The sequence below is a fragment of the Rattus norvegicus genome, chromosome 5 (assembly GCF_036323735.1).
Source record: "Rattus norvegicus strain BN/NHsdMcwi chromosome 5, GRCr8, whole genome shotgun sequence".
Taxonomy (NCBI): Eukaryota; Metazoa; Chordata; class Mammalia; order Rodentia; family Muridae; genus Rattus; species Rattus norvegicus.
The window spans coordinates 64198185-64472114 of record NC_086023.1 but is presented as its reverse complement, the minus strand read 5'-3'; the positions used below and the strand labels follow the sequence as shown (position 1 = coordinate 64472114).

At 45.4% G+C, this 273930-nt stretch overlaps 5 protein-coding genes, 3 long non-coding RNA genes and 1 pseudogene across 18 annotated transcripts; 5 read left to right on the top strand and 4 right to left on the bottom strand.

Annotated features, from left to right (window-relative positions):
• Positions 1-12942: 12942 nt before the first annotated feature.
• Positions 12943-26505, top strand: Slc25a51 (solute carrier family 25, member 51). Of its 4 annotated transcripts, none has more exons than XM_063287630.1 (4): positions 12943-13168; positions 14816-14956; positions 16899-17035; positions 22510-26505. In XM_063287630.1, the coding sequence occupies exon 4, from the start codon at positions 22547-22549 to the stop codon at positions 23441-23443; it is 897 nt and encodes a 298-aa protein (XP_063143700.1). In that variant the 5' UTR covers positions 12943-13168; positions 14816-14956; positions 16899-17035; positions 22510-22546; the 3' UTR covers positions 23444-26505. The 4 variants fall into 4 exon arrangements, with proteins under 4 accessions (XP_063143700.1, XP_006238127.1, NP_001381226.1 ...); NM_001394297.1 differs by having other exon boundaries at positions 13111-13168; positions 16899-17007; XM_006238065.5 differs by lacking the exon at positions 14816-14956.
• Positions 26506-29275: 2770 nt separating this feature from the next.
• Positions 29276-69808, bottom strand: Dcaf10 (DDB1 and CUL4 associated factor 10). Of its 3 annotated transcripts, XR_010066397.1 has the most exons (8): positions 68043-69808; positions 60753-60866; positions 48399-48596; positions 38008-38210; positions 36347-36457; positions 36048-36193; positions 31334-35239; positions 29276-30580 (listed from the first exon to the last, which is right to left on the bottom strand). XR_010066397.1 is itself a non-coding variant. In NM_001107935.1 (7 exons), the coding sequence occupies exons 1-7, from the start codon at positions 68591-68593 to the stop codon at positions 34871-34873; spliced, it is 1692 nt and encodes a 563-aa protein (NP_001101405.1). In that variant the 5' UTR covers positions 68594-68620; the 3' UTR covers positions 31524-34870. The 3 variants fall into 3 exon arrangements, 2 of the variants coding, with proteins under 2 accessions (XP_006238128.1, NP_001101405.1); NM_001107935.1 differs by lacking the exon at positions 29276-30580 and having other exon boundaries at positions 31524-35239; positions 68043-68620; XM_006238066.5 differs by lacking the exon at positions 48399-48596 and having other exon boundaries at positions 29276-35239.
• Positions 68858-74303, top strand: Dcaf10l (DDB1 and CUL4 associated factor 10 like). The gene is made up of 3 exons (XR_592489.4): positions 68858-69152; positions 73633-73746; positions 73888-74303. It is a non-coding gene; the product is annotated as a DDB1 and CUL4 associated factor 10 like (long non-coding RNA).
• An 8158-nt stretch (positions 74304-82461) lies between these two features.
• On the top strand, positions 82462-83347 carry Pgam1-ps8 (phosphoglycerate mutase 1, pseudogene 8; annotated as a pseudogene).
• Positions 83348-93813: 10466 nt separating this feature from the next.
• LOC134486935 (uncharacterized) lies at positions 93814-97538 on the bottom strand. The gene is made up of 2 exons (XR_010066515.1): positions 97401-97538; positions 93814-94053 (listed from the first exon to the last, which is right to left on the bottom strand). It is a non-coding gene; the product is annotated as an uncharacterized LOC134486935 (long non-coding RNA).
• Exosc3 (exosome component 3) lies at positions 97404-102620 on the top strand. The gene is made up of 4 exons (NM_001107936.2): positions 97404-97771; positions 98347-98496; positions 100264-100415; positions 102206-102620. Exons 1-4 carry the CDS (start codon positions 97427-97429, stop codon positions 102405-102407), a joined length of 849 nt encoding a protein of 282 aa, NP_001101406.2. The 5' UTR covers positions 97404-97426; the 3' UTR covers positions 102408-102620.
• Positions 102621-103939: 1319 nt separating this feature from the next.
• Positions 103940-127624, bottom strand: Trmt10b (tRNA methyltransferase 10B). Of its 4 annotated transcripts, none has more exons than XM_006238042.2 (9): positions 127545-127624; positions 118061-118268; positions 117452-117566; positions 114287-114411; positions 112603-112755; positions 110419-110497; positions 109804-109871; positions 105067-105190; positions 103940-104340 (listed from the first exon to the last, which is right to left on the bottom strand). In XM_006238042.2, exons 2-9 carry the CDS (start codon positions 118238-118240, stop codon positions 104234-104236), a joined length of 951 nt encoding a protein of 316 aa, XP_006238104.1. In that variant the 5' UTR covers positions 118241-118268; positions 127545-127624; the 3' UTR covers positions 103940-104233.
• Positions 127625-131336: 3712 nt separating this feature from the next.
• Positions 131337-233385, bottom strand: Frmpd1 (FERM and PDZ domain containing 1). Of its 3 annotated transcripts, none has more exons than XM_063287631.1 (16): positions 231924-232256; positions 188825-188929; positions 171791-171948; positions 170919-171021; positions 167312-167357; positions 159402-159509; positions 154901-154996; positions 148534-148659; positions 146912-147031; positions 145793-145929; positions 143877-144003; positions 143628-143723; positions 141615-141797; positions 140688-140835; positions 136916-137731; positions 131337-133796 (listed from the first exon to the last, which is right to left on the bottom strand). In XM_063287631.1, exons 2-16 carry the CDS (start codon positions 188923-188925, stop codon positions 131512-131514), a joined length of 4650 nt encoding a protein of 1549 aa, XP_063143701.1. In that variant the 5' UTR covers positions 188926-188929; positions 231924-232256; the 3' UTR covers positions 131337-131511. The 3 variants fall into 3 exon arrangements, with proteins under 3 accessions (XP_063143701.1, XP_008761912.1, NP_001101407.2); XM_008763690.4 differs by lacking the exon at positions 231924-232256 and adding an exon at positions 189727-191351; NM_001107937.2 differs by lacking the exon at positions 231924-232256 and adding an exon at positions 233260-233385 and having other exon boundaries at positions 131389-133796.
• Positions 200874-204694, top strand: LOC120102864 (uncharacterized). The gene is made up of 3 exons (XR_005504729.2): positions 200874-201594; positions 203424-203489; positions 204406-204694. It is a non-coding gene; the product is annotated as an uncharacterized LOC120102864 (long non-coding RNA).
• Positions 233386-273930: the final 40545 nt, after the last annotated feature.

The window sequence follows — 273930 nt, the reverse complement described above, 5'->3', positions numbered from 1 at the left end:
GAACTGGTTCCAGCAAGGCTCTAATGCCTCTCCCAGATTCCTTCCTAAGCCACCTGGATGGTCTGAAGGTTGGTGACCATTGTCTCCAGTCCATGTGGGCAGGGCACAGTAGATGACAGTTTGGTCATCTCCAGCAATGGATTCAAGCCCAGTATTCAGAGGCCTGAGGCAGGTCTGGACTTGCCAAAGCTGCCTTTCAGGTTGGGGCAGAACAGAACTAAAAGCCACCGCTGGGCAGCTGCCATTGGCCAAGCAGTTTCCTTGATTTCTTCCCGGTATGCCCCACCCCCTGCTTCATCTTCCTAGTCCCTTTGCTGTGCCACAGTGTCCCCAGCCCCCTCATAACTGCTATGCTGCCTGGAGCCTCCACAGCTGACTCTCCCTGATTTGCATTTTCCCAAATGCACCTGACGTGGCCTGTGTCCCCTCATTGAGGAAGAAGAGGAAACCGAGCAAGCAGCTGCTAGGACCTGCACCCTGGGGCCTGCTGGTGGTTGGATGTGGCAGGCAGGCCTGGGGGTCCACGTGGCTGCTTCACATTGGCCAGTTCAGAGTTGGGCCTCCAGGGCATTTCTTGAAGCTGCTGAGCCACAAGGTCCTCCCCGGAGGAGGCGCATCCCAGAACTGCCTCAGACGAGGCCCTGTGGGTGGGGCAAGGGGTTCTACGTCCTCTGCCTTTGCCCTGTTGGGTGACTCCAGGCCTCCTTCCCAATTCTGCCTTCATCTTCCTGAAGCTTACCCCAGACCCAGCCTCTCGCTCTCCCTAAGAGCTGAGGCATACAAAGGAGCCAGCCTACAGGATGGGAGATGCTAAAAGGAATTTTTCCCCTTAATTTTATGAACCCCTCCCTTTTCCTCTAACTGTGGCCGGCTTCCTCTGTCAGCGTGTATTCATGTTTTCTTGGACACCTAACAATTGAAAGGGCTTTTCCATCTCAGAAACCCTCACATTCAGGGTAGTGGCTTGATTGGGTTTTTGTTTTGGGTTTTGTTTTTTTTTTAAATCTGCTGCCAATTAATGGGGGGGAGGGTGGGTGGATGAGCTGGAGTTCTTTGAGGAGGAAAAAAAGCAGCTGCTGTTACACGACCTCAGTTTTTTGTGTGAGAGCACAACCTTCAGCCACCCACCGGCCCCTCGCGGCTCCGAGGTACAGGGCTGCTTTTCCTTCTTTCTTTTTGCTGGCTTCATTGTTGGCCACAATGTCCGGGCCACTTCAGCAGCTTGTCCTTGAGCATCAAAGAATCATGAGCCCTTTTGGCAGCCCAATAAGGCTTCTTTTGGCAAAGCAATAAGGCTTCTGCAGAAAGAAAGACTTTCTTGCAGGGGGGCAGAGGGCAGGGGCGATAGGGGTGGGTTGCGGGGGCCGGCGGGGGTTGACTTGCTGGTCTTCCGGCATGTTCTGGAGAGGCTCTCTGAGCAACCGGTTGTGGGGTTTGGAGTCCAGATCATGAGCAGGAAGGCCTCGCATCAAAAGCAGAGACACCCTTCCACCTGAGGCTCTGCAGCACCAGTCCTCAGAGGACCAAGACATTTAGATGTTCGGTATCTCTTGACCAGGGGGCTAAGGACAAGTGCTCCCAAGGGGCCTAGGGACAGCTCATCAGAAATACTGGGAAAGGAGCTGGGGATTTAGCTCAGTGGTAGAGCGCTTACCTAGGAAGCGCAAGGCCCTGGGTTCGGTCCCCAGCTCCGAAAAAAAGAACCAAAAAAAAAAAAAAAAAAAGAAAAAAAAAAAAGAAAGAAAAGAAAAGAAATACTGGGAAAAGCAGGCTGGCTTTTAGAGTTAACCCATGGATGCCCCTGAAGGGAGGGGCCCCAGGTGACAGCGCAGTCCAGCAGTCTGTCACATCTGCTCTCTGCACTTCCTAAGCAAATCTGTTGAAATCTCAAGGGCACGGACCTTTGGGACCCTAGTGGCTCCCTTCTGGCTGAAATGTACCCTGTTGAGTTTTGACTGTGGTTGGTAAACTACCTCTGGTTGTGAGGTCCATTTAATGTGACACTTTGAATGTACAAGTAAGTGCCTTGTTCAGACACCCCAAGCTCATGGTCCGTGTTTAGTTTCTCTCAAATGTAGCCATAGGCCCCAGGAATCTTTGCAGACGGCTGCCTGCTTGCCAAAGCAGAGCTATGCCATCCCTCAAAGGGCTGGGTCCAGGAGAGGAGGAACTTTTCAGCTCCCTCTAGATGAGGAAGCTGGGTCCCTTATGAGCTTCTAACGTGGGAAAAAGAGAGTTGGCTCAGCAGACATCCACTGAGTGCTTGCTCCCTAGTGGATATTGAGGTGAGTGGACCCCACCTCTGGCCTCAGGGGGTTTCCTGTGTGTGTGTAGGGGGTGGAGGGGGCAAACAAGAAATAACTCCATGTAGTACAGGCCGTATATACATAGCCGGGGTGTAGAGGCAGGGACATGTGGGTAACTGGGTCTATTTACAACAGACAGGGGCATGGTGGACCCAGGAGAAGAAGCAAGAGTTCACAAGGGCGTGGCTGTTCCAGGTAGAGGTATCAGGTGTCAGAACCAACAGGAGATTTGGACAGGCCTCTCGGTGCCATTACACCGTTGTAGCAATACTCCAGGTCTCCTGGGGCTTCGTCATTGGAGGTAAATAACCAGAGGGGGGTGGGTGGAGGGGCGGAACCATTTCCCCCAGAATCAACGGTTGATCTTATGAAGTGCTAGGGATGCTGGTGTGTGTGTCTGTGTGTGTGTGTGTGTGTGTGTGTGTGTGTGTGTGTGTGTGCGCGCGCGCGCGCGCGCTCACGCGCATTGCTGGGATGGAACCCGGAGCTTTGAGCATGCTAGACAAGTGCTCTGCTGCCGGCCCTGACACTATGGTCATGCTAAGCATCACTCTGCAGCCTAGAATCTTTCTGAAGCAAGAAAGCCCCTCCCTCCATCACATACAGAGCAGCCCTGAGGATCCTAGTGTGATGGGGCCTCACCTCCACAGGGAGGAGGAACCTACCTTCTTTTCCTACTCAAGGGTGTGGCCTTGCTTCCCTCCAAAATAAACCTCCCTGGGACTCATTCTCCCTTAGCACAGTAGTGGTCCCCAAGCATGCACCCATGCACACAGACAGGAAATGCTGGTCTGGAAAGGGCAAATCCTGGCACAAGGACCTGGAGACAGAAAATGTACTTGGGCTTAGCCGGGACCCAAGTGCTACTAAGTGCAATCAGGAAGTCCTAAGAAGGAAGGTACTTCACTGACTGTTTTTATCTGAAGGGTTTTTTGTTTGTTTTTGTTTTTGTTTGTATACATATGTGTGTGTTGTAGCCTCTGGGGGGGGGTCGTTTGTATGTATATGTATACATATATATATAAACATTGTGTGTGTGTGTGTGTGTGTGTGTGTGTGTGTGTGTGTGTGTGTGTGTGTAGCAGACATGGAGCATGAAACAGACGTAAATCAGTGGGGCCAGCAGGGGAGGGGGATGAGCATCTTCCTCAAGGAAGCGTTGGGTAGAGAGAAATAGAGGACCAGAGAGGCAGAGGCTTGCTAAAGCCTCAGGGCAATCCTCCAGGATCCTTGAGCCAAGAGCTTGGAGGTTCACTTTGACCAGTGCCATTCTTGGCAGCTGGGATGGGACTGAAGGATTCATTGCGAGTTTGCGAGCTATTTGTTGGTAATGGTAGTGATGTTGGTGATGGTTGTTTGGTTTGGTTTGGTTTTTCCCCTCACCATTGAGGGGGAACCGCTCAGGCTTGCCATGCTGCCCCCCTTCTCCCTCACAACTTTTCTACACACACACACACACACACACACACACACACACACACACACACACACACACACACACACACACACCCTACCACTCCTCTGCTTTGGAGGACAGTTTCCATAGAAGGCTAAGTGGGTGGCCATTACTAGCATGGCTCTGGTGCCCTCGTGTGCCTCTTGTTTGCATTACAGCTGAGCCTCAGAAAAAGCAAAATGGAGGTGAGACTAATCCCCTGGAAGGAAGAAGAGGTAGGTGGCAGAGTGGACAGATGAGTGGCCGACCGGCAGTGTGAAGAGGTGGCTGACGGGTGTTCTAGCTGGAGAGACAAGAAGAGGCATCTGAGCCGGCTCTTATAGGAGGGAGGATGTCGTACAAGTACAGGAAGTCCTGAGTGGAGCTGACAGGCTGCCTGGCTCCCACTACAACCCGCACTCCTCGATGCACCCTGACAAAGCTGTGAGGATTCACTTGCTGAGGAAAAAAAAAAAGCAGGGGAGAGCAGGGCTGAGGTGGGGAGAGCAGGGCTGATGGGGAGAGCAGGGTTGAAAGGGGAAAAGCAGAGCTGAGTGGGGAGAGCAGGTCTGGGGGAGGGGAGAACAGGGCTGAGAGGAAACAGGGTTGGGAGGGAAGAACAGGGTTGAGGTGAGGGGAGCAGGGCTGAGGTGATGAGAACAGGGTTGAAGGTGAAAAGCAGGGCTGAGATGGAGAAAGTAAGGCTGGGGTGGGAAACAGGACTGAGTGGGGGAAAGCAGGGTTGGGGGGAGAAGAGCAGGGCTGAGAGAGAGCAAGCAGCCTGAGAAACAGCTCAGCTCATAGCATCCTCATGTGCCACTTCCCCCAAGTTCCCAATCTTCTGATGATAAAACTCAAATGTTCTCACCAAACTAAATTTGTATTTCAGAAACATGTAAAGAAGACAACACTTACGTCACTGATGCAGTTTCCTGTTCTGAAGGAGCTCCTCCATCTTCCAGACACAAGTAGAATTGTTTTACTCTAAGCAAAATGAGGCTCATCTGTGCTTCTGGCTGTGCCTTAGTCAGGGTCGTAACTGCTGTGAACAGACACCATGATCAGTGCAGGTTTCATAAAGGACAACATTTAACTGGGGCTGGCTCACAGGTTCAGAGGTTCTCCATTATCATCAAGGCAGGAGCATGGCAGTGTCCAGGCAGGCCTGGTGCGGGAGGAGGTGAGTTCTACATCTTCACTGGAAGGAAGCCAGGAGCAGACTGAGCACCCTCAGGCAGCTAGGAGGAGGATATTAAAGCCCACCCCCACAGTGACACACCTACTCCAACAGGGCCACACTTCCTAATAGTGCCAGTCCCTGGGCCAAGCACAGGCAAACCATCACCGGCTTCACCCTTCACTTTCCACTTAAGAGAAACCTGTCCTTTTCTTTATTAAATCCCTGAAGGTATGGTCTTCTTTCCCATCGGCCTATGATACAGTGTTTTACTTTATTAACTTATATCCAAGTTTTGGTTATAGCCAGCCCTGTGAGGAATATCTTCATTCAGAAATTACCACCCACAGTTCTGCTTGGGTTTTTTTTTGTTGTTGTTGTTGTTGTTGTGGTGGTGGTGGTGGTGGTGGTGGTGGTGGTGGTGGTGGTTCCAAGAGAAATGTACAGAAGGCCATTATGGATCAGGGGGCAGACCCATCCCCAGGTGTTTCTGTCCTGGGAGGCATCAGTTGGTTCTCCACTGTATATTTGAAAATGCCCCCAAACAAAAGCTTCATGGTTACATCTGGAGACCTTTTCCTTAGTAACCCAGGCTTGCTTAAAGCATGAGAAAACAGGCTTAGCATTTTCCTCCCAACAAAGAGAACTAAAGTTCCGGCAGGTGCTGAGTGGGAGTGGCCTGGGCTTAGGCTGTGGAGGTGACTGACTGTCCCCAGTTAAGGCGTTGGTAGAATACAGTGCTCAGTACAGGAAGATATGAGGTGAACCAGAACCATCACTTTGGCCCTCGACTTCCTTATTCTTGGGGAAACACAGCACCTGTGGCTCACTCTGCCCCTGCAGCTACATGAGCCAGTCAGAGAGCCCACGGCGTTGTCAGGAGTGTTCCACATGCAGTTTGCAAGAATGTCCTCATCAGCCTTCAGGTAACAAAAAGAAAAGGGATGAGGTATGGTAAACAGCAGAGGCCATGGCAGCCATGTCACCTCAATGGCTAGGCTTACAAGACACAGAGACTTTCAAAACCACCAGTATGGGATCTGTTTCACAGATCAAAGATGCTTTCACCTGATGTCTGACAAGCTGAAACAGGGACAGCCTAGGCCCTCCTGGAGATGTAGGCTCAGAGCAGCACACCCCAACACCCCATCTTTGTTGTTTGAAACCACTCTGCTTAGCCAACTTGTCGTGTCACGCACCTGTAATCCTAGCACTTGGGAGGTGAATGGAGGAGCGTGAGGAGTTCAAAGACATCCTTGGGCTGGAGAGATGGCTCAGCAGTGAAGAGCACCACCTGCTCTTCCAGAGGTCCTGAGTTCAAATCCCAGCAACTACATAGTGGCTCACAACCATCTGTTTAGGGATCTGGTGCCCTCTTCTGGTGTGTCTGAAGACAGCAACAGTGCTCTCACATACATAAAAGTCATCCTTGACTACATACTGAGTTGAATCAGCCTGGGTTACTAGACTCAATGCTTTAAGAAAAGGGGAGGGACTCAGGGATATAGTTCAGTTGGTAGAATGTTTGCTTAGCATGCACGAAGCAATGAATTCTATCCCCAACACCACAGGAATGCATGCCTGTAATCGCAGCACTCCATAGGTGGAGGTGCGATCATCAGGGTCAGTCTCAGCTACAGAGCCAATTTGAGGTTTACCTGGCCTACATGAGACCCTGCTTGTCTCAAAACAAAACAAAAACAAAAGAGGCTAGCAAGATGGCTCAGTGGGTAAGGGTGCTTGCCACCAAGCCTGACAACCTAAGTCAATCCCCAGAATACACGTGGTGGAAGTTGAGGAACAACTCCTTCAGCTGTCCCCTGACCTCTGCACGTATCACAGCACACACATGCCTGGCTATTATCTAAGTAGTAAGCACCTGTGTTTACAGTTTAAATAATTCCCAGAGTTATTATTTTTATTTCTCAACACTTTATTATATAAATGTCCCTGCATCTTTAATGTACGGATATTAAAATCATATCCATTGATCACGTTTCTCACCTGTTTATCTTCCCCTCCTTACTAGAATTGTCAAGCCCACACACAGGGGACAGGAGAATGGATGGTCAGCGACTGAGAGTAAGGGTCCCGGGTATGGCATGCTCGCTGTGTGCACACTCGACACTGCACACTGTGAGAGGGACCTCTGCGGTGCCGAGGTAGGAGTCTCAAAAAGACCGGTGACAAAGGAAAACCAGAAGCTGGAGCCAACAGTGGAGACTCAGAAGAAGGCCGCAGTCTAGAAGTGATGGTAGTCTGGTGGGAACTGTAGGGCCACGCTGTTCCACAAGAGTAAGAAGAAGGAAAGCGGGTGTGTGTGTGTGTGTGTGTGCGCGCGCGCACGCAGTGAGGAGAATCTGCTTCTAGGAGAGTCTCCCCAGGCGCCCCAAATCTGAGCACCAGGAAGTGTTAGATCTCAAACCAAAGCTGGTGCAACTGCCTGCCTTTCCCAACATCCCTGTTACACCTGCCCAGCCATCCCAGGCTCTCCAACCCAGGGCTGCCCTTCCTTCCCCCAGCTCCCCTTTCTGACATAATAACCTCAGTCGTTTTGGCTACAAGTCGTTCGCTCTCTTAGTTTCTTGGTTTTATCTCCTGGTCTTCTGGCTCACTCCTGGCCTCTAGGCTCCAGGTTCCTCTCTCCTCCTCTCTCACTCCCCCCAACCCTGCCCTACCCACATCCTCACAGGGTTCATCAGTTCAGTCTGCTGGTCCTGTTTGCTCTAGAATTTGCCAGATGCTTCTGTGTCTGGCTGTGTTCTTCTCTGTATCTATAATAAAAACCTCAACCCCTTAGGAGCAGTCATGGCCTCCCTTTCTTTCTTTCTCTCTCTCTCTCTTTCTTCCTTTCTTTCTTCTTTTCTTTCTTTCTTCCTTCCTTCCTTCCTTCCTTCCTTTCTCCCATTCAGGAAGGACCCCTCATGTCCTGCTGCAGACACAAAGGTTTCCCCTGACTATACATCCAGAAGGTCCTGGCTTTAAGCTTGCAGGCCCATCGCCTGGTCTCACGGAAGGCTATGTGGTATGTAAGTTTTTCTCCCAGCTTCCCTGATCACAGGATCCCCGAGTGGTTCTTGTAAAAAAAATCCCTGGGTCCTTATGCTTGGCGATTTCCATTCAGATCTGAGGTTGGTCCCAGGAACCACAGCTTCCCTGGGGCATCAGAGTTTGGGTAACATTCTCTGGGGTAAAGGACAGTTTGCCCTGGAATTATCTTCACCTTTCGTGCCAGGGAAGGAGGAGCTATCAGTCACTGCTAACGAACTGTATGTCTGTGATCTGCCCAGGCCTGGAGGTGGTGCAGCCCCGCCCCACCTCTCCCAGGTAAACACAGGTCAAGGGATTTCTCCCGATAAACAAAACATGTGACAATCGGAGGGCATAGCCATTGTGTAACTGCTTGGAAATCCTAGAGCATTGTGCAAATGTTTACTGTGCATTGATTGGCCTTTTACTAGATAAAAACGTGTTTGAATTTCACAAGTTTGTGTCACTCGGATACCAAATGAGGTGTCTCCTGACGGTACTTCTCAGAGGTCAGAGGTCACCAAACTTTCTGGGACAAAGCTTGACATTTAGGTGTGTACCTGAGAGAGAAGCAACATTGAAGGATGGACCGAGGTCAGCCAAAGGTGCAGCTTGACCTTTCGTCCCTTAAACACTTCCAGGTAGCCTTCCCTGACTGCAGCTGGACCTGCTTCTTTTACTCTCAGCGTTTGGCAGCAGCCCCACCTCATGCCTCCTTAGGACTCTTTCTCTTCTGGGCTCTTTCTCTCCTGAGCTCATTCACGTACACATTCCTGATTCCTAAGGGACCTCCAGTCGTTTTCATGGGTTAGGATGTCAATCTGGAGTTGTCGTTTCCCATGAAGATCACTGGAGACTCGTGTCAAATATATAGACCAGCTGGTTGGGTTTTGCCTCGGAAATTCTAACTCTGCTTTGAGACTGGGACGCTACATTGGCGTGTGTCTCTTTGCCTAGTAACCTTGAATCTGATCTGTAGTAAATGTAAAGGCTGCCTAGGAGTTCTCACCCTGCCTCAGATTCTTCACTGCTGGGATTACAAATCCGGTCCCACCTCTCTGACCTAGAATCTAGGGAGTCTCTTCAGCCTCCGCTGTGCAAGCAATCATCCCAGGAGCCTGCTAAGTACCAACCTGGCTCCCAGAGGTCGAGTTGCCGGGAGATCCCAGCCGAAGTCAAGGCCATACCACTGCAAAGCAGTCAGATTTGATTCTCCGGGTGGGGCCGGGCTTTGTTTTGCAGTGCCTGGGGAGGGTGCCTAGAGTTAAGCGCATACTAAGCCAATGGTCTGGAACTGTGCAGCATGCCTGCTCTTTACTTTATTAACTTTATTCTTTTACGAGATGTCAAATGTGCTCACAGTTGCGGGGAGGGGGGCATCATTCATTGATCTGATGGGCTCTCATCCCCATGAATAGAAGTGAGTAGGCAGAACAGCCTCTCTGCTGAGGAGTTAACCTTGGCCCCTGTTTACAGATACAGGCTTGGAAAGGTGCCAGGGCACCCTGGGTGCAGCTCCGAGGGGAAACCACTTGCCCAACTTGTGTAAGGCCCTGGGCTCCGGCTCCTCAAAAGAAAATAAAAAGTTGAAAATGAACCAAGGAAAGGAGCAGGTCTCAGACCTGGCACACCCAGCATTTGGACAGACAGACGGTAGAGCCCGGGACGCGTGGTTCCCAGGAAAGGGCTGCCAGTGCACAGGACTCTGCAGCTTGAGGTAGTGAGGTCAGGTCAGGGACAGCAGGGAGGCTTTTGGAACTAAGGGGTGAAGAAGGGACAGGATATTTTCTTCTGGGCAGAGGGGGCAAAATGTGCATGGTTTGCAGTTCAGGGAAGGGATCGGGGCCTAGTGACAGAGCCGAGGGGTGTGAAGGGGCGTGGCAGAGTGGCCCAAAAGATTATAGGGAAGTGGGAAATACAGAGAGGAACAGAGAGGAAGGTCAGTGACCCCCTATAGAGGATGACCAGAGGTGACTTTATCTAAGCAGAGCTACTCAGTAACGGCAGTTTGCAGAAGTTAAGTTGGGCTAATGGGCCCTGGGGGCACCTGGCAGATTCCTAGAAAGCATGGGGGTGGGGTGGGGCAGTTAAAGGGTGCTTAAAACAATGAGGGGAGCGGCACCTTCATGTGCTTCTCCCAAAGCCTCAGCTGCATGGTCCGAAGTGTACTGGGAAAGCATGCTACCACTAAGCTAGCCTCTAGAAGTCCCTCTTTAACCTCTCTCTCCACAGGCATTTTATTGTGTTTTATTTTGGCAAACTGTTCTTTCTTTCCTTTTTCCTTCCTTCCTTCCTTTCCTTTTTTAAAAAAAGATTTATTTATTTTATATATATGATTACATTGTCACTGTCTTCAGACACACCAGAAGAGGGCATCGGATCCCATTACAGATGGCTGTGAGCCACCATGTGGTTGCTGGGAATTGAACTCAGGACCTCTGGAAGAGCAGTCAGTGTTCTTAACCACTGAGCCGTCTCTCCAGCTCCCTTCCTTCCTTTCTTTTTCTTTTGTTTTTTGTTGTTTTGTTTGTTTGTTTGTTTTTGTTGTTTTTTGAGATAGAGTTTCTCTGTTCAGCCCTAGCAGAGTCCTGGAACTTGAACGTACAGAGACCCGCCTGCCTCTGCCTCCCAAGTGGGATCAAGGAAGCACTCCATCATCACCTCCAGCTTATTGGCAAACCTTTATGCTCCCTTTTGAGCCAAACTTTTGAGTGGAAGAACGAGTCAGAACATTCTGTGCTTGTGATCTGTCTGTGAGGAAAAGACACCTTTAAGGATAACCTTAACACCCTGGCCACTCTGTGACTGCGAAGAGACAGGCGAGAGCAGTGAATTCTGCCCAGGGTGACCAGGGAAAGCCTTAGGTGGAAGACACAATGGGACCTTGCCAGGTTACCGTGAACTTGGACGGTGACAAGGACAAGGTTTATGGAATACAAGGATTTGCAAGATGTGAGCGACTGCTCAGCGCTGCACCTCAGGAGGTTATCGAGGGAGAAAGTCTCAGCAAGGCAGAGGAGCCAGACTGTGGGCCCTCCTGTGTGCCCAGTTAAGAAATGGGTTGCCTGGGAAGGCCCCGGCTGAGCAATGACGTGAATATACCTGGGTGAGAGGACGCTGTCTCAGGTCCGAAGAATAGTTTTAGGATCCAAACGAAAGACGGAAGGATAATGAATGGGGCTGGAAATGTAACGATAACCTGATGATGAATTCTAGATTTAAAAACAGGTGGTTCTCATCTCCACAGATACTCGAGAACAGTGACTAAAGTCCCCAGAAGCCTCTGACAAGAAACTGGAGGTCTGCGCTGTGGCCTGTAGCAGGAACGTGCTGGCTCCGCTTCAGACACGAGTGTTCTGGTGATGAGGGATTGGCACTCTTCTGAGTCAGTTACACCCTGCCTGCATGTTTAATTTCAAGTTTTCCCTTCTCTTTATATAACCTTTCCATTCTAGTCTGGAATTAATTATTTATGCTGATGAACACACTGGATACCCGCCTGGTTTCTTTGCTTTTTGAATAATACATTGGAATAGAAATTCACAGAAGCCAAGGCAAACATAATTTTGAGGTAAATGCCCTTTCTCCAATTGTTGCCCGATTTGTTCTAAACCATAATGTGGCCTTGTCATCATTCTGTGATCCAAAAAAACTGTCCCTTTGTGCCTGTGACTGGGGAGGTTCACACTAACAGGCCCACTCTCTGACATTTACTGTCTTATCCCCTCCCACTGCTGAGGTGACTTCCGTTACTGGCCCAAATTCCATCCGCTCATCCTGAGGTCCAGTTCAAACACCTCTTACCTATGAATCTGCCCCTGGTTCCTTCCTAAGGGGGAAAGCCTCTCCTACTCCCACATTTGTAGGCTTGAGTCCATCAGACTCTGAACTCCCTCGGAGGTACCTCCTCAAGGGGCCACGACTGTGTGTGTGGCAGAGGACACTATCATTGTGGCCCAACACAAAATCATGAACCTATTTTAAAAATTGAGGGTTGGGTGCTGGAGAGGCTGCTTGGTCACTCGGTTGTTAAGAACATATACTGCTCTTGTAGAGGACTTGAGTCTGACACCCACATGGGATGGTTCACAGCCTTTAGTAATTCGAGGATCAAGGAGCCTGAAGCCCTATTTCTGGTCTCTCTGGGTACTTATACACATGCGCTAACAGTAGAGTAAATCTTTTTTTTTTTTTTGGTTCTTTTTTTCGGAGCTGGGGACCGAACCCAGGGCCTTGCGCTTCCTAGGCAAGCACTCTACCACTGAGCTAAATCCCCAACCCCTATTTTCTTTTAAAAATGAATGTTTTGTAAATTTTTTCCTCTTAGGAACTTGATTAAATGAATCTCTAGATAAACTTCCTTTAAGGATGCTTTGCAACACCAAGATTGACTCTCCTGTTTGCTGACCTAGGAGGGGAAGCGTGGTTTCCGACACGGTTAGAAGCCTGTAAACACTGAGCAGGCTGGGTCACCCACCTAGAGAAGGTATGGGATGTTAGGTTAATCCCAGTTCTAAATAGCATACACTTCGTGCACATCCGGGAGTCTGCTGAAGAGCCTGCTCACCTTGTCCCTTCTGTCCACTGACATGTGTCGCCTGTGGTTCTGCAAATCAGAACCATTGTTCGAATGTCACAACACCGGGGAACCCATGCACGGAAAAGAGGAATAACTTGCCAAAAGTCACTCAAGGGATGACACGGCTATAATTGTGACCTGGCCTAGTGCTTCTTCCAAGACCCCCCAAACTGTGTGAGCATCTAAGGAAAAAGAGGCTAGCTGTATGACCGCATGTGCACACAGGTGTCCTGTGAAGTGCGGTGACAAAGAGCTCTCCACCAAGCTTTGAGAACACCTAATCAGAAGCTTTCGCGCCTTCACGCACGCGCCATCTATAGCCTTAGATCTCACTACAAGCTAGAGGACGCGTTTGCTGTTTTATGGTACAATAAAGCCACCGTATAACCTCAGCTTAAGGACGGGGTGGGGGGGACCAGCGGCACCCTTAGAGCATGGCAAAAGGTGTGACAAGAGTCACTAGCAGATCCGACGCTGTACAGGGAAGCCACAACGATACCCACACCCAGAGCAGGGCGGTGCCCTGTTCACGTGATCCGACAACGCCCCGCCCCGGCCCTGCTTGGGTCGAACCTGTCTGCGCTTGCGCGGGCGCGGGCTCGCTCGCCGGCCGTCCTGCGGGCGGGCGCCGGGGGCCATGGGTGAGTCCTGTGTCGGGTAGGGAACGGCGGCCCGTGTGCTCCAGCTTCTGGCCATAGAGAAGAGAGGCTTAGAGCAGGGTCGTGGGCTGGCGAGTTCCAGGTCCTGCGCTCGCATTACGTCTGGGCCCGGCGGCTGCGGCCGGGTTCCGGCCCAGGGGCCTGTGGTGCTGCGGCGCGCTCCGGCAGGGAGGCGCCCACAGCTCGGAATCTGCAGGCCCAGGGGATCGCCGTGGCTCGTGGTTCCCTTTGTCTGCGCCCCGCGGGATCGCGGTGGTCCGTGGTACCTCGTGGTGCTGGCGATTCCGCCCAGGGCCTCTCGGACCTCAGGGAGTGGGCAGATGGAAGCCTGGAGAATGCTCGTTTTGAGACACCATGTTTCATCGCGCAGTAAACAGTCTAAGCCGGGCGGGTGGGCGGGCGTCAATTGTTCCATTCTGTGCGGATTGTTGTATCTAGCTTAGGTAGAGGGTGTCAGCACCTCAGCCATGTTTACGACTTTTAGCTTAACCTTTGTTTTGGCCCTTACAGTCTGCCCAGCTGGTCCTAGTGCCCACCTTCTGTTTTGTTTTTACCTGTAGTCTGTTGAACAGAAGAATGAACTGTATGTGGAGTGATCATACCAAAATGGACCTCTGGCGTCTTTGCTTTGAAAGTATTTGAAGACTTAGGTCCAGGGCACATGAGAAACAAATCAGAGTCACCGTTAGTGTTTCTCCTTATGGCGACAAGACACTTCTGACAAGAATTGACTCTAGTCACCCTTGTCAGGTAGAAGGGAGCCAAGCTAGTGGATTTTCATCACAGGTGTAGCTTTATATTTGCAGTGGTAAAGTCACGCTGTAACTAGCACTTGAATCCTGCCTAACCCTGTTTTTGAATGCTGACTCAGACCTGCTGACTAGTGGGAATTCACATCTTTTGAGAATTACAGTTACCCTTTGCCCTGTTTTTGGACAAAGACCTTTGTACTAAGGTCATATCTGGCTTTTGCATATCCCTGTGGGCCGAAAGTTACATGGAATATTTAGAATTTACACTGTTTCTTACATCACAGAAGTTTGACCCTTGTTGGATCCAAGTGGATTTTGCTCCCTTGTGATAGGTTTGGTGGCTTATAGCAAACTAGTGCAGTCATGGTAAATGCATTTATAGTAAATTGCAAAGGAGAAATTTAAATAGAAACCAGTTCATCGGAGTTTAGTCAGTGATGAGAGTGTAGTAGCCAAAAACATGCCATGTTTTAAAATTTAAAAAAAAAAATTATGCCAAGGTGCTTGAATGGAGGTCAGAGGGCAACTTTCCAGATTTTTTCCGTCCACCTCCGGAGTAAGTTTGAGCTGATTGGCGGTAAACTCCTTACTTGATGAGCCATCTTGCCCACTCCCATATTCCAGACTCTTATCAGAACACTGCACACTGTCTTTCCTTCTTGCTGCTGCCTTAAGAAACTTGTTACAGGCTGCAGAGATGGCTCAGCTGTTAGAGGCTAGGCTCAAAACCAAAAAAAAAAAAAAAAAAAAGAGAGAGAGAGAGAGAGAGAGAAGCTAGTCACACCACTCTGGTGGGTGGAGTGCAGCTGACAGGAATGTTTTTAAGTCTGAAATCTGGGAGGTTTGCAAAACATTCCTTTTTTTTTTTTTTTGCTAGGCATGGTGGTTCACACCTTTAATCCCAGTACTCTAGGGGGCAGAGGCAGGTGGATCTCTTGAGTTCAAAGCCAGCCTGGTATACAGAGCAAGTTCCAGGACAGCCAAGGCTACACAGAGAAACCCTGTCTCAAAAAAAAAGGTACTTTTTTAAAATTTTCTGTATAGGACTCTTTAATACCTAGTAATGTAAGTGGTCAAGAATATTCCTAAATTTCTTATGGTCAGTTGCAGAGAGGTCTGTAAATAACTGACTACCTGGGCTATTCGTTTACCAACAAGGTCCATTATTACAGTCATAACAGAGTGGAGCAACTTTAACTTGCAAAGTTTTGGAAAATAACTGAAGAACTAGCCCAGTAGAAGGGAAAAGCAAATGTGGCCTTTGTTTTGTGGTGTTGGGGACTGAGCCCAGCAGGGAAGTAATCTGTTGAGGGTCCCTGAGCTGAGCAAGGTGATTGTTAAAGGGCCCTAATGACTTGAGTTTCTTCAGGACCACAGCTGTAACCAACTGCTAGATGGTAACTTTAGAATGTGGGATACTCAGCTGGGCACACTGGCCAATGCTGACCATCCTCTGCACCTACGGAACTCGAGGCCAGTCATGGCCAGATGACTCGACCCGTACATAAGTGTTCACAGCGTAAAGATGAAGTAGTCTTTGAATTTGTAAATTGTTAGACTAGTGTATGGTTGTGGACATTAAATGTTTTTGTTGATTCCTGGGATTTGTGGGAGAGGGGTTAGGGAGGTGGGGCAGATCTCTCTATGTAGTCCTTGATGTCCTAGAACTGTAGACCAGGCTGTCCTTAAACTCACAGAGATCCTCCTGCCTGAGTGCTGAGTTAAAGACCTGAGCAGCCACACCCAGGGGTTTTCGTTGATTATAACAGTAACTATGACAGTAAAAAAGAACAAGACATATAGTATCAGCCATTTCTGTGCCAGGTTTTAATTTTTTAAAGCTTACTTAATTTTAGTTGGTAAACATTAATTTTCTATTGTTGAGTATAGTACTAATAAGAGTGTTTAGCTGGGTATGGGATGCACACCTTTAATCCCAACACTTGGGAGGCAGACAGGTAGATCTCTGTGAGTTTGAGGCCAGCCTGGTCTACATAGAGTTCCAGGACAGCCAGGGCTATACAGACAAACCCCGTCTCAAAACAAAAAAATCCAAGATAAAAAACAAACCAATTTTTAGACAGGCCTGATAGTACCTATAATTATAGCATTTAGAGGCAGAGGCAGGAGACTTAGGAGTTTATGGTCAGTCTGGGCCAAACTAAAGCAAGGCCTGGTCTCAAACTCACAGAAGTTTTGACCTCATGTCCATCAGCTGAGGCAGTAAAAGCCTGGCGGTTGAAGACTGAACAGTTAATGGTTAACAAGCTCAGTATCTGGCGAGCTGCAGTGCCTATAGAGCATTGTCCCGTGTTCTCACAGGTGGCGGCAGAGACTCCGGTGCGGAGCCAGAGGTCCTGACCACACCCAGCACTATACCCGGTTACTCAACAGCACATCTGCAGGCTGCAGGCCCAGACCCACACAGACACAGACACAGTTTAACAAGGAAAAAGGAAAAAAACTATCGTCTCAGATATTTTACAGAGGCTTGCAACCACAGTAGATACTGTTGAAATTTCCTGGGGTTGGGGATCTAGCTCAGTGGCGCAAGGCCCTGGGTTCGGTCCCCAGCTCGGAAAAAAATAAAAAATAAAAAATAGAAAAAAAAAAGAAATTTCCTGAGGACTGTAGGCAGTCACTGAAGAACCTTGTTGGGCCTAGAGGGACACTAAACAACCGGCTACTGTGCTCAAAAGGAGCAAATACTCCATCGTGTCGTTTCTTTTTTTAAATATTTATTCATTACATATGAATACACTGTAGCTGTCTTCAAACACACCAGAAAGGGTGTTGGATCCCATTACAGATGGCTGTGAGCTGCCATGTGGTTGCTGGGATTTGAACTCAGGACCTCTGGAAGAGCAGTCAGTGTTCTTATTTCTGAGCCATTTCTCTGGCCCCCACTTTATAAGAATATAAAAATTAAACCAGATTTTCTTTCCTTTTTTTTTTTAAAGGAAATGCACTTATCAAAATTGACTTCAGAAGAGAGAAGGCTAACGATGGAAAACACTGGGAAAGTGACCAGAAAGCTGTCCTCGGTGCCAGGCCCAGTTGATGTCACAGGTAAAGTCTTCTAAACTTAAAGGAACAGGTAATGTTGAAGTCCTACCGTGGTGTTGCACACTTTTGATCCCAGCACTCAGGAGGCAGAGAGAAGCAGGCGGATATCTGTAGTTCAAGGCCAGCCTGGTCTACAGAGCAAGTTCCAGGACAGCCAAGGTTACACAGAGAAACCCTATCTCAGAAAACCAAAATAAATTAAAATAAAGGACCAAATAATGTTGGTAGCATTGAAGTTGTTCCACAGCATAAGGAAAGACACACAGGTTGGCTCTCCTAAAGCCAGTTGAACAGACACTGGAGCTTGATTTGAAAGTCAGAAGCAGGGATCTCGGGAATAGTGGTAGGAAGCAGACCACAGAATGATACCGAATGGAGGTGGGAAGGGTGGCTCAGTGGCTGGGTCCTGGCTTGTCATGAACCAAAAACCAAAACCAAGATCCTAGCAAATGCTACTTAGGTGAAGCCAGGCGTCACCCTGTGCTCTAAGGCTAGCAGGACGGGCTTTGACTCAGATAGCTCCATTTGTAGTGCTGTGCCTGTCTCTTCTGTGTGTGGTGAGTGACATCATCAGCCTGGTTTTGACTTTGTCGTGATGGTGTGTTTGGTAGGAACTGCACCTTAAGTAATCTTCACTGTCTTGTGACAGACAGAAGGGGCGCTGTGCTCTTTTGATGTGACACCACAGTGAGCAGTGCTCCTGTGTATATCAGGTGTCTGAACTCTCCTCAGGGACTCAGGTAATCAACAAATACTATTAACATGCATGGAGCCCCGGGTTCAGTCCTCAGTACCAAAGAGAAACACATGCATTTCTCACACGATATTTTCACCCATACTGGATTTATCAGGATGCAACCTGAGGGACATCTAAACATTGGCCAAGTACTAAAGCAGAGAACAGTAACAGTTCAGTCTTGAGCACCTTCTGTACACCACACCACTCGCAGGGCACGCTCTCTTCACTCTTAACTGAGCCAGCCTCTGAGATAGTTAATGTCCCTGTCTTGTAAACAAAGCAACTGTGACTTGCTGAAGCTCACAGGTACCTGTGAGAGAGCTGGGATTTTACCTCAGGCAATTAGTAGGTTCTAAGGCTCCTGTGTCACTCAGGCTCTGATTCCAGGATCTCTGTGGCCATTGCTGAGCTTCCTGAGAACATTTGACCAAAGTTCAAGATGGTTCCAATGGTAGGTGCAGAAGAGCTTAAAGTTCGTGCTGTGGCAGGAGACTGCATAATTCCCCTGTGCTGGTTTAGAAGGAAAACTCTGGTTGTGAGTGCTGTATTCTGTTAAAGGTCTGCAGTTTCTGATTCTTCTCTGGGCCTGGGCTCCGCCATCTTCCCTCTCTTCAGCATTTGTCGTCCTGACAGTTAGCAATAGCATAGTGTGGTAATGTAGGAAAATCTTGAAGAATTGAACAGGCTTTTGTTTTTATTCGAATTGAAGGCCTAGATAGTTTGTCTGACCTGTTTCATTTCCCACTGAATGCCTTGCAGTGTGGCTTAGCTTGATAACTTCCCACCCCTTTGGTGCTGCTGCTGTGGTATGTGATGATTTTGGCTTCGTATCCACAGCTGAGAGGCTAATCAGTCGACAGCTGTATTCGCCGATGAGGAGCGCTGCACTGTCTCCCAGAGAGCATTGTACTATATTATAGACCTTCCAGTGCACAGAGCCTCGTCACAGTCCTGCTGGTGCCTGTGTTTTGTCATTGTTGGGTCTTTATTGCATGTATGTGCATGCATATGTGATGCCGTGCAGTGGAGGTCAGGATGCCACTTCTGGGAAGCCTCCCAGCCTCTTTCTGAGGCGGGCTTGTGCTCGTCAGTGTTTCAGCATGGCTACTCTAGGCTGCGTGAACTTGTATGGCAATGGCTCTCAACCTAAGGTTCTCCATATCTTTGGAGGTAGAACAGCCTTTTCACAGGAGGCAAATATCACATGTCCTGCATATCAGATATTTACAACACAATGTATAACAACATAATCACAGTTAGGAAGTAGCTGCAATGATTTAAGGTTTGGGGGTCAGCATGAGGAACTGTATTAAAGGTCACAGTGTTAGGAAGGTTGTGAGCCACTGCTCTAACAGGTTCCACAGCCTCTGCCTGCCAGCTCTTTATGTAGGTTCCAGGCCTCAAATTAGGGTCTTTAGTCTTAGCAGGAAAGCCTGCTAAGATGTCTCCCTGGCACCTGGTTTATTTGTTGTGTTTGTGAGTGAAGGTGTTTTATTGTTGTTTTTGATACTAGACATTCAAGTGGGTAGAAAGTGATAATTTCGATTTGTATTTCTCTCATGATTTATAAAGTTGGCCATCTTTCTTGTGCCTGTTGACCATTTTGTATGTAGTCTTTATTGTGACATGTTCATTCAAGTCCTTTGCTCATTTTTTAACTGGGTTTTTTTACTCTTTTGCTGCTGAGTTGTTAAACGTTGTCTCTTACTATGGAAGAATCAGTCCATTGACAAATGCAAGGACCTTGAGATGTGGCTCCACGGTTAAGAGTGCTTGGTGCCGGGGTTGGGGATTTAGCTCAGTGGTAGAGAAGGCCCTGGGTTCGGTCCCCAGCTCCGGGGGAAAAAAAAAAAAAAGAGTGCTTGGTGCCCTTTCAGGAAGCAGTTCCAGGGAATGAGCCAACACCCTCTTGCCCTCACTTGGCCTCCACAGGACCTGCCAGCAACTGCTCATACTTGCACGTAGGTAACAACATCCGTTTAGTCCCAGCACTATATATACTATGGAGGCAGAGGCAGGTGGATCTCTGTGAGTTTGAGGCCAGCCTGGTCTACAGAGCAAGTTCCAGGATAGCCAGGGCTACACAGAAAACCTGTCTTGGAAAGCAAAACAAACAAACAAACAAAATCACTTTACAAATACTAAAAGTCACTGGATGGTAGTGGTGGACACCTTTAATCCTTGCACTCGGGAGGCAGAGGCAGGAGGATCTGAGTTCAAGGCCATCCTGGTTTACAGAGTGAGTTCTGGGACAGCTAAGGCCACAGAGAAACTGTCTTGAAAAACCAAAAAGATAAAAAAAATAACTAAAATCAAGCTGAGCGGCCAAGACCTGCGGACATCTGGGTTTTGGCCCAGCCTGGTCTATAGAACAAGTTCCAGGACAGCATGGTCTACACAGAGAAACCTTGTTTCCATAAAGCAAAACTGCCTAAAAATCTAAACTATAGTAAGATTACTGTTTTGTCACCAAATAAAAGGTGGCTTCAGGAGTGGTCCTTGGGATGAAAGGATTGTCTTGAGGTGGAATCTTGCTTTATAAACAGTCTGACCCTGTGATGGTTTGCATGTGCTTGGCCCAGGGAGTGGCACTATTAGAAGGTGTGGCCTTGTTGGAGGAAGTGTGTCACTGTGGGGGTGGGCTTGGAGACCCTCCTCCTAGCTGCCTGAGGATGCTCAGTCTGTTCCTGGCTTCCTTTGGGTGAAGATGTAGAACTCAGCTCCTCCTGCACCAGGCCTGCCTGGATGCTGCCATACTCCCGCCTTGATGATAATGGACTGAACCTCTGAACCTGTGAGCCAGCCTCAGTTAAATGTTGTTCTTATAAGAGTTGCCTTGGTCATGGTGTCTGTAACTAAGACAGGCCCCCAACTTGCAGTTGTCTGTCTTCCGCTGGCTGAGTGCTGTTATTACAGGAAGGCTTCAGGCCTGACTAGAGCCAGATATTTTACTGTTTTTATTGTTAGTTTAAGTTTTTAGAAATTACATTTTTATTTATCTTGTGTGGAGATGGTTCACGTGTTGCAGTCAGAAGAGAACTTGCAGGAGTTGGTTCTCTCTTCCAAATGTGGGTCCCAGAGATCAAACTCAGGCCATCAGGCTTGGTGGCAGACACCTTTACTGCTGAGCCATGTTGTGGAAACACATAAAACTAAGACCTTGGGCTGGAGAGATGGCTCAGCAGTTAAGAGCACCCGACTACTCTTCCAGAGGTCCTGAGTTCAATTCCCAGCAACCACATGGTGGCTCACAACCATCTGTAAAGAGATCTGATGCCCTCTTCTGGTGTATCTGAAGACAGCTACAGTGTACTTATATATAATAAATGAATAAATCTTTAAAAAAAAAAAAAAAAAAAAAACTAAGACCTTGCTTCCTCAGGGAGAGCAAGACTGTGAGTGTATCTTCGCATCTCCATCTCAGTATCTGCCGTCCTGCCTGTGACCCAGGCAACTGTCCCGAGTCATTGCCAGGCGCAGTAGCAGTGGGGGACACTAGGGTCCCTGTCAGAGTGGGCTGGCCCTGTGTCACTGGAACTCCTTTTTCTCATATAAAACTAGAAGGATAACTTTATAGTTTGAAGAATTATATATATGACACCTTAACCCCATTCTTCCATGACCTTCGCATCCCACATCTACAGCTGCGCTAACAGGCACTCAGTGTCACAGACGCTGAGACTCTGTGACCAATTTGCTTACTTGACCGTGCTGACTAGACTAGTCTTTATTGTCTTTGAGGATCCAATGCCTAGCAGAAGGCCAAGTTCACAGGCACTAAATAAGTGTGAATACAAGTGGAATGCATGGTGTAATTTGCTGTTGTATCTCTTGGGAAGACTTTGCTTTTCCCCTGTGGTCTCACTTGAAGCCTTAGCTGGCCTGGAGCTTGACTGGGTAGATTGCAGGCTGACCTTTTAACTTCTGCGGTCTTCCGCCTCCACTTCTCCAGTGTTGGACTTCTGAGCCTGGCCCCTCTAGGGGAGCTGTGAGTCCTGTTTCAGTAGGATGATGCCACTCTCTGGTTCTGTAGAATAGCCATTGTTTAGAAACTGGGTCAGTGACCTCAGTGCTTCAGAAAGCTTTCACTTACATGGATTGACATTCAAGTTTCAGGGATTAAAACAAGTTTGAAATAGTAATTACTGTTAAAAAAGCAGCGATGAACTATGGCCTGTTGATATCACATTTTTATGAAAAGTAATTTGCATATTCTGTGCCTCCCACGTGTTTTATAACTTTCTCTACTCCTGCGTGGCTAACACAGAGGTGGAGCCTTCTGCCTGCTTCTTCAGTCTGTTGTAAGGGTTGTTTCGGTAAAAGTGATTGCAGAAAGGGAGAACCCAGGATTTCTCTTGTACACCTCTGAAATATTTCTAAACAACTAGTGGTCTAATGCTAGTCATTAGAGTAGGGCTAGGATTCTAGAACTTGAGATTGTGAGTTGAAGGCTAGCCTGAGCATGCTCGTTCTCTCCCTGTCTGTGTCTGTCTGTCTCTCTTTCTCTCTGTCTCTCTCTCAAGACTGTCATAAAACAAGAGTAGCAACAACAAATGCCACAGAAAGCAAACTCCTACTGTGAGTGTAGAAACAGCATACTGACTGAATTGCATTAATATGGACAATTAGTAGAAGTAGTTTTTTGTCTAAAGGTAGAGTATTACTAATCCAGTTTTAAAGGGAAGATAGAGAGTGTAGACATTGGAGTGGGCTGGGGCAGACTGCATGAGCCGTGCTCTCTGTAATACCTCGATTGTTCCTTACAGGCTAAGTCTTCCCCAGAGAGGAGCGGCTGGAAGCACCATGATGGGCTCAGAAGCTCATGACAAGAGGCCTCCGATGTTGACCTCATCAAACCAGGACTTGTCACCTCACCTCGCGGACGTGGGGCAAATAAAGCATTACTTCTGTGGCTGCTGCGCCGCTTTCAACAACGTGGCCATCACTTACCCTGTTCAGAAGATCCTCTTCCGGCAGCAGCTGTACGGCATCAAAACCCGGGACGCCATCCTGCAGTTGAGGAAGGATGGGTTCCGCAACTTGTACCGGGGAATCCTCCCCCCACTGATGCAGAAGACGACCACGCTGGCGCTTATGTTTGGTCTGTATGAGGACCTGTCGCGCCTGCTCCGCAAGCACGTGAGCAACGCTCCTGAGTTTGCCACCCGAAGTGTGGCAGCACTGCTTGCCGGGACAACAGAAGCCATTCTCACTCCATTGGAAAGGGTTCAGACTTTGCTTCAGGACCACAAGCATCATGATAAGTTCACAAACACTTACCAGGCCTTCCGGGCGCTCAGATGCCATGGGGTTGCAGAGTATTACCGAGGCTTGGTGCCCATCCTTTTCCGAAATGGATTCAGCAATATCCTTTTCTTTGGCCTTCGTGGGCCCATTAAGGAGCATCTGCCTACTGCCACTACAAATAGTGAACATCTGGTCAACGACTTCATCTGTGGAGGTGTGCTCGGAGCCATGCTGGGCTTCTTAAGCTTCCCCGTTAATGTTGTAAAAGCTCGAATACAGTCTCAGATTGGTGGGCCGTTCCAGTCTCTCCCCATGGTTTTCAAGACAATCTGGATAGAACGGGACAGGAAACTGATCAATCTTTTCAGAGGTGCACATCTGAATTACCACCGCTCGCTCATCTCCTGGGGAATAATCAATGCAACTTATGAGTTTTTGTTAAAGATTGTGTGATAATGTCACTACCTGAGATGTTATTCTCAATTGAGTAGACCTAAGGAAAATGCAATTTAGCTTTGTTCCTAATTGGCTTAAATAAGGTGGTGTCATTAAGATCAAGCCCTAATTACGGACAAAGCCTTGACAAACAGTGCAGATTTCAGTGGGCAGGGGTCAGGGTTAGGGTTTGGTCATTTCTCCAGAGCCTCAGGTTGTTGCCTGGGAACCAGCCTGTACCTGATGGCCTTTCAGGGCAGCTGTCACCGGGATAGATCTCATCCTCCCGGAAGGGTTGCTAGGCCTTCTGTGTGGAAACTGTGGCGTCAGCAGCCAGAGCACATGCTCCTGGCCCAGGGCTTCTCAGGCTCACTCTCACCTCATGTATTTTGTCTCTGCTCGTAGGAGAGTCATCGTCATTAAACCCGAGCTCTGCATGGAGGACTGGAGCAGAGGTGGCGCTCAGTGCCATGGCTGTGGCTCCATGATGAATTGTTGGGGTTAGCTTTGAAATGACGTGCTGTTAAGATAGCCATTCTCCAAACTATTTCTGTTCAGTTTTGATAGAATTAAGCAGCTAGTGAAAGCTTCCATTTTACTGTTTAGCTTTGAACATTTTCTGTTTAATTCTGAATATGACTTTAAGCCCTTCCAGAATGTCCTTGTGCTGTTTTTACTGAATTCATTGCCAAAAGATCGGGTGCCCTAGTTAACACATTGTGTGCTTCACCACTGTAAGCGGTTCACTGCAAGCTCTACTGTTCTGCTTGACTTGTTTGTGCTACTGGTGTGGACACAGCCGACCAGTGGGGACACTGTCCCTTGTGAGTAGTAACTGTCATGTCTGTCCTGTTCTCTGGTACTAGACTTTAAAAAATAAACACTTCCATATAGTTTTACTTTGGGAGTCTTAATATAGTCCCAGGTCTTTTTTTCTGGTTTCTCAGTGTTGCAGAGTAAGGTAAGGAGCAGAGGCTGCTTCCCCTCCATCCGGCCCCCTCTGTCTCTGAAAAGAAAGATGTCAGGGTTCTGACACTCTAGGAGCCCGGTTACCACTGTGCCACTTAAGAGTGTCTGCTCTAGGGGTTGGGGATTTAGCTCAGTGGTAGAGCGCTTGCCTAGCAAGCACAAGGCCCTGGGTTCAGTCCCCAGCTCCGAAAAAAAGAAAAAAGAAAAAAAAAAAAAAAAGAGTGTCTGTTCTAAGTAACAGCACTGACTTCTGGGGCTCACTCAGGTAGGACTCAACTAGCAGGAACCAGGCCAAGGAGCCACAGTTATTTTCTGAGTAAATATTGTGAAAGACTAACAATTCAACTGAAATAACATGTCTGGAGAAGTAGCTTAGAATCTTAAAGAGGCTGTCTGTAAACACCACAGGTAAACTTGTTTCCCAGGATTTGACACAAGAAAGTCAGTTTCTTTGTTTTTTTTAATGGTGCTAGGGATTGAACCCAGGGCCTTGCACATCCTAGGCACTTGCTGTCCCGCTGAGCTACACTCCAGCCTCCCCAGTTTTTGTTTTACTTGATTTTATTTTGAGACCGGTTCTCAACATTCTGCCTTCTGAGTGCTGGGATTAAAGGCATCCCCAGTCCTTAAGGATAAGTTTCTTACTAACAGTTTTTCATCTTGAGGTAATTGCATACAAATGTGTGTGTGTGTATGTGTGTGTGTGTGTGTGTGTGTGTGTGTGTGTATGTGTGTGTATGTATATGTGTGTACATGTGCGTGCACCTTCAGGCTGAAACCAGACCCTTAACTGGAGTTTCTGGGGAAGGTAATCCAAAACAGCTCTTTACCTCTAACTCCACTAAAGCTGGTTAAAGGAAGCTAACATCGCCCGGCTGTAAGGGTTGGGAGCCCAGTAAGTATTGGGGTGGCAGAAACGGAGGTCAGTGGTTTTGGAGCAACACTGATGGAAGAGTTGGTGCGGTATGGTGTGGTGCAGACATTAAGGGGCAAATGTGAGGACTCAGCAGACAAGCATTTGACGGAGATCCATCTGAGTAGTACTGTGTCTCAGTTATGGTTGGTGAGAACTCTCACTAATGAGATAGCGCCTCGGTTCCTGACCCCCGTGTCCGCGTGCAGTATTGTGCACCCATGGCCTGTCCAAGTGCAGCACAGGGGGAGGAGGGGTGAGTTAATCAGGGACTACACTTGCTTGGCCCTGAGTGTCATTGGCCTTCAGAGAGAGGAAGAGGCCTTGTTCTCTTACACTCCATGCAGGTGGTTGTGTTAGTTGTAAAGCACTCTGTGACGTGCATTTAAGGGTAGTGCTTTTGCTTTGCTGTCCTAATTATGTGGCGTTCCTAATGCTTTTTAACTTTTAAACACTTTGTCACCCTTAGAGTTCTTGAAGACAAGATTGCAGTGTATTACAGAGGTGGCTTTGTCTCTGATAACTTTGACAAAATTCAGAACTTGTGACCCACTTTGAACTTTTATGTCAGACTGTAATTAATAGAGTCTTAACTAGTACAGTGATATTTTTTAAAGGCAAAAAGACTAAAGAACTCTCCGAAAAGCTTTAAAGTGGCCTTTGTGTTACATGCGTGGCATGGGTGGCTCATGAGTGCAGGACACGAGTGATCCGTGTGTCCTATCTGATGTCACCAGGAACCTACGAGTTTTGCATTTAACACATGTCAGTGCCGTGAACCCTCAGGACTGCAGCAGAGTCAACACAGCCTCTGCATTGTGGCAAATTGGTGTTCGGCTTCTTTTGTGGTTAGAGACAGATGTGTGTGCCTATCAGCATTTATCTCGTGGTTGGTCTTATAATCACTTGCTATATATTGTGACCCTGTGCAATAAAGCAGAATTGTACATACATAGTTCTATTTGGGTACCTGAAATTCCTAAGCTCAATTACAATGTAGATAAACTTGTAAGGTTTAGAGGACTGGCCTGTCGCGTAAGTGGTTAACAGAGAATGAACCCTGGTTCCGGGGTGGTATGAGCCGAGTTGGTGCGGTCACAGCTGAATCAGACTATTAGCAGTAAGGCATTCATACTTGGATTCCCTATGTCAAATGTATTTTTTTCTCATATACAAATAAATGCATATCAAAAACGAATATGTTCTCTCTAAAGATTTTTCCATTTTTAATGCTCTTTGTATAAATCTAATGTTCCTTGCTTGCCAAATTGGTGAGTGGGTCTACATGTATTTCCCCTTTTCATTATTAAAAGTAGCTAAACAGAAAGCTTCAGTTGCTCTCTCGAGTTGTGACTGAGTTTGAGTAATGTTAAACTTTGGGGATGTGTTTTGTGGTTGGGTATTTTCTTACCACAAGCAATCTTGTGTGTGTGTGTGTGTGTGTGTGTGTGTGTGTGTGTGTGTGTGTGTGTGATTAGCCCGCCAGTCTTTCTAGTACATTGAGTACTGGCTCAGCAATTCTGAAGGCTCAGCAAGGGTAACAGGCCTAACCTCTTAAGAATAAGTACAATGTATCAGTGATTCACAAGAACTGATACTTTGTTTTTCTTTTTTTCGCCCTTGTTACTTAGTATTTAATGTCTCAAACACATTCTGTCCTCAATGAGATTTGGATTTAGTTAATGTAAACACAGAGTTTATCATACTCATAATGTAAATGACTTCCAAGGAAATTAAGTAGCTGTCGCTGCTGTTGCTTTTAACAACGAAAGGAAGCAAACAGCTAGGAACACATAATTCAAAACATTTGTTTAGGGCTTAAGTAGAGAGCCTACTTAGCCTGGAGACAGATCCCCAACCTTGGAAAATATATACATGCACACATATATACACACATACACAGATAGACCCATACATACATACACACACCCATGTAAAGGTGGAACAAGAAAACTGACCCCCTGAAAGTTGTCTTCTGACCTCTACACAAATAATGATAATAAAAATCTCACACAAAAATTTTTAAGTTTTCTAACTGACTTTATACAGGGATTATCCATGATACACGCACCACGCATGTGTGTATACGCACATACATACACAAACACACACACACGCACACATTTTAGTCCTAATTGTCTCTGTGTTTAACCTGTGGTCCTCAGACCTGCAGCAGCAACAACAGTAAACTGGGAAGGAAAGAGGATGGGGTTTTCAGGCAAAGGCAGATGACGAGGCTGTGGCTAACACCTGTGGCTTAACTTGTCCGGATGGTCCTACTGTACGTGAGAGCCCTCTGCTTATGGGAGTGACATGGCAGAAAAGGCAGCTGGTCTACCTCAGTATTCAGATCAGAGTTTTTCAGCATGGGGGATGGGCCAGAGAGTATGAAACTTTTTTTTTCCCCAGAGCTGAGGACTGAACCGAGACCTTCCTCTACCACTGAGCTAAATCCCAAACCCCAATGAAGCTTCTTTAAAAAGAGAATTACATTGCTGAGAATAAAGTCAGAGCTAATCAACACAACCCTAACAGACTTCTAATCGTGAGAAGAGTCAGGAAAGCTGTTGGAGGCCTCTCTACGTTTCCCATTACTTAACAAAATAAAGGTAAAATGTGGAGCCATCGAGATGGTTAGCAGGTGAAGGTGCTTTGTGCCAAGTCCAGTGACTTTCCTCTCCCCCTGAGCACCACCACTGTGTTCTTTTCAGCTCTGAGATGTAGTCTCTGGGATGCAGAAACCACGTACACATCAAATGTGTTTCACAAATAAAGGAACGTGAACACCCGGTCAGATGGAAGCCAGACGTTCCTAGTTTTAAAAGCAGAAGCAGCTGTTCACCCTGAGTAGAAAAATATCTCCAAGGGAAAAGCACTTGCACCAATTCTAAAAACATTGCTGCTCCTAAACAAATATCCGGATCTTTCCACATTTTTTGTCCTGATACTAGAAAAATTTTAATTGTACAGCAAAGCTGCAATGAAGTTGTTACTGTATGAAAACGACATGCAGGTTGAATCCAGTGAACGCTATCAAAGTACAGCCATTAGGTCATGAAGGCAGAAGATCTACATCTATCCCACTAAGGATGTGACTGAGGGAAAGAAAGCTTTGACTGTGAAAGATAACAGTACCAGCTTCATAAGGATTGAATGCTGAGCCTGGCACATGATATTACACTAACACTCAGCACACAGCAAGAATAATGATCCCCTACACATGCTGCCCACGATTATCTAACCTCATCTCCGTGTTGGCTGAAACCACGAAGGTTACGAGAGCCTGCTACAGCACTAATAGGAAGCGACCGCCTCTCAACAATATACGTTAATGAGCACTGGAATGCAGAGCTCTTGGCCTTCTTCTTTCCATCACAAACTGAAGGTCACCACCCCTCAAGTGCTAAGATTACAGGCATGTACCACCATGTCCAGCTAAAACATTCTATTTTTAAGTATTTTTAAACATGTCAGCAAAAGAGGTAATGTGAATTTTAGAGCTAAAGTTTGTTAAGTTAGTTCATCTAGTTTGGCAAGATATTCTGAATTGAATGAGATTCATTCTTACTTTTTCAGTTGTCACACAGCATGGTAAGAGGTACTTAATTTGTGAGCCCAGAGCCATGTGAAAACGTAGAGCTGTGTTCACACGAGGGCATGATGCAAGTGTGGAGCCGCTCTAACTCCTCCTCCCTGGTATCACCAATCCTGAATCTACGTCTATTTCGTAAGCTTCGGTAGAGACCTTAGTTTTATCTCTGTCTCCGATACCTAAACTGACCATAGAGCAGGGACTCAAATCCATGGCCAATGAAAAGTACAGTCCTAATTTAGTTTTCAAAATCACTAAGGAATACCCAGATGATGATGGCCTGTCAGTTATCAACAAAAACAAGCCGAGGCTACCTCTGGGGCTTAATCATTTTCCATCACATTCTGGGTTCATGAGAACTTGAGGCCACACATAGTGAAGGTTTAATTCATTCAACAGATATTTATTGAACAACTACTCTGTCAGATCTTATCCCAGGCACCGTGGATACAAGAATAAAGAAGATAGCCCTGCCCTCGAGGAGCGTACAGTCTAGCAGAAGGGCCAATAGCACCTTAGAACCTGCTGGGTATGTTCTGGTTGCCAGCATAGTAACTAGAATATTCCAAACTTGCCAAAAATACAAACCTAAAGTTTGGTCCCCCTTATCCCCCTAAAAAGCAGAGTTTGGAAATAAAGAATACAGTCAAATCTAAAAGAAAATTCAAATATGCTCTTTGTGTAAGGGAAAGTACAGATTGGCCTATCTTAAAGATTGTGACCAGATCTAAATCCTGAATATTATTTTATTATTCCTGGGGGTGAGCATCACTTATAGTGACATTTATATATACATACATTCAAAAGACACCTGCATGACATGTGCTCCTTGGGACTTCTTTTTTTTTTTTTTTTTTAAAGAACTATTTGTTTGTCAATGCACTGTAGCTGTCTTCAGACACACCAGAAGAGGGCATCAGATCCCACTACAGATGGTTGTGAGCCACCATGTACTTGTTGGGAATTGAACTCAGGACCTCTGGAAGAGCAGAGAGTGCTCTGAAAGGCTGAGCCACCTCTCCGGCCCCTGGGACTTGTGATTAAACCTCTCTCAGGTCATTTACAACTCCAGACAGCAACTCACACAGGCAAACTGGAGACTTCTCTTGTTGATTTCTACTACCATTTGGAGGGGAGCAGGTCTCAGGACATACACAGTCTGGACTTCCCTGGAGAACGTAATGTTAGTGCAGTCTTACTCTACAGTGTCGCTAAACTGTCTTTTTTTTTTTTTTTTTTTTGGTTCTTTTTTTCGGAGCTGGGGACCGAACCCAGGGCCTTGCGCTTCCTAGGTAAGCGCTCTACCACTGAGCTAAATCCCCAGCCCCAACTAAACTGTCTTTTAATGTGATGATCTAGAGTACCTTTTCATGGTTACTCAGTGTCACCTCCCTCTCTAGCCTACCTAGATTTTCCTTTTCCTTCCTCCCTCTTGTTCTGTGTTCTTAAAGGCATGAAGGGTCCCTGAAGAGGCAGAGCCTTTGTGTCAGCATACCCGACTTCGGTTCGGCTAGTTCTTAATCCAGCAGCAGCCAGTTTTTACTTCCCTTACTCGGCGGAAGCTGAAGTAACCCCACCTTTAACTGGGAGCTTTCTGTGCAGTTCCTTTGCAGGCCCTACAGGACTGGTTAGTTCATGTCACAGCCCATAACTTGAAGACAGCACAGAAGAAAATGGGAACCTGTTAGAGACAGGCACAGCAATAGAACACATTACTTTGCAGATATGAAACTCGTCTTAACACTAAAACTGAGGCAAACAGTTACAGCTGCAGGAATCCCTCACTGAGCCATTCCTCCCTTTTGTTATAGCCCTTTTGTTCTCTGAAATGTCTCACGGGCATCAGAGCTCATTGGGGATTTGCAATAAAACATCATGAATATAACTTCATGATGAAGTCAACTAGACTGAGCACACTGCTTAAAAAGGCAGGGAGGTAGACTACCATCCCTAAGGAGACTTGCATCAAAAAAATAACTGAAAATTTAAAAGTTTGGCATTTAAAAGATATACATTAGTTATCCAAACAGAAGTCATATATATGGACTCCTTCACGACCAACAGAAGGTGTTATTAAGTGGACTTATACAGCACTCCAAGACCACTGGTCACAGAATAAAGATGATTGTCATCGGGAAGTTATCAGGCCATGTCTCCTGCTTTCAAAGGCCAAATGAAAGCCAGGTGTGCTGGCATATGCCCTTAATCCCAGCATTCGGTAGGCAGAGGCAAGGGAAACTCTGAATTGTGGGCCAGCCTGGGTTACAAAGTGAGTTCTAAGACAGCCAAGGTGTCATAGAGAAACTTTTTCTAGAAAAAAATAAATAATGAAGATAAAAGCCACGTGTAACAGACATTTATAGACACTGCTCTGTCCTCCAGGGTGAGAAACACCCACCTTCTAAGATGCTTGATGTGTTTTCTTTATTCTCACCTTCTAGAGGGCACAGCCTTGAAAATTGTGACATGATCTGGTCCTCGATGCAGGAGTAGGGAATATGAAATTTATATTTTCCTTGTGTTGTTTTCTTAAAATTTTTTTGCTGTGCTGCCTTCTTGGGAATACAATAGGGAGAAAAAAACAAAATATACATATGCTTTGGGTTCTGAGAATTTGTTTTTAATAACAGGGTTTCACTGTATAACTGGCTAGCTCTTACATTAGCTCTTCATTTCATGATTGAAAATAAGCAACTACTGTGTGTTTGATACATCTATACAAGTCATTCAACATAGCATTCCTGTTGACTCTTCCAAAGGAAGCTTTTATTTAGGAGAATGATTTATTTACCAAGGTTTACCAACAGTAATAGCTTCATTATCAATTAAAATATATTTCTACCAATTATAATAAAAATGACTACATAAAACAGTAAAAAACACCAGAGTTTTAGACTGAGACCCTAAGGCCAGGCTGTGGGTGCACATGTGTTTAATCCCAGCACTTGGACGTCAGAAGCAGGTGGACATCTGTGAATTTGATGCCAGCCTGGTCTATACAAAGAAACCCTGTCTTAAAAAGCCAAAACCAAAACCAAAAAGGGCGGCCATTCAATTCCCTGGCTAGTACTGTCTGATTTTGTCTTGATCCTGACTAGACCTCAGAGAGGGCAAAGGTTCCCTGCCAAGTTTGCTGGCTCTTGTCAGCCCTCATCTGTGTGGTTTTGCGTCCTTACAAGGCTGACTCCCCTGCACCTTTTCTACACCATGGGTGCTCATCTGAGTAATTTTTCTGTTAGAAATGGCCTGAGTTTATAATCTCCATCTCATGGAAACATCAGTGTTGAAATGATCTTTTATGCAGTACTGAAGGGAAGGAGGCCAGCCTTGTAATAAAGATGTGCAGATGATAGCAAGCACATAGACTAACATGAACTACAGAACTCAGCAGTAAAATCAACAGGCAAATGTCAGTCTGAATCCAGTGCTGCCCCTAGGCCAGTCACACTCCATTTTTTTGACACATTTCTACTTTCAACATGATTGACGCTCATCCCACCTACCTTGTAAGGGCCTTTGTAGGGGCCCCTTGGTATATTAAAGCAGACACATTCTTCGACACATAGTAGGTATTCAAAGACAGTTGATTCAAGGATCCCTGGCTTGAGTTAGGTGACATGTGGGTATAACATCTGACACAGAACTCTTTCCAAACTGATATCATTTATGGACTCTTTTGAGTATCAATTTAATCCTTATACAAAATAGTTTTTAATTGTGAGGTCTTAATTGCTGCATTTCCTCTCTAACTATTCTCTTTGGGGAAAAAACTTTTGTCAAAAGCTATGGCAAGCAAGCCTAGGATTTTCATTGTGCTTGTTTGGTTTTTTTCAATGAGTACAAAATTTCCAGCTTTTCCAACATCTATGATAAGGAGTGTTGATTTAGTGTTAAAGATTGTCCCAGAGTTAGCATTGTTCTCAGTGAGACTCAAGCTCTTACAGGTGTGTGAACCAGAGAGAACTGTTGTGTTCATCATGTTTGGATCGCTTAAGCATTTCTGTAAGTACTGAAATACTTTTTCCTATGGATCAAACTCTCAGCATCTACTCCCATGCCTTCTTCCTTCTTCAATCTTACCATCTTATTTACAATAATATATAACCTAAAGACAAAATGCCCACAAGCACTGATGTTTTTTTAAAGCCAGCATATACAGAAGAAGCTACCCTGAGCAAGGAATTAAGAGACTTGAATCAAAGCCCTGACTTTACCACTAACTTTGTATGACCATAGGCAAATCATGTGACCTCTTTCATTTGTCCAACAATGAACTGGATATCACTTCAAGTTATTTTCTACTCTAAAATTGCTATATTATTACTATTTAAATAGATGAAACATCTTGTGGGAATTATGTTAAGCACCAAATGGATAATGAAATATCTACTGCCATTTCAAGTTGTATTTTAAACTATGACCTAGAGACCACCTGGATGCAGATATGCGGTTCCGTTTATTACAAAGAGTCCTGTCCTTTCCCTACCTAAATCAGTTTTAAGGTCTGGCCCAGATTCCTGCATTTTTTACAAGTCCTTCTGGGATCTGCATCCTAATACTAGAGAAACAATGGAAAGGGCATGCAACCAAAGAGAGCAAAGTTGCTACTGCATGGCCTAAATTCCAGCTTCTAATATATCTCAACACAGTATCAATCAACCAGCCAGCCAGCCAACCAGCCAGCCAGCCAACCAGCCAACCAGCCAGCCAGCCAGCCAGCCAGCCAGCCAACCAGCCAGCCAGCCAGACAACCAACCAGCCAACCAACCAACCAGCCAACCAACCAGCCAGCCAGCCAGCCAGCCAGCCAGCCAGCCAGCCAGCCAGCCAGCCAGCCAGCCAACCAGCCAGCCAACCAGCCAGCCAACGTAGCAGAGCCTGGCAGAACATGGTCTGTTCAAACAGGAGCAGCCTGTGCTTACACACTGTCTCCCAGACTTTCCATAACCAAACACAAGACAGCAGTGTCAGTCAGGTCCCTGACTCTAGGTCTGACAGCAGCTTAAAGAGGATTGCAGCTCTCTTCTTACTAACACTGAGAACTGATTCCTGGTTGAAGGAACAAACACAATAAAATCTTTACTTGATTTCCCTCCCACCCCATGACTATAAACACATCATCTGTGTGATTAAAAGAATCATAGCCAATCTAAGTCACATGAATCTCCTCACTCTTTGGCCAGATACTGTGCCAACCTAATGAATAAATCTTCTGTACAACAGAAATGACCAAGCTTATTGCTTCTCCTTTCCTCTCCAATGCTGCTGACTGAACAAAATAGCAAGTAGAGACATGATGCTGGAGACTGTAAATTCATACCAGCGACATAAATCATACAGAAAGGTTGTAGTGTTTTTCTAGAATTTCACAACAAATCTCACATGAGATAACGTGTATAATTTTAACAGGAAACTTTAAAAAGATACCTTGTTGCAAGAGTTCCTAACAGTTATGAGAGTAACGCCATCCCTGTGCTCAGTATCTGACAGTAACTCTAAAGGCCAAGTATACTGATAGATGCAGATGAACTTTCTCAATAACCAGTGTGCCAACATCCAACTTCTGGGTTTTATTTAATACTAGTGCCATGGGTTTTCTCATCCCAACCAAGGCTCCTGCCAAATGTCCATAAAATTCATTTCAAAATCAAAGAGAAGGAAAGAGGCAGGGAACAGTGGAGACGGGGGTAGGAGAATAAGCCACATGCAAAACGACCAAGAAAACCCAAGCTCAGGGGCACAGACCAGGGCAAAGGAATGCTGACAGGACAGGGCCGTGTGGTTGAAATGGTGATGCCCGGATGATGCTGGAAGGCCAAGTACTCAGGTCACACATCTGTTCACTGACCCATAAGAACCAAGAGCTTGATCCAAACTTATAAGATCTTCTAAAAAAGAAAATACTTCACCTAAATTGAAGTAATTTATAAGCCAAACACCAGAAGAGTTCCTCATTTGATGTAAGTTGTGCCTAAAACTTTGGCTGATACAAAGAGACCCGTCCACTAAGGCACCCTGAGGCGATCTGACAATGTGTTGGAGAGAACTTTGTTGTCAGAACCACGTCATTGTGAGAGTACAGAGAACGAATCACCCGCAGGGGACTGGCTTCTTTGGGTAAACAGTCAACAAGCTCACTGCACTGTTTGTCAAATCCCAACAAGCGAATCCCATAGCCATGTGGGGAAGAAATCATTCGTCCATCAGGGCTGAAGCAAAGTTCTTTGATGTAGCCCCTGCCAACATTTGCTTCTTCGATGTAATGAGTCAACCGCAGGGAACAGCGAGGTGAGACAGGTCGCACTGGAGCTCCTTCTTGGAATTCATAGACACAAGTCCACTGGAGGAGAAAGGAGGCAAAGCGAGGTTAGATTTCCAAATAGTAAGTACTGCAGAGACACACCTCATCCTAAGCTCAACAGAGAGCCAGAGCCACAGGAATGCTGCAGCGTATCAATCAGAATACCAGCCCTCTCTGAACTACCAAGACACGCACCCCTCATACTTCATCTCCATAAACTAAGGTCACTGTGTGCTATGATGCTTTAAGACCTCTTGTTCCTGAGGCTAGCTATGACTTTTTTGAGGGCAGGACAATTCAGGACCCAGAGTATATGTCTCTGCACCTCAAAGGTCCTTCACCCTTCCTTCAGTCTGCAGAGCCAGTGAGCTCTTTGCAGTTCTGCCTAGCACAGTGGTGGGACCTCAGGTCTTTTAACTCTCCCCCAGGCATCAGTTTAGCCCCCTCCTTCTCAGTTTTGCTGGCTTTTAAGGAGACAGTGGTGATAATTGTCTTACTAAACCCCAAACCTCATATTAGCTTAGCTTAGCTGAACAGCTCAGTGTAATGTTTAATATATGGTTTTGTTTGTTTCCTTAGGTGATGGGTAAGAATGAAGAAGCTAGGCAGACTGTGAGCTGATGGTGGTCTTTAGGGTACTTCCCAGCTCACAGTACCAAGGCAAAAGAGGAAAAACAGATTGCAAAGGATAAAGCAACAGAAGGGGTGGAGGAGTTGAGAAGCAGGCGCTGGGTAGTAATGCCCCGAGGGCAGGGACTGAGCCTGGTTATCAGCCTAAGGCCTGCACACAGGGCAGCAGCAATTTGTCCAATGAGCCCTGCTGAATGTGAAGCCCTGCAGCCTGTACCTCCTGATCGTCAGTGTTGCTTGAGCACCGGAGGAGGGTGGCCCAGCCTTTGGGATGCAGCTGTAAGGATGTGATGCAGTTTCCCCGGTCTCTCTCACCAGGAACTTCAGGGGTTAAGACTTCAAGACTATTTCGTGGTGAAACTCCTGAGATACAAAAAATAAATGAAAGATTTTGGATTTTTGTTATCCAAGGATAACACTTGTTAAGCACTTGTTTTTATGAGTTAAAACTAGACCAAAGAAAGCTATTTGGTAGAACTTATTGCTATAAGACTACAAACCCAACTTTTAACCTACCTTCTCGTTGAGAGGCTCGTGACACGTGTTTCTCAGTTGAATTTGAATCATTGTGATGACAAGGTGAACCAGAAACTCTAGAACCAGAAGAACTTGATGAAGTGGTCAAATCTTGAAAAGGAAATTGAAAAATTAACACAACACTTGCATCTTCTTTTAATTTTTTAATTATCTGCTTAAGCTTTTAAAACTTCTAAAGCATGTACACAAAATCTCATGTAAACTGGATAATGGAGATGAAGACAGGACAGCTCTTGGCTGTTTCAGGTCTACATTCTTAAACCTTCCACAGTAATGTCTCATGTGAAATAAGAGAAAAGGCCAAATAAACACATAGGCACCTCTGCCCCTCCCGTCTAAAACAGAAGGGACAAATTAACGTCTGGGGAAAATGAGGATAGACCCCGAGCAGGCTAAGTCAGTCCACAGAGTACGCTTCACACTGCATTTCTAGCAGCTGCACACTTCCGTAGGAGTCCTTGGCAGCCTAACTTAACACAGGGACCCTGGCCACCGGACCCCCTGAGACATCGGCTACAACTTGAGTCATCCTTAGGAGACTGAACAGCTTTTTGGCTTTTCAGTCAAAAATGGACAACTTGAGAGCCATCATTCACACACCTCTGTCCTAGCACTTGTGGGGCAGAGGCAGGAGGTGGATCTCTAAGCCCGAGGCCAGCCTGGTCTACAGTGAGTTCCAGGACAGCCAGGGCTACACAGGGGTCTCAGAAGGGTTGTGTGTGGGGGAACCCAAAAAATCAGCCAACCAAAAAACCAAATCCAAACCTATATTATCTATTTGTTGCATAAATAGGGAGGTTAGAAGATGTGGAAGTTGGGTCTCCTAACTGCGTGTGTTCCAGGGATGGAACTCGGGTTGTCATACTTGGTGGCAAGTGGCTTAATCCACTGAGCCATCACTTCAGCACCAAAAGGAATTTTCAGAAGCCTGTGCACATAAAAGAATCCAACCACTTGAAGTTTTTTTTTTTTTTTTTTTTTTGTTTGGTTTTTTTTTGGAGCTGAGGACTGAACCCTGGGGCCTTGCGCTTGCTGGGCAAGCACTCTACCACTGAGCTAAATCCCCAACCCCTTGAAGTTATTTTTTAACCAAAGGTCTTTTTTTCACTTTGGCTCTTGTTTAAATAATATCAATAATGAATATGTTTCTAGGCCAGTCTCTTAATTTCGATGTGTAGATGCAATAGGATGCCTATCAGCTAATATTAATATAGCCCAACTTCATTTACATTTAATGAAATCAGCAATGAACAATAAAAAAGGCTCCAGCAAGAGGATGCTCCAAGATGGCATCAGCTTGTGAGTGGACATCAGAAGTGTAGTACAGACTACACACTTAGAACTGTTGAAGTGACTATAATTTAATACCCTAAGACAGGTATCATATTGGGCCATCACTAAGCTTGAGGCAAGGATGATGATTCTCTGGCTAATAGAAATCCGAAAGAGCTTTTAGAGCTAAGAGTCATTCCAGAGGCACAAGTTAACATTGTCAGAGATACATGAAAGTCATCACACCTCAGTGGAAAGCTGTGAGTCAGCTTCTGGAGAATGGCTTCACCTCCTGTCTCTGAAAGCATACTTAGACCAGAAACACCTGCCCCTCCGTGGCTCAGATGCTTTCAACCAAAAAACCTTACCTGAACTTGAAGTAGTTCTTCTTGCTCTCAGAATGGGATAGCTGCCTACTTCTAAAGACTTAGTCAAGTCCAGATCATGCAAAATCAAGAGATATCCAGAGGACGTTGAGATCAACATTTTGGAACAATCTGGTGTTAATCTCATTCGCATAAGAAAACGTGTATGAAAGAATTTTTTGTGTGGACACCCATCTTCTGTGCACCTACAGAAATCAGACCAACAAACCCAGTGTTACCACAAATATACCAACTCCCAGTACCAGTCAAACTATTTTATTCTTAAAGAACTGAGAGCCACACACATATTTTATATTTTACAATGCTTTTTAGCCCTGGCTGTCCTGGAACTCAACTTTATAGACAAGAGATTAAACTCAGGTTGCAGGGTTGGTAGCAAGTACCTTTACCCACTGAGCCATCTTGGCAGCCCATAAAACATAGTTAGTCTTTATAAATGAAGAGCTGTGACTCATTACCCAGAGGTTGAACAGTATTAGCCAGTTAAAGGCTTCATCCTACTAGATCTTAATTTTGCTTCAAGCATTCAAGTTTATATCTAAGAGAACATGGGTAAATGGTTACTATGTTTTATTCTCCCTGTGTTGTCTCTCTATCCCCCAATCTTCCTATGTAGTATGCGTCCTCCGTCAGGTTTTTCTCAGTTGTCTGACTATCATTGTGTGCTTGCTCATTTAGGTGAGAGCAAGGAATTCAAGCTGAATGGGAACTCTTGAGTACAAGGAGGATGAAGCCATTTCTGAAGAGCCCCTTAGTGCTAATATCTGTGAGGTGACTACTGAAAGAAGCTAAAACTGTATGAATTTTACTACTCAGCCCCTTGGTTTTGGCAGAGCAGTGAAGCCTCCAACTGTTTCTGGCATCCTTCAAGATGGCAGTATTTTCTATATTACATCTTTACAGAGTTAGGAACTTCTGGGAAAATGATCTACTGCCCACTGGACGGGGTGAAGAGTAGAGCTAAAGTTCTTAAATATCTCTCACTCAAGTCTCCTCTAGCTACTACTTTCCCTCTGCGACTGAGGATTTCGGTTTGTTTTCAATTGCTTGTGTTTATATGTGTGCATGTGTACATGACATGTGACCAGGTGCCTGGAGAGGCCAGACGATGGCATTGGATCCCCTCAAGCTGGAATTACAGGAGGGAGGCTTTAAACCATCTGATACAGGGGCTGGGAACTGAACTTGGGTCTTCTGGAAGAGCAGTGAGTGCCATAAACTCTAAATCACCTCTCTCTACCAGGAATTAGCTTTCTAAACATCTGGAGTGAAGCTGCCTGAAGTCAGTTGCCATTCATCTGCCTGACTGCCAGCTTCTAAACTTTTATTATCAAGTTTCTTCTTTTTTCCTGTCTTTTTAAGTTTATGTCTAATCTCTGGTCCTTACCCGCACTTTGGTTTTTGTGACAGGATCTCATTATGTAACCTCGACTGACCTGAAACTTCTTATGTAGGCCAAGTTGGAAGAGAATTTATTGAGATTCTCCTGCTTCTGAGATTACTGTAGTTTTTGAGTCTTTTTTTATCGATTTTATTTAAATCTTGTAAAGACTTAAATGTAGGTCCCATAATTACTATCAAGGTTATATATTTTCTTTAAAATTACATACTTTAGCTATATGTGGAAGCCCACCTGTAGTTCAGTCCTTAAGAGAGTATTCATATTTGTGAATACTTTAAGTCTATATATGAAACACACATATACACGTTATTTCAAAAGTACTTGTCTATTCCTATAATCTGAACTTTGGGAGAAAGATAACAAGTTCAAGGATAAATTAGCTACAAAGTGAGATTTGTCTCACAATAAGAAAAGAAACAAACCTTTTAACTATTGGTTAGGATACACTCACAACAAAATAGGAACATGATTGATTTGTACATTATCTTACACATATTAACCTTTATTTACTTTTAATTATAACATTGTATTAAATTGCATATTGTGCATACTTCTGGTATACAATATTTTTCTTTTTCTTTTTTTGTGGTGCTAGGAATCAAACCTAGGGCTTGTACATGCTAACCCTGTACTCTACCACTAAGCTAACACTCCTAGCTGGCAACAAGTTTTGAAATATGCATTACTTTATTTACATTCAGGAATTTTACTTTTTTCTTTTTTTAAGATTTATTTATTTTATATATGCGAATACACTGATGCTGTCTTCAGACACACCAGAAGAGGGCATCAGATTCCACTACAAATGGTTGTGAGCCACCATGTGGTTGCTGGGAATTGAACTCAGGACCTCTAGAAGAGCAGCCAGTGCTCTTAACTGCTGAGCTGTCTCTCCAACCCCTGTACTTTTTGTCTTTTTTGGTTGTAAGACAGTCTCTCTACATAGCCCAGGCTGTTCTGGACTCATTGTGTAAACCGGGTAGGCCTTGGCCTCTCAAGTGCTAGGATTAAAGGCCTGTACTACCATGCCCAGAAGATACGCTACCTTTTGTTAACCTATTTACCACTTGACAGAAATCATATCGGCTCTACTTTTGGAGGCAATTATGAAGAATATTACTGTAAACATTCATGTACAAGTCTCTGTGTGTGCACATAAATGTTCACTTTCATGAGTAGACATACCCACGAGGTAAAATTGCTGTGTCATAGACTAACTATGGTTAATATCTTATAAAGTTGGCAAACTGAACCAGGTGTGGTAGTGCACACCTTTAATACCAGCTCTGGAGGCAGAAGCAGGCAGATCTCTTTGAGTTAGGGGCCAGCTTTTCTACATAGAGAGCTCCAGAACAGCCAGGACTATGTAGAGAGATCCTGTCTCAAGAAAACAAAACAACAAACAAAAACAAACAATCATGAAATAAAAACAAGCTAGCAAACTATTAATTCCAGTAGTAAGAATTCTAATAATGATGCTTCTAATAATGAGTTCTAGTTTCCCACTTTGTCACTGTTATTAATAATATTGAGCCTTTTCATCCATAAGCATGTAGTAGCTATTCATTTCTTTCAGCACTGTTCTAGCTTAAAAATCATACACATGGGCTGGAGAGATGGCTCAGCGGTTAAGAGCACTGATTGCTCTTCCAGAAGTCCTGAGTTCAAATCCCAGCAACCACATGGTGGCTCACAACCATCTGTAATGAGATCTGATGCCCTCTTCTGGTGTGTCTGAAGACAGCTACAGTGTACTTATATATAATAAATCTTTAAAAAATATATTAAAAAATCATACACATGTCACACATATGTGTACACATATATAAATAATATATTTTTACTATGTTAGGGAACCAAACCCAAGGTATCATGAACAATAGGCAAGTGCTCTTCTGCTGACCTATACTCTCTGCTTAAGTCTTTTACTTTTGTTAAATTTATTCCTAAGTATCTTATTTTTTCTGGTTCCATTGTGAGGTGGAAATTTTTTTTAGTCATCCTTGGATTGTTTCTACTAATATAATTGAATTTTGTGTGTTCGTCTTATGGATGCGGTCAAGGGTAGAAATACAATTGGTTTTTGTGTGTTAATTTTGTATATTTGCTCATTGGTAGAAATGTGATTGGATTTTGTATATTAATTAATCTTGTATATCTGCTCATATATAAAAATGTAACTGGGAAGGCTAGAGAGATGGCTCAGAGGTTAAGAGCACTGGCTGCTCTTCCAGAGGTCCTGAATTCAATTCCCAGCAACCACATGGTGGCTCACAACCATCTGTAATGGGATCCAGTGCCCTCTTCTGGTGTCTGAAGACAGCTACAGTGTACTCACATGTATAAAATAAATAAATCTATAAAAAAATGCAACTGGGCTTTGTGTAATCTTCTATCTTGAAGACTTGCTGAAATTGGCTCTAGGGATTTTGTGGCCTCATCGGACTTCCTCCACAGAGTGCAGATCTTTTTCAATGGAAGCACTTCTCTCCGAGTTGGATGCATTTTACTTTTTCTGTCTGTCCGCACCTCCAAAGCTATGCTGTTCCTCCACACTGTGGAGAAAAGTGCTGCTAGATCTGTTCTCAATCTTATGGGGCCTCCAGGCTTTCACCATTAGGTGTGTGTGACTTAAGCCACAGGTTTTTCACAGGTGTTATCACATCAAGGTCCTTTTATTCCTATTTATGCCACAAAGAGCTGTTAGGTTTTATCAAGTGCTATTCTGTCTTCGCTAGCATGAGTAGATGGGTTTTGAAGTTCATTGAATATGATACATTATATTTATTTTTTGGACATTAAGCCAATTTGCATTCCTAGAATAAGTTCTATTTGATCTTTATACATGTTGCTAAATTTGATATTCTATTGCTTTACTGATGAGTTTTTATTTTTATTTTTTTTTTTGGTTCTTTTTTTTTGGAGCTGGGGACCGAACCCAGGGCCTTGCGCTTCCTAGGCAAGCCCTGGTATGTATGTTTGTACGTGTGTGTGTGTGTGTGTGTGTGTGTGTGTGTGTGTGTGTATGTATATATATATATATATATATATATATATATATATAGAGAGAGAGAGAGAGAGAGAGAGAGAGAGAGAGGTGTATATGCCACCATGGCACCATGTAGGTGCCACTATTTCAATTTCTGTTAAGTTGTTGGTTCTATACTATTTTGTTTTTTAATTACGACTAAATATTAAATTTTATAAAACAGAATCATAAGTATATCTAGCTTATGTTAGTATAATTAATAGAATAACTATTCATTTTTTAGAATACATCCAACTTGATTTTGATACTTTTGAGTAATATCTTTTAGGATTTAATTTTTATTTAGAATATTATTTATATCAGCATTCATATTATATACTATATGTGTGTATATATATATATATATATATATATATATATATAGAGAGAGAGAGAGAGAGAGAGAGAGATATTGAGAGCTTCATATAATATATTTTGATTTTATCTTCCCCTCTCTGAGCTCTTCAAAGGTTTGGTTTGGGAAGTGTTCTATTTTCTAGCTGGTAAAATTCATCAGTAAAGTCACTTGGGCCTGGTCCTTTTTAAATACTGTCTTTACCTCCTACAAGTCTGTATGTCTACATTTAAAAAGTCTACTGCTGACTCTGGTAGTCTGTGCTCTTGTGTGTATCTGCTTACCTGAGTAAACTGTCTAGTTGCCAAAAGATGTTCACACTACTCCCTTAGATCCGTTAGTTTCTAAGTATCTTTTATTTAACCATTTTTTGTGTTTTTGAGACAATGCCTTGCTGTGGGTAGCACAGACTATCCTCAAACTTATGATTCTCCTGCTTCAGCTGGCATGTAGGTGCCACTATTTCAATTTCTGTTAAGTTGTTGGTTCTATACTATTTTGTTTTTTAATTACGACTAAATATTAAATTTTATAAAACAGAATCATAAGTATATCTAGCTTATGTTAGTATAATTAATAGAATAACTATTTATTTTTTAGAATACATCCAACTTGATTTTGATACTTTTGAGTAATATCTTTTAGGATTTAATTTTTATTTAGAATATTATTTATATCAGCATTCATATTATATACTAGATCTTCTTTTTTCCTTCTAACATTATCTTTGTTATGCTTGGCTACTCAAATCATACTATAATAGCCTTATACATGAGGTACCAACCCCCCTTCTAGAACCTGACCAATTTCATTTAAATGTTATTTAGAATATTTGGTAAAAGTCACCTATAAAACAGTCTGTACTGCTTTTTTATTAGTAGATAAGTTTTAATTTATTTAAATTTTTAGTAGCTAAGTCTTAATTGATTTTTATCACTTAGTTGTATTAAGATTTATTTTAAAATTATGTATATACACATTATCCCGTGTAGGTATGCTCATGTGAGTACAGGTGCCCAAGAAGGCCTAAAGAGATTGGCTCTGGACTCCCCTGAAGCTGTGGTTGCAAGCCATTTTAAGCTGTCCACTGTAGGTGCTGGAAGTCAAACTGTTCCTGAAAGAGTAAAAGCTCTTAACCACTGAGACATTTCTCTAGGCCTCAATGTTTGTTTTGTAACGGTCATAGCAAAAATAATGTTCATTACAGTGTTCATTACTAAACACTGGATAGTCAGAGTTGATGAGTGAAGCAGGGTCTCTGGATGACACTACTGTACGGGGCTTCAGATACTAGGTCATGGGATGATCCAGAGGAAGAAGAGTGGGTACCAGAAGGTACAGAGTAAGATTTAGAGCATGAATATTTGTTAATTAGTATGGCAGAAGTTCACTATGTGTGTGTGTGCTGTGGGATCAAACCTAGAACCCAGTATAGCGATGTATCTGAGGCGCAAGGAAGGTCAATTTTCTAACACAGCAGCTTTTGTTGAGCTAGGACATGTTGATCAAATATCAGACTTGGTAAGAGGTCAATTTTCATTCGTCCGTTTTACTGAGGTGCTGGATTTTTGTTGTTGTTGTTATTGTTGGAGCTTGTTTGTTTGCTTGTGTTTATTTGATTTAGACGGAGTCTCACCATGTTGTCCAGGCTGGCCTAGAATACTCTGTAATCCTCCTGTTTCAATCTTCCAAATGCTAGGACTACAGGAGAATGTGCCATAGACCTAGCTTCTAATGTATATCGAATGAGATGTCTATTTCATCAAAGTTTTAAGTATATTGGTATAAATGTGTTGTTGCTGACATTTTTTAGCTTTTAAATTATATTTATTTTATATGTATGTAATGTGTGGGTATATGTGCACATGTAGAGGTTAGAGGACAACTTTCAGAGGTAAATTCTTACTTTCTATAATGTGAGCCTGGGGGTGCTCTGGTGGTAAGAGACTCCCCCAGGTTGTCAGGTTTGGTGGGAAGAGCCTTTATTTACTGAGCCATTTCACTGGCCACAGTGCTGCTCTGTTGAGATACAGTCCCACTATGTAGTTGACCTGGCCCTGAATCTATAGTCTTCCTATCTCAGGCTCAGTGCTGGGATAGCAGGTACATATCACTACATCTGACTCATTCTTTAATCATATCTCCCTTTTCATTGCTAGGACTGTCTTTTTTCCTTTCTTTGATAAATCTTACCCCCTCCTCTGTTTGATTAGCTTTTTCAAAGAATAGACTTGTAAAAATCTTACTATACTTTTGTTTTGTTTTTAAGACAGGCTCTCACTACGTAGCTCTGGCTGTCCTGGAACTCAATATATAGACTAGGCTGGCCTTGAACTCACAGAGCTCCATCTGCCTCTGCCTCCCAATTGCTGAGATAAAAGTTGTGTATTATGCCTGTCTGTATCATCATTGTCTTCCTCCTCCTCCTCTTCCTTTTTAATGTGCAGAGGTGTGTTGCCTTCAGGTATGTCTGAGAGTGTCAGATTCCCTTGAGTTGGAGTTAGGCAGTTGTGAGCTGACATGTGGGTGCTGGGAATTGAACCCTGGTCCTCTGGAAGAGCAGCCAGTGCTCTTAACCACTGAGTTATCTCTCTAGCTCTGTATTTTCAATACTGATTTTGTATTTCTATTTTTTATTATTTCCATACATCTTTTGCTGAGTTTCTCCACTACTTCCTTCAATTTCTCTGAATAAATTCCTAAACTTTCAGTCTTATAATTTCCCTACATCTGGGACTGCCTCTCCCTTTCTCCCTCCTGGATGGAATCTCATTATATGTAGACAGTCCAGCATCAGTCTCATCCTCCCCCTGCCCCAACTTCTCAAATGCTTGAATTACAATGCTAAGCTAAATGTGGAAACTTCTAATAACTGTGCCAACTCAACTGGACTGAGTTCAGAGAAAATGGTTTGTGTGATAGCATTTCTTACCTACTGTGCTGTTTAATACAAGCTGTTGTTGTTTTCATTGGTTCTAGGTCTGTTTGAAGGGATATATACACATACACATACACACTGTTTGGAGGAGCAGAATTATTATTAAAAAAGTAATACTATTAAATCTTCCAAAGCACCTTACTCAATTTTAAAGTCCTTAAAAAAAAAAGAGTGTGTGTGTGTGTGTGTGTGTGTGTGTGTGTGTGAGAGAGAGAGAGAGAGAGAGAGAGAGAGAGAGAAAGAGAGAAAGAGAGAGAGAGAGACAGAGAGAAGAGAGTGAGATAGTCTATTCTCTCCTTCATTATATGGGTTCTGGGAATGGAACTCAGGCCTCCAGGCATGCAGAGCAAATGCCTTACCTACTAATCTATCTCCCTGGCCTTTTTTAAAGGTCTGCCTTATTTGTTAGAAAAATGAAAGAGTAGGCCTGATATTTTCTACAAATTTTTGCTTTTTTTCCCCCTTGTAATTCTTCCAAATTTTTTTCTTGTAATTCTGTCAAGTTTTGTTTCAATGATGAGTTTTATTTTTAGGTACATTTAAGAATTCACTTATATTCTAGTAAAACTAGCCTTTTAATATAGTACCTTTTTATTGAATTATAATGCTTCTTGCTTTACATTTCTTTTTGTCTGCTATTTATGTGTCTACAACGTTTTCTTCTGATGAACAGTTATCTGTTTTTTCCCCTATCCTATTGACTGGCTTTGTATGTTTATCTAGAGAACACGCAGTTTGATTTTACTGTTTAATCTACCACTATCTGTTAACTGGCTACTTTACAGAGTAAACCTAGGTCTTCATACACGCCAGGCAGGTAGTCTGCCACTGAGCCACATCACTGACCCTTTTATTACAGTATTTTGAGACAAGGTCTTACTAAATTGCCTAGATTAGCCTTAATTTACAGCTCTTTTTTTTGTCTAAATATTCCAAGTAGCTGGGATTACAGACACAGCTTGTTTTTGTTTTTCTGAGACAAAGGGTTACTGTGTAACCCAGGCTGGCCTTCAACTCCTCCTGACTCGGATCCTCAAGTCCTGGGATCACAGGCATGTGCCCATGGCTTGTTTGTTTTTAATGACTCATTGGCTGACTGCTTAAGTTCTCACTCTTCTAACTTGGAGATTATTACTTATATTTCTACTCAATTTCCTTCCTTCCTTAACACCGTGCCCCACTCCTTGCGTTTAGGTCTACATTTTAAAAGGTGTATTGTTTGCATTTGTTGAAAGACAGTAAGTCTGTTCTTTACTCAAATGATTGGGTGTGCCTAGAATCTTTTTTTAAACTACTCAGAGTATCTCCTTTTTTTTTTTTTTTTTTTTTTTTTGGTTCTTTTTTTTTCGGAGCTGGGGACCGAACCCAGGGCCTTGCGCTTCCTAGATAAGCGCTCTACCACTGAGCTAAATCCCCAACCCTGAGTATCTCCTTTTTAATATAACATCTGAAGGCTCTAATATGTCAACTATATTAACAATTCACCATACCATAGTTAGCAAAAGGCACACTTTAAGTATTTTCCAAGCTTCAACTCTGCAAACAATTTCTCCCTAAGGCAACATTTTCTTGCAATGTTTCACAGCTGAGGTCACTGTGTAAACTGTGCTGTGTACCATAGGATGCTGAGAAACTATGGTCCAGGCCAATCTGCGACCAGCAGCTGCTGTCCTCTTTCTTCCACAGATGATCCAAACCCACAGACAACCTAAAAGACCCCATGCATTATTTCTAAACACTGCTTCTAGATTAGAATCATCCCAAAGGAGACATGATCTTTTAATGCGTGAAAATAAAATCTAAAAATTACAAAATAGGTACATTTAGAATCAAAGGATCAAAGAATGAGAAACATTTTTGTTTCCATAGGAAATTTCCCTTATACTTAGGATATTCATTTTATAAACCAGTTTTCCTTCTTAGATCGATGCCTTGGTCTCCTGCCCATGTATGTTCCATCTTCTTTGCTTTTGCAGCAGTGAGCCTAGCCAAGCATCCCACCACTGAGTTATACACACTCTTGGTTCCAATACATGACTAAATGTAATGGAAGAAGGAGTCATGGTTTGTTTGTTTGGGTTTGTTTTGTTTCTTTTTCTTCTTCTAAAAAAAAAAAAAAAAAAAAAAAAAAAGACAGGGTTTCTCTACATAGCCCTGTCTGCCCTGGAACTCACTCTGTAGATAGACCAGGATGCTCTCAAACTCACAGAGATCCCCTGCCTCCCTGAGTGTTGGGATTAAAGGCATGGACCACCACCACTGCTTTTTTCTGTCTTTTCCTCTGAGATAAGAGCATCTCATCAAGCCCAGGCTCTCCCGCAGGTGTTTGGTCAGTCCGAGAATGACCCTGACTGCTTCATCTTTCTGTGTCTGTCTCTCAAGTGCTGGGATCACCCACTTACATCTCCATGTTTTATGCTGTAATGAGTAAATGCCTGGGTTCATGCCTGCTAAGTAAGGGCTCAGTCGAGCCACATCCTCAGCCTAGGGAATCACTTGGTTGTTTTGATTGTTTTCCCCCCAAAAGCTCATTTTTTGATACCCCACTCCCCAACTCTAGAGCAAGAACACTGAACTTGTTCCCCATCTTTTAAAGAGAAAATAAAGTTTTACAGTATTATATTCCTAACATGGTCTCCTACTTACAAACCTGTTAGTGTCCCAAATAATGACATTTCCATCAAATCCTGATGTTACTAAGAGTCTTGTATTAGTATCATATTCGATGTTCTTCACCCAGCTAGTGTGACCATGTAAAGTGCATACTTTGGTGTTCAATTTTCTCAGATCCCATAGTGCTATTGTGGTATCATCAGAGCAGGTAGCAAATAGCCGGTTATCAAGAAATCTACAAAAGCAGAAAAGAAAAACTGGTTCACTTAATCTCTACTGGAAGACAATATGACTTTAGAACAATCTCTATATTACCATCAGGAAACAAAAGACTGAAACCTCCCTGTAGAACCCCAGCAATTCTGACACAACAAACAGTGCCCCTTGTCCATACAGCCATACTGCCAAGCTGCTGACGAATAATTAGATATGCTGTAACTGGCCTATGTCACTGCTAATTTTATTTGAAACTAGAAATTGTTAATAGGTGTTTAGAGTACAGCTGGTAGAAAGGAAAGAACTCCAGAAACTGCCCAGGAATTGAAAAGAGAAAGTTGAATAGACAACAGATTTTAAGAGCTTGACTGCTTAGGGGATTTTGTATTAGATAAAGGATTCTAATAAAAGAGATCTGCTACATGTTGTGTCTCTTCCTACTTACAACAGATTTACATATAAAACTTACAATTAAAATCACCATCACTTAAGTCTATTAATTCAAAAGCATCCCCCAAATAATCTCCCACAACATCATCTAGTTTGTCATGACTGTAAGACAGACAGGTTAGAATACAGATTTTTTTTTTGCCAGTTTTACTAATTTCCAATCCTTAATAACAATATATTTTATACAAACACTTATAACTGACCACTCACACTTTCGTTTCTGTCTAATTTAATAGAATCTTTAGCAAATTTGGTTACATATAACTTCCTAGTCTCCAGTAGAACAAAAACACTGGATCTTCTTCCAATATAAAATTATATATAATTCTTTCCAAAATAAACGCCGATATCCACAAACAACATCATGACCTTCCTAAGATTTATCATTGCTTGCTTTTTTCTTCTTCATAAGCACACAGCACCGGGTATCCCCAGGCTGTCTCCCACCCAGGCTTGGTGCTCTGAAGCTCTACATGTGAACTTGCCTAGCACATTCAGGGCAGTATGGTCGTAGACTTATCATGCTTTAGTTCTAGGTCTACTTTCTTCCTTTATTTTGTTTACTTTTAATATGTAGCTGTCATTTCCCCCAGGAAGTCTTCCCTTGCTATCTAGTCCAGGGCAGTTTATGTCCTGGAACTCACTTGGTAGACCAGGCTGCTAAGGAGCAACTTTATAAAGCTATACACTCCTTGGAGACAGGAGAAAGGACCTATCACCACATGATTAGAGCGGCAGTGCTGAGCACATGCACTTGCTTATTTATTGATTGATTCATTCTTTATGTACTTATTTACTTAGAGACAAGGTATCATAGAGCTCAGGTTGGCCCCAAACTTGAGACAGAGCTGAGGACAACACTGAACTCATCTTGCTGCAGGAGAGGGCCACCATGCCCAGTTTGTGTGGTTTTGAAGACCAAACCCAGGGCTTGATGCATGCAAAGGACACACTTTACCAACTAAGCCATACCTCCAGTTTCATCATAGATATTTATGAAATGAATGAATTAAAGGGGTTCATTACCCAGAAGACAAAAACATACTGTTATGTAAAATAACCATGTGGAATAAGCCAGGAGTGGCTAGGAAAGAATACAGTGAGCACTGACTGAGAATGAATAGGAGCTCCCAGAGCCTAAGAAACAAACAGCTATATAAAAGACTGTTGTGCGCAAGGAGACAAATGGGGAACTGTCATCGACTTATTCCAGTGATTCCCAATGGTTTTCTCCTCTCTTCCTCCAACCTTGCCTCCTCTAAATAGGATCTCACTATGTACCTGGGTTGACTTCAAATTCATTACGCAGAGCATGCTGGCCTGGAATTCACACAGTGCTAGGATTAAAAGTATGTATCAGGTTGGGGATTTAGGTCAATGGTAGAGCGCTTGCCTAGCAAGCGCAAGGCCCTGGGTTTGGTCCCCAGCTCCAAAAAATAAATAAATAAATAAATAAATAAATAAATAAATAAATAAATAAATAAATAAAAAGTATGTATCAGTACTCCCAGCCACCTCAAGGCTTAAGGAAGAAAGATGATTATATAGTGTTTTAGGAACATCATTTAGATGGCCAGGTCCCCAAATTTTGGGTTTCTATTTTAAAATGAGATGAAGAAAATCAGTTTTTCAGTATTTGTTAATAAAATAACTAAAAATTATTGCATAAAGGATATTTTAATATCTAAAATATACAAAGAATCTTGGAGTAGAAGCTAATAATTTTGAATTTAGTTTAATGAAAAATTCAATCCTTTCACTTTAGTTCATTCATTTCCCCCAAAGTTTTAACTGATAAACTTTTTATATTGGTAAAGAGACTAAACCATACAATAGTAAGAGTGGAGGTGGAAGAAGATACCATCTATAGCAATTTTTATCCCAAAATATGTATATATTCAGAATGTAAAGCATTAGGTAAGTCCTTGGCTGTGTGGCCCACTCCTCTCCAGTGACAACTCAGAAGGGTGTAAGCTGCTGGACTAGGGTAGCTCAGTTGGTAGAGTGCTAGCCTAGTACACAGGAAGCCCCGGGAGTGCATTCCTGGCACGCAGGGGTCATGTGAAGTAGGAGAAACAGTTCAAGGTCGTCTGTGGCCATACAGTGAATTCCAAGCCAGCCAGGCCTACAGTGAAACAATAGTTGTGAAATGTTTCTAACTCTATATTCTCTGACAAAGAGGAGTCCTCTTGCATAAACAATGACATCTGTGTCTGAATGAGAACCCCTCAACTGTTTCCGCACAACTCTAAGTTGGTATAAAAGCTCTGGGTGGCTCTCTGTCTGGAGGAGCTAAGCTCTCTACTGGAAGAAAACTGGTAAAGTGTAAAAGCAACTGAAAGAGAATTCTTTCAGAATCTACATTTCACGTCCAAGTCAGAATAATGTTGTATATTTTTAAAGATTTAAACTAAAAAAAAAAAAAAATCACAAAAAGAAACCCTTCTCCGGGGGGCTGGAGAGATGGCTCAGCGGTTAAGAGCACCGACTGCTCTTCCAGAGGTCCTGAGTTCAATTCCCAGCAACCACATGGTGGTTCACAACCATCTGTAATGAGATCTGATGCCCTCTTCTGGTGTATCTGAAGACAGCTACAGTGTAGTTATATATAATAAATGAATAAATCTTAAAAAAAAAAAAAAGAAACCCTTCTCCATGTATTTAACTATATGCAAATTCTTAGAATAGACTAAATCTTTTTTTGGTTTTTGTTTTGGTATAATCTTTGCAATGAAATTATAATAGAATATGATATTCTCACTTTATATTTGAGTTTTGTACTATAATAAGAAAAATCACTTTTCCATAAATCCTCAGATCTCATCAACTATCTCAAGAGCAGGTAAGATGGTTCACAAAATAAAGCATCTCTTGTACTGGTATTTCCATCACCTTGTTTTTCTGATATTTTTTTCTATCTATTCTCTATTGCCAAGGATTTATATGTATCTTGACCACTTCTCCAAAATCACTTTCAGGGTTTTGTGGAACTATACATAAATATATGTGTGTGTGTGTGTATACATATATATATATATATATATATATATATGTATCAGTTATGGGGAAATACTATATATATGTAAAATAGAAATACACATATATATTCATATACAAATATATATATATATATATAGTATTTCCCCATAACTAGCAAATACTGTACTTGTCTTATATTGTGTGAAATATACAAAATAACCTAACAACAAACGACAAAAGAGGGAGAAACAGACGTGAATTAGTAAGGAGGTACCACATTGATTTCGTTGTATCACCAACTGAATATTCTTATAGTTACCTAGGGGCTTTCTCCTTACAACCTTATAACTATAGGGACCTGGACTGCTACATGGACTCTTACATCTAAATATAAAGTTCTCATGAATAAGAAGTAAGCCTAGGGGCAGGAGAGATGGCTCAGCGGTTTAAGAGAATTGGCTGCTCTTCCAGGGGACCAAGGTTCAATTCCCAGCACCCACATAACAGCTCACAACTGTCTGTAGCTCCAATTCCAGGGGCTCTGACACCATCACAGACATACATGGTAGGCAAAAACATCAATGCACATAAAATAAAAATAAGTAAATCTTAAGAAGTACGCCTATTAAATAGATGGATTTCAATTAAACATTTTTCTTTCTTAAAACATGTACAGAAAATATTCTCAGCTATTATTATTATTTTACAATTCACAAAACTAAAACACAAACTAAAAGACAGTACCAAGAATGTACAAAATGACTATCCAGAATAATGAACCCAGAAAATGTATGTCCACACCTCTGGACAGCCATGCTTGAGGCAGTCTCGGGGAACCACATATGACTCCATTTCTATTACTTCCTATATATGAGCGGGGAAAAAGTCTCTTTGGAAGCGTGAGTTTCTTTAATCTTAAAACAGATATGACATCTATCTTACACAAAGACATGATAATCATTAAACAAGCTGGGGCAGAAGGACAAGTTCAAGACCAGCCAGTATGATACAGTGAGTTTAAGGCCAGCTGGGCCTGTGTGTGTGTGTGTGTGTGTGTGTGTGTGTGTGTGTGTGTGTGTGTGTGTGTGATGCACATGTAAAGGTCAGAGTCCAAGGGTTTAAACCCAGTGTGTGTGTGTGTGTGTGTGTGTGTGTGTGTGTGTGTGTGTGTGATGCACATGTAAAGGTCAGAGTCCAAGGGTTTAAACCCAGGTTGTCCAGCAGCAAAGTACCTTGTCCTCTATGCACCAAAAAATTTAAAAAATCTTAAACCATGTATCATATGAAAAGTGTTTTACATGTTTTTGACACACAGTAAGAACCCAAGAAACGAAGTTAGTATTACCAAGCAGTGCATACTTAAGTTCATGCACCCAGACACCTAGGATTCTTAACCTCTTAGGTTACTTGTGCTTCTAAACAAACTTCAGAATCCATGTCCTAGTCAACAAATTGGAAGGAGGAGGCTCAAATTTGTAGGCCTGGGTGCTGTGGCAGCACAGTGACAGCAGCACATGAGAGCTGACACTGATGAAGAATTCAAACAGGTTAGTCAAAGGTCATTTGAGTAGGGGCAAACAACTTGACACAAGTCTATTCTTTTTGAGATATAAAAATTTCAATTGTAAAATATTAGAAATAGAGACAATTAGAACAAATATAACAAACACCTGTGATACCCACCACCCAGCTTTATCAAATTTTAACATTTCATTATCTTTCAGAATTGTCTGAAAATACAAACATATTTGAAGTATATTGTGAGTCCCTCCCCAAGCCCCTTCCCCTCCCTCCCTCTCCAGAGGGAACCACTATCCAGAATTTGTCATTTCCCCATGCACGTGTTTAATACCATAAATTAATAATATGTACATCACCACTTTTTCATACTGTTTGTATCCAAATTACTCTGGAAATATTTAACAAGCACCCACCATGTATAAGGCACAGTTCCAGGTGCTGAGAGAAAACAGAGCAAGTGCATGCCTTCATCGAGCTTGTGTTTGTGACATTTTAAAATTTTATATAAATGGTATCACACCGTACAGCTCATTCTACAATTTGCCTTTCTGTCTCATTCTTACACTTCTGGGATATTTTTGATTCATTCAGCTGATGTATAGTATTCCATTGAGACTAAAATTTATCTACTTCCTCTTAATAGACATTCAAGTCTCCTTTTTATTACTCTAATGCTATAACGAATCCTTCCTTCTTCATGCATCTAATTCATGTGGTTATGTATTAAGTTTTTTAATTATAATGATAGTTAATTTGCCAAACACTGTTGAACTGTTTGAGACTGTTGCCTATTTAGACTGTATCAATACACCTCGGGTCCCTACTCCTCCTCACTGCTGGTGCTTTTATTTCTCCACTGACTACTGACTAGTTTGAAAACCTTTCCGTACTTAATGCTCACTGTGATTCTTTGCACATTTTGTTAGAAGGATTAATATATTCAAGATCCTTCTGGTCCTGGCTGGAAGTCTCTTCTGTCAGCCTGTATCTTCCCATATTGCTGGAGCTTCTATAACAAAACTGCAATGGTGTTCTCTTTTACTCAGTCGAGCTTCACCCATCTTTAATAATTTCTCACACTAAGGTATAAATATTCTCTACTTTCTCCCAAAACTTTAAAGGTTTGTTTTCATAGTTAGGTCTTTAAATGGAAGTTATTTTCAGTCACGGTGTGAGAAGGATCTGAGTTTGTTTTATTTTTCAGGTACATGATCAATTTCATCTTGTCCATATTCTTTGCACTGCTTTGCAATGCCTTTGTTCTTTTGTGAAATGTTCCTATTTCACAGGGCTGCTTCCGAGTGACCTGTTCCACCACACGTCACTTACTCTTCTCTATTCCATCTCGGGAAGGGTTGCTACTTCTATACTTTAGTCTTCTCCAAAACAACTTCAGCTGTCAATGCCAGACTGCCCAACACAAACGTTTAAATTTAGTTTTACAACCTCTGATAGGATGCATCTTAGTCAAAATTCCTGAATTAAAAGACTAATTTGGGATGAGTATGGTACTGAGTTTATTTAAGGGAGGACTTACAAGTTTGTGGGTATTTTTGTTTTTTTCCTGAGCAGGGCTTTTTTGTGTATCCCTGGCTGTCCTGGAACTCACTTTATAGACCAGGCTGGCCTTGAACTCAAGAGATGCTCCTGCCTCTGCCTCAAGTGCTGGCACCAAAGGTGTGCACCACCATGCCTGGTACTGTTTTGTTTAAATGTGTAGCCCAGGCTAGCCTCAAACTTTTTTTTTTCTTTTCTTCGGAGCTGGGGACCGAACCCAGGGCCTTGCACTTGCTAGGCAAGCGCTCTACCACTGAGCTAAATCCCCAACCATAGCCTCAAACTTCTGATCCTCCTGGCTCCACCTCCTTCAGCAAATCCTATCGGCATGTGCCACTTCAACTGGCATTTGCTTTTTGGTTTTGTTTTGAAGACCCAGCCAGCCTGGAACTCACTATGTAGACCAGACTGACTTCCAACTCAGAGATCTGACTAACTCTGCCTTGGAGTGTGGGGATTAAAAGCTATGTGCCACCACACCTGGCTGATTTACACGTTTTTGTTTTATAGATAATTTAGAAAGTCCTTTTGATCTGCATTTAACTTACAGTTGTTGGCTTACAGTGTTAGCATGTATGAGGACTGGTTTGTGGTTTGTGGTTAACCATTTCCTGGATGGTAGTCTAGATTTAGAGTAATTTATCTCTAGGTCACCTTTATGCTGAAAGTGAGATCTTTTGGATCTTAGATTTTACAATCTTCTAAAAGAACCTTTATATGAAATGGGCCCTAGAATCAAGTCTCCTCTCCCCTGTACTCATTTCTATCAAAACGAAAGCTCAGGGTCACTAGGGTCACACAGATCTTACATGGTAAAAGGTGAAATTTGTTACTTCTCATTGTTCCTGCTTCTACTTCCTTTGCAGGCCAAAGTTCTTGCCTTTCCTGTTCATTAAGCTCTGTATTAAAATATCTACAGGTATACAATTACTTTATTCAGCACCTGTTTTATTAGAAATGTTATTAAGGACATTTTAACTATACAGTCTTTTTTTTTTTTTTTTTTTTTTTTTTGCTTCTTTTTTTCGGAGCTGGGGACCGAACCCAGGGCCTTACGCTTCCTAGGCAAGCACTCTACCACTGAGCTAAATCCCCAGCCCCTTAACTATACAGTCTTAATTCTTCAACAGCATGGCTTACACTGTCTAGTTTTGTACTCAGCTATCAAATGTCATCATCATGATGGACTTGGCCCTGTGCTTTGCTTTGTGATGTCAGGGCTGGGTTTAAGGTACATACAAAGTTTATGATTATCTTGAGTTTCCCTTTTAAGACAAATATTATTGCATTTTACCCTTAATGCCTTTGCTCTTTTATCTGTCTAAATCTTAGCTTTCTCATTTATTTTCTTGTGATACCACTGTTAAAATATATACATATATACACAAATGTAAGTCATAATTCCTGTTATCATTCAAATTGCAGATTGTCTTTTTTGCTGTTGCTTTGTGTCTTTGAGACAGAATCTCATTGTGTAGCCATGACTGTCTTGGAAATCACTATACAGGCCAGGCTGGTCTAGAACTCTGACATCCTTCTGCCTCTGCCTCCTGTGTGGTAGGAGTAGAGGTGTGCACCACCATGCTCAGCTCCAGAATGTCTTTTAGTTAATATCCATCTATGGATGTTTTCTGTGAACAATCTTTATTTGGGACTTCTATTTCTTACCCTTCCTTTGGTTTAAATTAAAATACAACAACAACAAAAAGAAATGATTTAAGTTTTCCTACTTGTACTGATTCCTACTTATACTGAACTGGTCATATGTCCTTCCTTTCTGATGATCTGAAAGCTATAAACTATATTTACAAGACTTTAATTGTTCCTTTAAATTAAAAAAAATGCACACATTTAACTATGTACCAATCTAAAAAATGTCTAAAATTGCTCAACACTTCTACTTTCTAAACATGAGGTGGGCCCTATATTATATTTCACTACCCCACACTATAGAAACATAAATTTGTTACCACTGTATAAAGCCACATTGTCAAATGTAGTATATATAGGCCCCATTTGGCTTTCAAACACTTGCTATGTGACTAGTTTTATACTTAGAATATCACAGTGTTTTAAGTATAACATTAGAAAGGCAACATTAGAAAATGAAAGTAAAATATCTCAAAAATTTTGTACTGATTATATGTTAAAATTATAGTTTTGGGGAATATTGTGCTAAATATATTAAAATTAATATTGCTTCTTTCTTTAGTAATAAAAATTACGTGTGGCTAGCATTCCACTTCTTCTGAACAGTGCTTATCCACAGGTCTTCCTGTCTTGTTCTTTTCTTGTTTTGGATGCAATGCTAACAGTAAAACCCAGGGCTTTCCACAGGCTAGGTACTAGGCAAGCACTGACCACTAGGCTACATCTAGCACTGTTCATCTGTTTGTAGATGAGGTTTGTATGGTCCCTAGAGCTTTGGGCTTCAAGTGATCTTTTCTACTTAGCTCCCTAAGTAGCTAGTCTATAGGAACACTGCACACACCGCTGCACCTAGCTTACTGCTTTCAGTTTAGATTTGTTTTAAACGTACCAAATGCAAAACAAAGGAACAACCCTCACCATTACATTTTCTATACTATTAACAGTCACAGTGTTCAACTAATAAAAACACTTCACCTAATTAAAATGCTTCAGGCTAGACTCTATTGACCTGACGTAGTGAGGTGCATGGCCTTGCCTTAGCCATTATCAGCTGAGAAGAACCCGTGTGACAGCTTATTTATCATATTCCCACATGTAACTGGCCTCTAGCATTACTAGCTCTTTAACAATTTTAATATGTTTAAGTATATGTGTATGGATATTTTGCCTGCATGTATGTCTGTGCACCACATGTGCCTGATACCCACAGAGGCCAGGAGAGAATGTGGGATCCACTGGAAGTGGAGTTACAGGGTTGAACCCCCATGTGGGTGCTGGGAATTGAACCCGGGCCATCTGGAAGAGTAGCTAGTGCTCTTAAACACTCAGCCATCTATACAGCCTCTACTTCTTAAGATTTCAATCTAGAGTTTTACTACAACCTGTCCAGATATAGATCCACCTTGAACCTGTTTCACACTCTGAATATAAGTGGCTCTCTCTCATTACTAGATAGTCTGAGCAATTATCAAGTCAATTTCCCAGAAATCTCTGCAATTTATTATTTATAATTAGTTAATAAACTTAATTTTGGAATAATATTCCACTTGAGGGACAGGCTGGTCTTAAACCTGAGATCTTCCAGTCTCCCAGGTACTTGGGCTCTAAGTGTACAGCCCAATGTCTAGAATTTTGCAATACTTTATCTATTCTAGTTAATACTGTGATTTAACTATACACTCATACTTTTTAACCCTTTTTGCATGTAATGGGTATATATTTTGTTATTATTTTCCAACTTCCAATTCACTCATTAATGATGAAATAAAGTTTATCTGATCAATTAAATTTAAATTTTTTGCCTATTTTTTAAAATTTGTAATATTATTTATTTTTTATTGTTTTTAAGATAGTGTTTCACATAATCCAGGCTGACCTCTGACCCAGCATAACCCCTCCCAGTCTTCCTGTTTCCTTCCCAGTCTTCCTGTTTCCCTCCCAAGTACTCAGATTACAGGCCTGAGTCAGCATATCCAATTCTGGGTAGCACTGACTATAGGGCTTCACATATGCTAAGCAAGAACTCTCTCAATCAAGCTATGTTCACAAACTGCAACTATACCCTTTACATGTCATGGTCTTCCCTAGCAATGCTGTAGGATCCAACACAGGACCTTGCACATGCTAAGTAAGCCCTACCCATCCCCTTTAAAATACATTTTATATAGCAACATTTTTAATTTCATATGTTCAAGTTAGTTCTTTACTATATAAACCTGTTCCTTTCATCTAATCTATTTTAATTCATATTCTCTGTTCTTGTTGAGGGAGAGTATTCTTTACCTCCTTAAGCATCCTAAAAATGTCTTAAAGTCTCTCCCAGTCAATGGAATACTATGCAGCCATTAAGGAGTAAGATCATCCCATGGATACTAATATGAAATGATCTCGGAATATGTTCAGTTAAAAAGGCCAGGCATACTAAAGTATGTGTAGAATGCTACCATTTATATAAAAGAATATGTGGGGTATGTGTGGTATAGGTGTGTATTTATATGCTTGTACATGCATAAACTATCTCAGAAAAGATAGCAAATTAGTAATAGTGGTTGCCTCTGGGGAGAGAAACTGGGTGGCTAGGCGACAGAGGTGGAAATAGACTTACTTTTCACTGTTTACCCTTTTGTACCTTTGAATTTTGTACCACGTGCATGTATTACCTAGTCAAAAAAAAAATAAATAATTTTTAAAAATAAAGTCTTTGTTGGACTACTTACTCCATAAAGTTAATTTCATCCAGAGAAATCCCTTTTCTGGTGGTTTGAATTTGTTGTCTTAATATTAGATGTCTGAAATTTTGGTGATAGGCTTGAGTGGGAGAAGTTAAATTTTTCCTCTTCCTTCCTATTTAAAGGTTTTAAAATTGCCTCTGCTTGGCCATCTGAACCCCTAGTCTATTCCTGGGGTTTATAATGATATTTCAGGGCTTCAGTTTCATGATAATGTTGGAAATGACACACATACTCAGTCATTGACCCAGCAAGTGCCTTCACTCAGTTCCTTTCATGAGACTGTGTCTTTCTTACTTAGCTAAAACCTACAGCCCAGAGAGCAAAACAGCCTTTTCTTCTTTCAGCCTTTCAAAAATGAAACACATTTCAATTAGAGCCCTAGCTTTCTGTGGTGATCTGGGTTCTTTCTTTACATGAAACTTCTCTGTGCTTTGATCTTTTTAACTAATAGGACCATAACCAGGTGACAATGCTAGAGGGAAAGACCAGGACCAGGTTTCGGCCCTGTCCAGATCTCAGTCTAACCTCTCCGATATTTGCTTTGGAACCTGTCTGCACCTTTGTACTGTTAATCTCTGTTTCTGTCTGTGTGGGTCAGTGGAGGTGCAGAGTATAGCAAACCACCTAAATTACAAGTAATTTCCACATTCCTTTTTCTTAGGTAACACTGAAAGTAATAGTTATAAAACTAACACAACTTCATGTTTTTATATTCATAATTTCATGTTAGAAAATAGAAAACAGCAAATTACCCACTCTAAACTGCTACTAAGAGTTAAAAACATCGTTTAGTCTTTTCTTCTTCATCATTTCTATTTATTTACTTTGTATGACTTTAACTTACAAAGTCCTAACCCTTGTCTAGGCTCTCTACAGGCTCTACAGTCTTAAGGACTGCATTTTAACCCACTAAACTGCTCACTTGTAATTTACTTCTCAAATCATTCACTAGGAAGGAGCAAGTACCCAAGGGTGTTACAGATGTTCTGTATGCATCGCATTACTGTGGATGTGGGTGAGGTCTGACTGTGAGAGATGTGACCAATGCGGTAGTACAGCACATGGCTAAGGTTCATACTGATGACCTTGATATACAGAGGGGAGAAAAAAATCACATGGAAGTGAACAACAGATTGCAGAAAGATTCCAATCTAAAAATCATTCATGGTAAAATTTATAATTATAAGGTAAGTTTTACAACTGGATCATGCATGACATATTTTCACTAACTGGAGAACCAGATTCTGAGTCACATTAAAGGCTCACCTATTCACCAACACACTCACCTGATATTATTCACACAGTCTTCATGTGCTTCAGAAAGGGTTTTTATGTGCTTTGAAGATATAGGGTCAAAAAGCAGAACTTCAGTCTGTTCACAAGCAACTGTCAGCACTGACCTGAAAGAAAGAACACACCTCTCTGGTTACTTCTCCAATGCCCTCTTATCTATAACCATACATATTATAAGCTTTTTTTACCCAGGTTTTTATGTCAGTAGCAGACATTACAAGGTTGGCACTATTCATGTTGGCAGTCCTAGGGAGTGCAGTTCTCACATAAACAAGTGTGTGAATTGATGCCGCTCATGTTCAAGCAGCACCTCTCAAGTATTTACTAGAATTTTAAACATGTGAACTGTCTGACTCAGCAACATTTTCTGGGATGTAGTAAAGTGAAATAATGATTAGTGAATATAGAGAAACATGTAAAGACATGCTTCACTGTGAAGAGGAGCGAGCAACCTAAGTATACATGAGAGAATGAGGACTGCATAAACCATGGAACACCGTAATTGTCCTATTCATGAGGGAAATAGCTCAAACCCCAAGTGGATGTCTGAAACTCCAACTAGTAAGGAGTCCTATACATACTACCTCCCTCCTACAAATACTTACAATAAAGTTCTTCTACAGATTTTCTGCAAGACTCAGTAAAGATTAACAAATAGGGTTGGGGATTTAGCTCAGTGGTAGAGCGCTTGCCTAGCAAGCGCAAGGCCCTGGGTTCAGTCCCCAGCTCCAAAAAAAAGAAAAAAGAAAAAAAAAAGATTAATAATCAAACATAACAGTTTCAACAATAACAGTTTCAACAGTTACATTGTGGTGCAACTTACACAAGTGTGCTTGCTCTAAAAAATATATCCTGCAGCAGATCTTAGCAGTTTACTGCTCTCAAAGAGGATCTAAGTTCAGTTCCCAGTACCAACATGATAGCTCCAGGGGCTTCCCAACTCTCATCTGTCCTTCCTCAGGCAGCTAAACCCATGTGGTACACATCAACTCATACAGGCAGGCGCGCGCGTGCGCACACGCGCGCACAAACACACACACACACACACACACACACACACACACACACACACACACGGCCCACAAAGTGGGCTGGACCCTCCTATATTGCTTAGCACATAATAATGTTCTATATTTAAATTGGGGCTGGGCAGCCAGCTCCATTAACCTAATGCTTGCCAGGTAAGCAGGAGGGCCTGAGCACTGAAGAAGCAGACAGGGCTTTCTCACCAGCCAATCTAGCTGAAATTGTGAGTTACAGGTTAAGAGAAAAATAAAGTAAAAGAAATTGAAAAGAGACACTCAATGACCTGTGGTCCCCACATACATGCACATTTTCCCCAACATGAAAAGACACATACCAAAGAAAATTTAAAGCACTGGCTTACAGCAAGTGAATTCAATGAAAAAAAATTCTGAGTTGGGTTTTTGTAACTCACTTTCTAACCTACGGCCCTGGACACACACACACACACACACACACACCCTTTTTTCCCACTCCCACCTTTTTTAAAATTTTGCGTTTCATTCTGTAGTCCCTGCTAGTCTAGAATTTACTAGGCAAGCCTGGTCTTGAAGTCTCAATGATACTCCTGTTTCAGCTTCCCAAATGTTGGGATTACAGGAGTGAGCCAATACCTGGCTGAGAACTTCTTAATCCACTAAGGAATGAGATAATTTGAAGTTGGCTTTAGTGCTATGGAAACTACCCCTGATCAAGCCTTAGTCCTAGGGTATATTCTTATACAGTTTCATCCAAGCCCATCTTGCCAGATTTTAAACTGTATTTCATTCCATTCATTCTAAGCCATGTGTCCATTACAAACCCTTTTAGTCTCTCTGCTGCTGCTCTTGGAATTTACAGATGCCTCTCAGAGAAAAGTTAATTTCAAACACAGAGCTCACCTCTCTAGATTTTGGGTCTGCAATTTTACTATTCTGGTAATTTTACAATCTCTTCAAAAATAATCTTTTTCATACTTTACATTAACTACTATATACTTTTCTGATTATTTTCTGTTGGAAGGCTGTCAACCCACTTCATCTACTATATTTGGAAAGTTAAACTTTTTACCTCTTATATCTACCAGACCTAGTTAAGGATTATTGATAAATGCTCCCCTTTCATCCTGAATGCTGTTGGTGTAACCTCTTGATCAATGCCACATGTCTGCATTATTGTATTTCATTTTATTAATTTCTACATTTTAAAAAACTTTATTTCCAAAGCCAGGTGACAGTGGAGCACACCTTTAATCCCAGCATTTAGGAGGCTGAGGCAGGGATTTCTGATTTGAAGGCCAGCCTTGTCTACCATGAGTTCCAGGACAGTCAGCTACACAGAGAGACCTGTCTAGAAAAAAATTGAAACAAAATAAAGTAAAAAAACTTTATTTTCAGGTCAGTAAGATAGTTCAGTGGATAACAGTGCTTGGGCCTGAGCCTAGAGACCTGAATTCCATCCCTGGTGTAAGGAGAGAGGGAACCAACTTCTTCAAATTGACCTCTGACCCTCCATACTCACAAATAAATAAATATAACCAAATCAAACCCTTAAGCTATATTTCCTACCATTTTGCTTTCTTCAGATTTATTTTTATATTATTTATAAATAATGTTAACTCTTTTTCCTTGTGATAGTTTCATAATTTTCCATTCCTTTCTGCTTTGCTAATTTAATAAATTTACATTTATTTTTATCTATTTATGCATGCAATGTTTGTGGGCACACGTGTGCCACAGTGCACATGTGGAGGTCAGAGAACCATTAGAAAGAGTTAGTTCTCTCTTCCCAGAATGTGGACCCTGGAGATCAATCTCAGGTTGTGAGACTTAATGACAACTCACTCACTGAACTATCTTACTGACTCCATTTTACTAACTTAAAAATGCAGAGTGAGATGCTAGCTTTAAAAACAAAATAGGCACTGGGAAGATAGTTCAGCTGTCCAAGTATGAGTACCTGACCTTGGATGCCCACTATCCACGTAAAAAGCTTGGTATAAGCTGTAGTTCCCAAAATGACCTTGTGAAAGTTATGGGAGGAATGTGCCTAAGAAAACTAGGCAGCCTGTACTGGCTGGTTTTGTGTGTCAACTTGACAAAGTTTTGTGTGTCATCACCCTCAGTTGAGGAAATGCCTCCATGAAATCCAGCTGTAAGGGATTTTCTCAATCAGTGATCAATGGGGGAGGGCCCAGCCCACTGTGGGTGGTGCCATCCCTGAGCTGACGGTCCTGGGTTCTAGAAGAAAGCAAGTTGAGCAAGCCAAGGGAAGCAAGCCCTAAACACACTCTCCCTGGCCTCTGCATCAGTTCCTGCCTCCAGGTTTCTGCCTGGCTTGGGTTCCTGTCCTTTCTCCGATGATGAACTATAATCTGGAAGTGAAAGCCAAATAAACCTTTTCCTCTCAACTTGCTTTTTGGTGGTGTTGTTGGATAGAAACCCTAGGACACAACTCTACCCTCAGGTGTATGGTGGGCACACATGAGGATACTATACGTGGGGGAGGGTCAATTAGAATAGATGCAGGGTTCTAATTCTCCAAATAGATTATTGTTAACAGCCTCTCACTATGCTAGTTATTAATTGTGTAATTGCTAATATAATGGTAACTCAAGGAATGTCACGGAATGTGTTGAAGCACTGCAATGATGACAGATCTGGGAACTTCAGTCACCAGGACTGACTCAATATTTTAACCACTCATATGGCTGAATCAGTGTGTAGTGGCTGAATGTCATGGGGGTACAGAGTGCTTGCCCTGTAAAGATCTGAAGTGATACTGAAAAAAAATAATGGTAACTTTGGTCTTACCTTCTGTATTCTTCTGTTTAGGTCTGTCTAATTAACAGAGGTATATTGTGCATATTAAATTTTCCCCTATGGTGATAAATCTGCCATTTTCTCCCAGAAGTGTTAAACACTGTTATATTTTAAATCTAATACTTGTTTAATTTTTATGTAGATACCCATTCAAGTAGAGCTGAGTTCTCACATTATGATGTAACTTAGTCATGTTTTCCCCTTCAAGCCTATTTTATTCTCCTTTTAATATAGTTTACCAGGTATTTTATAGTGTGTGTGTGTGTGTGTGTGTGTGTGTGTATATATATATATATATACATATATATATATTACATTATATAATATATATATACATATGTATGTATGTATGTGTGTATATATATATATATTCGAAAGCTGTTTCAAGCTAATGGGTCCAAGTGGTGCTCCTACCCTCAAACTCCTGGCAGTTTAACTATGTTTTTTCTTTGTGTGGGGGGTACTGAGATTAAACTCCCATGTCAGGCAAATGTTTTACCACTAAACAATATCAACTAGTATCAAGAGTTTTTTCCTTCTGTTCCTTTCTTACCTTTGCATATCTGTGCATATGTGGATAAACCTCTGTGTGTGTGTGTGTGTGTGTGTGTGTGTGTGTGTGTGTGTGTGTGTAGACCAGAGGCTTTCATCAAGTGTCTTCCTCTATTGCTCTCTACCTTGTTATTTTAAAATTTACTTATTCAGTGTATGTGTGTGTGTATTGCCTGTATGTATATGTACTACACATGTACATGATGGACCCCCTTGGAACTAGAGTTACAGACAGTTGAGAGCTGCCTTGTGGGTGCTATGGCCCAGGTTCCTGCAAGAACAGCAAGTGCGCTTAACCACAGAGCTCTCTCTCCAGCCTCTCTACTCTAACTGAGCATGGAGCTCACTGTCTGGGCTGGAACAGCTACTCAGTGAACCCCAGGAATCATGGGCTAGGGATATGAGATACTATACCCAGCCTTTACTTGGGTGCTAGGGATGCAAAAATCAGGTCCTCACTGCACAGCAAGCTCTTTACCCACCGAGAATAATCACATTCTTCCTTTTGTAATCTTTCCCCTTTATTTCATACTTTTTCTCTACTAGTTTTGAAGGAAATTATTCTTTCTTTTGCTTTCTTGAAAATTTGATATATATACTTATTAAAGTCTCTTAAATTATTGGTGTGTGTGTGTGTGTGTGTGTGTGTGTGTGTGTGTGTGTGTGTGTGATATGTATGGGTATATGTGCAGGCCAGAAGACAACTTAGTACTGAGTTAGTTCTCTCCTTTACCTTTACATGGGTTCCAGGGATCAGAACTCAGATCACCAGGCTTGTACAGAAAGTACCTTGACTTGCTGAACCATTTCACTGGCTGAATACCAGAATAATTACTTTTTAAAAATGCTTCTGGGGCCTGGCGGAGTGGCTTATTGGGTAGAGGCAAGTCACCAAGGCTGACTACCTGAGTTCCATCCTTGGGACCCACATGATGGAAAGAAAAGACTCCTGCAGGTTATCTTCTTATCTCCATACACGACACATGTGCCTCCACATGTAAGCCATGACATGACATGAGCCTGTATGAATGTGATACCTTTAATGCTAGCACTTGGAAGGCAGAGGAAGGTGGATCTGAGACTTTGAGGCTAGCCTGGTCTACATATTAAGTATCAGGGCAGCCAGGGCTATCATGAGGAACAAAAAAAAAAAAAAGAAGAAGAATAAATAAATTTCTCTGGGAGAATGCAGTCCATACTCAAATAAGAATTATGTGCAATGTATCTCTCATTCTAATAGCTCTGGACAATCTGAATTAAATTTTTCATAATTAATTCTAAAATCATCATTCTCTATTTAAAAAAGTTACTCCTAGAGAATGCACACAACTACTTCTTAAACCCTGAAAGTATATATAGGAGTCTGATAAAAGACTGAACTATAGAGAAGAGAGGCACAGACGGAATTTGGGGAGAGGAGAAAGCTTTTTTTTTTTTTTTTTTTTTTTTTTTTTGTTCTTTTTTTCGGAGCTGGGGGCCGAACCCAGGGCTTTGCGCTTCCTAGGTAAGCGCTCTACCACTGAGCTAAATCCCCAGCCCCGAGAAAGCTTTAAGAATAGAGCATAAAGGAAAAAGGTTTCGTGAATAAGCTTTGGCTAACTCAACTTTCTCTGCTCATCAGTTTTCTTAGAAATTCAAGTATGCACCCACTGCTAAAACCCCAGCTGACTGCTGTGAAGAGAAGCCTTGTACCAGGTCTAATTAGGAAGAAGCATTTCCGTCAATAAACTAGAACAGGTCTTACTCGCTCAGTAACTGTTCCCTTGCTTCTCTCTCAGCATGTCTTAGGTCTTTCTTCTTTGAAAAGTTTCATTTCATCGTTTCCACCTCCTCCAACATGATATGCTAATATGACCCTTCAGCATTAGTTCACAGTCATATGAAATACTTCTATTCTTTACTCAGCAATCTTGATTCCTTTATCTCCTGCAATTTTTTTTTTCTGATCTTGATTCAAGTGTCACTTTCTCACGGTAACCTTAAATACCCTCATTCAACAGGCTTCAAGCCTTTATCTCAATTTGTAGGTATCTCAATTTGTAGGTATCTCAATTTGTAGGTATATACTGTGCATTACTTAAAATCTCATATCCAGTTGAATTAACAAAGGTCAGGCTCAGTAAAAGGAGTGTGTCATTAGCTAGTGTTACTCACCACAGGTAGCTGTACCTTTGCAACCTATCAAGAGTTCCAGGAGCATCTGGTAAATGAGGTATTGGATGAATGAATGCAGCAACTAAACGAAGACTAGTAACCCAGAGGCCAGATGTGATAAGGATGTTATTATGTCATCTTATGGTGGAACCACAACCAGTATGTCCCTCTGATTGTTGTTAAACTTGTGCACTCACAAGATAGAGTACCAAATAGACCTGGGATAGTTTGAAAATTCCCTATATCTTGAAGTAAACCGAGAGCAAACATCTTATCAGTTTAAGCATGCAGACTATCCCACAAATGGACCAAACACTGAGAAACGTATTTCTGCAGTCTTAGTATCTTTCCAAAGCTTTCATTTGTCTCCTCACAGCATGATCTGGCACAAGGTCCAAAGATTCTCCAATCTTTCTCCTTTTAACATAAACTCAAGATCAGGGAAAAAAAGCCCACCGAGGATAACAGTAAAATGATGGGCATTTATTTAAAGCATAATTGCTGGGGACCTACGGTGTACTAGAACGCCCTAGTTATGTACTGCTCTGACAGACCTGCAGCGACTGCTTAAAGTATTTCTCTTTCACCCAGCCTCCAGGAACCCGAAGGAAAGCACTGGGCCTGCCTACCTCAAAAGGCCAGGACAGGGCTCACAGGCGACAGACAATGTGCTTCTGAAAGTAGCAGGGACACGAAGGCCAGCAGCTGCAGCCAACCTGACTGCAGGGAGCCCGCTGGGGTGTAGGAGCTTACCCGTCCGGCGAGTACTCGAGGTTGAAGACAGCACCGTGGGTGCGGGTGCTGAGGTACACTGAGTCTGCGGGATGGATGGAACCATACAGGTTAGTCATCGTGCGGAAATTGTCCCGAGCCGGGTCCACGAACAGCCCGCGACCGAGGCTTCGCTCTCTCAGCCACCCGAACAGTCTGGCACCAGGGCCGCCCAGGCCGGCGCTGAGGCCCTGCCGACTCCAACTGCCCGCCTTACAGTCTGGCCTCGAGCGTCTGCGGGGCGAGGAGGAGGGTGACAGCTCTGCCTGCGACGCGGCAGCGGACAACTCCAGAGCTTCGGGGGCCGCGAGCTCTCCGGCGCGCTCGGCTGGGGACACTGCCGGGCTGCCCCGGAGGCGAGGGCTCCCGGTGGCCGGCGGGGGAGAGGCCGCGTCAGCTCCTCGCTGTGGAGACGCCGGCCGCGGAGCTGGAGAGGGCGGTCTGGAAGCTGCCGCCGGCCCTCCGAGAGGCGGCGGCTCCTCAGCTCCAGCCGCCCCGTCCCCGCCCGGGCTGTGGGGCCCGAAGGGAAACATGACCAACGCCCCCGCCCCCTATTCCGGGCCGCTGTCCCGCCGCCCGACAACTCAGCGCTCCCGCTCCAGCCGCCACTTCCGGGTGTCGCGCCCTAAACCCGCCGGCTGGGAAACCCGCGCCGCCGCTAGTCTGCCCTCCTCCGGGGACGTAAAAGCAGGGACACCACCGCCGTGTGCGCCACAACCTCAGAGGACTGTGAAGTCAGGAGCCACTAACCCTCTGCGTGCAATATAAGACGCAAAGGACCCGACTACAAGCAGCAGAGTCGGCCCTCAGCTGTCAGTGAGCACTGGCTGGCTGTGCGCCGGACCAGTCTGACAAGACTGGATCGGATTACCTGCTGTTCTTACACTGAGATTGAGTTGGGTTGGGAGGGAGGGTGATTACTGTATTATATGTAGGTCACACACTAAATCTCTTGGCACACTGCCTACTCAACCTCGAAGTCTAAAGATTCGAAAGCAGTCGAATTTCAAAAGCATTGGACTGTATAGGGCCTAGATTCAAGGAACCTATCGTCATAAATATCTGCCCAAATCTTGGTTGCTGCGCAGTAAGGTAAATCTTTTATCAAGGCCAGAGCCTTCTTCTCTTCCCTGCAAAAAGAACATACATGCGGCTAGAAGTAACTGAGGGGAGCTGGAGAGCTGAACCAATTCAAATCCACAAAGCGAGAGCCCACTGTCCACCGCCGTGCTCACACTGCATCTGCCAAGCACTGCACGGTCCCTGAGGACTTTCCTTTGTGTTCCTAGTACCTATTTTCAGGGAAAGCATAGACAGGGAATGGGGATTATCAGTGCAGGGAAGTTTAGTCCTCAAACAGGATAGCTTGAGGTAAAAGGAAAGGCAAATAGGTAAAAGAACTAATCAATTTTCTAGGTCTGTAGCATTGTAGGGAGCTCACATTTGGTGACTGATAAAAACCTGAAGGATGATCCAGCCTATGGTGATAGACTTGGAAGATGTCTGGAGAAAGGGAATTAGATATCCAATGGTTGAACTTTAAACAGAACATCAAGAAATTGTCATTCGGTTTGTATTGGCTCCACATAATCAGATTTCACAATGCAGGGGATTCAACATGAAAAGCATACCAAGGTCCCAAAGCTATTGAAGAGCTGTTCACTGGGCTGAGGATATGGTTCAGTGGTGGAACATTTGTCTAACATGTGTGAAGCCCTGACTTCAACCCCTAGTACTGCAGAAAAAAAAAAAAGCCAATCATGTTCACTGATAATGTAAGGAAACAAAATGGGAGTAGAGAAGGAGTTTATAAGTTTACATGTTCTCTGTTCATGTCATGATGACTCTCAAAACGTTAAAATGTAAATAAATTCAAGGCAATGGTTGTAGCTCAGAATAAGCCATTTAGTAATATGTGGTTTTAAAAATGCCTGTATTTAGTATGTGACTGTTCACTTATTCCAAGTATTTTTTACTGAGACCTAAAATAAGAGCATATTAAGGCTATGATTCTATAACATCAGTTAAAACAAAACAAAATGAAAAGGCACCAAAAATAACACCCAAATTCAGCCGTACCTCTTCCTGTTGACACACTACCTTTGAGAGTTTATTCACAACCATGTTAATGAGGAATTAACTTCAAATCAATCTACATTGACCAATTTCCACACAATATTGCCATTTGGAAAGCGTAAGAATCTTCAACCTTAGTAGCCAAAATTCAGTTAGATGTCTGCTCACGTTTAAAGCATCATTGCAACTCTATGGCTTTCTGGTCTTTTTGAATCACAAAGGAAGTAAATGACAAAATGATTTTCTGAATGTGTCCCCAAGCATCAGTGATCTCATGTCCGTGGACACTCGAGACCTATTTCATCAAGCAGGTGGGGAACACTTTTTTTTCTCTATCCAATAACTAGATGTTTTGTGCTTTTTAATTGTTATGCAACTGATTTCCTCTACTGCAATGTAACTGAAATGATAAACACTGGCCTTTCCTGTCAGTCCTTGATGCTTTCAGAGCAGTAAGTTCATTCTCAGTCTGTTTACTATCATTGTTTCTGTTCACTGAATAAAATCCCCTGTTAGCACTGACATCAGGCATCTTCTCTATTGAAACCCTGCATTTCAAGCTTTTTGAGGTGATTATCCGTCATGCCATCAGATTGGGAAACAGCAAGTGTAGACTCTATCATTGCTTTTTCTCGAGCAGGGCGGTCAGACTTTCTCTGATTGTTACAGACCTGTAATGAAACACACAATCAGTATCTTGGTCCATTATAACAAGGGTAATAAAATCCAAGGTCTGATGAAATCAATGAGGAAAAGCCCTCAAGGTTATTCTAGAACAAAGGGAGCAAAGTAGGCCAGAAAGATAAGTAGCTTGGTCAAGCCTAATGGTATATAAACTTGGAAATCTAGTTCAAAACCATGTCTGCCAAGAAGTCTTTCCGAAGGACTAGAGAGCTACCTCAGTTAAGAGCACTTGCTCGTGGGGTTGGGGATTTAGCTCAGTGGTAGAGCGCTTGCCTAGGAAGCGCAAGGCCCTGGGTTCGGTCCCCAGCTCCAAAAAAAAGAACCAAAAAAAAAAAAAAAAAAAGAGCACTTGCTCGGGGTTGGGGACTTAGCTCAGTGGTAGAGCGCTTGCCTAGCAAGCGCAAGGCCCTGGGTTCGGTCCCCAGCTCCGAAAAAACGAAAAAAGAAAAAAAAAAAGAGCACTTGCTCTTGCAGAGGATCTAGATTGAGTCCACAATCATCTGTAACTCCAGTTTCAGAGGGTCTGACACCTTCTTCTAACCTCCAAGGGTACCAAGTATACACATGATACAGGCATGCAGGCAAAACACACACACACACACACACACACACACACACACACACACTTTTAAGAGTCTTGCTTATTCTAAACTTAAAAAAAGATGGACCTGGAGTTAAGAGCATTTGCTGTTCTTGCACAGGACCCAGGTTCAGTGTTCTGCATCCACAGAGTGGCCCACACCTGCAGTAACCCCAGTTCCAGGGGATCCAATACCCTCTTCTAGCCTCTGATGAGCCCTGCATGCACGTGGTGCACATATACATATGCAGGCTCACATACATACAACTTTAAAAAAGAAAACAATTCCTTCTTTCCACCTGGACAAAGTGGCTATCCCTTCTACTCAACCCTGAGACATGAAGATTACTTAATTCACCTCAGTAACAGTTTGGGCAAAAGAGCAAGACTTTGTCTCTTAAAAACAAAGTCTCCCTTTTCCTTTAAACATCTATGATTTATCTCAGAGTTGGGCCAGGTGCCTTTAATCCCAGCAATTGGGAGGCAGAGGCAGGTGGATCTCTAGTTCAAGGCCAGCCTGGTCTATAGAATGAATTCTAGGACAGCTAGGGCTACATAGAGAAACCTTGTCTCAGAAAACCAAACAGGTAGGTAGGTGGGTTGGTAGATAGATAGATAGATAGATAGATAGATAGATAGATAGATAGATGAATAATCTCACAGTCAAGAACAGAGACTTCATCTTCCTTGAAGATCTTGCTTTCCAGATGACAATAATATAGCTCATAGGCTACCCCTCTGTCCCCAGTGAAGCCCAAGCAGGACACAATATTTGTGAAATTAGTAGTTTATATTGTATCCAAGTATGTCGGCTCATGCTGAGTCACGAGGTTCCCTGAGAATTTGACTCTGCCTCAGCAACACGACTCCTAAGCCATCCTGAGCTACAAGCACAAGATACTGTCTCACGAAGCTAAAACCAAGAATAACACCAAAACCCCCCGCGCACTTAGCCACTGATGCACTGAGAATGTGTCTGACATTTCCCATTTATTGTCTCGTCCTCTAAGCAGCAGCACTGTTATTATCCCCATTTTATTGAAGAAACTGTGGCTCAGAGGAGCATAGTAACTTCCCTAAGGTCACGTGGCTATGCCATTGCAGAGCCCAGGTCAGGTTCCAAGGACATGAAGTCCCACAGACTGCACTAATAACCATTTTCTCTGATGATAAAATACTGAAAAGCACTTAAAAATGAAAGCTATTAGACCAACTTAGCATACGAAGTATGGCAACCTACTTAATGGCAACAAGGAGGCATTGCCTGGCAAAGCCAGGAGGAGCCAGGACTGGCGGGGGCCCTGCGGGAGGGCTGACCTTGAAGTTACCTGTAGACTAGGACGTGTCAGGTCACGAAAGAAGACTGTAGGGGTAGAGAGACTGATAAACTTCGACCTTAGAATAAATTCAGTGGTTTGGGTTGATGTTGTTGGTGTTGCTGTTGTTGTTGCTGTTTTCAGTTCCCCAGCTCCAAAAACAAGGGGTTTTGTTGTAGAAAGCAGACCTGGAGAAACTTCTCGGCGAGTCCTCATTCGCTGTCTTCATCCTTAGCTCATTTTCTGCAAATAATTAGGATGACCTCTGAGATGAATCAAGGGCAGAGTGAGTCGTTTACTGGGAAACAGGGCCAATTTCATAATCAATCTTGGTGATAAGAGAGGACAGAGACAATTCCAGAAAGATAGGCAGCTTGGACCCAAGTCTGGCCAGCACTAAGAAATAAAAGCTAAGACATCTGACTTGGGGCCTCTAAGAATAATCAGTGGATGCACCATTCCACCCTGGAAAATGCACGCAGTATAGCACACCAGAAAAGGACAGCTTTGAGACAATACCTTGCCATCTTAAAGTCGGACACTCCATGTCCAGTGCACCCCTGCACTGAGAGTGTGAATGATGAAAGTAAGAGAGAAGAGAATAAAGGTCAAACAACCAGTGCCCTTGGCTTAAAGCTGGGAGGTTTGGTCACTCCCGACCTCCAAATCCATTGTCTACAGAAGCAGGTAGGAAGAATGCTGGGATCCAGAAGGGAACTCAGATAGTGGGAAGAGCTTGAGGCGTATGCCCTGTGCCATACAATGACCTAAGCTTTGCCTTCCCTAGGTACAGAGAGGCCCTAAAACTGACACAGGGGAGGTGGGTGCCAACCTGGTCAAAGAGTACTGGGATCTTTGAGTAGACCCAGTACAGGGCACTGTGGACAACCATGCTATATATGTACCTTTCACCCAGGCAGGTCACTATGACGATGTGTTCCTTGTCAGCTTGGCTGAGCCAGCCTGGAGAAGAAAGGAGACCCATCCAGCAACCCCAGACAGCAGCTTAGTAAGAGCCTATCCAGCCCAGGTGTGTCCATCTGTAGAGATCTGTCCATCTACCTACTTGCCTAACCTCCCTCCCACATTCATTCTAGTTCCTTGTCTTCGTATCATCTGATTTTTTTTCTAAAGTCAATTTGTTCTTTTGTTGCCTCTTTCTCCCCTCAAGAGTGCACGTGAAACTGTTGGGAAGGCCCTACTGAAGAAAACACCGACATTTCGCATTGAACTCGGTAAAGTTGTACTGGTGCCTAGCTAAAGCTTTTACCCCTACTGACTAGCGTTCATGGTACTAGAAGGTACTTTGCATACTATCAAAGGAGAAAGGTAAAAAACCAACCCAGCCACAAACTCTTCCAGCTACGATGGAGACTACCTGCATGATACGCAGGTACAATAGCGGCACAAACGTTGTGAGAGTAACCAACCACTGTCTAATTGGATTAAAGCCCCATGAGATGAACTCATGCCTGGCACTGCTCATGGAACCAAGAACATGTGACTAGAGAGGGCATGAACCAAGGGCAAAACACATACTATTGTTCTGCTAAAGGAATATAACAATGAAATGACTATATTGTGCTATACCCATAGAACTGTGTCTCATTCAGCCATCGTTACGGAAACTTCCTTCTGCAGTAGATGGGAACTAATAGAGAGGCCCACAGCTGGACCATGTGCCAAGTGAGAAACTTTGGACACTCAGTCCTAAATGGGTCAGACATATTTACCAAACCCCTTCCCTCAGGGCTTAGGGAGCTACGTGGAAGATGAAGGTTTTAAGACCCAGTAAGGCTGGAATACAAGGAAACTTCTAGACACAACATGACTGATACATATATGAACACACAGAGAGCATGGCAAAATGCAGACAGCCTGCACAGGTCTAAGCCAGACGTGGTCCAACTGTCAATCACTCGCAAATGTAGAGTTGGTTTTATCCAATGGAATCTCACTGGGTATACAAATCACACTGAAGAATAGCCCCCAGGCTGAGCCTTAGAGGGCCAGCACCAGGTGAATTCAACAGTTCTTCTGGAGATCTTTTTGTCTCCAAATGCAGTGTTTGGGTTTTTGTTTTGTTTTTTGTTTTTTCATCTTACATGTTTTTTGCTTCTTTATTATCGTTTCTGATAATTTTGTGTTTTTATGAGTGTGTGTGTGTGTGTGTGTGTGTGTGTGTGTGTGTGTGCGTGCACGCATGTGCATTTCTCCTTTTTTTTTTTTTGCCTGTGTTTGTTTATTCTGTTTGGGCTTTATTTGCCTGTTTGTTTTCTAATGAAATAAAGCGTGACGTTGGATGGGAAAGAAGGTTGAAAGGGTCTGGGAGGAAACAGAGGAAAGGAAACTATGATCAGAATATGTTGTGTGAAAAAAAGTCACTTGGAAAAAAGACTATGTAAAAGTCTCTATACTTCTATGACTTTAAAAAACTACTCTAATCCCAGAGGACTACTGATATATGGCAGTTACCTCAGAAGATGTACTAAGTGAATTTATGAGTTGCTGGGCTAACCGTTTAAGAACAGAGACTACTTCCTAACCTCAGCGAACCTGCCACCTACGGCTAGGGAGAGTTTAGAGTAGGAAAAGCCACTTGTGTCCCTGGCACAGTTCTGAGCTTTATACATGCTACCCCATTTTCTCTTCACACCAGCTTTATGGTATTTAACATTTCACCAGGAAGAAAAGCAAGGCTGTGAACCATTACAATAACCTGCTAACATTCGTTTGTTTTTTGTTTTTTGTTTTTTTTTTTTAGCAAAATTCATATTTGAGTAAACATGGGTCTTCTCCCAGGGAAAGAGAGCGGCTGTGCTGCTGATACACAGGTGAGGCAGCTGCTACACTGCCCCGGGGAAGGCAAAGCGGGCATCTGTAATGGGTCATGGGAGGAATGATCCCTTGTCATTGGAAGCAAAGGAAGTGGACGTTGGAGGAAAGAGCTGGAACATAAAGGCAAGGATAAGCAAAGGGACATCTGGGTCACAGCAAAGTGAGCACAGTTAACGGGAAGACAAACCATGAGAGGCTGCGTTGTGAGAATAAACTGCAGCCTCTGCCGACTCGAACAGAACAGAGCAGGGATTGTAGATGGCTGGGAAGGGAGTCTAGAGAACAGCCATGAAGATCTACAGTGACGCACTTGCTGCCTGTCTCCCAGTATCCATTATTCATTGGTTAATTGCCAGGCGCCATGGTGCACATATTTAAACCTAGCATGAGGGAGGCAGAAGCATGGGGATCTCTGTAATGCTAGCCTGGTCTATGTAGTGAGTTTCAGGCCAGCCAAGACTCATAGTGAGAACCTGTTTCGACAGACAGACAGACAGACAGACAGACAGACAGACAGACAGACAGACAAAACCCAAACAGTCCATTGCTGCCATTCCCTTTTTCTTTAGTAATTAGGATCTCCTAACGCAGCTGAGCACATGGTCACATACTTTCCTTTGTAGCTAAATGCAATGGGCAAAATCTGGCCTGAGATGTAAGTGAAAGCAATGTGTGTAACTCCTACATCCTGACCTTATGGCGAGGGACAAGGGATCACCACTGCTACTCCTTTTTGCTGGTGACATTTATCCTGTAGGCTAGAGCAGTTCCGAACATTAAAAAAAAAAAAAATACTAGATCAACCCTCAGCAGCCCATATGGAAACTATTAGACGAGAGAAAGAGAAAAATCTTATTTAAACCAATGTATACTTTCTCTCTGGGTAGTAGCAAGCCAAGCTGAATCCTAAGAAATAAGCCCTTGACTTACAGGCTCATGGCCTTATTCAGGGGTTATAAAGAACCACGGACAACTTTTATTCCTTAAGTAAGAAAAAATATTTCTTTATTTAAGAAACATTAAAGAAAATATGTCTTTATTTATGACAACTAGTCATAAAGCTGCATTTAGACATTGGCTTCAATATCTAGAGTTGCCATTGGATGTGGTGGTGTATGCTTGTAATCTCAGCATTTGGCAAGCTGATGTAGAAGGAGAGCTATGCGTTCAGGACCAGCCTGGGCTACACAGTGAGTTCAGGCCAGGCAGGACTATATAATTAGGCATTCATATTCATTATCGTTCTCTCTCTCTCTCTCTCTCTCTCTCTCTCTCTCTCTCTCTCTCTCACACACACACACACACACACACACACACACACACACACACACATTCGTTTTTCTCTTTCCTCCTCCCTTCCTCCTACCCCTCTCCCCTCTGCCCCCTACTACCATTAATAACAAAACAAACTAGAAAACAGGAACCAAGAGATGTCACAGAAGCTGAGCTGCTCCCTGACATAGTGACCCGGGACCAGGAAAGAACTGCTAGCAGCAGAAGCCAAGCACCTGGGCTTCAATCAAGAATGTGTTAGCGCCACGTTTTCAGTGACCTGTTTCTTTATTACACATGGCATTGAAAGAGGCAAAGAAAGCTCTGGATTCTGATGGCCAGTAAGACAGCACTATAAATACATTTGCTAAAAATCCCGTCTGCAGGGGAAAAAAAGACAGAGTCACACAAAACCAAAACCGGAAGCAGAATAAGCAACAGTAACTGGGTACCACTCCTAACTGGTTAGAGGCCAGATGTAGCCCCGGGGAGACTACAGTCCCCTCCTACACATCCCTTCACCTTTCAGTGTATGCATGTTACTTCCCAAGTGTATATGATAGCGTTTGGTGATTCACATTCTGAGATTTAGAGACTGCAACACAGATCAAATGGTTCCCCAGCATAGGTCCTGCCATCTCACAGAAGGGCTAGTGCGCTTTATCATCTTCTTAGAATTAAATGACTCGTCCTGGCCAATGGTAGTGGCATATAGCTACAGTCCCAGGAAGGAAACTTGCTGTGAGTGTAAGGCTAGCCTGGGATACATAGTGAACCACTATATCAAGAAGAAGAAGAAGAAGAAGAAGAAGAAGAAGAAGAAGAAGAAGAAGAAGAAGAAGAAGAAGAGGAGGAGGAGGAGGAGGAGGAGGAGGAGGAGGAGGAGGAGGAGGAGGAGGAGGAGGAAGAGGAGGAGGAGGAGGAGGAGGAAGAGGAGGAGGAGGAGGAGGAAGAGGAAGAGGAGGAGGAGGAGGAGGAGAAAGAACAACAACGACAACAACAACAACAACAACAACAACAACAACAACAGCAGCAACAACAACCCTAAAAAAAATCAGTAACTCCCTTTGGCAAGGTTGATATGGTAAAGTACTTTGTAAAGTTTTTCTTTTCATACATTCAATCTCATCCGTATCTATAAACCTATAAAGTAGCTAAGGCAGGTAATATTATTCCCCAGAGATAAAGACATAGAGGTCCTGAGCCAGTTGAGTGGCTACCTCAAGGCCATTTCTTGAAGTGAAGAGTAGTCTAGAGGTTTTGGCATTATGCTTTTCTCTATATTTTCTAACACAACGGAATGCAGACAACTTTCAGTTTCTTCTCTCCTCCTCTGACCACAGAAAATGGTTTCTCAAAGAGTCCAAACTGTCGCTGGAACTCTAGTGGAGGGATCCTGGCTGGTCTAAGTGAATCTTGGTAATAAGTGCATTTCACTTGTCAGTGACTAGCATGCGAAAAGAAACTAACGTGACTAATGAGAAATGAAGGGGGCCTGTATGGCTCCCCAGCAGAGATATGACAACAGCATGCCCTCCCCACAATCCGGACATCATTCTACCTCTGAAGTTGAGGGAAATGAGGCACACCACCATTCCGCTGTTAGACCAGTGACCTGGATTTCCTGTACAACCCACAGCTGACAGCAGCTAACACACTCCGCACTACACAGTCACTAACGGTCTGCAAGACCCCAAGTGAAGACCATTCACACCAGATGGGAGGAAGAAAGAGCTGGGGCAGGGGGGCTTTTTTTTTACCAGGGCAGCCATGTTGTTAGCTTTATATAACAGGTCCTATTAAGGCAATATTAGTTTGAAAAATATGAGTTTAGAACAAATGCCTATGTTTAAGAAAGAGCTTAGAGTTTGGCCAAATAAATCACAGGCTACTAAAAGCTACTCTCAGAGCTTCACCACACAAATGCTACAGAGCTATACGGTCAGACTCCCGCCATGTATATTCTGCTGTTTCTGGTTTGCGAGGATCGTAACTGTTTCTACAGTGGAACCTTAAAGCACTGACTGAATCTGTCTTGGATATATGCAGAGTCGAAAGCCTTTAAGATGAAAATCAGATCGCGTATTGATTTATACAGAAGGCATTACGTGGATGTTTAGAGATACATTATTTTGGTTGTCTTATTAAAATATGCTTTTACAAAATTTTTAAGGAATCGTTTTGAGCAATGCAGTTGATTTGATGCTGTGGATTTTACAATGTTATTCTACAAACGGGAAAACTATTTATAGTGGGGGAAAAAAAGAGTAACAACAACCAGAACTAAGCTATAATCAGAGAGCAATTCATGGATGTACAAAGAGATGCATGGACAAGCATATATACGCATACAAAGACACACGCATGCACAGTATCGTATACACGCAGGCTCAGGTACAGTTCTGGTGGACTGCTGAGATAAATTACGGCCTCTTTATACAAGTGGCCTCCACTTTCTACGAGGCACCACTGAAAATAATTATGTGTTGACCTAGAAACATATTCAAGTAGCAATTTCATTAAAGAAATTTACATGAATGTCTTACAAAGAAAATAGGGAAGAAAGCATGAAAATATTAATAATGGAACATAATAAAATATATAGAAGTATACATTCTCACAGAATACAACAGAGTCATATTATTTTTAATTTTCTGCTTGATTTTTACAGGAAAGAGCAAGCTACTTATCACTTAAGCAGCTGGCATGCATCTTCGTGGTATATTAGTTTTATACGGAAATACATATATATATATATATATATATATATATATATATATATCCACACTACACTATAGTGCTAGACAGAAATACAGAGTGCACCTCAGTCACAGTGGTCAGAGGACTAGGGGATAGAGTAGAGCCACAGAAGCCAGGAGGCTACACCTAAAAGCACACAGACTAAGGTACCTGATCCAGGAAGGGTCTAGTCACAGTGGTAAGCGTAGACAGACTGTGGCAAGCAGTACTGGCCATTACCCTGAGGCCAATGCAAGTCTCCACTGGCAGGACACATCTCACCTTTATTTCAGTCTCCTCCATGAGCTCTACAATGTCAAAGGGCAGGTCTTTCTTATAAGGAACAGGGTAAAACACAAGGTTCGAGGCAATTTATATAAGAGTAGTTTGGACTTATGGCTCCAGAGGGTGAGAGTCCATGATGTTGGAGCAGAGGCTCCTGTGGTAGTGCAGACAGCTGAGAGCTCATGTCTTGTACTGCAAACATGAAGAACAAACTAGCTACAGAGGAGGCTTTTTATGTCAAAGCCTACCCTCAGTGATACACTTTCTCCAACATGGCCATGCTTTCTAAGCTTCTACAAACAGTGCCACCAACTGGAGAGCAAGTGTTTAAATGCCTGAGACTCCGGGGGAACAACTCATTCTAGCCATCGGAGTAGTCACATCTGTTAGCGTTTTAGAGATTGTCTGATGAAGTAGGCAGAGTAGAGGTGACCCACCTCTACTATTGTTGGAAGGATCATATTTGACAAGGACCTAATAGAAAAGAAGGCAACAGAAGGACAGATTCAAGCTCCCTTCTTATCCTGGAACATCTGTCTTCCTGCTCCGAGGCATTAAAGCTGCCAGTTCTCAGTACCCCAATCCCCAGTTCTCAGCCTTGAACTAAATTCCCTTCCTTTGCTAGTTCCCCCAGTGGTTTGCAAACCACAGAGAGTGGGACTTCTATATTTATATTTGTGAGCCTCAAAAGTCAGACCTATTGTGGGCCCACTATGAAAATCCACTGTCGATTACAGTTTCCTATTGGTTCTACTTCCGTGAAAACTCTTCACAGGTCCCACCTTCTGTAGTAGCCTATTGCATACGTACATTTCACAGCACATCTTCCTATCAGCTAGTGTATCCTACTGAAAATAAAGCCCCAGGCTGTGATCTTGCAGGTATCATTTGGCTTTCCTACCCAGTAGTTAGGATGGGGTAAATGACCACTGGTCTATGACGCTTCCAGGCCCCAAAGCTCTGTTTTTATAACTCATACTCCTGAGGAGGTTACATGAACAGTCTGAAGCTGAGGCAGTTGGCAGTGATGCCAGGGTTAAAAGTCATGAGGTATAGCAAGTCTGCTAGAGTCAGGATGGGCCATGAGCACACAAAGGAAAGGGAGGAACTGCGAGGAAGGGAAGAGAGCACAGAGGTGAGGAGGAAAGTTTCAGGTAAGGAGAGATGCAGACAGATGAGAACGAGGAGTAGCTGGGTCTTTTGGCGGAGTCCCTGGATCCTGCTTGCAGAGGTCTCTTGGAGGCCTAGAATGACTTCATCAGCTTCCATTTTTCCTTAGATCATTATTGGGTTTAACTAGTCATTGAGACAGGGCTTATACAGTGACAACAAGGATCAAGAGTTAAAAACCAAGAAACTGGGTCCTTCCAACTATGGAGACTTCTAAGACTCAATACACTGTAAAAAGAACTCCTATCATATAGTCTTTATATAAAAGAAAAAACACCCCTAGAATACGTCTGATATTCTCCTAATCTGCTATAGATACAAAGATAGACTGATTCAAAACTCAAGATTAATTTGTGGGCATTCTTCCCATTTTAGAAATGAGAAACAGGCACCAAAAGCCAGGATTCGATTCAGGCAATTTAGCCCCGAGAGTTCACCCTCAGAACCACATGCTACTCTTATCTATACAAGCTCACTGCCTAGGATGGCAACCCAATAGTGATTTTTAAAAATCCCCCAAGGCCACGTGTGGTTGTGCAAACCTTTAACCCCAGCATTTGGAAGGCAGAGGAGACAGATCTTTGTGAGTTCAAGGCCAACCTGGTCTTCATAGCAAACCCCAGGACATCCAGAACTTCATTAGAGAGACCTTGTCTCAATAAACAAACCAACAACATCTTTAAGGATTTATTATCATTTTTAAAAATTACGTGTATAGGGAAATTATGTATATATGACTGTAGATGCCTGTGGAGGCTAGAAATGCCTGGATTCCTTAGAGATGCATTTATAGCTGGTTATGAGTTGTCTAATATGAGGACCAAATTCTAGCCCCCTGCAAGAGCGCAAGTCATCTCTTGGGCCTCTTCTCCTCAACTCCAGGTGGAGTTGGCTTGGCCTTGCTGCCTTGAGAGGCATGTGTCATCGGTTTTTACAGGTTAGAGGCTGGGCTCCTGGGGCACACTGTGCCTTCCAGTTCCCAAGAGACTGCTGCATTCCCTCATGCAGTGAAGCATGCAGATCACTTTGTGTTTGTCTGTCACCTTGGAAGTCAAGGAAGCACGGAGGCTTGACAGAACAATTGGATATTAACCTCGTGTACCCTGTGTAACTTGCAAATGTCATTGTATCCTGGCAATTACAACTGGATTGATCATGACAACTGCCATTATATTTTGTTTCTGATAAAGGTATAAGAAGTCTGATTGTTCTCAGTAAAATTATTATAGCCTCAGTCTTTCTGTAGCCCCTGGTTTCATTCCTTGCAGCCCATATCACATGCCCTTGGCCAAGTGAGTGGGTGCAGACACTTAAACCCTTTACCTTTAAATTTAATCAGATCTATAAGCCTGAACTCTATTTCCTGCTTTCTCCAAATACATTCAAGTAATTTAATTCTGAATCTATAACATCTAAAACAACAACAGAGTTGCTGCTGCATCCTCTCCCCGTCGCCATGGCTGCCTACAAGCTGATGCTGTCCCGCATGGCGAGATCGCTTGGAACCTGGAGAACCACTTCAGTGGCTGGTACACCAACCTGAGCCCAGCCGGCCACAAGGAGGCAAAGCGCAGCGGACAGGCGTTGTGAGATGCTGGCTATGAGTTTGACATCTGCTTCACCTCTGTGCAGAAGAGAGCAATCCGGACCTTCTGGACAGTCTTGGATGCCATTGACCAGATGTGGTTGCCAGTGGTCAGGACCTGGTGCCTCAATGAGCGACACTATGGGGGTCTAGCAGGTCTCAATAAAGCAGAGACTGTTGCTAAGTGTGGTGAGGCACAGGTAAAGATCCGAGACGATCTTACAATGTTCCGCCACCTCCAATGGAGCCTGATCATCCCTTCCACAGCAACATCAGCAAGGATCGCTGGTACGCAGACCTTACTGAGGACCTGCTACCCTCCTGTGAGAGCCTGAAGGATACTATTGCCAGAGCACTGCCCTTCTGGAATGAAGAAATTGTCCCCCAGATCAAGGAGGGGGAAAGGGTCTTGATTGCTGCCCATGGCAACAGCCTTTGGGGCATCGTCAAACATCCGGGGGGTCTCTCAGAAGAGGCTGAACCGGCTAACCGGCATTTCATGTCTCTTCATTGACATGTAAACTTTAAGAAATTTCTTTTAGGGGCTGGAGAGATGGCTCAGTGGTTAAGAGCATTGACTGCTCTTCCAGAGGTCCTGAGTTCAAATCCCAGCAACCACATGGTGGCTCACAACCATCTGTAATGGGATCTGATGCCCTCTTCTGGTGTGTCTGAGGACAGCAACAGTGTACTCCTACACATAAAATAAATAAATAAATCTTTAAAAAAATTTTCTTTTATCAGATGATTTTTTTGTTTGTGTAAAATAATGGGTTTTGTCGTGATGTTTTCCCAGATATTGTTTCCCAGGTAACTTATAACATATTCTCCCTATGTGTTGTCTGTATTAGTTGTGTTAAAGCCTACTTTTTCCTCTCTTTTTCCCCCTTTGAGTGTTTGTGGTTTTGATGATTTCCTATCTAGGAATCTCTGACAGATTTTATCTCTGTCTATTAAGAGTTTTAATTTAGTTCTGATATTAAGGTCTTTGATCTACTGAGAGCATTTTGTATGTCATTTAAAACAGGGGTTCAACCTCATTTATTTGCATGTATCAGGTGCCCTAACATTAGATGGAAAATTTTTTTTCTACTGAATTCTTTTGGCATTTTTGTAAAAAAATAAATGGAACTTTGGTCTTGGTACAGTTGCAGATGCCAATGATCCTGCTGCACCCAGGAGGCAGAGGCAGGCAGGTCTCTCAGAGTTTCAGGCTACCTGGTCTACATAGAAAGTTCGAGATAGGGGTTGGGGATTTAGCTCAGTGGTAGAGCACTTGCCTAGCAAGTGCAAGGCCCTGGGTTCGGTCCCCAGCCCCGGGGAAAAAAAAAAAAAAAAAAAAAAAGAAAGTTCGAGATAATCCAGGGCTACACACCAAGACTCTATCTCAAACAAACAAACAAACAAAAACATCAACAGCCTCTCTCTCTCTTTCTCTCTCTCTCCTCTCTCTCTCTCTCTCTCTCTCTCTCTCTCTCTCTCTCTCTCTCTGAAATACAGTCTTTGTAGCTCAGGCTGACCTCAAACTCACGATCCTTATGCCTCAACTCCAAAAAGCTATGATTTTACACGAGACTGTGCCTGGCCTTCTCAAGTTTGTTTCTTTCTGTGTTGGTCTGTTCTAATGATCAGTGTCTACTCACTATCCCATGCTCCCTCGTCTTCATTACTGGTCAGTTTGAATTCAAAGCACAACTCCTCCACTTTTACTGCTGTTCTGCATGACTGTGTTATTCTGGGTCCTTTGAACTCTCACATGAATTCGAAGAGCCGTTTCTCAGTTTCTGCATGGCAGCCAGTGGGGATTTTGATGTTTTATAGGTTACTCAGCTTTGACCTGGTAAGCCTGCCTCTGCCTTTTAAGGCCTAGCATTGCACGTACACACCATATCATTGCACGTGCACACCACCATAGCATTGCACGTGCACACCACCATAGCATTGCACGAGCACACCACCATTGCATTGCACGTGCACACCATAGCATTGCACGTGCACACCACCATAGCATTGCACGTGCACACCATCATACCTGTTCCAGCTTAATATCTGTCTATCATTTTAGGAAATAGGTTTCAGAGTTTGGACTTGGCATTCATATTTTTAAGGGTAAAAGTTTAGTTTGGCTTAGTGTTTTGAGAGGATGTTGTCCATGATCACCTGGGAAGGGAAACCACAACACTGGCTCTGTGCCCGCAAGTGCGTGCCCCCTTTCTACAGGAACAGCCCAGCTGGCAGCTTATTGTTACATTTGTTCTTCAGTGCTTGGTTCCTTTGATGTTGCTCTTACTGGGATCATTTCCAAACCTCATCTATGGGCCATTTCTTTCCTTTTATTTTTCTAGACAGGGCCTCATATAGCCCGGGCTGACTTCTAAATCACTATGCTGCGGTGTTTGTTTCAAGTGTACAAAAATGTAATTGATTTCCTTATATTGTTCTTGAATCCTTGTTCCCACATTGGACTTGTGGGGTTTTTTATAAGATTTATTTATTTATTATATATAAGTACACTATAACTGTCTTCAGACACACCAGAAGAGGGCATCGGATCCCATTACAGATGGTTGTGAGCCACCATGTGGTTGCTGGGATTTGAACTCAGGACCTCTGGGAGAGCAGTCAGTGCTCTTAACTGCTGGGCCATCTCTCTATTCAGACTAAGGCGACTCTTATAAATGACAACATTTAATTGGGGCTAGCGTACAGATTAGGAGGGTCAGTCCATTATCATCAAGGCAGGAAGCATGGCGGCATCCAGGCAGGCATGGTGCAGGAGGAGCTGAAAGTTCTTCATCTTGATCCAAAGGCAGCCAGGAAAACTCTTCCCACACTGGGCAGAGCTTGAATATAGGACCTCAAAGCCCACCCCTACAGTGATGCACTTCTTCCAACAAGGCCACACCTCATCAAAGAGCCATGTTCTATGGACCAAGCATATTCAAATCACCATATTCCACTCCCTGGTCCCCACAGGCTTGTTCAAACATATGGGTCTATGGAGGCCATACCTAGCCATAGTGTAATGCAAAATACATTTAGTTCAACTTCAAAAGTCCCATAGTCTAGAACAGTGTTTAGTCTCAACAATGTTAAAAGTCCAAAGTTCAAAGTCTGAGATTAATGGAGTCTCTTAACTGTAATCTCTGTAAAATAAAAAAAAAAGCAGATCACATATGTAGGATGATGTCATTATGCAGGTGAAGACAGGCACAGGATAGAACGAGGCCTGTCATTGGACGAAAAGGAAGGATGGGTGGGAGAAAAAATTTAGAGGAGGAGGAGGAGACTGGAGTGAGAGGAGAGGAGTAGCAACCGAGAGAACATGGAGGTGGATGTTAAGATTCCTCTCTGCACATTTACAGGTTGTTACGAATATTCTTAAGGGATGGATGTGTCCAGGGCTTTGTGTGTCTAGGTGGGCAATTATATCTTATCAATTGGATCAGAGGTTATTGTGTGTTCTTTCATGTGGTGACTTAATTGAATTCAAGAGTATATGTGGCTCTCTTGCTTTCTCTTTGTTCTTCTTTGCTCTTGCCCACTTCCCTGTCCTTTCTCCCCATCCCTCCCTGCCTTGGGAACTAGATGGGTAGAGAGATTATTGCTATACTCAGAGAGTAGCCATCAGCAGTGTGATATGGGATGGAGCAAAGCAGGCGAGACACTTTGTTGACTGAGATGAAGATATTCTAACCGGTCTTGGGGCACTACAGTGCCGGACCTAGTGCAGGATAAAAGAAGCCTTTATTTTAATTTTACAGCAGCACACATACTTCCCAACATATCATGGCACAGGATATACATTACTGTTCCAAACATCTTAGTGAGGAAATACTGGGCCAAAGCAAGACAAAAACCAGCTGGGCAAACTCCAAACTCTGCATATGATACCCAACTCCTTTCAGCTGTGATGACCACAACACAATTCTTTCTATTGGGTTGGTTCTACTCCCTGTTAGCAGCTTTCCTCAACAGGTGTCCCATGTCTCTGGCATCTCTCACATCTTCGGGTCTCCAAGGCAACTTCAACTTCACAACTATTTGTTTCAGTGTCTGGAATTCATAGATGATCTTCTGGGCTCCTCCAAGGGCTTGGGTCACTTCTCTAGCTCTGCCCTCTGTAGCAGTCTAGGCTCCATTCCACTACTGCTGCTGTTCTTGGTGGGCATCCCATGGTACGTCCATCTCCAATATGCTGAGGCCTTCTGCTTCCCCAATGGCATCTCATGGGCTCTCTTCATGGTGCCAAGCCTCAACTCCTTTGCATGACCCCTTCAGTCCTTGGCTGTCAACTGCAACTGAGGCTACACCTTTACCAGTGCCTTCCCTGGCCTCTCAGTGCCAAACCTCAACTGCTCTCCATGACCCCTTCATGCCTTTACATGCCAATACAACCTGGGTGATTCTTACACATTATCAAGTCCAACTGAGGCATGAGATACAACCTTGCCTATCTCTGGAACACAGCTTCTTTGTGCTCCCAGAAAACATTTCTCAGAAGATTTCACCTCAGTGATGCTGGTCTCTTCTTAATTACTGTTAATTTCTTAGCTCAGTTAACCAGCACAATTGTCCCACTTGACTGCTAAATTTTGCTGCCTGTTGGAACTAGATCATACCCTCTTGTTCTATTACATTATCATCAGCTTTCTTTTTTTTTCAACGTCTTCATTTTCTAAGCTTGGCCTGGAAATTGCTCTGTAGATTGACCTTGATCTCAGAGATCTGCTTGCTTCTGTCTCCTGAGATTAAAGGTGTGTGCCACCAAGCCTGTACCTAAGCTTTTCATTATAGATTTTAATCAGGTTGAAAATTGAGACTAGCCATTACAATCTATCCCCTGTCAATCTGACACACAATCATACCTCCTTGTGTCCAAATGAAAACAATATTCACGTTATAAAAACACCTAACATACAACTCTCCCTCGTACAACAGCAAATGCATGAGTTTAGCTGGGTGAGATCTTGCCCTGAGGTCATCACTCCCTTAATTTCATTTAACAAGTCCTTAATACTCAAACACTGGATTTAACTTCATCCCACTTCCTGTGCCCCTTTACTCTGAACCATTTTGTATTTTTCCTTTCTAAGCTTGCTATGCTTGATCAAAACATGCTTCAAGAGAGTAAGCCAGAGGACAATACCTTTGTCAATGCAGTTATTATAAATCTCTTTACCTTAGCCTTAGCCAGACTCTTCAGACAAGGGCAAAAAGCAGCAACATTACTCACCAAAACATCACAAGAATGATTGCCAGAGTTAAAAAATCACCCTCAGCACCAACGTATTTTATATTCCTACTGGGATGGCCCATTAAGTCATACTTAAATTATTCCATGGCTTTCCAAATCCGAAGTCCCAAAATTCACATTCCTTCAAACAAAAACATGGTCAAGTCTATCACAGGAATACCCTAGTCCCTGGTAACAATTTCCGACTAAGTTGTTGTGGATTGCTGTTTTTTTCTGCTCCCTCAAAAGGGGTGCTCATACTCAGGTGAGGTCAGGTGAAATCTTTTTTCTTTTTTTCGGAGCTGGGGACCAAACCCAGGGCCTTGAGCTTGCTAGGCAAGCCCTCTACCACTGAGCTAAATCCCCAACCCCGGTCAGGTGAAATCTTAATTGGTCAGATAAGGCTAGAGTCTGTGATTGGACAGTGGAAGGAGGGTGTAGAGCTGAAAGTTTTAGAGAGGAGAAAGAGGAAGGAGAGAGAGAGAGAGAGAGAGAGAGAGAGAGAGAGAGAGAGAGAGGAAGAGAGAGAGAGAGAGAGAGAGAGAGAGAGAGAGAGAGAGAGAAGCTGGAACCAAAAGAAGATAGCGCTGACTCAGGTGGTCTGGAGAAGCCACAAGTAGCTAGGGGCAATAAAGAGTGTAGGGTGCATTTGCCAATCTAGGTGTGTAGCTTGTATATATATCATGGAGTTTTGTGTTCTTTGTGCAGGCATTTTGGGGTTGGAGATTTACCGTTACAAATCTGGCTGGTTATTACAAGTCTCTAGTGTTATCATTTTAAGGGGTTAAGAGGATCTGAGTGAACGGTAGCTGGCTTTCTGCAGGCTAGCCACAGCGGGTGTTTGGCCTGGGAAGTGTGAGCAGCTTGGCTGCAAGCTAGCCTCCGGAACCAGGGGGATGGGCAAGACCAACGATCGCATGGATTGTTTTTTTTAAAACTACACACTACAGTTAGCTAGGGTTTCCATTGCTGTAAAGAGACACCATGACCAAGATAACTCTTATAAGGGGCAACATTTAATTGGGGCTGGCTTACAGTTTCAGAGGTTCAGTCTGCTATCATCACGGCAGGAAGCATGGCAGCATCTATGTAGAGGTGGGGCTGGAAGAGGAGAGAGTTCTACATCTTGATCCAAAGGCAGTAGCAGTAGACTCTTCTGCAGGCAGCCAGGAGGGGGCTCTCTTTTGTACTGGAGTATTAGGAGACCTCAAAGCCTGCCTACACAGTGACACAATTCCTCCAACAAGGCTACACCTTGTAATACTGTCTCTTTCCATGGGCCAACTATATTCAAACCACTACAGAGGTTTACATCCTGGATTCTTAGCAGACAGAGAGAAATGGGGACACACACACACACAACACACAACACACACACACACACTTAGCCTTGCACAGGCTTTTGAAACCTCAAAGCACACCCCCTGTAACCTACATTCTCCAATAAGGCCACATCTTCTAAACTTTCCAAGCAGTTCATGAAGTGAGGACGAAGCATGCATATATGAGCCTACAGGGGCCATTCTTGTTTGCATCACCACAGTCTTGGATGTAGAGTCTTGCTACTTTTTGCTATTGTCTTTGAAGGGACATACATGTGAGGCATGTAATACACATGTGTTACAAAATGAGAATATAAGCTAGAGAGATGTGTCCTTGCTTTAGAAACACAAATGGCACATCTGTTGGAAACAAGAAAATCATGTAATTGGGGTGTTTGATATTAGTTTTGTATTATAGTACAGGAGGACCAAACCTGAATGCCATTCCAAATAAGAATCTGTTAAGGGGTTGGGGATTTAGCTCAGTGGTAGAGCGCTTGCCTAGGAAGCGCAAGGCCCTGGGTTCGGTCCCCAGCTCTGAAAAAAAGAACCCCCCCCCCAAAAAAAGAATCTATTAAAAGCTGATAACAGGTTCAAATTTGGGGAATGAAAAGGGAAAAGTCATATAATATTTTATGGAACTACAAACTTACTTAATATTTCTGTAAGCCTTACATTTGAGAAGACTTTTTGTGTGATTAAAAAAAAAATCCATGTAGCAACTAGTCTCTTTTGTGATAACTGTGGGCAATTACAGATTGAATCCTGTACTTGAAATAAAAATATTAACACCACCTTCGTGTGCTTTTTTTGCTGTCGTTGTGTACTTTTCTTAATTTTAGAAACCATTATACTAAAACATCAAAGGTCTGTTCTAAAAGTTACCACTTGTAGGAAACATGGTGCTTGCTAAGCACCTCCCACCTTCCTCTGGACTAGGAAGGGACCCAGGGAAAATTCCTTTTATCGCTGCTACTGGCATCATGTGCTGAGTATCTTCCCATGGAGTCAATGACTTCTCCTAGGGCAGAGACCAAGGTTCAGCTTGACCGCCTTACTCAATACCCTTTTCAGAGCAAATCATAGTGTCTGACAGGAGAGAGGAAAAGATGGGGTGAAGAAGAGAAAGCCTAAGGCAGGAGAGAAAGGGGGTATGGGGAAGGAAAGACTCGTGGTTATGTTCTGATGCTCTCCAGATGACACCCAAGAATTCGCAACATGGCCGACCTGATGAGCTGCAACCAGATCTGTGCTTTTTGAGAATCACAAATGGGATTGTTAAAAATGAGTGGCTAGAGAAATGGCTTAGCAGTAAAAAGAGCTTGCAGTTCTTGCAAGGTCCTTCTGAGTTTGATTCCCAGCACCTGCTCTGGGTAATTAACCTCCTGTGTAGTTCCAGCTCCAGGGGATTCAGATGCCCCCTCTGGCCTCCACATGCACCTGCACCGACATACATGAACAGACACAAACACACACATTGAAAACTTAAAAAGCAAACCAAAGGTTGCTAATGAACTATGTCCTATGTGATCTATGTGTAAGGGTTTGAACAGGAATGGCCCCAAGAGACTCCTGTTTGAATGCTTGGACTATAGGGAGTGGCACTATTAAGAGGTGTGGCCTTGTTGGAGGAAGTGTGTCACTGTGGAGGCGGGCTTTGAAATCTTATATATGGTCAAGCTACGCTCAGTGTGACACAGTCTCCAGCTTCCTGCAGATCAAGATGTATAATTTCTGGCTCTTTCTTCAGCACCACATCTGCCTGCAGGCTGCCTTGCTTCCATGATGTGATGAGAATGGACAAAACCTCTGAGACTGTATGACAGCCCTGATTAAATGTTTGCCTTATAAGAGTTGCCTTGGTCATGGTGTCTGTTCACAGCAAATAAACAAACAAACAAACCCTAATTAAGACAGTAAGTAAAGATAGTTTTGGTGAACATTGTATCCCTAATACTTCTACAGCCACAATCCTGAAGGGCATATCTAAAATAGTATCTTCTTTGAAGACAGAAGAAGGAATATGCCGGGACATACTTTTTCTATCATTTAACTCACAGACTAAGTGGCCTCGACAATGCCTAGATCGGCTATGTAACTACTATTCTCACCTGAGTCTTTGCAAGTGCATGTTGGTTTTGTGGTTAATACAGTACACTTAACCTTGTACCACTCTGATTTTCCTGAAATTATTATTTTTTTGTGGTGCTGTAACAGATATGCATGAGGCCCCTTAAACATGAGGGAGGACAACTGTCCCCAACATTGAGCGTTCGTTCCTTTTGCTTGAAACATCACAAGAAAGTAATGCGGCCACACCTGAAAACCTGAGTTCTACCCAAGGCACTAATGTGGTAGATGCAAAATAACAATTCCAACATCTACCAGTGAGCACCTCCACAAATATATGTAAGAGAAAGAGAGAGACAGAGAGAGAGACACACACAGAGAGACAGAGACAGGGATAGAGACAGACATGGGGTATTGGGGGAGGAAGGAGAGTGGGGGTGGTACAGAGAAACTGAGACGTCTAGGAAAGGTTTGGAAGGCTTCAGTTAAGATCCAGCTTTTCGGGGCTGGGGATTTAGCTCAGTGGTAGGGCGCTTACCTAGGAAGCGCAAGGCCCTGGGTTCGGTCCCCAGCTTTGAAAAAAAGAACCAAAAAAAAAAAAAAAAAAAAAGATCCAGCTTTTCAGGGTGGTAACACTAGGTCAGCTGATCAGGGATAAAGACCTGTGGTACTCAAACACCAAAATGGCTTCCACTGCGAACTCTCATTACAGAAGCTGAGACTTCCTGGGCAATTCAGGGGAAAGTTGCACGTGCCAGACAGAGAATGAGGTACTCACATGGCCTGCACTGTCTTCTAGTGTCCTTATTCTCCAATGGCCACAGCCATTTACACCACCATTAAAATGGTGGTCCTGTTGTTTCAGAACTTCATGACTATCACCATTCCTGAATCCAGAGTTTCTCTTGTGTTGCTGAAGTCCTGAGGAGGTTGTGAGCTAGGCTGCTTCGAGCCAGGCTCCTCACTGCATACAGGCGTGCTACCATTCACCTGAACCCGAGGAGTCGAAGCACAAATGTGGCACTGAACATTCCACAAGCGTTCCAGCTCAAGGTCCTCAGGGCATGTCCCGGGGATGGTGCTTGCCAGGGCCCATCTTTTCTGGCCTTGAGTCTCCAAGATTTAGCCTTCTTTGTTTTCTGAATCCATGGGGAGCAAGGTGGGCTGCCTCTTGCCTCCTTGCTAAAAGAAGTTCACCTGGTATGGCTCCTGCCCTAGATTTTGTATTCTATTTCCTTGGGAAACTCCCAAGGGTAGGTCTGAGGGCCAGTCTTGGGAACAATGTTCATTCTCCCTCTCAGCCTTTCAGAGGCCTGAAGTCACTGAATACACTAAAAGGTATAGCATTAAGCCACTGAATCAAAGTGGGCCTGGTTGTTAAGTCACAGAATACCTATTTTTTTGAGAGCTGGATTATAAAGAAGCGTAATTTACCATTGCCTGGAGAACAACTACCTCTGTGAGAGATTAACTGTACTGGCTGGTTTTGTGTGTCAACTTGACACACACTGAAGTTATCACAGAGAAAGGAGCCTTGGTTGAGGAAATGCCTCCATGAGACCCAGCTGTAAGGCATTTTTTCAACTAGTGATCAAGGGGGGGGGGGGACCCAGCCCACTGTGGGTGGTGGCATCCCTGGGCCGATAGCCTTGGTTTCTATAAAAGAGCAAGCTGAACAAGCCAGGGGAAGCAAGCCAGTAAGTAACATCTCTCCATGGCCTCTGCATCAGCTTCTGCTTCCTGACCTGCTTGAGTTCCAGACCTGACTTCCTTTGGTGATGAACAGCAATGTGGACAGTATTCAGGAAAGCTGAATAAACTCTTTCCTCCCCAACTTGCTTCTTTGTCATGATGTTTTGTGCAGGAGTAGAAACCCTGACTAAGACAAATTGGTACCAGGAGTGGGGTATTCCTGTGACAACTGACCATGTTTTGGGGAGGACTGCAGAAGAACTTTGGATCTTTGAGCTAGAAGAGCTATTGGGATGTTAAGAGCTCTGTGGGATATTCTGTGGGAAGTTGGAAGATAATGTTGAGAACAGTGCAGAAGATGGAGGCCTGGCTTATGAAATTTCAGAGGGAAGATTAAAGACTCTTATCAGGGCCATGTTGTTTGATTATTGTGAAGATTCTGTGGTTTTGGTTAGCTGGGGCTGAAGTATCAGCTGTGATTAACAAGATACCAGAACTACTACAGGGAAACCTTTATATTACTGGGACTATGATGCTGGTCAGCTAGAGCTAAGAAATTAGTGGTGATTAAGAAGTGACCAGCATCATTGAGATGAAATCTTCTGGGAAGTGCTTTCTGAGAGCACAAAGAGTCTGTGTTCCAGAGATAGCCAAGGTTGTACCTTGTGCTGTGGCTGGACTTGGTATTGTGTAAGAGTGACCCAGGTGGTACTGGTTTTGAAAGCATGAGGAGCAGCTAAGGCTGGGCACTGTGAGAGGCCATGGAAGGCCACTGGTGAAGGTGCACCCTCAGTTGCAATTGATGGCCCAGGACTGAAGGAGTCATGCAAAGGAGTTGAGGCTTGGTACCATGAAGAGAGCCTATGAGAGGCTATTGGTGAAGCCTGGTTGAGCAGAAGATACCAGTGTATTGGAGATACCACTACCATGAGATGACCACCAAAAATAGCAGCAGCAGTGGAGAACAGGCAGCTGGAGCCTAGAAGGCAAGGTGTGTGCTACAAAGGGCAGAGCTGCAGAAGTGACATAAGCTCTTGGGGGCTCAGAAGATCTCGTGGGTGAATCCCAGACATTGGATGGTTAGTGTCGATGCCCACACCGACATGACACTGAGAACCAGGTGTAAGCCTGCGGGATTAAAAAACACACACATACAGGTCATTCATGTTGAGAAATAATGCCAATTCTGTAGTTTTATTCACTGAATATATACCCCAAGTTGACCAGGTGGAAAAATCTTAGGAAGCACAGTGGGAAAACCCGGCTTAAGGCTACAGTAACAAAAGACTGAATACGTGCCCCAAATTTACTGGGGAGAAATCCAGGAAGACCAGCCTAAATCCCAGGAATAAGATTGAGAATAAAAGACAGGCACGAATGCACCATCGCCCAGGTGTACACCAGGGTGTGTTGCTACCAGGCCAGGGCGTTCCTTTGTTAGGAGCAAAAGCCTTCTACATGCATCAGCAGGGCTCAGCAGGGGTCAAACACTGCAGGGGACCCAGGAGGCTCTGACAGGTTAGAATTTGATTTTTTTTTTGTGACTGTGCCCTGATATTTTCCCCTCTATAAGTTAGAAAGTGTTTTAGTAGAACCCCCAATTAAGAGACTTTGAATTGTAAAAAGACTTGGAATTTTAAATGAAATTGGATTATTTTTAAAGGGATTGAAAGGGATAGATTTTAATATGTAAGAATTTGTAAAGACTGTGGGACTTTTAAAGTTATTTGATCTTGGGGATAAATTAGAAAGTAAGAGTTGAGACTTAACAGTGATGTGTTTGTGTGTCAAGTTGACAAGGGGTCAATTGTACTGGCTGGTTTTGTGTGTCAACTTGAGAAAGGAGCCTCCGTTGAGGAAATGCCTCCATGAGATTCAACTGTAAGGCATTTTTTCAACTAGTGATCAACAGGGGAGGACCCAGCCCATTGTGGGTGGTGCAGTCCCTGGGCTGGTGGTCTTGGGTTCTATAAGAGAGCAAGCTGAACAAGCCAGGGGAAGCAAGCCAGTAACTAACATCCCTCCATGGCCTCTGCATCAGCTCCTGTTTCCTGACCTGCTTGAGTTCCAGACCTGACTTCCTTTGGTGATGAACAGCAATGTGGACAGTATTCAGGAAAGCTGAATAAACCCTTTCCTCCCCAACTTGCTTCTTGGTCATGATGTTTTGTGCAGGAGTAGAAACCTTGACTAAGACACTAACCAAGCGATGCAATCTAGGGAGCTTGATCAGGTTCATTTTCTCTGCCAGTTAAAAGAATTAAAAGGAAAAAAATATATTGAGCCTAAAAATATGGAGCTCCTAATGTGGGAGCAGAAACATCTCAAACGTGGAAGACATAAGTAGCAGTTGAAGAAAGGTGTTTATTAAGGATAAGGAAACAAACAGGCACACCAAGAAGAAGACCTTCTTCAAAATAAAAAGGGGACTCAGCCCCAAAATTCGATCTTTTCTGGAGGGCTGGAGGTTCTAAAGGCTTTGAAGAGTCTTCCTCCCCTAATTTAGGGTTGGTCAATTTGAATAAAGCTTGGATGGTGGATGAAGCCAGAAGTGTTGTGTGACATGTCCAGTGCGGGCCTTGAACATTTTGAACCAGTACAGCAGCAGCAGCTTCCAGCCGAGAGATCCACAGAATGTAAGAAGGAAACTGGGTTCTCTATGATTTAGCTGGGCTTGTTCAAACTTCTGGAGTCTGATTTGAGCAGTTTATTTTTATTTGTTTTTTTTTTTCACATTTAAACAGTAAAACTTTCAAAAAAATGTTTCTTTGTAACAACTGTCACCACAAAGCTTAAGACATGGCTACATCAAAACTCCCTTGCAAAGTACAAGGTTTTTGAAAAGCACCTGTGACCTCTTCCACAAGAGTGGGTCCTACCAACTGAGAAAACGCTCAAGATAAGAGCCTAGGGAGGAAAGGTTTTTAATCATCATAAGAGCAAACTCTTTTACAACAGTACATGATATCTCTCCTATAAGGATGGATTGATTCTGTGGACTGAGAATGCTCAGGAAAAGGGGGATTCAGATGAGAGTTGGCTCGCAGAACAGTAAAATTACCTGTTATTCAACAACCTCCACCCTAGCCTTCCAAGTGAACAGGTGTCACTTTCTTCTATTGAAGAAAAAGATCTGTGTGGTTAACAATTCTGGTTTCCCTAGTACTATCTGTAAGCATGAACCCTCCTACCCTCTCCAAACCCCACGCAGCCTTTCTTTGAAGCTGCCAAGCTTGTATCAAGTTAGGAGGTTGGGGAAGAAGTTAGCCATCTTGAAAACTCAATACTTATTACCTAGCCATGGCCCCTCTCCTGTCTGCCTGTATGTCAGTTGTCCTTACTATATCCAGGGATTAAATGGTTTGCCAGCAACTTGCCAGATTTGGAGGAAGTTTGATGCCCCTTCCCTAAAAATTTAGAAACTTAGTTGACAGCAGAGCAATCTGACGTCAGTCAATGTCAAGGCCCTCAGTGCTGCTGGAGAACAATCAAACACTCATTGAAGATGCCTACAGAAAAAAGCTGGTTTCACAGATAAGAACCCCAAAGCCAGAAAACTGGAAGTTCTTAAATTCTTGCATTGTGGGTTTGGGATTTAACAGTTTCTCACATAGCCGTTAGTGTGCTCCCAAAGAACTAACTAGCTGCAAGAATTGATCTGAGTTACCGATATTCCCAAGCCATGTAGGGATGAACTTATACTGGTGAAAAAGTGTGATGTGTGTTGGAGAAGGTGGGAGAAATACACCTAAAAATTGTTACAAGTAGTAGGTACCTTGAGCTACAAATGATCTGAAGTATAGCTAACAGCACAGCAAGGGCGACAGATAGGCACTGTAACTATTGTTCTTTGTATTTTACACAATGTAAATTGGTAGCAACAACCAAACAAGTTATATTTTGAAAAAAAATTTTTTTTTCTGGTTAAAAGCTGAGCTATCGGGCTGGAGAGATGGCTCAGCAGTTAAGAGCACTGACTCCTCTGGTCCTGAGTTCAATTCCCAGCAACCACATGGTGGCTCATAACCATCTGTAACAGGATCAGGCGATGCCCTCTTCTAATGTGTGTGTACTCACATAAAATAAATCTTAACAAACAAACAAACAAACAAACAAACAAACAAACATACAAACAGCTGAGCCACCTTTCTGTAGGCAGAGTAGAAAGGTAAGGCCTCCAAACTAGCCACTATTCAGTTCCCAGTGGCACTCAATTCCAGCGTCCCTTGATTGTTAAGTCGAAAGATGAGACTCGGAAGTGAGGGCTCACAGATGGACTCTACCCGGGGAGATTACAAGATGGGTGGGTCGCTAACTACACACACAGTCACTCGGAGGAGGAGTACCCATGAGCTGAAGCGACTAGCTCCAAAGCTAAAGTCTAATTCAGAAAAATCTCACAACCACCGAAAAGGGATAACCCAGGTGGACGGGTAGTGGATGCGGAAGCGGAAGCGGAAGCGGAAGTAGACTACCGGAAGTTGCAATGGTGATGCCTGCCATGGCTGAAGTGTCCGCTGGGGCTGAGTCTGTGGCGGGCTGCCGAGCACGGGCAGTGCACAAGGTGCTAAATCAGGTGGTTCTCCCTGGGGAGGAGCTGGTGCTGCCGGACCACGAGGACGCAGACGGCCTTGGGGGCCCCGGGGAGCAGCCGTTACGCCTGAATGCGGGAGCGCGCCCGAGGCTGCGCATAGTATGCGGCCCGGGTTTGCGACGCTGCGGGGACCGTCTGCTGGTCACTAAGTGTGGCCGCCTGCGTCACAAGGAGCCCAGCGGCGGCGGCGGCGGCGGCGGCGGCGGCGGCGGCGGCGGCGGCGTTTATTGGGTGGACTCGCAGCAGAAGCGGGTAAGCGGATGTCTGAGAGGCGGTGCTGCCCCCAAAGTGGGATCCCTGCAAGTGCGATCATAGGTTAAGGCGAGTCTAGAGCGGCGGTGGCTTCTAGATCTCTCTCTCTCTCTCTCTCTCTCTGCATCTTCTTTAGAGGAACCACAATAGGAACATATCCTGAGAAGGGCGAAAGGAGAGAAAGGTTCCGCGAGTTCTTGTGAAAAACCCAAAGCCATTTGGTGTCCCAGTTGCAATGAGTCCAAATCACAGGGAGTTAAATTTCCCATAGAATAAGAGCTTTCTCTTAGGAATAATGACTAATGGAATGAGTTTCCTTGAATGTAAAGATTCTTGTGCCACCAGACTTATAAAGGATGCCGAAAAATCTTGAAACTTGATTCAAATCAACTGTTGATTTAGACGGTGTAAAGTTTTACTGGTGCGGGCCGGTTTTGTAGTTCCAGCTACCCGGGGAGTAAGTAGTTGGCAGGGTTGGTTGAGACCAACCCTTGGTAACCTCGATGAAAGTTGCCGAAGATATTTTATAGTAGTATTTGTATCATTTATGATTGTTCTTTTATTCTGTTTTGTAGTATGTACCAGTGAAAGGAGACCACGTGATTGGCATAGTAGTCGCTAAGTCTGGCGATATATTCAAAGTTGATGTTGGAGGGAGTGAGCCAGCTTCTTTGTCCTACCTGGCATTTGAAGGGGCAACTAAAAGAAACAGACCAAATGTACAGGTAATGATGGTTTCAACAATAAGAAAAAATGTCCACTCCCTAGAAATTTAACTATCCAGAGGGCTACCTGAATTGTCTTTAAAGCATCAACTATCCCTCCAGTTCTCCAAGGTCGTTTATTAGATTCTCGGTTGCTGCAGCTCCAGAACCATTGCTGTGTATCACGTTAGCAGTCTTGGTTCTTCTCTACCTGGTTGGCAAGTTACATCTGTGTCTTCCTTACCTGTCATGTCCGAATCCACCCAGGACAATGGCCCTAATGTAAGGGCCACCGGCACTATTGTTATCTGTTCATGGTCGCTGTAAATCCTTGGAGCTGACAGAAGAGTTGTCTTGTTTCGACAGGTTGGGCTTTCTGGGTAGTTTAGCCATATCCTTCTGAATACCTGAGCTACAAATGAGATGAGCTCTCTCCTGCTTTTTGTCAGCTCTCGAGGGTCTTTAGTCGCTCAGTCTTATCTGTTCTTCTCTTTATCTTTGCCTGTCAATCCCTTTGTCTCCACAGGGTCAGGTGTCTGCTCCCTTTTGACAGGAGTGGGCAGCAGTCTTGTTGACTTATTAAAAAAATCTTATTAAGAAAAGGATTGTTTAAGTTATAAGGAATCCACTGGCATGGTGCACCTGGGGTCTCCCCTCACAGCTTGTTGCTCCACGTAACTATATTAAGCTTCACAGTGTCACTGGGTTCCCTTCCTTCCCTTGGTCTTTGTTAATGGGGTCCCTCTGTTTGGAGCTGTATCCTCAGCCTATGAGACACCACCCTTGAGGTCCAGGCTGAGTGGGACTGCCTATAAGGTCATCATCTCTTTTCCTGTATATTTACCACAGCCCTGGGTTTATTCTTGATCTGGTTCCTCAGTTTATTCATTCTCACTGCCCTGTGCAAGAGCACATGCTCCAGGAAGGCAGAAAGGGGTTATGTCCCGCCAGGTTTTGTAATCACCCACAACAGTGGGGACTTAAAAAATACTTTTAGAGTATGCATAGGGAAGTGTTTTGTCCACATGTATGTTTCTGCCCAGTGTGTGACAGCTTCTTGTGGAGGTCAGACAGGAAGGTCAGGTCCCCGAAACCTGAGTTATAAACAGTTTCGAGCTGCTATGAGGATGCTAGAAACCAAAGCTGGGTCCTCGGCAAGAGCAGTAAGCACTCCTAACCCATGAGCCATCGCTCCAGCTCAACAGGGAGGATTTTTAATGTTGAATGACGAGAACAGATTTATTGTTTCCTTAGCTTCATTTTAAAGTTCAGTTTTGTAATATTTTAAAGCCAATTTTCCATGAAGTAGTGTCTGAATTACTGCTATCCCATTTTCACATTCCATTGAATATGGGTGTCATGAGTTTTTCCTTCCTCTAGACAAACATAATTGTTAGTACTGATAGAACATTCTCCAGTGATGCTGTTTTTGTTTTTATATCTGCTCTGACTGATGCAGTTACCACTAGTTACATGTGGCTGCTGATGAGCTGAAGAACTGAATTTTATGTAAGTTAAGTAGATATAAAGTTAAATATGAAATTAAGGTAAGCTACATGCAAGTTGAACAGTTCAGTTTTGAAGGCTGTCCTTAGGCCTTGAAATGGCTTCTGGTTGGAGGATTTCATGGGGTGTGAAGGGAGGACTGAATTCTAAGGATCATTAGTCCCTTAGCTTGAGAACTGGGTCACTGGCATTCCTGCCCATGGAAGAGAACCAGCAGCAGCAGCAGCAGCATCTGTAGGATGTCTGGGTAAAGGGAACTGAACTTTTCTTTTAATCTTACAGGTTGGAGATCTCATCTATGGCCAGTGTGTGGTTGCTAATAAAGACATGGAACCAGAAATGGTCTGTATTGACAGCTGCGGACGCGCCAATGGGATGGGTGTGATTGGACAGGATGGGCTGCTCTTCAAAGTGACCTTGGGCTTAATTAGAAAGTAAGTTATGATGCGTATTAAATGCCCCACCTTCTTTAAGGATCCGTTTACTCTTTGAGAATTCCATAATGGTATTTTGTTGGTCATACTTCCTCCCCCATTCTTCCCTGTAACTCCTCCCAGAGTCCTTCCCCACCTCTCTCCCCTCTCCTGTCCTCTAAGTTTGTGTACCCTTTTTAAAAACAAATAAGCCACTGTGTCTAATCTGTGCTGCACGTACATTTGTGAATATGGGGCCTATTACTAAAGTGTGACCCGCCTACCATCAGCTAAGCCCCAGAAGAAAACCGGCTCCCTTCCCCAGAAGCCAACAACTGTCTGTAGTTCCCCAGTTAAGGGGAGGGGCTCCCCCAGTAACTATACCTCGTTGAAAAACAATAAATCTTTAGGATTTGGATTCTTCGTTTACAATGTCTTGGTTTTCTTCAGAGTAAGTCAGTATTTTAGGAGGCTAGAGAGAAGGCTCTCTGCGGTTAAGAACACTAGCAACTCTCCCAGAGGATCCAGGTTCAATTTCCAGCAACTACATAGAGGATCACAACTAGTTGTAGGGGATGCCAGTGCCCCATGCCTCAGCAGGCACCAAAAACTTGTGGTTGCAGATGTACATGCAAGCAAAACCCCTATAAACAAACTATTTTTAAAAGGTCAGTGTTTTAATATATATGTTAAATTCCTCAATTAAGTTCCCCCCTCAATGTAAATATGTCAAATCCAAATGCCATTTGGCTATATAGTTTGAGTGTTGGTCTAGTGCTTTTTATTTGTGTGTGTGCCTACTTGTTTTGCCTGCATGTATATGTGTGTACCTAGTACATGCCCTGGAAGGCCAGAATCGGGCATCAGATACCCTGGAGCTGAATTACTGATGGCTGAGAGCTACCACGTAGGGGCTGGAAATCAACCTCCCTCCTCTAGAAAAGTGGGTGCTCTTAACCACCCAGCCCTTGCTGCAGCCCTTCCAGTGCCTTTTCTAATACGTTATGCTTCAAGTTTACTGTGTTCTGTTCTGTCTATTCTCTCAGAAGGCCTGCTTGTCCTTATAACTGACATATGTGAGGACTGGTCTTTCCCTCATTCTAAGATACGTGACTACAGCTGCAACCTGCCCTTGCACAAAGTTCCGGAATGTCTGTAGTAGCAAGAGCTGGCAGAGCCGAGTGCTCCTCCTTAAGCCTAAGCACCCCGTACAGGTCCCTGGAGACACATAAGAAGCATGTTCCTGATTGAGCAGCAACCCTGGATTCAGAGAGAGTATCTCCAAGTTCTGAATTTAATACCAGGGAGGAACTAACATAGACAGAAAAGTAAACTTACAGTATTCTGGTTGGCACTGTAGGTGATGGTGGTGATGATGACGGGCTATGACCCTCACATCTAGGAATAAGGTGTTCAGAGGAAAAAGGCTTTATACACTCATATGTTATACACCACTGATGACCTGAGGCTTTTTGTAGGAGATAGACTCTGTATGACTCTGGTATGCATAAAAAGTAGATGTTCTTAGAAGAAAGGGAGCATTGAGCTGGGCAAGGTGGCACATTCCTACAGTCCCAGCTACTTGGGAAGGCAGGAGAGTCCTCAGACCTACAAGACTGAGACTTCATCTCCACATACACAGCTGGGGGAGGGTGGCGTCAGAAAAGGAGTGGCAGCACTTGTTTTGGGAATGCTGCTGTGGGGCTGTGGATAGTCATAGACAACCACCTAGAAAAGGAATGCCCTTTAGGAGGGCCGGGACAGCTGCTGCTGTTTTATTTAAGTTTATTTTCTCTTATCTTTCCTATCAGGCTATTGGCTCCAGATTGTGAAATCGTGCAAGAGCTGGGAAAACTCTATCCGCTGGAGATTGTGTTTGGAATGAATGGGAGAATATGGGTCAAGGCAAAAACCATCCAGCAGACGTTAATTTTGGCAAATGTCTTAGAAGCTTGTGAACACATGACAACAGAGCAGAGGAAACAGATCTTTGCCAGACTGGCAGAGAGCTGACGTGTCCATTTCCTCAGTGGATTTGTTAGCCAAGACTGAGTTTCCTGGGGAAATCTTTTTTTTTTCAGGTGAATTTCTTCCTGGCAGATCTTCAGAAGATGCATATTGTCTTACTAGAATCCAATAAAATATTTTTGTAAGAGTTGCTGGTCACCAATCATGTATAGATGAGAAATTATAAAAATTTTTATATAATAAATTTTGCTGGAAGTATTTTTTTTTTTTTTTTGTAGTTCTGTAGCACAGTTTCTATAACAAGCTGGAATGCAACACTGAACTTTGCAGTTCATAGGAAACCACTTTGCCAGAATAAAGCAAAGAACAAACAACCAGTAATCCCAGAAGCCCGTGGAAGACTACATCATCGCTCATACTTACGTGCTCACTGTGTGAAAAGTATCGTCCCAAGTGTTTTACACAATTACTAGGAATTCTCATTCTTGGTAACTGCAGAAAACACTAACCCTCATAAAGACACTGAGACTAACATGGCCTAAGGCTTAGCCACTGTATGTATGTTTATGTTTTTCAAATCGGAGTTACAAGATATTGTAACTTAACATATTCTCTCTAGTTCAAATAGGATCTGTTTCTTTCATGGCTATTATAAAAAACTCAGTAGTTACAAATATTTCAGTTCATAATATAGTACATTCAGTTTTTTCCTTATGTATGATAGTATGATGAGGCCTTCTGATCCAAGTCTGGCTAACTTATTTAACAGTTCCCACAATCTCGGGTTTTGGATGAAGAGAGGTTTGGATGCGTTGGAGAGATTCTCTGCTATCTACGTTATGGTAAAAGCTCCGGAGGTAAAGGTGTGTAAGTGAAGACTGGCAAGCGATGAGAGTTCTGTGGTACTCGGTTCACATCTGATCTCTGAGAATGGATTCTGTACCCCCCCTCCCCCCATCAAGCCTATATGGCCCAGTCCCATAAGGGGCTTCCCTGAGGCCTAGCCTATTTTGCAGTAAGAGCAACACATAAAATTTATCAAGTGAGAGTTCCCAAGGGATTTAAAATGAAAGAAAGGAAGTAGGCAGAGGTAATTTTTGGTTCTTTGGAGATCAAAAAAAAAAAAAATGTTCATTTGCTCGTACATTAACTAAGCTAAACTAGAACTGGAGGCAACTGAGACGGTTGTATTTGAGGAGAAGACTTGTATTTGTGTAATAGAGGGTGGATTAGTAAGCCGGTATGTCAGAGTGCAGCATTCTCTTCTGGCTGCTTTATGCTGCCTTTATCGATAACATGTTTTTATTAGGTCTGGGATATATATTTGTATAGAGCAGTTGGCTTGTCTAAGCTCAAGGCTACACGAAGCTATTTATGGATCAGAAGAGAGGAGCCTCCATGACCATAATCAGTAAGAACAGGGTGAGAGCCACAGGGAAGAACGAGACATAAGGCAGGGCAAGCTGGGTGGGACCGAGACAGTGAGGCCAACTGTAGCACGTGTCCCAGCTGGTGAAAATCAGCACGTTTATAGAAAAGTAACTTTTTCTAAGTTAAATGAAAAGCTCAGACAATCATTTAAACATCTCTAAAAGTAGACCTTTTATAAACAGGATGTACAAAGCATGAGTTAACACCCAGAATGACATATTTTAGTGATTCCTTAACATAAACATTTTTTTAACCATGTTTTATCAGGACACTTCCAGTGAGTAAAACACAGTGTAAAATGTGGTCCTTGCCTCTGATGGCTTTCAAAGATCCAAGACAGCATGTGGAGGCAAGTGTGTGCCACTGCCACCTTTTGCTGCATCCTTTGATCAAGGCACCCCAGCACCTCACCCCCTGTAGCCGGAATCTCAGGCTGCCCATCATTCCACTGAATTCTGAAGAATGTAGCCTTTTCCTGGAGAAACTCCTTTCTTCAATGCTTCAGGCCAGTCACGAGTTTCCAAGTAAGCAGACAGGATATCGAACACTGTCAGAAGGTAAACGGATGTTGGTGACCTTTCAGGAGAAAAGACTAGTAAAGGACTAGTGAGTGTGGAGAAGGGTGTTGTGGGATGTCTTCACTGACCATACACCCTCTGAGTCACATGCGGTGTAGATCACAGGAGGAGAGAGGCAGACACAGCCCTGCTGATTTACAAGGTCTCAGCCTACACTGAACGCTTGTGAGTGGACAACTGCAACCAAGGAACACAGCACCATGGGAACACAAGGGGCCTGGTGTAGCCTGCAGTGGGAGGGAATGCAGCTAAGATGCTCCCAAGCTGGGGTTGGGGATTTAGCTCAGTGGTAGAGCGCTTGCCTAGCAAGTGCAAGGCCCTGGGTTCGGTCCCCAGCTCCGAAAAAAAAAGAAAAAAGAAAAAAAAAAAAAAAAAGATGCTCCTGAGCTGAAGCCTAGAGGACAAAGATACCGGCCAATGAAGGTAGAGATGGCAGGGTATTCTAGGCAAAGGGACACTTCATCCAGGAACAAGAACAAGATGAGGAGCACCTCTCAATGTCCAGGATGGCTCCCAGCAGCAGAGTTTAGATATCATAGGAAACTGAGTCAAGGGCGTTACACTTGAAGCGAAGCAGCAGCAGGATAAGCCGTCAAGTAGTCTTTGAGTAAACAGAAAACACAGAGTCCATCCAAGACAGGGGACTAGCAAACAGCCCGTAAGGAAAGCATGTTGGGTTGGGTTCTGGGCAGTACCTTGGTTGATGGCCAGGATTTCGGAATGGAAGTTTTTCTCATTCTGGCACCTGATCATGTGTTCCTGGATTGGCAACCGGGCTGTCTTGACAGAGTATTCTTGGGCTTTTTGAAATGTCACCTTCTGTAAATCAAATTTTCTTATTATAAAAATTATACATAATTTTTCATTGTATTCATTGTAATAGGCACTGCCAGCTTTGAAAATTCCTACACATTGCTACTTTTAGTTGGTAGAAACCAGGGACACGATTCAATCTTACACTTAGTCAGAATGGCTAAGATCAAGGACACAAATGACAACTCGTGCTGGTGAAGATGTGGAGCAAGGGGAATGAATTCTCCATTGGTGCTGGGAATGCAAACTGGTGCAGTCACTTTGGAAGTCAATATGGTGAATTTATGGAAGATTGGGAAATGATCTACCTCAGGACCCAGCTATACCATTCCTGGACACATACTCAAAAGACACCCCACCGTACCACAAGGGAACATGCTCGATTATATTCCTAGTAGCTTTATTCATAATAGCTAGAAACTGGAAACGACCTGGATGTCCCTCAGTTGAAGAACGGACAAAGAAAGTGTAGTACATTTACATAATGGAATATTACTCAGCGATTAAAAACAGTGACGTCATGAAATTTGCAGGCAAATGGATGGAACTAGAGAAGACCACCCTGAGCGAGGTAACCCAGACCCAGAAAGACGAACGCGGGCTGTGCTCACTTAGGAGTGGCTGTTACTGTACAGTACAGGAAAAGCAGGTTACAGTCCACAGGCCGAAAGAAGCTAAGTAACAGGGAGGGCTCAGGGCAGAGGAGTGAATCTCACTGAGAAGGGGAAACGACAGACACTGCTGTGGATGGGGAGAGGGGACTGAGTGGGGTGAAGGGGTGGGGTGGGAACAGGAGGGATCGGGGTGGTGAGGGAGAAGGCACTGGAGAGACAACTAGAACTTGGAGGGAGCATGTCTGGGAGGAGCTACAAACCTAGGGCAGTTTCCACTCCCAGGATACAAGGGTGACCCTGGCTAAGACTCCTAGCAGTGGGGACGTAGAGCCTGAACCGGCCACCTCCTGGTACCAGGCAAGACTTCCAGTGGAGGGACTGGGACACCAACCCAGACTCAAAACCTTCAACCTACAATTTGTCCTGCCTACAAGATGTGCTGGGGTAAAGGTGGCAGAGAAATTGTGGGAGTGGCCAATCAATGTCTGGTCCAGCTTAAGACCCATTTCATGAGAGGGACCCACCCCTGACAGCAGAGGGTGAACCAGGGGCTATAACAGAGACCCATAACAGAACCAAACACAAATGACAAAAAAAAAAATTAATGAAATGATTCCTAATGATATTCTGCTATACTCATATTTCGGTCATCTGAGAGGCTTCATCCAGCAACTGGTGGAAACAGATAAAGAGACCCAAATTAGGCAGAACTTAGAGAATCCTGTGGAAGAGGTAGGGAAGGACTGTAGGAGCCAGAGGGGTCAAGTACACCCCAAGAAAAGCTACATTGTCAACTAACAGGAGCCCATAGGAGCTCACAGAGACTGAAGCACCAAGCAGACAACATGCATAGGACTGACCTAGACACTCTGCACATTTGTAAAGCTTGATCTTCTTGAGGGGTCCCTAACAGTAGGATCAAGGGGACCCTTTCTCCCCATTAGATTGCTTATCTAGCCTAAATAGAAGATGTTGGGGCTGAAATCTCGGACAGGATGGTTCCATGTGGAAAGGTTTAATGAGAGAAGAGTAGGAGAGGGGAGGAACAAAGGCCAGCCATGGGCACGTGGAGGGGAAGGGTGGGATGGGGAGAGGCAGGACAGCCTCCTTTATAGTCAGGCACAGCTGGCTGTTGCCAGGCAACTGTAGGGCAGAGCATACCTGGCTGTTGCCAGGTAGCTGTGGGGGTGGAGCTCAGACAGAATACCAGCAGAAGATATACCTAACCTTAATGCAACTAGATAGGCCATGGCTGGTTGATATCCATAGGAGGCCTCCCCTTTTCTGAAGAGAAATGAAGCATGGGTGGACAGGGAGAGAGACAGTCTGGGGGTAGAGGAAGGAGGGGAAACTGTGGTCAGAATGTAAAATAAACAAAATAAAATTTCACATCTAAGCAGCATCCTGTGCTCACTGAAGTTCTGGACTTTACAGCCTCAAAGGGGTCATCTGCCTGTCGCAGGAGACGTGACAGGTCAGAGGTTAAGTAGTGACCCCAACTCTGAGATAAGGCTCTCCTCCCCTTCCCAACTACCTATTTTAAAATACCTCAGATCTAAGAAATCTGAAAGAATCATTAAATTAGCTCCCATCCTGTCACTTACATTCACCAACTAACATGCTATCAAATTTCTGTGAGCCTCGGCCATTCTAACACTGCACCTCACACTTGACCTCTCACTGGAGGGCAACAGCTCTCTCCCCCTCTAGCACGGTACTGTCTTCACTTCTAAAAATCCTGTAAGATTATTTAATACACAACCATTATTAAAGTGTCCCCCGAAGGTCTTTGGTAAAACTTCCCTTCCAATCCATAATACAGTCAAACCACACTGACAATTTCTTGTATGTAGATGGGACCATACACACATCACTAAACCTGTGTTTTATTTTGTTATGCTCCTTCAAACAGGCCCCTCTCCCCCCGGTTTGGTTTAGTTTCTATTACAGTGGCTCTTTTGAAAGTCCTGCTATATTGCAGAATGGACTTCTTGATTCCTCATGACTGCATTGATAGGAAAGAGTGTCACACCAGGAGGCCCAGAGTGTTACTCATGGTGATGCTCTGCATCATCAAGTTTGGAGACAATGGAAACCAAAAATGGGTTCATCTGATGGCACGTTCTTGCCTTGGTACTCTGCCAGGGAACGTTCTGAGAGTGTTACTTATGTAATAGAATATTTTGTTATGTATATTATAATGGAACACAGCATTTATATGATAGAAACAGACAGCTCAGTCAGCTGCCTGAATCAGGGATTATACTGGGGATCAACAGTGACTTTCTAATCCCTAGAAGGCTTCTGTAGGAGACCCCCACCATACAAGATGACTATTATGACGGCATAGAACACTTAGATCCACACATTTAACTGTACTAAAACTAAGCACATGCTCAACACCAATGGTAGCTCAATCTATCATTGAATTGCTCTAAAACTAAGTCCAGCTAAATGATAGATTGAGCTGCCATCGGTATTAAACATGTGCTTTGTATATGTGTGTCTCACACATGGAATATTTCTACATCCACTATAAACACGTGTAAAATAGACCAACAAACATGCCTGAGAAAATGGACCATGATGCATTGAGGGTTGAGGGGTACGGGGTGGGGAGGACACTTATTTCTCACTACATTTCTTTTTTTTTTTTTCTTTTTTCTTTTTTTCGGAGCTGGGGACCGAACCGAGGGCCTTGTGCTTGCTAGCTTGCTAGGCAAGCGCTCTACCACTGAGCTAAATCCCCAACCCCTTCTTTTTGCAAGTGCAAACTGTTGTATCATTATTCAACTTAAAAACTATGCAGTATACGTTACTTAGTGAATGTAAGCGGAGAAGATTTATATTTATATAATAGAAACAAAGTTTAAAACTTCAAGTACCAGCTTAATTATTCCAACTCAACAAAAGAATCCTGAAGAAGCTGGAAAGATGGTTCAGCAGCTAAGAGCATTTGTTGCTCTTTACAGAGGACCTGGGTTCTATTCCCAGCATCCATAGGGGGCTAACAACCATCTATGACTCTAATTCTAGGGGCTCTGCTGCCCTCCCTCTTCTGAGCAGGCATGCACATGGTACACAGACAGACATGTGAGCAAATAGTTCTGTATGTAAAATAAAAAACAAACCTAAAGAAGAAGTGTGGACAACCCTCCCGAAAGAAAGTCAGACTACAAGAAGCTGACCAATCTCTCACAGAGAACAAAGTGCTGGGAAAAAGAATGCTGAGCTGAGATCAGAGTCAACCTGGCAGAGAGGAGAAGAGAAGCATCGAGGAATGGCTGAGTCGGAATCACCTGACTACTGACTTGTGACTCTGCTCCTGTCAGTCAGGACTGCTGATGAGAAGAGGGACCTCCAGGCAGGAGGGGCCCCCTATGAACAAGCTCTTCTTGTTCCCACACAGCTGCTAGGCCTTCTGGGGAAATTAACAACAGGGCAAATGCCTCTACTAAAACTGGTATAAAACAACTGGAAATTGTTGGTGAACCCCTTTAATCCAAGCTCTTAGGAGGCAGATGCAGGTGGATCTCTGTGAGTTTAAGGCCTGCCTAGTCTACAGAGCAAGTTCCCAGACAGCCAGGGCTACATAAAGAAAACTGGTTTAGGACTGGAGAGATGGCTCAGTGGTTAAGAGCAATGACTGCTCTTCCAGAGGTCCTGAGTTCAATTCCCAGCAACCACATGGTGGCTCACAACCATCTGTAATGGGATCTGATGCTCTCTTCTGGTGTGTCTGAAGACAGCTGCAGTGTACTCATTAAAAAAAAAAAAAAAAGACAGCTACAGTGTACTCATATACATAAAATAAAAATAAACCTTAAAAAAAAACTGGTTTAGAAAACCAAAAGAAAGAAAGGAAGAAAGAAAGAAAGAAGGAAAGAGAGAGAGAGAGAAAGAAGGAAAGAAAGAAAGGAAGAAAGAAAGAAAGAGAGAAGGAAAGAAAGAAAGAAAGGAAGAAAGAAAGAAAGGGGGTGGGGTGAGGCTAAAATGTCGACTTACCTTCTGAATGCTCTCATCTACAAGTCCACCAATAATGTAAACTGTGCTCAGATCAATGTCTTCAAGGGCTAATGGAGAGATGAAAGCCACTGAGATCAAATTTGTTTTAAAATTTCTAAATCCAAACAAAGCAAAAGGAAAGGAACACCAACAATATTAATACACTGAATACGTCACAAACTAAAGCCTGCTGGCAGACCTGAAGAAACGCAGGTGCTGTGCCCAAAGCAGTGCTGGGTCAGAAGGGAAACAAAACCACAAGTGGAGAAACGTGAGATGAATCTGAGAGGGCCACGGCCGACCCAACACTAGTGAGAGCTACAGAGGGCAGTCTAGGGAGGGAGGGTAGGAGGGCGGGAGGACGGGATATATATAAATACACACTGACCAAAGCTGGCCAGGAAGTGATTGCCAGGCAGCATGCAAAGTCCAGCAGAGGATGGAACCAATCTCTGCGGCACTGGCTATCTGCCCACAAGAGAGGTCAGCTCATCCCCCGGTATTTCCTCCCACGGTCTCACATGGAGTGAGAGCAAATGTACCGCAGGGAATACGGCAACAGGAGACGAGGGACCAGGCTCTGTGTGAACCCACAGGGGAAGGTCAGGTACTCACGGTGTTCAGAGTCAGGAGTCAGGTACACAAGGGTTTCCAGGGGAAACAGGCTAAAGCAGTCTTCTTCTGTCACGTCGAGCTGGAAATACAGAGACAAGTACCCGGGTGGAGTGGGGTTAAAACTGCATCACGCACAACTCAACACCAGTTACCCAGCAGCCTGAGGCTGTCTTGAAAAGTGCTTAGTTGAGACACACAAACAAGCACATGCATTCAAACCACAGAAATGAGAAGGGCAGGGGCAGGTTCCCCCAGAGGGACAGGAAGCATACACCAGGACTTCAGGTGAGGGAGTGGCTTTCTGGTGAAAGCAACACTGGGGCTGGAGAGAGGTGAGACTGACACAGGGAAAACTGAAAGAGTCAGAGCAAAGGGAGATCACCTCAGAACAAATGGCAGGGACTCAGGGTATCGGGAGAGGCTGCTGAGGCAGGAATAGCACACTGCCGGCTGTGTAGCCCTCACACCTATGGCCTCCGCGGCTTCCCCAGGAAGGCTGTAATAACTCAGTCCCAGCTACACAGTGCACGGAGGGGCATTTTTAGTGCCGTGTTTTGGAAACAAACCTGGATTCTCACTAACATATCTACTGCTACCTTTACCAGACCCTCTGCAAAGAGTGCAAAGTCCTGGACTTCTTCCTCAAAGACACCTTGAAGCTTCACTGCTCCTTAAATATTACTAGAGTATACGGTTTAGCATGAACTAGACAGGTTATGAAACATGGTTCTAGACAACGGGAATATTAGTTTGCCAAGAAAGGGCAAGAATGAGAAAAAGGTAATTACAAGAACTAATGAAAGATGCTGAGACCTTTTAGATTGCCACAGTGAAAAGATACCATTTATATACAGACATTGCAGGCACCCCTCAGCATCGGGGGATTGGTTTCCAGATGGCCCCATAGCCACTAAAATCTAAACATGTTTGTGATGGTTTGCATGTGCTTGGCCCAGGAAGTAGAATGTGATGGTTTGCATGTGCTTGGCCCATGGCGTGGCACTATTAGAAGGTGTGGCCTTATTGGATGAAGTGTGTCACTGTCGGGGTGGGCTTGGAGACCCTCCTCCTAGCTGCCTGAGGATGCTCAGTCTGTTCCTGGCTTCCTTCGGGTGCAGATGTAGAACTCAGCTCCTCCTGCACCGGGCCTGCCTGGATGCTGCCATGCTCCCGCCTTGATGATAATGGACTGAACCTCTGAACCTGTAAGCCAGTCCCAGTTAAATGTTGTCTTTTATAAAACTTGCATTGGTCATGGTATCTGTTCATAGCAGTAAGACCCTAACTAAGACAATGTTCAAGTCCCTTATATAAAATACCAATGTTTACATTTAAGTTATATGTTCCCGAAGACTTAAAACGATCAATAAGTAAACCACCTCTAGACTATTCTAATGCCTGGCACACGCAATAGTTCTTATGCTGTAATTTAGTTTCCTCTGATTGTTTGTGAGACACGTCTCACAATGGCCTAGGGCCCACTATGCAGTTCAGGCCACCCTCAAACTTGTGACAGTCCTTCTGCCTCAGGTTCCCCAGTGCTGGGACTACAGGCGTGAGCTACCACACCCAGCTCTACTGTATTGCAGAGGGAATAAATGACAATAAAAAAGTGTCTATGTGTTCACTACAAGTGCAATTTGTTTTTAAAATATTTACTTATCATATATGCAGCACTCTGCTTGAATGTACACCTGTAGGCCAGAAGAGAGCACCAGATCCTCCTATAGATGGTTGTGAGCCACCATGTGGTTGCTGGGATTTGAACTCAGGACCTCGGGAAGAGCAGTCAGTGTTCTTAACCGCTGAGCCATCTCTCCAGCCCCTCAAAATATTTTTTAAATACTATGTTTAAGCCACTGGAGTGAGAGCTCGGTGGGTAAAGACACTTGCTCAGAAGCCTGACTTGAGTCTCCTCCCAGGACCCATGTGATGGAGAGAGAACCAGCTCTCACTGTCCTCTGACCTCCGTGTTTGTGCCACGGTACACACACACACACACACACACACACACACACACACACACACACACCAGATGAATGCAGTAAGAGTGCAGCTGAATGTAAGGATGTGGAAGCCATGAGTGGAGAGCCAGCTGCACATCAAAGAACGAACGAGTAAAACCTTCCTAATGGGACAGAAGCACACTTAGACAGCGCAGGTAGCACGCTAGGGGATTCTTACCACGTAAGCAGAAAATCCATCATTCATCCTCAGGCATTCCTCATAGAGGGGGCTGTCAGTTGAGAATCCAGTAAGGTAAATCCAAAAGGGCCTGCTGGCTTTTTTGTTTGAACCATACAGCCTTCGGATCTGTCCGGCCAACCTACTCAGTTCCTGTGAAGCGATAAGGACGATGGAGCCTTTGACATGGAGGCAGACCAGCCCTAGCTGCTCCACAAGTCTCCCATGGGCTAGCCTGGCTCCTTCTACTCGAGATTGAGCGCATACACAGAAGTGCCATGCTCCAAGACATAGCAGACCAAGGTTAAGACGATGCCACTAGTTGGGAACTGCTCCTAAGTGTAAAAAATGGAGAGCTCTGCCCCCCACTGACTCTGCCCATGGTATGTGGAAAGACTTCTGCTTTTACACCAAGTTCTACTATAGATGTATTGAAGAGGTCAGGTAGAGTTCGACACTTCCGTGCCCGTTAGGTACATTAGGCACCATCCCCCTAACTTTAAGAGATGTTACAATGTTGGAAGTTCTAACTTTCCTCCCTAATCCTAGAAAGTTTTTTTTTTAATAATTTATTTTGATTTGTGCTACACTGAATAAATGGCCTACAAGGCTTTGGATTTGATTTAATCTGCTCTCGGTTAGTGTAAGGAGAGACTCCCTTGTTCATTCTGATTTTTTATGGCTGCTCCTCTGCCTCTGAAGCACTGGGATTAAAGGCATACACCACCACCTCCTGCCTTCTTGTTCACTCTTTAGAAGGCTGCAGTTAGAGGTCCCATTGAGAACCTCAGAGATATATTCTTCCTAGTTCCTCTGAGAAATGTGTGTCATTAGCACACCCTACAGTGTCATCTGGAATTAGGTCAACTATGGAGTTAGGCCTCACATTGAGGCCCAGGATTATGTGCTGGACTGACTTCTGGTACAACTGAGAGGATCTCAAAAATCAAGCCCCCGTGCCCCAAGTCTGCCTTTCCAGATGCAACAAGTGCCCATAGCTAAAAAGCCCTTTCCATCAAATAAAGGAGGCACAGGTCCTGCTTATTCCTACCTGGTCCCTGCAGCCCAGGGAGCATCCCAACAAGCCAACTGTGTTGTCCTGTGGGATCTAGGGGACATCTTATCCTTGACGGGACAAAGCCAGCCCGCTGTTTCTCTTCCCAAACATGACCCATGTGGCTTTGTGTATCATGTCACATCCTCCTCCCTGGGCTGTGAACCCATGAGCTGAACAGACTGCTGTCAATCTCATCTGTCCTGAATCGTATGGCATTGTGTCCAGCCATCTCCAGAACCCTCAGGGACAAATCCTCCCTCGCCAAAGGGAACATTGAGAAACGACTAAAACGCAAACACTGCAAGAAGACCTCCCACCAGGGCCCTCCCAACAACATGTTGCCGGGCTAGTATTTCTCTTCTAGGCAGAAGGACAAAGATTTAGTGTCTGGAGAATTGAACCGGCAAGGTTCCATCCAGACTGAGAACATCACGGCTGGAGAGAGAGGACAAACTGCAAACTAAATCAAAGAACCCGTGCTCCTTCCCAACAACCACTGTGGAAGTCAGTTGCCTAGGACAGAAGAGCAGACACTTCTGGCCGACAGAACCACAGAGGCTGGTGACCGTCCCCTTCCCTAGCCTGCACCCTTCCTTCCCTGCCTCCCTTGGCCTCTGGATGCTCTACCTTCTTGGACATGTGCTGGGTCATGCTCAAGTCAACACACAGTCTTGGTCCTGAGTGTTTGGCTTCCAAAAGTTTCTCTTTGGTTAAGGCTTTCAAAAAACGTTTGCTGTGCTGTGGGCAGGTGCCTGCGACAGAAATACCAGAGAGGATTAAGAATGGGATAGCACAGGCACTAAGGTCAACAATTAATCAACGGGGCTTCGTGAAACTGGGAGGCTTCTGGAGGCTTCTGCGTGGCAAAGGACAGTATTTGGACAAAGCGGCAGCCACTGAGTGGGAAAAGATTTCTACCAACCACACATCAGATGGAGAACTAAAATCCAAAGTATATAATCTAGGTGTCAAGAAATCAAATAATCTAATCACAAGTGGGGCACAGATCTGAACTGAGGATCCTCAACAAAGGAAGCACAAATGGCTGAGAAAGAAAGAAATGCTCAACATCCTTGGCCACGGGGGAAATGCAAATCAAACCATGAGCTTTCACTCATCAGAAAGTCTAAAGTCAATAACACAGGGGACAGCTCGTGCTGGCAAGGATGTGGAGCGAAGGGAACACTGTGGTAGGAGTGCAAACTTGTGCAGCTGCTATGGAAATCAGCGTGGCGGTTCCCCAGGAAGATGGGAATTGATCTACCTCAAGATCCAGCTACACCACGCTTGGGCATCCACCCAGAGGATGCTTCGTCTTACCACAGAGAGGCCTGCTCAGCCATGTTCAGTGCTGCTCTATTTATAATCTTAGAAACTGGAAGCAACCTACCCTCACAGAAGAGTGGGTAAAGAAATGTGATACATTTACCCGATAGAGTAGTATTTAGCCATTTAAAAAAAAACCGACATCATGAAATTTTCAGGTAGATGTGTTAGTATTAGAAAAAAAAAATCATCTTAAGTGAGGGTATCCCAGACTCAGAAATACAAATATGTTATATATTTGCTTACGATGTGGGTATTAGCTGTTAAGTCAATGATAACGAAGCTACACTCCACAGAACCACGGAAGTTATGTATAGATTAAGGAGCTGGGGTATTCAGATCTTGTTAGGTAAGAGAAAGGGAACAGATATGAGTGGATGGGGGATTGCAGGAACAGGAGGATCAAGTCGGGGAGGAGAGAGAACTATGAATGGAGAAACGAGGAGAGATGGCTAAAATTAACGCCCTCTGAGGGGTCAGTACGCAAACCTAACACAGTAGAAGCTTCCTGAAACTTATGCATATGTGAAGGTGATCAAATAATGGGGAGACAGAGCCCCAACTGTTCATCTCTTGTCACCAACGAAGCTTCCAGTACTGAGATTAGGTTACATCTGAGTTGTTGGCCAAAGGAATCCCATAGGACTCTCCAAACAACCCAGGCCGTGACCAAGGCTGCTCTCCACAAACTGACAGCCAGGCCCCACTGCTGAAGACACCACCACACAACTCACAGAACATGAAGTTGAACTGATGCCTACACAGAGCCTTTTATAGTACGTCTTTGGTACAGGAAAGTACTCTGCCCACTACCAAAAGAGTGACATAAACTCCAGCCAGCCACAGACCCTTTGATATCCAATGGTGTCCTGCCTGCAGGCATGCTATGGCATTGGACGCATGAAGCCAATCGGCGTCTGAGTTGACTTAAGGCCCACTCCACGAGATGAAGTCCATACTTGACACTGCTTGGGTGATCGAGAACCTGAGATGAGATAGCCCAGGGACCTAGGGTAAAATATTACTGGTCTAAAACAAAAACTATAGAGTGATAAAATGATTCCTAATGACATGATCTACACTCAGAAATCAGTGTCTGACTCAGCGGCCAGAGAAGCTTCCTCCTGCAGCAGATGGGAAAAATACAGAGATCCACAGGCAGACATTATGCAGAGGGTGAGAGACCTCGGAACACTCGGCCCTGAGTGGGACGTCTCCACCTAATCCCTCCCATCACGGCTTCAGAAACCCTTGCAAAGAGGATGTGGAAAGAGTGTACAAGCCAGCGGGGAGGGGAGATTTCGCCTTCTAAATCAACGTGATCAAAGCTCATACGGAGTCTGAGGCAGCATGCACAGGGCCTGTGTGGGTCTGCACCAGGTCCTCTGCCTACGCATTAGAGCTCCAGTCCAGCGTGTTTATGGGATTCCTGTGTGGGTCTCTGACTCTTGTGTCTTCTCTTGGGCTCTTTTCCTTGTTTGTTTCTCCTGTCCAACTCCAACGTGACAATATGTGTTTTATCTTACTATATTTTATTATTGTCCCTTAGAAGCCTGCTTGTTTTCTAATGAGACAGACATGGGTTGGGTCTGGATGGGAGGGCAGTGGAGAGGGAGAGGGAGGGGAACTGTAATCAGTCCTTTTCTACCTCTTTTCTTTCTCTCTCTCTTTCTTTCATTTCTTTTTTTCTTGTTTGTTTGTTTTTGTTTTTCTGAGACAAGGTTTCTCTGTGTAGCCCCTGGCTGTCCTAGAACTCACCCTGAGACCAGGCTGGTCTTGAACTCACAGAGATCAGCCTGACTCTGCATCCTGAGTGCTGGGATCAAAGGCATGTCCACTATGTCTGGCCAAAGGCCAGTTTTCAAAATACTAATTTTAGTCCAGTGTCTTTTCTGGACCTACTAGAACTAATAGCTCTTTTTGTACAACCCATGGGCTTTTCTGTGTAGACGAATCTCTTTTATTTTTGGTGCGGAGAATGGCTTAGAGAGTGTGCTAAATTCACTTGTTGTTCATTTGTAAGCTGAGTTTTTTTTTTTTTTTCTTTTTTCTTTTTTTCCGGAGCTGGGGACCGAACCCAGGGCCTTGCGCTTATTAGGCAAGCGCTCTACCACTGAGCTAAATCCCCAACCCCTAGCTGAGTTATTTTAAGTACGTTATCTAATCTGAACCCATCTCTTCTACAAAAAGGGGATACTCGTGGTACGAAGCAGCCCTGAGCTAATCAGTGCATGATTTTAAGGCTAGCACACAGCATGAGTAAGTAGGAGCTACTGCAGGCATCATCCCTTCTGCTTTGGAGTTTACAGACACAAAGGCTCACTTAGCTTCTACTTTAAAGGCAACCTTTACGTTCACACTGGTACTCTGATTTGCAAAGGAACCGGGTAAATAGGCCCTACTCTCCAAGCAACATAAAAACAAGTTTGCTGAAAGCAATGACCTTTCACCTGCAATCAAGCTTACCGTTACCCAGGTCTTCTGCACGCTTGATTTTCCTTCGCTCTCTTTCCTGCTTCCGTTTGCTCTTCTTTGAGGAGACTATCCTTTCCCAGTGTCTCTGCTTTCTTTGCACATTTTTCTTCCATTATCCAGAAAATAAAATTGTTTGAGAACTTCATAAGCACCAGAAAGGAAAATGAACACCAGTCACCTTTTTTTTTTCATTTATATATAAAGTTAGAGAGGAAAAGATTTTTGTCTTAAAAACAGGCCTAATGGCTTGTGTTTATTTTTAATTTTAAAATTGTGTGCATTGCTCGGGATCTGACCCAGGGCCTTGAGCATGCAAGGCAAGCGTTCTCACTGAATAATTACAGAGAACATCACACTCACCCTTCCAGCCCAAGGTTATAGAAAACTAATTTGGAACAGAATCTTAAAAACAGAGTTTAGAGTCCCTGATCCTTCTTGAGGCATCTCAAAATTTCTTTTAAATTTTTATTTACATTCCCATGACTCCAATGAAAATGAAACCTTAATCTAAGTAGCAGGGAATTAAAATACACGGAATTCACTCTCGGCTCCCTTAATCTCCTGGATCAACCTTAGAACAGAGCTCCCTGAGACACCCACCGAGCTCCACGCGGCGCTGTTCGCAGGGCGGCGCTTTTCTTGGGGGTCGTATTCCACATCCATCTGCAGAAGCAGGAAGCTCTCAGAGAGTCCGTCGTCTCTGGCCTCTGGGAGGCCTTCTGGGTCCTGCGAGGCCCGAGAGCCTGCTCTCTGAGGCCTCCCTTCCCACTCACAGTCCATGCGCCTGTGCCACTTACACAGCTGATTCCTTACAACCAAAGGACAGACGGTGTGAGTGAGGAACAGGTTGCCATACTGACCCGGAACGAATGAACCATGGAAGCATTCAGAGAGCATTGCAGAAAGGCACGACAGCAAGGACAGTTAGCAGCGAAGAAGCCATACCTCCAAGCAATCGGTGCCCACGGAAGCCAAGCTTTATTGTGCTCTTTGGAAAGCGGTGTGACAGTTTACTTTCAAATCGGTCCTTAAGCAAATATTTCTTAAACGTCTACCACATACAAGGTCCTGAGCCAGTTTTTAAAAAGTATGGTAGATTTCCAGGGTTCTGGTGACTGGTCAGAACATTTTTTTCAAGCCTCAAATTGACCCTGCATCTGAGCACCGTTACAAGAGGAAGCCAGCCACCACTGCGGATGTGCACCATTCCTTCCAGGCCTGGGGCTGAAAAACTCTGAGAAGCACCATAACAGTGGTATTCGAACTCCAGAAACAGGGAAGCCAGTGGTGTGTGGGCAAGCTGACCTAGCACTCAGAGACTCATCCATCCCTCCCTGAGTGCCGGGACTGAAAGCATTCACTGTCCTGCTAGTTCAGGACTTCTTAAACATTTTCTGCTTGGAAGCCCCTTTTCACTCTAGAACAAACTTAAATTACCTTAATTGTTCACTCTTGTATGTGTGCTGTGACGTGTGTGCTTAGGTGGCAGGGGAATAAACATACAGAGTGCATGTGAAAATCAAAGAAAAACCGAGTAGAGTCAGTTCTCTCTTCCCTTACTAGGACTCTGAGGACAGAAATCAGGTTATCAGGCTTGTCCGGCAAGCGCGTGGCCTTCCTGTGACCCCGCTGGCTCTCACCAGGAAGTTCTTATTCGAGTCTAGGCATATAGTCCATACAAGCCCATAGTATCTATGATAAACCATAAAGACATTCGTTCTGAAGCAATGCTGTGGTGTACAAATACTTTTAGCATTTATGAAGATGAGAGCACATTTGCATCCGAATGACAGGAGTTCGCTTGTTCATTTTCACAATAAAGAATTAGACCCTGGCTGACCCCTGGAAGCTGTCGGATGAGCGCTGCAGTGTTTCGAGTTGATTGGTATTTTGATACTGGAATTGTCAGAGCTGAGAATGCCACTTTGCATAAACAGGTGGTACAATGTGGCCAAGTATGTACTTCGGGAATTGTCAGAAGTTCTGTCCTAAACCCAACCCCAAATTCAATTGGTAATTTTAATGTTAAATATTTTATTTTTAAAAATTATGTCTAAATGTGTATGTTGAGTGTAGGTTTCTGCATGTGTGTGCAGTGCATGCAGAGGCCATAAGGGAGCACAGATTCCCTGGGATTGGAGTTATGTTGTGAGCTGTTGTATTTGTGTTAATTCGGCTTCCAAAATTACACAGGAACTGGCACATCTACCTGTAAGACATTAGAGTCCCTGTCCCCAGCTGGCTTTGATTGGTGAAATAAAGTTGCTGACAGCCAATGGCTGGACAGGGAGACAGAGGTGGGACTTTATGTTTTTGGGCAAGGGTAACAAGGGAAGATTTAGAATATCCATGACCAGGAAGCAGGAAGATCGTCTTGAGAGATGGAGAGAGAAGGGAGATAGAACAGCCATGTGAAGGAGCCAGGAAGGCACCACCCACGGGGGCTGCCTGACTGGGTCCAGGCAACCAAGTTAGAATATAGATTTTAGGGGCTGGGGATTTAGCTCAGTGGTAGAGCGCTTACCTAGGAAGCGCAAGGCCCTGGGTTCGGTCCCCAGCTCCGAAAAAAAGAACCAAAAAAAAAAAAAAAAAGAATATAGATTTTAGTAAGCAGTAACTCAGGAATATTGGAGGGGAGAGTGTGTCAGCCTCAGGGAGCTTTGAAAGAGCCCAGCCATTGAGCTGCTTACAGCATAATACAATTAAGCTGGGGTGCGTATGTGTCTTTCATTCACAAATCCAGAGCATTTTGGTGGGTTTTAAGAAGTGCACACACCCGATGGGGAGCTTAGAGTGGATTATCATATCAGTGAGCTACTGCCCAGTGTGGGTGCTGAGAATCAAACTTCAGTCGACCACCAACGCACTTAACTGCTAACGCACGAGTTAATAAAATTTCAGTAAAATTTAAGTCAGCAATCCCCAAAGCACTTTCTTTTCTATTTAAACTTTTTATATTGTTATTGTTGCTGCTATTGTTGTACGTGTGTTGATGCATGTGTGTGAGTGTAGGTGTATGCATATAGGTGATGTGATTATGCAGGTAAAGGCAGGTGTAAGGTAGAATGAGGCCTGTCTGTCACTGGACGAGAAGGAAGGATGGGTGGGTGGGAGAAAAGTTTTAGAGAGGAGGAGCAGTCGAGAGAACATGGAGGTGGGTGTTAAGGTTCCTCTCTGCACACTTACAGGTTGTTATGAATGTTCTTAAGGGATGGATGTGTACAGGGCTTTGTATGTCTAGGTGGGCAATTATATCTTATCAATTGGATCAGAGGTTATTGTGTTGTGTGTTCTTTCATGTCTCGATTTAATTGAATTCAAGACAGTGTGTGGTGGCTGGACGCACTAGGCCTCCACCGAATTGGGATATGTATGTCTAGCATGGTGACAACCTGCCTTGGGAAATGGGTAGAGAGATTGTTGCCAGGCTCAGAGAGTAGCCATCGACAGTGTGAGACAAGTTGGAGCTAAGCAGGTGAGATGCTTGCTGTATGAGATGAAAATATCCTATAGATGTCTTGTGGCCCTATGGTGCCAGCTATAGTGCGGGTTAAAGGAAACCTCTTATTTTAATTTTACCACAACATATGCATGCTGTGGTAAATATATATATATATATATATATATATATATATATATATATATATATATATATATATATATAAATTGGAAGACAGCTACTAAGAGTCAGCCCTAACTTTGTTCAGCTCACTGTGTTAAAACCATCTCACTGGTCCCAAACAGCAGTTTAAATAAAAAAATCAAACATTCTAACACAATACAACCTTAAAGAAATTCTATCTGGGGGGCGGGAGGGATGGCTCAGTGGTTATATGCACTGGCTGCTCTTCCAGAGGATCCTGGTTGCATTCCTAGCACCCACATGGTGAGTTACAACCATCTGTAACTCCAGTTCCAGGGGATCTAAACTCTATTCTGGCTCTGAGGGTACCACACACGCCGTGTATAGAAATACACGCAAGTAAGAGATTCATACACATAAAAATACAAAAATAATTAAACAATTTAAGAACCATACTATTTTGGTAGCATTTGGTAGATGCTAATAAATAACAATGGGAAAACAGTAAAGAGTCTGTTTTCCATAACCGGACATTATGCTTCTGTAGAAACATAAGATTAGCATGTACAGTAAACCACTGCAGTTCAGAACACACCGCAGTCTCCTACGTGAGCGGAGGTGTGTCTGGGCATGCACGTTGCCACTGTGTGGAGGGATGGCGGGACCACAGCTAAGGGATGGGCGTGTTGTGTTTGGAGCCATGCCAGCAGTAAAGTCACATGGGATCCATCATGCTTCTGACTTGGAGTTAGTTTTGGGTCACTGCACGCTCAGGTTGCTTATCCCTCCCCCCCTTGACTCCACCAACCTCAAAACCAAGATGAAATTTAGTTGTTTAAGTTTGGATTTGAACAGGCTCCTTGTTCCTGAGTGGTGGGACGGCATTTATGTCTGTCACAGATGCCCTCCTTGAGGTAGACAGGCCACCTCACTGAGCATTGAGAAGGACCGGATGTATTTCACTTCTTTGATAGAATAAGTGCTGGGGAAACACTGGCCATTTCTGCTTCTGTCTGAAACCCTGTCAGTGAAGTTCTTGCAGTTTTTCAGTCTCCAGGCAGTTCTGGGTATGCACCACACACCCCTGTGGATGGCCATGTAAATGCTTTCTTGTCCCACGCGCAATCTCTTGCCGGCAAGAAACACGCGGGTACATAGAAATCCTTGCTGTGACCAAACTTTTATTTTAATCTTAAAGAGTAGCCTCAGCACGCCAACATGGTGCGCTTATATACACCCTAGCGCGGCACATCCACACCTGATTGGTTGTTTACCCATGATCTCATAAGGCACGCCCCGGAGTGGGCAAAGACCTGGCACGAAGGCTCTCTAGCACATGTGCACAGTTAACTTCCTGAAAGGGAGTCGGCTGGCGTGGCGGAGGCTAGCGCCATCTTGTAATGGCGGAGTCTATCCTGACCTACCACGTGGGGTGCAGTGGAAGCCAGCGCCATCTAGTGGTGGCGAATGTTATTGCGGCCCTCTACACTTTCTAGATTTGCAATTGGCATTTATCTGCCTGCAGGGGCTAGGGCTTGCTTCTCATTCTACTCACTCTGTAAGAGCATCAGTTCCCTCCTTCCTTCCTTCCTTCCTTCCTTCCTTCCTTCCTTCCTTCCTTCCTTCCTTCCTTCCTTCCTTCCTTTCTTCCTTCCATCCTTCCATGGTACTGAGGATTGAATCCAGGGCTTTGCATACACTAGTCAAATACTCTACCACAGAGTTAGAACCCCAGTTCTCCTTTTATTTTTCATATTGAGACAGGGTCTCGTTGTGTAACCCTGAGCTCTCCTGTACTCAGGCAGGCCTCAAGCCAGCAATCCTCCAGTCTCAGCTCCCTGTATAGCTAGAAGTTCAGGTCAAAGCTACTAGGTTAAGTTTTAAATGTAACTTATTTACTGAGTGTATCACATATTCAGAGAATCATGATTCCTCAGAGAAACGAGGAAAACAATTTCAAAGAACATTGCAAAGAACAAATGAAAACTAAGATACTCTGGTCCAGTAAGCAACAATCTCCCCTTATTAAAGTGAGCAAAGTTTGTTAAGCATTCTAGAAGTCCGGCACTGTATGGGAGCAACGATGACTAATCTTTTTTTTTTTTTTTTTTTTGGTTCTGTTTTTCGGAGCTGGGGACCGAACCCAGGGCCTTGCGCTTCCTAGGCAAGCGCTCTACCACTGAGCTAAATCCCCAGCCCCATGACTAATTTTTTTAAACCAAAAATATAGACCCTTATTATGACACTTCTCTTAGATGGCTACACAAACTGTTATGCTAACCATCATCATTATCATTTTTACACGTGTGTGTGTGTGTGTGTGTGTGTGTGTAAAATCATTGTGCATGTGTGGGTGTGAGTGCATGGAGCGTGAATAGAGGTCAGAGGACAATCTCCAGGGTCAGGCATCAGGCATCTTCCACCTTTTGTTTGAGAGTCTTCCATTGAACTGGAACTTAGCCATGTAGGCCAGGTGAGGTGCCAGCAAGTTTCCAGGGATCTGCCTGTCTCTACCTTCTCTAGGATTACACCCAGCCACCACCCTGGCTCTTACTTGGGTTCTGGGCTCCCAAGCACAGGTTCTGAGGGCTGTGAAGCCCGCACATTACACCGAGCCATCTCCCCATCATCATTTGCATTTGTTTTCTATGTTTCAGCCATTCCAAGCACAAACATGAACGAAGATGTACTGGTCCAGTAGTCAACAATCACCCCTTATTAAAGTGAGCAAACAATTTGTTAAAAGAGCTGTAAGGGAGCAGAGACGGCTCATGGGTAACAAAGCTCTAATCCCAGGACACATATGCCCTGATTTGATTGGATGACCTGAGTTCATCCCCTGGAACACATGTGCCATGGTTCAAGTACCCCCACACACTATATACAGAATGGTAAATAACACTCCCCAATAAAACCTCTAAGGCTTAAAGTCTGGCATTTGCATACTATTCATAAAGCCCTGGGTTTGATCCCTAGCACCTCCAAATAAATGAAGGAAAACAAATTTTTTGTTTGTTTGTTTGCTTGTTTTGGGTTTTGGTTTTCCAAGACAGGGTTTCTTTTTAACAGCTTTTGGCTGTCCTGGAACTTGATTTGTAGACCAGGTTGGCTTCAAACTTTCAGAGATCTGCCTGCTTCTGCTTCCCGAGTGCTGGGATTAAGCCATGTGCCACCATGCCCATCAATAAAGGCATTTTTTAAACAGCCAAATTTCACAGCCTTTGTCTCCTTATTTGTGCATGACTATTTCTTTGGCCAACAAGCATGACTGAGTGTCTCCTACAGGACAGGCCCTGTGGGAAATGAGTGCTTATAATGTTGATTTGAAAGTCTGGCTGAGAAGGAAAAAGAGGAAAGGAGAATTTTGAGGGGCTCTACAATTTTCCAGGACTGCTGCTGAAAAAGCTTAAAAGCTGGGTTGATATTTTCCCCACCAAACCGAATTCCTTTGAAAGGCCCTGCAAACATGGCTGGAGAGATGGCTCAGTAGTTTAAGAGCACTGGCTGCTCTTGCAGAGGACCTGGACTTAGTTCCCAGCACCCACATAGTGGTTGGCAACCCTCTGTTAACTCCAGTTCCAGGGGATCCAAAGCTCTCTTCCAGCCTCCAAAGGAATGAACGTTCACAGACATACATGAAAGCAAACCACTCATACACACAAAAATAAATCGTGAACATCAATAGCTGGTATTTGTTGAACTTCACCATTTTCTTTTTTGTTCCTCACGCCTTTCTAAATTCTATAGTCCCTGAAGATGCTTTTCATACCAGGAGATCAAATAAGACAATAGCAACCACCACCCTGAGCGTCTCTTATTGTAAGAGACTGCACACCCTGAGCGTCTCTATTGCAGGAGACTACACTCTCCTGGAGGCAGAGCCCACCTTTCTTTAGCTTTGCGCCTTTGGTGGACCACATAGGTCCCGGCCATACAATGGGAACTCAGCAAGTGCAGAATAGAGGTTGTCATTTAAGGGTCCCCAAAGGCAAAGATGTGGCTGAGCACTTGGCCAGCCTCCAACTCACAGATCTGCCCTGCCTCTGCTTCCCAAGTGCTGGAGTTAAAGCCCAAATATTCATTCATTCATTTGGTTCATTCATTCATTCATTCATTCATTTGGTTGGTGCTTTTTTTTTTTTTTAAGATAAGGTTTCTCTGGGCATAGATCTGGGGACTGGAGGTGTTGTTTAATGGTTAAGGCTACTTTTAAAAATGATCAGGGTTCTATTACCAGCATCCATATCAGGCAGTTCATAACTACCTATTACTGCTCTCTAGGGGTTCAGATACGGTCTTCTGAATTCTGATGGCACTTGTACCTACACACACTTGTGTGTGCATGTGTCATTACACATACATGTACGTGCCCACATACAAACACATAATTAAAAACAAATCTTTAAAAATAGTTCAAATCTGAACCTACACAAGGCATTATCTATGCCCAGATTTGGTATTTCACCTCTTAATTAAAATATCTTTTCTAAAGGCAGGGAGAGAGGTATAACTGTAATCCTAGCAGTCGAGAGATTGAGGCAGGGGGATTGTGAGTTCTAGGCCAGTGTAGCCCACGCAGAAATTATACCCTATCTCAAATGAACAAGAAACCTTTCTGAGCCTTAGTCATTCAACAGTTATAAGGAACTGACACAATAATGGGGATTTGGTGGTGACATTCGCTCCATCTTTATAAGGCTCCAAATTTCAACTGCTTTGAGTTTACTCAGACTGGTCCTCCCATTTCCCTACTCCACAACAAATCCTTCTCGAACTTGCACTGAACCTCACACAGTAAAGAGCATCCTAGGACCAGGGAATTAACTCAGTAGTGTTTGCCTCCCATGCACAAACCCATAACATAAACCAGCTGTGAAGGCTCAGGTAATGCTATAGGGTCAGAAGTTCAAGGTCATTCTTGGCTACATAAAGACTTTGAGCTTAGTCTGAACTACCTGAGACCCTGTCTGAAAATAAATACATCTGTGAAATATATTCATAAATATGCAACAGATATATAAGAGCATCTAAATGTTTGAAAATTAAACCACTCTTCTGCCTAGAATCAGCAGTATTTTCTATTTCACTCACAGTGATCCAAAATCTACACAGTATCTACATAGGTCATTAAGGGCTATCCCCTCTGCCAAATTTCCTTCTTTTTTTTTTTTTTTTGGTTCTTTTTTTCGGAGCTGGGGACCGAACCCAGGGCCTTGCACTTCCTAGGCAAGCGCTCTACCACTGAGCTAAATCCCCAACCCCAAATTTATTTTTTCTAAAGGATTTTAATTATTTATATTTATTTGTTGGTTTATTTACAGACAAGGTTTCACTATGCTGCTGTAGTTGTTCTGGAACTTGGCCAGCCTCCAACTCACAGATCTGCCCTGCCTCTGCCTCCCAAGTGCTGGAGTTGAAGGCCCAAATATTCATTCATTCATTTGGTTCATTCATTCATTCATTTATCATTCATTCATTTGGTTGGTTGGTTTTTTGTTTTTTTTTTTTTTAAAGACAAGGTTTTCGGGGCTGGGGATTTAGCTCAGTGGTAGAGCGCTTACCTAGGAAGCGCAAGGCCCTGGGTTCGATCCCCAGCTCCGAAAAAAAGAACCAAAAAAAAAAAAAAAAAAAAAAAAAAAAAAAAAAAAAAAGACAAGGTTTTCTCTGTACCCTGGTTGTCCTCGAAATCCCTCTGTAGACCAGGGTGGCCTCGAACTACCAGAGATCCGCCTGCCTCTGCCTCCCGAATTAAAGGCGTGCACCACACTATGCCTATTTTATTTTTAAAAATTATGTATGTGGCTATATGCGCGTTGAGTTGAGTATAAGTGTCTGTGGAAGTAAGAGGCAACGGATCTCCTGGAGCTGAAGTTACAGGCAGACATGAGTCTCCCAGACATGGGTGACGAGAACCAAACTCGGGTCCTCTGCAAGAACCATCTTTCCTACTAGCCCCTCTTCCATCGTTTTCTTTTGCTCTCTGTGGTCTACCTATTCCCCAAACATACTAAACATCCCAATGTATCTGCATAAACTGTTCTCTCTGCCCACATGTTCTTCCCTTAATCTCACACGTCCTCAGATCAGGCATATTTTCACCATCCAACACCACTTATTTTTTTGTCTGATGTTCCCACACCATTGCAATACAAGTAACTGTTCTGTTTACTCAGGCTCTCAATAAATGCCTGAGTTAACACCGCCATCTCCTCCTCAGACCTTTTTTAGCCCAAGTCCTACCTGATGAGCACAAACGCCGTGGCTCAGTGTCCAATCATCCTCTGTTTGTACAGGTCTCTCATTTTCTCATTCTGAGCCCTGCCACCTTCAGAACTACAACACCTGCTTAGACCCAGACAGACTACAGGGAACGCGGGTCACGCTAGCTCGTGAGCTGCGTCCGAGGAAAGGCAAGACCCAGACGCCCCAAGGCTGTGGGGTGCGGTGGTCTCTGGGTGGGGACCTCGCAGACTCTAGCCAACCCTCAAAACCAGACCTTACCTGACACACCTTGCTCAGAAGTGACCACAGTGGGTCCCTCCCCCCGCACCACTTCCGGTTCCTGATCAGCTTTGAGTGGCATTCTGGGAGTTGTAGTTTTCAGTCTAGAGACGTACTAGAAGATGCCAGTAGGTTGGCTAGGCTTCTACACTCTGGGTTATCTGTCTATTAGTTGAGGATGGCAATTCCAGGTCCTCGCAGATCTTATATACCTCAAACAGGTGTCAAGTCGCTTTCTGAGGTGAACCAAGCTTTAAATCACCTACTCTGTCTTTTTGGTCAGTTTGGGGACCTTTGATTCCCTGGGTTTCCCTTCAACCAGCAGGGGCTATGAGTTAACATAGCCCTTTCCAGAGCACACAGTGGTCCTTCTGCTGCCAGGCTGTCCAAGTTCAAAGCCCAGACAAGACTTAGCAGGCAAGGAGTCTAGTGGCTGTACATACCTTGTACATCTCCCTTCACATATCAACCCAGAAACAGGCTCAGATGCGTGAAGCAACTAGTCCAAGCCTTGTGTTTATTTTTTTTTCAAGATTTATTTTTGTTCATATGTATGGGTGTTTTGCCTGCATATGCATGTGCACTTCATGCATGCCTGGTACTTGGGAAAACCGGAAGAGGGTATTGGAATCCACCCCCGACGCCCCTCCCCAACCTGCCACCGCCGCCCGGAACTGGAGTTACTAGAATTCGGAGAAGCCGGTCCGGAGCTGGGAGCCAAGCCTAGGTTCTCTGCAAGAGCAACCAATGCTCTTTTTTTTTTTTTTTTTATTAGAGAAAACCTTTATTTTCACAATGCTCTTAACTGCCGAGCCGTCTCGCCAGCGCTTGAACCACAGCCTTGTGTTGTGATATAGACTATCTGCTACTTTTCCGCTTAACTCAAGCACCCCCTAAGAGTCGTGTTCTTTCAGAGAGACCCTGTAATAAATGAGCCTGAATTTTCAAGAACCCAAAGCCTTGTTGCATTCCCTCTTGGTGTGCTTTTTTCTCCTCAGGACTTTTCTTCCTTCCTTCCTTCCTCCCTTCCTTTCCTTTCCTTTTTTTTTTCTTTCTTCCCTTCCTAAAGATTTATTTATTTTATGTATGAGTGCTCAATCTGCATGTACACCTGAATGTCAGAAGAGGGCATCAGATCCCATTGCAGACCGTTGTGAGCCACCATGTGGTTGCTGGGATTTGAACTCAGGACCTTTGGAAGAACAGCTGATGCTCTTAATCGCTGAGTCACATCTCTAGCCCTCTCAGGACTTTTCTTGGCACAATTCCTCCCAGTCCACATGTCAATCTAACTAAAAACAAAATAAAACAAACAAACAAACAAAAAAAAAAACAAAAAACCAGGGTCTTATTACGTACCCAACCCAGATTGAGCTCAAATTCACTGTCCTCCTTTCTCAGTCTTAGAAGTGCTGGGTTATAGTTGTGTGTTTAAAGGTTAACACAACCTTTTCTCTGACATGACCCTCTGCTGGTATGCTTAGGTGCAACCTGCAAATTGGGTCACATGGCCTTCAGTGGTGTTTTATATGTGATCTCACAACCCTCAGTACCTTTGCCTCATATTCAGCCCCAGTGAATGCCTCTCTCTACCCTTGTGCTTGGGTGTCATTTCACTTCTCCCACAAATGAAGAAGACATCCTAGCTGATCTCGCTGCCTTTCCCGCTGCCTCCACTTGCATCTATGCCCCCCCAACACCCAAAGAAGCCTCAGCAGTTTCCTGTGGTGCTTGGGTGTCGTAAAATCCAACCCTCTCCTCAAGGCTTTGCATCACCTGACACTGTAGGGCCTCAGTTCTCTGCTCTGGCCTCTCAGTGCTTTAAGCACAGTCTATTTCCTCTCCTATTTTTACAGCTGGGTTTTTTTTTTTTAAAAAATGATTGTTGCTTTTTAAAACATTTGTGTGACTATGTCTACCTGTTTGTCTGTATACCAAGTACATGCAGGTTGCCATGGAGGTCAGAAGAGGGTGACCAATCCTCAAGAAGTGGACTTACAGTTCGGGATAGAACCCCGGTTCTTCACAAGAGCAGCAAGTGCCCTTAACCACTGAGCCATCTCTCCAGCCTCGGTTCTTACTCTTTTTTTTTTTTCTTTTCTTTTTTTCGGAGCTGGGGACCGAACCCAGGGCCTTCCGCTTGCTAGGCAAGTGCTCTACCGCTGAGCTAAATCCCCAACCCCTCGGTTCTTAAGCATCAGCTTAAACAGTCTCCATTCAGAACACGCTTTTCTGATCACATCAGGTAAGGCTGGTTCATTTTTTTCATCTTGGCATCTTTTTAAAAAGTCACTTCCATGTCTGTAATTTTTGTCTTTCCTACTAATTAGATGTCCCTTGAGAATGGTGGTGCATGCCCTTAGCCCCAGCTCTTGTGGGGGCAGAGTCAGGCAAATCTCTGTGAGTTCAAAGCCAGCCTGGTCTACATAGTGAATTCCAGGGCAGCCAGGGCTACAACAGAAAAACCTTGTCTCAAAAAACAAACAAAACAGAAGTATTCAAACTATCTGCGTAAGGCTTCTGGCATACTGTAAGTTTCAGTTAACTGGACCCAAATATGGTTTGAGTCAATCAGGACCCAGTCTCTAGTGAAGTCTCCCTGGTGAATGTTGAGACCCCGTCCATAGCAATAAGATTTGGATCTTCCTGGCGAAAGTTCTAAGTCCTCTTACACACCATCCAACTTGGCTTTTAGCCTGGTGTCCTGCTCCTTTCTAGTCATGAAATCACTTCCAAGTTACATTCAAGGGCTCAAAGTTTATTTGGAGCTCTATAAGAAATACTATTCTGAGGAAACTGAACGGAGTAGAGCATCGACCTCCAAGCATGTCAGTAACAGGAATTAAAAATGGACCTCTTTGATGACCTCTGACAGTCCAAAGTGAGCCACCAGGCCACATTTGACCAGACAGAAGAAGCCAGAGCAAAAGGAGTGGAAAAGCAGTGTGTGTGTGTGTGTGTGTGTGTGTGTGTGTGTGTGTGTCAGGGGTGGGAAGGGACAGAGCATTGTTACCAATACTCAGTGACAATTTTCTGTTTCCTAGCCTTATTCCTCATTCAGGCGGACAGTATGAGTCTTTGTGTGTGCAAAGGAGAAAACCACAAACATGAAGAGTTTAAGCAGCTTGTTCACGTTGGTGATGGGTCAGTAGGATTAGCTTGATCAGCTGGGGCCAGTGAGGAAAGTACTAATAGTATTTCTCCTGCTCGATCACCGCTCTAGTGATGGCAGCTTTTGACTCCAGGACTTAACGTTTGCCTTATGATAGTAAGAAGGGAAACAAGGTGCAAGATTCAGGGGTGACTATCGCAGGGGTTGACTATCAGATATTTATATTATGATTCAAGACAGTAGAAAAGTTAGTTATGAAGTAGCAACGACCTAATTTTATGGTTGGTGGTCACTCTCAAAACATGAAGAATTGTATTAAAGAGTGGAAGCAGCAGGGAGGTTAGGAACCATTGAGCTAGGGGATTTACTGCCACCTAGTGGCAAGCTGTGGTTGCAGCAGCGGGCTCAGGTGCTGACTTGGGAGGGTCGAATCTATCAACCGCACACATATCCGCCTGTCTATGCAGGTTAGTGCCAAACTAATGTAACAGGGGAACCAAGACCAGCAATCCCTGAGTTCTTGGGACAAAATCTGAGACTCTTTTTTTTCGCCTGATACCTGCTGGCTGGCTGGACATCTGTACCCTAGCACATCTGATCCGGGAAGAAAGGCTTACATCATACGGCTTGTTTTCTCAAGTTCCCAGTGAAGGCCTGGTGCAAAGAAAGTGAATGGTGACTTGAGCATGAGGGAACATTTTTAATCCAAATTTACCATCGCTCAGAACAAGACAAGATTAAGCAGCAGTTTATTTTAATACTCTATGACGTAAACATTTAAAGGAGTGGGTGAACTAGAAGAGGCTCCTTGGAGAACCTTCCAGGCAAGGTAAAGGCTCTGTGTCGGTGACCTGTTCACAGAGCAGTGGATGCCCGGAACTTCTGGGTCAAACAGAATACAGCAGCTGTGAGGGCCGTGCACTGGCGGGCCAAGAGTTTCACACTGAGGTCATGGTAACCTCTCTCACAGGTGAGTTTTGCGGCCTCCACGAATTGGTGGTAGGTATATACCACGTCCCTCAGGTTCCCGGCCACTTCCCTGTGCCGGGTGGAACAGCGGCTACAGTCTGTGAACTGGAAGCAGAGGCCGGCCAGCTGGACCAGGTGCTGGAAAGTGACCCGCACAGCACCCTGCATCTCCTCAGGGGACTGGTCCATTCTGATCACATGCTGACAGCTGGATAGGAGCTTCTGTGAGCCCATGCACAGGCGGCTCCGGCTTTCTGAAAAATGCCAGGTGCACTTGTCAGGGGGGTGTTTGTTTCCAACCCCCCAGGAGGCTTCTAAAATGTCCTGTAGCTCCAGCAGGCTCTCTGTGAGTTGGACAAAGCCCTCAGGGGCATTTGCAGGGGCAGTTTTCAGCTGCCTCAGAGCCCTGGAGCAGTACTCTGGCCAGATGTGGCTTTTCCTGGGCAGGGGTGTGGTGCAGCTGTAGGCACGGGCTGCCCTCCAGGGCAGGGTCACCTGGCTTCCTGCAGAGGGTGGTGAGGTAAGAGGGGCGGCAGGGTGTGACTGTGGGTCCCCGTCTTCTTCCTCTGTCTCAGGCTGCAGACCACGGAAGCATGTGGCATAGGGGAACTGACATCGGCAGTGTTCTATGCCAATCCCGGCAGGCACCACTTCATTCATGCCAGCGAAACTGAAGGAGGTGACCCTACTGAGACTGTTGGAGCTTTCAGGTTGGCTCTCTGGGGCGAAGCACAGGAAAGACCTCTCAGGCGGAAGGCAAGTGATAGGACTGTCACCTTTGCTTTCTGCTGGGGAGCCATGGCCTGAATCTGCTGAGCGGGGCTCCTCTTGACACGGGGAAAGCTTTGGCAGGGGTGGTACTGTATGGACACAGACCTGCTGAGAAGTGTCCACGGGGACCGAGTCTTCTCCTATCACGTGGTCGAGCTGCTCTGCCTCGACCAGCTCTGGAAGGACGGCTGACTGAATGGTCTGCTCCCCAAGTAAGAAATTAGGGCCCAAGTCTAGTTCGGCCAACAGCTCCTGCTCCTGGGCTACTTGGTTTTCCCCTTCAGAGTTGGGAGAGATTCGTCCCAGACCTGTTGCAGGAGGCTCTGAGCAGAGGGAGCTTCCTATTTCACCAGTTGTAGCATTTGCATCGTCGAGGGCCTGTGGAATATTATCTAACCCGTCACCCTTGAAATGACCTGAGTCCTTCCCAAACCCCTTATGGAACAGGCTGGGGGCATTTTCCTGCCTAACTTCAGCTGCATCCAAGGCCATCTCTTCCGAAGTCACTCCGTGTTCCCCACTAGTAGTAGGCCCATCGCTGGGACACAAGGGCCCTGCGATTTGGGGGGTAACCTCTTGTATGTGGTTTATTAAAACAGATCCTGACCCCATTTCTGATCGCACTTCTTCCAGCTCTGAGGTGTCTCCTTGGGGGGCGTGGTGCGGCCCTGGGGTGTCTGGATTAGGGTCAGCACTAGAGAGGGGGAAGGTGCTGTCTTGAGGCTCTGCAGTGAGCCCTTTGGGGGTGGTACCCCCTGCGTCTTGACCTGGAGATATGCTTTGAAGGGGCCTGACCTGAGCAGCCTGTGGGCTGGAGGAACCTGGGTTGGAAGGATGGGGGTTGTGAGGGATGCTTGCTGAGGAACCATCGGTGGTGACAGCCGAGGGACTGGCCTCAAGATTCTCTGTGTTGCCCGGGTCAATTCGGAGGCGAATGGCAGAGATAGAAGACACTCGAGAGTCAATGACAGACTTGGTTTCCATGGTCTCAGGCTCCATCTCCATGATCCTGGAGGCTGGATTTTTGCTCTTTGTCTCCCTCAGGGAAGCCAGCAACCCCAAGGCTTTGGTCTCCAGGAGGCCTGGTTCACTTTTCATGTCCTGCAGGGAGGACACAGTTGGGGAGGGGGCAGTGAGGCTCAGGTAGGGCTCTCTGTCATAGTAGCACACATCATCCATGTTCTCTTGGGAGGCGGATGGCTCCATGGGGAAGGAGACCTGGGAGGTGTGATCTGTCTGTAGGAAAGACCTTCTTTTCCTCGGGGACTTGGCATACTTCTTCACCCCTCCCTGCCTGCTTGGCTCTCCTCCCTCTGGGTCCGGATGCAGGCTTTCCTCGGAGCCACGGGTTCTAGAATGACTCTGCAATCTCATGGCACTCAGATCAGCAGCTCTGGGCCCTGCAAATCAAGACAAGGAAAATCACATTAAGCACGGACCAGTGGAAAGGCTGTCCATGCTTGGGTAAGCACACTGGCTTGTGTGGACTCAAGTCCTAAACCTTGGACAAGCTAAATTTCCACTTCCCCAGTCTCCTCATCTGGCAGACGGGGATGATGATCCCGGTAGACATTTTTTGTTGCTTGTCTAAGACACATTTACTCCCTTTTAGTTATAGTATGCTAAAGTTCTTGTTGGGGTGTGACACTTCTCCAGTGGTTGAGCTCTGGTGGAGATCAGTGGCGCTGGGGATCTAACTCAGAATCCTATGCATGCTGGGTAAGTATCTAATACTCATACTATTCTCAGACCACAGAACTGTTCATTTACAACAGTGAAGAGATGACCGTCCAGGAAGTCAGCTACAAATCTCCAGAATCTTTTTTTTTCTTTTTTTTTTCTTTTTTGGAGCTGGGGACCAAACCCAGGGCCCACTGAGCTAAATCCCCAACCCCTCCAGAATCTTAAAAACAAACACATATTATTTTTAAAGATGTTAGAGAGATGGTTCAGCAGTTAAGAGCACTGGATGCTCTTCCAGAGGACCTGGGTTCAATTCCCTGAAGTTCCTTGGCACACAAAAACACCTGTAACTACACTTCTAAGGGATCTGATGCCTTTTCTGGCCCCTGTAGACACTACACACACACATAGAACACAGACATGTATAGGGGAAACACCCACAGATATAAAACTGACCTAAATAAAAAAATAAATGTGATGGTTCATGTCTATAATCTCAGCATTGAGGAAGCCCAACAGGTTTAAGGCCAGCCTAGGCTATATAAGTTTCTAGTCAACCTGGGCTACAAACATATCAAGAGTGCAACTCAATAACTGTTAATAATAATAATGATGATGATGATGATGATGATGATGATGATGATGATGATGATATCATTGTTTTCAGGCATAATTCCCTGACAACACAGCCAAGGAATTCCGCTGCAAAGACTTCTGGCCTGGCTGTCAGTTCTTCAGGCTTGTTGGCAGTTATAGGCTTTGTGTTCATCAAACTTTTCTTCATGGTGATATTAACTCACCCCCAGAACTGCTGCTTCTGTTGACATTTTACTTTACATGTGAAGGGTGTGAGGGTGCACGGCAGGGACTCTGTCATGAGGGGTCTGTGCTCAATGTAATGATCTTTCTCAGGAGAAGCAGTGTGTGAAAAGGTCTTGGGATTTGGGCAGAAGGAATCAGGATCGAATGTTAGCAAGAACTCAGAGTCTTAGACACTCCAACCTGCGTGTGTGGGACTGAATAGCTTATCAAATCCTAGGCTGCCCCTCAGACCTGCCACATCAGAATTGCTGAAGTTAAACACCGAGGAATTGACAGACTTTAAACAAGGTTCCTCAGGTGATTCTGATGTGCAACCATGTTTGAGAGGTGCTGTCTCAACTGCCGGCATCCACTGATGGTGAGAATTTGTGGAGCTCACAGTGATTCAGGAGTGGACCTGAAACCCAGGTACGAGAGTCCCAGTTCTAGGCTCTGTGCTTAGCACTGCACTGACCCCCCAACCCCTATGGAACTAAGTTCTGGACTGGGTCCCCATATAAGAGTCCCAACTGCCCGTTGTAGCCACACCCATCATCCTCGTATAAGGGCTAGCCTAGCAGGGTCAGAGAGCGCCCAGGAGGAGGTTAGTGGGGTTGTCTGGTGTAGGGCAGCATATCCATTGCTGTTCTAATCCCATGGTCTACACAGAGAGTTCAAGGACAGCCAAGAGCACACAGTGAGACAACAACAGGGGAAACAAAGGCCAGTCCCGAACGGGAAAAAAAAAGTCAAGGTAGACGGTGGTGAGTTCACTCATTCATTTAGTGACAATGCCCAGGTACTGTGTGCTGTGGACACTTTCCCTGCACACGAGGAGCCTTCTCATAACCATACAGGTGAATGTGTAACTGCAGGCAGTACCAAGGTACAAACAGAGAGCCACCACTGCTGGCAGAACTCGTGACTGAGATGCACAGCTGGCCTTGGTCTGGTTAACCTGGAAAATGTTCTCTGCAGATGGGAACCCTTGGCTAAGACTGGACAGCCAACCAGCAACCAGGTGAAGACCAGGGCAGACAGAGTAACAGGTGCAAAGGCAACCAGGTGAAGGCCCGGGCAGACAGAGTAACAGGTGTACGGGCAACCAGGTGAAGACCAGGGCAGACAGAGTAACAGGTGCACAGGCAACCAGGTGAAGGCCCGGGCAGACAGAGTAACAGGTGTATGGGTAACCAGGTGAAGGCCCAGGCAGACAGAGTAACAGGTGCAAAGGCCAGCTAAGATGAGGGAAAGGGGGAGGGAACAGGAAGGGAGACAAACAGCCAGAGGGAACCACACAGAAAGGGCCCCTTAAGGAGCTGAGCTGGCTTTTCTGCCAACAGCCATGAGAACCACAAGAGGGCAGTATCAGCGAGGCACAGGAGAGGGCTGAGTTCAGGCCACCATGTCTGCACTGCTTTTCAGGGTTTTTAACCCCAGAGAGTAGAGACAGAGTTCGTGTGACCTTTTGTACATATGTGTGTCTTGTAAGATTTTCTGGTTAGCCCAGGAAGTCTTTCTGTGTGGAAAGACTTTACATTGGTGTTTGTTTGTTTGGGATCATGGATTCTAGATTAAAAACCTCTCAATCTTAGTTGGGAGACCTACGAGGAACCCAGCCAACAGATTCCCAACCTTCTGAGGTCAGGGACCCTTGGACTCCCTAAGGCCATCAAACACCACTGATGTCTTGTTGCTCCAATGCCCGATTTCAGTATCCCCAGGGTCTGTAGTGGCATAGCTACTCTCTCTCCTGGGCACTCCATTCCTTTCTTTGAGTCCTGTGCACCTGACAAGGCCCAGCCCATTTGACACCTTTTCTGGGACACCTTCCCTGGTTCCCACAGTGGGATGAATTCCTCTCATTGCCCACCGTTCTCCAAACCTCCGTTGCAGCCCTGACTCAAGGCCATGAGGCTCCTAAGTTGGTCCACGGACTCGAGAGTAGAGGAGACTGTATCTTGCTCTCATGCTGGCCCTGGGTTCTTAAGAAGCCAGCTAAGATCTGCTGGGGTGGGAAGCGTTAGGGGCTCACCTGAGAGTGTGTCTGGCGGTGTGAGCTTGTCAGCTGCATCATAGTATTCCTCATCAGAGCTGCCATCCTCCAAGGCCAGTGTGGGCAGAGCAGGCAGGGCCAGGGTTTCCAGCATGGAGCCAGATTGAGTCTCCATCCAGTCCTGTGGGCACCACGGTGGAGGTGCAGCTCCCTGCCGGGAGGTTGTGCTCTCTGAGCCTGAGTCACTCAGGTGGCTGCCTGGGGAGACGCTGGAACACAGGCTATAGTAGTCCGTCCGGCTGCCCTCATACAACCTGGGGTCTAGCCTGCCCATGCTCAGTTCTGGTCCCCAGCTGCAGGCCTCCGAAGCAAGGCTCTGGGGGCCTTCTATCTTCTGGCACCGAGAAGTGGCATTCTGGGCCAGATCCAGCAAACACAGGAAACCACTGGTCTCGACCCTGCTGTTTTCCTCTTGGCTGTTGGTATCAAGGTCCTTTGAGAAGCCTGGTGGGCCGAAGTGGAAGAAGCTGGTCCCGCTGGAGGAGCATGCATCCAAGTCATCCTCTTCAAGGGCGTCCATGGACTCACTAGACCCACTGGTCCTGCAGCCTCGGCTCTCGGTGTTGGCTGAGTCCGATGCCTCGGATTCAGCACTGTCTGTCATGCTGCTGGCCCCGCAGGTGCTTGGGCCTCTCCTGGTCACCTCAGGTGTGGGGCTGTCTCCAGGCCGCTGCTCCTCTCTGACGAACGGTCTGCAGAGGCTCAGCTTCACCAGGCATCGGTCAGAAAGGGGCTCCAGTACGCAATCCACTTCAGAGGACTCCTCTGAGTCGCTGCAGGCCCTGGACTCGTAGCCTATGATAGACAGGACACTGAGAGTTACGAACTGACATTCAGGTCTGCCAGACACCTGTGTGTCCTGCTTCCCGTTATCCTGCTGCAGGGGAAAACACAGGAAGTGACTGACCTAAGTCATACTAGATTGGACTAATGCCAAGACCCGAGGATGCCACACCACTGTGCTACCTGCCCCTCATCTCTCTGAGCCACCTAAGGAGAGAGAATGAGTCCAACCTTTTCTTCCAAGGAGACCTCTCTGTCTGTCGAGGAGTGGATATTGTTTCCTGTCTCTCAGCTTTTCCTCAAATACCTCCCCTGTGGTGTCAGAACATCAAAATCATATGGAGAACCGAATGTCAAATGCAAACTAGTTGCTTTCCTTGAAATGCAAGCCAGAGAGCAAGGGGAGATGCATCTGGCTGTAGATTCCTGGGAAGACTAAGAAGGGTGGAGAGAGGCAGCATCAGGCTAGGCTTCCTGTTTTTCTCCCAATAGCCTCTGGGATGATATCCCAGGAACCTCTCCTTGTCCACTGCTTGGTCCTTCCGCCTTGCTTCTCCCTACAGCAAAGGACCGAAGTTCCCTCACGAGGGATTCTCATAGTGTGGCCTTGCTGCTCCTATCACAGAGAGGCCCTGATCCCTCTCACAGTGTGTCCTCACACTGTGGCTCTGATCCCTCCCTTGTTTCAGCCCTCACAGTACGACTGGTCCATACCCTAGCAGACTGGCTGTCCTCTGCAGCCTTCCCCGACCTTGGTCTTGTGTCACGACTCCACCGTCCCTCTCCTCAAATGAGCTCTCCTTTTTCATCTGCCTGGCTCCAGGGTGTTCTTCAGGGACCAAGCCTCTGGTGCACGTCTCTGAACTGTCTCTAGTGCACAGTTCTTCCCACCACACCCTGCAAACCTGAGTCACTCACACTCTGTGCTGTTTCCCTGACGGGACTCTGAGTTATTCCTCACTCATAAATGCTTGGCAAAACCAAAGAAGGAATGCTCAACGCTCAAAGCTCATCACTTCCTGCTATGGTGGGCCCTTCAGATTCGTAGGTTTCATACGTGTGGATTTGTCCAACCACAGGCTCAAAATAGAGTAAAATATATCCAGGCTGAACATGTATAAGCCTTTCTTCTTGTCATGACAACTCCAAAAACACAGCATGACAACAGCACACCAAAATATAAATTACGGGGATACAGCTCAGTGGCAGAACATTTGACTGTAATATAAATTATGATATTTATATATTGTCGTATGTAGATTGTCGAGGGCTGTTAGCTGTTGCTAAGTGCTGACTCAGACAACCAAAGGTGGCCCTGCCAGCCGTGGGAACTGAAAAACCAGATGCTTCTCCATGGAGAAGACATTCTCCTGGGTAACCATCCTTACCCATCATGGTTCCCAGATAACTATTTTTACAAGGCTTCCCCAGTCATTCCTGCTGGATAACTTCGGTGCTGAACCTGCCGTTCTGCTATACGTTTGCTGCTTGCTGTTTCGTTCTTACGCTTGGTTGCTATAGACCAACAAACTCACTCATTCGAAACTGAATGTGCTGCTCTCAGGACCAGTCTCTATACGAAAAACATCCCTGGCACTGACAACAGGATAGCCAATCCAGAGTTTTATGAGAGGGATGTGGAAGGACGTGTGTAGTGACATTTCGGAATTTTGGGACTATAATATCATTTTAATATCAGGTGTAGGGATGAGGGGCTGCTCGGATTGTCCACGGCAGCTGATTTGCCTTGTTCTCTAGCAGAGGCGTGGTTTGCCAGCTGGAATTCTGGGAACTTTTCAGAGGCTATATAAATGCTAGAGCCCCAATAGGGGGTTGTTGATCGTCCAGGGGGAGAGGTGGTTTATTAGTAGTTGGTAGTTGTGTTCTCTCTCTCTCTCTCTCTCTCTCTCTCTCCCTCTCTCCCTCCCTCCCTCCCTCCCTCTCCCTCTCTCTCTCTCTCTTTCTCTCTCTGTCTCTCTCCCTCCCTCCCTCCCTCCCTCCCTCCCTCCCTCTCTCTCTCTCTCTCTGTCTCTGTCTCTGTCTCTCTCTCTCTCTCTCTCTCTCTCTCTGTCTCTCTCTCCCTCCCTCCCTCTCCCATTTCTCCTCTATCTAGTGATAGAGGTGAAACCTGGGGGATTAAGGGTGGGAAAGGGAGAACCCATAAAGTAGCAAAGACTGGCTGCAGACGTGTATATAGGTTATATATAAATTATAGACCATTTCATGGAAAGGATAGAACAACATGTATGAGTTTTGGTAAGCACCAAGGGTTGTGGAATCAATCTCCATGGTTACCACAGATAGCATGGATGACTGCATCTCTTTTTCTAATCATCAGTGCTGGGACACCTATGTCTATTCTACCCGTGTGGAGGAAATGCTATGTAACGTAAGATCCTGAGAACCACAGTCTACGTCCACATCAGCAAGACCATGCTGGCAGCTGGCAATGGTAGCACTGGTGGGAGTGTCAGGCACTTGTTTCTGGTCAAGGTTTCCCCTGTGGAGCAGCTGTTAAACATCACCAGGACTACCCTGGAAGAGCCACATCAATAGAACAAAGCCACCTGGGAACCTATTTGTCTCCCCTGCCCTTTAATTTTTCTGTTCCACACCCTACTTCTCCACTCTTTACATGGTATAATGTCAAGTCTCTTTTGGCTCCAGGCACCCCTTTCTTCTAAGTGTGTAAGGCTGAGAATTTCTATCAAAGAGAATGTGGCAGTGTGCAAAGGCACGGGGAGAACCGAGCCACCCACATTCTAAGTGACATCTCCTTTTACTGAGAAATAAGATACAGCAGATCTTAGAGTCGATTTTGGGAAACTCTACAGGGAATCGGAGACCTAGCATTCCTTGGCATTTGGGAGAATTCCAAATACTAAGAAAGCGCCCCTAATATTTAGGAAAGACAAACTGCTTGGTTGGAATAAACAGACCTGTCCCAACAGGGGAAAGAGCACCTCACCTTCTTCAGCAGACACTCGGTGAGTCTGCTGTCTGTTTCCAGACCAGAGGAAAACAGGGTTGGCCGGGTCCACAAACAGCCTGTAGTACCCAGCTATCAAGCAGGTCAGGTCTTTTGCACTGCTGGATTCCAGCAACAAAGTCAGAACCTGAAAAGGCAAATAGAACATATCTTTTCGTAGAGGACTGAGATACAGGGCCTTGTGGGGCCAAGGAGAGATACCAAGCCACGTCTGCAGACTGGCCCCTGATGATCCATACACACGTGCATGCCCACACAAACCTGCACGCATGCGCACACCCCGACACACGGTGAGTCCCCATGCCTAATCCTTACATTGTCTCCTTTCTTTCTATCCTGCCCCATACACCCTGCCTTCATACAGCTAGTCCCTTAAGAACCTGACCTCTCACGGGGAAGGGAGGAAGAAAGACAGAGAATGAAGACAGGGTGGTAAAACACAGTGCCTTTCTTGAGCACAGTGGATGAAATCAAGGGAGGGGACAGTGACCGAAGGACCTCCCAGAAAGGGCCTAGGCTGGGCTCCACCTTTTCCTGTGGTAGGTCAGGTCTTTAAGGGTCAGGGTGGATGAGGCAGGGAGGGGATGGCAGAGTAGAGGATGGAACAAGAGACAATGTATAGATTAGGCATGAGGGACCCACTGTGCGTCAGGAAGCATCCTGACCTATCTACCCATTTCAAAGAGTGCAGAGTTTTCCCATCAATCAAACGCATGGCCCAACAGACAGAACACAGCCTTGCCAAGAGCTTCTTGGGGCAATGCGGGCTCTATTCACTGCTCTCCATATGAGGCCTTTGAGCCAGATCGGCAGTGGGCTTTATTACTGCTCAGAGCTCGTGGAACTACCCTAGAATATTCTACACCAAAGGCCAGGAGCCGGACTGAAAAACCCTTCGGCTGTTACCTTGACGTCCTGAAGGTAGATCTTGACCACGCTCACTTTCTCAGACTCTTCCGTCAGCTCCACACGGCTGATGTTGGCAAACTCTGCCAGCGTGGACATGATGTTGAGTTTGCTATTGATGATCTGGCTAATCCCATACTTGGCCCCCACCAGAAGGGCAATGTAGGATTCTCTATCCTGTAGCTGCAGAAGAGGGGAAGGGAAATCAGTTTCCATTCGAAAGCTTGGGAAAATATAAACACACTGCACATGACATCTCTACAGGTTTTTTTGTTTGTTTGTTTTTGGAAATGGTTTTGCTGTGTAGCCCAGGCTGGCCCCATAGTTATGGCCCTCCAGCTGCACTCTCCAGAGTTCTGGGCTTATAGTATGTGCCACATGTTGCTTCTCTCTCTGCCAAGTCTGTTTCCTACTTGTGGTTCTCGTCACCATTCCCTGAGATTACTCCTCTTGGGGCCCACCCATAGCTAAATTAAAAATAAATGTATCTCCTATAAATCTTTATTTTTATACTGTATTAAAATTATGTGTATAATAAGTGTGTCTCTGGGTACTTGAGTCCAGTGCCAACAGAGGCTGGATTCCCTGGAACCGCAGCTACAGGCAATTGTGAGCAGCCGAGCGTAGGTGCTGGGAACTGAACTCAGGTTGTCTGCTAGAGCAGTGAGTGCATGCCCTTAACCCCTGTAATCCCAGCGCTTAGAAGACAGAGGCAGGAGGATGAATTCCAGGTCCACCTCAGGTATACGGGAAGTTTGAGGCCAGCATGGGCTGCATGAGACCCTGTTCCAACAAAATCAAACAAACAACAAAATGTTATCTAAGGAAAGCCTCGGCCTCCTCAAACCAGAGCAGCGTCTCTCCTCCATGTGGAACCCAACCCTTCTGTACTCTGAGAACACTGGGCACATCTTGCTTATTTCAGTGACCTATGCTCAGATTTCATATTCCCTGTTAGGTTCTTCAACAGTAGAGTCTGTATTATTTTATATTTGTAGCCGGCCCTGTGTAACTGGCTGCCCTTTCCTGGTATCATTTCTATGAGACAGGAGAAGTAAAGGCAGGTGTGGGATAGGAGGGCTGGAGCCTGAGGGGACATAGAGGTTTTCCAACCCCTGCAGACCCCTGTTCTGCGATCTCATCTCTCGCCTACCTTAGGGCCTCATCCTTATACCCAGATTCTTTCCATCCCCCCACCCTCCAATTCCTCTAACTACCTACTTCTCTTCTGCCTGTGTTATGAGGCCAGCAGTCTCAGTGGGCTCACCCATGACTAAAAAAAATAAAATGCTCTGAATTCTTTCCTTACTATTTGTCAAAAAACAAACAAACAAACAAACAAACAAACCCTCAACTAGCCAATAAGCTGGAGCGTTCCGGGGCTGGTGACATGGTGGAGGAGGGGCTGGTGACATGGTGGAGGAGGGGCTGGTGGAGGAGAGTCTGTAATCTGTACCCGTGAGCTCTGCTTGCTTCTGCTAGGCCGAGGCTCCACAAAGGAAGCAGGAGGAATGGGCTCAGGGCAGAGAGCGCTTCTCCTATGCTTGTCTCAGGCCCACACCTCAGCTCATTTTCTGCACCATTAGGGCCCAGACTGGCAACCAAGCCAACGGTCCCATGTATCCTGGTCCCTGTTGTCCTCATGGACTGAAATCCCTAGGTTGCTGCTTGCAACAGACTTCACCCCATTTGTGCTTCTCTCCCACTTTCTAGCCAGGCCCCATCCACCCATCTGAGAGGCTTCTTCTTGGAACAAGACTAAGCTAGCAATAGTGGACCTATCTCTGGACCTATCTCCCCCCGCCCCCAGCAGTGGCCATAGCCTGCCTCATGGCTTTGTCTTGTGGGGTAGCTAATTTCATCCTTGAGGGCAGAAATTACAACTGACTCAGTTCTGCCTCCCCTAGCATCTTCCACAGGGCTAACCTCAAGTCAGTGCCCAATAAATATCTGCTGGTCTGTAAATATTCAGGGTCCTGGGCACGCAGGAGTCTATGGCTGTCTGCTACATACCATCAGAGTAGCATTAAAGATTTTCCCGCCATACGTCTTGAGTTCTCCAAGGATCTGAAGATAATTTAAGCGTAGCTGAGCAGCAGAAATAAGTTGCTTTAATAGACAAAAAGAAAAAGAAAAAGAAAAAAAAGATGGCTGAAATCAGAGTTATTTCTTTGCCTAAAATCTAGGCAATGGTAAAAATGATTCCCCTAACATTTCCCATCAGAAAGCTGGGCCGGGTTGGCACAGGCTAGGCTGCCTTACCTTCTGCCGGGGTTCCAGCAAATTCTGGTTTCTCTTCATGTGGAAACTAATGGCTTTCTTGATGTCTTTGCCTTTCATATTTCGGAGTAAAGTTGGAGATATAAAATTCTCTATTCCCCAGTCTTTCCTGCCGTGAGACATTGGAGACAGGGAGACTCATGTTTACGTGTTTACATTGCACTCGGTTCTAATGAAGAATAATTCAGATCTAGAGGTGACATACAGTAGTGAGGAGCACCTTCTCTAGTGGGAGGAACAGAGACAGGCATAGAGACAGACGTGTAGATTCAGAAAGAGAAAAAAGAGAAAGAGAGAGAAAGGGATGTCTGTGGTGGTTTGAATAGGTTTGGCACCCATAGACTCATGTGTTTGAATGCTTGGCCCGAGGGAAGGGGGCACTATTAGGAGGTGTGGGCTGGCTAGAGTAGGTGAGGCCTTGTTGGAAGAAGGTTATCACTGCGCAGGGGTGGGGAGACTTTGGAAGGGGGGTGTCTCCTAGTGCTCAAGTTCTGCCCAGGGTGGAATCAGAGCCTCCTCCTGGCTGCCTGAGGGAGACAGTCTCAAGATCAAGATATAGAACTCGAGGCTCCTCCTTTGGCGCCGTGTCTGCCTGCACAGTGTCATGCTCCCCACCATGATGATGATGACTGAACCTCTGAAACTGTAAGTTAGTCACAATCAGATGCTTTCCTTTATCAGAGTTGTCTTGGTCATAGTGTCTCTTCACAGCAACAAAACCCTAACTAAGACAATGTCTGTATCTTCAGTTATCTCTCTCTATATCCCTCTATTAAAGGAGAGACAGACAGAGTGGGGGTTTTCCCCATAAACGCACATGATACACATTAGATACACTCCACGTTTAGGACCTCCTGACTGGCCTGGAAACTGACTGGTCTTGGTGTGGGATATTTCATCAATCAAAGAAGAAGTTCTCAATCTTTTTTTTTTAATTTAAAATTCCACCTCATTCACTTGCTGTGTGTCTACACTGAGTCAAACTTCTAAAAAGGGGAGTCTGAACTGCTGTATTTTATCACGTGTGCACATGTGTAGTGGTCAGAGGACAACTTGTGGGAGTCGGTTCTCTCTCCCCACCATGTGAATCCTGAGGATTGAACTCAGGCTGTCAGGCTTGGCGGCAGGCGTCTTTACCTGCAAAGCCTTCCACTAGGCCTGCTCTTTGTCCTTTTAATGACAAAACTACGTGGAGCAATCATCCATATATAAGAACAACTCTCCCACCCTCTGCTAGGGAGCAAACCCAGCGCCCTGGGATGCTAGGCAAGCACTCTGACACTGAGCTGTGTTCGTGGCCAAACACTCTTGCAACAGAGCGCACCTGCCAATCCCCGAGGCTTAGCTTTAGAACATCATTAGCCTAGAAGCCCCAGAATCCCCGTAGAGTTGCTCCTTGACACATTATACCAGGGAGCTGTTCTATTTTTAACACCCGACTTCTCCATACGATTTTGATACCCAGACAAGCTAGAGTGGAGACCTGGAGAGGGGCTTAGCATAACGGATGTTAGTTCTCTGAGCTAAGAATCAAGAGGAACGAGGAACTTAGGACTTGAAGCATCCCCCATTTGGATAATGAAACAGCATAATGAAACAGCAATTGGTTCACACCTGTTGGAAAAATTAATCTCCAAGACATCCCTGCCCTCAGAAGTTGTCTACTGATGGCCTCAGACATTCTTTCAGGGACTGGGAAATTTACAAGAGGGACTCTGTGTTACTGCAAGAGGAAATGGCTTCTACCCAGACAGGGAGCCAGCCGGGCTGGGTAAAGGGAAGAGGATGGTGAAACAATGGCAGATGGGTGAGTATCAGCTTTCTGTGGAGTCTGGCCACCCTGTCTAGGAGCCAGCAGTCACAAAATGTGACACAGCTGGCCACCCGCTGCCACTCACTCTATGTACTTCAAAGAGATCTTCTGTGGCTGGGCACAGGCATAGATCCGCTCCTGGATGTGCAGGGCTGCAAGCCGGAGGGCAGAATTGCACTTCATCTCCACGGCAAAGCGCTCCTGAAGGACATCACTGCAACTCTGCAAGGGATTACACAGGGCAGCTAGGCAACAAGAGAGTGCACACGGTACACCCCCGCTCCCCCCAGTTCTCTCCAGTCAGAGCAGCAGGATCAGCTTTGAGGTCTTGGCTCTGGGACCTTAGTTACACTCAGAGTCTCTAAGCATAGTGTCTCCCGTTGTTAATGGCATACTCACTCCCTGCCTATGTGACCTGCATTATATGCAGGAGTGTGAGCATAAGGCACGCTGTGCTGTCGCATGCAAATATAATGCATTGGGGGTGTGGCGGCTGATATCACTGTTTTCTTGCACCATTTTTGTAAGGCGGGCCAGCCTCACACCCAAAGGGGCTGTAAACTGGTGATATCTCCCAGATGATTCCTCCCATCCAAATGACCAAAGCGATCTCACTCCAGGTAACAGAGGGCAGGGCCAGGCTGGGAGTCAAGAAGCCAGGTTTCTAGCTGGACATGGTGGCAGACGCCTTTAATCCCGGGACTCAGAGGCAGAAGCAGGGGGATCTTCAAGGCTAGCCTGGTCTACAGAGCTAGTTCTAGGACAGCCAGGGCTACACAGAAGAAATACTACCTCGAAAACCAAGAGGAAGGGAGGAAGGGAGGGAGGAAGGGAGGGAAAAGAAACTAGGTTTGGCCCTACTGCTAAGTGGGGACATCAGAAGCCCTGGCTACGTCATCTCTAACATGAGTTTCTGCAGCACTAAAGCCCCATCCTGCAATATAAGCGGAAAGGAAAAGGATGACAGCCTTTAATAGCATTGGGAAAACGTATCATCTACATTGAGGACTAAGCCTAAATTTGATTAGTCTGCTGCAAATCTCCCATTACAGCGACTCGGAGCAGGAATGAGAGGGAGGGATAATGAGACTCACTGTCTTCTAAGGACAATCCCTCGGGAGAGTTGTTTAGCCGCCACCAACCCAGAATAACCCAAAGTGCATCCTTGAGGACGCTGGTGTCCCAGGAAGCACAGCCCGGTCACCTGTAGGTAGAGATACTCAAAGGCCACAGGGTCTTCTTTGAGCAGGTCCAGGGGGTCCTTGGGGACAAAGCACACCCTGAAGAGGCAGCGGGAGTCCTGTGATTCTTCCCTTTCCACCACCTGCCCAAGGTAAAGAAGATACAGTGACCTGGCAGCTCTCTATAAAGCAGCTTCACAAGGGACAAACGAGAAAGGGAGGTAGGCCACTGTTCTAGTTCAGTCTTTCCCCAGACAGCACAGCCTTCCCTCTAAGCCTGATTCTTTCCCATGGTGTGGAAAGTGAAAGACTCAAAGAGTGTTTTGTTTTGTTTTTTGTTAGAGAAATTCCTGTCCACATCTCAATGCCCTCCCAGGGACAGTCTAAGAACCCCTGTCCACATCTTAATGTACTCTCAGGGACAGTCTAGGGACCCCTGTCCACATTTTGATGACCTCCCAAGGACAGTCTAGGAAACCCTGTCCACATCTTAATGTCCTCCCAGGGACAGTCTAGGAAACCCTGTCCACATCTCGATGCCCTTCTAGGGACAGTCTAGGAAACCCTGTTCACATCTCGATGCCCTCCCAGGGACAGTTTAGGATTATTTGCTTTGTGGTTTGAATGTGAAGCCCTCCTCCCGCAGCACGTTTAAACATGTGGTCTTGGATGGGAAGGGCTGTCTTGGGTGGGAGGGGCTTCTTGGGAGACTGTGGAGCTTTGAGGAAGTGGGGCCTGCTTGGAAAGAGTGCTTTGAGGCCCTGGGGTATATCTTGGGTTCTTCCTTTTCCTATCTACAATGTGACCAGCTGTGGTTAGCTCCCACCATCATGGAGGACTGTTCCTGTTGCCATGCCAATGATGATGTGTTGCAACTCCCAAACTCTGAGGCCAAATAAACCTCTCTCCTCTCCAAGATGCTCCTGACAGGGATTTTATCCCAGTCAGGAGGACAGAATGCATGTGGGTTTTGACTTCCAGTGATGATGGAATTTGCACTATTCTGCACTTTATTATTCTTCAAGAGTTTGCAGCAGTTGGAAAGTGGTGACCAGGTCCTAACTCATTTGCAATGAGGTAGGCTGAGTGACCTCCAAGGTCAAGGCTTCCCCGCTCTATCCCCCTGCTGGCGAAACCCTCCCCTTCCCCAACTGCAGACTGTCTACTGATCTTTTCATAGTTACACACCCTACAATGATTTGTTGAACTGACCCATGTTTGACTTTAGAGTCTGTGCTACAACTTCGTGCATGCCTGAAGGACTGGGAGGCACAGGAGGACTGGCTGTTTGCTCTGTCCTATCACAGAGGTTGCCTCTCAGTGGGGCAATGTCACAGAAAGGGTTTTGGACAAAGCAACCAATGTCCCCTGATAGTTCTGATACAGCAGGTGCCAGGAAAGATGATCAAAGCTGGAAGCAAAAGACTTTGTCAGATATGTGACCAGGGAAAACCACCTTAGCCTGCTAAGCCTCTAACTCCCCACCTAGAAGATGAGCATCTTGGACTATTCCCTGTGTACCTCATAAGAACAGAGAAACCAAGCCCGAGTCTTGCCCTTCTTTCCCTGGGCTGAGTACATGTACTTGATCCAGCCCTGAAGTGGCTAAGCTGCCTGGCCTTCAGAGTGGGGTGGGTCCTCCTACCTGCTGGATGAGCTCCTCCTCATGCAAAAGGTGTAGGCGGGAGATGCTGTACTGTTCTTCCAGGGCCAGTGCAAAGTACTCGATACTTCGGATGGACAGCTTCTCCTTCACCGTGAGGATGATGTCCTGGCAGCAGAGGGGAAGAGGGGTCACCCAATGAGTGGGGAGTCTTCTAGGGCCTTCTTACAGCTTCCCCAACATCCAGGAGAAGAAGCTGGTGCTTCTGTGTCCACCGCTAACACAGGCACGGCCCTAGCTCCCATGTTGGATCTTTACAGCCCTGCACCACTCATAATAGCAGTCATTCTGGCTTTTCCTGGGGAGATACCAGTCTCTTGCCCCAGTGTCTGGACAGAAACTCTCTGGAGTTGCCGGTCTACACCATTGCCTTCTGGACAGAATGCTACCAGTTTCCTCATGTGACTATGAGATGTTGGCTTTAGTCTCTTCCTCTGAAATGGAAATGACAATGCCTACAGACTGACCAGATGGACCTACAGACTGACAAGATGGAAAGACAGATAATGCTGTGCTAAGGCTCCACAGCCGCCAGGCCACTGTTGTCCTTTCTCTCCAGTGTCCCCTGTCATGGCAGATGCTTCAGGCACTCACAGACGTTCTTCCCTCTGACCTATACACTTTCTCCATCATTTTCCACAAGGCTGCTTTCTGTTCTTTTAAGTTTGATTTATATGTCACCTCTTCAGAGAGGTCCCATATGGCTACTGTATCTAAATGTCACCCTGCCTATTATTCTCAGCTGCGGGAGGATCTTGGTTTGCTTTGGTTGGGGATTGAACCTATGGCCTCCCCCGCTGAGCTAAGTCCCCCAGTTTCTGGGGCATGTTTAGTCCCCTCAGCATTATTTAACATCCATTTCTTTAATAAATGATGTTCTTTTTGTAGAAGACAGTAAATCAGGTATGTGAAAGGGTTCTAGGCTGAGACTGAGCCTCCTCGGTCCGTGGGTACACTGTTGTTCTCTCTGCTTTGGTAGACATCAACACCTGTCAGCTGGACCGCTGTGTGCATTCATCCCCCATGGAAGGCACTTAGTCCACTCCCTGGCAGGTGACGTTCTATATAAGCTCACCTCTAGTATTTGTTCTCTTGTCCATTTCCTTTTACCTTAATAGACAGCAACTCCCTAAGAGTGGAGACCCCACCAATGTTGGACTCTCAGTCAGGGTTTCTGCTGCTGTGATAAACACCATGACCAAAAGCAACTTGGGGAGGAAAGGGTTAACTCAGCTTACACTTCCACAGCACTGTTCATCATGGAGGAAGTCAGGATAGGAACTCAAACAGGGCTGGAGCCTGGAGGTAGGGGTTGATGCAGAGACCATGGAGGGGTGCTGCTGACTGGCTTGCTTCCCCTGTCTTGCGCGGCCTGCCTTCTTATAGACCCCAGGACCACCAGCTCAGGGCTGGCACCACCCACAATGGGCTGCACCCTTCCCATCAATAACTAATTAAAAAAATGCCCTACAGTAAGATCTTAGGGAGGCATTTTCTCAGCTGAGGTTACCTCCTTTCAGATGACTCTAGTCTGTGTCAAGCTATAGTAAAACCAGCCAGCATAGTCGAGGTCTGTTACACTCCAATGTTTGTGGCTCAGCAATGTGTCACCTGATCAGCGATCGCTGTGGATGCACTACAGAATTCAGAACCCCAGATTTAGAAAGCCCTGACTGTGAAGAGCTGCCTGCTCGCCATGACTCCTCCTGCCCACCAGTGAGTGCCCTTACTGCTGGCTCCGGTACCCTCCATAACTAAAGCAGTAACTAAGTGCTGAAGCAGGTATCTATGTCTGCAAGTCGATATCATTAATTAGGTACCTACTGTGTGCCAAGCACGGTGCTCACCACTGCAGACAGTCCCATCACTCTCTCTTAACTGTACAATTAGGATATTTGAACGTACGCACTTTGGGCATTGCAAGCCATCTGCTGAATTTATGAAAATTGTTTTTATTTTGTTATATTTCATTCACCGATTTTCTGTGCCTGTTTGTGGTTGTGGTTGTACTGTGGAAGTCAGAAGACAGTTTGCAGGAATCTGTTCTCTCCCCCCACCATGTGGGTTCTGAGCTCAAATTCAGGTTGTCAGCTGTGGTGGTAAATGCTTTACCTGCCGAGGAACTTCACTGGCTGGTATTACTGGTCTTCGACTGGGTAGCAAAGCTGCCCTTGACTCTGATGGTCCCTTCTCCATCTTCCCCTTGCTTTGGAAACCCATACATATCTCCTGTCTTGGGGCATCCAGAAGTCCTTCACCTTGCACCCAGAGGGGTTATCAAACAGTAGCCAAGGGACAAATAGAGCTCACTGCTGACTCTGTCATTAACATTCACGAGAACAAAGCCACACACCAGCCACTATGATAGGAAAGTTGAGAGTGACCCGGTGTCCCTCAAAACCTAAAATATTTTATCTGGTATTTTATCTTGTAGATTTAAGCATGGTTCTCAATTTTTCTAATGCTGCAACCTTTTAATACAGTTTCTCATGTTGTGGTGACCCCCAACCATAAAATCATTCTGTTGCTACTTCATAACTGTAATTTTGCTACTGTTATGAATTGTAATGTAAATATCTGATATATGCAAGATATCTGATGTGTGACCCTTGTGAAAGGGTCATTCAACCTCCAAAGGGGTCATGACTCCACAGGTTGAGAACCACTGCTCTTGAGGTCCTCAACTAAGTTTACATCTGTGTTGTTTTTCTTTGCTCTAGAACATTCAAGGCTTAACAGGGTTCAATGGCCAAAATCCAAATTCAGTTTAATAGACACTAAGTATCAAGTGCTAATGGAACCATTCCTTCAATAGTATCTGCCATCCTCTTTTTAATGAAATAATGTCTCAGTCAGGCAATGGTGGTGCACATCTTTGATCCTAGCACTCAGGAGGCAAAGACAGGAGGATCTCTGTGAGTTCAAGGCCGGCTTAGTCTACAGAGAGAGAGTTCTAGCAGAGCCAGGGTTACGCAGAGAAACCCTGTCTTGAAAAAGAAAGAAAGGGGCAGGGATCTTAGGACTGGAGAGATGGCTTATAGTTAAGGGCTAATTCTGTTCTTGCAGAAGACCTGAGTTTGATTCCCAACACACATCACAACCTCTTGTAACCTGAGTTCCCAGGGGATCCAACACCTGTGGTCTCCATGGGTACTGTACTTGTGTGTACACATCTACACACAGGCAGACAAACACATACACATAATTATAAACAACAAAGAAATCTTTAAGAGTCTCACACTGTCGTCCAGGCTAACTTTGAGTTCATGATCCTCCTGCCTCAGCCTTGAGTGCTAGGATTACAGGTGGACAGCACCATACCCCACTTCTCACTTCATTTCCAGTACTTTTGTCAGTGTGCCCTGCTCTCAAACATCCTGCAAACTTGCCCATCTCTGAGTCTTCGTTGGTCCTCTTCCCATGCCCGGAAGCATCCTGATCCCACTCTAATCCACTGCTATCAAAACCTGTCCATCTTTCCATGTATGCCATGGCCCAGCTGTTTCCTAGAACAATTAACAGTCGGCTAGAAGTTTTCTCCCTGGAGCCTGCACGACATCATTTCTGTGACCCTTTCCTGGCCCTAAGCACATGTATCTTGTCTCCATCTCCAATGCCAACCCGATACCCCAGGCTTCCTCACAGGATAACCCTAAGCAAATGGTTTCTGTATTAGCCAACATCCAAGTGACACAGAAATGTCTGACCCACAAGTGTCAGGAACTCAGTAAACGTTAATGGGTCAAATGACATTTCCTTCCGTCTAGAGATGCTTTTGCCTGTCTCTGATTCTTTCTGGGGAGGGGAGCAGAGTCTGGCACCCCAGGATGGCCTTATACTTGCTATGTGACCAAGGGATGATCTTGGAACCGCCACCGTTGAGTGCTGGGATCACAGGCATGAACCACCACACCCAGTCCACCCAGCTCCAGAGGCTGCACCCGAGGCTTTAGTTTGCTATAGCTCTGGTCTGAAGAACTCTTTTTGATTTAAGAATCTTCTTCCCATGGTGAGGGGTGGGAAGGAGAAGCCCCAGATGAGCTGAAGTGACTTTTCCTTTTTCTCTGACAGGATTTGTGTAGATTCACTGCTCTCCCTGTTATGAAGAGCTAAGAGATTTGCTTTATAAACTTTGGCCACTACAGATAAGATTAGCCAGTGTTCTACTTGCTAAGCCTTTGTTCACTGTCCTAACTCTATCTTCTTAATTCCTCTGTGATATGAACTTTTATTGTAAATCCCCTCAGGGTATTTCTGGCTTTCACTGAAGACTTACTTGCCCTCCTCCATTCTACTTTGATCACAGATGACTGAAGTAGGACCCTGCCTGATTCACTCACAAAGCTTCCCTTCTATGGCAGAATAATGGAGGAGAGGTAAGCCCCAGCCCAGAGCTCGGCAGCAGAGCAAGCTTGATTATAAACCAGCAGATCAGAGCATGTTGGGGACCTATGGGGCCCGTGTGCCTACCCACGAAGTGCAGATAATGCTAGTCAGTCACCTCCCAAGGTTTCTGAGGTGTTAAATTAGATAGTACGAAAGGAAGTGCCCAGCGGAGTGGCTGGCATGAGCTAAATGCATCCAATTCTCCCTCTTGTTCTTCCACTGGCATTGGAGCTTCTGAGTTCTGAAGCGTTTTCTCTAGCGTCTCCTAAATTCCAGGAAGGTAGAAAAAGGCAGGGAATTTGGAACAGCTTGAAAATTGCCAAAGTAAGGTGACCGAGCCAAATATTACATATATGTTTATGCACATGTATGTGTGCATGTATGCACTTACCGTGTTGACGTTTTGTCTTTTACTGTCTATCGCAATGCTAAGTGTTGCTCCCCCAAGACTGGAGTTGGCACATAGTCCCTGGGACTCTGACCCCGAGTTAATAGAGATTCTGACAGCCACTATCTGGGCAGAAGAGACTTAGGTGAGGCTGCGGTTTCGAGGGCTTGCGAGGGAGATCACCACAAGGAGGAGCAGAGGGGAAAGAAGCCTCAGTGGAACAGGAGGAGAGCCACCATGGGTGAGGGCCAAGGACGTGTCTCAGAGGGCTGCCCCGTTGGATGGAGAGCAGCCGGGATGGAATATAGTAAAAAGTAAGGATAACCTGGGGTTATCAGCCATGTGCTGCCTAAGGCACATTTAAAGATATGAAGGCTGCGTGTGCCTTTCATCTGGGTGGGTAGAAACCACTCGCATTTATTACTATATTACCGTCAAGTATCTATGTCTTGGCTACCATCTGTAACGTTGTAACATTGTACTGCATCTCTCACCTCTCATCCAACCCCTTAAAGGGCTAGGTTCTTTATTTAACTTCCAGTGTTTGTAAGATGGAGCCTCTCTATGTAACCCCAGATGTCCTGGAACTCAACACATAGACCAGGCTGGCCTCAAAGTCACAGAGCCGTTCCTGCCTCTGATTCCCGAGGGCTGGGATTTAAAGGTGCGAGCCACCACACCCAGCCCTCATGGCCTTTACAGTCTCAGAAACAATAGTTTGCTTCTTCACTGCAGCCGTTCCCTGACACCTCTTCCTTCTGTGCTCAGGAACATTAGGGCCACTTCTCCCATGTAGACAGTACTCTCTGGTATAGGAGGCCTTCCATGGCTATTCCCCGTCTAAGAGAGCAGCCTGTGTGCACGCTTCGCCGGATAAGGTCCACTGTCCTGGTGTGCACTTCGTCCTCTGTCTGCCTTTGTGGAACTCTTAGTTACCCTACCCAGCTGCCCGGGTGCATTCCCCTGCCTGGGCTGATGCACCGGCCTGAGAAAGATGCACGTTTGTGGCCCATGCGCAATGTACTCATCCCATCTTTTGCCTCATTTAATTCTCTCTACACAACTGGAGTTTCTAGGATGCCTACCCTCTCTAAATGTGACTGAAGGCTCTTACAGTCCTTTACTAGGCTCCGTAACCCCTCTCTGAGAATCTCAAGTGAGGAGTTGGTTATGTCTAAGAACACGCAAGGGCCTGGGGTTTGTCCTCACATCCCGCCTTTGGCTAATTTGGTGTTTGGGTAGCAGGTGGAGGCAGAGACAAGACGTTGGGAAGCCTGTGGTTAAGGATGAAGGTGTAGGAGAAGTAACATGACCTTGGATAAGCCACTTCACCTCGCTGAGTCCCGAGTCCCTCCCCTGCAGGAAGTGACAAAAACAAACACCCCCGAGTCTCCCCCAAAACCATCTTATGGGTGGTTATGTAACTAAAGAGTATACTACGGTACATATTTTGTCATGGGCATGCAGGCTGCCGAAGGCACGAGCCCACCAAGGCAGAGAGAGGGCAAGCTGCCTGGTGGTCCTTTGAGTAACTTTCCTATGGAAAAAAAAAGGGTTCAGATTTATCTTTAATACCTTCACAGTTGTGTTTGCCTCAAACTTGAAAGCTTTGGTCTGTCCGTTCTCCAGGTACACCTTGAGCACGTTGGGCATACAAAGCAGAGAGTTCCCCTGGAAAACACAGAGCAGTGTTAAATGCTGACACACTCTTCTGGCTCCTGGCATACCAGTTCCTAGCTGCCCAGCATTGCCAGTTTTGGAGAGCTAATTGCTGCTTTTTAGCGTTTGGGAATTTCTCCAGGGGGATGGACTTGCTTTGTCCAGGAAAATGCATGAGAGCCACTCAGTGTGATGGGTAGAAGGAAAGGAAGGCCGAGTCTCGCCCTGTCAGAGCACTGCAGGGGCCTGACAATGGCTCACAGCTGCTCACTGGTGTATATCTACTCGGTCCACCCATTAGGGACACAATTTCAAAACGATGTTTGCCTGGTAGTGGTGCACGGCTTTAATGCCATTCTAGTACTAGTACTTGAGAGCCAGAAGCAGGTGGATCTCTGAGTTATCGGCCAGCCTGGTCTACATAGCGAGTTCCAGGACAGCCAGGGCTACACAGAAAAACCATGTTTTTAAAAACAAACAGGGGTTGGGGATTTAGCTCAGTGGTAGAGCGCTTGCCTAGGAAGCGCAAGGCCCTGGGTTCGGTCCCCAGCTCCGGGGGGGAAAAAAAAAAAGAACCAAAAAACAAACAAACAAACAAACAAATGCTGACTGGTATCTGTGCTCTTCACACGGGCCCTTTCTCTTCCTCAGACCCTTCCTTGTGGAGCTGGCCTGGAATGAGGGAGGAGTTAGAGGTGGAATGCTTCCTTAGAGCCCACCTCCCCATTGTATTGTCCTAGCTCTCTGCAGTGAATCATCAGGAGCAGAGGGCGATGGATGTTCTGCACTCCCCTGATCCCACCCATCACCAGTAAGGACCCTGCCACTCTTCTGGGGCTTTGGGAGTCAGAGGAATAGGGCTAGTCTTTAGTAACTCCATGGCAATCAGGATTCCTGGGAGCAGGGCAGCATTGAGGGGGAGGTTCCCCAAGGGTCAGCTCCCATTTAAAAAATGACCTCTGAATTGAGCTGAAATTTAGAACTGACATCCTCCAGAACTAGGGAGAAATTCTTGAGCTCCCTCACAGGCTTTGAACCAGGACTGTCTTTGTGTCTCAATGAAGAATCTGGGTAGAAAGTCTAAATGGGTAAAGACTCATTCCCTTCTGTTCTGCCTCCAACATACCTGGCAGCATTCTCCCTGCACTAGAGTCTGCTAAGTACATAGTATCAGTGCTCAGCTTAACTTTTTTGGGGGGATACAGTGTCTTTATTTACAGAGGTAAGATTGGATACAGTGTATTTATAGAGGTAAGATTGGATACAGTGTTTGTATTTTTGGATTAAGGGTCCTGGGTGCCTTTTTGTCACTTGTCCCTTGACATATGAGAAGAAGAGGAATTAAGAAAATGCCTCCAGGTCAACACCTCTGTCTCCTGTGCAGGATACGTGTCGACCCAGAGATCCCTGTAATAGATCTCCATAATAAACCTCGCCTTTGCTTATTACAAAAAAAAAAAAAAAAAAAAAAAAAAAGAAAAGAAAAGAAAAGAAAATGCCTCCATCCAGGTAAGTCTCTAGGGCATTTTCTTGGTAAATGATCCATGTATGAGGGGTCAACCCCCAACACCCCCAATTCCCCACCCCCATGGTTCTGAGGTGCATAGGAAAAACAGGCTTAGCAAGCCAGCAGAAGGAATTTGACAGTAAGCAGTGCTCCTCCTTGGCCCCTGCCTAGGCTGCCTCCAGATTCCTGCCCTGGGTTCCTGCTCTGACTTCTCTCAGTGCTGGAGTTGTAAACAGAAATAAACTCTTTCTCTCCCAGTTGCTTTTGGTCATGGTATTTAGTTACAGCAACAGAAACCCTAACTAAGATACTCTCTAATACCAAATCACACTCAGCCAGGAAGTGGGATGTTATTTCAAGTTTCTGGCTCTGGGTAAAAAAAAAAAAATCTCATTTTGGATTTCCCACTTGGGGGCTTTTCTCCGTGGTACATTATAATTTGTGATTTACAAGGCTTAAAAAAATACAGCCCTAACATCATAGAGCTCCCACCATTTATCCTTCCTTAAAGCTTCTTTCAATGTGTGTCTAAATTTGTACATAGATTTTAGAGAGCTGATAAAACAGACTATGCCCAAGTCTATATTCTTTTATTTTTATCCAACATTTCATATATGATTTTTATGTAGGCTTACTCTTTACCATTGTAAAGGCTTTAACATATTTTAAGGAACTGAAATAACCAGGTCTCTATTCTAGACACACAGCATCTTTCTGGGTTTTGGTTATTTAAAATACTGATACTACAGCTATCTTCATTACATGCTTCTCTTGCATTTAAATCTCTCTATATTCTAAATTTATACAAGTGAGATATCTGGGCCATATTTCACGGGAGATATCAACTTGCATCGTTTTCCCCTCCCTCATGAGCTTATGAACTCTATTTACAAAGCCCCAGTGCATGCAGGACCGGAACCCTTCTCAGCACCCAGGCTGACATTTTTTTTCTTCTGATTTGTGCCCATTCACTAATGAGCTGGCAGCTCACCAGCTCCGCCCATCGCTTCCTAACAGTTCTCCTCCTTGTCTCTTTAACTGTGAGCCAAGCCAGACCCATTTCCAAAGCTGGGCTTTACTAGACTAATCTAGAGTGATGTGCACCCTCAGAGCTGACTTCTTCTCACGGTCGAGGGAGGTTTAATCAGTTTTTAGATGCTTCTGAGGATGGAGCTGTGGGTTACAGTGACACGAACTCCCTGGCTTTGCTGTCTCTCCTGTGGACGGCTGGTGCCGATGCCTATTCTTGGAGCCCCAACCTTCAAGCTTCTCAGAGACAGACACTTTGGGGTACGCCATCCCCTAAACTGCCCATCCCTACTAAAAACTCGTCAGCAGTTCAGTAGCCTGTTTGGGTTTTAAAACGCGTCCTTCCCTTGGGTTTTCAGAACAGACACGAGGGGATGAGGGATGAGGGTCATTTTTAAAGCCACAGTCCGGGCTACCTGGTCTATACCTGTGATGCTTTCTGTCCTGAGCTGCTTCTCATCCCCACCACTCAGCATGCACATGACTGCAGTATGCAAGTCGCCTGCTTCCTGGCCTTTTCGCTAAGATTAAGTGAATGCACATGTCCAATCTAAATTTAATCTTCAGAGAGGTTCAATCTATTTTCACAAGTGTGGGCACCCAAGAGATTCGAATCATTGCTGACAGACAGCATCCCAGGTTTACCCTGATTGATGTATTAGGCCTCCACTGGCCCCTTCCTGAACAAGCCTACCCTTTTCTCTCAGGTCTCACTGAAGATGTGCTCTGTAGTGTAGCAGGGCAGAGAGAAAATAAGGTCTTTTATATGTGGACCAGGTGACCTGAATCCTTGGTTTAAATGGCCATGGAGCCCAAATCCTTCAATTTCTCTGGATGACAAGAAGTTTTGACTTGAAAGTTTTAAAGCCTAATACTGATTGCTGGATTCAGAATGGCAAAAGTTACCAGTCATTTTATAACATATGAGTAAATGTGTCTTTATCATAAATCCTTATTTAAGACATCAATCTCAAGATAGGAAATGGATCTGTGGTTAAGAATGCTTGTTACTCTGAGTTCAGTTCTCTGTACCCATAGGGTGTTTCTAAACATTAACTCCAGTTTCAGGAAATCCACTGCTCCCTTCTGGCTTTTGTGATCCCTCCAACCCCTGACATACATACACAGAGGCACAGAGTATAGAGACCAATACAGACACATACACATAAATAAAAATAAATAAACAATAAATAAACCTTAAACGATCCATCTGAAGGCTCAAATTTCCCTTATCAAACATGTCTTTTTACAGAACACCCCCACCTTCTCCCATCAACCCTGGGTTTTTCTATATAAAAATGACTAGAGATCATGACCAAGAAAAAACAAAGAAATGGCATCACACGTGTCCAGGCTCCTGCCTTTTCTTACTTGTGATTGAACAGTTAATTCTCTTACTCTCTAAGTCTCTGTTTCTTCTTTTATTACAATCCCTCTGCAGGATAGAAGGACTAGGTACAGAAAAGGTTTAAACTCAGTAACAGAGTTTCAATAAGATGTTGGGCTCTTATCAGCAGATGTTAAATCAAATAAAGAAAGGAATCCCAGCTACCGTCGCCCCATTATTTTAGCAACATATTATTGTTTCCTTTCATGGGGATAGTAAGCTCATTCATGTCGAGAACTGGAATCTCCAGACGCATCACGCATCACCGCAGGGGAGTGGCGTTGGTGGCTGATCAGCCATATTCAGAACTGGTTCCTCAGCTCAGCCTTGGCCCAGGGCTCCCCTAGCTTCCCTTGCCCTGCAGAGGAACTACGCTCAGCCTCCAGCAAATGCCCGTCAATCCCTCTGCATCCTTTCGGAAGATTCCAGAGTGAGGCACGTGCTATAAGACGGCTTGCCCACCTCAGCAAGAACTCCCATCTCTGGCTACTGACCTGGCTGTGCCCACTGACCAGCACCTCTTCAGCGAAGTGCACCTTCACCGGGTTGGTCTTCAGCCGGGCCCTCTTCTCCTCAGTCAAGAAGGACGACTTGGGGACTCCCTGAAAAATATTAATGTGCTTTGGAACTGCACCATCATAAAAGCGTTTGCATCTTTTTAAACACACACACACACACACACACACACACACACACACACACACACAAACACAGCCTTATGGTTGCTATGGACTCATTAAAGGGCATGCGGAAGGAGGGCACTCCATTTAAAGATTTCTTTTCCTAGCATCTAGGGAATCCAATCTAGACAATGTTCCTGTGTATCTTAAATGGTTGGAAACTCCAAACAGCAGTCAACTAATGGTGACAAACTGAGACAAACAGGGCTGGAGAGGGAACCCAAGTCCCAAGGTTTACCTCACAAGTTGTGAAAACATCAAACACAAATTCTGATGGATGGAAGCGTGTGTGTGTGTGTGTGTGTGTGTGTGTGTGTGTGTGTGTGTGTGTGTTCAGGTACATGTACAGAGACCTTGGAATCAGGCTTTGTTACCCAAAACCTAGGATCTGAACTCTAGTTCTAATACATGCATGCATGCGCGTACACACACACACACACACACACACACACACACACACACACGACAGACACATACATATAAATAAATAAACTTTAAAAATAACAGTATGATCAGCCAGGCAGTGGTGGTGCCTGCCTTTAATCTCAGCATTCAGGAGGCGGAGGCAGGTAAATCCCTGAGTTGGAGGCCAGCCTGGTCTACCGAGTGAGTTCCAGGCCAGCCAGGGCTACACAGAGAAACCCTATCCAGAGAAAAACAAACAAAGAACCAACCAACACCCCCCCCCCACTCCCCTCCACCCTGAAACAAAACAAAACAAAAATCCTTCCCAAATTGTATGACTCTGGCTGTCTTTGAGCTTCTCTGAATTTTAGGCTTTTAGGAGCTAGACAGAGCTCTCTGAAGCCTGTGTGAATTGTGACTGGCTTCTCTTGACTGTTATCTTCAGGATTCTCTCTCTCCAGAAGTCAAATGACTCCTATTAGCTGGTATGATTTGATGGTAAACCCTTACACAGATCACGTCAGGTCAAACTTGAGCAGTGTCCTATATGAATGAGACCAACAGGTCATGATCTTCCTGCCCACCAGACTGTTTCCCAGCTGGCACCCCACCTTCCCTTCAACTCTCTAGCCAGTCTTTTAGGCCAATCTTTAGGATGTCCGTATGTATAAGATGCTGCTCTGGCCACGTTCTATGTAGCTGAGGGAAGAGATCTGTAACAGCACTGGGGAACTTTCTGGAAGCCATGGACTTAGATATCAACACACCAGTACCTGAAGTGCATGAAATGAACAAATGGCCCTGACATTTTAGTAAGACGACATCGTGGTGTTACGCGGTGTGACTGGGCATACAGCTGTGATTCACCACCTCAGAGACATAGCTTGCTTTCAGGCCACAAGCGTAACAAAACCTAGAGCGTGAGAGGGAACCATAGCTTTGTTCCCATGAAGAAACTCTCGGTTTTCCAATCTGAAAGAATAAATGAAATAGGCAAAGAAGAAGTTGAAATCCAAAGTTATGAGCTCAAGCCCCCGATCCAGGTGAATCTAGAGGGGCGAGGAACCAGAATATGCCACAGCTGGTGCTGCCCAACATCAGAAAGGGAGACATATTTACAAACTAGAGACAACCAATATCAAGCTCTCTGCAGCAAACATGGACGATTCCAAAAGCGCACACTGGAAAGCCTGTTGTTAATCCTTGGTAAAAATCTAAGAGGTGAGGAGGTGGGCTTTTCAGCATCGATCACTGATGACCAAGGAGTCAGCAAGGACAAGTCAGAGCCAACCAAGTTCAGTTTTCTTTGGAAGACGGCATTCAAAATAGACAGAGCAGGGTGCCATGGACATGTCAGAATTCCTTCGTTCTTGCAAAGCATTTAATAACCTCTCCCGTAATCCCCCTTCGGAGAAAGCTGGATGCAGAGCCAGTAGGTGGACTTAGCAAAGGTTTATCTGCACTCGAAATAGTTCTGGTTTCCTTTCTCTTCTTCTTTCCCCGTCTTTTCTTGTGCTGGGGGAATCAAACCCAGGGCCTTGTTCTTGTTAAGTCAAGGGAGCTGCCACTGAGTTCTAAGTAACTCAAACTCCCTTTGGCTTAACCCTTATTGTTGATATTTAGCAACGCCTCAGGTGAAGGCAGAGAAAGGCAGAACTATAAGAGGTCATCAGGGCCCAGAGCACAGTGAGTATTCACAGCAACGGGCAAGCGGCACCACTGTAAAGACTCAGGAGATGGAGCGACCAGGGGCAAAGCAGAGGCGAGACCCAGAGAGCAGGAAGCTACAGGAGCCCATCACTGTATCTCATGACAGGGAGGGTAATTCCCTGAGCATTAGGCCAAGAGCTGAAATGTTAAAGAAAATTAGCTGGCTGAGAACCAGAAGAGAAGGAGCTCTGAGAAGAGGAGGCTCCTTGACAGGAAAGGAGGAAGATTATACCTGGCCATCGTCAAATGAGCCTTTCAGTCTCAGGACTATAAAAGCATAGCAGGCTAAAACACCCGGCCAAGCTACATGACCTGATGTGGATTAATAGGAAGAGCAACTCCGAGGATTTAAAAAACAAAAAAAATCGATTGGACAAGCACGGGATGGGGGCCTCGGCCTGGAAGCTATTCATTTGAAAACCAGCTCAGTATCTCACTGACCACAAGTATCACCCAAGCCAGCAGTGTGACTGGCTTTGCCAAGTGGGACTCCAACCCCGAGCTCCAGCAGCATTCCTGGTGCATACCAGAAGTGACCCTTCATTCCCGGGGGCACTCTTTGGCTATTGGTGGAAGCATGGACCTTTCCAGATGTCGCCATTTGCAAGGGTCACTGAAACTATAATTCGTCCCGAAACCCATGGGCGGAGTGCGAGTGAGGAGTAATGGATCAGCTTGAAGACAGGAAAGCCGTATAGCCAGATCTCAGAGTAGCTATCTCAGACAACTGGGACAGTCGCTGGGAGTTACGAGGACATAGGGTCTGGCACTCCTGGAACCACAGAACTGGCTGCATACTTCTTCATCTGTCATGGAAAAGCCCAACTGATGGGCCCCTCTTTGCTTTCATATCTGCATGTCAGCACTGCAAACTAGGCACCCCAGAGTCTATAACACACTGCAAACCAGGCACCCCAGCGTCATCTGTAACCCACTGCAAACTACTTGTGCAAGTGCACTGATATTTTAAAGGAGCAATTTGGCGGATATGAACTACCCTTTATCCCAGGACTTCTGAGCTCTTCCTGGGTTCACTGATAAAATGTGCATCTTTGCTGCAGAGTTAACACTTTAATAGTATTAGGGTAGGAAAATTTGCTGGCCAAGAGAATGGCATCTCTGGCCTGGCTAGACCCCTATGCTCCAGTTGGGCTGGTTCAATCTGTCTGGCTAAGAGACTCCCAGGGAAGTGGGGGGTGGAGAGGTAGGGGGCTCACTCCCAGCCACCCTAACAAGGTAGATGTGATAATTAGCTCTTTAATAAGATACTGTTCTTTTCCCCTCCCAGAATCCCCACCCCTAGTGCAGCAGCTCACTGGAGACAACCTTGTGAGGGCTGGGGATCGGCCCACTTTTCTGAATTTTTAAGGAAAGCATTAAGTTTTCTTTTTCTCTTTTCTAAGCACGCTTTCCTTAACACCTTGGCCTCCCCTGGGGGAGGGTAAATCTATCACTGTGTTGGAATGGATGTGCCACAGCTCATGTCTAAGACACACTTTAAGGAGGGGCAGTACTCACTTCAGCCAGAAATCCTGGTCCTATTAGAAGTCATCCAGCTGCCAGAGAAAGATACCCATTGTCCACTGCAAAGGGCATCAAAAAGGGGATCCCTGGAGGGCCGAGGAGACAGGCAGCAGACTTAGCCACCCGGAGGGCAATCCTAGAACCAATGGGGCATCTTCAGATCTTGATCACCCTGCCCAAACCAAATTGCTCCAATGCCTAAACTACACACAAAAAGAAACCAACAGATAGAAAAGGAAGACCCTGGGAAGGTCAAAAACAGGTGGCCGTTCTTGCTGGACACACCCCCTGCTCTTCTTGGAAGAGAAATAGTCACCAAACCCCACCAGACCACCCACCTAGGGGCATCCAAGCCAGATGTTACATCCTTCAACTAGACAACCTTGTCAAAAACACTGTGTCCAGATGAGCCACTCGTACACAAGTGAACCCCAAAGGAAGGGGGAAAAGAACCCTGGAAGGAACTCATACCCAAAACAGCACCCCCAGAGAACACTGAGAAGTAAACTTTACAGAAATAAACACCACCATTCGACTAGTCAGTGGTGGTGCACGCCTCCCATCTCCTACCTCCCAACACTCAGGAGGTAGAGGCAGGCCAATCTCTAGACATTTTGGGGTCTCCTACTCCCTCCCTGCCATGGCGCTGCGTGCTCGCCTTGTCGACCTCCATGCCGGCTTCAGTGGCACAGCTTCCTCCTCTCTCCTCCACGCTCCTCCACCAGACAGGCTGGGCTTCACAGCCTGCTTGTCCCAGGGCTTCCAACAGAGTCCATCCTTACGTTCTTTTCTTAATGAGACTGAGAACTCCAAAGGGGACTCCCCTTATGAAAAGAATGACTAGTTGAAAAGTTTTTGCATATTTCTACAGCACCCTTGCCAAGGGTGACTCAGTGTCACTTCGTGAAAAAGGCGGGGCACATGAAGGTCAAATGGCATCACCTTAGAAAGTGTGGGCTCCAGAGTCTGACTCCCGGGAAATGAACCCGTCCCCCCCACCCCAAAACAGGGTGCCACACAGTGAGCTGTGTTGCCACAGCATCCATGATCTGCAAAGGTGGGGATAATGAGTCTGTTCTGTTTGTAAGATTTCCTTCCAGTGAAAATTATATAACGTATTCATTGCTAGTACAATATTAAAATAACATAATTGAGACAAAAAATGCAGACTTGGGACCAAGGTGATGGCTCAGTGGTGAAGAGTCCGTGCTGCCATAGGTCTAAGTGTTACACATCTTTAATCCTTCAGCGCTCAAAAGGCAGAGGCAGGTGGATTTCTTTGAGTTTGAGGCCAGCCTGGTCTACATAGTGAGTTCCGGGACAGTCAGGGCTACATAGTGGGTCTTGGTCTCAGAAAAACAACAAAGCAGTCCCTGCTACTCTTCCGGAGGACCTGAGCTCGATTCCCAGCACCCACATCAGGTGGCTCAAACTACCTGTAACTCCAGTTCCTAAGAACCTGACACCTTCTTCCAGCTCCCGTGGGTACTGCATTCATGTACACAAACCCACACACAGACACATGCATGTACATGGAATGCAAAATTTAAGCCAGAATGTATTTGTCCAAAAAATGCATGTCCTAGAGAAATAGCCATTAATGTCTACGCTTTGGATTTTATAATTGCCAAACTGTTTCAGTTATATGAGGATTCCAAGAATCGACCATGATCACAGCAACACCAAGCTTCCTTGTGCTTTGGGACACTTCTGGAAGGGACCAGCCTATGGTCAGGGCATTTCTCAGGGGTCCTGGTGGGCTCCCCTGGGTGTGTGCACACATTTCTGCCTGGAAACCTTGGTACTGGAACACAGATCTCCCCCAACACACACACACACACACACACACACACACACACACACACACACACACACACACTTTCCAATTTTTAAGCCGTACGGCTACGTGCCATTTTTCTGCCTCACAGAACCAAATCTTTATTTTGTCCATTTCGTGGAACTCCTGCGGGAAACCCTCACCGAAAATGAAGACTAAGAAGGTTCCCATTGAGATGATAATAAGCTAAATAGAAAGAAAGGCTCGCCACCTGCACTGTTATTTACACTGATCAGCTTTCTCCATTTTTATATGGGGGTCACATTGTTTCACAGACAAACTCTGGCTAGAATAAGAAAGCCTCCACTCAGCCCGCACAGAACATTCAGCCTGTCGTATTTATAGCAAACATTTTAATTCTAATTGGGTGACTTTCCCCGCTACTGCTCCCAAGAAGTAAAAATAAAACACTTGTTGAACAGGGAGATGAGACTAGCTCTTTGTTTATGGAGTGTTTGAACCATAGAAGTGTTACGTTTTCACGAGACCGAAAGGGCCATTTCTTCCACAGTGCTTCTGCCTACAGCTGTGTGCACAGGAAACCCTTAATAGCCAGTGGTCTGACAGTCAGTCGTCCATATTGTTTCTATCTTATTTTTTATTTCTTTAACAAATTTAAAGTTACATTATTTTGTGTGCGCTCATGTGTGCATGTGTGCCTGTGGATTCGTGTGTGTGTGTGTGTGTCTGTCTGTCTGTAGTGACAATCACATGTCACTGGGCCCACACGGAAGTCAGAAGACAACATGGAGGAGCTGGTTCTTTATTTTCAGTATCTCAGTCTCACTCAGGTCATTGGGCAATCAGCAGTACATAGTCTACCACAGCATATGGTGTGTGTAAGGTTGCCCGTATCCCAGCGACTTAACACCATTGAGACTGGTTATACAGAACTACCGTACTCACTCTCAGGAGCCCGAAGCAGAATTCACTATAAGAGGTAGATTTTGGTTCTTAGTATTCTCTTTAATCATGTTAGTTGATTATTGAGGCAAGATCTCACATAGCCTAGGCTAGCCTTCATCCCGCTAAGTAGCTGAGGCTAGCCTTGAGGCTAGTTCTATTTTCTCCCAACTTCTTTTCACTTCTTTGATTTATTTCCTTTCTAACTAGTAGAAATAGTTAAGATTATCAATTTTAGCCTGATCACAGCTTCATTACATAGTAATTTTGTGGTTGTTTCCACATGGCCCTGGCTATCCTAGAACTCACAAAGTAGACCAGGCTGGCCTCAAACTCAGACTCTCCTTTCCAGTGCTGGGATTAAATGCCTGAGCTACCACACCCAGCTTAGTTTCTATTTAAAAACATTTAGGAAATATTTAAATATGTTTAGGAAAAGAAATCATTATAGTTTTACGTTTTTTGTTTTGTATATTTTTTAATAGGATCTCACATACAGCCTAAGCTCGCCTTAGGCTTGCTCTGCAGCCCAGGTTGGCATTAAACATTTTATCCTCCTGAGATCAAATCTCAGTCTCCCGAGAGCTGGGGTTTTAAGTGTAAGCCACCACACCCAGACCTATATGCTTTTTTTCCCCCTTAATTTAGGAGTGGTTTGCTGCACTTTCTTGATAATCTAGTATGCGGTCAATCGGACTAGATTATTAAATACATTATTAAAATTCCCCATGTTACTCCCACTTCTTTTTTTGATTTATGCCTAGTTAAATTCTCAAAATGTGAATTTTTTTTGTCAATATCTCCTCCTTGGCCAGTCTGTTCTTTCAACTTGATCCCACGAGCTTACCTGTACCTGTGTTTGATGGTCCTAGGCCTGCTATTTTCTGGCTTATCACACTTACATCCTGCCTTGCGGTTGGGCTCTGCGGATAAAACTGTCACACCCAGCACTTTATTTGGTGCTTTGGATGATCCGACAGACAGACAAGGCAGTTACTGTCACCTGCCGTTTTATCGAGTGAAAACCTGAAGAAGAGACTTGTCCAAAGTCATTCCCCCAAGCCTGCCTTGGAGCTCCCTGTTTGAGGTCCTCTCCATTAGCACACTGCACATCACAGGTGATCTCCTCCCCTGAACGGCAGGTCCCCAAGGCCTGGACCACATCTGTTTCCTCCACTTATGGCCAGGAGGACGTCAGGCCATACTGGCTGACTAGCCATCCACTGCCTGGCAGCTGCCACCCGCTGCCCTCTGCCCTATTGTATAAGGGATATCTCCAAGGGGCACCAGAGTCTTAGGATCAGGGTGAGTGAAACTAACATATAGGGAAAAAAAAGAGGCTTACCGATGTGCAGCGGACGACTGTAATTGAAAGAGCATCTTCCGTTTCTCTGAAAAACAGAAAAGGATAAAAGAACATTCGTGTGTGTGTGTGTGTGTGTGTGTGTGTGTGTGTGTGTGTGTGCGCGCGCGCGCGCGCGCGTCACTGGTGTAGTGACTGTGATAAACCCTACTCCTTTGAAAGGCTTCTTTGGCTCAATGCTGGATCTCCCTGGATGCCCACTTCTGCCCTCTGTCCACTCCACACCTCAAGGCTCTTCCTTTAGTGTCATACGGTAGAAAACTCATGCAGTGGATGCTGGCCCGTTTTATGTGTGTGCTTTGTTTCTTTCACAGTGACAACACAGGTAATCTATCCTCCTATTTCAAAACACACAGGCTAAACACTCCTAGCACCTATCAGAGAAGAGCCAACTGGTCTGTAGTGTCTGGGCACACACAGTCACTGGGTGAGCCCAAGCATATAATCAAGATTCGGAAGGGGCATTCCCGTCGCAAATTATAGTGGAGATTTCAAAGGTGATCTGATAGGTAACTGTCACACCTCTGCTTTCTTTAAGAAGGGACCAGGAAGGAGCAGGAGTAGACCTCCCATGCTCCCCTCTCCCTCTGCCCCCAACCCCTTGCCATGCCTACAAAAAGAAACAGTTTGAAGCTTTTATTTGCCTTCTTCCAATACAGACATTTAGGTCAATGGAAGGGGATACATCATCCCCTCCAATGGTTAAGCTCGACCTGAGGGCTGCCACTGTCTGAGGGCTGCCCCTGCTCCAGTTCATGTGAGCACAGGCCTTTTCAGAGGTAAGTCACAAAGAATCCAGGGCTCCAGTGCTATACAAAGGATACTGGGCCTCAAAAGATTTGTCAGGTTATTCTGGATTTTTTTTGTCTGTCTGTCTGTCTGTCTGACTGTCTGTCTGTCTGTCTGTTTACCCTTCTCAACAAAAATGAGTGAAAACTATGCATTGCTTTTAGACCCAGGACACCAAGCTCCATGCCGAGATTTCCACAAGCACAGGAGCAGAGTCCCAGCACACCTCCATCAGAAGCCCATCCTGGCCACCCGTCTCCAGGAGAACGACACAGGATCTTGCTGTATTGGCACCCAGGATCCTCCATAATTTGGAATTAACCTCCCAGAATGTTACTTAGGGCAAAGGGAAGTGTTCCGTGCACCTCTGCACCCATCCTACTACTGTCCAAGTTTATTATTTTACCCAGCGCGTTGTCCAAGTTCTACCTGGCAGGAAAGGTCCTGCCCCAGGGGCACGGAACCCAGATGCATCGAGCTTGCCTAGCATGCATAAAGCCCTGGATTTCATCCCCAGCATCACACAGTCTGGGTGTGGTCCTACATGCCTGCCTCCTAGTACTGGAGAGGTGGGGGCAGGAGGATGTAGAGCTCAAGGTCAGGTGAGTTTGAGGCCCGCCCTGGATACACAGTCAAATAAATAAATAAACAAACAAAGAAAGTGAAAAGGGTACAACTGAAATATTTCTGGACTCTTCTCTGCTTTGTCAAATTGCAGCTTTATCCTAAGCTGGGAGTCCCCTGTGTTTGCAGCTTCTCCGCTCCATTTAATGCTGAATCTGCTCACCCTCATCTGGGAAGGGTGTGTGCTACGCTGATCTGCATGGGCTTGCAAGTGGCTGGGGAGCAGATTGCCTCTGCCTCTGGGTTCTTTGCCCAGACTAGATGCTCAGTGAGCAGACAGGGGCCAAGTATTACCTAAACGCCCAGTTCTAGACTGCGTCTTAAAGTTATAACTACATTTGTTGATCCCTCGGAGTTCAGGGCTGACAGAACTATTAGTAGCACTGAAAAAAAAAATCTGTGGGGAATGATCCTCCTTGGGAAAACAGCCCAGTAACCTAGAAAGCAAACTTTGAGGCTTCCATACTTATTTTTAAATAAAAACCATCGAATCCTTTCCTGCCCGCTTCACCGACTCAACTATGCCTCTGGCATTCCTGAAGCAATATTGGATTTGGCTTCAGAGATTCTCTGTGAGCCTTAACTTGAACTGTCTGTCTCCACAGTAAGACTGTGTTCCCTGAGGGCGGAGATGGGGTTCTGCATCCTCAGTTCCTCCTTCTCTGGCTTGTGGATGTTACCTGTTACTGCTGCCTGAGATACGCTCGCAGATGAGCGTACCACGACCCGATGCCAGGCCAGCCAGCTCACAGAAAGCGCATGCTACACTCACCAAACCCCGCTTCTCGTTTCTGTGAACATCAAAGTCAAAGCAGTACTGAGTGGAATTAAAAGCCAAAGGCTGCATGTGTCCTGACGTATGCCTCTAGCCTGTCCCCACCCCAGCACTGACTGTGGTCCACCTTTAAAGGAGGGTGGCCAATTCTCTGCGCTACGTGTTCTCTTATCTTACGGAGCATCCTCTGTGCGTGTGCCTTGCTCTTTCCTGGGAAGGTCCAGGCAGATAGGAAAGCATTCACGTAAATCACCATGACACCACAGAAAGCTGTCGGTGCCACATCACCAAACCATGTGTATGTCAGTCAGGCTGTACTAGAACACTCAAGAAGACAGTGACAGGATTAAAGACAAACACTGGCATCTATTTACTTCAAGCTGTGTCACATGCTACCACCAATCCTCCCAGGGTAGGGCCTACATAGAATCCACCAGTATACTTACTCCCCACAGTGCTTAGCCTGGAGTTTAGGCATAGTGGATAAATATGCGTTCTAGGCTTGCCGAAGTCCTACAGGCAGACTAGCAAAGCAGACTTATAAAGGTAACTTTTATTCACCCGATGGAATCGTTGTCTCCGAGGTTCACTGCCTCAGTCTGCTATCCTAGGCTTAGTCCCAGAAGCTTCTAGCCTCCGTACAATCTACTCTAGGCCTAGAATATTTTTCAGTCGCTGAGACTTACTGCTGAATAAGCTCACCCTTCCTAGTTCTTTCTAGACTCTAACTGGTTGGCACAAAACTCCTCTCCGAGATGACTGATTCAAACTGGCTTCTTTCAGATTTTGACTGAATTGCTCTGCTTGGCCTCAGACTAACTCTAGCAATCTGTTCTAATCTTCTGGCTCCTTCTCATTCTTCGGCTCATTCTGTCTTCGCTGTGTCTAGCTTGTTCTCCCTGTAACCTGTCTCTGTACAACTCCCCCTTCTCCTCTCCCTCTGTGCTGCTCTTTTTCCTCTCTCTTCTCGTGAGAGGTGGGCCTATCCTACTCTGTCAAATCTTTCTCCGATTCATCACTTTGTCTGCCACTCAGTTGGGCATCACTTTCAAACAGGGGTGCTCCCTTCTACAAACTAACTTTACCTTCATTGTTTGGGATTAAAGGTGTGTACTAAGGGTGTGCTTGTATTCTAGCCAGAGGGATTAAAGGCATGTGCTACTGGACTGAGCCCCATCACAACTAGAAACAGTTTTTTTCAGTAAATCTCATGTAGGGCTCACAGTGTGCTATTTATATTTCAACAGGGCCAGGTAGAAGACAGTCATTGCCAAACGCCACCTTCTGAGATGGCTGGAACTATTCTGGGCTTTAAAGGGGACGGGTCAGCCTCAGCACTCCTGAGGCTTCACGTTGCTCTTCCATCACCCGAGTGGCTGATGCCGTAAGACAGGCAAGTACCTAAGAATATCGACCGCTCGTTCGCACGAAAGATCTTCAGCCAGCTCCTTGTTCATTTGGAGAATCTGATCACCAGGGAAAAGCTTGCCGTGAGCAGAGCCGCCTGTTGGATAGAAAACAGATAATTGCTCAGGCAGGAGGGTGAGCCGCCACCAGTCACAGGGCACCTCGGAATGGCAGCCTAGGTCACATGGGCACTGGCTCATATGAAGCATAGCTTTTCTCGCTGTAAACCGCAGGAAAGCTAGCTGTTTCCCTTCAGTTTCAATAGATGGTAGAGACTGTCCACAGAAAGTCAAGGAACAGAACTATCCAGACCATCACAGCTGGTTTGAGTGTGTGGACAAGGAACTGAGTGTGTGTACATCCTTACATATGTAAACGGAAGTTAATACATTTTGACCAGCATCAAGCCTAACACCAATACACAGCTCAAGCAGGAAAACAAAGGCTCTCCCAGCCTGCTCCTCTCCCCTCGGGCACAGCCTATATTTCACAGAGACTCAGTGAAAACAAATCAATCATTTCTATTATTCTCTCCACAGAAACTTGCCAGCCAGGACATGCAGGAGTCAAGGAGGAGGGCCAGCTTATCCAAATACCCTCCCTGTCCCGACATAGGGCCTGGAAGCCATGGGAGTGCAGAGCCCTAGCCAAGACCAGTGGGAGTCTAGGGCTCAGAGTAGCAAGTGTTCCTGGGGCCACTCCATTCTGGCGCCAAAGGAAGGTGAGAAGCCCTAGAATGAGGTCAGAATTTTCCAGCTTCCCAGGAGCACTTTCTGCCTGGTCTTATAGACCAGAAGACAGGGGTAGAAGGGGGTGGGGGGGTGGGGAGAGGCCCAGCTATTTTCCCGTTTCCCCATCAGCCCTACCTGCTGTGACAGCCACCACTGTGAGGGGGAGAGTCTCAGAAATGTGGAATCCATAGTTCTGGAGGAGGACATCTTTGTCTAGTGTCACTGTGTGCTGCACTGCCGTGAGCGCCTGGGCTGGATTCCCGGGTGGCCCATCAGCGGCAGCGACTTTAGCCCTAGAAGAGAAGGAGTAGATGTTAAAACAAGTAAACAGAACCTCGAAAGGTGGCTACCATCCGGGCCATAGAGAGAGAGAAACACCTGAGGCGAAGTAGATGCCAGGCCTTTTCTTTCAGTACTGGGCTCCAACCAGGGCTTTGTTTGTGGCAGGCAAGAGCTCATGTGCCAGCCCTCCGTGTTTGGAGATAAGGTATGGTTACACAGTCCAGGCTGGCCTCACTCGACATCTTTATGCCTCTGTCTTAAGGGTTGAGCGAGATAAGGCACAGTACTGGGGAGAACACCAAGTAGGACTTAGCACCACCTCTGGAGTGACATCACAAGATGCTGTGGACACCAGAAGGCTGAAGAACAGGGACGGGGACAGGAAATTCTGCCTGGAAAAGGTAGAGCTTGAATTGGACCTAGACACACATAGCTCAGGTTCTGGACTACAGAGTCAATGACTAGAAGGACAGATGGGTTGACAGGAATTCCAGTAGGACAGAATGCTTGAGTAGAGGAGGAAAACCACAGAAAGCATAGGAATGAAGAATTACTCTGTTTAACGATTCCATTTTGATTTTTTTATGTCTATGTGTGCCTGTGTGTCCGTGTGTGTGTGTGTGTGTGTGTGTGTGTGTTTGTATGTGTGTGGTGTGTATGTGTGTGTTTGTATGTGTGTGGTGTGTATGTGTGTGTGTCCGTCAGTGTGTGTGTGTGTATGTGTCCGTGTCTGTGTCTGTGTGTGTCCGAGTGTGTGTGTCTGTGTGTGTCTGTGTGTCCGTCAGTGTGTCCGTGTCTGTGTCTGTGTGTGTCCGTGTGTGTGTGTATGGTGTGTGTGTGTGTCCGTGTGTGTGTGTGTGTGTTTGTATGTGTGTGTGTCCATGAGTGTGTCCATGTGTGTGTGTGTACATGTGTATGGGGGAGACTCACAGAGGCTCCTCTGGAGCTGGACTTACAGGAGGTTGTAAGTTACAAACATGGGTGCTGGGAACTGAAGTCTGGTCCTCTACAGGAGGAACCAGTGTTTGAACCTCTGAGCTGTCTCTCCAGCCCCAGGGCTACTCTGCCTTGATGTTTGCTGATGGGCTTGTTTTACAGATGAGCGCTCCTCAGCTAGTTTATCGATTCACCTCTCTAATGCCTCAGTGTTGCTCTCTAAAAACACACACAGTCTCTACATCTAAAAGCAGGGAAGCTGAAAGCTGTGTTTTCTCCCATCTCTCAAAACCATGAAGCAAATCACAAACTCTTTTTCATCTGTCTGTAGCAGCAAATGTTTTTTTTCCTACCTTAGCATTCGGTGGTTGATTCTGAGGAAGGGCAAGGAGTGCTGGGATGCGGCGTTTACCAGTATTATAAACAGGAGGGCTGTGGAGATGGAACAGGCCTCTGCAGGTGCTGTCTGTAACTGGTTCTCATCTATTTACTCAACACTGTCAGGAACTCTGCCCGATGCAACAGGACCTTACCTATCGGGCTCTGTCATTTATAATGACCTCAATACCAAACAAGAACCAGGAAGGATTAAACAGTCTCCAGAGCCAGTTTTCTGAGACTGTGGAGAGATGACCTGAGTCCCATGGCTTAGAAGCAGGGGTGGGGGGCTCCTCTAGGAAGTTAACATGTTAATACAAAAAGATCTCCAGAGAGACCTAACACAAGGCAGGAAACCATGAAACTGTACATGACTTAAATCATAACTAGTCCTGATTAAAAACCCAAACTTTAAGCCAAGCATAGTGAATATACCTATAATCCCAGCTCTCAGGAGGCGGCAGCAGGAGCTCAAGGTCACCTATAGACTGAGCCATATAAAAAGACCCTGTTCCCAAAACAAAAACAAACCCAGCAAGGCATAGCAGCCCATACTTGTAACTCCAGCATTCGGAAGGCAGTGGCTGGAGGCTCAGGAGTTCAAGGCCACACTGTGCTACCTGAGATGGTTTCAGAAAAACAACACACAGGAAAAAGATTAGATTTACACGTATGTATGTGAAAATCTGTGTGCATGTACACACAACGTCAAGTACCCCTGGGGTCAGAAGAGGGTGTTGGATCCCCTGGAATTAGATTTGTGAGCCACCCAAATGTGGGTGCTGAGGACCAAACTCCATCCCTCCAGACCCAACTTTAAGGCTATAAAAGGGCTAAAACATCTCTTCTCTGCTGGAAGGCTGAGTCAGGATGACAGAAGAGCCTTCGAGTTCAAGGCCAGCCTGGGCAACAGAGGAAGACATCATTGCCTCTTTGCCTCTTACACACACACACACACACACACACACAGAGAGAGAGAGAGAGAGAGAGAGAGAGAGAGAGAGAGAGAGAGAGAGAGAGAGAGATTGGAGCCCCAGGAATAGCTCAGCAGTCAAGAGCACTTGCTGCTTTTGTAGAGGAGGACGGGTGCAGCCCCTACTGACAACACAGGCGGCTGACAACAGCCTGTGACTTGAGTTCCAGGGAACGTGATGGCCACTATGGCCTCTGCACACCCCAGTCAAACATACAGTGCACACGCATACACACACGCAGGCAAAACATGCACACATAAAATAAAATAAGCTGTAAGAAAACCATTATCTGTGTTTTCTAAAAAGTGAAGGATATTATGGCTACTTAACGTTACAGAAGAAAACTTTAGTATTGAATCAGGGATGAATAGGATAGGAAAATGAACAGGAAAATGAACATGCATCACCTTTCTTCATTTTAATTTAATTTTATTTACTGTGTGTCTTGTGTGTGTGCGTAAGTGCATGTGTGTGTGTGGTCTGTGTGTGTGCGTGCACACGTGTGTACGTATGTGTGCGTGTGTGTGCGTGTGTGTGTGTGTGTACGTGTGTACTGTGTGTGTTGTGTGTGTGTGTGTGTACGCGCGCACGCATGTGTGTGTGTTCTTCCATATTTACTTGGTTCTGAGGACTGAACCCAAGCTGGAAGGCCTGCGTGGCAAGCACTTTTTTGCACTGAAACATCTCTTTGGCCCCCACATTTTCCTGGGCTATAAAAGAAATTGGTGGAGTTGCAGGATAAAATAAAAGTCATAGAAAGACTCCAATAACTCATTAAAAACAGATTAGTTGAAGGTATATTCTATGCCAGGCATTTTTAATGAGCTAGTGTTAGGCAGCCAGAAAGCGCCGTCAGAAGATCCCACAAACAAAATTAGCAGCGTGTATTCATTAACTCAAGGTCAGAGAGGTTTACTTAAGGGGAATGACGAAACTGTCATTGAGGCCACAGAGGAAGACAAATCCGGTCCAAGTCAGATTGGGTTCCTGGGGGCAGGGAGAGGATTAAACATAGAACAATAAAAGCGCTCCGTTAAAACACAGATTTGATGTCATATGGATTAGAAATTCTCTCAGATTAAAAAGTAAATTTAGAAAAGTAAGTCCAGGCGTGGTGGCACATGCCTGTAATTTCAGCACGGAAGACAGACCAAGAGTTCAAGGTTATCCTTGGCTGCACAGTGAATTTTAGGCTGGCCTGGGCTATCTGAGACTCTGTCTCAAAAATAAAAAAAAAAAACACCCCAAAACAAAAAAGAAAACAAATGTTATTAGCTAACAGGAACAACAATGGCAGTGGTAGCAACAGCAGGGGCATGGCCGCCACTGAGGAGTGCTGGGATATATGCCTTATCAGATTATGTCGGCCCCTCATAATAAACACAGGGGGGGATTTTTGCTTCTATAAAGAGACTGAATCTTGATTTTTGTCTTATTATTGTTAGTTTTCAGTTTTTATTTTAAATTCATTACTTTATGTGTATGAGCGTTTGTCTGCATACATGTATGTGCACCACATACATGCCAGTTACCCTGGGTAACCAAAAAAAGACATTGGATTCCCTAGAACTAGAATTACAGGTGATTGTGAGCCACCATATGGGTGCTGGGAACCAAATCCTGGTCCTCTGTAAGACCAAGACCTGCTCTTTACCCCTGAGCCCTCTCTCTAGTCCCCACGCAGATAATTAAAAACCAAACTTAAAAATAAATATGCTTTACAACTGTATTTAGACTGGTGGAAACATTCTCAACAACCAATAGGGGATAGTTAAACCAAACCCCGATAGGAATTAGCCCCCAGCCAAGTGGTAGTGACCTGTGCCTTTAATCCCAGCACTTGGGAGGCAGAGGTGGGAGGATCTCTGTGAGTTCAAGGCCAGCCTGGTCTACAGAGCAAGTTCCAGGACAGCCAGGGCTACACAGAGAGACCCTGTCTCAACAAACAAAACAAAAAATGAACTCCCAAAACAAAACAAACAAAAGAATTAGCCTCCAAACTGTCCATCCACAAAGTGTCAGAGACCTGTAAAATTGAGACATATGAGGAATCATGGTTTGGAAAATGCCCTTTCAGAGCAACCTATGACTGAAACTCCCTAAGGATAAGCTAGTGGTTGTTTTGTATGCCCACCCCTGCCATATATCCCAACCACTCTCAAAATACAAGTGAGCTTTGCCCTCATGTCCCCGATCCTCATAGGGACCCACTGGTCCATGTCCCTTCCCAGACCTTCACTCGGCCTGACTGTCATATTTATATTTAACCTTTAACCTTTAGCTCTTCCAGCTAACGCCTGCAGCAAGTCATCAGGACAAGGACAAGCCAAGTCTAATTCAAATGTCTTCTCCTGACCTCTTGAGCCCAGATTCCCTGAATCTTTAAAAGCATTAGGGCTTCCCTGGCATGTAACTGACAGGGCATTCAAGGTGTATAAATGAGCAAAATACCAGAGGTACACAGCACGAGACTGCTCATCTGTCAGTTGTGACATTCCTTAAAACCAGCGAGTTAGCAAAATGCGCAAATGCACATGAAGCCATAGTGATTACCAGTGAGAATCTGGTGCATACCCCCGTGCTTCTCTATTCCTTTAGAGTGTCACTCAGCTCAGGGACTAGTGTTCTTGCCAGGGCCCATCTCTGCCATGTCCCAGAGCTTAGTAAACATTATCATGGGCGTGACAGCAGTTTCTCAGGCCTGGTTCCCGGAAGTCTTGCCTGATATCTCCCTTGCTTTCATCACTAGTATCAGATCACCCAGGCTGTGGCAGGCTTCTGTGACAGGCTCTTATCCTGTCTCTCACTTTCTGTCCTGTTCCTATGTCTGCCTGACCTGATTCAAGGTTGTGGCTATGACTCAAGATAGACCCTCCCCATTGCTCCAGCCTCCAAGTCAGCCATTCTGTTACTTTGGTTCCATCAAAACTTGTCTTCAAACTTGTTCTTCAAATGTGACAGCTTTTTGGCAAGCTCCTTCTACCTGGGAACTTCCAACACACACACACACACACACACACACACACACACACACACACACACTACATTCTCTTTCTCAACATACTCAACCATGCACTCTACCTGTCCAATTCCCATGTGGTCTTGTGATTTGGGTAGTAATATCCCCATCTGCCGAACGTGCCCACAGAACCTTATCTACCCACTTCCTGCCCCATATACAGGTCACAGGATGATTTTTCTTAAGAAAACCAATTCTTGCTGTCTACACTTTATTGGGGCTTTTTGTTTTGTGTTTTTCTAAGTTTTTTGAGACAGGGTTTCTCTGTGTAACCCTGGCTGTCCTGAAACTCAATCTGTAGACCTGGCTGGCCTTGAACTCACAGAGATCCAAGGCCTCCTGAGTGCTGGGATTAAAGGTGTGAGCTACTGTCACCCAGCAGGTTCTCTCTCGTTTCTGTGCCCACGCTCCATGCTCCAGGACAGCTGGCCCTCAAGCTTCCAGCCGAATCCCTTGCCTCTGTGTCCCTTCTCACAATAAAAGCTCTGGGATGAGGAGCATTTGCCACACCCACGGTTGGAGCTCAGGTTGTCGGGTGTGCATGACAGGCACGTTTACCCACTGAGCCGTTTCCCTGGCACCGCTCTTTGTTTTTCTGAGCATGTCTTATGCTCCTGGGCAACCCAGATTGGCTTCCAACTCTCTGTGTAACTGAGGATCCTCCTGCTTCTTACCTCCTGAGTGCTGGGATCACAGGGCTGTGCCATCACACCCCACTACCATCCTTACTTCAAATAGACCTCACACTTAGAATGGCCAGTGCTGTCCTCTCTAGGTTGTAGTTTGCATTTTGAGAGCTGAACCTTTTTAAATCCATGTGAAGAACTCAGAGCCAGCCGGAGTCTCAGCAGCTGTCTGGAGAATAACAGAAAGAGCACACACTCTTGCCATGGGGGTTCCACCACCTCCATCTCTGTGCTTTCTAGGTGAGTGGGCTTCAGTCGCCTGATGCTTTCCCTATGGAGGGTGCACTCTTTCATGGCGGGAGGCCCCACCGTGGATATTAATCCCTGGATAGCATTTGTGACTTTGGCTCAAAGTCTGGAGTTGACATTTTCCCCAAAGGCCATGCCTAGCTTTTGCTTGGAAAGGGATTATGTAAGTACATGAACAAACTGGCCTCTCTCGCAGAGAACATTTAATATTTGACAGAAGCTGGGAGAAATGGTTCCTACAATGAAATGTCCTCTTCTGAGACATGTTTTTTTTTTTTTTTTTGTTATAAATACACGTGTTTTTTGTTGGGTCACAGGGCATAGGTGGTTGAGACATGTTTTAAATAGAAAACTAGATGGTGATCCAAAACCAAATCTATCTACCACTGTGCCGATGCCTGGCACATTACAACCATCTGTCTCCCTCTGTGGAGATGCCTGGTGCACTCCAATCATAGTTGGAGGCCATTTCTCCGAGATTTCAACCAGATAGCAGGAGAACTGCCATTACACTAATGGGGTTCCCATCAGATAAGTGGATTCTACCCCTACGGTAGGAGCAGAGAAAACATGGCCAATTCATCTAAACAGTTTGTAGAGGTTAGTGCTAAATTTTATGGGTCATAAGTTCATGCTGAGCTGATCAGTAACACTGAAAAAAAAAGCCAGGTGGAAATAGATTACGCTTCAAATAGCCTCTGGCCTCTCCTGGTCTGCGGATACTCTGGGAAGCGTATCTTATCTCTATGCGGAATCACTCTTGTGTTCCGGCAGCTTGCAGGAGAAGCTGTTTTAAAATGTTTAAACACCTTATTGTGTTTAGCCTCAGTGATTCTTAGAAGCTGGCTCTGGTGTAAAGCAGATTTTTATACTTTGAAATGTATTCAGACAATGCTGGAATACAGGCAGGTCTGTATTGAAAAGGGAGTTAGCCTGTTGTCGGAGTCAGAGGAATGTTCTGGCGTTGTGATAGTATCCAGGTGGACAGTCGGTGTCGATGTGAGGGTAGCAGGCGGACAGTCAGTGTGATGTGAGGGTAGCAGGGATACAGTCAATGTGATGTGAGGGTAGCAGGGGGACAGTCAGTGTGATGTGAGGGTAGCAGGGGACAGTCAGTGTGATGTGAGGGTAGCAGGGGGACAGTCAGTGTGATGTGAGGGTAGCAGGGGGACAGTCAGTGTGATGTGAGGGTAGCAGGGGGACAGTCAGTGTCGATGTGAGGGTGGCACCTCACATTTGAGGGGATACCGTCCATCCTTACTCTTTATTATTTTGTGGTTGGGGGATGGACCCCAGCCTTACATACACCAAGAAAGTGATATTACTATATTATATCTCCAGGCCTGTTACCACTGTAGAGATGATTTGGAGGTAGACACGCTAGTACAACTACATAATCCCAACACGGCTGGGACAGAAGATCCCGTGTTTCAGCCAACCTGGACCACACAATGAGTTCACAGCCAGCCTAAGAGCTTGTCTTCCAGACTGTGTTCAAATCTTTCAAATTTTCCTCACAGGTCAAGAAGCCATAGGTACCTTTCTGGCACCTGAAAGAATACTTACCATTAGGAATATTAGGAAAGACAAACAAAGCCACCTCTACTTCATGGGAAGTAGGCTATTCATGATGGAGCTGGACGAATACGTCTAGAAAGGCTGGGAGGAGGGGCTTGTGACACTGAGATGCCATACATATACACATACACACGTGTGTTTACATGCTTACACTACATTCAGTTCCGAGAGTCAAGCTAGAGTGAAAGGAATCTTTTTTGAGCTTAAAGATAAAACCGAACTTGCTAAGTAGAGCGCTCATCTCTAAAGATTAGAAAATTCAGTCAGTTTCATGCTTGTATTTATAACCAAGTGAAATTATTCAGTATGGCAGAAATGGCGAGAGGGAGCAAAGGCTCTGAAGCTGAAGACAGAGAAAAGCCCAGTATAACAGGAAATGAGATGTACGATAGAGTTAATATAAGTGGTTTGAACACAGCCATATAAAGCAGTCAGCAAGTTCAACGGCCCAGAAACGGTTCCTATCACCCGCATCAGGACGAAGCAAGAGTCCTGCGAATTACACAGGCAAAGACTCAATGACAGAGACTCATAACTGCTTACTACCCTAAAAAGCACTTAAGCTACATCTTTACTTCCTGGATTATATTCAAATAAGTTCGACCTTGAAGAACTAAAGATGGAGAATCTTAAACTATGCTCAATTAAAAGTAAAACTTCCATTAGGTCAAGATTTTTTAAATTTGTGTGTGTGCGCGTGTGTGTGCACGTGTGCGTGTGTATGTGTATGTGTGTGTTGTGTGTGTGTGTCTGTGTGTGTGTGTGTGTTGTGTGTATGTGTGTGTGTGCATGTGTGCGTGTGTATGTGTGTGTTGTGTGTGTGTCTGTGTATATGTGCGTGTATGTGTGTGTTGTGTGTATGTGTGTGTATATGTGTGTGTTGTGTGTGTGCATGTGTGCGTGTGTGCGTGTGCGTGTGCGTGTGTGTGTGTGTGTGTGTGTGTGTGTGTGTAGATCAGAGATCAGAGGTTGATGTTGGATGCCTTCCTGGTCATGCACCACCTTACTTTTTTCCTTTTGAAATAATAAAATTTTGCATATATATGACTGGGATATCAATATACCTATAAACATCATGTGATGTTCCAATTAAAGTAACTTATCACGTCTTCTCCATGGGAATATCCAAAATCCCTTTGTTTCCTTTCTTTGAGACAAAGTCTTTTCTACATTTTCTATTTTTTTTGAAATGGGATCTCTCACTGAACCTGGAGCTCACCAACTGGGCGAACTGGCTTGCCAATGGGCTGTAGGGACCCACCATTGCTGGAGGTACAGACATATTCTGCTGTACCCAGCTTTGACATGGATGATGGGGACCTGAGCACAGCTTTTTGGTGACCGAGAAATCCCTACAGCTCCAGGTCAAGATTATTTTAAATTTAGATGCAACAGAGAAATGTGTCAAGGAAAAGAAGTGCTTTAACTATGTAGAAACGAACAGTAACTTTTGTTGGAGAAAGGACAAGTAGAATATCAGCTTCTAAGTCAGTATAGCCTCCTTTCTATGATGTATATCTTTAATCCCAGCACTTGGGAGGCTGAGGCAGACAAATCTGTGAGTTTGAGGCCAGCCTGGTTTACAAACAGAGCTACACAGTGAAACCCTGTATCAAAAAACACCAATTAAAAAAAACCCCAATAATTAGATCAGCCAAGGCTACACAGTGAAATTTGTCTCAAAACAAACAAACAAACAAACAAACAACAAAACCCTTATTTATTTATAAGGAAAATAACAAGTTAAGGTTTTTATTTTGCAATTTCACCCTGATGCAGTTCTTCCTAAACAGTCTGTACTGTCTAGAAAATCACCCATTTCCTTAAGCTTTTCCAATTTTTGGAGTCCAGGCTTTTGAAGTAAGATCAAATCATTCTTTAAACTTCTTAGTTGTCTGTGGTTATCTCTCCCTTTTCATTTCTGATTCTTTATTTGGATACTGTCTCTCTATCATTTAATTAGTTAAGGGTTTGGGTTTCTCTAGTTTATTGATGTTCTCAAAGAACCACTTCTTAGTTTCATTGATTCTTTGTATTGTTTTCTTTGTTTCTAATTGATATCAGTCCTGATTTTGATTTTTTTTCCTGCCTCTATTCCTCTTGCTGTGTGTTTGCTTCTTTTTTTTCCAGAGCTTTGAGGTGTACTTTAAAATTGCTGTTATGAGAACTTTCTCATTTCTTTACGGAGGCCTTTTGTGCTATGAACTTTCCTGCTACGAAAGTGCTGCTCTCATTGTGCCCCATAAACTGGGGTATATTCTGCCTTCATCACATTGGATTCTAGAAAGTATTTAATTTTTTATTTCTTCTCTAACCCAGAGATCGTTGAGAAGGGAGTTTTGCAGTTTCATTTCTATCAACTTGCACAAAATTCAAGTCCAAGTGGATCAAAGACCTCAGCATAAAACCAGATACACTAAACCTAAGAGAACAGAGAAGGGAATAGGCTTGAACTCATAGGTACAGGAGACAACTTCCTGAACAGAACAACAGTGTCTCAGTCTCTAAGATCGACAATTAGTAAATGGAACCTCATGAACCTGAAACGCTTCTGCAAGGCAAAGGACATCCCAAACAGGACAAAATGGTGACCTACATATTGGGAAAGGATCCTCACCAATCCTATTCTGACAGAGGGCTAATATCTAAAACATATAAAGAACTCAAGAAATTAGATACCAACAATTGAAGTTAAAAATGGGGTACAGAGCTAAATAGAATTCTCAAATGGCTGAGAAGCACTTAAAGGTTCAGCATCCATAGTCATCAGGGAAATGCAAATCGAAACAACCCTGAGATTCTACCTCACACCAGTCAGAATGGTTAAGATCAAAATGTCAAGGGACGGCAGATGCTGGCAAAAATGTGAAGCAAGGGGAACACTCCTCCATTGCTGGTGGGAGTGCAAACTTGTACAACTGCTTTGGAAATCAATTTGGTGGTTTCTCAGAAAACTGGAAATAGTTCCACCTCCAGATCCAGCTATACCACTCTTGGGCATATACCCAAAAGATGCCCACTATACCATGGGGACACTTACTCAACCATATTCATAGCAGCTTTATCTGCAATAGCCAGAAACAGAAGACAACCCAGATGTCCTTCAGCTGAAGAATGGACACAGAAAATGTGATTCATTTACACAGTGGGAAAACAAAGACACCAAGAATTTTGCAGGCAAATAGATAGAAGTTGAGAATTTTATCCTGAGTGAGGTAAGCTAGACCCAAAAGGACATGCATAATATGTACTCACTTAAAAGTGGATATCAGGGGGTTGGGGATTTAGCTCAGTGGTAGAGCGCTTGCCTAGTAAGCGCAAGACCCTGGGTTCGGTCCCCAGCTCCGAAAAGAAAAAAAAAAAAGTGGACATCAGCGATAAAGTGCAGGACAACCATGCTACAAGCACAGACACAAAGAAACTGGGTAATAAGGAGGGCCCAATGGAGGAGGTGTGAATCTCACTCAGAAGGAGAAACTAAATAGTCATCAGAATGGATGGAGAGAGAGAAGGGACTGGGCAGGAGAGGCAGTGAGGAGGGGGCAAGAGAAAGCTAGAATCGAGAATGGAAACCGGCAGGGGAGATATCTCTGGTGAGTATCTGGAGGCCTGGGATGGCAGCAGTCTATGGGGTGACCCTGGCTTAGATTCCTACCAGAGGCGGTTATAGAGCCTGAAGAAGTCACCTCCTGTTGCCAGGCAGGACTTCCAGGGGAGGGAGGGGGACATCAATCCACTCACAAAATTTGTCCCGCCTACAAGATGCCCAGGGACAAAATGGAGCAGAGAGTACGGGAACAGCTAACCAATGACTGCCCCAACTTGAGACCCATCCCATGTGACAGAGCCAACCCCTGACACTATGAATGACACTCTGCTAGGCCTGCAGAGAGGAACCTAGCATAACTGTCCCCTGAGAGGCTTCATCCAGCAGCAGATGGAGGCAGATGCAGAAAGCTACAACCAAACCTCGGGCAGAGCCTGGGGCGTCTGGTGAAGGAGTGGGAGATAAAAGTGAGTAAGACAGAGGGGTCAAGGACACCACAAGAAGACGGACGGAGTCAACTGAGACCACGGGGGTTCACAAAGCTTAGGCCACCAATTAGGGAGCATACAGAGGCTGGACCTAGGCCACCTGTACATTTGTAGCAAAAGTGCAGCTTGGTCTTCATGTGGGTCCCTTAACGAGTGGAGCTGGGCTGTCTCCATCTCTACTCCCTGCCATTGGATCCCCCTCCCTTGTACTTGGACTGACAAGTCTTCGAGAAAAAAATACAAACTAGAATATGCACGCGAAAGAGTCTAACTGCAGACCTGCTTCCTAGACCTCGGGTAAGCCTTCAAGGCATTTCCTTCACTGCTGGCCCTAGCTACTGTGAGTGCTGAGATGCAAAGTCCTGTAAGGTAGCTTTACCATCCCTGTTCCTTACTTCAATTTCTCTAGTGTTTTAAAACCGTGTGCTACCAAGATGTACTCTTGGAAGAAGGAAGGACAAAAAAAAAATATCCACAGTTTATCAGTTAAGGGCACTGTCTGCTTTTCCAAAGGACTCAGGTTCCATTCCCAACACCACACAGTAACTCACACCATCTATAACTCCAGTTCTAAGGGATCTACACCCTTTTCTGGCCTCTAAAGGTATCAGACATGCACATGCTATACAACATGCAGGCACGTATGTGTGTATATAAGTATATATGTATATATATAAAATAAAATTATTTTTGATTCATTATGAGTATGTGTATATGTATGTATATATATGTATATATGTGTATACATGTATATGTGTATATGTGCATGTTTATGTGTGTTTATATGTATGTGTGTATGTATGTGTGTTTATGTGTATATGTGTATGTGTATGTGTGCATGGATGTATGTGTGCATTTATGTGTGTGTTTGACTGTATGTGTGTATAAGTATATATGTGCATGTTGGTATGTATGTGTATATATGTATATGTATGTATGTATGTGTGCATTAATGTGTATGTGTGTATGTGTTTATGTGTATGTGTGTATACATGTGTATATATTTGTATGCATGTGTGTTTATGTGTGTATGTGTGTGTATGTGTGTGTGAGTGTGTATGTGTGTGTGTTTATGTGTGTATGTGTATGTGTATGTGTGTGTGTGTGTTTATGTGTGTATGTGTGAGTGTGTTACTCTGCACACGTGAAGACCAAAGGCAACTCTTTGGCGTCAGTGCTCTCCTTTCAACTTCAGAAGCACCTAGGGATGGAATTCAGGTTTCTGTGCTCCTGTGGCAAAACTTCTAAAACATCTCATAAGTTTGGAAATTTTAAATACATGGGGGGGGTGGTGATGCACACGCAGTACTCAGGAGGCAGAAGCAGGCAGATCTCCCAGTTTGAGGCCAGCCTGTTCTACAGAATGAGTTCCAGGACAGCCAGGACTCTATGTGTGTATAAAAAAAGCCCTGTCTAGAAAAACAAAACAAAACAAAATGCTTAAATGTACATAAGACACACAACACATGTCATAAACCCCAGCACTCAGGAGGCAGAGGCAGGCAAGCCTCTATGAGTTCAAAGCCAGTCTGGTTTACATAGCAAGTTCCAGGCCAGCCAAAACCACAGAATAAAAGACCCTTTCTTAAAATAAATAAATTAAATTAAAATTAAAAACGTAAATGCATAGTACATACATGTGTCCCTTACTGTGAAAGCCTCTAGGGAGGGTGGCAATGAACAAGCGTAGAAGGTTCTAGGTCACCCTGAAGTATGAGGAGTGGGTGAGCCGTTGTAGGGAGCAATGGGAGGGGTAGCTCACACCTCAGGTGGAGCTCTGTACATTCTGGACACCCACACAGGGCAGAGTTAACTGGGGTAATAAGAAATGGCCAGAGTGTTCCCGGGGGCAGAGAGGCAGCTGGGTCTGAGGCATGGCCGAAAGCAGGAAGTACCTATGGACTGAGTACTGGGCTTTCAGGGGGATGTGGTGTCAGATGGTACCACAGACTTTCCTCCTGAGGGCGCAGGGTTAGAGCTGAGCTGAAGATTATGTGAATCGTTGTAGAAACAGAGACACAGAAATGGTGTCTTCAGTGGCTGGGAATGGGGACCTCTCTTTCCCGTCGTTTTAACTTCCCTTCGATAAAGAAAAAGATGAGAGATGGAGAAAGACACAGAGACAGAGACAGAGACAGAGACAGAGACAGAGACAGAGAGGGACGGGCTTTCTAGATGCACAGAAAGGTGTTCAGTATCATTTTGTCTAATTGGGAAAATGCAGATCAAAACCACAAGACAGAGTTGGGAGGGGTGGCTGGGTTTCATCCAAGGCTGGACTATAGAGTGGTCTGGCCAAACACTCAGAGAAAGTCTCCCACCTCTGCTTTCTGACTGCTGGGATTAAAGGTGTGCTTTACACATGCCTATTGGGGGATTTTCTTAACTGGGATGCCCCAGATGACATCATTTCACAGGAGGCTCCTGGACTGAAGGGAGGAGGGGGACACAAGTGCTGAGCACCTCCCTTCTCTGCCTGAGGAAGCAGCATGAATGGCTACTTCAGGTACATGATGGACTATGTGTGAACTGTGAACTAAAATAACCTTTTTCTTCTTTCCCTTGAGGTGTTTTGTCAGGGTATTTTTTTTTATCATAGCAACAAAAACAGAACTAAGGCAGGGGCACATGCTTGTAATTTCAACTCTCAAGAGACAGACTTGGGAAGGTGAAGAATTTAAGGTTATATGAGGCTACAGGAGCCCAAGTGAGCTTGAGTGAGCCCAAGGCTATGAGCTATATGATGCTCTGTCCGAAAATCCAAGCAACCAAAACTAAGGAACAAAATAAAAAAGTAAATGAACATGAAAGACAACTTCACACTCACCATGAAGGCCACTATCAAAAAGATGAGTAACAACAAGTCTTGGTAAAGAACTGAAACCCTCACATAGCAATGGTAGAAAAGCAAACAGTATAGTCACTTTAGACAAAGGCCTAGCAGTTCTTCCAAGGATTAAACAGAGTTATCACATGACCTGGCTACTACCCTCCCAAACAAAGAAACAAAAAACATTAAAAGAAAACGCGTGGGTTGGGGATTTAGCTCAGTGGTAGAGTGCTTGCCTAGCAAGCGCAAGGTCCTGGGTTCGGTCCCTAGCTCCGAAAAAAAAGAACCAAAAAAAAAAAAAAAAAACGTGTTATGCAAATGTTCAGATAATTCATAATAGTCACAAAATGAAAACTACCCAAATCAGTATATGCTGATGAGTAGACAAAACATTCAACAGTGGAGATTCTTTGGAGGTGAAAGGATAGGACATACCAATTCATGCTATCATGCCACAGATTCATGTTAAGTGGAAGAAGCCGTGCACAATGCTCTTCAAATGAATGGCTTCATGTATTAGAAATATCTACATGAACATATCTATTCAGGCAGAAGACAGCTGGGACTAGTGGGGAGCAGCTGTTAAGGGAATGCTGGAGCATGGGGTGGAGGGGAGAAATTGGGGAGGAAAGGGTTTATTTGATTTATGCTTTCTTATAGAACCCGGGACTAGCACAGAGTGGGATACAGAAAGCCCGTATCTCACCACAGAGCCATGGAGTGGCATCTCACCAGTCTAGGATCACAGAGGCTCCACTGGGAAACGATCCTCTCATTCATTAATTCATTAATCAAGCACTCTATGACTACCTGCAATGTTCCCGTGACTCAGATACCTCTGTGACTCAGCCACCTCTGGCTACAGATACAGGGCTAGCAATTTTGATGATCTCACAGGAGGGTGAGCCAGGAGAAATGTGCCCAGTGAGGTTCACGCCAGGAGGAGCACAGTGTCCACGGTGCAGCTTATTCTGTGGGGCCCACTGAGGTGTTCATTCTCACTGAGGACTGGGTGCTTCTTCACAGAAATCCCAGCACTTCAGCCAAGCCCTCCTATGCTGGGTTTAAAAGCATGTGCCACCACACTTAGCTTTAAAAAAAAAAAATGATGGTGGTGGTGGTGGTGGTGGTGGTGGTGGTGGTGGTGGTGATGGTGGTGGTGGTGATGGTGGTGGTGGTGGTGGTGATGGTGGTGGTGGTGGTGATGGTGGTGGTGGTGGTGGTGGTGGTGGTGGTGATGGTGGTGGTGGTGATGGTGGTGGTGGTGGTGATGGTGGTGGTGGTGGTGATGGTGGTGGTGGTGATGGTGGTGGTGGTGGTGGTGGTGGTGGTGGTGATGATGGATCTGACCAGGCTCCCTTCCAGCCACTGAGGACACTGCATGCCCATGGTACAGACATACATGCAGGCAAAGCGCCCACACATTTACAGAATGGAGGCCGTCAGAGGTCTTTAAAGAGAGGAGAGGGTGGTCTCAAACAAGTCATTCTGAAGTCCCTCTCGGAGCCTTGTGTTTTGTCTGTAAAATGGGGCCGATTCTACAGGTCTGTTCACACCTCTGTAGTGAGGCTCAGACAGCGCTGCTGGTAGAAACTTTGTCAGTTGGCAGCAGACCAGCTGTCCTGGTCCTTCAGGGGGACGTGTCTCAGTAACACCTGGCACCTGCCACTTCAACGCCATGGCAGGACCAGATGGGAAGATCCCAGGCAGAAACAAAGGCTTTGAAATCTTATTTGAAAGTTTTCTTGTAGCAGCCATATCAGGTCTGTGTATGATGTCATCCTTGTTTAGAAAGAAACAGGGACTATGGGAAAGAAACGGCTCCCAAGAAACGAGGACATGGGACAAATATAAACTTACATTAAACGCCCAGAAAGTGCATGTGACATGGGTAATCAGACATGGGGATATCTATGTGAACGTGTGTGTGTGTGTGTGTGTGTGTGTGTGTGTGTGTGTGTGTGTGTGTGTATGAGTGTGAGTTTGGGGTGAGTGTGATTGTACATGTGTTGGGGGAGGGGTATAAGAAAAGACATTCCACTCAGTCTGCTGGCTGAGTTACCTGTGGCACCTCTTTGCAGGTGGCAGCTGATCAAAGCCAGTCAGGGGCAGGAAGCCCAGGTCCTTCCAGGACAGGCACTCCCTCCCACAGGGACCCCAAGCCTCTACCAATAGGACCCACCGCCAGCCCAGGAACCTTACCGAGCTGAGCTGTCCCGGGAGCGCCGAAGCCACCTTGCCACCATCTGCTCTATTCTGTGTGCTTTCCGAGTCTGGGATAAACCGCCCTCCAGCTCTTCCATTTACCTAAAGGATGTGAAGGAAAGAAGAATGTTCTGAGGAGATGAACCCAAGCCTGGAATGAGGACTCCGCCACATTCACGCCCGCCCACCCAAAGACCCACTGAGCAAATGACTGGTTCCCCTTCTAGCTGAGCTCTTCACAATCCACAGAACAAACACTTCAGCATCCCTTGTCTGCAGAGTCCAGGCTTGTGGTAAACAGAATACCTTTGTGTCTCACACAAAAGGATGAGGGAATTTAAAAAGGTGAGGTTTCATAACAGACTTGCCTCCAGGATCTGCTAGCACGGGGCAGCATTTTTTTGTCTGGAGGTTTTGTTTTTGTTACTTTGAAATAAGCTGGTCTTGAACTCATGAACCTCCTGCCTCAGCCTCCAAGTGCTGGATTTGCAAGTAAGCACCATCCCATGTAACAAGAATTCCTTTTTTTTTAAAAAAAAAAAACATGTATTTGTTTCATCTTATCTGAGGAGTGTTTTGTGTTACTGTGTGTACTGAACACATGTGTCCCTTTGTGCCTGCAGAGGCCAGAAGAGTGTTGGATTCACTGAACTGGGTTAGAGAAGGTTGTGAGCTGCCGTGTGGGTGGGTGTCGGGAACCGAACCCAGGTCCTCTGGAGGAGCAGCCAGTGCTTCACCGAGACACCTCTCTGGCCCACGGCTGAGAATGGACATGCTCGTGATTGGGCAAACTCTTCTGAGTGCTGTTGCTGCTCAATGATTTTATGTCAAATTTTAAATAGGTAATTTGCCTGCATAATTCCATACCAGCCTATAAAAAAGAGATACAGGCATCGTACTGTGAGCGAGAAGTTGTGTGACGATGTGGGGAGGTACGCAGCTCAGCTGGTAGACAGTTTGCTTAGCTTTGCATTCGACTCCCAAGCTCTCATAAACGGGGCATGATGGTACAATCCTGTGATCCCAGGAATCAGGAGGTAGAGGCAGGGGGATCAGAAGCAGAAGGTTGTCTTCAACTCTATGGCAAGTTTCAGGCCAACCTGGGCCCAAGAGACCCTGTCTTGAAAAAAAGTTATGAAGATGGTAACCCCAAGTATTCTTACCAAGGGAAAATCAAATACCCATTTAGTGAGTGGTCCCTCCACCCAGATCTGAGCCCATACTATCTCTCCCCCGAGTTTCTTTATGGCTGTGCAAGTAAATACGAATGATGATTTTACAGTCCTTTTTCTTGCAAAGGGTGGCACGTCATATGCAGTGTTCTTTTGGCACCAGGCTTTTTTTCTTCTCCTTGAGTATACACCCTGGCCATCTTTCAACATCAGGACATAGAATCATTCTTCGTTCTTGTTGACAACTGATTGTTTCACTGTATGAACTGTTCTGTAATCCAAAAAGAAGTCCTTTGCTGATAAACGCTTGGGCTACTGCCAGTCTTTTGCTACTAAAAACAATGCTCAATGAGTTACACAGTCCATACATCATTTCTGCACATATGCGATTATATATATTTGGATGAGATTCCCTATTGATAGGTCAAAGGTCGCGTGCATTTGTGCTTTGATGAATGTTGCCAGGTCAACAGGAAAAGAGATCTACACTTGTAAGATCAATGCTTCATAAATCAATGTATATTGACATTTCTATTGTCTAATCTATTTCACTTTTCAAAGATACTGGTCTCAGTTCACCAAAGTAATTTCATGATAACACAATAAATAACTACACAAAACGAAAGCACAGCAGTGGAAAATAGAATTGGACACAAAGCAACTAAAAACGAATTATAAAAGATTATGCTGTCTAAACACTACACAATTGCTCAAGAAAACCTAGAAGGCAAGGAGAATTATTAAGATAAGAAAAAAAAAAACAAAAAACAACCCAGACATCTAAGATGACTCCGAAAGGTCAGGAGATCTAAAAAGCCACTTACCACATAGATTTTTAAAGAGTTCCACTGGCTCCCTCCATTCCCCAAACATACAGTTCAAACACCCTTACAATCTGTAAGACGAGTTCATCCTAACGAGTTACTTCAGTCTTGTTTTACACTAACTTTCTATTTTCAGATCTGTGCCATCAGTAGGCTTACCTAGCATGCGCAAGGCCTTGAGTTCAATCCCACATAACCCAGGTGTGGTGGCACAGGCCTAGGACCCTAAATTCAAGTTCAAAACCATCCTCTGCCACATAGTAAGTTTAAGGCTAAGCAGGGCTACATGATACCCTGTCTCAAAATGTATGCGTGCACACACACACACAGACACACACAGACACACACACACACGCACACACACTTCACACACACAGACACACACACTTCACACACACTACACACAGACACATATACACACTTCACACACACTACACACACAGACACACACATACGCACACGTACATACTTCACACACACTACACACACACTACACACACACTTCACACACTACACACACTACACACACACACACACACACACAAAAACAGACATCTCATTTCTTTTTTTTTTTTTTTTTTTTTTGGTTCTTTTTTTTTTTTTTCGGAGCTGGGGACCGAACCCAGGGCCTTGTGCTTCCTAGGTAAGGGCTCTACCACTGAGCTAAATCCCCAGCCCCGACATCTCATTTCTTATTGAGGACTATTTATTTATTTAGATATATAAAGAGTTGCAAAGATAACACAGAATTGCCATCTGCCCTGCACTCAGCTTTCTGGAAAATAACACCTTACATAACCTTTAATACATTTTCTTTTTGCAAAATTAAGACATTAACATCAGCACAATGCTATTAGCCAAACTGCAACCTGCAAGCAATATTAAAACCTCACCAGTTTCTCCACTGTTCCTTCTCTATGCCAGGATCCACTGCAGGGTACAATTTGTGTTTTTGATTTTCCCCTATGCTATTTTTGCTGCTCTAGAGCATAAAGAAGGGAAGCTTCTGCTCGGTGGGACCAGTATAATACAAACATCGGCTCTGACAAAGACAGTGAAAGTGCGGCCTTTCCTGTGACTAAGGAAAAGTGAGTCCTCTTAAATAATGAGCTGGGATGGGCAGTGGTGGCACACACCTTTAATCCCAGCACCCAAGAGGCAGAAGCAGGCAGATCTCTGTGAGTTCAAGGCCAGCCTGGTGTATAGAGCAGGTTGCAGGACAGCCAGGGCTACACAGAGAAACCCTGTCTCTAAGGACAACAGTAACAACAGCAACAGCAACAGTGGAGCATCCCATGGGTGCAGGGAGAGAGGGTTGCCACGGCGCTCCAAGTAAGCACAGGATATCCAAACCGAGTAACTGAAAACCTGGAGGCACAGGCTTTTCAGTCAGTGGAGCAAGCAAGGAACTGATGAACAAAGGCGAGCGTGGACACATGGCTACCATAAAACATACATTCTCGGCTCTGTGCACCTTCACATTCCTCAGTCTTGTAACATGCCAGCTGAGATGTGATCACCGAAGTGAACAGATTTGGCAAATGATCACCACGGCCACCTTCAACTATACTGAAGTGGATACGGTTGCCATCAGTGACCCCCTTCACTGACTCCGACTACATGTTCCACAGGGCTGTCAAGTCTGAGAATGGGAAACTTGTCATCAATGGGAGGGCCACAGACCTCCAGGAGTGAGATTCCCCACAACACCCAATGGGGTGATGGCGGTGTGCAACTTACTGGTGTCTTCAATACCACACAGAAGGCTGTGGCCCTCCTGATGGGCAGAGGCAAAAAGGTCACCCTCTCTGCCCCTTCTGCTGAGGCCCATGCGTGTGTGCTGGGTGTGAAGCATCAGGTGCATACCTCACTTGAGACTCAGCAAAGCTGCTTTCTCCTGTGTCCACCTAACCAATCATGCAAGGTCATCTCAGACATCAGTGTTGTCAGAGCTCATGACCATAGCCCCATGACCCTGTGGCCCCTCTGGGAATGGGCATAATGGCTGTAGGGCTGCACAGATCACCAACCCCGTGTACAGCTTGTCAGAGCTGTGGACAAGGTCATCCTAGAGCTGACCAGGAAGCTCAGAGGCACGGCTTCCTATTTTCTTAATCACAGGGAGGTGAAGTGGGCATCAGAAGGCCTCTTACCAAGGAGCATCTTGGGTTACACTAAGGACCAGGTTATCTCTGTGACGTTAAGAGTGACACCCACTCTTCTACCTCTGATGCTGGGGCTCACAACCTTAGCAACCACTTTGTCGAGCTCATCTCCTGGCATAACACAATTTTGACTACAGCAACAGCATGGTGGACCCATGGTCACATGGCCTCCAGGGAGAAGCCTTGGACCATCAGGAACATGAGGACCAGAGCCACTGCCCACAGTCAGCCCCAATGCACTGAGCATCTCCCTCAAAGTTTCCATCCAGACCCCTAGAGGAAGGGAGGGACATAGGGAGTCTTATCAGAAAATAAGAATGGAGCCTTGGAAATTAAAGACTGCTGAAATAAATCCAATTAAAAATTTAAACAACCCACTCCGCGGAGCATCACAGAGGAATCAAAGAGTTGGGTGGCAGGGTTGCTCAGTGGCTAAAGTTCTTGCCATGAAGTATGCAGACAAAGTCTCCACATAAACGACTGGTGTGTGGCAGCCTATGACGCCGGCCTCGGAGGGCAGAGATGGGGTCAATGGTGTAAGCTGACTAGTTACACTAACCACACTGGTAAGCCTCAACTGAGAGTCTATGTCTCAATGAGAAAATGAAAAGGGAAGAAGACTGAATCGGCACACGCCTACACACACCTATACCCTACACACACCCTACACAAGCACACACACACCCACACAGCCCTATACCTTACACACACCCTATACATACCCACACATACCTACACACACCTATACCCTGCATACACACCCTACATACTTATACACACCCACACACACCCACACACACCTACACATACCCCACACAAGCCCACACACACTACACATGCCTCTACACACACACCCCTACACACACACACACACCTACATGTGCCCCTACACACACACCCCTACACACTCACTACTACACACACTCACACATACCCCTACAGATCCCTATATACCCCTATACATACTGCTATAAACATCCCTACACACAGCCCTACACACCCCCACACAACTCTACACACACTGCTATACACACCCCTATATATTCCCACATACCCCTCCACACACACATACACACCCTATATACACCTCTACACCCCCAGACCCCTACACACAGACCCCTACACCCACCCCTACACACATACCCACACACAACTATACATATGCCCTCACACTAAAAAATACATACATCACACACACAGATAATTACAAAAGTAACAATGAACAAAAGAGAAAGTTATCAAATACCATAGGCCAAGAAACATAGCTAAATGGACCTGTGCCAATCAGGAAGACCAATATTCACATAGGGAAGGTTCTGGAGGCTAGAAACAGCCTGAGATGTTTGAATGAGAAGGGTCCCCATGGGCTCATACTTGATGCTGCTCATCAGGGAGTGGCACTACTTGAGAAGGGTTAGGAGGTGTGGCCTTGTTGGAGGAAGTGGCTTTGAGGTTTCAGAAGTTCAAGCCTGGTCTAGTCTAGACTCTTCCTTCTGTCTGTGGATGAAGATGTAGAACTCGCAGTTACCTCTCCACACCATGTCTGTCTGTGTGCCACCATGCCTCTCCTCCATGATGATAAAGGACTAAACCTCTGAAACTGTAAGCCAGCCCCAATCAAACACTTTTATAAGATTGGCCATGTCGTGGAGCCTCTTCACAGCGCTTGAACACTGGCACTGTCAAATAATTCAATAAGTTATTCCCAAAGATCCAAAATTTCCAGATTGAGGATGTCCACCAAAGCAAGGTGGACCAGGCATTGATCATGCTGTGATGTCAGCTAATGGACAAGCAGAGACAAGAGGTTGTAGCTAGCTTCATCTATACCGTGAGAACCTCTTCCCCACCTCACCCGCACACCAGTCAATCCTGTACAATGAATGAGAAACAAAACCAACAACACTATATATTTCATTTTATTTTAGCTTTTGAGACAGGTTCTCACAATGTAGCCCTGGTTGGCCTGGAACTTACTGTGTAGATCAGGCTGACCCCAAACGCAGAGATCCACCTGCCTCTGCTTCCAAGTGCTAGGAATAAAGACACTAACAACTGTGCCAGGGAAAAGATTAAAAACTAGAAACAGAAAAGAGCTAAACATTTTGGAAGAAAAAAAATAAATCAAACACAAAAGTTGAGACTAAAAAGAGCGGGTTGGGGATTTGGCTCAGTGGTAGAGCGCTTGCCTAGCAAGCACAAGGCCCTGGGTTTGGTCCCCAGCTCCGAAAAAAAGGAAAAAAAAAAAAAAAAAGAGCATGAGACTTAACGCTTGCATGTTCTGATATCTGCCACTCTCGCAGAGGACCCGAGTTCAGTTTTTAGCATGGATACATAGAGGCTCGTAACCACTTCTAAGTCCAGTTCCAAGAATCCAATGCCCTCTTCTTGTCTCCAGGGGCACCTGCACGCACATGCTCACACATACATGTACATACACATAAACAGAAACAAGTCTTCTTTACAAAGTAAAGCGTAGCTCACAATTCTGTCAGCACTGGGTAATATTTATACCTTTATAATAATGTAAACACTGAAGTGATTTCCCAAAGTAAAAATATGACCCAGGAAGGTAAAGTGAAGGAAAGTGGGGGGGGGGGGGGGATATGAGAGTTCGTCCTCATGATGGCTAGTTGCCACAATTAATGAATTCTGCAATAGCAGTGTAAGAATGTTTCTCACGGGGCTGAGAATGCTGCTCAGATGGTACAGGAGTCGCCTAGCATGCAATGCCCTGGGTTGACCTCCAGCACCACATAACTGCGCACGGGACTCACACCGTAATCCTAACCCTCGGGAGGGTAGGGAGGCCGTTCTCAGTTACATAGAGGGTTCAAGGCCCTAACTAGGCTGTCTCAAAAGGGAAAAATATTTTCAGAAATAATGTAGGAAAACATCAGAGGAAACAAGAAGAGTTTAAGGAGGTTGTTTGTAGGGAATGGAGGCCGCCCATTTCTCATATATATATATATATATATATATATATATATATATGTATGTATGTATATACACACACACATATATATACACATATGTATATATATGTAAAATTTAAAATTTTTACTCATTTTTTAGGCTGAGATAATATAGGTTTAGAGTAAAGCATTAGAAAGTAAAATCATCTAATATTTCTACTCTTCAATGTTAGTTTCATTTATCCCTCTTTTTTATTTTTACACATGTACTTATTTTTTTAAACTAAAATGAGGTTTTATTCATTTCCCCTTACAGTTCTATGAACATCGTTGTATACATCTACAAGTGTTTATGCTATCAGTTCTAATGGTTTTATAGTATATTTTTCTGATTACAATTTATTCAGTAAAGCTATCATCAGAGCAGTGGTGGTTTGAGTAGGTATGGTGGGCCCTACATGCATGTGTTTGAATGCATGGCCCACAGGGAGTGGTGTTATTGGAGATGTGATCTTGTTACTCACACGCGCATGCATGCACACACATACATACATACATACATACATACATACATACATACATTCATACATACAGAGAGAGAGAGAGAGAGAGAGAGAGAGAGAGAGAGAGAGAGAGAGAAGAAAATTCTATTGCCGACAAATGATCACTTATCAGGTATTTTTCTTAAGATAAACCCGTAGCAGTGAAATCCTTTAAGCATACCTTCTTTATGCTTGGCTGCTGTTTCGAGACAAGATCCCTTTATATAGCTCTGCTGTCCTGGAACTATGTACACACAGCACTGGCCTAGAACTCAAAGAGTTTTGCCTCTACCTCCCAAGTGCTGGGATGAAAGGCATGGGTCACCACACCCTGCTGGCATATCTTCATTAGAAAAAAATCTGAAGTTTATGTGGCTTCCAAGAAAGCACCAGTACACACTCCTGTCAGAAAGGCCTTTATAAACATTATTTTTTAAAAATGTCAACACGATGAGAACAGCACCTAATTCTTAAATATTTATACTCTTAGGGTCTAGACAGATGGCTCAGTTGCTAAGAGCGCAGGCAGCTCCTCCTGAGGATACAGGGTTGGTTCCTGTACCCACATGGCATCTTAGAACTGTCTAGAACTCCAGTTCCAGGGGATCTGACACCCTCTACTGGCCCTGAGAGCACTGCACACATGTAGTGCATGGATATATGTGCAGGCAAAACATCCCCATACACATCAAATAAAAATAAACAACTGGAACATTATAAATGAAGATAAAACGAGAATATTCATACTCTCACAAGCACTCAACTTATCTCTTACGAACAGGTCCTACTACAGTGGGGAAAAATCATGCTTAGCTATTGGTTCAAACACACTCTGAAAAAAAAAATAAAACAAGAGAAGACATCACCCCATCACATTAAAATAACCTAAAATACCCATCCCGCATCAAGCATTACCTCAGAGGGAGGCCTATATGATCAACATTTGTTAGCAATACGCTAACTTCCACCTAAGTTTATAGAAATTCCTTTTTTTATGTATTAAGGTATATTTTCCACAAAAACAGAATCATGTTATATGACTACACTTCTTCTTTTTTTTTTAAAGACAGGGTCTCACTATGCAGCCTAGCTGACCTCAAACTCACAGAGATATGCATTTTTAAGCTGTAAATACATCGGGGCACCTTCTCCTACACAGGCTCACTGCACTGTGATTTAGGTTACTTCATGATTAGCTCCTCTGGCAGTTTCTCTTGGGCCCTGCTTGTTCACCTTTATCCCTTGTTACTTTGTTGCTGTATCTCACAGTCCGCTCCTGTTTTTTCTACTGGAATGTCTGCCTTCCTTCCTTATTTCCAGGTACTTTGTAATAAAGGTGATTTAATGTTCCCCTGCCACAGGCAGGAAAATCACATTGGGTTCCTGTGACACTTACAATAGAAGAAAAAGAATGTAGGTCTTAGACTTCCCACAAGGCAGAGGCAGGAGAGTAAATGGACAGTGAAGTCCCTGGGATGTCGTTGCCAAAGGCATTGCCTGTGAGTTCATCTAGGGGATCAAGTTAGCTGGCAAGTCATAGGATATGGATATAACTGGGTCTGTCTTTTGGGGGGAACCACATTTTCAAGGAACCAGGATGGTAAGAAGGCTTAAAATCAAGACAAGTGAGGTGTGGCAGGCGGGGGTGGAAGGCTGTCCCTGACTAACTCAACAAGCCATGGGATAGCTCCCAGAGAATCAGCGAAGGCTGCACTAGGATAAATGCCTAACACAAGCGAGACTCTGGATTCCATTCCCAGCATGGGAAGAAAGGGAAGGAGGTGGCCTATATCACCATGGTCCACGAATCTCCTAAGGGCCACTATCTGGACAGTACATATTTCCCAGGTCTGAGGGATGGAGAGCCAGAATTAATGGAGAAACGACATGGGTTGGGGCATGAAGGTGGGGGAAGATTTCAGTTCACACTCAGTCAAGACCTTTACAGTGCTCCAAGGATGGACTAGGTTTTCTTAAAAATTAATATTCTGGTCCATGAAAGGACTTAAGCATTAGTTGCATAGCTGCATGACTGTAAAAGATATTCTGTAATGGAGGAGAGAACAACTTGTGAGACCAGGGTCAGAAGACTTCTGCAATTCCCCCAAGCCATGCAATTGGAAGCCTCCCTTAGATCTAGGAGCCAGGAGATGGGATACTTGTTGCCTTCTGTTTTAGATTTAAATCCCTGCATTGCCTTGAGCAGCCGAAAGTTCTGAAGAAACCAAGCATCACAGATGTGAAATTTCTCACCTGGTTCTAGCCTCCAAGGACTGCAGAATTTTCTGAACGGTCACATATGCCCACAAGAACTGAAGACCAGCAAGCTTTCGCCTCCCACTGACTCATCCAACTGTAGCAGTTACTTACAAAGACTGCTAAACGGCTGCCAGATACAGTTTAGCTAACTGATTTCTATAAATGTATATGACTGTAATTAAAATAATTAATTTGCATTATATATCTGGATTGTGGGCAAGCCCATGCCTCCATCGGGGGATCTCCAAAGACCGGACAGATGGCTACATCAACGGAGCCATTAAAAGTGCCCCTGACTCAGCAGGGTCCAAGCAGGTCCATTTAAAGTCAAGAGAATGACCTGCTAATGGCTTTAATATCTGCTTGTGAGGCTGGGCTAATGGAACAAAGGAAGACGCAGATAATCCTCAAACATTTAGAATCCCTGCTACAACCCCAATGCCAAGAAGCATCCAGCTTCTAATGGTTCTATCCTCGCTGTTGGCCCTGACTCCTTGCTTGAAAGTGCCTTTGCCTACAGCTGAATTCCACACCTCTATAGCTTTGGTCTCCTGCAGTAGTATTGCCCTTTGACACATCCCCCCCCTACACACACACACACACACACACACACACACACACACACACACACACCTCTTCTATATACAGCTTTCTAGATCCAAACCTAGACCTCTCTTTGGGTCTCCTCTGCCCCAGGCTAAGTCTCTGTAGTTCCTCCAGCAGGTCTTTGCGGCCCAGGGTTGCTTTAGATCAGTCCTCTCTGGCTACAATCCATTCTTGCACATACATCCCTTAAATGCCCAAATTCGGGGTTGGGGATTTAGCTCAGTGGTAGAGCGCTTGCCTAGCAAGTGCAAGGCCCTGGGTTCGGTCCCCAGCTCCGAAAAAAAGAAAAGAAAAAAAAAGTGCCCAAATTCCCAAAAAAGAACCCATTCCTGGCTCTATGGAATGAATAGAGTACGAAAAGGCGTGCCCTTTCAAGATATTTTGCAAATGGACAGGTAGAAAGAGGGAGTAAAGGAAGAGAGGAAAACAGAAAGGCAAAAACTGTTTCTACTACATACTTCAAGACGGGATAGCAATTCAAGCCGGCTGCCAGATGAGGAGGAGGAGGAAGAGGATGATGTTCAGCCTGCAAACAATGGGGACTAGAAGAGAAAGAAACAGCAAAGAAATGCAAAAGTCATGATAAGCAAATTTCTTGAGCTGAAAAATAAGTTTCAAATATAAAGGCCACACAAAACAATTCTCAGAGGTTCTAAGAAGGCTTCTCACATACTAAGTTCTTGAGTTACAAAGAAAAGAAGTTAGCTTAAAATCTGTTTTTAAAAGCAAAAAGAGAATAATCATCATCTGAATGATGCTTCCATGGAGGTCAGAAGACAACTCTGTAGAATCAGGTCTCTTCTTCCACCCTTATGTGAGTTACAGGGATCAAACTCAGGTGACTAGGCTTGCACGGCAAGCACCTCTTACCCCTGAGCCTTCTTGCCAGCCCATAGGCTTCTCTTACTGCATAACAGAGATAGAAAAATCATTATTCTTCTCTTTAGGGAATGTAAAACTTTTACAAATGATATTTAAGACTTCAAATTGTAAAGACACACATAGGTTAGCCTGTGATTTTTTTAAAAAAAAGTTTTATTTTGTGACTGTGTGTATGAGTGTTTTGCCTGCAAACAATGGGGACTACATGCATGCCTGGTGCCTACATAGGTTGGAAGAGGCATTGGATCCCTTGGAACCTGAGTAAATGAACGGTTGCGAACAGCCATGTGGGTGTTGGGAACTGAGCCTGAGTCCTCTGGAAGAGCAGCCACTGCTTTAAACCACCGAGAGGCCTCTCTCCATCCCCAGCCTGCGATTCTCCAACCTACTAAGTGAGATCTTACACTAGCTTGTTTCTTGCCCTCGTCATTGTTTCTTCCTTCCTATCAGGATTCAAGCCCAAGATCCATGACCTCCGTTTTCTCTCAGGACATGTCACCATAATAAATGCTGGTTGAACAAGTGAATGTATCAGTCCCTGAGTGAACAAGACTAAAATAAAAGCAGAAAAAGGCAGAGAATTAAAATATCACTTGAGACCAAGTTCATAGGGTTTTCTGTGAGATCAAGGAAAACAAATCCACAAACCGGTGTTGTAAGTTACTCTTTTTTTTTTTTTCTTCTTTTTTTCGGAGCTGGGGACCGAACCCAGGGCCTTGCGCTATCTAGGCAAGTGCTCTACCGCTGAGCTAAATCCCCAACCCCTGTAAGTTACTCTTATGAAATGAGTAATGACGGATACTACTCCTAGGTATGTCGCAGCAGACAACTGCCTACTAGCAATGTGTCATTCTAGTTGGCCCTGAATTCCAGACAAGCTGATTCCTGCATAACAATGTCAGCTTCATAAAATGGTGTCTTCCAAGATGTCCCTACCAACCACTGGCAAGTAAATGAATTCTGCTGAGAACTCCCCTGGGTCATGGGATGTCCCGCGCGCGACTTTTCGCCGGCAAGGAGCACCCGGACATTAGAAATCCTTACTGTGAGCACTTTATTAATCTTAGAAGAGGAAAAGCCATGCCGCACCAACATGGGGCGCTTATAAAACCCTCGTGCAGCGCACCCACACCTGATTGGTTGTTACCCATGATCTCATAAGGCACGCCCCGGAGTGGGCAAAGACCGGCACGAAGGCACTCTTGCACATGCGCACAGTTAACTACCTGAAAGGGGGGCCGGCTGGCACGGCGAAGGTTGGCGCCATCTTGTAATGGCGGAGTCTATCCTGACCTACCACGTGGGGCGCAGTGGAAGACAGCGCCATCTAGTGGTGGCGAACGTATTGCGGCCCTCTACAATGGGAGACACCTTCCAAGTGGGGTGGTCCTTCAGGGACAATGTAAGGGGGGGAAGAGGAAGGGAGAGGGAAAGAGAGATGCAGAGCACTGAGAAATTGACTCTGCTCTTTACTGGATGCTCAGTATGCTGCTTGTAGCGTAAAAGACCCCCTCCAGTGAGAATACATTCACTGGGTGGTCAGGGTGGGGAACCCTGGGGCCAGAGAGAATGTTCAGTAGTTAAGAGCTTGTCCTGGGGGCTGGGGATTTAGCTCAGTGGTAGGGCGCTTACCTAGGAAGCGCAAGGCCCTGGGTTCGGTCCCCAGCTCCGAAAAAAAGAACCAAAAAAAAAAAAAAAAAAAAAAAAAAAAAGAGCTCGTCCTGCTCTTGCAGGGGTCCTGGTTAGGTTTCTACAACCCACATCAGGGGGCTAACAACCATCTGTAACCTTAGTTCCAGGAGATCCAATACCCTTTGCACAACTGTACGTAACATGTTCTACACACACACACACACACACACACACACACACCACTCCATGCAGGTCACCAAGAGTGAGAGGAGAAAGAAAGGTATGTCAGGAGAGGGAGGTCATCTCTCAAACTGTACACTGCCCAGCAGCAAAGGGGCCCGGCAAGGCAGTCAATATCTTGGCTCATTTATTCTACAGTTTCTATGGACTTCTTTAATCTTTAGCTCCACAAAGACTGATTCCCCCATGCAAAGAACCAGAAATAAGAACAAAATGAAAACTGTAAGGAACTCTATCCTCAGAATTGGAAACTGTTCTTCCACAGAGAAAATGCAAGTGTATAACCAGGTTATCTTAATGATCCAAAGATAACCTTGAGTTTAAACATCAAACCAAAAGTATAATTAAAAAAGGATACAGAGATCAGTTTTACTCATGGATCACTTACACAATTCTGAAATAAGATCCAAGCAAGAAAATTAATAATTCTTCAGGTCGAGAAATGCTAGAGTTCATTTTATTGCCCTCTCTGCTTCCGTGCACACTTAAAATTTTTGTTCTTTTTAAATTACCATGTGTTTTTAACTTTTACATTTTTTTTCTTTTTTCTTTTTTTTTTTCCGAGCTGGGGACCAAACCCAGGGCCTTGCGCTTGCTAGGCAAGTGCTCTACCACTGAGCTAAATCCCCAACCCCTTCTTTTTTTTTTTTTTTTAAAGATTTATTTATTTTATTCATAGATGGTTGTGAGCCACCATGTGGTTGCTGGGAATTGAACTCAGGACCTCTGGAAGAGCAGTCGGTGCTCTTAACCTCTGACCCATCTCTCCAGCCCTACATTTTTATTATACATGGTTACCTAAAGCCATTTTTCATGCAAGTTTATCATGTACTTTGAACCTATTCCTTTCCTTTATAAAATTATTCTTACTGTTTTAAAATTTTACACTTGCTAACAAACTACAATAACAGTGCATTATAAGGAGTATATAGAATAATTAATCCTAAGAAATAAAACTTCAATTTAAGGAAAACTGTCAATGTATCTTATCATATAAATAGAAACAACAGAATAATATAAATGGTTACATTGTAAACTGTAGGTCATTTGTTACATGTAACCCAATTTCCTTGTTTTAAACCTTGACAAAGAAACACCATGTGATTCTATGTCAGTTTAAAAAGAAAAACAGAAATATTTTGCTTAAAAGAGAAAACAAAATTATAATATTTGCTGCAATGTTTGAGTAGTTGGGGAATAAATGCATCAAGACAAGAAAGGAGATGGAGGATGGAGAAAAGGGGGATGGGGAGGGATTAGGAGAGTTGGGGGATAGAGAAAAGGGGGATAGAGAGAGGGAGAGAGGAGTGGGATGGAGAGAGATGGCTCAGCAGTTAACAGCTCTTCCTGCTCTTCCAGGAGACCCAGGTTTGGTTCCAGGCATTCACAACCATCTCTGACTTCACCTGCCTCTGCAAACATCAGGTATACACAAGGTGCAGACATGTATGCAGGCAAAATACCCAAACTCCTTTTTAAAAAGCAACAAATGAGAGAACTACTACAGTCTTGGAAGAACTGATTCAGCAGGTGATGGGTGGGTCCTGAGAAAGCTCATTTTAATGTGGTTCTTAGAGAAAACTTAGGGATTCCTAAGGAGAGTGCTGAGCTCAGCCCCGGGTAACCTGGCCTGCTCTCTGTTCAAAAGTCATAAAGCCTGGTTTATCTCTGCTAATACCACCAGGAATACAGACCTAAAATGCTACCATCCTGTTACTATCCACAAATTCCACGGTTTTTGCATGTATATCATACTGTCTTCTACCAAAAGACTGCTCTCATGACAAATTTGGGAGAAAGGGGTGTATAGTTTCCTGTGCCTCTGGTAAATCACCCAAGAATACAGCTTAAGAGAGGCAGGGTTTGGGCTCAGTCTCCAGTCCATGGTTGGCAGGCTCCACTGCTATGAACCTATGATAACGCAGAACTCGGCCATAGCAGAGGACACAGCAGCTGCTTACCTCATGGAGAACAAAGTCCAGCTGTCCAGAGCACTCCTCTAGCCACTACTTAGCCCAAATAGTTTCCACCTTCCCATAATGCCAGTGTATAAATCCATCGAGGGATTAATTCATCGATTAGGTTGCAGCCCTTGAGACCCAATCACTTGAAAAAATACGGCCAGCTAGCAATGAAGGCTTCGATGCACAGGCCTTTTGGGGGGGGGGACATTCTCAGGCCCCATTCATCACCTACTGAATCAATTACTTCCTGGACTGTAGTAAAAACTAACATTTTTACCCACAGATTCATAAACTATGTCTATCCCATAATCCTCTGTCCTCTTTATCCCTCTGAAGCCCCTCTGCTCATGCCTTCCTCTCCTCTTAATTCTAATTAGATTTGACCTTCAGCAATAGCTTGAGCCTTTCGGCATTCAGGACAGTTTCCTGGCTGCTGGCCTAGCATGTCTCACTGGATCGCTAATTGTGGTAGACTGACTGGGAAGGATCCCCATAGACTCCTCTTCCTGGCCGCCAGCAGGAGACAGTTCTGCTACTGACTAAGGTGTAGAACTCTCAGGGCCCCAGCACCATGTCTGCCTGCACAGAAGCCATGCTTCCCACCTTGATGATAATGGACCGAACCTGTAAAACTGTAAGCCATCCCTGATTAAAAGTTTTTCTTTTAAGAGTTGCCTTGTTCACAGTGTCCCTTCCCAACAAAGGAACCCTAAGACACTGTACTGGCTACTTTTGTGTGTCAACTTGACACCTCTCATCCAGTTGGAGTTAGAAAAAGGAGCCTCAGTTGTGGAAATGCCCCCATGAGACCCAGCTGTAAGGCAATTTCTCAACTAGTGATCAAGGTAGGGAGGACCCATTGTGGGTGGTGCCGTCCCTGGGCTGGTGGTCTTGGGTTCTATAAGAGAGCAAGCTGAGCAAGCCAGGGGAAGCAAGCCAGTAAGTAACATCCCTCCATGGCCTCTGCATCAGCTCCTGCTTCCTGACCTGCTTGAGTTCCAGTCCTGACTTGCTTTGGTGATGAAACATCGTGGAAGTGTAAGTGAATAAACCCTTTCCTCCCCGACCTGCTTCTTGGTCATGATGTTTGTGCAGGAATGGAAACCCTAAGATAGACACCAATCACAGTTCCCGCCTCTCATCCAGCTTGGACCAAGGCATCTGCACTTCTGCCTGTATTTTCTAACCTTGTGTAGATCTGGTCTTGTTTTCTGCCCCCTCGACCATGTGTTCCCTGAAGGGAAGAGGAGCGCACGACCCATGCATAGCCTAGCAGAGCTACGACCACCAAGCAATGTTTGTTGAATGAACAATGACAAGAACATGGATTCCAAAAACGCAGTGGTGAGATCAGAACAAAAATAATTTAATTATTCAGACTTCTAAAGACGAAGAAAAAGTTATTAGTCAATACTTTAGAGAAGCTCATTATATTAACTTTCTGCTTTTACTACCATTTTAAAAATGTTTTTAATTACACTGTGTGTGTGTGTGTGTGTGTGTGTGTGAGAGAGAGAGAGAGAGAGAGAGAGAGAGAGAGAGAGAGAGAATGACTTTTAAGAGTCAGTTCTCTCCTACCATCTGGGTTCCAGGGATCAAATCTGGGTAGCCAGGTGTGCACCAGCTTTGTGTGTGTGTGTGTGTGTGTGTGAATGCATGTGTGTGTATGTGTGTGTGTGCGCGTGTGTCTGTCTGTGTGAGAATGTGCGCATACATGTGTGTGTGTAACTGTGTGTGTGACTGTGTGTGTGTGAATGCGTGTGTGTATGTGTGTGTGTGAATGCATGTGTGTATGTGTGTGTGTATGTGTGTGTGTGTGTGTGTGTGTGTGTGTGTGTATTAGCTGCTTCATTACGGTGATCATAGTTTGGTGAACAATAATGAGCTTCTGGGTCGTAGTTGGCTGAATTTCTTATACGTCACTTTATCGGGAAAATGCCACTCTGAGGAAGGAAGGGGCGTCTGTCCTGGACCGTGTGATACTTCTCTAGTACAGCTGCCACCGAGACCCCGTGAAAGCATTTGATAGCTCTGTCCCCCAAGGATCAAGTCAACCCAGGTCTGATACAAAATCCATTCACAAATCATGTGGTCTGCTGTGGCTATAGAAACAGTCAAGGAAAGCCAGATGGCGGTCTCATTTCTCATATGCCCGTACCTCCTCCACCTTCCTTTCTTAGCCTGTGTTTCCAGGAGCCATCTTGCCCAATACCTTCTGTTTTATAGAAAAGGGCTTCAGATGCCTAACAGGAATTTTACCATGGACCAAAGAGAAACCAGTGGCTCCCACATGGTCGTCTAGGTCTCCTTGGCCCATGGGAGCATGACTGTTGGACATAACCCTTCCCTCCATCCTTCCCGGGGCTCATTTCCCCTCTGGCTGATGCTAAGTCATATGACTAACTTCCCATCTTACCCTTGGAGTGTCCCAGGTCCTGGCCATTAGCTTCCTCGGCTGTCTCACCCCAAACCAGGTGCAAATGAGACACAGGAGATGGCTCTTGATAAAGCACCTAGGGTCACCACCATCCACGGCAGCATTCCCAAATGACAGATGGCCTCAAACTACCTTTCTGACTTTTCCCATGTCAGCAAACTGCCAGCATATTATACTATGACACTATGGTGTGGTGCCTCCCACAATAGTGGCACTCTGAACGGTAATCTTCACTGAACCACAGGTTTGGTAAAAATAGTTTAAACAGAAAGCATTCATTTCCCATTATCACCCCAAACATCCTTGGTGCCACAGGTGCAGACACAGTGTCCTCGCGTCCTAGGATTTCACATCTGCCTGACAAGATTGGGCATCTCAGAAAGAGCTGAGCTGCTTATCTGACTCACTGCAGACAGCCTCGGTGTGGCCCTCTGGGAGCTTCAGGGAGGCAGCAGCCAGCATTGATGGGAAGGCAGGATGTGTCTGTCTCCTGACAAGGGGCATGGCAGCTGCATGTAACCCAACAATGACATTTGCCTTTATCTCTGAGGGTTGCCTCGGGGACCTCAGGACAGCTGAGGTGAAGGGCAGGCCCTGCTGGTATTCAAGTCAGCCCTTTCCCACATCCTTTTCAGGGTTCATTATCCATCTGATAAGGCAGATGAATTGTGTGACCAACTTCCCATCGTCCTCTTGGAGTGGCCTGGGACCCATACCCCCCAAATTGCTGTCAGGAGACAGCAGGAGACAGGTTCTAGGCCTCGGGACACACTGGAACAAAACCCCAACACTCACACATCCTGGTGGGGGATCCAACTATACTAAGCATGATAAAGGAATGTAGAAATGTTAGAAAGGGTAGGTGTTGGGGGACAGAGACGGAATCCATACTGGCATGGTCACACTGAGTATCATTTATTCTGAGATCTCAGTGTGGGTTCTCCCAGGAGAGCCCTGGAGTCCTACCTATTTGTCTAGTTCTCTGAGTCACATCTGTACGCAGTGACCTAGCCACCACCACACATCTGAACAAACATGGCTGCATCGCTTCTGTCCTCCATGAAATCAGCTCTAATTTCTACTTTCTTTCTTTCTTTTTTTTTTTTTTTTTGGTTCTTTTTTTTGGAGCTGGGGACCGAACCCAGGGCCTTGCGCTTCCTAGGCAAGCGCTCTACCACTGAGCTAAATCCCCAACCCCTAATTTCTACTTTCTACTGGTTCCTTTAAGAAGCACTGATAAAACCAGGCAGTGGTGGCTCATGCCTTTATTCCCAGCACTGGGGAGGCAGGCAGATCTCTAAGTTCGAGGCTGGCCTGGTCTACTGAGTTCCAGGACAGCCAGAGTTACACAGAGAAACCCTGTGTCAAACACAAAAACAAAACAAGAAGCCTCGTTGAGCAGCAGGATGTCAGAGAGAGACACTGTGGGGTTACTGAGACCCTGCAAACAGAATCCTCGCAGTCCCTGGAGTCAAAGAAACATGTCACCTAACTCAGAGCAGATCAGAAGGGCCACTTGCTGGAGACCTACACCTTTCAAGCAGTTTCATGAGCACAGATGCTCTTGTCATGACCCTCCTCCTCCCACTTGGCCTCAGAGCTCTTCCCCAGTGACCTGTCATGTCAAGAGCAGAGGCTTGGACACATCCTGGCTTGACCTCAACTCTCCCTGACCATGCTGCCAGAGAGTTACTTTAAACTTTCCTCAGCCTGTCGGTGAAATGGGAAGTGTCTCCCATGTCATGGGACGTTAGATAATAGACACAGTGTGGACATAAAAGAACCTTGGGGACTGCAATGCATGGCTAGCACTGAGCCCTGGGTAGACTGCGTTGAGCTGGGAGGAGTGGCTTGGGACTGTCATTTCAGTGGGCTGCAGAGCCGCAGATGAAAGGGAGAGAGAAGAGAAACCAGAGAGACCGGAGGGCAACCAGAGAAGCCTGAGGTTCAAAGAGACGGTGGCAACAGTTTGGAGTGGTCTCAGGAAGATAGTAAAATAATACTGAGCCAACAAGTCTCCTCTTGGGTACATACTCCAAAGAACAGAACACAAATGTTCACATGAAAACCTGCCCACTAATGTTCGAGGAGCAATATTTATGATAACCAAATGGCAGAAGCAGACTAAAAGGGCATCAGTGAATAAACGGATAAGTAGATCATACAATGGAATATGATTCAGCCGTGGTAACAGGATGAAGTAACGATACACGCTACGACCTGGATACATCTTTAAACCATGTGGATTGAAGAAGCTAGGCACAAAAGATAAAATATTATAGGCTCCCATTTATATTTAATGTCCAGAGACAGCAAGGCTATGTAGAGACGGGAAGCACACTGGTGGTTGCCAGGGCCTGTCAGAAGGAGGGGCTGAAAAGTGCTGCTTCATGGGTACAGGGTTTATGTGGGGGATGATGAAAACTTTAAACTAGATAGCAGTAATGATTATATAACAGTGTAAGTCTATGTAAACACCGCCACGCTGTATACACTGAATAACAGTGTGAGTCTATCTAAACACCACCACACTGTATACACTGAAATGGCCAGGGCTGGAGATGGCTCAGTAGGTGAAGGCACCTGCCACCAAACCTGAAGACTGAGTTTAACCCTTGGGATTCACACGGTGGGAGGAGAGAGCCAACTCCAGAAAATCGTTCTCTGACCTCCAAGTGCATTTGTGCATGTACACACACACACACACACACACACACACACACACACACACACACGCACATGCACACACACATACAACAATGTGAAATAAGGAATAAAAGGTAAATTTTATATCGTGCATTTTACTATTGCAAAAAGTGTGCGACTGACGTGGTCAGATATATGTAAAGGGAGCTAACAAAATGCACCCTATAAGGAATCCAGATTGGGGGTTGGGGATTTAGCTCAGTGGTAGAGTGCTTGCCTCGCAAGCACAAGGCCCTGGGTTCGGTCCTCAGCTCCAAAAAAAGAAAAAGGAATCCAAATTGTTGATTAGGGCCTTCATTGGAGGAGCTCGACGCTACACATGTGCACATCGTGCCCAGGAGCAGGGCTGGAAGTCTGCAGGGACCATCTCAGCACAGAGGTCTTCAGAGCCTGCAGCATTGAGTATCCTCCAAGCACCGAGTGGAGTCTCCCCCTTCTCCACAGACACGTTGGTTATTACAAATGCCTTCATTCTCATCAGTAGAAGAACTATTGACGACCGTCTGGGACTAATCTGACCACACTATAGAGTATGGACTAAGATCTAGATCTGTGTTTCTACTGTGAAATGATGTATCGTGACACTAGGCACCAGCAAATTTCCAAAACCCTCTGGGCATCTCTGATACCATGAACGCCAAAACCAAAATCCACGACTGCTTGGGGAATTTAGTCTGAGGGTTCCTGGAGCCATGGCTCGCTACTCTAATGGACTGAGCTGTGATTCCATGTGTCTGTCTAGGAAGTGAGGTGGGCTCCCAATCCTACCAGATCAAAGACAGCCACAATCACAGCACAGTCTATCAACAATGGCTTCCAGAGCCAGGCCCAAGGCATGCTTCTCAGGGCTGTGACCCATGGCCTGTGACAGCAAGACTTTGTTCTCCCCGATAACCCTCGTCTGAAGCCCATACCTTCCCACAGATGAGGTACCTCCCATGGCTTTAACTGTTCACTTTTTGGATCCACACTCTGGAGTTCAGACTCTAGTTTTCAGCCATCTCTAGTTAAAGGGGCGGAGTCTAAGTCAGAGTGCCCATTCTACCAGTGTCTTTCACTGGGACCTGTGCTGGGCATGACAGCGGGGACCCAGGTTATCCAGTCATGGCCCTTGCCCTTGAAATCCTTATGTTCTAGAGAAGGTGAAATACACTCTTCACCAATACAGTTCAGAGTGTGGAATCGTCAAGAAGAAGGATGCACAACACATTCTGACAAGGAGGCTAAGAAATACTTCCTCCAGGGCAGCATGGGTCTGGCTTGTCTCTGCTTGAGGCCTGATTGCTGTCAGGCGGCCAAGAGTGCCAGGTGCCATCTGCCAATCAGGACCCTGCACAAGGTTCAGGCCAAAGGGTTACTCTGGCTGTCTTAATTAAGCCCTAATTAAGTATTCTGCTCGGAAACCTCCCTCTTGTAGAACTGCACAGTTTACAGGGAATGATTCAGGGAGTCGGATCAGCTGTTGGGTGACGGCAGCCGTTAAGAGCAGCGCCGACAGCTGTGAAAGGATGCCAATGAGATTCAGGAATTCCCCCCACAGTACAAGGCTCAGAAATACAGAACGCCAGCCCTTGTGAAGCATTCGGCCCTGTCCCTAGCCTCAGCAGTGCCCAGCTTTGGCCATGGGAAGAGGAGATGGGACAGGCAACTAAAGGCCTGTGCGGTTCTGTAGGAAAGAAAACCAGAGTGACTGGCAGACAGAGCTGCGCCCCTCCTCGCCGAAACTTTAACTACTACTAACCAGAAATCACAGAGCATTCCGGAAACTGCTGTCAAGTCAAGCACTTTGATTTAATGTGGGCCGTAAACTACAGGCTATATACCTATATATAAAACTATAATCTGCAAAGCCATTGCCTTCTGGAGGAACCAAACCCTATGTAACACTGGGCATAGACAGGCAAGAAACACGAATCTGGTTTAACGTGTAATGTGTTTCCGGTTCGGGCAGGGAATCCTTGGAGTGTGTACTTTAGTGTCTGGCTTCACAGATTGTGCAGCAAGGAAACCTCGTCTAATGATGGGAGAGGTCTCTGGGGAGGGGCAGAGCCAAGGTTCTCTGGAGAGTCCAGATGGGCTGAATGAAGGCCCGGCGGTCTGAGCAGAAGCAGCTGCACACCTCAGGTGACCTCAAGTCTGCCTCTGCAAGAGCATCCCTTCCCTGTACCCGCATCTCTTAGGTCTAGTCCCATCCCAAAGCCCTGCCACACCCACTAAGATTCTGACTGGAAGAGAAGTCAGAAATTGGATTTATTCTGTCACAAGTAGCCACTAGCAAGCTCACACGAGGGCAAGACCCTGGCACCTGCATCAACAGCAACAAAAGTCCCTCCCCGCTCTCCTTCCCAAGCCCAGAACCCAGGTTTAGGGTTCATCCATCCGAGTTTGGGAGCCGTGGATATATAGCTCAGTGGTTAGTGCTGGCTTAGCATGCATGAGGCCCTGGGTATGAGCTCTGGTCTTGCTAAGACAAAACGAGAAAGAAAAAAACACCAACAAACAAAGACCAAAGCAACAGCAAAAATCCAGCCACTCCCTGGCTCCTGTGAATGTGACTCCTTAAACCTTTCTTCCCAGACCACTGCACAGGGTGGAGCTGGTATGGTGTCGGAGGTGGGCCACTGCACCCGGTCCCCTGGCTGTGGTGTTTCCATCTCTCATCGACACCACGTATCATGGAATGATCTTCTATGAGGTAAATCTGACTGTCACTCTCCTGCACAGAACTCTGTCACCCCATAACTTTTAGGGTGATTTATGAGGTTCTCACAGTGAGCCCTGGGCTTCTGTCTCAGTTCTGCCACTTCATTCGATGGATGACTGGGAACAGATTTACTCCCCACTGATAAAGTGCTGATAACGACAGCACCTGTCTCACAAGGCTCTTGTGAGCTCAAAGGAAGGAATGCGTGTAACTGCTCGGAACATGCTGTGCTGGTGTAGAAGCGAGCGAGGCACAAATGGTAGCGGCTATAATCATTTCTGGGCCATCAAGGCCCTAAGTGGTCAGCTCCCATGTCTCTGTCTGTCTGTCTGTCTCTGTCTCTGTCTGTCTGTCTGTCTCTGTCTCTGTCTGTCTGTCTGTCTCTGTCTCTGTCTGTCTGTCTGTCTCTGTCTCTCTCTGTTTGTCTCTGTCTCTCTGTCTGTTTCTCCTCTCTCTCTCTGTTTGTCTCTGTCTGTCTGTTTCTCCTCTCTCTTTCTCTCTCTCTCTCTCTCTCTCTCTCTCCCCCCCCCCTCTCTCCCCTCCTTGCTTTCTTCTCTCTCAATACTCTCACATTCCAGAGGGTTCCAGCTCCTCGAGCTCTTGCTCACGGATCAGAACCTTCCATTGCCAAGTCTAGTCTTCCTACTGCTGCCACCCCCGTAGAGTAGGGAAGTCATTACCATCTTGCTACTGTTCTGTTTGTGTTTCTGTAGAGCTGGGGCTCAAACCCAGGGCCTCACACACACTAGGCAGCCACTCTATCTACCATTGAGCCTTACTGAGTTATGATTACACAAGTCATTGCTTTTCAGCACAGCCATGGAGTTGAACATCCACCATCACAATCAACTTCAGAGCATTTCACGGCTCCCTGTGAAGCCCCCCGGACTCAGAATTAGACGCTACCATGTCCCTGTGTCCTCAACCAACTCTCGACAATTACTAATCACCCCAGTTGATTTTTAAGTTTCTCCAACTCTGGGTGAGGTGCTCCAGAGTCCACAGTGCCTTCCCTCAAACAACATTGACCATGCGTCAATAGACAGTAAGTCTTATACCCTAGTTCTCTGGTTCACATGAATCTCCACTGTGGGATAGATGCTCAGTGCATACCGGCTGAGTGACTGAAGTCAATGGTGCAAACTGACCAATGCTCAGGCCAGAAAAATCAACAGTAACGGTCTACCCCATACATGACCAGTAATGAAGGCGTTCTTTCCTAAGCTACTAACATAGCCACCACTGGTGTGTCAGATCCTTGAACGATGAGCTTCCTCCGGGAGCTTTAACAAGGTCAGTCTTGAGTGAGAAGGAAGACAGACAAGAGTTAGAGAAAGTGAACAGAAGCCCCAGTTTAGGTGTTTGCTACTGGTTGGTTTTAAGGGACCTGGCATCCCCAGATCATTACTGAGTGAAGTCAGTACAAATGTCTAAAAGAAAATGTTAAAAAGGAAAGAGGGAAGGAAGGAGGCAGTTTGTTTTACAAGTTTCCCACAAAGCCTTTCTGTTAAGCGATGTCTGTTTTCCTGTGCATTCCCAATTATAAAATTAGATCTGCTTCCCCCAGACAATAATCATGCCCTTTCAGAATCCAATGACCATCATAAGAAAAGCAATTACCTCCTAATTAAACATTAAGGCAATTTCCAATCCATCAACACCCTGAGGCAAAAGTTACAGAGCGAGACTAACAGGAGTCTCCCCTCACAGTTCTGTCCCATACTGCCGGCTAACCGCGCTGGAAACAGTTCTGCTCAGGTCTCGCTTATGAGAAACCTTTCAATGGCTCCCTACTGCCTCCAGGATGAAGAACGGCTCCTAGTTGGATACAGGAAAAGCCCCCAGCCTTGGGTCCTGGCCTACTTTCCCAGCCTCATTTTCTTCTAATCACCTTCAAATAACCTCCGTCCAACCTGCCCACAGCACCCCTGCCTCTACGTTCTCTCTCTTTCCTAGAAGGTACTCGACTTAGCCCCAAGTCTCCCATGTCAAAAATTCTGCTGTCAACCTAGGCATGGCCGCACACACCTTTAGCCCCAGCACTTGGGAAGCAGAGACAGGCAGATCTCAGTGAGTTTGGAGGTCAGTCTGGTTTACAGAGCTAGTTCCAGGCCAGCCAAGAAGACATGTGTTTCAGAAAACAAAACAAACAGAAAACACCAAAACTTGTCAGTGGTTTTCTACAGGGTGCTGAGTCACGACTTCTGCAGTCGGCACCATTACTCAGTTTCCTTCCCTCCTTGCTTTATTTTCATTGTTTGTTTGTTTTGTTTGTTTGCGACAGTCCGTGTAGCCCAGGCTAGCTTTGAAATCACTGTGCAGCTGATAATGTCCTTGATCTCCCTGTCCTCCCACAGAGCCAGCTGTTAGGTCAGCCACGGTATGGCAGGGGCATTTTTCAAAGACTAGAAATTTCATTTTAATTAGATCAAAGCGTAGGGCAAAGTTCAAACTGTATCCTCCCCCCCCCCATCTTATGTGTAATTCAGAGGTGAAAGTCTACACTGTCTAAAGGGGTACAAACATAGAGTGGGGAGGTCTGAACTTGAATGAGGGTCTGTAAAAACTGTTCCCATCCTATCACTAGGTCACTCTGTAACCCAAGCCCACTCATTACCGGATTAGGACACCATTGTGCTACAGGAGATCTGGAGTTAGAGCTGGATAAAGGTGCTTTCTGAGTTTGATCCCTGAAGCCCCACATCATGGAAGGAGAAAGCCAACTCCCGAAGTAGCCCTTTGACCTTCACCATTGTCCTCTGGCACCCACACCCCATGCCCACAACAAACACAGAAACAAAGGAACCCTCGAGATAAGCGCAAGATCTCCTTTCTTGGTATTTACATCCTACAATCCTATAATTTGGAAAACCTGTGAGCAACTTAGTGCCAGAAGTATTTGATAATTATGCCTTTCTACACACAGATGATTAACGATACAAGTGTTTGCCAGCACACACATAAGAGAGATTTGCCAGATACATTTGAGAAGAAACTTTGATAATTGTACTGTCATTAAGAATAAAAGGGGGCCTTTGCTCAGATTTTGTAAGGAATGCTTGAGAACGAACCTGCTACGGAAATGAATATTTAAATATACATATATTTAAATCTATTTCCATAGTATGTTTATTGCTGCAGATACACATGTACAGAGTAGTTATTACAATTGAATGGCAGAGCGGTTCCCTTTCTGAGTGCAGTCCAGAGAAAACGGGACTTGTCTCAGAGTGAGACATGACCACTCACCAGTCAGTCTGAGCTGAAAGGACTCCTCCAAGGCATGAATCCCTCACCTCTTCTGCACACTGACATCGCTCTTCATCCCAGGACACTGTGCCCAGGTTATCCTTAAAGATAAAAGGCCAACATCCCCAGGACTGCAGCCACAGGAATGTGAGTATCCAATGACTGACTGTTCCGAAGCTCATCAATAGGTGGGATGAGAAGGATGGTGAGGCCATGTGGGCACAGCTGGACGGTCCCTGGGCCAGGCCCCACTGCTCCCAGGGCTGGACCCTCCTATCTGCTGATGCTGGGCTGCAGCAGTGCTTTCAACACAAGGCTGGCTTCTCTCCTTTCAGCGCACCAAGCCCGGAAGTCCTCTGGATGCCATTGTCATTCCCAAGACCTCAGCCACTTGTGCCAGATGGAGAAGGAAACCTTAGAGGCTCTTGATTGGCACACTGGCTTCCTCTGTGCCAAGGGCAACACAGACAGTAACACCCAAGGTCTTAAGACGAATCCATTCGGTAGGGACCCAGCACCTGGTCCCCAGCTGCTTCTGCCCAGGCATCTTCAGCTGACATTAATAGCAAGAGCATTAGTCCACTAAGCCTCACGGGAGCCCAGAGCGGCAGGTCACCCCCAAGCATATTATCCTCCCTTAACAGATGGGGAAATGACGACACAGGATGATTAAATAACCTGCCCAGCCTCGTGCAGCCTGCCCCAGGTGGAACACAAAGTGATCAGGGACCCCATTCTCAGGAACGGAGAAGGCTTGGAATAGAGATCTTTGCAATTTCAGGATAGTGTGCATGGTGGATACCTAACCAGCACAGGAGGTGGGAAAAGAATACGAAAAAGTAAGATAACCTTCCAAGCCTTCTCATTGTCTCTGCTCACCTGCCCTAGAACACCGGGAAGAGAAGAAAGATACTTAGTACACAGAGAAACAATGAAGAACGATACAATGAAACAATGAAGAATGCTGGCGTGGGCATGTGCACAGCAGGCAGGTAGGCAGCAAGGGCTGCAGTGAATGGGATCAAAGGAAGGAGGTCAGGCCAAGTGGCATTCTGTCAGTGACCTCTGTACTTCATATCCCTTGGGACTCGGCACAGACCACAGACCTCTAGCCTAACACTGACCATTTTCGCTCTTTCCTCAGTGAGCATTTACATATACAATGTATATGCAAGGTGCTAAGAGAGACATAAAGACAACCAACCTGCCTCTACAGTAAAAACCAGCTAGGTATGTCGTCAAGGAGCACACATGAGCCACTAATCACGAAGGAAGGGCAGCTGGTAGGAAGCCTAGGAGTCTGTGGGAGAACTCACAGTAGAGGGAGATACCGGGGAGGCCCTGTACAGGAGGGGACCTATCTCTGTAGCATAGGAGAGGGGGTCCTGCAAAACTGGGCAGAAAGCCATTAGCAAAGAGAAAGGACACAGGAGATGGCACTGGGCTATCATCAAGACCTGAAGTTCCTATCATTAAGGAACAAAAGATAGCTAGACATTAGTGCGTACCTTTAATCCTGGCACTCAGATCAGCCTGGTTTACATTGTGAATTCCAGGACAGACAAGGCTATGTAAAGACCCTGTCTCTACAAAATGGGAGGGTGGGGAGAGAGAGAGAGAGAGAGAGAGAGAGAGAGAGAGAGAGAGAGAGAGACAGACAGACAGACAGACAAAGGGTATATGAAGTGAAATAAGGTTGAGACATGAGGGTAGGGATGACATAGAGAAGCGACATCATCAGACATGTGTAGAGTAAGTAGGTTAAATTTTACTCCCTGGATTATCCCAGCAATCTGCCCTGCTCATGGTAAAAACTCAGTAAGTGTTGGTGGGAGAAAGTGGTGGGAGGCCATTTTACTCATGAGGAATGCAGAGCGGCTTTGAGGAAGACATACCAAACCAAACCAAACCCACCTTAGGCTTCCTTTTCTGTTATCCAGTCCTGACCACTCCTAAGTTTAACCGTTCAAAACATTTGCTAGGGAGGCCAGAGGCTGTGACATACTTGGGAAGCTGAGGCAGGAGGATTGTGAGTTCCAGGACATCAAAGGCTACACAGTAAGAACATCCTGTTTCAAAGGAGAGAGGGGACAAGGCCCTGGAGATGGGGTTCAGTCAGGAGAATACTTGCCTAATACTGATTTCCAGCACTGCATAAATTGGGAGTACCTGTGGTCCCAGCACCTAGGTGGTGGAGACAGGTGGATCAGAATTCAAAGTCATTCTCTTGGATATACAAGGAGTTCAAGACCTGCTTAGGTGACAGGAGACCCTGTTTCGAAACAGTGAGATTGCTCAGTAAGCATGCTTGCCAGGGATGTATGCTGACCTGAGTCTGACTCTAGATCCCAAGATGAGAGGAGAGAACCAACTCCCATAAAGTTACCCTCTGACCTCCACATGGTATGCCCATGCATACACACACACACACACACACACACACACACACACACACACACACACACTAAAATAAAATCTAAATTAGAAATACACTGAAAAGTCTGGAAGGGTAATTAGCAACGTGGATATAAAATAATAAAATATTTGTTAGGCTGAGCCTGCACAGAGAGCAAAGCCCTTACTGTCGACTTCTCACCCAATAACACTGTGAGAATGAACGATGAGGTAATGTCTGTGAATGCCCAGAGCTCTCTGAAGATGCGTGGCAGAAGGCATCACTATAATTAATATTTAACGAGATGCTCCCCAGCTCTGATCTCTTTTTCTGCAGACTAATGTTACATCTACAGGATAAGGTGATGCCACATTGGCCCCCACATCAACCTCTTCACCAGACAGTACCCAGACGTGCCACACATCCCCTAGGTCACTTCCTTTTATGGTTGATGGGGTCCATTATTCCAACCGTTCCAGAGTGGTCTCCAGTGTCGGGGGGTCTAAGGTTGCTAGACAATGAAGGTCAAAACACATCAAATGGAAGGGCAAAATAAATGTCAGAGGGTAGTCTTCTTTGGGATCTCATTTTGAAGCATTCGAGGACCCCACGAAGACTTCAAGGGGAATTATTTTAGCAAAACCCACATCCTAAGCCAGCTAATATTTTTAGGCCTAACGTGGTGCTCAAGAAAGGAAGAAATAAGAATAGCCACGAAGGTTCAATTACAAATGGAGTGGAGAAAATAATTTCAAAAGTTCAAGGGGAAAAAAATCAATCTATTTCCTCCCCCCTCGATGCTTTCGCTTCTATAAATACTCACACAAATGGACCCAAGACCACGCTGCCTTCGAAAATGCTGCCTGTCTGGAAATCTGCAAGATAGATGATGTGCCGGGCCAGCTTTCGATGCGCCTGAGCTCAAACAATGCTTGAGTTTCTTGGTTCTTAAATAACATGATTTTTCTCTCTCAGATTATAAGAGCAATGCATGTGCCTGGCAGAAAATTTTTCATCTTTTAGAGATAAGAAAATACTCTCTAGAATCTCCAAGGTACTAATTATCCTTCCTTTTGTATGAAAACACACATTTTTCAACCTAACTTGAGAACTTACCTTTCAGATGCGTTGCAACCTAGTTTCCCTTGTGCCTTTTACTATTCTGCTACAGTTAAGAATGTCCTCTAGGTAGAAACATCCTTTATGATACCCTACTGCTGGGATAGCTGGTTGTTTTTCTGTGTCTTGCAAACCATGCCGAGATAGACACCCTGTCTCATACATCTCTGACTGTTCTCTTAGCACTGGCCTACTAGTGTAGGGGGATGTTTGGTTTGGTTCAGTTTGATTCTGGGAGATGGTGTGTAGCCCAGGCTGGCTTTGAATTTGCTATATAGCCAAGGATGGAATTAAAGTCCTGAACCCCAGAGGCGCATGCACACCTCCTCCCACTTGTGTTACAAGCCCGCACCAAACCCAGCTGAGTTTTGAAAGCTGATACAGTCAAAATGCCTGCCAAAGGTTATCTCAATCCAACTCCATCCATCTGTGGGAGAGTCACTTCCCCCAAATGCTCGTCGTCCCTTAATTTGATAGAAGTATAAAGAGAATATTGCAGCTGGGGATGTGCCCCTTGGTAGAACGCTTGTCCAGCATGACCAAGGCCCTGGGTTTGATCCCAAGCACTAGACATGACCAGGTATGTGGGCATGCACTTGTAAATCCAACAGCTGAGAAGGGAAGGCAGAAGGATTGGAAAGCCAAGGACATCATTAACTACACAGAGAGTCCAGAGGTCAGCCTGGGCTACATAAGACTCTCTCGAAAATAAGAAAGTAATAAGGCGCTGCCTTCATTTGCAGCTCTTTGATTTGCAGATCTCCCCAAAGCGTTGGGTGTCAGTAGTACTCTTGAGCCTTTCTTTACAGTGTGTTTCTGAGCGTCAGGAAGCGAGCAGCCTGTTCTTCTAAAGGGTTCTTTCTCTCTCCCGCCTCTGAGGACTCCTCAGTGGCCTCCCTAGTTCATCCCCGTGCCCTCCATGCCTCTCAGCAAACATTTATTTCAGGTACAGCAGGTGAGCCAGACAAGTGACACATCGGTCATTTATTTAGCCTTTCTTTATCCTGATGCTATCTGTTGGGATGAGGTGGGAAGTCTGTGCTGCCCCCGGCCCCATGCTAAAGGGGAAGGACAGCCAGAGTCCTATGAGAAGCCAGGACAGGGTCAGGGCTAATCGGGGATGGAGGGGGAGGGCTCACAAGAGCAAAGTCCAGAAGCTTGCTAGACAGAGCACCAGGCACAGAGGGCATAGTTTCATCCCCACGACCTGGGGAGAGAAGCCAAAGACAAGACCAAAGTTAGCTCAGGTCAAGTCCGCATGCCGAGCTGCCTCAACCTGAGCCCCACTCTCTTCCCCGAGTTCAGTTCAGACTGTGATCTTTGCCTGCAGATTCATCTAAGAGCCTTCCTGGAGAAGCCTCTTCAGCATCTGTCCTTCTAGATCTCAGGGCCCGGGGCAGGAACTCTGACTCACAAACCAATCAGCAATTCCTACTGGATAGAGGGCTGTTCCATGACTCTTGGGCATTAAGTCTTGAGAGCCTGGCTAGAAAAGAAACTTCCAGTTCTAGGTAACACATTCCCTCATACCCCGAGGCTCTCAACATCATACTAAGCTTATACAATAGGCAGTCGGGTTGGGGATTTAGCTCAGTGGTAGAGCGCTTGCCTAGCAAGCGCAAGGCCCTGGGTTCGGTCCCCAGCTCCAAAGAAAAGAAAAAAAAAAAAAAAAACTACAATAGGTAGTCAATAAAAGTGGATAGAATCTAATCAAATTAAGTCGAGCAAAGCAAATACAAGAGAGGTGATCCCTAGACACAAACTGTATGGATCTGCTGCCCAGACTGCTGGGAAAACTGAAACTGTCTTTGAAAATTAGTTTTGGAACACAGTCTTATTAAAAGGTGGAGTCATTTCCTTCAGGTGTGAATTTTGCGTCTACGCCGCTGGTTCTCAGGCACCGAGTGGCACTTGTTCACCTGCTGCATCTCCCAAGAGCCTCTGTGCACAAAGGTCAATGAGTTCTTGAGATTCTGACTTTTCACTGGAGGAAGCCAGAAGGGAGGGTCCCAACACGAGCCATCTCCAAGGCAACGTTCCACACTGACAATTCCAGTTCAGGGCAAAAATGCAAGCTTCCCCATTCATGCTCTCATGCAGGCAGCCAGCAGATCTAGACACTTCTTCCCAAGGGCCAAAAGGATGGACATTCCCCAAGTTCGTCAGATTCCCTGGGCTGAGGAATGATTCCCTACTACACAGAGCCTCCGGCTCAGCTGCTAGGGGTTTTTTTGTTTGGTTGATTGGTTTTTTCCTCCCAGTGACCTCTACAAAACTGAGACTGCCCCCATCCACACAGTTCCTGAAGTCTAGAACAAGGCTCTCCAGGCAGGGGCCCAGCAAATCTGTGTTGAGGCATAAAAGGCAGTGTCAAGGGCACAAGGAAGGACCTTTAGAAATAACCTGGGCCAGCCAGAGAAGCAATCTCCAGATTCGCATAAGTTGGTGACAACCAGCTGGTCAAAGAATAAAACCCAAGGTCCCCAAACTCTGGGCAGGGAAGGGGGAAGAGGAGGGCAGAGGCAAGAGGTTCTGTGAATTCAAGGTCTAGAGAGAGAGAGTTCCCGGGCAGCCAGGGCACACAGAGAACTGCAGGGCACTCCCAGGATTCTTTGGTCACAGGGGACTTCTATATAGACTGTCCCATTTTTCTGGGACCTTCTCCCAGGCAGGCCCAGAAGCTGAGCATTCCAGGGCTCGGAGAACTGTGTTGACTGAAGAAATGAATGAACGATGATAATGATACAGATGTTGACTGGGACTATTGTCTCGAAAAACGAAACAGAATAAAACATGAAAATACCACCAATGCTTTGGGCTTGAAAAAAAAAAAAAACAGGAAACTCGGGCTAGAAGGATGGCTTATCAGTTAAGAGCACATGTGATCCTGCAGAGGACCCGAGTTTGAATCCCAGCTCCCACCTGCCTGTAACCCCAACTCCAGGGAGACCAACGCCCCTAGCCTCCAAGGGCACCTGTACTCACATGAACACGTACATACACATGTAATTTACAAGGTTTTTAAACCAGGAGGTTGGAGTTTAAACTTGACGGAGTTTGAAATGAATGGCAATCTAGGGGAAAATTAAGCTGAGTTCTGAACAGTCTCTAACACAAAACAAGCCCCTCCCCTCCCCTACTCCCAGGTAGGGTCTTAACTATGTAGCCTTGGCTGGTCTGGAACCTGCTATGTACACCAGGCTAGCATCAAATTCTTAGAGTTCCACCTGCTTCTACCTCTGTGCTGGCATTAAAGGTGTGTGCCACCATGCCAGGCCAACCAAAGGAAATCTTCTCTCTCCTCTACGTCAGCTCTTCAGAGAGTAGAAAGGCGAGATGAACACTCCCTGGCTTTTCTTTTCTATAGTTTTAACATTCCCTGATAATCAGTTGAATAAGCAACTGAATAGTGGGCCTCGGTTCACAAAGCCAGAAAAACCTGGTCTGATGGAGCCACAAGTCCAGAAACGTCTCCCTGTATCACACAGACCTTCGGACTCCAGTATTAAGGCTAAGGGTACTAAAAAGAGTTGGACCGCACGGTTGGACCACATGGCCTCTCTAGGACAATGAAGCATAGCTCAGAAGGTGGGGGCCAGGTCTGCAGCCTCTCCATCCTCAGAGAGTCTGGAGCAGTAAGCCCACCTCTGAGTTCTTGCTAGCACTTACAAACAGACTGACAGAGCAAACTGACTCCAGGAGCAGGTATACCTCACAAAACCCAGAGGCCCACATTTGCTCTTGCCCACATTTGCTCTTGCCCACATTTGCTCTTACCCACATTTGCAACAAACCATTAAAAAAAAAAAAGCAATGGGATAGCAGGAAGCCAGACTCTAGATACAGCTGTGCCAGCAGGCACTACCGTTGTCATTCATTCGTTTCTTCAGTCAACACAGACGCTGAGCCTGCGCCCAGGGGTTCTCAGCTTCAGAACGAGCTAGAAGGGCTCAGTGCCTATGTGGGAGAAGGTCCTAGGAAAGTGGGACGGACTATATAGAAATCTCCCGTGAGGAAGAAACCCTGGGAGTGTCATCTTGAACTGTGAGCAGGCAGGAGACACTCCCTCAGCCCAATAAAGGTATCCCGTCCCAGACAGAGGTAAGAGGAGGATGTTTCAAAGCGGCTACAACAAACAGGCTTGTGGAAATGGAAGTCGCCGTCCTCAGAGCTACCTAGCAAAACCAGAACATGAGTCTCCGCCCTGCTCCTGCCCGGCCCTTCAGGCTTAATATCTTCCTTATTACTGCAGCCTAACGTCTCTTTCAAACCTGAGATTCTTACAGTCCAGCTACGCTCCAGTATCCTGGCCCCTAGACATCATCCTGGTCTCTGGATATCACCCATGAAGTGTCCCTGGTGAGGCTGTATGTAGCTTTAAGTTCCTTTGAATGCACAGCTCTGCCTTGCTTCCCCTTTTAAATCTCTTACCCATCGAAGCTCAGTTCAAGTGCCGGTCCCTTCTGGAAGCCTTTCTAGGGATCCCCCAAGGCATGTCCAAGGGTCTTGTAAGGTATAGCACCTTGCCCAGAGCCAAATGACTGTCAGCTGCAGGTGAGGCCGGGACTTGAGTGACTCATCTGTCTCCTCCTTCCCCACCTCCCTGGCTTCCTGCCCTGCACAGGCCTCCTTTGGCAAAACATTAGACTGAGAGAGGAACAGAGGCTAAGGGGGTGCTTTGGGCAGATGTGGTCCTGGGACCTTGGGAGCATGGGGACAGCACCAAGCAGAATCTGGAGCTGCTCAGACTATAGGCCCTGTGAGGCTACCTCCTGCCCCCTGCCCCTGCCCCCTGCCCCCTGCCCCCTGCCCCCTGCCCCCTGCCCCCTGCCCCCTGCCCCCTGCCCCCTGCCCCCTGCCCCCTACTGGGTCGCGCGCGCGCGCGCTCTCTCTCTCTCTCTCTCTCTCTCTCTCTCTCTCTCTCTCTCAGCTCTGCTACCTGCCTAGCAGAGTGCTCTAGACTGCCTCATGTTTGTGTGCATTGTAGTCAGAGATCCCAGGAGCCATAGCAGGTTGTGGATCACATTTAAAAGACCATGGGGCTTTGCACGAGGGGAAAGGAGCTCACACAACATTCTTTCCAGGGCTGCCAACAAATATTTCCTGATTTCTAAATAAATAAATAAATAAATAAATAAATAAATAAATAGAAATAGATGTGTGTATAAATTATTTTCTTCAGTTCATTAAGGAAATGCGAGGACACAAGACTCCCCTGGCCTGTCTCCTCTGCCCAGAGCACACTCACTGGGGGACCGTCTGTAAGTCTAAGAACGGCTAATGAATATTTTAACAGCAGTGGCTTCTTCCCATTGATAAAACTCTACCTACAAGTCTGAGCCTGTTGGTGAAATGAGGGTGCGCACCAGAAAGACCTGCCCTTCTCTGGGCTGCCTAATCCTCAGACGCTCCACCCCGATAAAACGGAGAAAGATGATCAGAACCCCACAAGCAGCCAGCAGAACAGCAACCAGGTTGCTAAAGGAGAGCGAAAACATGGCGGCCACAGAGCAGAGGCCAGGCTCGGTGTGCTGGAGCATTCCTACAAACTCGGCACCAGGAAGCTGAGTCAGGAGAGGAGGGTCAAAACTCTGAGGTTAGTCCTTCAAAAAAATTATAGAGATAGATATGTCCGCCCACGAGAGGCTGGATGGGTGACTCTGTGATTATCTTGCACTGGAGGCTCTTCCCAGAGGACCTGGGTTCAACTGCAAGCACCCGCATCGCAGCTCACAGTGGGTATCAGGGGTGGCAAGTGGTACAGATACATGCAGACCACACACACACACACACACACACGCGAGCGCGCACACACACACACACAGAGTAATAAAAATTTCCCAGTTGATGTGCACACCTTTAATCCCAGCTCTTGAAGAGTGGAGCCAGGTAGATCCCTGAGATCTAGGCTATCCTGATCTACAAAGCAAGTTCCAGGGCAGCCAAGGCAGCCAGGGCCGCACAGAGAAACCCTGTCTCCAAAAACCAAAACCAAAACCAAAACCAACAACAAAAAAGATTTTTCCAAACAAACAAAAGAACCCAAGGAAAATAGAGAGCCCTAGAAGAAATCTGTACAAATCTCAAATCAAGGACTCTTTAAATATGCTCGTGTGTGGGAATGAACAAAAAGTCTTTATGCATAGAACCTGTTACTGGGCCCTAGACGAGCAGCCTACCTGGATCGTCCAGGTACCCATCGTGAATGTCCTTCTAGGAACAAAGCAGAGAGAGAGATGCCCAGGCCCGACCCCACTTCTGCCCAGGCCTCCACATAAAAGACAGCAAAGTCAAAACCTTGATTTTGCATTGGGGACTTCATGTGGATCTCTACAGCTTTAACAGACAAGGTATGACGGTTTATTACAGCATCCACAGGGAATTAATACAGCACCTAAGAAACAGTCAGACAGAGAAGTATCTGACTTCTAGAGTTGCTCACCAGGAAACCCAGTAACAACACTGGTTCAAATCCCATTGGGCTTTAACAATGTACTTAGCCTTCCATACTGGCCCAACCCAGGGCCTAGAAGGACCCATGGAGGACACAGTGGGCCAGGAGGACCCATGGAGGGAGATACTGGGCCGGGAGGACCCATGGAGAGCACACCAGGACAGGAGGACCCATGGAGGACACACTGGGCCAGGAGGACCCATGGAGGACACAGCGGGCCAGGAGGACCCATGGAGGACACACTGGGCCAGGAGGACCCATGGAGGACACAGCGGGCCAGGAGAACCCATGGAGGACAAACCAGGTCAGGAGGACCCATAGAGGACACACCAGGCCCAGGCGGCACCGATAAAACAAGTACTTAGAAGCTGCTTTTGCTAAAAAGCAGATGCCTCACTTGAGCCCATGAGATACCTAAAAGGCAGGACAAAAGCCTTCATTTTGTGCCTGTCTCCTTTACTGTGGGTCACTTGCTTACCTGGAAAGGTCTTCGTGTTAATCACTCAAGCACTGTCCCCTTTTAGAGTTAAGAGGTTGGAGATATTCACTATCTCTTTTTCCTCTTGAGTCACTCTGGATTATAGAACAAGAGGACTTCAAGGGACAGTCCCTCTCAATTGTGGGACATGATCTATGAGGGTGAGGCCATACCACGGAACACCCAACTTGTCCTGTCAATCACTATGAAGCCCTTTGGATCCTCTTGCAAGACCAAAGCCATGGCCACTGAAACCATACCCAATCCGGTATTATTTACGCTTCCCTCTTGTTCCTTTCTCCTCTGTTTAAACCTAAAGCTTGTGTCAGCGTTCCAGTGATAGACTTGAGGGGACCACAGTGTCACATTGAACAAACCTGCTTTTCACAGTCCCTTGTCTCTGTAATTAGAGTCTTGGGACAGATGGCTGAGCCTTGCTTGGTGGGGCTGCTGGAGGGCAGGCTCTGACTCTAACTCTAGTCACACTAACACAAGTATAGACCCCGGCGGCGTGAGGTGAGGGCGGCCTTGCTCTTCTGGGCTGAGCAGACAGAGCCCTGCACAGCTGTGTCCTATCTTAGTCCTTCTTGTGGCCCTGGACAATAGAGATACTGACAGACCTGAAGATGTGAAGACGTGGGGGCCTGGTCCAGACGCTGAATGTCTAAATGGCTGTATGGCCATTGTGAGGAAGAAGAAATGGATTTCTTTTTGGTGGAGGCAGGGGGCTCAAAGAGCAGAATCAAAGCATCACGGCAACCACTGCCCAAGAAAGATTTCTGGCTCAGCATAAGGAAGAACTTTCTAACAATGAGTCTACAGAGAGTGGGGTCACAGTGCCCAGTGGCCTGTCAGGTCCAAGGAGATGGCTGGGTGTGAGGGGAATTTCTGCACCACACAAAGGAAGTGCTTGACCGGCTCCCTAGTGGGCAGGCCTGGAGGGTCTGTGACTAAAATATCCTTTAAGTATGTGTGAATTTAGGTTTTGGGCAGAAGACAAGGCATGTCCTCACTTTTATTATTACTGGCTTCCGTGAAAAACTAAGGCAGAAACCCCCAGAAATGAGCCCCTGAAAGAAACAATCAATTCTTCCTACCCCATATACAAAACAAGCAAACAAACAAACAAACAAACAAAAAAACCCCAAGCAAACAAACAAAAAACCATTTCCTGACCCCAGAGGGGAAGAAGGCGGAAATGCAGCTCTAGGCAGACATCACTTTCCAATCTGACCAGCAGCCGACAAACAGCGCTTGCACAGGTGCCTGAGAGCCACGCACAGCCCGAGTTTGACGTTCTTTTCCCAGGAATACCAGAGAGAGCAAACACTCAGTTATCTTCAGAGGAAATAAAGAGCATCCCTCTTCTTGACCCTGCTTAGCTTTTCAGATGAATTCATGTGCATTCAAGGTGGTCTGGCTACAGATCACCTTTCTGAATTCTGTGTTTACAACGGACACAGCAAAGAAGCAACTTGGCAATTTAACATATTGATATGTAAATTAGCCATGGGATGGGTGTTTTGGAGGGAGATGGGTCGTAGGGAAGATTAAGAGTCTGTAGCCCACACCTGGTCCTTATTCTGGACAGGAAGTACAGCATTTCATCTGCCTGCACATCTGTCTTCTCTTAAGTCAAAAATCTCAGAGAAAGGAGCACTGTTACATCCGGATGAATTCCTCTGAAGCTCTTTCCATTCAGGATTTTGAAAATTTGCCATGTTGCCCTTTTACAGAATCTTCTGGGTCCTCAGATCATTCCTCAAGAGAGGTCAAAAGAATACACTTTCATATTTCCATATTTCCTGCCACCTCTTGTCTAGCCTGGGAAGTGAGTGTATGTGTGTGTGTGTGTGTGTGTGTGTGTGTGTGTGTGTTCTCTTTCTTCCAAAAGAAGCAGCATTGAGGGCGCACGTCGTTCAGCAGCTGGCTCAGGGGATGATTGGAAGCACCATCTTTAATCACTGCAAGTATCAGATGAGTCTGTGAAAACATCATGTCCCATCAGTGAAAATAACAGCTCCGGCTCCATATCGACTGGCAAAGCACCAAACAGAGCTTCTCACTGTCCCTCAGGCAGAGACTTAATCTAAAAACAAAGCAAAACAAACCGTCCTGTTTGCAGAGCTGCAGAAAGGGATCTGCGCTTACCCAAACAAACGTAAGCTGCTGCTGCTGCTGCTGCTGCTGCTGCTGCTGCTGCTGCTGTTTCCATGAGCCTTAGACTTGATTGTGGATGCATTAGATTATAGTAACAATGCAACAGCATGCATTCGTCAAAACTGTGTGTCCTGGATGGCACTAGCACACAGGCATAGATGGTATCTGAAAGGTTACTGGATCAGGTCTTTCGGCACAGTAAAGAATGCTTTTTATGGGCAGGCAAGCTGGTTCCGTGGGTAAAGGTGCTGGCTGGGAAAACTCAGTAATTTGCGTCCCCTCCCCTAATAATGAATTTTTGGAAAGAACGTTCTTTATAATATTATCGTTCAAAGCTGGAAGATCCAAACGCACACAGCATAGCTTATTTAAAATAGGTCACATTGAAAAAGCTAAATTCAAAATTCCTCAAATTTGAGGCAGCATCAACTCCTCACTGAATGAGGCCCTAATTTAGAGTGAGTTCAGCTGAGGACCACACATAGCCCTTATGCAGCAGGAGTGTGCTTCTAGCTTCCCGCACACCACCTCTGATGTCAATCTTGAGCAGCCAGAGTGTGATGGGGCTAGCACTAGGGCTAGGCAAGTGGAAGGAGGGTGTGGTGGGCGGGGAGAAGCGGGGCACCACACCTGCCACTCCGGCCTTCTTCTGGTTGGTCTCTGTCTGCACAGGCAACTGCACACAAAGTCTTTCAAGCAACCGCTTCTCCATGAGCAGTAGCAAGGGCCAGAAGAGATCAGGGGTTGATGGACGCCCTAGACACAGCAATTAGAAAGACAGCTTCCAAGGGGAAGCAGGACTTGAGTTTGGTCTTCACCAAGTATAGCCAAGACTAGCCAAGACCACTCAGGCTAGGCACATGCCAGGCAGAGATGAGTTAAGAGGGCCAAGGCCTAGCTGTGGGGGAGGGGCTAAGAACGGAGGACAGGGGTGAAGGAGGAGGGTGTGTGTCTTGTCTATGAAGCCGAGGACTCTGAACTTCCAGCACGAGACCACATGAGGTCAATGAGAAAGGACAGGATGTGATCAGAGCCACGCTTGAGTAAGAAATGGCAGAAGCCCGCTATCCAGAGTGAGCCTGCAACGATGGGAGGTTGGAGAGACTTTGGAAGTTAAATGCCAGGGCGCAATGAGTACAAGAAAGAAGGAATAGTCAAAAGGACAAGGTCATAGGTGATCATCCTCAAAGTGCTAGATTCGCCTGCCCCCTGCTGTGGAGTCTCCAGCCTGGGAGAAAGAGGGGGTAATGACCATGAGTATCCTGAGGCCAGGAGGCAGGGAGACGGATTTGGTGGCAGGGTTGGTACTGCCAGGCACTCAACCCCTTTCTCTTCATATATCGGTGCACAACTAACTTATAGTAAGAAAGGGGAAGATGAATAGGGAACAGAGGAAGGTGACAGAGGGTGGGGCATGAAGAGAAAAGGAAGTGGGGGCGAGAGAGAAGAAAGGCAATGGAGACAGAGAGAGGGGACAAGACATCCAGAATGTCTACTGAGCATGCGGTTTCCCAAACACAGCAGCAGCAGCTTCCAGTGAGGGCTGCAACCTGTTGATCCCTCTCCGAACTCCTGTCGTGGTTCTCCACTGCAGGCCGGGAAATCTCAGTGCAGAATGTGCACAGTAACTGTGGGAATAGCATCTGGGCAGACAGCCCATCTCATTCCTGAACACACCGAGACCCCCAGGCCTTGGGACATGCTGTTCCTTCTACCTGGGACACTCCCTTCGCCTCTTCTATTTGGTGTTTATCACTACAGGGCACTCAGACGGAGCACTTTTTGTCTGTTTGCTCGTTGGTTTTTAAACTGGTGGTTAGGGAGATGGCTCAGCAGTTAAGAGCAGTTGCTACTCTTGCAGAGAACCTGAGTTCAGTCCTCAGAATCCACATGGTGGCTCACAGCCATCCATGACTCCAGGTTCAGGGGACTCAATGCCCTCTTCTGACCTCTGGGGCCACCAGGCATATACACGTAATACACAGACATACAGACATGAAAGCAAAATACACACATAAAATAGACCTAATACGTATATAATTTATTTTGCTTGCATGTGTGTAAGTGCTCATGTGCAAGCATTTGCGGGAGAGCACACACACACAAACACACACACATACACACACATACACACACACACGTGAATGCATCATGGCATGCACATGACAGTCAACGACAACTTTTGGGAATTGCTTCTCTCTTTCCACCATGTGGGCCCCAGGAAAGTGAACTCAGGTCATCAGACTGGGCAGCATGTCCCTTTACCTTGGGAGCCACCATTCCAGCCCCCTCTCTATGTACCCTATATGTATCAACACATTTAATTCTCACAACAACCTTATCATTCACTCTAGCGAGCAAACAAGGAATCACAGAAGATCAAATAACCTGGAGCTGCTGAGATGAATCAGACTAAACATGTTCCTTGCTACCAAGTCCTACAGCCTGAGTTCAATTCACATGATGGAAGGAGAAAACCAACTCCCACAAGTTGTTTTGTCCTCTGACCTTCATATCCACACTGTGGCGCGTGCACACACACACAGTTTTTTAAAATACTAGATAACCTAAAGGAAGAATATATGTAGAGTAAGGACTATAGGCAAATCTAGGCAGTGTGGCCCCAATCTGTACTCTCTTCCAGGAAGCTTCAACACAGCCCCTTCCCAGCTCCTTTGGGGACTACACAAGCATCCCTAATGTTCCCATGATCCTTCACTTTCTCTCATACTGCCCTAAGTATTTCCTTCCCGGCATAAACTGCAACTGCCTTATGTATGTATTTTGTTGTTTAGTCTGTTTCTCAGACCAGAACATAAACCTCAACAAAGCAGATACCTTGCCTCTTGTATTCCTAGAATAATTCTCTGGTTCATGGTAGCCACCCTGTGAATAACTACTGAATGAACAGGGAGGGAGTGCATAGGAACTGTTGTGCTAAGCAGAGCAATACAGTGGCGAGTGCTATTCCCCACCATTTGTCCCTTTCTTCTTTGATCACTGTCAATGTTCAGCACCCTACACAAAAGCAGAAGGGAGCCGCGGCCCAGTTCCCAGCATATATGGACAAAGTTGACGTACTTATAACTGGCTGTCAAATCCTTCTGCCTGGGTCCTTGAGCACACAGTGATAAGCTTGTGGGAGGCAAGGGTTGAGGCTTCTGATTTAACCCATCTGTAACCCCCACCACTTTTAGTATTTACAGGACACTAGAAGCTACTCATGACCGTATCAGATCAGATAACAAGTGCCCATCTCTGGGATCAGGAGGTTCCCTGAGAATGAACGCACTGTCACGGGACTCTACCCTGGTAGAAAGGTTCTAAGTCAACGCAGAAACTAAGACAAAGACACTATGTTTATATCCCGCGAGTGCACAGCAACACGCTGAACTTGCTGCCCATGAACACGCCATGGAGGGAACCAACGCTGACCAAATGCCTGTTATATACAAACACCGTGCTAGGCACATCTACCTAGGATCTATCTTGTGCATTGACAATTATCTTTAATTTCATTTGATAAATGAGTTAAGTGAAAGTCAGAGGACCCAAATCCCACAGCCAGTGGAGACCAAAGCACTTCTGCCTATCCTCAGCTCTCAGAGGGCTCTGCCTGCTCTGCACTTCCACTGGACTCCATGCTCCCTACTGACCTAAACTTTGCTAGCCAATGCTCAGCCAACTCCTTTCCTTGAAAATGGCCTCCCTGCTGAGATCCTTGCCTTCCTTCTACCTTCCTGGATGGCAGCTCCTCCAATTCCCCAGCTGGAATTCACAGTCAATTTGCACAAGTCCCAAGAGATGAAGTCCAGAAACCCCACGGTGTAAGTTTATTCTCCTCACAAGAACATGCAGTAGTTTTCCTCATCTCTTCCCCAATGAGTGCTCCAGAACCAAGCACTAGAGGATGAAGAAGGGTTGACAAGCTTGTGTTTGAATGCCTCTGGGGGGGGGGGGGCAGGGACAAATTTGTCTCTAATTCAGAGTAGCACTTGGGAAAGGCAAACACAAGTATCACAACCCCACCCAGTCACAAAACTCATTCTCCCCAGCCTTCTGACTTCATAAGGCTTGAAACCTAAAACCAGCATGTCTAGGAAGGAAATCAAGCAAAATTGCTTCCATGAGACGTCTCACTGGGGGAGAGACTAACTGCAGCACAAGATATCGGACAGAGGAACAAAACTCACCTTCTACCACACATGGTCAGGTATCTCGTCCTCAACTTTGCTCCGGCTACATCAGAATTAACCGATCCCAGAAGTCAAGACATGTCCTTTCTGAACTGTCCGCCTCTGAAGCCCCACGTACATATACACACAACACCCACCAGAGGATTCCTGATTTAGAGTGAGCCTCCATGTCCTGAATTGTAAAACATCTCAACCTCCCCTCAGACTGGAAATAAGCATCCACTAGCCTCCTTCGGGGCCCTACAACAGTGCATTATCTTCCTCCCTCAATTTTGTGAGGTTTTGGCAAAAAAAAATAACCGCCTCACAAACAGAAACATTTCCTGATCTATAAGCCACTTTGAAAACAAATCATTATGCCGTTGAATATTTTATGATGGGCCAATGCACTGGAGGAGGCAAGGCGCGCTTTCACCAACCCTTGCCATGTCTATTTTGAGACTCCTAGAGCAAACTCCAAATGCTTCCTTTATTTTTCCAAACACCAATTTGTAAGTGCTGGATAGATTCTTGATGGATTTAATGGCTCCACCCAAACTGACCCTGCAAGGCAGAGCTCAGAGACTCCCCTTCGGTAGAGTTTACAGTAACCTACCTCAATGAACATCTCACTACTTTTCACCCTGCCTTAGAGGCGCCAAAATCAGTCCTAACCCATGGACTTACCCAAGGTCACACGGCCTGGCTGGCCCCGGGACACCTAGCCCTTGGAGGTCCTCCATTTCCAGAGTCTATCTCCACACCCATCCCTAAACTCAGTCAAGGCTGCTGCGGGTTAGGGGCGTCACCCCTCCCCCCAATACTGACTTATATGCAGCTCTCCAGCATTTCTCTCCACTCCCCAAGAGCTCTGGAGCTGAAACACTCTCCCGGCACCCCTCCACTCAAAACAGAGCGATACAAGCATGACGCTTCAGTAGATCGTCCAGGCAAACAGCTCAACCCACTCTGGTCCAGGTGTGGCAGCCGAGACCGGACAGGCAGGGCTCATCTGAGGTCACTAAGAAAGTTGGCGCTGGCCGCGGCCGCACCTGAACCCAGGTCTACCTCGCGGCTGGTCGCTCCTCCCACAACTACACCGTGCAGACCTCGAAAACTTAAGGCACACGGAGCCCATGCACAGAGTTAACCATTGCAGGTCCCAAGCAAGCCGGCGGCCACGCCACGGACGCCGGGAGAGGGGACACGAGAAGCGGTGCGGGTCACCCGGGAGCACGGCGTGGAGGGCGGCGTGGAAGAAGCCGAGAAACAGCTCCCAGAGACGCAGGCCTGGGTTGTGGGGACCCAGGTCCTCCCCAAAACTTTGCGGCGGTGTGGGGGGCCTCGCCCTTACCTGAGGAGGAGGCGCCGCCCGCGTGCACGCGGAGCCGGCGGGAGCAGTAGCTGGGGCGCCCCGCCCAGCGGCGGCCACGGTAGCGGGCCAGGCTCGGGCAGCGGCTCGGCTCGGGCTCGGCTCGGGCTCCGCCTCCCAAGCGGCCGCTGCAGCCCGAAGGGGGTGAGGCCGGGCCCGGCTGCGCCCGCGCCGTCTGGCGGCGGCAGGTGCTGAGGCTGCAGCTGCGGGGCCACCAGCTGCCGGCGCCGCGACCCCCGCCCCGGGGGAGGAGCCCCACGCACCGCCCACGCGGGCTCCGGAGGTCCTGGGCCGTCGCAGTGGGCGGTCCTGCTCCTACCCAGACCCTGCCTCCGCTGGCCTTCCCCAGCTCACCCGCCTGGGGGACATGCGGCGTCCCCACGGGAACACTGAGGCTGGGAAGGGAAAGGGACACCCCAAGGTCACCCAGGCCAGCAGCCTGAGCTGGAACCCGGAATGACCCCCCTTCTAAGCTCTGGCTTCCCAGCTCTCTTACCCTGCGGTAGGAGACCCTGGGGAACACAGAGGGTCTTTATACTTCTCTTGTCTTCCAACCCTGGGCCCCCAGTCTCTCCTGCTGAGGACAGTGGAAGAGAGTGGGCTCACTTTAGGCACTGCTGACCACTACCCCTGCCTCTGCCCAGAGTAGCTGTACCCCGCAATCTTTCTATTCTCTGGCGGGGGAGCGGGGACTCTGGAAATCTAGAAGTCCTAAACTGTTGAGATACACTGGGTCTCTGCTCGAATATCCCTTCTGATCCCCACCCCACCCCGGCATCCCCAGCTGAGTAACCCAGTTCCGGTGTTACAATTCTACCACCTCTTTCCCCATGCAAGTCTCTTAAGATAGACTAGCTAGCTACATTTCCAAGCTTATGCCATGCTAGACACTGGAGAAGCGGCCTCCAGAAAAACAGGGGGGTCCTTGTTTCCTAGTACAGTCTAGCCGATTGAACAAAGTGCTGATCTAGTGCCCATAGCACCATCCCGCCTACTGAAGGCCTGCTGGAGGGGAAGCCCTCTGAACAACTGGGGTTGACCAACTGGAGTGTGGGAAAGCATTCCAGGCAGAGGAGTGGAACAAAGCTCTCCTGATATTGCGGCTTTCCCTGAAACAGGAGCAGAAGGGAGAATTGAAGGGTTAGAGGAGGCTATTCCTGGTCAGTCTACTGTGCTATATCCGGGACGCTGATTCATGGGAGGAGTTTGGAAGATGGAAGGGGTTGCCGCCAGATTATCAAATTAGACCACTCTGGGAATCAAATGGAGTGCAGACAGACAAGATCCCTAATCCAAGGACAGGTGGGCCAAGCAACAGGTCAGCCCTCGGCCTGGATGAAGACATACATAAACTCCAGCATCTGCCAGTTCCCTAGCCTGCAGTCTCAAACCCAGGCCCCCCCTCTTATAAGTGGCTCCATCTTGGAAGACCCCTTTGCATGGGCTAATAAATCCTATGCCTCTCTTCCCCATTCCTGTTTTAGACAGGTATTATACAAAATTATGACCCAGGGTTACCACCACTGGGAGAAGTGGGGAGAAAGAGAAGATTCAGAAGCATGGTGGGTATAAAGTCAGCTTTAAGAAAATTAAGTGTATTTTGCAATAGCCTATGAACCAACAATTTACAGTAAAGTTTAATTGAAAGACTGTGCTGTAGATAAAGATTAATAACTAAATTATGTGCACAGTCCCGATTAAACACCAATCAGGGCACTTGTCACACAGGAAAATGAGAACCCAGGCTTGTTGTCCAAAAAGAACAAGATTTCCCATCAGGTCTGATCCTGCCCTTCACAATTTCCTAGCTGCCTAGGTCACTAGTGAGTGTCTTTCAAACAGGTCATCGTTGACTACAGAGGCCCTGCTCTGTGTGGGATGCCGTTCTGTACTCTCATCCCTGACAGCCTGCTGCACTGTTTCTCCCTCATCCACCATCCTGGTGGATCCCCTTGGCCTGAGGGACGTTTTTCTCCTTTCACCCTTATGGGGCAATTCTTTCTAAATTTTATTAGAAGGTGTTCATTGTGCAATGCTGCGCCAGGCTTCATTAGGATGTCATTCATATCCTCTGACCATAGTCACCACCCATCACTCTTCCATTCTCCTTTCAAGTCCTCTCTCTCTCTCTCTCTCTCTCTCTCTCTCTCTCTCTCTCTCTCTGCCAATGGTCTCGAATTTTCAAGTATACACGCATGAATAGAATCTACCTTTTACATAAGAGGTTTCATTTATCTTTCTGCATCTGACTGGATCTGACTGGATCTGACTGGCATGGGCTGTGTGACTCAGGTCAGGCAGTTCTTCTGTGCTCCAAACCCAGACATGAAAACACCTGCTGAGGGGTTGGGGATTTGGCTCAGTGGTAGAGCGCTTGCCTAGAAGCAAAAGGCCCTGGGTTCGGTCCCCAGCTCCGAAAAAAAGAACAAACAAACAAAAAAAAAAAAAAAAAAAAAAAAACCTGCTGAATTCCCGAATGGCTCTCCAGGGCCCCAGGCTCAAACTTGCATCTTTCCCCTAAATTATGTTTCTCTGTTTCTCTGTCTCTACTTGTAGTGGTGCCATCTTCCTAGAGGCACCAAACCCCAAAAACAAATAGACTACTCTCCCTGTACCTCATCCTGAATGGTTGTTAAATCCAGTTTACCCTGTGTCCTTAACACGTCTCTTACACACAATTTCCCCTCTCCGTCCTATTGCCCTCGCCTCAGTTTACATAAGCCTAACTTTAAGGAAAGAGAGAGAGAGAGAGAGAGAGAGAGAGAGAGAGAGAGAGAGAGTATAGTAACAGGCTATTTCAAGTCACCTGACATGGGTACTGGGAACTGAACTCAGGTCCTCTGCAAGAGCAGTACACACTCTTAACCACTGAGGAGGCTGTCATCCAGCTCAGTCTCATTGCTTCCCACCAAGGTTGTCATCATACCTCCTGCCTCACCAATCTCTCCTTCCTCCTTCCAGTGCGGCCACAGTATCTAAACACAGACCTGGCAAGTTGCCTCTTCTGTAGCCTTGGCTGTCCTGGAACTCACTCTGTAGACCAGGCTGGCCTTGAACTCAGAAATCTACCTGCCTCTGCCTCCCAGGTGCTGGGATTAAAGGTGTGAGCCACCACGCCTGACAATTTATGCTCTCCTACAGCTGCAGACCCATTTCTACTCACTGCACACATGACCACCAAACACCTATGTTCCCAGGCTATGTCATGCAGCCAAAGACATGAGCTAATGTAGACTCGAGGCAAGGTATCTGTGTTCAAATCCCAATGCTGCTACTGTTTTAACCCTGTAAAATTTGGGGGGAAAGTTCTAGAACCTCACTTCTGAGTTTCTTCCTCTGGAAAGGGAGTATAACAGGAATGCCTACAACATGGCAATGATCTAAATTCTGCTTTGGAGCAGGGGGATTGCTTGTTAGCCAGTGCTGTCAATTTTAACTGCTTACAACTGTGTGGTTTGCTCTGTTTACAGAGAGGGAATCTGAGACTCCAGTAAGTACCTTACCTAAAATTAAAGCAACTGCCCTGACATTCATACAGGATGCAGAATTTCTCACAAAGACTTTGCAGAAGTGCTTTCCTCCCTGTAGGAGTCCTCCTCAGTTCCCCACCTCTGCCTTGCCTGATAGACAAATTCTTCATCCTGTAGCTTGAGGATTCCCTCAAGCCCCCAGTCTCCCTTTGTGCACCATCAAACTTGGGCACATTTGTGTACACGAGTGCGCGCGCGCGCACACGCACACACACACACACACACACACACACACACTAATGTGGTTTGCTAGCATATCTGTCTTCTTGGGACCCCTTGAAAAAGATAATTCCTTATTATTTTGTCTTCCTAGTATTCCATAAATATTTCTGAGTGAATGAATAACTCAGCAAGTATTATATACATGTATACACATGTACACACATACATACATATACATCGTATACATATACATAGTCCTCAAGGTTTGGCCCTAACAGCTGCCATTTCAGTATCAATCCCTCCCAGTCTCCTCTGTCACCCAGAAGTCTTTTCTGATGAGAGGACCAGCCTTGGATGAGGCTGTATTCTCACAGGAAGAGACAGCAGGACTGACGTTTGCTTGTGCCTTGTCTCCCTCAGATGCTGTTCCTCTTCTGGTGACACCATGTAATAATCCATAATGAGACCATGTTGCATCTCAATGAGACTTCCTGACTAAAACATCTGAGTTTTAATTTATTTCCTATAAGTACCATTTCAGCCCAAAGTCTGCTCTCTCCACAGCAGTGAGGGCGCAGTTTGTCATCGGCTAAGTGCCTGTACCTTCTTCCCTTAATCTCTATTAATCTTCCTTGCATCCAAATGCTCCTAAGAGTGGACTTAAGAGGGAGCATCTCTATACAATTTCCTCCTTATGACGCCCAGCTCTTCCTGACTGCACATCTATTGTTCCCAAAATAGAAGAGTTTACTGCTTCAAATTTCAGCTTCACTGTCTGCAGAGATCTGGGATGAGGAGTAGTCTTCATGATGACCAAATTTCATAGGGTTTAAAGAAAACCACGACCCTGCCCTTCTGGGTGAAGTAGTGTTTGGTTTAATTTACAAGTTACAATGCAAGCATACTGGTGATGTTAAATGCCTTCCCATCAAAATGTTGAGAAGCAGGAGAGGTGGGAGAAACCACAGTGGCTTGAAGTAGGACCAAAAGAGAGATGCCATAGGTTCTTCTGCTTGCTTAAACCCTCTCATGCTTGGGGGCTCAGCAGAGAGGAATAGAGTTTAATGATCCTCTAGGTCTCTTTCAGATCTGAATAGCAAGATTTCTCAGTGGGTTTTCAACCTGTCGTTCATTCACTCCTTCAGCCTTGCTGAGTGCCCGTCATGGACTTAAGCCCCTTGAAGAGGATAATTTTATTATAGAGTCACACTGGATAAGGAATCCTGTAGTTTGGCTAATATTCAAACTTCTCTCAATGAAGAACCATAATAAAGGCCATTGCGTTGGAGAACTAAGACCCACGAACTATTAAGAGCATTGCAGGAGACCATTAGGAAAAGCTCGCTCTCATGCAGTCAGAGTAGAACACAACTTTAATTTCACCCTCAACACCGAGGGAGAAGGGTGCTCAGTTCAAGGCCAGCCTGGGCTACATAGCAAGATCGTGTCACAGCAACCAAAAGAATCACCTCTGTATGAGATCCACGCCAGAGTTCTAGACCCTGGCTCTCCCTTCCTTGCCATGCGGCAAGTCACTGCTCTGAGACACAGCTTTTCCTCTATAAAAAGAAAGAAAGGCATCTGATGACAGCCCAGCCCCTGGGAACCCTTTGTTGACTGATTCTTTGAGATTAAGGGAGCTGGAGTTAATGGAGTTAGTCACAAAGAGAGGTGCTGCTATGCTCAGAACAAGCCAGTTGTCATGAAGATTGGCCTGAGGATAGGAATTATTGCTCCACAGGGAGAGATGCTGGTGTTAAAAACAACAGCTCTTACTCCCCAGATTGTAGAATGAAGACACATCCCTGCTCCCTTCTTAAGAATGACTCATCTAGCCCTAAAATCCGGGGAACAGAGTTAGACCAGCAAGTCCCCGTTATAGCTTAAATGGGAAGGCTCCCCACAGGCTCCTGATTTGAATGCTGATTCTCCCGATGGCAGCACTTCCTGTCTGAGGGGACCTTTAGAAAGGAGGTCCCTCCGGGTGGCCTTTGGATGCTGTAGGTTGGCCCCTGGTGCCGCCATGCTCTCTGCTTTCTGGTTCGCTGAGATTTGAGCAACTGTGTCCACCACACGCTGCTACAACCATGTTGTTCTGCCAAGGGCAGGAGCCGTGCCACCATGGGCTGAAATTTAAGAAACCGTGAGCTAAAATTAACATTTCCTTCCTTAAGTTGATTCCGTCAGGCATATGGGTCACAGTGATAGGAAAGTAACGAGTCCACTATCATTTGGGGTTTGGTTTTGTTTTGTTTTGCTTTTTGTTTGTTTTTTGTTTTTTCAAGATACGTCTTCACTGTGTATCGCTGGCTATTCTGGAAGGTAGCTCTATAGCTCAGGCTGGCTTCAAATTCAGCGATCCACCTGCCTCTGCCTCCCAGTGCTGGAATGGAAGGTGTGTGCTGCTGAACCCGCATACTACACCCTTCTTAATAAACTGCTCAGTCTTCTGTACCCACACCTCCCTAATAACCCACCGCAGGCACCCAGGAAAGTGGGTCTGGAGTATGTATCTCCTTTCTGGATTGCTTTCTTAGTGCTCACACAAGCCTATCTACTTATTTTTCTTCCCTTGATGCTCCCTGCTAACACTGGGATTCTAATCTATTGCTAATGCCATGGACTAGATGACTCAGACACAGAAGGAGACTTGGGGACATTTGCAGAGTTGAGAATGACTCTCACAACTTAAGAAAACATTCAAGGACTTTATGGCTCTCCCCAGATGTATTTTGATCCCATTCCTCTGATCATAGATTCTCCAGTGTTTGGGGGACAGTGCTGAGTATAAAGGAATGGATTCTGCATTTCCTGCACTGTCTTTTTTAAACTCGTCTCCTCGTTCAATGTTTGTGAGACCAGCTCCCAGGAATGCATGCCTGAGAGGTTGTGGTAACTCTCTTGTGTTCCTAATGAGGTCTTGCCCACTACCCATAGTCCTTTTTCTACAGGGAATTCTGCTCTGGATATATTGGGTAATGGCTAATTCATACCACAGGCTTCCTCCCTACCAACCCTAGCAACAGATGCTACTGTCTCCAACACTACATTTTTTTTTAAGATTTATTCATTTATTATATGTAAGTACACTGTAGCTGTCTTCAGATACACCGGAAGAGGGCATCGGATCTCTTTACAGATGGTTGTGAGCCACCATGTGGTTGCTGGGATTTGAACTCAGGACCTCTGGAAGAGCAGTCAGTGCTCTTAGCTGCTGAGCCATCTCTCCAGCCCCCAGCACTACATTCTAACTGCCTGTACCTTCCAAGGAATTTTACAGTTAACACCCCAAGACAGAGGGGTCCTCCTCTTACACTCTCTCTTACAGTCTCTCACCAACTCCTTGAGTTATGCAGGACAAGTACCCTGATCCCCATCTTACAAATGAAGAAAGTGAGCTAAGATCAGAGAGGTCAAATTTCTGCATGAAGTTGCAGAGCTTGCTATGGAATTCTTTAAGAAAATAAAAAAAGAGATTCAAGCAGAGATGGAAAAGAAGTTGTCAGAGTAAGGGTTCTTTCTGGGGAGGGAACTTGAGTTCTCTGCAAGAGCAGCAGGTAACTGCTGAGGTAGCTCCAGCCCCCCCCCCACAGGTCATTTTCAAATATAAACATTTCATCCATTCATGGTGACAAACATCTATAATTCAAATACTCGGGAGGCCAAGGTATCAGGATTGTGAGTTGGAGCTCAATTTAAGTCAGGAAAAGAAGGTGAAGAAGGAGGGGGAGGAGGAGGAGGAAGAAGAAGAGGAGGAAGGAGAGGAGGAGGAGGAAGGAGAGGAGGAGGAGGAGGAGGAAGAGGAAAAGAAAAACTCACCACTTCCAAATGGAAGTGAAAATCAGAGTGAACACCACGGGAGACTAATTCAGTGATCTGCAGGAGGGGGGAGAAGCACCTCACAGTCTAGGCAAAGCACAAAGGCAAAGCAATAGCAAACACTGACAACTCTGCTGTAGCCAGAAGACCCACTAATAATGAAAGTCTCAAATGGACCAAAACTAACAAGGACATAGAGTTGTCACAAAAAAAAAAAAAAAATCAAAGTAAGCACTTATGCTGGCTGGTTTTGTGTGTCAACTTGACACAAGCTGGAGTTATCAGAGAAAAGAGCCTCAGTTGAGGAAATGCCTCCATGAGACCCAACTGTAAGGCATTTGCTCTATTAGTGATCAAGGGGGGGAGGACCCAGCCCATTGTGGGTGGTGCCGTCCCTGGGCTGGTGGTCCTGGGTTCTATAAGAAAGCAAGCTGAGCAAGCCAGGGGAAGCAAGCCAGTAAGCAGCATCCCTCCGTGGCCTCTGCATCAGCTCCTGCCTCCAAGATCCTTTGTGATGAACAGCAATGTTGGAAGTGTAAGCTGAATAAACCCTTTCCTCCTCACCTTGCTTCTGGGTCATGGTGTTTGTGCAGGAATAGAAACCTAGACTAAGACAGCACTTTAAAAACTCAAGTTACAGGGTTGGGGATTTAGCTCAGTGGTGGAGCGCTTGCCTAGCAAGTGCAAGGCCCTGGGTTCGGTCCCCAGCTCCGAAAAAGAAAGAAAGAAAGAAAGAAAGAAAAACTCAAGTTACCAAATAAAAATTCCCTGAGTTGTGTTAATTGAAAAGCACAGCCCTAGGGTGTCTAGTCCCAGGTAAAATGAGACGCCCCTGCCCTTCTAAACCCAGATAAAGTCTCTATAGTAATCTATAAACAGCACTAATGGAGATTCTGAACACTGCAGAGAGCACAAAAGCAAACACCTTCAGGACTCAGGGTGATGAACTCGTACATTATTTCCTCAACATTCCAGACGAAGTACTAAAGGAACCAAGCAGGGAGTACAAGCCGGAGAAGGAGGGTGAGAAAGAGACACACAGAGACAGAGACAGAAAGACAGGTCCTGATCTCGGTAGCCAAAGACATAGGAAAGGAAGCCTGACCAGACAGAATGGTTGCTGGCAATACCCCCATTCCAGCCAAGTACTATGGGGAAAGCGGCCTACGACCCTCCCCTGCCAAGCATTTTCTAAGCTATTTGTATTGTTTCATTTAATAACCCTAGGGGTTATATGAAATTAGCATTTCCCTTTATTTCATTTTGGTTTTTATTTTATGCATGTGTTCTATGTACCTGTTCATGAGGGCACACACAGATGTATAATGGCCTCTCATGTACGTGGAGGCCAGAGGACAACACTGGGGACCTTCCTTTTCTTCTTCACCTGAGTTTTTTTTTTTTTTCTCTTTTTTCTTTTTTCTTTTTTTCAGAGCTGGGGACCGAACCCAGGGCTTTGCGCTTGCTAGGCAAGCGCTCTACCACTGATCTAAATCCCCAACCCCTTCACCTGAGTTTTTGAATCAGAGTCTCACTCTGTACCCGTAGCTGGCCTGAAACTCACTATATAGACTAGGATGACCTCAAATGCAAAGAGGTTTGCCTGTCTCGACTCTTGAGTACTAGGGTTAAAGAGGTGGCCACTATGGCCTGTCCATTCACCGTTTTTCTTTCTTTCTTTCTCTCTCTCTCTCTTTCTTTCTTTTTTTCTTTCTTTCTTTCTTTTCTTCCTTCCTTCCTTTCTTTCTTTCTCTCTCTCTTCTTCCTTCCTCCCTTTCTTTCTCTCTCTCTTTCTTTCTTTCTTTCTTTCTTTCTTTCTTTCTTTCTTTCTTTCTTTCAAAAAAGGCAGGGTCTCACTAGGTAGCCCAGACTAGCCTGAAACTCACTATGAGATCAGACTCTGGACTTGAATTCATAGAGATCCACCTGCTTCCGCCTCGGATGCTGGGATTAAAAGCAAGCCACTGGGGGTTTGACCAAGCTCCGGTGAGTGTATGGGCAACACAAATTGGACTTGGTATATTTTTTTCCTTCTTTCTTGAGGAAGGAGGTAACATAGGTGGGGGCTGGGCATGGGAAGACTGGGACATGAATGTGATTAGGGTTTATTATATTTGACTCCCAAGTAATTGATAAAACAATTTTTTAAAGCATACACCACCACACCCAGCTCATTCACCCTTTCTTTTGAGGCAGGGTCTCTGACCTAACCCGGACCTCATTGAAGCAGCTAGGCTCTGGGACCAATAAGCTCTCTGAAACTTTGTCTCAAACTCCCCTCCCCACCTCCCACTCTGGGGTTACAGATCTGAGCCACCACCACGTCTGGCTTTTTCCATGGGTTCTGGGATCCCGAACTCTGGGCCTTATGCCTGGTCAGCAGGTACCCTACAACTGAGCCCTCTCTCTAGCTTACGGATACGGCTAATGCCAATATCACCAAGGCCGCAACTAGTCAGCGGCTCTGGCTACCCACTGGAGGATACTAAAGAACGAATCCAGTGAACCCTCCGAAGTGAGAGAAGAGGCACATCTTCCAGGCAGAGAGCAAGCAGCCTATTGGAGGACAGGAAGGAAACTCAGCTGTGTGTTTTCAGTGTGCTGTTAACTATCACAGAACTGCAACGAGCAGGCACTGTGGTGTCTAGCTGGCCCAGGAAGAGACTCAGCAAAATTCAACAATTTGCTCAAGATCACCCAGCCAGCAGGCAACGGGGTCACAATTTACATTGGTTCTCACATGGCACCCTGACGGATCGACAGGCTAAAAATGGCCTTGGAGCATATTCCAACATTGTTGTCTCTGTCATGTTAGCTGCCCTGCAATGACCCAGAGAGTAAGACCTTTTTAAGACCGAGCTGGAGAAACGGCTTAGTGGTAAGAAGACTGGAGGTTTGTTCTCAGCACCCATGTCGAAGGGCTCGTGGGCGCCTGTGACTCTAGCTCCAGGGTCTCTGATGTGCACATGTAAACCACATAAATAAAATGAGTATACAACTCTTAAAAAGGAAAAGAAAGAGAACAAGGGGAAGGGAGGGAGGGAGGGAGGGAAGGAGGAAGGAATCCCTTAGAGAAAAGGCCCTGTCCTGCTCTCTGGGTTTATCAGCCCAGCCTGCCCAAGTCTCTACTACCAAAGAGAACACAGCCACAGCTGATTTCTCTAACTCTGGCCTGGAGGAGACAAGTACAAGCCTGCATGGTGAGAGATGAGGGTGGTACTTCCCCTCAACCCTAGTTCTGAGAGCTGGGCCCAGGGAATAACCCCCCAACTCCCCCCCACACACACACATCAAAGACAGAAACCAGCAGAGCAAGCTGAATGGAGAATGGGGTGGGGGTAGGGCTGGTATTTCTCCTTAGCCCTAAGTTCTGAGAGGCCCAGGGATTTTCTGCAGTGTTCTCTTCCTATCTCCTGCGTATAGCAGAAGAAAGGAGAATGACCTAGATTTTCTTAAAAACAAGGCTTTGTTCATGTTTCGCCACGATGTACTGTGGCACTGTGTTTCAGCCTGTTCTTTGAATCAGAGGAATGTTCTGGAAAGAATCTGGGCTGCTGGGTCAGACATGGCTTGAATGCTAACTTGAGCCCTTTCTAGCGTCGTGTCCTTGGACGAATGTAGGCTCAGTCATTTTCATCGACACAGAGATAATGCAGACCTCGATGGTGCTCTGAGGATCTGGGAGGGTGAAGCACGCACCCAGCGTGCCCGGAGCTTTCACTAAATGACAGTCTTCATTTTGCTCTTTTCAAACTCCCGGGTCCTCTGGTCTGCCTTGCACAGTCTATAAAGCTTGGATCTTTCCTTTTCCTTCTCTTGTTCTTATGCACACTTAGCGGTGTTAAAAGAGATGAGACTTCTTTCTTGCAAATCAAATACTAATGGCTCCATAGTAGAGCTGTTGGATCATGAAAGACCACACACTTATCAGCAACAGTGAAGACGTGTTTTCAAAGTGTCAGCACTGCTCAGTCAATATTGCACATGCTGATTGGCTTGAAAATAAATAGCAGGAGTTCACAAAGGTGACAAAGCAACATCTGCTCTGAAAGTTCAGCTTCACTAAAACTTTTTTGTTTTTTCTCCTCTCCAAAGAATAAGAATGCTTTTAGGAGCTTTGTGTTGCTAGACAAAGACAGTTTTCCTTTATAGACTTTGAGTCTTAAGAACCTGTAACTGAAGGGGCTCGAGACCCCATATGAACAACAATGCCAAGCAACCAGAGCTTCCAGGGACTAAGCCACTACCCAAAGACTATACATGGACTGACCCTTGACTCTGATCTCATAGGTAGCAATGAATAGCCTAGTAAGAGCACCAGTGGAAGGGGAAGCCCTGGGTCCTGCTAAGACTGAACGTGATTGTTGGGGGGAGGGTGGCAATGGGGGGTGGATGGGGAGGGGAACACCCATAAAGAAGGGGGGGAGGAGGGATTAGGGGGATGTTGGCCCATAAACCGGGAAAGGGAATAACACTCGAAATGTAAATAAGAAATACTCAAGTTAAAAAAAAAAAAAAAAGAACCTGTAACTGAACTGAGAATGGGCTCCCCAATGGAGGAGTTAGAGAAAAGACTGAAGGAGCTGAAGGGGTTTGCAACCCCATAAGAAGAACAGCAATATCAACCAACCAGACACCACAGAACTCTCAGGAGCTAAACCACCATCCCAAGAGTACACAGGGATGGACCCATGGCTCCAGCCGCATTTGTAGCAGAGGATGGACTTGTCTGGCATCAGTGGGAAGAAAGGCCTTTGGTCCTGTGAAGACTCAATGCCCCAGTGTAGGGGGGAATGTCAGGACTGGGAGGTGGGAGTCAGTGGGTGAGTGGGGGAGCACACTCATGGAAGCAGGGGGAGAGAGCAGATTTCTGGAGGGGAAACTGGGAAAGGGGATAACATTTGAGATGTAAATAAAAAAATATCCAAAAGAAAAAATGTTGAGAGAGAGAAAGAGAGAGAGAGAGAGAGAGAGAGAGAGAGAGAGAATGAGAATATCTGTAGCTAGGGCTGGAGAGATGGCTCAATGGCTAAAAACACTGGCTGCTCTTCCAAAGGACCTGAGTTCAATTCCCAGCACCCACATGGCAGCTTACAACTGACTGTAACTCCAGTTCCAGAGGATCTGACACCCTCACACATACAGGCAGTCAAAACACCAGTGCACATAAAATAAAAATAAATTTAAAAACAAACACACACAGCCCCCAAAAGAACTGATAGCTGGACACAGTTGCTAGAGGAAACCTACGATTGCCATTCTGTTAAATGGACATAGTTTGAAGTCGATGCCTAATGAGTTATCATTATACCCATGGTGCAGAGCATCTCTCAACCCTCATCAGAGACACTTTTTCTCTCAGTAGCTGGCAACTAACACAGAGAATAAGATATCGCAAAGCGCTCAGCCCTAAGTAGGAAATCCAGAACATTCCCCCTCCTCCAACGCTCAGGGATTGTTACCATGGAAGAGGTGTCAGAAAGATTATAAAATCCAGAGGCAGTGGATGACTACAATGAACAGTGCTTTCCAGATACCAACAGGGCAGCTGCGCATAGGAGTTCACCCCTGTTTTGACAGCTGGCACGACACCTGCACAAGTCCAAGCTGTACAAATCCCAGCATGGAATAAAGTCCTACCACGAGGAAAGGAACTACTGGCAGTGGATAGCTTGGGCAAGAGGGTGAGTCGGTTTTCTTTAAGGGTGTGACCCATACTGGGCGGGGGGATGGCCCCACACCCAGGAATGTTTGGGCAGTCACTGGACTTTTACAAAAAGAAAGAAGAGGTCATGAAATCAGGTTGGGGGGGGGGCCGGATCTGGGAGGAGCTGGGGCAGGAGGATGAATATGATCAAGGTGCAGCGTATGAAATTATAAAGAATTATAATATCGAGTTAAAAATTAGCGATGCCCCGTGCCTCATCCTGGAGTTGGAGTTACCACCTGACTTTCCAGAGCTCAGGCAATATGAGGCTACGCTTTCCTGGAGGCTAACGTTGTGGCAGACTTCCTATAATGGACCAGGTTTTTCTTGCTATTTCTCATGAAGCTTAATGGGAGAACATTTCAAAGCATATGCTACTGTGTCAACGGATACTAATTTCTCCATTAGTGGGGCTCCTGGGGAATTTCAGCCTGAGCCTAACGCATGGCCATTTGGGAATCAGAAATAGCTGCTTATAACCCCACCGCTGCCCATGTGTCTATTCTGTTCAGTCTTCCCCTCCTCCATCAATCCAACCAGGAAGAGTAGAACAGGGCGAGCCAGAGATCGTCGGTCCGCAGCTGAGCTATAATCCTTCAGGCACACCACTTGGACGCCCTTCAGAGCCCTTGTGCAGACGGCGTCTCCTTTGCCTTTCACAATACTCCTCTGCACCGTCACCACACTTTGAAGACGGGAGGATCGTCAAACTGATCATCTGAGTGCAGACGAAAGGGAGGAGCCGTTCCCGGCGTGCTGAGCCGGACCTCACGCCGGATGTGTGGAGGAATCTACTTGGCCTGACTGGGCCTATGAATCGCTTAGCTTTGTTGGTGGGAATGGAGGTGTGGACCGAAGTAAGCACGTGCAAGCTTATGCATTGATTTAAGTAAAATTGCCTAGGTGCTTCTAAAATAGCGTGGCACTGTGCTAGGTCACTGAGGTAGAGCAGTGTCCTGGGAGGAGAATAGGCTTTGTGGCCCGTGTGGACATGCCGCCTCCGGTAAAGGTCACTAAGTGCTAGCTGCTGTCACTGGGAGGTGAGACTGAGGACACCGAGACCAATTAGACGCCGCTCTGACCTTTCAAAGCTGTGAAGGGAAATACAATGTGTGTTTTCAGGTAGCTGTCGCACAAGGCAGAATACAGCCATTGTTATCAGTGGGACAGCAGAACTGGGGCCAAACCACACTCGAGGCTCCCAGGATGTCAGAGCGTAATCCACCCAGTTACTCCGGGCCGTGTTCAGTTTCCAAAGGGAACATGTCAATACTCAGAAACCGATTGAACTTGGGCGTGCTAATAGCTCAGGGGACCTCATGGTTTCAACACTGGATTGTGCCCCTCCTGTGTCTCTCCCAAGCTGGGTTTTCATCGATTCCTATGGTAGAATGGAACCGGAAATAAAAGCAACAGCCAACCGAACTCTGGGGCTTAAGAAGGTCTGGTCCACGGACAGACACATGATCCCATCAGCAAATGGCTAGGGTGACTTTAAAATGAGGTAAAAACAGGCTGAGAGTCAGTTCAGCAGTTAAATCCAAATGACCTGTAACTCCAGCCCTGAAAGACGCTTGCATTCATGTGCACACACCACCCATCATCTCACACACACACACACACACACACACACACACACACACACACTCATAATTTTATAAATAAGTAAAAAAATGAGGTAAAACAATCTTTTCAATGTATTGCATTATTTTCTCTAACGGTTACTAGGACTTAAACACTAAGTTATTATTAAATTGTTCAGGCCAAACTGCTTACTACGTGAAAGTACTCGTTATTCATTTTTACTTGGAGATTCTGTGAGGTGCTCTTAGGATTTCAAAGGATGGAGAGACCCCATGTGAGATGGGACGCCCAGGATTCAGAAGATAGGATGCTTTGAAGAGGAAGGAAATGAACGTTTGAGGCAGCTGGATGTGGTGACACATGCACTTGGAATTCCAGTACGTGGGTTGTAGAGGCGGGAGGGCAACCTCAACCACTTTTGAGCATCTGTGGGCAGCACTTTATAATCACACTGCTTTCTGGTAACAAGCTCCCACTGTCACAGACGAGTCACCAGTCACCATGCCTTCCCCACCACAGTGGACTGTGTCCCCTGAACCAAGAGCCCAAATAAATCCTTCATCCCTCAAGTTGACTTTGTCAGGTATTGGCCACAGCCTCAAGGAGCCCCAACTAATACACCCAACTGTGGCGACAGCTGATATAGCCCATTAGAGGTCTTTGGCCATGTTCCCAGCCATGGTGGCATGAACTCACCATTTGAAGTTGTAAGCAAGCGCCTAATTAATGCTTTCTTTTATAAGTTGCCCTGGCCATCGGGTCTCTTCGCAGCAGTGGAACACTGGCTAAATCTAAAGAGCATAACGAGGGAGAACAGAGAATAGATGAAGGTCTCAGAGTATTTTGTCTCCCGAAGTGCATAGAAAATTGGCCAGTTACCAGAAATATGAAGAATCATAGGACATAGTTTTCTTGTGGCAAATTTTCCCAATCCACAGACTCTCTTAATGTGACCTGACATTCCCCATGAGCTAAAGAGATGTGTCCATCTCTCTCCCATAAAACGAAGCAGTCTTGTGGCTACACTAAGAAAGAGACTATGTGACTTTCATGCCCAGGCTGGGGAAGGCAAGCTACCTTCTGACAGGTATCCCAAAGGTCTGTCACTCTAGGAGCCTAACCAGTGCTGTGAGGTACAGGTCAGCTTCTCCAGGGAGCTTGTATGGGAGGCTGCCCTTCAACTCAGCTGAAGCCCCAACTCCCACCCAGCCTGTGAGTGAACTCACTTCCCCATCAGTAGAGAGCCGGCTTTTTAAAGAGTCTTGATTGACAGTGTTTGCTAGTTTTCATGCTGTTTGGAACTGGCTGGTTTCAGGTAGGAAAGTTCCCACCAAGAGGGATTTAGGATAGAGTGCACACTGGCACTCTAAAGGCAGTGCGAGCCAGGTTCCACACCAGCCAGACATCTGATGAGAGCTCCCAGATATCAAGTCCCTGCTGATCTGAGTCCTCCAGCTGAGAACCTAGATACCACATAATGGAATCAAGCCTTCTCCCATTGAACTCTGTCCAAATTACAGGCATGGTTACTCCATGATAGTTTGGAGACTGGCATTAAACTAGTCAGTCGAACTACAGTGAGTCAAAGGTCAGAGGGCACTCTATGTGCTTTGTGGACAGGAGTTCGAGAGCAGCTTGATGAAGTTACTACACTCTTAAATCAATCAGTTTCCAAGAGCCACAATGAGATCAACAACCAATCCATAGAAAAACAATCAGGGCAGCTAGATCTCTTTCCCAGTAAAGGGGTCTGCCACTAAGCCTGACATCATGAGTTCGGTCCCCAGAACAGGACCCACACATACCCAATGTTAATTGTTTTTCAAACAGATGACTGTGATATTTTAAAATGTTCTTTCATAGAGATATGATATAGATTTAGCCATTCAGCCATTTTTTTTTCTTTTTTCTTTTTTTCGGAGCTGGGGACCGAACCCAGGGCCTTACGCTTGCTAGGCAAGCGCTCTACCACTGAGCTAAATCCCCAACCCCCCATTCAGCCATTTTTGATATGTTATATTTCACTTTTCCCTGGACAACACTGTGATGAGTACCTTTGTCAACACCTGCTCTCCTAATTATTTTGGAATAAATTCTAAAGGTGGAATTCCAGAGTCAAAGGGCCTGTCAGCTGAGCGGTAGTGGCTCATACCTGTGGTCTACAGCTCAAGTTCCGGGACAGCCAGGGCTACACAGAGAAGCCCTGTCTTGAAAAAGAAAAAAAAAGGAAGAGAAGGGACCTGCACATTTAAAGTCTATTTCAGTAGGGATGTATCAATGATATAAATGCATTGTTCAGGTATGGGTTCTCATTTCACCTCATCTTTGATAAGCAGAGCACTACAGTTCAGAAAGTGTTGTTAATTAAGTAGGGACAAATGCTCCCCCATCAATTTCATTTTTTATTTATACATATTTGACTGCCAGTGAAGCTGTATGTGTTTTTTGTGTGTTTATTAGATATTTACAATTTTTTAAAATTTTATTTTGTTATTTGTATTTGGTGTGTGCCTGCAGGTGTGTGTGTGTGTGTGTGTGTGTGTGTGTGTGTGTGTGTGTGTGTGTGTGTGTGTATAGATACTCCTGCCACAGAGTGAGTATAGAGGTCAGAAGATAACTTCTGTGAAAGAAGCCGGCTCTCCACAGTGGGATCAGGGGATCAAATGCGGGTTCTGAGGCTCTCACAACTGGTGCCTTTAACAGCTGAGCCATCTTGCCAGCCCATTAGCTGAAATTCTTATTATATAAATTATCTGTGCATGTAGTCTGTCCATGAAGCAGAGAAAAAAAAAAGAAGCAGTCAGAAATAGCAGCAGTACTTTATTACTAACAGCTGACCATCAGGTAGGTAGTAGTATATCACTGACAGCTGACTGTTGGCAGGTGGTGAACTATCACTGTAACTGTTAGGTAGGTGGTACTGTATCACTGACAGATGACTGTTAGGTAGGTGGTACTGTATCACTCACAGCTGACTGTTAGGTAGGTAGTACTGTATCACTGACAGCTGACTGTTAGGAAGGTGGAACTGTATCACTGGCAGCTGACTGTTAGGTAGGTGGTACTGTATCACTGACAGCTGACTGTTAGGCAGGTGGTACTATATCACTGACAGATGACTGTTAGGTAGGTGGTACTGTATCAATGACAGATGACTGTTAGGTAGGTGGTACTGTATCACTGACAGATGACTGTTAGGTAGGTGGTACTATATCACTGACAGATGACTGTTAGGTAGGTGGTACTGTATCACTGACAGAGACTGTTAGGTAGGTGGTACTGTATCACTGACAGACTGTTAGGTAGGTAGTAAAATATCACTGACAGTTGTTAGGCAGGTGGTACTATGCTGATAGCTGACTGTTAGGTGTCTGTATCACTGACAGATGACTGTTAGGTAGGTGGTACTGTATCACTGACAAATGACTGTTAGGTAGGTAGTACTGTATCACTGACAGATGACTGTTAGGTAGGTGGTACTGTATCACTGACAGATGACTGTTAGGTAGGTAGTACTGTATCACTGACAGATGACTGTTAGGTAGGTGGTACTGTATCACTGACAGCTGACTGTTAAGTAGGTGGTACTGTATCACTGACAGATGACTGTTAGGTAGGTGGTACTGTATTACTGACAGATTACTGTTAGGTAGGTGGTACTGTATCACTGACAGATGACTGTTAGGTAGGTGGTACTGTATCTCTGACAGATGACTGTGAGGCAGGCTTCAGAAATCTTCAGATCAGTTACTTCCTGTTGCTGATTAACACCAGAACCGAGATGACTTATAGAAGGGAGGGTTTACTTGAAGACACATGGTTCCCAAGGGGTCAATAATGGCAGGGCATTGTGATAGGAAGCAACTGAAAGCTGAGGGCTCACATCCTGAACCGCAGCAGGAAGCCAAGAGAGTGAATTCAAAGGGGCACCAGTCTTTAACTCTCAAAGCCAGCCTCCGGTGAAATACTTCCTCCATCACTCCTAAATCTCTCCTAAATCTCCTAAATCTCTCAAACAGCACCTCCACCTGCACAACAGTGTTCAAATGCCCCGAACCGTGGGGATGTTCCCCATTCAAACCACCTCAGCCGATGACAAAGTGGCCTCGGAATATTGTTGCTGTCAAATTTTAGGTCACTCAGAAAGTACCCTCACATTTGGTATGGTGGTTGCCTATAAGTATCTAGCATTGCTTTCTCCATGAAGGAACAGGGAGAAACAACCAAAGGGTGGCTCAACAATTTCCTGCAGGTTGAAACCAGTAGGTTTCCATTGCTTCTCAGGCTCCTCCAGGAGGCTAGCAGAGCCGGAAAGGGTCCTGAGATGAAGTTAGTACAGAAGGTGAACCATCAAGTTTAGCATTAAGTGCTCCCCGGTAGTCAGACAGTTCGACCACTCTGAAAGCGCCTGGAAGGACACTTTCTGTTTTACTCTGTGTGAGACCCGGCCAAGGGGCCAGGAATGTTATGGTTTGACAAGGATTGCTACGGGTTGAATATGAAAAGCCTCCATCCCATGGGCTCAGGATCTCAGTGCTTGGTCCTTAGCTGGTAGTGCTATTTTCTGAGGTTGTGCAAATTCTCTCAGGCCAGGACATGATGGCCCATGCCTTTAATCCTAGCAATTGGAAGGCAGAAGCAGATGGATCTCTGGGTTCAAGGCCAGCCTGGGCTCCAAATAGCAAGTACAGGACATCCAGGGCTTGTTACACAGAGAAACCCTGTCTCATTAAATGAAGAAGAAGAAAGAAGGACGAATAAAAAATGAGGAGGAGAAGAAGGAGGGAGAGGAGGAGAAGGAAGGAAGGAAGGAAGAAAGAGAGAGAGAGAGAGAGAGAGAGAGAGAGAGAGAGAGAGAGAGAAAGGACAGACAGAAAGTCCTTCAGGTGAGGCCAAAACTGGAGGAGGAGGAATTTTAGGTAGCTGGGGACAGGTATAGGCAAGTGCTCTACCACTGAGCTAAATCCCCAACCCCAGGTATATTACTTTTATCTCTGGTAGTGAATAGAAGAACCCCTCTCTGCCATGTGCTCCTTCTACTATGAAGCCTGAGTGCGTGGGACCAAAAGTGTATGCCTGAAGCTTTTAAAACTGAACCACAGTAAATCCTTGCTCCTGTAACCTGCCTGTCCGATACTGTGACTAGTTTAGCTTTGAACTGGAGCTGCAGTGCCAGCATGCTGTTTTTCTCTCTGTCTCTGACTGTTGCCTCACTTGTTCTGGAATCTGGAGCAGCCTTGAATATCTCAAGGCTATCTCCATCACTTTACAACCTGGGTAAATGAGATTCTTGGGGCAGAAGGTACTTAGCTAAACTTTTTTCTGTTTCCAGGGAAACAAGTTTTGTTCGGGGAGGAGTAAATTATGGCTATTAGTCTGCAGTGGCCACTTACAGCTAGATAGTACCCAAACAACAACGGATGTAACCACGGCCCTTATCCAAGGGGATCCACTCAGCCATTGCTAGTGACAATCTAAACTCTGATGTCTTGTGGTCATTTCTGGGAAGTTCGTCTGTGCATTCTAGGCCAAGACTGAGTCCCAGTCTAGAACAACTGATTCCACAGACCAAAGTCTCCGGAGAATCTAGCCTGTGAGCTAGACATATATAACTGTTACCAATAGCCATAATGGCATATTAATGGCTCCGCCTTTGTGGTGTATGACATACAGTTTGCTCACAGATAGCCTCGAAACCTTAAAATATCGGCCCAAGTAGCAAAAGGAGACTGTTCCGCTAAGCCTGAGAAGAGCTGTGGGGACTGAGCGTGGGGGGAGGGGAGGTGGGGGGGGATGGCGCGCGGGGGGAGGGGGCGGGATCAAGGGCGGGACAGGGGCGGGGTCAAGGGCGGGGTGGGCGCATGGAAACATCCTAGCTGAGGTTGTTTCACTGTGTTATGGGATAGTTTCTTCTGTTAAAGGCCTCATTTCAGACAGAGGGAATCAATCAGACAAAAGAGGAAGGAAACGGTCGTTCTTTAGGATTGTTCTATAGAGAAGATGTAGGAGAGACGCTGAGTGATGAGCATGTCATTTTGGGGAGGCTCATGAATACAAGACAGATTGTACATGTCACGAGATGAGAGTGACATTGCTTTCTTTACCATTGTAGTTCAAGTGATAACAATGTAGCTGGCAATCAGTCTTCTTAATGGATGAATTAAGAATGGATGGATGGATGGATAGATGGATGGATGGATGGATGGATGGATGGATGGATGAATTCCCCAGACACTTTTTTCACAGGCAGGAGATAGGGTTAGAACTGTACTAACTGGCATTTATTAGGCATTCTAGCATTAGCCTAGGGGAGATGGGGTATGAATGGGAGAAGTGGCTGTGAAACAGATCTGGAGTGAGTGGAAAGGAGACCACTATGTATTCAACCAGGCTTTCATGTTTCCAAGATGTGATGCCTTTGAGGGGGCACATAGACAAAGTCTCAGTTTTCCTCTGGGGTATTGAGCTCAGATATCTGACATCAAGGCTCCCAGGGCAGGAGATCTGTGAGGAGCTCCTCTCCTAGGCAGGCAGAGGTCAGAAAGCAGAGGCCATGTTGCCTCCTCTCCTAGACTGGCGACAGTGGTGGTGCCTGACCTTCTGTCACTGAAAGCAAGACTGGCCCCCAATCAAACAGCGTTGTATCCAGCTCTACTCAAACTTGAGTGCCCAGGACTCCTTGACTGCCACATTTCCTTACCTGATACAGGCAATCATGAAGTATCGTCAATTATATCACTGAACTATGATTTATGGTCAGTCTACCACACCCCACTACCCTGATATAGATCTTTACTGCTTGGCTGAAAAGAACAACTTCTGGCTGGTTTCCTCACTTGTCACCCCATCTCTCTCCATGAAGAAGCGATTGTAAATATGACTTACAGTCATGTTTGGACTTACACCAGAGGTACCTTGTTGTGTACATGGGGGAACTAACACACACACACACACACACACACACACACAGAGTCTCTGTCACACGCAGTAACAACAACAATATAATTGTAAAAAAAATGTAAAGTCCAAAACGTGAAAAATAATTTGTCGAGCCAAAATAAGACAAGGAGATTTTAAAATAGGTGTGAGATGGGAGTGGAGAGTTGGCTCAGTTGGTAAAGTGCCGGATATCCAAGCATAAGGACCCAAGTTCGGATCCCTTGAACCTAGATAAAAAGCCAAGGATGGGGGTTGGGGATTTAGCTCAGTGGTAGAGCGCTTGCCTAGCAAATGCAAAGCCCTGGGTTTGGTCCCCAGCTCCGGAAAAAAAAAAGAAAAGAAAGAAAGAAAAAGCCAAGGATGCTGGTATACACCTGTAATCCTAGTGGGGGGGAGTGGAGTTCGTGGGCAGCCAATCTTGCCCAACCAGTGTACTCTTAGAGAAAGACCCTATCTCAAAAGTGATGGGGGAAGAGAATGTACCTCTGACCTCCACTGTTTTACACAGACACATGCAGGCACACACAGGAACATATACACACTCATGTAACAGGCATGCAGGACAAAAAGGGAAAACTTAGGAAGAATTAAAGGTAATAGTAAGAGAGTGACTATAAATTCAAATTAATCACAAACCCAGAGAAGTGTCCGGGGCTGCAGATACCAGATCCATGCACTGGCCAAAGACGAGACTGTCAGATCCACAACAAAGACAGCAAGAGAACGTGTGTGTGTGGGTGGGTGTGGGTGTGGGTGTGTGTGCGCTCGAGAGTGCGTGTGTGTGAAATGCTCCTGGTATGTTTAGGTAGGTGAATTCACAATCCTGTGTCATCACCTTGCAGGATCCTAGGGAGCAGTGCCACCACCTTGAGAGGATTTGTAGAGGAAAAGAATGCGTACTTATTCTGCTGTTCCCATGTGGCCTAGACCTGGTTATGCGTGCTGTTTAACAACTGGATTTCTTGGGGGAAGAAGGCTAGGCTGTGTTACTTGTACACTTCTCCGGTGCAAACACTGCTGCTGTGACAATTTTAAGCTATCAATGTAGCTGGTGATGTAACTTGGTGGATTAGGGAGCTCTTGCCTTCCATTCCCCAAGCCTTGGGTCCCCCTGGCTGGGGGAGGAGCTTCCCAGTGTGATATCACTGACCGTGTAAATGGAAAGGGCTATATGTATTCAGCTCTTGTCAGCTGCTAGAATGCAGTCCTGGTGTCCTGTTGACCTCATTTGAAAAACAAAATAATAAGAGAGGGAACCGTCTCCTGATCCAAGTGTCCCAAGTAAAAGGAAATGTCTGACTAGAGTGTCACCATTTTGCAACTGATACTGAGCTAACGACCTTGATACTGGGAGCTAGCAGCTGTTGGCATCATGGGAGAGACAGCCAAACATTTTTGTTTTCCGCTATGAGAACTCCACTGAGTTTAGGATGACATCATCAGATTAAATCCAAGTCCAACAAAGCCTCTGGGTCAAGCTGCCAATTTTGCAGGAAATAGAGTGGGAGGGGGGTGCCCTGAACTGGGTGGTGGGAGTGAAACCAGAAAAGCCAGGAGATTGGAAACCATGATTTACATGGTCTAAGTTTTCCAACAAATTAAGAGAAAGGAGTGGAGGGAGGGCTGACTCAGGGGCTAAGTGACTCCCTTGCGGCTGGCTCTTCTGCGGGCTGAGTTTGGTTCATCATGCTCACCCCATAGAGCAACTTTAACTTTAACTTGTTGCGGTAAATATTGAAAAATACCTGAACCTTTTATCCCGGGCCATTGACAGCAATGTTGGGTCACATGGCACTGTGGAGTTTTGTTTTTTTTTCTTTTTTTCGGAGCTGGGGACCGAACCCAGGGCCTTGCGCTTGCTAGGCAAGCGCTCTACCACTGAGCTAAATACCCAACCACATTGCAGAGTATTTTTATCTCATCAGCGGCCGATTCCAGTTCGTCACCGCTCCACGCTGGCCCCTAGGTACTCTCTGACCCAGGCGGTCTGCGAGTTGTTTCAGCGTGGCACCTTGCCACACTGCTCTCCAGAGTTAGCTCTGGCACCTGAGGGCCATATTAAACTAACCTAAAATCAGGGTCTAGAAGTCCAGAGGGGGCTGGCCTATCAGGGCTCCCTACCATGGACTCCGCCCACACTCCCCGCACTCCCCTGGTAGTTAAGGTATAAACTCCCAACTACCCTGTGAAATCATGACTCAATAAGCTGTAATTTATCTATCAGATTCATGTGTTAAATTCTCAATCTCAATACATCCACACAATAAACTCACAACCAATTGATAAAGATATAAACCGCCCACCTAGATAAGATAAATTTACCTATGAAATCCATCCCTTAAGAAATATACATAACTGCCTTGGCAATTCAAGACCACCCGGATCTGCGTCATCCTTCTCTGTCTCCATCTTGATTCTCTCACTTTCCCTTCCCTCTCACTGTCTTAGTTAGGGTCTTATTCCTGTGAACAGACACCATGACCAATGCAAGTTTTATAAAAGACAACATTTAACTGGGGCTGGCTTACAGGTTCAGAGGTTCAGTCCATTATCATCAAGGCAGGAGCATGGCAGCATCCAGGCAGGCCTGGTGCAGGAGGAGCTGAGTTCTACATCTGCACCGGAAGGAAGCCAGGAACAGACTGAGCATCCTCAGGCAGCTAGGAGGAGGGTCTCCAAGCCCACCCCACAGTGACACACTTCCTCCAACAAGGCCACACCTCCTAATAGTGCCACTGCCTGGGCCAAGCACATGCAAACCATCACACTCACCTTACAAAAACTTGGTCTCCGTCTTTCTATTTTACTGTCCAATTATGGCTTTGACCATAACTTGTGCCAACCCTCACCTGCATAGAGACATCAACCTACACGAACTGCCTGCAACTCTAGCTCCAGGGGATACCTTCCAACCTCTGTGGGTACTCACAGAGAGACACGTACATCCTTTATGGGAAGGAATGAGGAGAAATGATTGGAATGACATAATCAACATTTTCAATTTTGGGTGAATTTCAAACATGAATACTATACTTATATCATTCCCTCTACCCCTCTAACTTTTCCTGCATTGTCCCCCCATTACCTCTCAAATCTATCACCTCACCTCATCTTTAATTAGTATTGTTATACACACACACTACATACAACTATATATATATATATATGTATATGTACATATATGTGTGTGTGTGCGCGCGCATGCATGTGCGCACACTAGGGCTATAGAATTGGGTGATAAAATTATAAAGAAACACAAAGGATGGTCTCTAAAATGAGAGGAGCCAGCCAACAGTGGCTCCTGCCCAGAACCGAGAATGCAGCAGACTAAGGCAAGAGAACTGCCTTGAGTTTGAGACAAGCATGAGGTATACAGTGAATTCTAGGCTATTCTGAGCTACAGAATGAGAACTTGCCTCAAAATTGTACACTCCACAAAGAGAACTCAGTAGAGTACTTTTATAGATTTGAGACTGAGGGCTGGAGAGATGGCTTAGTGGTTAAAAGCACAGGTGCTCTTCCAGAGGACCCAGATTTGGTTCCTAGTACCCACATGGTAACTCACAGTTGAAACTCAGACCCAGTGCCAGGGTCCTAAGGGACAGGAGCAGGATAGATAAAGAATGCTTCCTGTGATGCTGTGTCCAGGGAGTGGAACTATTAGGAGGTGTGGCCCTGTTGAAGTAGGTGTGTTGCTGTGGGAGTGGCCTTTAAAAGCCTCATCCTAGTGCCTGGAAGCCAGTACTCTGCTAACAGCCTTCAGCTCCACCTGCACCTCGCCTGTCTGGATGCCACCATGTTCTTGACTTGATGATAATGGACTGAACCTCTGAACCTGTAAGCCAGCCCCAACTAAATGTTAGCCTTATAAGAGTTGCCTTGGTCATGGTGCCTGTTCACAGCAGTAAAACCCTAACTGACTAAGACACTTCCTTAGCAACAGCAGAAACTTCAGCAGAGCCAGTGAGGGCAGGCTTTGTCTATTCTTGTGTCTCAGGTAGTGCCCCCCCCCCCATTGTGTTCTGAGCCATGTGTTGGTCCTGTCTGCTCTGGTTCCCAGGCCTTTCTCAACCATCGGCTCCTTCTCGCCTCTGAGTTCTCCTCGGATCTGGCATTTCCAATCCGGGGTTTGTAGTCCCATCTGCCCGGGCCTCAGGCCTGGCTCGGCTCACCCCTGTGACATTTGCACTAGCTTTGGATGTTTCTGAGAGCACTCCTGGATCCTTAAAGGGTTGTGAATGCTAAAGCCATCTGGTTCAGTCTCTTTTCCAACCCAGACAGTCAGCCCCTTTAAGATGGCTCAGCAGGTAAAGGCTTGCTGCCAAGCCTCACGACCTACCTGTGTGTGGCATGGTATGTAGGTATACACACACACACACACACACACACACACACACTACACTAATAATAATAAACAAATTTTAAAGAAAGAGAGTAAGACTGCCTCAAACAACCACAGAGATCAGTGTATATTTGAGAACAAAAGATGTAAACGTTGCCAAGACCTCGTCCACAAATTCCCTAAGCTCTGCCTCTGTATCATCAGTTCAGGCCACAGGAAAGCTACATTATCTTGCTACTCCATAGAAATAATTTCATAGAGATTTGATTTAATCAAGAGCTCTTATAAATAAATAAGAATCAGAGACCTATCCAATAAAGCGGATAAATAATTCACAATGAGACCTCTAAATGAATAAAAAGCCTGTACCTCCCTTCATCGCCGTTCCAAGCAGGCCCATTCTGGTTTCGGGGTCCTTTGGTTGGAGAGGAGTAGGAGAGATAGGAACAGTATGCTTTGCGGAGCCAGAATGAAGCCCATTTCCTTACCTGGAGACGAGGAAAACTGTAGAAGATTCCAAAGCATAGGAAAAGCCAGAGATGGTGAAGTAAACATTGTATGTGGGAGAGGAAAGGGGAACTGAACTAGAAATGTAACGATATAAGAAGCTAATTCAGGCTAAGCATGGTGTGCAATACCAGCACTCTAATAGATGAGAAAGGACTGTGAGTTCAAGACCAGCCTGGACTACACAGCATGGTGACAGAGGTTGGAGTTGGCTGAGAGCTTACGAGCACATACTCTTGCAGAGGACATGAGTTTGGTCACCAGTACCCTTGTCAGGTGACTCACACCTGTAACTCTGGCTCCGGGGACTCTGGTGCCTTTTGCTGGACTCGGAGAATATCTACACTCGTGTGTACATGCCCCCACCCAGACAGACACAACTAAAAACGAAATACATCTTTTTAAAAGTGGCAAGGGACTGGAGAGAGAGAACCCTGCAGTTGAGAGCACTGACTGTTCTTCCAAAGGATCCAGGCTCAATTCCCAGCAACCACATGGCACTCAAAACCATCTGACAGCCTCTTCTGTCTTCCACGGTCACCAGGTCACCAGGCACACATGAGATATACATACATTCAGACAAGTACTACTCATACACAAAAACGATCAAAATCTAAAAATCTAAGTAGTAATAGTAATAATAATTCGTGATTCGGCCAGGCTTACTGTGGGCGTACAAAGCTGGTACAACATTTGGAAATCAATAAATATAACTTAATCAGCCAGCTAAAAAAAGGAAAAAATATGCTTATCTAGACACAGAAAGGGAATTTGATAAAATTAACATCTGATAGAGTCTGGATCCGAAATGTTCGCCAAAGGCCACACGTAAAAGGATTGGTTCCCAGCTTGGCATCAGTAGTAGGTATTGGATACCTTGAATGATGGGAACCAGTAGGTTTTACGTCACTGGGAGTTGCCTTCTAAGGGGATTTAGTTAGGACAGGAGTCGCCCCCTTCTTCTTTTTCACTCCGTGCATTAGTCAGGGTTCTCTAGAGTCATGGAATGCATGGAATGTCTCTCTGTATTGAGGGAATTTGCTGTGATGACTGATAGTCTGTGGTCCAACTAACCCAACAATGGCAGCTGTGGGTGGAAAGAGCAACCTAGTAGTTGCTCAGTCCCGAGAGGCTGGTTGTCTCAGCTGGGCTTCTGTAAAAGTAAATTCCAGCAGATGTGCTGGCAAGTCAGTGCAAGCCGTGAAGAAGAGCAAATCTTCCTTCTTCCAATGTCCTTATGTAGGTCTCCCATAGAAGATGTGTCCCATATTAAAGGTGTGTACCACCACACCTGGATCTGGGATTTGCTTTGTCTCAGGCTGACCTTGAACCCAGAGCTCTCCTTGCCTCAGTCTCTGGGATTAAAGGTGTGCACTACCTTGCCTGGGCCTAAGCTTTTCATGGCCACTGTGCCTCAAGATCCCCATGTCAAGATCCAGGTCAGAAACTTGTGTCTTCCAGCCTCAAGATCTGGATCACAGGTGAGCTCTCCAATTCTGGATTGTAGTTCATTCCAGATACAGCCAAGGTGACAGCCAGGAAGAGCCATCACACTCCACACCATGAAATAAGCTCTTCCCTGACACCAGTCTTCCCAGACATGCCACAGGCATAAAGCATCAAGGCTGATCAGCACAGAGTGAAACTCTGGCCAAAGTAAACCTTTTCCTTCTGTTGATTTCACCTCTTCCTGGTGAGCATTGTCAACCAACTAAGCATAGAAGTAAACCACCTCTATTTAATAAAGGTACCTATACCAAATCTCCTGCTAATATCATTGGAAATGTTCAAGTACATGTTTTCTGAGTAAAGTCAGGAACAAGGGAAAATGCTTTCACTGCTTTATTCAAAATCCTACTAGTTCTTGAAATAAGATAAGGAAAAAAAAGAGAGAAAGTAACATTGGAGAGAAAGAAGGAAAGAGAGAAAGAAAGAGAAAACTACCCTTACTTGTGAATGACATGATTGTCTGAGACAATCCCATGCGTTGTACAAAAAGAGCTATTAGTTCCAGTCGACCCAGTAAGGACGCTGGACTCAAAAATCAGTATTTTAGAAACTGGCCTTTGGCCAGGTGGCAGGCGGATCCCTGTGAGTCTGAGGCCAGCCTGGTCTACAGACCAGAGTTCCAGGACATCCAGGGCTACACAGAAAAATCTCGTCTTGAGAAAACCAAACCGACCAAACCAACGAACGGGCCTTACACCACCCTAGGCATGAAAAAGGTGCGAACAAGGCTAAGGGTAACATCCATAACTCCACCAGAAATAAAAACGTAAGGTTAAACTCCTGTTTGCCAGACTGAGTGCTGACAACCATCAGGCACTGGCGGGGTTGATGAAAGCAGACCTGGTGAAGAAGCGATGGCCCACTGCCGGAGGGTGGGATACCAAGGTCAGGGACACGAAAGGTCAAGGTATCAGTTCTCCCAGAGAGATGTACAGGATCTGCATCTTACCATCAACATCCCAGCTGGACTCCTGTAGAAATCATCAGACTGATCCTACAACGAGTAGGAAACTAGAAGCCACAGCAAGCCCTTTCTTAAAAACCAAAGGTAGCGACCAGGAGATGGCGTAGCAGGTAAAAGCACTTGGTTTAAGCTTGGGTTTCCTCAGAACCCACGGAAAGCCCTGTATGGTGTCTGCAATCCCAAGACTCCTGCAACAAGATGGGAGGAAGAGCTAGAGTCCTCCGGAAGCTCACAGCCTGCTGGCCTGGAGCACGGAGAACAGCAAGAAAAGGGGAGACCCTGCCTCAAAGCCGCTGAAGAGGCAGGATGGACACGTGGGTTGTCCTCTGTGTGGCATTTGCATTCTTGTGTGTGAATTTGTACACACACCCCATATATACATATACGCAAAATAAATAATAATCTTTTAAAAACTGGATGTTGGACAGGGTGGCGTACCACTACAACGCCACCGGCCCTGTCAGGTGGAGGCAAGAAGATACATCTCACTATGGGCTACATAGCGAGATGAAGGACAGCCGGGATTATAGGATCCTGTTCCCAAACAAGTAACAACAAAAGCTGGAGGATTGGTACTACCTGGTTTATAGACTATGAAATTGAAATAATCAGGAGAAGAAAATATTAGGGAAAGGTTAAACATTTAGGTACAGGGACAGAATGGAATCCGGACATAGACCTACACATGTGTGATGAATTGTTTTTCTTAAAGACAACCCAATGGGAAAAAGATAACCTTTTCAGCAAATGGCACTAAACCAATCACAAAAGCCAAAACAGCCACACCTCGTGCGTCCCTCATAGCACATACAAAAGTTAACTGAAAACGGAACATAGCCCAGGTCTGAGGAGATTGCTCAGTGGTTAGAAACACTGGTGGCTCCAGCAGAGGACCTGGGTTCCACTGGTAGCACTCACGTGCTTGCAACTATCTATAAGTCGAGCTTTAGGAGATCTGACGCCTTCTTCTGCCCTCCCACCGCCATGTCAGACACTCATGGTTCACATACACACATGCAGGCAAAACATTCATTCGCATAAAATAAAAATATATAACTCAAATTTTAAAAAACCCATAGTCCTAATTTTAAAACTGAAGATGGTAAAACTTTTCAAAGAAAAGAGAGAATTTTGAGAATTTAGATGAAGCGAAGGTTTCTTAGAGAATGAAAACAAAGCCACAGCCTACAATATCCTCAAATTAAAATTCTAAGACAGGACTTGTATCCAGAATGTATGAAGAACTTTCCAGGCTCAGTGATAAGGAAACATTTAAAAACTAGACAACAGATTTGAGCTCGGAGCCCACCAAAGAGACAATAGAGAAAATAAACATAGAAGATTCATCCGTCTGAACACTACGAGATGCAACAACTAGGATTTTAAAAAAAAAATCATCAAGAGTGACCAAGCCACACACTGAAGACGTGCGGCAACTGGGACTTTAGCTGCTTTTGTTGGCTGGGAAGCAAAATGCAGTCACTTTGGGAAGCGTTTGAAAGTTTCTTCTAAAACTGAAAACAGAAGTTGGGCTGGGTCAGAGGGCCACGCCCCAGCTCAGGCTTGCTAGATCCTCAGGTCCTAGGAGATGGGAAGAGAGCACCAACTCCAACAAGTTGTCCTTCGACCTCCACACGTGCCGGGGCACACCCACCCACTCCGTGAATCTGTGTGTTACTGGAGTTTTTGGTTGGTTGGTTGGTTTTGTTTTTGTTTTATTTATTTGTTTGTTTTGGTTTTGGTTTTTCGAGGCAGGCTTTCTCTGTGTAGCGCTGGCTGTCCTGGGATTGACTCTGTAAACCAGGCTGGCCTCAAACTCAGACATCTGCCTCCTGAGTGCTGGAATTAAAGTTGAGTGCCACACCTCCTGCCTTTCTGTTTTAAGACAAGATTTCTCTGTGGACTCAAAGTTTCCAGGTCTCAGCCTCCCAATTACCGAGGATACTGGGTGTGTCATCAGGATTGGCTATGAGTGATTTTTATATGCAAATTTACCTTTATTTTTTACAATAAAAAATATAATGACTGACCAACCAACCCCCCCCCCCAGAAAGAGTTTGTGAGTTAACAGAAATGTCTAATAAGGAACTGAGTTTTACGTCAAATACAGGACAGTGTGACCTGCCACCTCTGTCTTCCCTAGACAACAGACAAATTCCACTTTTGAACATCGAAGATTTATATGTGGTTTCTCTTTAGAGAGGACAGGTAAAGAAATCTTGAGTCCTTTCTTCAAAGTTGGTGAAAGTCAAAAAGCAGAGGCTGCCCACAGGGGACAGCCAGAATGTGGATTGTGCAGTTCATTTAAAGTGCAAATTAAAACGAGCTGTCATTTGTCGATAATCACACTGGCACTTCTAGTAGTGTTTGAAGAGTCAGGATGACAGGCTGGTGTCTTCACTATTCTGGGGGAACTGTTTGCCACCTGCTTTGCTGCAGCTAAATTACCAGTCCAAAAAAAAAAAAAAAAAAGAATACAGAGAGTTTCGTATTTAAAAAATGTTTCAAAACAAGGCCAACAAGATGTATGCCTGGCACCCTCAGGGGTCAGAAGAAGGCATCAGATCCCCTGAAACTGGAGTCACAGATGGCGGTGGGCCACACGTGGGTGCTGTCACTGCTGTGTAAAACACCGTGACCAGAAGTAACAGCAGAAGAGGTTGACTTCATCTTACAATTGACACTCCATCACTGAGGGAAGTCAGGGCAGGAGCCCTGAGACAGGAACAGGAGCAGAGACCACGGAGGAATGCTTCTTACTGGCTCAATCTCCCTGGCTTACTTGGTTTGATTTCTTTTATACTCCAATATCTGCCCAGAGATGGCACTGCCCTTAGTGGGCTGGGCTCTCCCACATCAATCACTAATCGAGAAAATGCCCTCATAGACTTGAGGTCAATTAAGATTTCCATTTCCTAGGTATGTTTGTATCAAGTTGACAAGGGAAGAGAGAAAAGAGAGAGAGAGAGAGAGAGAGAGAGAGAGAGAGAGAGAGAGAGAGGAAGAAGAAGAAGAAGAAGAAGAAGAAGAAGAAGAAGAAGAAGAAGAAGAAGAAGAAGAAGAAGAAGAAGAAGAAGAAGAGGAGGAAGAAGAGGAGGAGGTGGAGGAGGAGGAGGAGAAGGAGAAGGAGAAGGAGAAGAAGGAAGGAAGGAAGGAAGGAAGGAAGGAAGGAAGGAAAGAAGGAGACAGAAGAGGAAGGCAAATGGAGCCAGCACATGCGTCGCTAGGATGAACCCAGGCTTCGTGGCAATTGCCTGCAAGCCATCTCACCGTCCCCTGAAACACTTCAGAGCTTACTGCTCTGAAGGTATTTGTCTCTTCTGACAGACTGACATGCTTCCCTTTCTCAGGTAACACAAGCTATCTAGATCATCAGGCATCTCCCCCCACCCCCTCACTCTCCTCCCACCCCCAACTCTCTCCCCTCAGCTGTCAATAAAGTATGATTTACTTTTAATGGTAGGTGGCAGCCACTCTTCCTACCAGTACAAGCTCCACAGCTCCACAGCCTTCCCCCTTCTCCACACCTTCACTGTGGCTTTCCCATCCCCTGGAATGTCCTTCCCGTTAAATTCACCATGACGTACAAAACCGCACCACCCGGTTACAGCCAAGCCTTGTTGCGTTCCTCACCACTCACACATGAACTCTCCTGCTGCTGGCAAAGAATTCCACGCTGTTTCCCAATGCCTGGGCAGTTTCCTTTAATTTTTTAAAAATTGTACATTATTGATGTATAATATACTTAGCATGAATCTATCCTAAATGCTTTAAAGCAAGCTAACAAACAAACAATAAAAACAAAACCCAGGTTCTTCTGTGCCCCAAGGCTGTTCTCTGACTCGCTATGCAGCAAAAGATGAACTCTGGCTTTTCTTGCCTCTCAAATGCTGGCATTACGGGCACACACTGTTCCATACCTAGTTACAGGGTGTGGGGATCAAATGCAGGGATCCGTGCAAGCTTTCAACTGGACTACATCCCCAGAATCCCTGTAAGTGCTTCTGCACCTGCGGACTGTCTCTCATTTTCCACACAGTAATCTCTTCTGCCTCTCTTATTCCTCCTTCTCTGTTTCCCTCCCTCCCTTTCTCCCTCACTCCCTTCTTCCGTTCATTTCTTCTTTCCTCCCCATCCCTATCTCCTTCTTCTTGCCTCCCTATGGATTCCTGGCTGGCCCAGAACGCAATAAATGATAGACCAAACTGGCCTTGAACTCACAGAGATCCATCTGCCTCTGCCTCCTGAGGGCTGGGATTAAAGGTGGTCATCACCACACTCAGCAGCCTTCTCTTCTTTTTAAAAACCCAACCCATGGGGCTGGGGATTTAGCTCAGTGGTAGAGCGCTTACCTAGGAAGCGCAAGGCCCTGGGTTCGGTCCCCAGCTCTGAAAAAAAAGAACCAAAAAAAAAAAAAAAAAAAAAAAAAAAAAAAAAACCAAAACCCAACCCATGTTATTTCCTCCATGAAGCCATGCCCATTAAACCCAGACAGACTTAATGTATCCCTTCCACTAGAGTTTCTATTTGTCTCTATGACACCACTTAGCACGTTACATTGTAATTGTTGGTATTTGTGTTATGTCTGCTAGAATGTGACCACCTTGGGGTCAGGACTTGAGTATGAGAAATTTTCAACCCACTACACTGTCTTCCAGAGTATGACGTACGGCTTAGAAACAGCCAAGCTGCCCAGAGGAAGCTGCTTCTCCCAGCAATAATAACACTAGGGCCAACTAGTTACTTCTTGCTTGAGCACTTCAGATCACCTGCCCTGTGATGTACACTCGTGAAGAAAAAGAAGAGAAACCATAAAACCCACCAAAGCAGATAGAGGCTGTCCCTTGGAAGGTAGACCACAGGCTACAGGAAGAAATCGTTGCGTCTACAGATGTACTAGTGGCTGCAGAGATGGCTCAGAAGTTGGGTGCTTGCTGCTCTTGCTGAGGCCCCCAGTCCAGTTCTTAGCGACCATGTTGGGTGGCCCACAACCATGTGTTAACTCTAGCTCCAGAGGATCTGACACTCTCTTCTTGTCCCTGGAGGGAACTGCGTGCGTGCGTGCGTGCGCACACAAAATACTGTTTTAGTTAGGGCTTTATTGCTGTGAATAGATGCCGTGACCATGGCAACTCTTATAAAAGAAGCATTTACTTGGGGGCCGGCTTACAGTTCAGAGGCTTAGTCCACTATCATCATGGCAGAAAGCATGGCAGCGTGTAGGCAGACTTGGTGCTGGAGAAGGAGCTGAGAGTTCTACATCTGCATCGGCAGGTAACAGGAAGAGAGTGACGCTGGGCCTGGCTTGAGCATTTGAAACCTCAAAGCCCACCCCCAGTGACACACACTTTCTCCAACAAGGCCACACCTCCTGATAGTGCCACTCCCTGTGAGCCTATGGGAGCCATTTTCACTCAAACCATCATACCTACATACATAAAACTTAAACATATATTTAAATTAATATATAATAAATGTGACCACATGAGTATTATATAATAAATGTAATATTTTATATAATATAATAAATATAATAGATAATACACAAATATCTTGATAGATATTTGAGATATAGATAGAGAGATGGCTTAGCCATGAGGAACACTCACTGTTCTACCAGAGGACCAGAGTTTGGCTCCTGGTACCCTGAGGAAACCACAAGAACAAGGGAATCGGAAAGGCTTAAAGAAGAGAGAGCTAAGAGCAAGAAACAGGTTTGTGATTGGGTACCAGAAGCAGAGACATCCTGCAGCCGAGCCTATGCTCTGCCTGGAAACCTCTGATACGGAAATCTGATGCTACTCTTTCCATAAGTGTTTCCTGGTGTGTCTTCACCTTTGTCTTAATTCCCGGCAATGCCCCTTTTAGGTACTTTCACTGGCCCCAGCATCTCCCTGGAGCATGACCCTTTTTCAGGTTCATTTCTCACTCTGAAAGTTCCACACGCATGTATGGAATTATGTTCATTCTGCATCATACAGTAATACATGCAAAGTACAAAGTAGCTCACACACATAGGGAAAAAATTGTCAATCGTGCACACACAGGTGTGTAATCTCGAAAACCTCGTGTTATTTTTGCATGACGTGTTTTGTTTAGGTTTTGATATTTGCTTATGTGTATTTTTTTAATGAACACACATTTCACACACACAAAGAACTGAGGGTGTTTGTAATAAAATAAAGTCAATTCAAAAATAATCCTCAGGCTGGGTGTGGCAGCACATGCATTCAGTCCCAGCACTCTAGAGGCAAAAGGAGATGCCTCTGAGAATTAGGCTAACCTGGTCTTTATAGTGAGTTCCAGACCAGCCAGAGCTACCTAGTGAGACTCTGTCTCAAGTAGTAGTAGTAGTAGTAGTAGTAGTAGCAGCAGTAGCAGTTGTAGTAGTAGTAGTAGTAGCAGCCGTTGTAGTAGTAGTAGTAGTAGTAGTAGTAGTTATAGTAGTAGTAGTAGCTGTAGTAGTAGTAGTTGTTGTTGTTGTAGTAGTAGTTATAGTAGTAGTAGTAGCTGTAGTAGTAGTAGTTGTTGTAGTAGTAGTAGTTGTTGTAGTAGTAGTAGTAGTTATAGTAGTAGTAGTAGCTGTAGTAGTAGTAGCTGTAGTAGTAGTAGTATAGTAGTAGTAGTAGTAACTGTACTGGTAGTAGTTGTTGTTGTTGTAGTAGTTGTAGAAGTAGTAGTAGTTATAGTAGTAGTAGTAGCTGTAGTAGTAGTCGTATAGTAGTAGTAGTAGTAGTAGTAACTGTACTGGTAGTAGTAGTTGTTGTAGTAGTAGTTGTAGAAGTAGTAGTAGTTATAGTAGTAGTAGCTGTAGTAGTAGTAGTAGTAGTAACTGTACTGGTAGTAGTAGTTGTTGTTGTAGTAGTAGTTGTAGTAGTAGTAGTAGTTGTAGTAGTAGTAGTAGTAGTAACTGTAGTAGTAGTAGTAGCTGTTGTAGTAGTAGTAGTTGTAGTAGTAGTAGTAGTAGTAGTAGTAGTAGTAGTAGTAGTAAGAGCAATAATAATATTTGTAACCAACTACCAAGGTCAATGAAGCCTTTAAATACTTGGTGAAATAACTATAAAAAAGACATGAAGATCATGAATTACCTCTGGGTTTATTTACTCAGATGATAAGAGTAGTCATCATCACAGAAAAAGATGTGCTGAGCTGAGAAGACTACGATGGCACATGACCATTCAAGAGGCTGCAGCAAGGGTATTACCAAGTTTGAGGCTAGCCTGGTCTACATAATAAGATATCGGTGTTTGTTGTTGTTTTTTTAAAGCATCAAACTTTAAATAGAAAGTTTGAGTTTTCCTGTGCGACTATTGCTTTTTGAAAAGCGTCAGGTGTCAAATGTTTTCTGAACAAACTCCCAAGCATGCACAGAGTGTGTCTACTGGAAAAGGACCCTACCCCTCTCCCTGTGAAGCAGCCCCAGCTATACCCAATTCCAGCAGCCGGGAATTAGTGGCTCAGAGTGCCAACGTCTGCCTTAGTTCTTTACATTTGCTTTGTAAGAGGTTTGGATTATTTAATTTACAGGAAACACAACGACTAGTCCCATGCGTCTCAAACTTGGGTGCTCTTTGGAATTGCGTGGGGCCAGGGGCTTCTTAAAAGGCAGATTGCCAGGCCCTACCCCGGAGTTTCTGGCGGAAGTCTACCTGATAATGCAGTCCACATTTCTGTCAAGTTGCTAATGCATGCTGATGCTGGCCAGGGCACCACATATCCACACTCTGGGATCTGGCTTACATTTTGCGTCATGCAAAAGAACCTGGAGGGCTAAAGGGGGAAAGAGCTTGCAAAGTCCACATATGAAGATTGTGATCAAGCTGCCAAGTCTAGGTCTCTTCACCTACATCAAATCGATCCCCAAAAGAAGCAAACCTGACAAGGAGCAAGAGAGGATTGATAAGCACTTTGTACCTACGAGATTTGTTTTATTTGAATTTAAACCCAGTTGCTAGTAAACAAGAGGATTCTTAGACCACGAGGCTAATTAATGAAACAAGCTCTCTAAGCCAATTATGTGTTTACTTTAAAATTTTCATTTCTCCTTCCTCCCCCTTCTCTCCTTCTCCCTCTCTTTGTCTACATCCTTCAGAGCAATTTGCAGGAAGATTTCCCCAAAGACTAAGATATGTTTACGAGTTCTCTTTTGTCCCGAGTCCAAGTGTCTTCACATTTTCCGGTAAAACACCCCACTGCCGCTGCCCCATCCATTACCACAGAGGCAGAGAATGGGGTATGGATGGATCCGAGCACACCGCCCCACACCAAGGATCAGTAAACTTTCTGTGTGATCCCAGTTCACAGCAAGTAGATGATATAGTGTGTGAGAGAGGGCTTGCTGGTCTAGAAATTCTTTTTTTCATTTTATCCAGTTTTTCAAGAGTCTCTTATGTGCAGTGGAGTCTGCCTCGTTAGTTCCTGCCAATCCTAGCTTTTGTTTTCTGATTGTTTTGTTGTTGTTGTTGTTGTTTTATCTGAGCCTCCTTCTTTGTCAAACTTGATTCTCTGGGCACCTGGTCCTCATCCTGTTCATTGCTTAAGCATTCAGCTCTTGTTAGTCTAATTGAGCTGAGTTTTGGGCGGCTTGGATTGCTGATGACTCTCAGTCTTTAGCTGTTATTTTGTAGCCACCATTGGCTGTTGATTTTCCCAGTCAAAGCAAGGCAACTTTGTCACAACACTGGAGGACCTATCCTTAGCCACCCAGCATCCCCAAATGAAAGAGATGAGGAGTAGCCCACTAGGCAAACTACACTTTAGTTATTTAAAATGAAAATAATCCAAGGAAGATACATGCGGAAAGCAGAGGACCCTAACTGCTCCCCCCAACCCCTCAGTCCCCCAGCCCCCACAGGACCTTGCTATGTATCCCAGGATGGTCTTATACTCACAGTCCTCCTGCCTCTGCTCCGTATGCTGTGCCTATAGATATGTGCTCCTGTGCCCAGCTAACCCTAACTCTTAAGACTCAATTAATGATATGGGATGGCGTCAGAAATAAAAAGAACAAAACCCATTCTTTTGTTGGGAGAGCTATTTCAGAATTTGAGGAAGAGGGTGGGGGATAGAAAAAGAAAAGGAAGCAAGGAGGGGTGTTCCCACTAAACATGGCCTTTGAACCAAAGTGGAAGGCAAGAAACATTGGGGTGTGCACCGGATCAGGCTAGGGGCTTAGGATAGGACGCCAGTGTCTCCTAGGGTACTGTGAGAGAGAGAGCTGGAAGAAATTACGCTGGGTAAATCTAGAAAAGATGGCCTGAAAGGGAGAGGGCCTGGCAGTATCTACAGAAGCCTAATTATGCATGGCTTTCTATTACATGAAAGAGAAAGAAGACCAAGCCATGGGGGAACTTAACTGGGGCTTCTCAAACTCTGTGCGTATGGGAATCTGGGATCCTTGCTAGAACTCCGATTCCAGAGTCCAGGCCCTGGAGATTCTGATGGAGCCATGAGCAGCAGGGCTCGTAATTTGCATTTGCAGCAACTGTTTAGTAACTGTTTAGTTACAATGTGGCTCCTGCTGGCTTGGGGATCAACCACACAGCACACTGTGTGCTCCCAACTCAAGGAAGTACCCCATCTGGAGGAATTGCCCCCACCCAGTTCTCTGAAATGACTGCACAGGGAAAATGGACGTCGCACCAACACTTGAGTTTTCTTTTCTCTGTTACTTACACCTGCACTGTCTTCCATTCCTTATACATCTCCCAATCCTAAGGCTCTAGTGCCATGGTCCTCAACCTTCCTAATGCTGTGACCCTTTAACACGGGTCCTCATGCTGTGCTGACCTCTAACCAGAAACTTATTTTTGTTGCTACAATTACATTGTTATTGAGGTTACATTGTTGCAACTGTAATTTTGCTACCGTTATGAATTCTAATATAAGTATCTGTGTTTTCCCACAGGCTTAGGTGACTCCAGGGGGGTCCTCAACTCACTGCTGATTTAGAAACTGCTTACAGCTCAGGAGTGGTAAGCCATGGGTTCCCTTCATTTATTTACGTTCATGTCTAAGACCAAGGAAGCATGCCTGAGAGTGCCAAACTCTCTCTATGGTTCAAAACAAGCAAGATACCGGATTTCCCTCAGATGGCTTCCCAGCAGGGAGTTCTCTGCCTGCATCCCACCCACCAAACATTCTACATCAAAGAAACAAAATCCTTGGTATTAGAGACAGAACCAGTCTGTCTGCCTGCCCCTGAGGATCACAAGAAAAGCAATTACAGTCAGAGCGCTGAGTCGTTCCTCACATGGGATTTAGAGACTTCCAACTGCTGTGAAGGGCTTGTCATCTCCTCCAAATCAGTGTGTTCTAGGCTCTGAAAGGAAACCCGGGAAGTTTCCTTGTAAGGAACCTCAAGTTCAGACCTTGGATATTGGTCAAAGTTTCTAACCAGGTGTCTTTCCAGAACATGAAGCCCTCCCATGAGTCCTGTTAAAGACTCCCCCAAGTATTCTGATGACTGTGTTGTTGAACAGTAGAGAGTTTAAGCATGTAAACCCTTCAAAGTGGCAACACGAGTGAGATTATGCATGGACTTTGGAGGAAAACTAAGTACTTGGAATTAAGTCTCTTCAATGTTGTGACTGTCTGAGCAGCCCCCGGGGCCAGACCCTGTGCTAGCGGGATGTGGACCAGCAAAAAACGGAAAAGGAGCAATGTTCACATCCTTTTAGTGACTTACACCAAAAGTTAATTTAAAGGACAGTGTTGTATCTTCCTTATTTTCGGGGTGACCTTGGAGACTGAACGAATGTCAACAATCCCTAAATAAAGGGAAATTCAACAGTTAAATTACAGGCCCAAGCCTGGACCTAATGTTTCATTATTTAGATTTTATTACTAGCTTTATTTACAGTCACAGTGATCACTACCACACTGGAAACCCTCTGTCTAAAATCCCTGGGAGTCAAGATGCTCCAAGACATCAGTGTCTAAATTACAACATAATCAAGTGCTCTGATTAGTGTCCATTTGTGTCCCTCTCCTTCCTCCATTTATAATAGAAAGTCTTCAATATTTACTTTAAATATTTAAATTATATTCATATATATAATCGCAAGCCTTCAATATTCAAATACTCATATTTTAATTAGCATACAAAGTATTAAGTTTCATCTTGTCAAATGTAACTTTTTATTGAACCCCTCCCTCTTCTCCCCCTCCACCCCCTCTTCTGTTCTCACTCCCAGTAGCCTTTCTTTGCTTTCCTGCCCCCCTCCCCTTGTTCTCTTATCCTCTCCACCCTTCCTCAACAAATTTTCCTCCCTCCAGGGACTCTTTTCTAGTTTCATGGTCTATACCACATTCACACCACAAATGCATACACACAAACATTCAGTTTGGGAATTCACACATGAGAGAGAACATGGGGGAGGGGATATCTTTGTGGGTCTGGGTTACCACACTTAATTGAAAGATTCATCCATTTCCTGTGCCTCATTATTTCATTTTTACGTATGGATGAATAAGATTCCATCGTGTGTATGTGCGACATTTTTGTTAGCCACTCATCTGTTGATGGACATCAAGGCTGATTCCCTGTTATTGTGAATGCAGCAGCCATTAACATGGACGTGCACGCATC

Bases quoted from the DNA above. Each gene is read 5' to 3' on its own strand.
- Slc25a51 (XM_006238065.5), top strand. From the start codon at position 22,547: ATGATGGGCTCAGAAGCTCATGACAAGAGGCCTCCGATGTTGACCTCA.
- Dcaf10 (NM_001107935.1), bottom strand. From the start codon at position 68,593: ATGTTTCCCTTCGGGCCCCACAGCCCGGGCGGGGACGGGGCGGCTGGA. The intron at 48,597-60,752 runs GTGAGTGTGTTG...CTGCTTTTGTAG, and splicing joins GACTGTGTGAATAATATCAG to ATTTCTTGATAACCGGCTAT. The intron at 36,458-38,007 runs GTAAGGTTTTTT...TTCCTTTTCAAG, and splicing joins AAGAACTACTTCAAGTTCAG to ATTTGACCACTTCATCAAGT.
- Trmt10b (XM_006238042.2), bottom strand. From the start codon at position 118,240: ATGGACTGTGAGTGGGAAGGGAGGCCTCAGAGAGCAGGCTCTCGGGCC. The intron at 109,872-110,418 runs GTGAGTACCTGA...TCTCTCCATTAG, and splicing joins GACTCCTGACTCTGAACACC to CCCTTGAAGACATTGATCTG. The intron at 105,191-109,803 runs GTAAGTCGACAT...TTTGATTTACAG, and splicing joins TAGATGAGAGCATTCAGAAG to AAGGTGACATTTCAAAAAGC.
- Exosc3 (NM_001107936.2), top strand. From the start codon at position 97,427: ATGGCTGAAGTGTCCGCTGGGGCTGAGTCTGTGGCGGGCTGCCGAGCA. The intron at 98,497-100,263 runs GTAATGATGGTT...TTAATCTTACAG, and splicing joins GAAACAGACCAAATGTACAG to GTTGGAGATCTCATCTATGG. The intron at 100,416-102,205 runs GTAAGTTATGAT...CTTTCCTATCAG, and splicing joins ACCTTGGGCTTAATTAGAAA to GCTATTGGCTCCAGATTGTG.
- Frmpd1 (NM_001107937.2), bottom strand. From the start codon at position 188,925: ATGGAAGAGCTGGAGGGCGGTTTATCCCAGACTCGGAAAGCACACAGA. The intron at 159,510-167,311 runs GTAAGCCTCTTT...AATATTTTTCAG, and splicing joins CAGTCGTCCGCTGCACATCG to GGAGTCCCCAAGTCGTCCTT. The intron at 137,732-140,687 runs GTGAGGTGCTCT...TGTCTATCATAG, and splicing joins CCGAGTGTCTGCTGAAGAAG to GCTACGAGTCCAGGGCCTGC.